The sequence below is a fragment of the Oryctolagus cuniculus genome, chromosome 13 (assembly GCF_964237555.1).
Source record: "Oryctolagus cuniculus chromosome 13, mOryCun1.1, whole genome shotgun sequence".
Lineage (NCBI taxonomy): Eukaryota > Metazoa > Chordata > Mammalia > Lagomorpha > Leporidae > Oryctolagus > Oryctolagus cuniculus.
The window spans coordinates 108,244,120-108,487,912 of NC_091444.1; the positions used below are offsets into that span (position 1 = coordinate 108,244,120).

The 243,793-nt window shown below is 54.0% G+C and overlaps 2 long non-coding RNA genes across 34 annotated transcripts; one reads left to right on the forward strand and one right to left on the reverse strand.

The window, feature by feature from the left end:
- The first annotated feature begins 56,941 nt into the window (after positions 1-56,941).
- LOC103352362 (uncharacterized) lies at positions 56,942-242,650 on the forward strand. Of its 32 annotated transcripts, XR_011381778.1 has the most exons (23): positions 56,942-57,032; positions 86,422-86,563; positions 90,073-90,216; positions 91,445-91,516; positions 119,272-119,778; positions 121,135-121,223; positions 132,784-132,835; positions 134,956-135,029; positions 185,682-185,789; positions 185,916-186,019; positions 186,126-186,223; positions 186,692-187,093; positions 192,616-192,844; positions 193,516-193,697; positions 199,106-199,233; positions 202,914-202,972; positions 205,248-205,427; positions 206,075-206,222; positions 207,013-207,036; positions 207,131-207,248; positions 207,980-208,051; positions 208,478-208,532; positions 214,116-220,122. It is a non-coding gene; the product is annotated as an uncharacterized lncRNA (long non-coding RNA). The 32 variants fall into 32 exon arrangements; XR_011381782.1 differs by lacking the exons at positions 207,013-207,036; positions 207,131-207,248; positions 207,980-208,051 and adding exons at positions 225,614-226,038; positions 237,998-242,650 and having other exon boundaries at positions 202,914-204,663; positions 214,116-214,265; XR_011381776.1 differs by having other exon boundaries at positions 205,248-206,222; positions 207,131-207,240.
- Positions 220,573-239,463, reverse strand: LOC103352363 (uncharacterized). Of its 2 annotated transcripts, none has more exons than XR_011381784.1 (6): positions 239,261-239,463; positions 233,095-233,181; positions 224,358-231,295; positions 222,070-222,162; positions 221,262-221,553; positions 220,573-220,686 (listed from the first exon to the last, which is right to left on the reverse strand). It is a non-coding gene; the product is annotated as an uncharacterized lncRNA (long non-coding RNA). The 2 variants fall into 2 exon arrangements; XR_011381783.1 differs by having other exon boundaries at positions 220,621-220,701.
- Positions 242,651-243,793: the final 1,143 nt, after the last annotated feature.

The window sequence follows — 243,793 nt, forward strand, 5'->3', positions numbered from 1 at the left end:
GGTTGCTGGCTGCTTCCTGCCCCTGCCAGCTGCACCCCCCAAGAACAGGGTCAGGTCCCTCTCTCTGGGATGACGACCTGCTCCTGCCCAGACCTACGGCAGCTCTCACCTCTGCCTGACCTCACCCTCGCCTTACCTGCGCCTGCCTCTCAGAGAAGTAAGATGGCAAATTGGAATTAAAAAGGAGTTTATTTGGTGCAAAGCTATTTTTGAAATCCATACATAGTTGTTTCATTATACACATTGATAAGCATTATTAGATAAATATTTCACAACACATTGTTTTGCATTAAAATAAACTCATACTTCTAATTCCCCTTTCCATGAACTTTTAGGAGCACCTTTATACAGAGTATCTGGCATTACATAGTTAATTTATCTTTATGGAGAGTTGGAAAACCCTAGGGTATGGGTTATTTTACTAACGAGCACACATAAATGGTTAGAGGAGTCTTTGCTTATAATAATAACTTGACTAAGTGGATCGAGCGCCGAGAGTCACGGATGCTGTGTCCCTGAAAGGGCCGCTGTGGACTGCTTGTGGATGATGGGGTTCTGTGAGCGCACGCCCTCCTCAGACAAACAGACTGCCGCGCCTTCTGCAGATGCGGGGACAGTGTCCGGGCACGTGCCGCTCGGAGCTGCGCGCTTCCTGGCCTCCTGCGGCCCACGTGCAGCTCGCTTTATTTAGAAGTTTCTTTCCACTTTCAAGTGTTCTCTCTAGAGGAGACTTCCTAAAAGAGGGAGACTTAGTGAGGAAAACATGCGCTTGGTCCACATTTTGGAGTGGAAGAAAGTCAAGTTCTCACTGAAACACTGGGGAGCTTGGAATTCCATCAGCTAGGTTTCTCCCCAGGTCATGGCTTCCTGAGGAACCTACCTGGGTTCAGGATATAGGCTAGAGGGCGCCCTCACTGACAGGACAGTGCAGGGCTGAGGCTGGGAGGGCGCCCTCACTGACAGGAGGGTGCAGGGCTGAGGCTGGGAGGGCGTCCTTGCTCACAGGGGAGTGCAGGGCTGAGGCTGGGAGGGCGTCCTCACTGAAGGAGAGTGCAGGGCTGAGGCTGGGAGGGTGTCCTTGCTGACAGGAGGGTGCAGGGCTGAGGCTGGGAGGGTGTCCTCACTGACAGGAGGGTGCAGGGCTGAGGTCGGAGAGCATCCTCACTGACAGGGGGTGCAGGGCTGAGGCTGAGCAGGCATCAACCTTGCATGTTGGTTACTCTCCAGTCGCCTCAGTGCCCACTGCCCGCCCTGCCCTGCAGAACAGAGAGGCAGGAAGGGTCTGCACCGTGAGCCCCAAGAACCACAGCCTGGGCTGAGTTTCCTGCCCAGAGTCTGTGGGGTGTGCCCCCTCCTGGCCTGTCACACTAGGAAGGCGTGATGTCCGCCATGGTGATGAAAGCCCAGCCGTGTTCATGCCTGTCTAGGCAGTCCTATGTCCTTGCCTGAGAACAAGAAGTGAATTTTACACCTATCTTTTTTTTAAAAGAATTTACTTATTTGAAAGGCATAGTTACAGAGAGAGGTGGTTAGGCAGAGGGAGAGCGAGATCTTCTATCTGCTGATTCACTCCCTAAATGCCTGCCAAGGCTGGTCTGGGCTAGGCCAAAGCCAGGAGCCTGGGACTCTGTCTGGGTCTCCCATGTGAGTGCAGGGACCCAAATGCTTGAGTTGTCTTTCTCTGCTTTCCCAGATGGATTAACGTAGAGCTGGATCAGAAGTTGATCAGCTAGGACTTGTACTGGCAATATATGAGACACCAGCATCACAGATGGTGGCCTAACTTACTGTGCCACAATATCAGCACCTGAAGACTTATTTATTTGAAAGGCAGAGTGACACAGAGAGAGACAGAGAAAGAGAAATAAAAATAGAGATAGAGATGGAAACCTTCCATCCTCCATTTCACTCCCCAAATGGCCACAACAGCTGGGGCTGAGCCAGGCTAAACTGGGAGCCAGGAGCTTCATCCGGTCTCCCACGTGGGTGCAAGGGCCCAAGCACTTGGCCATCCTCCACTGCTTTCCCAGGCGGATTACCAGGGAGCTGGATTGGAAGTGGAGCAGCGGGCACCCAGATGGGGTACCAGCGCCGCAGGTGGAGGCTTAACCTACTATACCATGGTGTAGGCCGCCATGCTGGTGTTTGTAATCAGGGTTAGTCAGTTATATACCGTATCTCCTCTGTAAACAGTCACCTTTTTGTTCTGTTGGTCATGGTTTTCTGCAATTTACTAAACTTCTCAAATTTTCACCCATAAACCGTGTTTTCTTACAGAAATGACAAATAGCCGTATTTACCAGGAAAAAAGGTAGCTGGGAGAATGCTTTGCAAGTCTCCTCCAGGGTGAAATGCTCTGCTTTTCATTAGTTTACTTACAACTGGGTGTGGGTGCTTGGTGGGAGTTACAGTGACTTCCTCATGGGTGGTTGGGCCAAAGAGGTTTTCCTTTTTTCTTTTCTTTCTTTCTTTTTTAGGGATTTACTTATTTATTTGAAAGGCAGAGTTAGAAAGAGAGAGAGAGAGACAGAGTGAGAGAGAGAGAGAGAGAGGGAGAGCGCTTCCATCCACTGTTTGTTCATTCCCTAAGTGGCTGCAATGGCTGGGACAGGGCCAGGCTGAAGTCAGGAGCCTGGAAGTCCATCCAGGTTTCCCATGTGGGTGGTGGGGCCCAAGGACATGGATCATCTTCCACTGCTTTCCCAGGAGCATTAGAAGAGAGCTGGATCAGACACAGGGCAGCCAGGACTCACACTGGTGCCCAGATGGGATGCTGGTGTTGGGGGCGGTGGCTTTACCTGCTATGCCACAACACTGGCCTTCAGAGAGGGTTTCTAAGAAGAAAAACAAGTATTGGAGTGGGTGTTTGGCGTAGCAGTGCAGATTCCGCTCGGATGCCTGGACTCCATGTTGCACTTCTGGCTCACGTGCTTGGGCTCCTGTCGTCCAAGATGGAGACCTGGGTGGAGTTCCAGGTTCCCAACTTCAGCCTGGCCCAGCCCGGCTGTTGCAGGCACTGGGGGAATAAACCAATGGATGAAGACTTCTGTGTGTGCCTCTACCTTACCAATATGTATATATTTTTTTCACACACACACACACACACACACACACATATATATATATATGATCTGTGAAAGAATCTACATGTCTTGAATGGTGTGGAGCGGAGGTAGGCTCCACTTCTTCCATTTTGCAGACCTCTGTTTTGGAGAAGGCCAGGGTGCAGAGAACTGCAGGTAATGGAGGGGCGTCTGGGTAGTATTTCTTCTCCCTTTGTGGAGTAGCTGATGCATCAAAATGCATTTTCCTTATTTTATTCCAAGGAAAGATCTTCTTATCTCTTCTGCAAATTCAGTATCCTCCAGCTCAGGAGAAGGTAAGGGACGTAGCAGCCAAGGTAAACTGTTCTTGGAAATCCAGACCTCTCTTGGCACCTGCCTGCCTCCTCCATTCACTGGGAGGTTTACCAAGGGGAGGTGGGGAGCGGCATCAGCTCAGCCAGGGGGGTTCCAGCTTGGGATTTTGCCAGTGTCTTCTTTGTCCAACAATTCTGGCTCAGGAGTTTCCAGCCAAGCCATAGCACTTGTACCCGCGCTATGCCATGGCCTAACCCCACTCACACAGTGCACGCCTCGCTGTGTGATTTCCCCAGCGTGGTCTTTGACCAGACAGGAAGTGGCCGCTCGCTGTCCCCTTGCACCTGCCACTGTGAGGTTTCTCACTGCAGTTGTCTGCAGCCGCGCCTTCGTCCCGTTTCCTCGGGTTTGTTCCCTGCTGCTTCTCTGTACGTCCAGGGGGTTCAGCTGCACGTCTGTGTTTCGGGGGCATGCGTCTCTGGGGAACACAGCTGAGTCAGCTGGAAGGTCTCGTTCAGAGGAGCAGGGGTCGTACCTGCAGCTAGAGCCCCAGGTCTTTCCACACGATGACCAGACAGCACCTAAGGGAGGTGAAGGATCTGGAGTGGAGGCCCAGGCCTCAGCTGTGTGCGTCCCTGCATCTAACCGTCTATCCTGGGAAAGCAGAGGTGGTTTCCGGTCCCGGCAGCGACGAGTAGAGGGCCATCCTTTCTCTGCCCCATGTGCACAGTCAGCCCGGATCCGAGGTCTCCACTCCAAACCCCGAGTTGCACAGCTCTGGATTCTCACCCCTCTGAGTCTGATGCGTGCTTTTTCCTCCACGATTCTTCTTGGGATGCTTGGAAACATGCCGAGAAACAGTTGTTTGTGCTGGCTTGCTTAAGATTCGCGCCCACACAGACCGTTCCTCTGAGGAGTTCAGCGCAGGCCCTGGATGGACTTTAGACTTTGTCTGGCACTCTGTTGTGCCTTGCGGCTTAGTGGTCTGCGAGCCACAGTCCCCAGGCTGCAGCTGACCTGGGGCGAGAAGGCTGACCAGTGCCACTGGAAACCACGAGAGGCAGGGGAGTGTTAGATGGACCCAGGGGTCCATTAAACGATTCCTGGAGGAAAGGGCCCCGGGCGGTGCTGGGGGAAGCCAGGGGAAGTGCACATGGATGGGGCTGCTGAGCTCAGCTCTGACTCCGCCGACACTGTTGTGAACAGGAGCAACGGCTGTTGTGATCCTGACACTGGCTGGTGTGATCCTGTGTGTGAATAGTGTGACGCTGGCTGGTGTGACTGTGTGTGGCTGGTGTGATCCTGTGTGTGAATAGTGTGACGCTGGCTGGTGTGACTGTGTGTGGCTGGTGCGATCATCGTGTGTGAATAGTGTGACGCTGGCTGGTGTGACTGTGTGTGGCTGGAGCGATCATCATGTGTGAATAGTGTGACGCTGGCTGGTGTGACTGTGTGTGGCTGGTGTGATCCTGTGTGTGAATAGTGTGACGCTGGCTGGTGTGACTGTGTGTGGCTGGTGTGATCCTGTGTGTGAATAGTGTGATGCTGACTGGTGTGACTGTGTGTGGCTGGTGTGATCCTGTGTGTGAATAGTGTGATGCTGGCTGGTGTGACTGTGGCTGGTGTGATCATCGTGTGTGAATAATGTGACACTGGTGCGACCGTGTGTGGCTGGTGTGATCCTATGTGTGAATAGTGTGATGCTGGCTGGTGCGGTTGTGTGTAGCTGGTGCGATCCTGTGTGTGAATAGTGTGACGCTGGCTGGTGTGACTGTGTGTGGCTGGTGTGATCATCGTGTGTGAATAGTGTGATGCTGGCTGGTGTGACTCTGGCTGGTGCGATCATCGTGTGTGAATAGTGTGATGCTGGCTGGTGCGGTTGTGTGTAGCTGGTGCGATCCTGTGTGTGAATAGTGTGACGCTGGCTGGTGTGACTGTGTGTGGCTGGTGTGATCATCGTGTGTGAATAGTGTGATGCTGGCTGGTGTGACTCTGGCTGGTGCGATCATCGTGTGTGAATAGTGTGATGCTGGCTGGTGCGGTTGTGTGTAGCTGGTGCGATCCTGTGTGTGAATAGTGTGACGCTGGCTGGTGTGACTGTGTAGCTGGTGCGATCCTGTGTGTTCCTAACACCACGCTGGCTGGTGTGCTCGTCATGTGTTCATAACTGTACTAGAACCTGTGATGTCATTGAACACACAAGTCCCCTCCTCACCACTAGTCGCTTCAGGACTGACTGAATAATTCTGAAAGGCTTCAGATCCAAGGACAAAGACACCCAGTACACATGGGCATCAGAGTCGTCTTGGAAGATGGAAGGTTTGGTGGGTCGGAAGCAGACCCACTTGAGGCCCAGCTGTTCCCGGAGAAGAGGCAGATAGAAATCCCTTATTTTAGTTCCCGAGGCTCTGTGCCTGGACCAGGCTCAAGAACTGGCAGAGAGCGCACCTCAGACAGTGGGAAAGTTGTTTGTGGAGCAGTTAGAAGCCCCCTGTCCTCCTCCACCCACCCAGCACAGTCTCACTGTTTAAATTATGCACAGATATTGATTTGGTAAAAACGGGCCATTTGGCACTGCTCCGTGCATTAGGCACTCTCTGTAATAACTTTACGTGCATCGCTGCTCTCCATCCTCCCATAATTATTGCATAAGATACACACCCTGTTCTCCCGACTGAAAGCCTTAAGGTGGGTACTTTGTAAAACCTCAGCTTGGAGAAGTTAAGAGCTCACTCAAAGTCTTGCCAGTTGTAGGCAGCATAGGTGGGACACCAGCCCAGGTGCTTGACTCCAGGGCCTCTGCCTCTCTGCTGCTGGTGGCTACACTTGCCTACCCTGCAGCCACATGGGTGCTGTGGGTGGGCAGTGTGAATGCTTCTGTGGCTACAGTGTCCTGCCCTGCAGCCATGTGGGTGCCGTGGGTGGGCAGTGTGAATGCTGTTGATGGTTACACTTGCCCACCCTGTAGCCACATAGGTGCCGTGGGTGGGCATTGTGAATGCTGCTAGTGGGCACAACGTCCCACCCTGTACCACATGGGTGCCGTGGGTGGGAGGTGTGAATACTGTTGGTGGCTACAGTGTTCCACCCTGCAGCCACGTGTATTCTGTGGGTGGGTGGCGTGAAATCATTGGCTGCAGTGGCCTAGTGTTTCATGCAAGCATGAGTAGAGTAGAATGCAACGAAAATGTTTCATGGCAAAAGTTAAAGAACTTAGGAACTGGACTCATGGGACTAGGGGTATCCGTGGCCACACCGCTCTGTCGCCCGATCACGTCTGATAGCAGAAGCTAAGCAGGGTCGGGCCTGGCTGGTACTTGGATGGGACTAGGGATTTTAGGGGAGTGGAAATCATGCAAGTTAGTCGCATGGATCGCGTCAGATGAACCTGTTTCCCTGGCCCAGGGGGTGCAGCTGGACCCCGCAGGTCCTTGGCTCAGGATGAAGAATGCCCTCCGTGTGCCTGAGCTGCCCCCAGGCCTGCGCTGCTGGCACAGCACGGTGCAGGCGGTGCCGAGGCCCAGGCGTCTGTCTTCGTCGGGATGCTGGGGCGTCTTGGGAAGTAATGGGGCTTCTTTGAGGCCGGCCGTGAAGGCCCCTGGAAGCCGTTCCGCGCCTTTCCAGCTGGTTTGGCAGTTCGGAGTGGAATGAGAATGCAGGTGAGCAGGTGCAGGAATAATGCCTCAGTGTTCTTTAGGTAAACGTTTGCTGTGTGTTAATTTGGGAGTGATCGTCAACGGAGCTGGGAAGTTTGGTCTCGGCCGCATTCACTTAAATTGCTCTTGCGGGGGAAGAAAGAGGAGGAAGGGGAAGGAGGTGGTCTTTTTAAAATGTATTGATTTGAAAGGCAAAGTGACAACACACACACGTGCACACACGGATGTCTTCTGTCCACTGGTTCATTCTCCCAAATGCCTGTAACGGCCAGGACTGGGCCAGGCCGAAAGCCTGTGTCTTCCACGTGGGTGGCAGGGGCCCAAGCACCTGAGCCATCTTCGTGTGCCTCCCAGGTGCGTCAGCTGGGAGCTGGATTGGAAACAGCAGCCCGGACTTGAACCAGTGCTCCAGTACGGGACGCTGGCGTCACAAGCAGTAGCTTAACCTGCTGCAGCGCAAGGCCGGCCCCGATGGTGACTGTCTTGGTGTCAGGGCCTGGGTTAGCTCTTTAAGACCAGCCTTGGTTCCGATACCGAATTCTTCCGGGTTGAGGACTGAGCGATGACTCGGGATAAACTTTCCAACCCTGGGGCTTGCACAGGTATAAATTAACCCCCGCGGTTCCCGTCTTTCACCCGGCAGCCTCAACACAATGGAACTTTCAGGAGCCGGGACCGTGTTGTAGAAATCAGATTATAAAATTTTATACACTGCTGGTGCCTTTCACTCTATAAAAATTGGCTTTCACGCCTGGCTTGGGTTTGCGGTCCCGCAAGCACGGACTGACTCCCGTCGGCCCAGCGTTTCTCCTGCCTCTCCACAGGACTCAGGTGAGCTGCAGTCTTAGGAGTGGCCAGGAGCAGGGTGGTTCCCACGGCTGCCAGCGTGTTCCTGCTGCAAGCCCTTCACCTTGTTCACCGTCGCTTCTGAAGCAGCACGGTCCCTGTAGGTCCCGAGACGAAACAGTGTCAGCTGCTGGCTTCCCGAGTTCCCTGACGGCTGGCGCTGGCCCTGTTGATGTTTCTGCGTCCCACCTCTTCCCCCTGGAGCTACCAGCTTGCTCTGCTACAGCTATTAGTTCCACCCGGGGCTGGAGTCCAAGGCGAGCCGCGGACGGATGATGCGGACGACGGTTTCTAAGCCCATGCTGTCAAACTTCGGGCTGGCTCCGACCCCCAGGGGCACAGTCACGGTTCCGTGTCGCTCACGTGTTCAGGAGCGGGGTGCAGCTGACATCTGAGAGGTGGACGAGCTACCTGCCCGTGACGACAGAACATTCTGCCCCCTATCTCCCCCAGCTCTCTCTGGGTCTGTTTATTGCTCCATTTTTCTTTCTGTCTCCAGAGGAAGAACGGCTCAGAACTCTGGTGTTTTGCTTGGGCTAAGCTTTCCTCTTTTTTTGGAGAGCTCGGATAGGAGCGCAGATTTTTAGGTTTTTATTTTAGATTGCTCTGCCTTTGATCAGGATCTGGGCTTCACTCAGCAAATCAAACTACAGCCTTCACGTAGTAGCTTAATTCCTAGCTAAGGATTTTCCCCGGAACAAGAACTTGTAAAGATAGTTCTCCACGCTCCTTGTATCATCTGTTGTATTAAAGCTTTCTTCCACTAAAATTAATTTCCAGGTCTCAGCGACGACTTTTATTAGATGTTTTCCCACTACAAGTGCTGCTGGCATTCTGACCTACCTGGCTTTAAGAGAAATACTCTTGGATCCCGAGTTGAGGGGCAGCAGGTAAAGCTGCCACTTGTGATGCAGGCATCCCACATGGTTGCCGGTTCGAATCCCAGCTGCTCCACTTCTGATCCAGCTCCCTGCTAATGCACCTGGGAAAGCAGCAGGTGATGGCTCAAGTATTTTGGCCCTTGCCACACATGTGGTATACCGGGCTGGAGTTCCTTGCTCCTGGCTTTCATGTGGCCCAGCCCACGCCATTGCAGCCTTTTGGGGAGTGAGCCAACAGATCAAAGATTTCTCTGTCTCTTCTCTCTCTGTAACAACTCTGCCTTTCAAATACATGAAAACTGTGTGTGTGTGTGTGAGAGAGAGAGAGAGAGAGAGAGAGAGAAAGGGAGGGAGAGTGTCAAGTGGGGGGACTAGAACTCCAGGCCTGTTTTTTTTTTTCTTAAGATTTTTATTTATTTGAAAGTCAGAAGTACACAGAGAGAGAAGGAGAGGCAGAGAGAGAGAGAGAGAGAGGTCTTCCATCCGCTGGTTCACTCCCCAATTGGTTGCAGTGACTGGAGCTGTGCCGATCTGAAGCTAGGAGCTTCTTCCAGGTCTCCCACATGGGTGCCGGGGCCCAAGGACTTGGGCCATCTTCCACTGCTTTCCCAGGCCACAGCAGAGAGCTGGATCAGAAGTGGAGCAGCCGGGACTTGAATGGGTGCCCATATGGGATGCTGGCACTGCAGGCGGCGGCTTTACCTGCTACGCCACAGCGCCTGTCCCGAGGCCTGTCTTTGGATTTGGGGTTCAGGGAGTTTGCTTGGATTCGACTGAAAGTAGAGAACAAAGCTCTGCTCTCACCCCCACTGCCTTGGAAGCGGAGCCCCGGCACTGTGCAGAGGAGGCGGTGAGCGCTGGCCGCAGACCTGGCCACACTCACCTCCATGCGGACTCCACGCTGGGTGCTGCTGGAGGCCTCCTAGGTGTCCCCGGGGAGGCTGATTGGAGATGTGGTTACTGGGGGAGATTGTAATCTCTGTTATCACAAGGTTGGTTTCTCTAGATGCTCTACTTCCTCCGCCTGGGGAGGCCTCGCTCGTTATTCAGCAAATGCACTCCCTTCAGCCCCAGGCTTGGGCGGAGTCTGTGGTTCCCACAGATCTGTCTCTGCCCTGTAACCACAGAGGCTTTTGCTCAGTCTTGGCTGGAGTCTGCTTGGATTTCCTCCTCTGCTGTTTGGGCTCACACAGAGGTACCTGGGGAGGGAGGGGGCGGCTGCTCAGAGGAGAGGGCCCAGGACTGCCCTTCCTCATCTCTGCTCCATGCCTGGTCCCCGTGACGCAGTCATCACACCATGAGGCCCCGTCACCCAAGGGACCTATAAGTAGGGCATGGCATGTCCTTGAGGTTCCTGTGCCAGAGGCTTTGGGCCCCAGGTGGAGGGGCTGAGGGGTGGGACGTTTAAGAGGCAGGACCTGGAGGAGGTGCCCAGATTGGGCTCCGCCCTCAGGAGGGGTCAAGGCCATCCTTGGGAGTGAGGGTCATGAGGGTCACGTCTGGTAGGAGAGGTTGTTACAGAAATTCTGAGCCTGGCTCCTCCCAGGGGCCCGACAGCCCAGGGCTGGGCCCTTCTTGCTTGCACCCTGCATCCTGAGGTAGCCAGGGGCCCTCACCAGCATCCTGCTGTGTGGAGGCCTCACACCGACACTGTGAGCCAGGCAGACCTCTCTGCTCTGTAAGTTACCAGCCCCAGTTCTCTGCCACAGCGACACGAGGTTGAGAGGGCAGGGGGCCCACAAGCAAGCTGTGGTGTCTGCGAGAGACTGTGGGGTCAGGGAAGGGGAGAGTGGAATCACACAGGGCAGCTGGGGCACAGGCTCAGAGCTGTGATGAGGCTGTGTGCATCACTTTCTTGTTAAATTTATTTTGGGAGGCAGAGAGAGAGACAGAGACAGGCAGAGGTCTTCCATCCTCTGGTTCACTCCCCAGAGGCACACAACAGCTGGGGCTGGCCCAGGCAGAAGCCAGGAGCTGAAAGTCCATGCAGGTCCCCCACATGGGCATAGGGACCCACATACCTGCGCTATCACCTGCTGCCCCCGGGTGTGCACTAGCAGAAGGCCAGAGGCAGAAGCAGAGCTGGGAGCTGACTGTGGACCGAGCGCCTGCCCGTGGTTGTGCACATTTCTGCTTGTGTGATATGAAGGAGGGCTTTGCCAGCTGACCCCTTGGCTTTTCCCTCATCCCTTTCCCTGTGAGAAAGGACATGAAGGAAGGGGGTGTGGCCCGGGGAGCCCGGGCGGACAGCAGAGGGGCTGGCTCTTGGCTGACGAGGGCCCTGGAGGAGGCCTGGCTCTGGCAGGGCTCCTGCATCCTCCCGTCCCCGGAGGTCCCTCTGCCCCACCTAGCAGTGCTGAGATGCAGCCAGGATCACCACGCTGCTGGCCTGCAGCCCCTGCTGGAGCCCTGTGCGAGGCCTGGCTGAGTTTCACCTGGGGACACCGCTTACAGATTCTGACTGCAAGCACCCAGAGCCACAGGGGCCCTGGACGTGCGGTCTCCAGGGCCTGCCTGCAGCCGTGCAGGGCAGCACGGTGGGCAGGAGCTCCCCGATCCTGTCCCCCCGCCTGGTTCTGAGCTGACCTTTCCCCCAGACTGGGCGGCAAATGTCTCCGTGACTTGGGTCCCTGGGCAGCTGGCTTCCAAGGGACTCACTAATGGTCATCGAATTACAGTGAATTGGGGTGGGGGAGGGGCAGGGACATTTCCTGTCCTGGTTTCCTCTCCCCGCTGCTGCTAAAACAAAAGCACATTGCCAGTCGGCTGGTTTTTGTTTCCTTTTAGAGAAACAGGATTTAAAACAAGTAAGATGGCAGAACAATCCTAACACTGCAAGAGAAGACTTCCTCCCCGCGGAGACCGGGTGTGTGTGTGTGTGTGTGTGTGTGTTGTGTCAGGGTGGCGCCCACCGTGGCGGGAGCTGGGCCTGGACTGGCCGCAGCCCTCGCACTGCCCTGCTGTCTGAAGATTCACTTGGTGACATTTGGTGTCCATTGTTTTCTGCACAGTTGGCTGGTTTCTGCATCTCCCCTGGCGTATCCCCCCTCCCTCCCTCTTTCTCTCTCACACATACACACACACACACACACACACACACTCACACTCTCACACTGTTCCCAGAGATTCTGCCCGCAGCAGGAAACAACAGCCAATCACTGTGGGGTCCTCGAGTCCCTCGATCCCCACTCGTGGCCCACCCTGGCTTCCAGAACTCTCTGGAGGTACATTCATTTCACGGGAGCGGGGGGACCCCACGCCCCGCGCCGACGCTCGCTGCTGCGTACATACGGAAGACCTGAGTAAATGCTACAGGCTGCTGGTGCTGTTGCTGCAGACGCCATGATCTGATTCAAACGTCAAATGTCGAAGGGATGATTTTATTTGGTTTGTGCCCTGGAGGCTCAAGAAAAAAAAAAGAAAAGCTGCAGCCAGCACCATTTTGAAAAGGAAAGCGTCCAGTAATTAAATCCGCTTTCCCAGAGATGAGGAGCAGATGTTCTGTCTCTCGTGGGCCGGGAGGGTGTGGATCCCGTCGGGGGGCTGGACCCGGAGTGCGTTTCATCATCTCGAAAAGTCCCTGCTCACGGGAGGTCTGGCCGGGGCGCACGCCTGCTTGTGCAACAGCACAAAACGCCGCCTCTTGCCTTTTTTTTTTTTTTTTTGGCCATTGGATAATACTGAATTTTTTTTCTGCAAACTCTCAAGATGTAAAAGATTGTTATCACCACAAATTACCAGAGTTTCTGAAGTCGTCCTTGACTGAGCAGAAGGCTGCCCGAGGAGGTTTAGTCAGCTCTCTGCTGTGGCCCGGGAGGGCAGTGGAGAATGGCCCAAGTGCTTGGGCCCTGCACCCCATGGGAGACCAGGAGAAGCACCTGGCTCCTGCCTTCGGATAAGCGCAGCTCTGGCCGTTGGCGACTGTTTGAGGAGTGAACCAGCAGATGGAAGACCTTTCTCTCCTTTCCTCTCTGTCTGTAACTCTACCTCAAATAAATGAATACAAATTGTATAAATGAATGAATGAATGAATAAACGGAAAAGCCAGGTCAGAGGAGACGCCATCTAGAGTTGTGGACGGGAAAGCTTGGGGATTCCTTTAGTCCCATTTCCCACCGCACAAAGAGCCTGATCGTCCCTCCCAGCCCCGCCTGGGGGACCCCTGGCTTCCTTCCTTGGGAAGGGGAGCCCCTGCTCCCACCCTGACTAGGAGGAGAGTGTGGGACACTCAGAGGAAGCCTCACTGAAAAACCCCGAGTGTTCAGTGTCTGTTGAGTGTGCGCTGAGCGCCCAGCACACGGCTGGCTGCCAGGAACGTGGTCCCTGCCTTACGGAGCCCCTGAGGAGCCGCCCTGGGTGTAAACCACAGGCAGGGGGTGCTGGGAGCCCCTGGGAGCCTCGCTGTTCGGCCTGGTGAGGTCTGCAGGTCCGCGGCACGTGTTTTCGTCACCTGACAGACGTGTTGGAGGAGGGACCACAAACGGGAGCAGAGAGGCAGGGGTTTTAGGCTGCAGGCTGAGACAGCAGTTGTCCAGGGCACATTCTGCTGCTGTTGGCGCCTTGGTTTTGGAAATGAGCAAGAGGTTTCTGCCTGTTTTTAAACTTCTGGGTTTAGCGGAAGTAGGATTTGCTTCTGAAATGCCCACAACCACGCCACTCTAACCACAGGGCACCAGTCTCTGTGCAGCAGGCCTGCGTTTGAGGATCTCAGTGTTTCGTCCCTGAGCTGTGGTTTCTTCCAGGCCTGTGGGAGAGTACTTTCTGCTATCCCCAACTGAACTGGACTTTTTTGCTAACTCTGAGTTAATAAGTGGAGGGCTTGCCGAGAGCAGTGCTTCGATATTCTGTTCCCAGGGAGTGATGCTGGTGGAAGGCCAGCCTCCCAAGCCAGCAGCCCAGGCTGTGAGTCCATGTCCCCAGCCGGGTGTGTCCCCGAGCGTCTGTGACAATGACAGGAGATGGGCAAGGGCTAACAGCTGTTCTTAACAGGAACAGCTTTTGGAAGGGGGTGGATAAAGAGGGAGGTGGACAGCCAAATGAATCGGTGGCCACACGCCTCCGTCACTGTGTAGAAGACATGGGACTGGGCCAGGCAGAAGCCAGGCACTCCATTCGGATCTCCCATGTGGGTGCAGGGGCCCAAGCACTTGGGCCAAGCTCCGCTGCTTTCCCAGGCCATAGCAGAGAGCTGGATCGGAAGTGGAGCAGCCGGGACTCGAACTGGAGGCCATCTGGGATGCCGGCATCACAGGGGATGGCTCATCCCACTGCATCAGAAAACCCACCCAGGCAGACTGTCCGGACTCAGGCCCCAGCCAACCCCAAGGCCTCCGTGGAGCAGGAGGAAACTGGCAGTGTGTGTGTCGTGGATTAACTCTGCGTCCATTAGAGCGCCGCTCTGCACCATCCTCTTCCTCTCACCCTTCCCATGGGCCTTTGTGAATCGTGCTGTCTACAGACTTGGTCTGTAGGGCACCCACGTGTGCACATTCATACCAGGCCCACTCCTGACTGCAGGGGGCAGGAGCAGGGCTGGCAGGTGGAGAGGGCCCTGTGTGGCGGGCAGGGGCTGCTACAGCTCAGTTTCCCACACCTGCAGCAGCCCCGCGGCTTCCCCTCTGCTAACCAGGGTCTGCAGTGCAGCAGCTGGGAGTTTACCGTGCGCACATCTGTTTGTACAAGTTGACGGTTTTACACCCAGACGGCAGCACGGGCGAGGCATCCTGAGCAAAGTCCTGCGGTCTGTTACTCGGCCTTGTAAGGGTGGGGAAGGGAGCGGGGGTGGGGTGCACATTTGGTCCAGCGATGAGCACAGGGCTTGGGACACCTGCATGCCGCACTACAATGCTGAGGTTCCAGTCCCGGATCTGCTCCTCATTCCAGTCCCCTGCTGCTGCACACCTGGGAGAAAGCAGAGGGGGCTCAGGTAGTTGGGTCGCTACCACCCACAGGAGAGACCTGGGTGGAGCTCTCTGCTCCTGGTTTCAGTCTGGCCCAGTCCCAGCTATTGGGAGCATTTGGGGAGTGAGCCAGCGGAAGAAGACTCTCTCTCCCTGCCTGCCTTTCAGATAACCAAGTAAATAAATGATTTTTTTTTAATGAGGAAAAATAAATAGGGAAAAGAGTGAAAAAACATGCCTAGCCAGGCTGCTGTAGGCAATGAGACATTCTCACGTCCAAGAACAAAGCCGTCCTGTCCACCGTGTTCCCTTTTACGCATGCAATTCCTTGGTTAAAAAGGCACATATTTGTGAAGTCGACTTACATCAAATTTTAATGATTGCTCATTAAATGTGTTTGAATGTGATTAACATCAGTTTCAAATATACATGAATCAACCCTAAATGATCGCCCCTAATTGGAAAAATGTCTCGGCTGTGATCTGAGTTGCTCAGACTGACGGAGCCCTCAGGGCAGTTGTGCGTGGTCACACTCACAGGTCTGTCAGCAAATCTGAGACCGTGGTTTGGTGGCACGTGACCTGCCTGGCGGCCCCAGGTGAAACTCCAGGTACGGGAGCGGTTACAGCCCTTTCCTGACTTCTTACCGTTCTGCCTGGTAGCCGGCAGCTGCCTCGCAGGCAGGCGGCACAGGATGGCATTGCCACAGTCGGGAAGAGGTGTTGGCCACTCTTGGGCCAGGCAGGAGAGCAGCTGCCTTGCAGAGCAGTCACCTAACAAGTGGGGGAAAAAGCAAATCAGAAAAAAATAAGGAGAATAAGGATAACAGAATAAGGATAACCCAGGATCTTGGAAGACAGCAGGGTGCCTGTTGCTAGGGCCGCCTGTGGTGCTGGCTGTTCCCTGCCCAGTGAAGCCTGGAGTTAGACTGAGCCTGGGCCCCACGCCTTGAGCCCAGGATGGGGACAGCAACATCTGCACACCCCGGTTCCGCGTCTCAGAACCAAGCCACCAGTGGTGCTGAGAATGTGGCTGTGGCCTCATCTGCAACACAGGCCCCCTCTGAGGGCGTAAGGAGCGTTCCTCGTGGCTGCTGTGGGGTCTCAGGTGCAAACCGGGTCTGCGGGGGGCCCTGGACTGTCAGTTCTCTGACAGCCAGTGAGCTCCCCACTTTGTCCCAACATCCGCACGGGGCCAAGGAGTGAGAGTGCCTGGCTTTGAAAGATCTGGGTGGCTGCAGTCCTAGTTTTACGCGCATTAACTGTCATCTTGCCAACCCACTCTGGAGGGGCTTCGTTCTTAATCCTGGGGTTTGAAACTCTCCCCTTTTCTGTCCTTTGCTCTCCCACTTAGTACCCAAGTTTTCCATATGCTTTTCTCCCCTCCCACCAGAGATTCATTCCTACAGGGCAATGGTGTTCAAAACATGCTCAAGCCCACTAGAAATCCTAGGGAGAGTGTGGTTCTGATAAACGCAGAAAGAGCTAGGGGAACCTCTAGTTACGCAGAGAGGAGAGAACTTAGTTACGCCGGCTTCTCGGAGGAGAGGGCCTTGTGAAACTCTTGTCTGACGAACCTTTGGAAGCCAGTTTCTGTTAGCGAATTTGCGTCTAAATTTCAGCTCCGTTGACAGTGCACTCCAGGGTCCTTTCTCTGTGCTAAAAGTCGCTGGCTATATCCTGCCATTGATCCGGGGGAAACACTCCCCGTTGAAATCCATGGGGACTTCTTGGGAGAAATCAATGGCAGGATGTGGCCTGGATGAGACTCGGTCACGCCGCGCTCACCGCTGGGAGGCTGCCGTGCGGCTGCTTCGGGCAAAGCCGTCAGCCGGAGCTCAGGAATGACAGAGAAATGGCTGTTGTGTGCAGGGGCGTAGAATGGCAGGAAGGAAGGGCTCCGTGTGTGCAGCGTGAGCGCCTGTTCCCACAGCGCGGCACCCACCTTTCATTGTCTCCCTGGGTCCTCCAGAAAAATCCCCGGAAAATAGACCAGAAAGTCTTTATTCCCGGGATGCCAGGTGGAGCAATGCGAGTCAGCTCTTGCTGAGTGGGACGAGCGGGGTCTCCTGGCCGCCCGTGAACACCACTGTCCATGTCACAGACCTGCCGGTCTCCAGGTGATAACAGCACCCGCGGCATAACTGCTCCAGGGAGAGGGGCTCGGTCTGCCTCGTGTGGACCGCGGCTTCTGTCTCATCTTCAAACACATGGGGATCACCTGTCGTGTCACTGACCTGTGCCTGTGACCGCCCACGTGGGACATCTCTGTTCCCACCCTCGGAGTACCTGGGAGGTGTAGGAGATGGGGTGATGTGGTCCCAGCTGCCTGTGGTCCCCACGCTCAGAGGGGGCACGGTCAGGACACCTCCCCCTGCAGAAGAGCAGGCCCTGAGGGCTCCCAGCCTGAGGGGCCGCTGGGTGCTAGCGCCTCCATCCTCCCAGGCCGGCGTTCCACTCTCTGGACCTCCCACTCGCTGGCCCTTGCCACCCCACTCCCTGTGAACAGCGTCATACTTCATGAGATTGCACTCTGCTTGGGAAAGGGGGAGGGACTCCCTGGGCTCACTGTGAGGGTACGCAGTCGTTCCTGTCCCGGAAGGCCCGAGAGGAAGGCCATGCAGCGTGTATCTGCACACCAGGAGGGCTCTCGGCGTGCAGGCTGGGCGCTCACTCGGCCAACCCCGTCTGCTTCCCCGGGGGGCCACGCACAGCTCCTGTTGGGGCCCGAGTCGTGGGAGTCCGTCTGCTAAGCCTCCCAGCTCCTCTCTCGGGGACCTGGCACTCATCTCTGGATCTCGCAGCAAGGCCTCCTGTGGCTGGCCCTGCTTGCCCACTGTGCTAGGTGCAAGCCGGCACCCCTGCTGCTGTGTCCCCTCTCTGGCTGCCGACTGTGTCCCATGGTGCCAGGTGTGCCAAGTTTGCCCATCCCAGAAGCTCTGCCTCCCCAGTGCAGTCAGGCAGGAGAGCTGAGACGTGGGCTCCTACACCCCGAGATGTAATTGTCTTAATGGAAGTGCAGATAGAACATGGACACGGGCCAAGCAACACCAGTATCCCCAGGGGCTGTTTTAGGGGAGATGTGGGAAGGAATATGGGTGACATCTGGGGCCTCCGGGGTGGGGGCTGAAAATGCTTGGTCCTAGGAGAACCCCGCGTGAGGGCAGAGCCAGTGCTCTGTGGTGGGAAACAGAGGCCCTGCCGGGATGCGATGTTAGCAGACCCCTGGAAGTCAGCAACCAAGTCAGCTCGGGCGCCACACCGCACACGCAGTGCTGCGAAGCTCGTCCCACTCAGTCACACACGAGGATCTTCAAAAAGTCCATGGAAATGTGTCTCACAGAAACAATATGCACAGATTTCAAGCAGGTTTTTCTTTTCTGGCACCAAAATTAACATAGCCATCAGTCCACTTTTCCATGACTTCCCGAGCACGCTCGGCTGTCCACGGGATCGCAGGAGCAGGAGCCTGAAGGGAGGTGTTGCGGGCCAATGGCACCTCCAGCAGGAAGGCACCGTTTTGTTTTGGGCAGGGTGTGTGTGTGTGTGTGTGTGTGTGTGACTGCTTTTTGGCTGTATCAAGATATAACTGACAAATACATCAGAACATATCTGTGGTGTACAACAGGTGTTGTACGAGTGCACACGTTACAAATGGCATAGATCAGTCCACTAGATGCAGTCACCTCGCGTACTTGCCACCTGTTCACAGTGAGACCTTTCAGCATCTCCTTTCTTCTGGTTTTTCAAGGATTCCCTCTTTATTGTTACTTTGTTTCACAATCTGTCTCCCACACCAACTCGGAAGCAAGTGCCTTCTGCCATGGCTTCCCGCTGCCTGTCCACTGGTAGCCACTGCCCAGCTCTCCGTGTCTCCAGTTTCTGGAGGCATCTGCTATTCCTCTGCCAAAGCTTGGTAGACGCCAGCCTGGCTGCATTCAGGGCCAGGCTCCCGTTTCCCTGGGGATTTCACTCCCGGTGGTGTCGCCGTATGGCCCCGCTCCTCCCATTCGGCTCCTCCCATGGGGCTGCAGCGTCAGGAGCTGACTCGCTTCAGTCTCGCAGTCCTGTCTAAGCTGGGTGTTGGTTACTGCCTCTTCTCTTTGCTTTATAATTTCACTTATTGGAGTCTTTTCCCACTTTTTTCTTGGTGTACCTAAGAGTTTGTCAATTTTGTTTCTTATTTTTTTTAAGGATTTTATTTATTTGGGAGGCAGAGAGAAAGATCCTCCACCTACTGGTTCACTTCCCAAATGGCCGAAACGGCCAGAGCTGGCCGATCCGAAGCCAGGAGCCAGGAGCTTCTTCCGGGTCTCCCATGTGGATGCAAGAGCCCAGGGACTTGGGCCATCCTCCACTGCTTTCCCAGGCCATAGCAGAGAGCTGGATCAGAAGTGGGGCAGCCAGGACATGAACCTGCACCCATAGGGGATGCCGGCGCTGCAGGTGGGGGGCTAGCCCCTATGCCACAGCACGGACACAGAATTTTGTTTATTTTTGAAAAAAAAAAAAAAAAAAGCACACAAAAGCTAGCTCGGTCCTGTTCGCCTTTTCCTCGTTTTTTCCTGTCTGTTTTGTTGCTCACTGCTCTGATCCTGAGTTTCCTTCCTGGCACTAACATGAGCTCAGCTCGCTCCGCTGCGTTGTGTCTGGAAGCGGAGCCTCAGGTTGTTTATGTGTGGCCTTTCTTCTTTTCAGCGCGGACATTTATTGCTCCACACTGCTTTTGCTTTTTCCTCCTAGGTCTCTGTGTTTCCGTTCTTGTTTGTCTCAAGATTTGAAAAAAAAAAAAAAAGATTTCCCTTTGGGTCCTTCCTTGACACGTTGGTTGTTGGGAGCACGCAGTTTTCTTTCAATGCCTTTGTGAGTGTTCCGGTTTTCTTCCCGTGGTTGACTTCTGGCTTGGTGTTGCTGAAGTGGGGAAGGACGTTATCTCAGTCTTCTCAGCCTTGTGGTTGGACTGGCCTCGCGACTGTCCCAGGCTGCTCTGTGCTGTGGCAGCAGAATCCCTGGACCCCGCAGTGCAAGCTCATTCGCTCCCGGTTCTGGCAGGAGACGAAGGCCCAGAGAGTGCATCTGGGGGTTCTGTTCCTATTAGGAAATGCCCGGGCCATCGACTTTGAGAAGGAGAGAGGTTTATTTTGGCTCACAGGTCCTAGATGTTCAAGGTCAAGGGGACACGCGGGGGAGGGGGGAGGGGTTGGTGGACGTCTGGCTGGCTGAGTCCTGGGCTGTCTTGCAGGACAGGGAGGGTGTATGTCCGTGTGTGTCTCTTCTGGTCGCCTTTGCTCGCCCTAGGATTTGGGGACCTCCTCCCCAGTGACCTCATCTCATCGTAACATCCCCTAGGGCCCCACCTCTACCATCACAGTCATATGCAGTGTTGGGGTCACCTCTCCACACGCGGAGACTTGGGGGCTCACTGAGACACCTCCAGCGTCACAGATGCAGTGTTGGAGTCACCTCTCCACACACAGAGACATGGGGGCTCATGAGACACCTCCATCATCACAGGCGGGAGCAGTGTTCACACAGAGCCTTGGGGCTCGCTCCAAGCACCTCCACACCAGAGCCAATGGCTAGAGAAAGCAGAAGGGTGCGGGGGCATTATGGGGGCAGGCCCTCACCCTCCTTCCCCCTGCATCTCATGCTCACCGCATGGTAACAAACGCACCCGAGGGGACAGCCTCAGCCCAGCCCCTCTGCTTGTGTGGCCGTGAGTCCCGGATGTGGGATTTTGGGGGAAACATTCCCACCTCCCACATGTGTCTCCTGGCTAGGTCCCGTGTCCACTTGTGTCCTGCTGCTGTCTGATGAGAAGTGCCACCTTCAAGAGCCACTTGAGGGAGGAGACTGGCGGGATTGGGTTGGGGGTGGGGGACTTGAGAGCGAGGGGAACGCAGAGGGAAACTGCAGATGTTCTCGGGGGTGGGAGGGAGTGAGTTCAGGGCCTCAGCTGCTGATGAGGTATGTGGTGAGGGAGGAGGCTGGCTGGGTGGGCGGAGGTCAAAGGATGAAGGTCTCCATGGGAATCTAGAGCCAGCAAGTCGCTGAAATGCGTTGACATGAGCGACAGGGCCTGACTTGGTGATTCTCGGCGGGGGGTCTGGAGCGGAAGGGACGTGTCCAGGAGGGGACTCACTCCGCAGAGCATCGCGATCCACTCAGCAGGAGGGTGTGACGCAGGGCCCTGAGGGATTGGTCTCTGGCTCAGGTGCCTGTGAATCCATGAGGTGGACATGGCGCTGCCCCAGAGCCTGGTGGAGGCGTCATCTGTAGGGGTGGGGACCCCACAGGGGTGAGGCGGCGAGAGCGAGCGTGGTGACAGACATACAAGAAATGTGGGGATTCGTGTCTGGTGGCCTCACTTCTCTGCCGTTAGGTGGACTGAGCCTACTACTGGGTCGGGGGGCTCTAAGCGTGGACAAGGCCAGCTTGTTCTGCTGACCGCACATGGTAGGAGGAGAGGCCGGCAGGGGCTGATGGCTGGGTGGACCCAGGATGTGGGATGGAGGGAAGGGGTCTCCTCTCCTGCCGTGGCGCCTGGTCGCTGTGACCCGTCCTTACCCTCCCAGCATTGGTGGACGTGTGAATCCTGGTGACCCCCAGCAGCGATGAGCAGGGATGTAGGGAGAGGAGGGGCTGGGAGGCGGTCAGCGCTGAGGCAGCTCTGTGTGGCCAGATGGGGCTGATGCTGACCAAGGACCTCGCCCGCGTCCTGGGGGCTGAATTCAGGTCGCCAAGACAAGGCCTCCGGCTTGTGTCCACCCAGCCTGACCAGACACTGCCCTGGGCTGGGAACAATGTGTCCCCGGCCTCCAGGGGCTCACCTTAGCGTGGGAGCAGCTCCCTCCAGTGATGTCTGCATGGCTGAGCACAGAGCGGGAGTGACGGGAAGGCAGCGTCCCCATGCTTAGTCCTCGCCTGGCATCTCTGGTGCACTGTGTGACCTGGTCCTCAGAAGCCAGCCGGGCAGCTCCCGGATCCCCTTTGCAGGTTGTTTATTGTTTGGGCGCTGTCTGCACAGCCTCCTTCCTGCATGGTCGTTCCTCCGGGCGGGGTGGGGGGAGCCACGGACATCAGGTGCAGGATCCTGGTGCTTCTGCTTTATTCATGAGACACACAGGGAAGAGGATAAAGTCTGACAGTGAGGTTTCTTTTTTTATTTTTTGAGATGTATTCATTGATTTGAAAGGCAGAGAGAGAGAGATCGAGAGAGAGAGATCTTCCGTCTCCTGGTTCTCTTCCCCAGATGGTGTTATCAGCTGGGGCTGGGCCAGGCAGAAGCCAGGAGCCTAGAGCTCCATCCAGGGCTCCCCTGGGGTGGCAGGGGCCCAAGCACTTGGGCCGTCTTCTGCTGCTGTCGCGGGTGCGTTATCAGGGAGCTGGATTGAAAGAGCAGCTGGGACTCAAACCAGTGCCAGTAAGGAATGCTGGCGTCGCAGGTGGCAGCTTAACCTGCCTCGCCCAGTGCTGGCCCGGACCATGAGTTTTACCTAACTACACACTGAGCATGGGGGACAAGGGGCCACAGGAAAGCAGACCAAGGTGAGAGTCTACAAGGTGAGAGTCAGGGACGCGTGGGAGACTGGTGGTGACCGGCGTGATCTGAGTGTCCAAAGCCTCAGCCTCCCCAGGGAAGGACAAACAAGAATGCTCCGTCACATCCTTGTGGTGACCAAGCTAGGCCAGGCCACACCCACGTGTGGTGACAGGTGCTCAGCAGAGGCAGCCCCCAGTGCGTGGGCCTGGCGCTGAGCCTGCCCAGAGGCACGGACGCGCACCCGGAAAGATATTCATGTAGGTCAGCCGGAGAGGACTGGAGTTCAGTGTCTGCAGGGTGTCTGCGCCCACCCTCGCCCTCGTTTCTGACTTACCAAAACCAAACAGAGTGATGACCATGGGATGGCCTGGTGGTGGAGACCCGGGCCAGCCTTGGAGGCAGGCCCCCGCGCAGGGCTGCTGTCCACGGCCAAGCTGCTCCTGCACAGTTACTGCTCATCACTGGCTGGTGCCTGCTGTCCGTGGCTGGAACCTCAGTGCCTGTGTGACGTCACACGCTCGTTCTCTTCTCGCTTCGAGGCCTGTTGAGTTCTGGCCCTGGGCACAGGCGCTCAGAGTGGCATGGTAACGTTCTGAAACTGTGTGCAAGATGTAGATAAATGCAAATGGGTTTGGGGGATTAATTTTGTTACGATAAAGAGTGTTCTCATTTAGTTAAAATGATTATGTTTTCATGCCAGTGCTTTAAGATACAATTGCAGATTTGATTTGGTGCCTAATATATTGTTTGTTATTTTAGCTTAGTACTTAAATTAATGGTGTTATGTTTACTGCAACCCGTTATTCCTCTTCAAACCCTCTGTTTTCATAAGGTATTTCTCTGGGGTTGTTTTTTTTTTTTTTTTTTTAAGAGCAAATTATAACCTCCGGCTGTCTTTATGATGTTAGCATCTCCAACCCCTTGGGAAAGTCAGTAGGGCACACATAAATAAATAAATACATGCTGTCACACAGCCAAATGAAAATGTAAAATATTCCATTTAAAAATGGGTGTCTTATCTATAAGGTGCCAAAACACGCAGATTTTTGGCTCCCTTTGAATGTGGGTGGGCGTTTGGAGTCAAGGACACAGCTCGGGCTGGCGCCGTCTCCCCCTCTTATCTGGACCGGAAGGGGATCCAGAGCTGTGTTCAGCTGGCAGCAGCCCCGGCCGTGGACACTGCTGTGCCCTGGCCAGGGGAGGCCTCTGCCTGGTGATGGCCTCGACAGGGCAGCGTCACGGACATGAGCGCCAGCACGGTCTCCCGTGCTGCCTGGGCCGGCCCCCTGATCGCCGTGGGCCTTGCTTCTCTGTGGCAGTGTGCTCCCTGAGGACTGACTTGCATTCCTACTGTTCACTGTTATCCTGGAGCAAACTCAGAGCAGCTGAGGTTGGGGGAGCTCCGGTCACACCCAGAGGGGCAGATGGACGGCGGGCTCCACGTCAGAGGGCCCGGCTGCTCTCAGGACCTGGGGGACGAGTGCAAATAGGGAGGGGCTCCCACGTCTTTCTCGCAGAACCTGGCCCTGGTCCTTTGTCCCTGTCTGCCCTCACAGAGCCCTGCAGTCCATTTCTCGGAAGGAATGTCAACGCGGCCAGCTGGCCCCAGAACCAGCAAGGAGAAAGTGGGCTTTGGAAGTATATGCAGCTGACGTGGTCAGTCTCCTTGTGGCGCTGAGACGGGCCTGGGAGGGCTTGCCAGTGCCCTGACGCCGTCCTTCCCAATGGGACCTGGAGGAAGGGCTGGGAGCTGACCCTCCCTGAGGCTCTGCTCACCTGGAGGGACACTGCACACCCTGGCCTGGAGACAGGGCTCGTCCTCACGCGGCCGCCGGGAGTTCACCGAGGACCACGAGTGCACAAAGGCGATGAGGCCGGCTCCGTCACGTGCCCAGGCCGGGAATCTGGCAGGAGGCATGGTGTCCATCAGGGAAGCTGAGGCTCCGCCCGGATTACTCGGTCACCTGCAGCAGCCGGACAGCCTGGGAGGTAGCACACGGCTCTCAGCCTGCCTGTGACCCAGGCGAGGGAGCTTTCAGTCTGTGTCGCAGGCATTGGGTTCAATGGCGTCGTGCAGCGACCTCACCAGCCGTCAGGATGTCGGAGCATTTCAAGACCAGAGCGGAGGGTAAGGAGGGTGGGGCTGCCACCGAGGGAATGAGATGACTGCGGAGCCTCGCGTGCAGGAAGGCTCCCACTAAAGGCAGGCGCTGGGGTGCCGGGTTCCCTGGTCTACAGGCATGGAGCTCACACAGCTGCCTGGAAGTCAGCAGTGGCGTACACCCCCATCTGAGCTCTGACTCCTAGGAAGAGACACAAGGAGTAAGCCCTGGGTAAGACGTCTCCTCCACAGGCATTGTCACAGACTGTCGCATCTTCCCCGAGGGTCATGTTTTCCCATAAGTGCCGTTTCTTCTCCTGTTACAACCACGTCTCAGCCCTGCTTCTCACCGCTGTCTGAGTCACGGCTTGCGGTGAGCCTGAGCGCACACACAGACGAAAAGCCCACCTTCTGTCTGGTGAATCCGTCTCCTGCCCACTGCATCTGCAGGACCCCGGCACAGCACCCAAGACCACGGAGAAGATTTCCTCCTCAACAAGCCAATTTCAGTTGTCTCCAAACTCACCCTTCCCACTCGGAGCTCTGCCAAGTCTGGGGGGTGGCGTGCCCTCCTCCCCGTGGGAACAGTGAGACTCTGGCTCATCAGCATGGCCCTGGTGACCTTGGGTGAATGGCACCTGTCACTGAGGTTCTAAAGGTGTGAGAATTCCCTCCCGAGGGGTAGTGGCTGCCCGTCATCAGATGCTTCTGGTCTCCTCACCGTCAGGAGGCGATTCCTGAGAGCACGTCCCCCGGAAATAAACCTGCTGGAGGTGGAGTCTTGGTGGAAAGGGTGGGATCCTCATTAGGGTCCAGGTGGAGAGCAGCTGGGCTTGATTTGCGAGCCACTAAATGTCCTGTACGATGTTAATTTTGCTACCAAAGCATTTGTGTGGGTTTTTTTAAAAGATTTTTTTTTTATTTGAAAGAGCCACAGAGAGAGAGAGAGAGAGAAACAGAGATATTCATCTGCTGGCTTACTCCCCACACGGTTGACATGGCCGGAAGTGGGCCAGGTCAAAGCCAGGAGCCAGGCACTTCCTCCAGGTCTCCCACATGGGGAGCAGAGACCCCAGCACTTGGCCATTTTCTGCTGCTTTACCCAGGCCATTAGCAGGGAGCTGGGTCAGAAGTGGAGCAGCCAGGACCTGAATTGGCGATGTGGGATGCCGGCATTGCAGCTGGTGGCTTAGCCTGCTGTGCCACAGTGCTGGCCCCTTAAAGGGTTAAAGACTGACGTAGCTCCTCCCTCACAGACCTGGTTCACGACTCGGGGATCGGCTGACTAGAACTCATGTCACCCGTGGCTGGGACAGAGTGCATCACAAAGTGTGCCGTCGCCCAGAGGGCTGCTCCGGTGGGCCTCTGAACACTCACAGCCTGGGAGGGTGCGGTGGCAGGTACATCCTGAGGAGCCGTGCCTTGGGAGCAGGTGTGCACCTCGCGTCCTGGAAACTGTGGCAAGGCCGCACCGTCTCCTCCCATGCTGTGACCATCCTTGGTAGGACACGCCCTGCCTTTCAGATGGAGAGAGAAGGGCAGCCCAGCTGCTTCCCTCACAGGGTGATGGAGCCCCGCACCACGAGAAAGGCGGCTTCCGGAGCTGTGCCTGCCGTCCCCGTCAGAGGAGCAGTGCCATCACAGTAGCTGTTGTTTTGCCGTCATCTCGGAAGAAAAGAGGCTGCTTTTCTTCAACTCTGGGGTCTACTGCGAGGGATTGTGCAGGAAACAAAAGGGCATGGCTACGGCTACGTCCCAGACTTGCAGGACTTCGCAGGACAACGAGCAAACGTGATCCTAAGAATTACACTGATTGAGGTAGTGTTGTGGCGCAGCAGCTGGCGGCCCATATGGGTGCTGGCTGGAGTCCCGGCTGCTCAACTTCTATCCAGCTCCCTGCCATGTGCCTGGGAAAGCAGCAGAAGATGGCCCAGGGTCGTGGGCCCCTGTACTCACATGGAAGACCTGCATGAAGTCCCAGGTTCCTGGCTTGGGCCTGGCTCAGCCCCAGCCATTGTGGCCGTTTGGGAAGTGAACCAGTGGATGGAAGATTGATCTCTCTTTTTCTCTAATTCTGTCTTTCAAATAAATAAATAAATCTTTTAAAAAGAGAATTAAACTAATAAGAAAAATAAAAATTAAAAGTGGGATCTGGATCAACATGATGACAACCATATTTGAAGAGGCGAGCCAACTCCACTGACATTATTTTCCAAAAATGATTCCAGGTATTTAAATGGTGAAAGTTTCATTAACTTCATCCACAGATACAATAAAGGCAATACAAACGATGTTAAGAGTAGTTATGTGGCAAGACCTGATACAATACAGATAGAGGAAACGAGATTACGGCCTTGTAAGATTCGATTCCTTGTAAGATTCAGGTTCCTCGGAGGACTGGCGCTGGGCATTGGAAACCAAAATGACGTGGAGCCTCCACGATTCGATTACAGACAGGCTCAGGCCCAGATAATGCGCGAGCAAGAGTCCCGGTGGTGCCAGAACTGCTGTCTTAGGACAATGGCAGGAACAAAGAACAGCCAGCTTCTTCGTGGTTGTCCAGCAAACACAAGTGACCGGGCACTGAGGTGGCCCTGCGGCGTCTCGGGCAAGTGAGCGACGGTTGACAAAGGACAATTTGTCTGGGGCAGGGGTGGGATGGGGAGGGGGAGGCTGTGTGGGGCCAGGATGACACGGAGGAGAGACAGAAAGACAGGGAGAGGCTGAGACATGAATAGTCAGGGACGGACAAGGACCAGAGAGTGCCAAGGTGCACAGGCACAGGGCCCTTCCCTTTTCCTGGGACGTTTGAGCGTCTAATGGAGGGACACGTCCACTCCACTCACAGCACAGCCCAGGCTGAGGCAGCTGTGAGGGAGAAGGAGCCGTGGCAGGAAACCCTCCAGAAACGAGTCCCTGTGATGACCGGCAGTCCGCTCCACTCCCAAGACCCCAGAACTGGGAACACGCGGCCTTCCCCACTGAGGCACCACGGCATTGACCTGCCTGCACTGCCCCCTCCTTCCCAAACTGCCGCCAGGGAGCGAGTCTGGGTGTGGAGCTTGCCAGCGCCACGTGGTCGGGAGACGCAGGCACTGTCTCCCGATTAAATACATCTGGACGGATCTGATTGCAGATTGAATTTGACTTAATTGTTTAAATGTCAGGCAGATACAGCCCCACCGTGTCCTAGGAAACGTGGCTGCTCCGAATCTGTGGCTCCACCCTGCTGTCTGACCCGTCCTGACCAACAGCTGCTCCTTGGAGCTTTGGCCTCAGGTTCGGGTCCGCGGCCCAGGGCACCGTGAAGGTGTGGTTTTCTCATGACACATTCACCGCAGTGTGCAAACATGTGCCTCCTCCACACGGTGGACAGAGAGCCACTCTTCATGGCGACTGGCCCTGCCCTGTGAGTCTCTGAATAAGCCCCTCCCAGACCACATGTTGGACAGGTGAGCAGTGCAAGTCTGTCTACAACATGCAGCAAAAGTGTTCAAACAAGAATGACAAGCACTCAGGACGACTTGGAGAGATAAGGAGATGTTTCTGGAACAAGTGCAGGAGCATGTTAGGAGGTGGAGGCGTGTGCTCTCACTGTTGGGGGAAGAGGCTCTGCAGCTGTTTTCTTAGGGCCTGTAAATGGATTTGCAATAAAACCCCAAGTGTTGTGGTTAGGTTTTAGGAATGTGGCATCTCAGAGAATGATCTTGGGCCTGTCAAATACTCGTTCTCTCTAGGTTGCCAACAAACCTGCTGAAGACAAAGCTGAGCTGTCTGCATGGGGCAGTGGAAGAACAGCATTCCAGGGGCCTCTGGCAGTGCCCTGGGGATGGGGAGGGGAGGCTGGGTTTAAGTGCATCTCCCCAGGACGGGCAAGGTTAAGGACTGGTTGTGGATCTGGACACAGCAATGCAGAACTGATGTGGAGTGCAGGGGAGAGTTGGGAGGGGCTGCTGCCACCGACTGTGGGAGATTGACAGGATTTTAGGAGCAGGCAAGTTGCTGCCTGGGATGGAGGCTCATGGCATGGTAAAGTCTTACTGATGGAGACCTTGGAGTGGCAACGTCACGGCTGCGTGGGCAGTAAGTGGGGAAGGGGAGATGGGCGCAGGGGCATCAGTGTGGGTGTGTGAGGACTTGGCTCCCTAGCCCCTCTGCCAGGTGCTCAGGTGAGCATACTGACAGGTGTGTGGGACGACTGGCCAGTAGGCCGTGCCATGCACCAGCTGCGTGTTGATGTCACCATGCCCGTGGTCACCATGAAGTGACAACACTGACTGCTTGTCAGGGCCTCTCCTGGTGCGAGAGCGTCTCCGGATCTTGCTTCACGTCTCTTCTAGGAGAACATTTCACAGGGGCAGCACAGGCCCAGTGTGCAGCCAAGAACTGGAAGCCACCCTCTCCCACTGTCCTCACCAGAGTGCTTGACATTTGTGGGAGTCTTTGGCCAGGCAGACCCTTGGGAAGTCCATTATGAGAGTTTACAAGTGATTCCTTGAGGGACAGGATCCACAGGCAGTCTTTGCCCTGAAGTTCTGGGAATGCTTGGTCTTTTATTATTTTTATTTAGGATTCATTTTATTTCTTTGAAAGAGTTACAGAGAGAGGTCTTCCATGCACTGGTTCACTCCCTAAATGAGCTGAGCTGACCTGAAGCCAGGATCTAGGAGCTCTGTGGGTCTCCCATGCGGGTGACAGGGGCCTAAGTACTTGGACCATCCTCTGCTTCCTTCCCAGGCACATTAGCAGGAAGCGGAATCAGAAGTGGAGCAGTGGGGACTTGAACTGGCACCCTTATAGGATACCGTTGCTGTGGCCCAGGGCTTTAACCCTCTGTACCACAGTGCCAGCCCCAACCCTTGATCTTAAACCCTTCAGATTTCTCTTTCCATAGTCCTGGACTCCTGTGATGATCCTTAGCCAGCTGAAACCAAACTCTGCCTGCCAGTTTGCAGTAGGGCCCTACCAGGTCTTTTTCTCTCCAAAGCGCAAACAGAGGGAAACCTCTGGCCTGGGGTCCATTTGAGACCTGGGAAATCATTTGGCTTGGCAGACCCAAGGCAGCTGTAGGCAGGACTCAAAATTCAATAAATCTACAGCGGGCTGATTTTTAAGTTGATAATTTTATATGGCCCACTAATGCTGATATAAAGATCCAGTGGCCCTTGGCAGAAAAAAGGTCCCCACAGGCCCTGGCCAGAACTCTGAGGTGGGCTCCCCTCACTGTGGTGAGCTGCAAAGTCACCTTTATCTCATCAGAAGTTCCTTTTCAGGGCTGGCATTGTGATGCATCAAGTTAGGCTGGCATCCTAAACGAGTGACGGTTCCAATCCCGGCCACTCCACTCCTGGTCTTGCCTGGGAGGCAGCATGTGATGGCCACCCACATGGGAAACTCTGGTGGAGTTCTGGGTTCCTGGCCTTGGCCTGGTCCCGTCCCTGGCTGTTATGGCCATTTGAAGAGTGAACCAGCTGATGGAAGCTCGCTCTCTTTCCCTCTCTTTGTAAAACTCTGCCTTTCAAATAAATAAATCTTTAAAAGAAATAGTTCATTTTCACCACATAGAGCACAGCCCAAGCCTCAGGAGGGCTTCAGAAGGTTCATGGGAAATGGGACTGATCATTTCCGTTTAAGACATTTTGAAGTCCATGCCCGGCTTTTTCATAACATGGGTCTCCGTGAACTTTTTGAAGACCCTCTTGTAGGTGGCAGGAAAGTATGGGAGCTGGGATTACAGCTTTATCTGACTCTTCTCCTATATTAACTTTAGAAAACATTTGAATTTATTTATTTTTTTATTTGGAAGGCAGTGGTGTTGGGGGAAGAGTGAGAGACCTCTAACCCACTGTCTCCTTCCCTAAGTGTCTACAGCAGCTGGGGCTGAGCAAAGTGGAAGCCAGCTGCTGAGAATCCCATCCAGTTTTCCAGCATGGTGGCAGGAATCCTCGAACTGTCACTGCTGCCCCCCAGGGTGTGCGTTAGCAGGAAGCTGGACGGGAGCCGGGCTGGCACATGAATACGCGCACTGCAACATGGGATGTGGGTGTCCCCAGTGACCACTTAACCACTGCACTGAGCTCCACCCCAAATGCCTTTGCGCTTAATAGTTCTGTGTAGTGTTTCTACTGGCTATGGCTGAGACTGAGACTTTTGGGAGAGGCTTGGGAAAAAGAAAATAAAACATTGTGGCCAAAAAGCAAACAGATTCCCCAGAGTCAAACCAACACCTGAAAGTTATTCTACCCGGGCAATTTTCTGTTGCATTAGACACAAGTCTATGTGATTATGTAACAAAAAATTGACTCTGTAAAATCACTATAATTGTACCATCTGACAAGTAAACTGCACAGAGAGTAGTGAGTTCCTCTTAAATGAGTAGGGGAGGGCCAGATACGGATCAGTCCGAATTCTATTTTTTGCTGACAAACATCCTTTGTCAATATTCTCCCACCGTATTTCCATTTTCAAAGACCTCGCTGTTCTTTTTGTTTGCATCCTGTTTGCTATCTGGTGCAATTACCGCGTAAATTAAGTGGCGCACCATAGTATGTATGCATTATGCATTCCTGCTCGTGTGACCTATACTTAGCTTCATGAGAGATTCTGTCCCAACCCCACGGCTCATTCAACTGGAACTTTCCAAAGTGTTATCCTTTGGGTTAAAGTTTTCCTTGCTTCTTTTGAGGCCATTTTTTTTTTTTTCTTTTTGAAACATAAGAAAAATTTGCCTGTAGCTGCTTCTGAGTTACTGGTGAATGAAATCAAAAAGGTGGCTTCCATTACAAAATACTTTAGCGTCTCCACAAAAGCCAGTGGATGAAGATGACCCCCACAGAAGGTCTCCTGACAGGGCTCTTCTCTACTGTCTTCTGGTGGTTTGGGTTTCTCGGTGAGAAAGCCAAGACAGCCCCACCCCATGAAGGTGAAGCAGATGGTGAGTCCCCTGGACCCACGGCTGGGCAGCTCCTGAGAGGCGACGCCCTTCCCTTGCAGGGCTTCACTCGAGGGCTACTCTGTGCCTGTGTGGTTCCCCCAAAGGCCGTGGGTCAAAGGCCTGGTCCCCAGAGCGACACCATGGGGGGCCCGGTGGGGAGTCCTCGGGTCACTGGGGCGAGCCCCTGGAAGGTGATTCTCGTGGGACGGTTGTCACGAAGGTTGCGTGTGGGGTGTGTCTCCATGTCCCAGCTCACCGTGGAGACGTCTACACACGCTCTGCCACTGTCATGCATGACCCTCAGCAGGGACTGCACCAGTGGGACCCCGTGATCTTGGACTTGAATGCCTGAGACTGTGAACTGGAGACACGTTTTCTCTTCACCGCCTGGATTGCTCAGGTGCCCCAGTGCTGTCAGGACAAACAACAGACACCATGCATCCGTCATGCGTCACACAAACCTCCCCCCGTGAGGCAAGAGCATAAAGTGATCTAAATTAGAAAAACAACTAGGAAAAAAGAACATTTTTAGTGAATCAGTGTAAATTAGCTGAGTTTATTCTTGAGCACTTACTACACGCCTGGAACTACACTGTGTATAAACTGAAGAATGCAGATTTCCCCACGTCTGTACTTGAGTCTGATAAAGATGCAGTCTCACTGGGGGAGCTTGGGCAGGACATCGTACGTGGTACAGGCCCAACCACACTGCGAAGGCCACAATAATCTTAATCATAATCTGCACAACAGCCCTTATATTTAAAGATTTATTTATTTGAATGGCAGAGTTAGAGAGAGAGAGAGAGGGAGAGAGAGAGAGAAATAGGTCTTCTATCCACTGGTTCATTCCCCAAATGGATGCAACAACCAGAACTGGGCCAGGCTGAGGCCTGGAGTCAAAAACTTCCTCCAGGTCTCCCATGTGGGTGCAGGGGCCCATCCTCTCTGCTTTCCAGGCCATTAGCAGGGAGCTGGATTGGAAGTGGAGCAACTGGGACTCAAACCAGCATGCATATGGAATACTAGCGCTGCAGGCCATGAGTTACCCCTCTGCACCAGCCTCCCCAAAGCCCATGTTCTAACTCTGTCTTGAAATGTCAACACTGGGTGGGTGTAATTGTGAGAAGACTGCCTGGCCGAGGAGTCGTGATGTGATTTTGGAGGGGGATAATCTCACTTTGTTATCATCAGACAGCTTCTGAGTCTACATGGGTCCTTGAAGGTGTACACGTGAGAGGGAGGAATACAGAGAGGGGAACGAAAGCAGGAGCCTTGCAGAAGACGGCTCTGGCCTCCATCTCAGTAAAAACAATTCTGTTGTCTCTTTTATATGTTAATTTCTAATATTCTTGGAAGAAAGCATTCTGTGACAAAAAAAGGATGGCATTTCAGAATCACTTATCTAGTCTAAATCTTTCTCATCCAAACTCTGATATCCACTATATCATTTTCCTCTGTACTGAGTGGAATAAAAACGTGGAAATAATTAGATTAGCAAATGAACAATTGTGAGATTTTCTGATGTGATCAGAATTAATGCAGATTGTCATCCTACAGCTCTCACTCAAGAATTGATTTTCATTGCTGAAGAAGCCAAGAGAATCATTCAGTTCGAGAGCCCTAGGTTTATTCTTCATTACCAAGGCTTTCCAGCAGGAGAGAGAGCTGACAGGGCCAGCTCCATGCAGAGGAAGCCCTGGGGGGAAGGAACCACTGGTTGCTGAGGGGCACTGCCCACACTTGAAGCCAGCCAGACCACCTGCCGTCTTCCAGGAACATTCTCCACATGGAAACGGCAGTCATTGTGGGGCTGACCAAGAGAGGCTGTCACATCCATGGGAAGGTTACCTGGGTCCAAGAGTTGTGCTCAGGGGACCCTTCACGTAAAGCGCCGTGGCCTGGAAGTGCATCACTAGGCAGAGTGGTGGAGGGGAATAAGCTGTGGACCTGACGTCAACACTCTGATTCCAGGTTTGCCAGCAATCTGTGTGATGTTGCCCGGATTCTTTCCTCTCTGAACCTCGGAACCATTCTTGGGAGACAGATGATGACGTTAACAGTGACAGTGCTTGGTCCTGACGCCCAATGGCTGCCCCACACCTGTTGTCACTGTTCTGATTCATTCATTGCTCGAGATGCAGCAGCAGGTCGGTCCACAAGGGCTTCCCGAGCCCTGGTTTGCTCTTCCGCAGAGCATCATCCTTAGGAGCAAGGAAGAGAAGGCGCCGTGGAACCCAGAGTGGGGATCGTAGCTTGAGAAGACGCGTTTTGGCCGATTCTGGATTCCCTCTGTCATTTTCTTCCCCTAGCGGGGCCCAGCTGCTCCTCCTGACGAGTTTGCTTCCTTCCACATAGCAGAGGATTGTGTGGAAGACTGGAGGAGCCCTGCACTTCCCCCCTGCTTAGCGTGTTCCTCTGACAACCCGGCTGCGAGCTCAGCACTGGTGGAGGCACTGGTGCTGCCATTAGCTCATGGGAGCTCTTCCTGTGTGAGCGGACCCCTCAGCGCCTCACCCTGCTTCCATTTCAGTGGTTACAGCCATAATGCAAACTCTTACCCATCTCACCCTTTTTGGGCCTGGGGCTGTGGTGTAGTAGGCTAAGCCTCTCTGCCTGCGGAGCTGCATCTCATATTGGTGCTGGTTCGTGTCCCAGCCACTCCTCTTCTGACCCAGCTCTCTGCTATGGCCTGGGATAGCAGTAGAAGATGGCCCATGTACTTGGGCCCCTGCACCCACCTGGGAGACCCAGAAGAAGCTCCTGGCTCCTGGCTTCTGGCTTTGGATCGGCCCAGCTCCAGCTGTTGCAGCCATTTGGGGAGTGAATCAGCGGATGGATGATCTTTCTCTCTGTCTCTCCCTCTCTCTGTAACTCTGCCTCTCAAGTAATTAAATATATCTTTTAAATAAAAAGCCATTTCTAAGGCATCAAAGTACACAACGTCTTTGTTAATTAAGTGAAATAAGTAAAGAAAGGTTGTCCTATGTTTCCATTGTTCCAGTCACAGGAAAAGCCTGCTTTGCTCTTTATTCCTCTAAAATAAAACCCTTATCAAAACTTCCTCTGCTGTGAGATTGGGACATGCAGTCTACAATCCATCTTGGGAGTCAAGCCAGGTTTGGAGGCAGTGGCCATGTTCCAAGAGCACATTTCCTAATCACAGGAGACTTCAAAAAGGTCATGGAAAATGGAATTAAAGATAAGTTTATTTTTCAGAAAACATGGAAATCCATGCATAATTTTTTTGTGATACACATCTCCACTAACTTTTTGAAGACCCCTTCATATGCATGGATTTCAAAATGTTTTGCATCAAAATGAATTAATCTTTGAATTCTGTTGTTCAGGAGCTTTTTGAAGTCTATTTGGATTACTCTGCTGAAAGGCTGTTGTTGATAGGGCTTCCGTGGGCTTCCATGTGAAGTAGGTGGATTTTCTGAGAGTCAGATGCCAACCCAAAGGTCTTCTACGAATAATTAAAAACAGAAGAGTCAAATGCCACAAAACATTACTTTTGCTTACATGTTTTACATCAGAAAAGAATTTCTGTAATAAAATAAGTATCAATTTTCATGCATGGACCCTGTCCAAAGAGTTTCGATGCTATTTTGAGAAATGGTTGAGAGTGTGATCTAATCATGTTTTAAATGTTGTGCAAAAAAAAAAAAAAATGTAAAATATGGTACTCTTATAAAGCTGAAACGTATTGGATAGCTATTAGAGAATGGTTTTGGAGGGACCCTATCTGATTAATACCATAGATGAGGTTTATCTATTCTGAATGTTTGAATTTACAAATGACATTTACAAAATCCCACAGGAACGATTCACAAAAAGCAGATAGACTGCCCTTCGACTGAACTTAGGGAAGGCTATAAATGAAGACTGTTTGAATGAGGGAAGCATCTGGAAATTTTTAATTTGGTGGTTTGACTTTTGCATGTGTACTGGTATTGTGTGTTGTGCGTCGTGTGAAAATAGGAATACATTTCTGCATTTTTATGAATATATAGGAATATCTTCATTTTATTGACTTTTGTGTCTGTTGACTGTTTTTCACCTGAAATTGCTTTAATAGGAATGATTACGACTCACTGAAATTGGATGTTTAAACTGACCGTGTGGTACTCCCTCTTCTCTTTCCTGTTTGTGTAGTGTAAATATTCATTATTTCATTACAGGCAGACCAAGAGGAACGGCTCACCATCGGATCATGCAGTTTGTAACTTCTGCTTGTTTGAGCTCATGTCTGCTCTTTCCCACAAGGCTATTCTTTGAGCAGGTGCGCAGTCACATGTACTCAGTGTGGGCTTTCAAAAATGTGTTTTACATGAAATTAAACTACCAGCACAATAGACTCTAAATGTGCTTGGCCTCAACATCCTAGCTATTTTAATTATGCCTTTGAAATAGGTTTAAATGCCCTTAACTCACAGGTGACCAAAACCAGCCCTTCAGAATAAACATAAGCCAAACTCCAGAAGTCACAACAGTCACTACCAGGGGCCACCTTGCTCTCACAGCGCAAACACGACTGAAGTGTGAGGATGAAGAAACAGCGCTTCCCGTCATCTCCTGGGAGGAACGACTTCTCTTTCAGCCATGGCTCACAAGGGTCTCCTTCCCTGCTGAGTGTGCTGATGTTGCTATTCCCTGAATTCCCTTAAAGGGACTGCTGAAGGAATGCCTCGTTCTGGACTCAGACTAAGCCACGGAGCCCACCTGCAGTGCGCCTTGAACGGCCTTGAGCCATGAGGTCAGCTCATTCAACAGTGATGGCTACACAGCACCCGGGGAGCCCAAGGGCCAGAATGCTCCATGGACTCCTGTGGGATTTCTTTTTTTCTTTTTCTTTCTTTTTTTTTTTTTACAGGCAGAGTGGACAGTGAGAGAGAGAGAGAGAGAGAGACAGAGAGAAAGGTCTTCCTTTGCCGTTGGTTCACCCTCCAATGGCCGCCACGGAGGCGTGCTGCGGCCGGCGCACCGCGCTGATCCGGTGGCAGGAGCCAGGAGCCAGGTGCTTTTCCTGGTCTCCCATGGGGTGCAGGGCCCAAGCACTTGGGCCATCCTCCACTGCACTCCCTGGCCACAGCAGAGAGCTGGCCTGGAAGAGGGGCAACCGGGACAGAATCCGGCGCCCCGACCGGGACTAGAACCCGGTGTGCCGGCGCCGCTAGGCGGAGGATTAGCCTAGTGAGCCGCCGCACCGGCCTCCTGTGGGATTTCTAATCCGGCCCTTTCCTGCACGTCCTTGAACAAGGACAAGGCCACTCTCCTGACTGCAGGGAAATGGGAGACTGGGGCTTCAGCGAGGCCTCACTGTCCTGGAACCGGATTGGGTCTCTGCCTCCTGACGTGAGATGGAACCTTGCCTTTTCCAGGGAGTGACCTGTAGCTCCCCCTTAGCCGGCTGGAGGCCTCTTTGGGCTCTGCTTGCTCTGTTTTTGAGGAGGAATGAGTTGGAGGTTGGATCTCGATCTCAGACTTCAGAGCATTTCAGTGCCGTTTATCACAGTGTGAGCATTGGCTGGAATCCACGAAGACCTTGAAGGGCGAGCAGGCAGCCGCGCGTCCCTGGGCGCCTGATGCCCGGCCCTGCAAAGCAGCACTAGAGGGGTGCTGTCCGGTCCCCGCAGCACTGGGAGAATTACAGCCAGGCCCTTCGGAATCGCGAGGTCACAACCACTGCAGAAGCAAGTACGGGGAAGGAAATTGCAAGTGGGCCCTTTATGTCCTTGCTCTGGGACTCTGCCCTTCGTGTGAAACAAGAGCGGAGAATAGGCCATTGTGTGCTTTAGGAAGGAAGTGTGCGAGTATCTGGGCCTCTGCTTGTTTTGATGCTCATTGTTTTCAGGCAGGTGCTCGGCCCTTCTTGCTGGCAGCCTGGCATGCCGTCTTACTTTTTATTGGGAAACACGTTTTCACATCTGCAAGTCATTTGTAACCGAGCCATCAGCATTGGATTTTCATGTATCTTGGGCCGCTCTCTAGCCCATGACAAACACGTTGATTTACCATGACAGACTTCCAAGAAAGTTTCTCCATTTGGCAGTGGCTTGCAACAAGTTCCTCTAAGAAAAATGCGTTTTTGGTGCTCTCAGCCTGGGCTGAATAAGGAAGCCTCTTCACATGGCTGTCCTCTGTAGCCCCATGAAGGCTGGGGTTCAGATGGAGCGCTGAGGGAGCAGTCACATGTGCCAACTTGACAAGGCCGTTCTTCTTAACCAGTCTTCTTGCCAAGTTTATGATGGTCACACTTGTACTTCTAAGTGTGAGTATCAAAAAAAACAAAGACAACCATAGTGTGTGTGGTTTGCTCCATTCTAGTAACTTCTGCAGTTCCCCCTCTGTTGTATTCTGGCCTACCTTATAGTTTGGATCGACAATCAATTAATTAATCAATTGGGGCAAATGGTAGAGATGAGATGACTCTCTCAAGCCAGCCCAGTGGGAGGTGCCAACAGTGGGAGCTGAAGATCTCACAGTACTGGGGCACATGAACTGCTTCTTGTGCTCCCCACATCCCAAATGAGGCGTGGTTTCTAAAGTACTTCCGTGGAATTCAAGGTAATGACAGAATTAAAGGTCAGAGCAGATGAGAACACGGGAAGTGGGAAGCAGGTGTCGGAGAAGGACAGCAATGTAGCTAATTACAGCCAAAGCAAGGCGAGCCGGGGCCAGAAAAGAAAGCGGCGGCGAGTGGGGGAGGAGGCGAGAGTTCAAATGTTAGGGGTGATCCTCGTATGTCTTTTTATATGGGGTCTCAAGGAGGTCAAGCATTAAGAGGTGAGAAAAACAAGAAGGGAGACAGAGAGAACACTTAAAGTAGAGGTGAAATATGGTCAGAATAAATCAGAGGATAATGGCTGAGGTAATGAGAAAGACCCGTCAGATTGCGTGTGCTGGGGCAGGGGCTCTGTGCCGGGCTGGGACGCGCAGCGCCCACAGTGAGACGGAAGCAGGCAGTTGTTGACCACATGGGTACCCCAGGGGAGGCTGGGACCGGCTCTCCTGCTCTGCCCAGAGAGCCTGCGTGATGCTTGGGGACTTCTTTCTCATCTTGCAGAGCCTTTGCCCTGGGTTGGGGTCTCACCTTCCCTATCTTTTCAATTTGACTTTACACATTGGGGGACTGGTAAAAGGGGGCTCACCAGCCCAATAGGGGTGCAGGTAACGAATGCCCTTTGATGCTGGCAGGAAGTAGAACATATTTCGGTCTACAAGGAGCCACCCTCATGTCTCAAACATTGTGCAGTCACTGAACCTGTCTTGCCTTGGACAGAACAAGGTGACTCACTTCCTGCAATTGCCCCAGGCCTCTTCCCTCTCAGCAAATACAGCCCCGCTTGCTATAGTCCCCTCTGAGCTAGGCCTTGGTGGTGACACGTGCCCCGAGCCAAGTGGGGACTCTGTACATACATGTGATGAGAAATCGTCATCTTAAATTACTAAGCGAACAATGGCAGAATGTATGATGATGTGCATGGAAGATCCAAAATGCATGAGTTATACTATAAAGCTCTCTCTCTTTACACACACCTATAGGTAAAATTAAACCAAAATGTTTTGTTTTTCCTTATGCACCACACCAGACCAACAGCGTCCTGAAGAATCCTTTCCAAAAAAGAGCCAGGATTCGTGTTGATGATTCCCTGTCACTCAAGGGACGGGAGGATGCTTCCCACACAGATGGTTCTGCAGGGTGAGACTGACACTGTCCCTGTGTCGATACAGTGCCCAGAGCAAGGAGGAACCCATTGCGTCCATCCTGGCAGATAAAGGTACTGCTTCACACTTCTGAGGTCACCTGTGTCCGTGGTCAGAGCTATCTCAACGGGAATGGAAGAGTCACACTGCTGGAAAGTTATGTGCACCAACGTTGGGTGCAGCCATTAAACCACCGCTGGGGACCACTGTGGGCCCGCAACCCTTAGCTGAGCACTGACTCGAGCCCCCTTCCTCTGCTCCAGTCAAGTCTGCTCATGCACACTCTGGGAGGCGACAGTGATGGCTCAAGTGCTTGGGTCCCTGCCACCCACACGGGAGACTGGGATGGAGTTCTTGGCTGTGGCTTTGGCCTGGCCCAGCCCTGGCTGTTGCAGCCATTTGGGGAATGAAAATGAGTTAGTGTGATTGGAGACTCATTCTCTCTCTCTCTTTCTCTCTCTCTCTCTCTCTCTCTCTCTGTGTGTGTGTGTGTGTGTGTCCTTTTTGTTGGCGATGCCTTTCAAGTAGATGAAGATAGATGAATAAAAAGTATGTGTGCCCTCAGGCCCTTGGAAGTCAGGCGTTAGCAGCTCCTCTGTCATTTCTGCAAGAGAGGAAGTCTCAGGATTGGGGAGGGGGACTGTAACCCTGAACATGCAACCCTAAAGGTGGCACAAGCAGTGCAGCATTTCTGTATTTCTCAACTTATGCATTGGGCATTACTCCGAGTGTGTCTTACACTGTAGGAAGTATTAGAAGCTTGCTTGTTATGGCCGGCGCCGCGGCTCACTAGGCTAATCCTCCGCCTTGCGGCGCCGGCACACCGGGTTCTAGTCCCGGTTGGGGCACCGGATTCTGTCCCGGTTGCCCCTCTTCCAGGCCAGCTCTCTGCTGTGGCCAGGGAGTGCAGTGGAGGATGGCCCAAGTGCTTGGGCCCTGCACCCCATGGGAGACCAGGAGAAGTACCTGGCTCCTGCCATCGGATCAGCGCGGTGCGCTGGCTGCAGCGCGCCAGCCGCAGCGGCCATTGGAGGGTGAACCAACGGCAAAAGGAAGACCTTTCTCTCTCTCTCTCTCTCTCACTGTCCACTCTGCCTGTCAAAAAAAAAAAAAAAAATAAGAATAAAAAGAAGAAGCTTGCTCGTTAGATGCTATTACACATTAGGCAGCACTGGAACTTACATATCAGGACTTACCATGACCATCTGCGTCTCCCGCCATCTGCAGGCATCTGTTTGGATTCACAGGAAGATGCCAGGTGGTGCTCGTGTTTTGTGTGTGCATGTTACTGCCACTGAATCCGTCAAGAACAGCCTCTCTGAGTCCCATCAGAAGGTCATTAACTGGATTCCACGCCCACCTGCACCGGGGTCTGTTCACCTACGCTTGTGAGTCTGGCCAAACTGGAACCTGGGTGGGGTTGGCCGGGCTTCAGAATGCGAAGCTCAATTCTGAGTCCTACCTGCTGGATGTGGACCGAATACCCAAGCGTGGGCTCACCCTGCTGAGACACGGAGGACAGAGAGAAATCACAGGAGAGCAGAGGGGAGCGTTTTTGAGACTGCCCAGCTCACAGTGGCAGCACGCAGCTCTGAAGGACAGACATGTCGAAGGGGTGACCGCACGGTCTCTGCGGGAAAGGGCAGTGAGGGTGTGTCGGGCCGGCGCCCCCTGCCTGCGGGGCCGGGAAGACGGGTGCTTTCCACCTTACAGCCTTCCACAGTACCTCTCCTCCGAAAACACAGCGGGACCTCAGGCGTCCAGTGTTGCTTCTCATCACACGGACACAGGTAAGCGGGGGGAGGAGCCTGCCTGCAGGCAAAGCTGCAAACTGTTCAGCGCTGCGCTTCCTACACTGCAAGCCCCCCCATTCACAACAGTGGGGGAAGCAGAGTTGAGCCGGGGTAAAATCTTAAGAAAGGAAAACAACACCCTTTGATGAGGCGTCCAAGGTCAGCCCAGGGGCAGAGGAGGAGGGCCACATGCCTGCGCTCTCAGGCCACATGTGTGGTTTCTCCGCCACTCGACACACTCCCTCTGTCTTCACTGGCAGAATGCTGTTTTGGCTTAATTTTAAACTAAGTAAAAAGTTGTGAATGTGGTTCCAAGACTTCTTGTAGGCCCTTTGCCAACAATGCCACTTATGGCTCAGCCAATCATCTTTATTCGCTAGCACCACACCCCTTCCATCTCCTGCAAGTGAGGGTACGTTGGAGACACCAGGGTGCCCCAAAATATGGAAGAGGGCATCTTCCAGAAACGGGAGTTCCTTGACATCTGTCCATCTCTGTACATGATGCGGTGGTCAAACCAGGAGAAATTTAGCATAATGCAATTAGATCCACAGCCCAGGTTCAGATTGTGCCAATCTGCCTGGTAGTGTCCTTTGTAGATTTGTCTCTGTCCCAGACACAGCCTCGGGTAGTGAGTCCCACCTGTTTTTCACATTTCTCACCTGGAATCATTCTTCAGGCTCTCTTTGTTTTTGTTACCTTGCGTTTTGAAGCAAACAGGCTAGCTGCTTTGTAAACCATTCCTCAGCTGGTTCCTCAGGAGTGGACTGATTCAAGTTGGGAGTCTTGGCAGAGACACTACAAAAGACACTACAAAAGCTGTATCCTTGCTAGAACATCATGTGAGGAGGCACACTGTGTCTGTAGTTCCACTTGTGGGTCACCTTGGATCCCTTGGTCATGGGGATGACCGCCAGGTCCCTCCTCACTTGGTCATGGTGATGACCGCCAGGTCCCTCCTCACTTGGTCATGAGGATGACAGCCAGGTCCCTCCTCACTTGGTCATGGTCATGAGGATGACAGCCAGGTCCCTCCTCACTTGGTCATGGTCATGGTGATGACAGCCGGGTGTCTGTTATCCCGTTCTTGGATCACCTTGGATCCCTTGGTCATGAGGATGACAGCCAGGTCCCTCCTCACTTGGTCATGGTCATGGTGATGACAGCTGGGTGTCTGTTATCCCGTTCTTGAATCACCTTGGATCCCTTGGTCGTGGTGATGACCACCAGGTCCCTCCTTGCATGCAACTTCTAAGAGGCCTTCATTAGATAATTCGGAGTTAACCTAAGTTGAGGGAATCAATGGTCATAAGAGACAGCTTGGATATTAATTATGTCATTTAATGTTTTAACTCTAACAGTGAGCCTTGGGTGAAGGCAAACCATAGGAGAAAGCAAGTAACTGGGCTGAGACAGGCTGGCTGTATGCAGAATTGTTTCACTGATTGTGTGGTTTATGCCATTGACCTCAGTTGCACGACAGGGAACTGGTCTTTTCCAGAGTTCCTGGCCTGGAGCTGCCAACAAACTTAGAATTTGCTGACTCCCTCAGGTTTGTGTTCCCAAGACATCTCAGGGCCTTCACTGACTGCCACAGGACAACCCTACAGTTAGAGGTCGGGGTTTTGTGGTAGCCCCACCTCCAGGGAGAGAGAAGAGGCAGAACATGGAGTTATCAATCATGTGTCTGTAAGGAAACCCTAGTAAAATTCCTGGCTGTTGAAACTCAGTAGAGCCTCTGGCTGGTCAGCGCATCAATGGGCAACGTGGTGACTCAGCCTAACCCCACAGTGAGAGGACTTGAACCAGCTGCACCCAGGACCCCTGTTCTCTGTGTGTCCTTCATTGGCTTGCCCTGAGCTGGGTCCCCTGTAATAATGATAATAACAAAAACCTGTAATTAAATGTGCAGCGCTGTGCTGAGAGCTGCGCCAGTGAATGAGCCCCTGGATTTGCAGAAGAGCAGAGGTGCCCGGCAAGGGCTGGGCGCTCTGCCCTGCGGCTCGTGGGACTGCTGCCCTCCAGGTAATTGGGGCCACAGTCCCAGTCAACCGGAGCTGGTATCAGCGTCGCCTTCTGCAGAGGGACCCCACGTAGAGTTTATCATGTGATTTTAACTGGTAACAATGTGTGTATAGATTGCCATGTATGTACGAATGATGAATTACATCATCACATATGTAAATATGAATTAGATATGCAATCCATATCTACCAAGGAAAATCCAACCCATCGAGGAAAAGAGACTGTTTGATAATAGTCTTACTCCTTTTTAGCTCTTTAGTGCAAGCACTGATCTCAGACCACACAGGAACATTTCCTTCTTACGTGTTGCCTTGTGACTTGACGAGCACTGACTTTGATAAACTTAATCTGGTCTCATTTTATTTGAGCAAAATGAGGAGTGATTGGTAGGAACTATTCTAAGGGTTTCCATGTAGAAATTTTACTCAGCCAGGGTTTCCTCTTGCCAGATGGTAACCGTGCATGCCAGATAACAATTTGTGTCCTGTCAACTGAGAAAGTGCCTCAGAGGAAGAATGAAGTAGAGCCTCCTACACACACACACACACAAATACACATAAACACACGCATATATACTTCACATATACACATATATGAGTATGCACACCCACACATATACACACGTACCCACATGCATCCACATACACACACATGCATGTATACCATACATGAACACACATATACATACTCATGCACACATACATATACACATATATACACATGCACACACACAGTCACATGCACCCACATGCACACACACACATGCACAGGCACCCATACATGCATGTACACACATGTATATACATGCATATACAGACACACGTACCCATGCATGTACATATGAACACACATATACATACATGCACATGCATATACACATGCACACATGTACACACCCAGACACACATTTCTCTTTTAGGTTAATATGCAAGTATTTAAAAATTTTTGAGAGTTTCTAACGATAGGAAGGGCTTGAAGGGTTTGAATCTGTCATGTCTTTGGGACATGACACCATGAGATACTCGAACCATCTCAAGAAGGTGTTGCCTTACACCTAAAACAAAAAGTATAGGATGGGGCAGGCGTCTGTCCAGTTGGTAAGACGCCTGTTAAGACGCTTGCACCCCACACTGGGAGGACGTGTGCTCCGTTCCTAGCTCTGGCTGCTGACTCCAGCCTCCTGTTAATGCAGATCCTGGGAGGCAGCAGGTGATGCTGGGTTCCTGCCACCCATGAGGGAGGCCCGGGTGGAATTCCTGACTCCTGGTTTCAGCCTGGCCTAGCCCTGGTCATTTTAGACATTTGGGAATGAACCAGTAGATGGAAGATTTCATCCCCTCTTTCTTTCTCTTTCTCTTAGCCTGTCAGATAAGTTTAAAAAGGATATCTATTTTAAAAGAATAGTGAGATCCAGTTCTATCTGGTGTCTCTGTTGGCTCAGCTTTCATTGCTGACCAAGTAACAAGAACCAGATCCTGCTCTGGACTTCTCTCTGGACCACAAGGCTGCCAGGAGCCCCCATGGTCATCTGGGCAAGTGTTGGCTTTGTCCACGCAGGTTGCAGAGCAGGGCCACCGAGGCCACCAGGAGCCCAAGGTCACAGTTTCCTCATGGGCACTTCGGGCCCTGCCTGCTGGCCTGGGTGTTGTCAGACTCAGGGTGGGTGCAGGGCTGATGAACAGGGCATCCCTGACCTGCTCTCTGATAAACAGATTGGTGGCCTGGGATAGAGAGGGTGTCTTTCCCATGTTTTACGATGGGAAAGGAAGAATCATGGCAGACCTACTGTGTGCCAGGAGCAGTCACACAGCTCCACCCCTCACCAGGCTGTGAGGCGGCTTCCTGAGCTTCTCTGCTCACCTCATCACTGACGAGTATTTATGTGGAGGCACATAGCAAAGCGCAGGGGCTCAGCGGCCTTGACATTCTGCATCTCTCAGCCTTCTGTATGTCATCATTCCTATTGTCTCAATCAAATGTCAATTAATTTGGAGCGTTAGAATGGTTCCTTTTTTTTTTTTTTTTGACAGGCAGAGTTAGAGACAGAGAGAAAGGTCTTCCTTCTGTTGGTTCACCCCCCAGATGGCTGCCACGGCCGGTGCACTACTCCAATCCGAAGCCAGGAGCCAGGTGCTTCCTCCTGGTCTCCCATGCGGGCGCAGGGCCCAAGGACCTGGGCCATCCTCCACTGCACTCCCGGGCCACAGCAGAGAGCTAGACTGGAAGAGGAGCAACCGGGACAGAATCTGGTGCCCCAACCGGGTCTAGAACCTGGGGTGCCGGTGCTGCAGGCTGAGGATTAGCCTAGTGAGCTGTGGCGCTGGCCAATGTTAGAATGTCTCCACAAAATTAATATACAAGAAGATAACAGGGGTGGTGTTTGATACAGTGGCCGTCACTGCTTGGGATGCCCGCATGCCATGTTGGAGTGCCTGGTTCGAGTTCCTGCTCCACTTCCACTCCAGCTTCCTGCAGATGCACCTGCAAAGCAGCAGCTGATGGCTCAGGTGCTTGGATCCATCCCTGACGTGCAGTTCCTGGCTCCTGGCTGGGCCTGGCCCAGTGCTGGTAGTTGTGGGCATGTGAGGAGTGAACCAGCAGATGGAAGATCCTTCTTTGCCTTAAAAGAGAAACAGGTAAGAACACTGCGTGGGGTGGGGCAGGGGGCAGACATGATCTGCTCTCTGCGTGTTTTCCCATGAAGCCAGGGTGAGCCAGAGCTGCCCTCCGGATGCTCCCAGGGCCCGTGGTGGGACCTTCTGTCACCTCTGCCACCTGATAGCTCCTGGCCCCTGGACGCTGCTCGTGGTCACTCCCCAGTGACTGGATTTCAAGACCAGCCTGTCCTCCTCGGGGCACTGATCTCCTTCCAGACTGCGGCTGGGAAACGTCAGCCCTCCTGTCAGCAACGCGAACATTTAAATTCCTGGAATGCCGGAGAGAGTCCGGGAGAAGAGGCGGAATCGGCCCAGTGCCCACCACTTCCCAGCGCCTCTGGGAGGAGGCAGGCAAGGAAGGGGTGGGGGTGGGGGAGGCTTGTCTGCTGTGATTGCAAAAGCAAAGCTGGCCACAACAGAGAGGGTGTCAATCAGGGGTGGTCGCCTTCTGCAGGGTTTGGTGGGCATGCTCAGAAGGAGAAACTGGAGTTACGATATGCATGGGAAAATGCCGCTGACTCCTCTTTGGTGGGACGCTTGAGAAGGAAGTTTTTATGGTTGCAGGTGTCAGGACCAACCAGGAATTCCTGGCTCTACAGGGGCTGTGGTCCGGCTTGTTTGTCAGAGTGATCTCACACTGACCGATACTGCAAAGGCCACTTTTGCCCAGACGGGGGTGCATTAGGGTACTCTGTAGGAGATTTTACTGACCCGCTGTGCTGCTGCGTGGATGTCCCTCCCAGATGCCAGGGGATTCCAAACACTTCTGGGGAAAAATGGAATTAGAAGTTTATTTGGGTGCCCAAAATCTGAAATGCAGGCGTGTTTTACAATCCGTATTTTCAGGGACTTCCTGAAGACCCTCCATGCGTGAACTTGAAAATTCTTCTTGTACCAAAGTAAACTTACTCTTTGTGTTCCATTTCCCTTGGACGTTTTGGTACATGGCTCTGCCTGAAAATGCATTTCTGGCAGTTCCCAGCCCTTGCCCTGGCCTGGTGTGACGGTCAGAGAAGAGGCTGCCCTTCCTGGGAAGTGACCCCACCTGACTTGTCACCTTTGAAAGCTGAGCCTGCCCTGTGATTTCACATTTCTGGACGCTCCTCAGTCGGCTCCCAAGGAATTTCCCAGGCTGTTTGCTGTGCTGCCTGGCCAGCATGCGGGGCTGGACGCTTGGATGTGGTTAGCAAGATGCCTTATCATTGATGGAGTGCTAAAATTACTCTTGGCCACTGCCTCGTCCGGGGGCAGAGAGGCACGTCCTCTGAGACAGAGAGAGGCAGGGACAGGTGAAGCAGAAGTCCAGGGTGTGGGAAGGCCGAGGGGACGGCCCTGCTACGCAGAGATGGGGGTGGAGGGCTGCTGGATCAGGTGGCTGAGACCGGAGGAGGATATGACATAGGGGTAGGAGGAAGCACTGGAGAAGAGAGGCTGTGGTTGTCACAGCCGGGATCACCAGCAGGCGAGCAGTGGACCCCAAGGACAGGGCTGGGAGGGACGTTCTGTGGAGCCACAGCAGGAGCTGGGCAGTGGTGGGAAGGAGGAGACACCCAGCGGAGGGAGACCCTCGCTGAGAAAGCGCAGTGGTGGCTGCGTCTACTGCGTGAACGGGCGCAGGGCGCTTCCCCGAAGGAAGCGGAGCTCAGTCACGTCGCGTTACGTATGCAGCCGCTCGGTCCTCTGGTGACAGTGGATGGGTCCCTGCCCTGAGACTCAGTGGCTTTTAGACTGCGGGGCTGTGGAATGCAGCACCGTCTGCCCTCTCGTCCGCTCACCCAGCTCAGTGTGCACAGCGTGCTGTCCACCCAGCTGAGCCTCGCTGTGCCGGTGAGTGAGAGGTTTGCACGTGGCACCGCATTTCAGCAGGGCTCCACGAGCTAAACGCTGGGTGGGATCTGTGGCTTGCTTGAGGCCAGCCTGCAGCAGGCTGTGACTCAGTGCAGCTGTGGCAAATTGGACAGGTTGTCGCTGGCCTGTCAGCCAGACATTGCCCATTTCACTCAGAGCCATCAGGAAGTGTCAAACCGTGGTGAGGCCGGTAGCTCTGAGATTTCCTGGGGAGCTCAGGGGTGCCTCCCGCAGTGGCGCACAGAAGGCTCTAACGAGGAGGGAGAGGCCGCGAGTGTGCTCCCATTACCCAGGGCGCTGACGCACACGGCGTGTTGCTCGGGGTCGAGGGAGAGTGGCCCGGAGCCACTTGTGCCTGCCCTCAGATGCTGGGTTTGCTCAGCCCTGATCTGATTTCCTGTTGCATAATGTGCATCACCGCAACCTGTGCTTGGAGAACACCTGCTCAGTCCAACCTCAGGGAGCTTCTTACAAGCACTTAATGGGGACAGAATCTCTTCCAGGGGCCAGAAAGATCACTTCTTAGAGGAAAATGCATCCTTAATAGGAAACACGCCCCGAGGCTGCTGGGGCCTGGGGAATCGGAGGTCTCTGGGTGACGCAGGAGTCAGGTTTCAGACACACACGCACACACACTCACACACGCACACATGCAGACCAAAGCTCAGGTGGAGCTGTAAGTGGGAAGTCATGTGTAGGACCCCCAGAGCTTGTGCTACCTGGAAGGTCAGTCGATGAAAAGATCGCGCACACAGCCGTGTGGGGCTGTGGGCAGGAGGCGGGAACCGTCCGCAGACAGACATGTGCTTGTGGTGTCCGCGGAGGGGGAGATGGCACCGCGCCAGCACGTGGGAGAACAAACGATGCCTTGGAGACCGCAGAAGCCCAGGCAGCGTGGTGGTTTTCAGAAAGGCCAGCAGGCTGGTAATGGCGATTGTCACACTGGATTCAACTCAGCAGGGAAGGCAGTCACTGAGCGCTGTGGTCACTCTGAGGATCAGTTTTAAAACACGTGCATCGCACAATAAGCTATGATACCAAGCAGTCTTACCGTACTGCATGATAGAAAGGAAGGTGCTGCTTTTGTTACTTTAAATGAGCTTTTAGTCCCTGGTTAGACTTCTCCCTTCAAATAGCTTCCTTCCTTTTTTTATGATTTATTTTATTTTCTTGAGAGGCAGAGTTAGAAACGGAGAGACAAAAGGAAAGAGAGAGAGATTGTGTATCTACTGGTTGACTCCCCACATGGCCTTCACAGCTGAGGCTGGCCCACGCTGAAGCCAGGAGCCTGGAGCTCGACATGTGTGCAGGGACCCAAGCACTTGGAACGTCTTCTGCTGCCTTCCCAGGTGCATTAGCAGGGGGCTGGATCGAAAGTGGAGCAGCCAGGAGTGCAACCGCTGCTCCCATGGGTTGTCAGTGAGCCAGGCAGCTTAGCCACTGCTCCACAACACCGACCCGAAATAGCTGCTGTTCATCTTCCCCAAGTCGTTCCCTGCACTTCAATGCGAGTCACAGGCATTGGGACCGTAGGAAGAGGCCGCCTGCTCGGCCCAAGTCAGAAAACAGACCACGCGCAGGAAGGGTTGGGGCCCGACTTCTTCATGGTGATGGTGAGTTCATTTCTACAGGAAGAGGGAGCCTTGGGGAGCCCTCTCCAGGATGTGTCCAGTCCTGGTTAGCTCTTCAGTGAGAAGACTTGTAGTGATGTTGCAAAGCAGTGTCGCAGGGCACGGAAATCCTGCATGCATTAAATTTAGTCCCCAGAGAATAGCCTCGGTACTAGTGCTTTGTTTATGCCTGCTTTTTTTGGGTCACTTTTTGTTATTTATTTAGGCTATTTAGGAAGTGCAGAGCTTCCGTCATCTGTAAATAATTTTTTAAGAGCCCTTTGCCGTCAAACGCCCAGCCAGTGGGAGGAAGGAGAGAAGGGGACATCACAGGAGTGATCAGCACTTTTTTCCTTGGCATGCCACAGCACAGAGCCGGGCGCCTTGCACTGTATCCTGCTTGCTGACCTGGGCCCCTGCTCCCATGGGTCACATACTCTGCTGTGCAGCACCGGGGCTGAACACAGACCCGCTGTCCTGGGTGAGAGGGGCAGTTGGCCACGTGCGGCTGTGACAGCTGAGATCGGCATCCACAGTATGGGCTAAGGCAAGCACACATCTGCTGTGGCTGTTTGGGAGGGAGCACACACACAGCCCAGAGCACTTGTGGTCAAGCCTGCTGTGTCACCCCAGTTAATACAGTGTCTGCCTCGGCCACTGCTTCATCCTCACGGTGTCTGTTGTGGCATTGCCGGCCTGCTGAGGACCCCTGTATACAGACTGTGTGGCCCCTCTGCTTTCCACAGATCATGGGCTGTGCCCAAACCGGAAGCCAGCCACCTCAAGGCTACAGAAGCCTGTCATTTGCTTCAGCTATGGCATCGACAAGCCAGTGCACTGCTGGTCACAGGCCCCTTGTCAGAAGCAAGTTTTGCTCATGGTTTCCCGGATGAGAGTTCTCCCATTGGGGTGTGGCTGAGCCAGAGCTTGGATACTCAGTTTTCAGCCCTGCTCGCCTCCACATGTGTGTGCCTGAGCACCTGGATCACAAGCCACTGGCACTGCTGTGCCTGTGTCCTCCTTAGGCAGGGGCCACGGGACCACATCCCTGCTTTGGGGGAAGGAACCGGCCTTGTAGAGAAAGGGTTCTCAACACCAAGTGCATCAGATGGGGTGTTGGAGGGCAGGGGCTGCTCTCCCCTCTCAGGACCTTGGCCCTGGCCCCTGGTCCTTCATTCTCACTGCCCAGCGCTCCCTCCTCCACAGACCCCAGGGAGTGCGCAGGGCTCAGCATCTGCTCTGATTCTCATTTTCCCATCAAAACCGACTGGCTTTCTAGACCAGCCCCCTAGGACTCTGCTCTCTGCCAGGGGTAATCTGATAAACAGAATCTAGCTGTCGTGGACCACAGGGTGTGTGTGTGTGTGTGTGTGTGTGTGTGTGAGAGAGAGAGAGAGAGAGACAGAGAGAGAGCGCGCGCACACAGGGCAGGGGGCTGCAGAAGGCTAATGGTTGAGCCTGTTAAGCTCCCAGATTTAATTTACGTTCTAGCAAATGTTCACGATGCCTTATAAAAGACAGACTATGTGGAGAGGCAGAGCCAGGATCGGCCAGGCAAGCTTGTGTTTGTACATCTCTTGGGTCCCGAGACTCCCCTGTGGTTGCTTCAAACACCATGCAAGTGTTGGAATCAACGTGAGATCAAATGTTAGGGGCACCAAGTCCAAAAGTCCTGATGGGCTTAATCTTCATGACCACTGATTTAAAATCTTTAAATGGGGCTGGCGTTTGGTCTAGACGTTGAGATGCCACTTGGGACTCTCACGGCCCACATTGGAGTAGCTCTGGTTGAGTCCTGACTCCAGCTTCCTGCTGACATGCACTCTGCGAGGCAGTGGTGATGGCTTAAGTACGGGGGTCCTTGTCATCCATGTGAAAGACCTGGGTTAAGCTCCCAGCTCCCAGTCCCGGTTTGGCACAGCCCCAGCCATTGTTGGCATTTGGGGAGAGAACCAGAGGATGGGAGCTCTCTCTGCCTCTCTGGCTGTCACAGAACTCTTTTTAAAAAACTAATATTTTCCTGTTGGAAGAGACCTTACAGATGGCTAGGAGATGCCAACTGAAATCAAATGGCAGGCGTCTGGTGGGAGTGCCCACGTTAACCACCCCCCAGGACCACCGTGCACTGCACACTCGTGCTGAAACACCACAGTACTATCCTGTGTGTGGACAATCACCGTATGTCAGATTAGAAAAGGAAGGTGGCTGAGAGACAGTGAGACACCATGAGAGCGTAGAAGCTGGGCCTGGGCTCTCAGTCTCGGGCTGGGTGCTAATGTCACTGAGAAGGTGATACGTGCCTGACAGGGCTGTGTGTCCCTCCCCAGTCCAGCTGTCCAGCCTGTGGGAGCCCTTGGAGAAGACGAGAGGCCCCCTTCTGCCCCCTCCAGCCCTTAGTGCCAAGAAGCACCTGCCTGGGGCCGGCGCTGTGGCTCAGTGGGTTAAAGCCCTGGCCTGAAGCGCTGGCATCCCATATGGGCATGGGTTTGAGTCTAGGCTGCTCCACTTCCTATCCAGCTCTCTACTATGGTCTGGGATAGCAGTGGAGGATGGCCCAAGTCTTTGGGCCCCTGTACCCATGTGGGAGACCATGAAGAAGCTCCCAGCTCCTGGCTTCGGATTGGCACAGCTCCAACTGTTGCAGCCATCCAGGGAGTGAACCAGTGGATGGAAGACCTCTCTCTCTCTGCCTCTCTGTAACTCTGCCTTTCAAGTAAATGATAAATAAATCTTAGAAAAAAAGAAACAAACAGCTGCCTAGAGCACCTGATGGTAGGTCCTGGGAGAGCCCTGTCCAGCTGAGGATTTTGATCCGTTGTCCAGCCTCTCTCAGTTGCTTGACATTTAACCAGTGGGCAAAATTCCTCTGAGTGGTTGGGTGTGTGTGAGACATTGTGGGATTGTGGGCGTGGCTCCATGTCCACATAAGTCAATTCCCTCACTGTCTGAAACGGGGCCTGGGACACCAAGTGATTGACTCCTTCTATGCACCTGTGCACAGCATGTTACACGTCAGGGCTGGTACACGCACATCTGTCTTTGCACCTGTGTACAGTAGTCACACGTCAGGGCTGGTACACACACATCCATCTATGCACCTGTGCACAGCATGTTACATGTCAGGGCTGGTACACACACACCCATCTATGTACCTGTGCACAGCATGTTACATGTCAGGGCTGGTACACACACATCCATCTATGTACCTGTGCACAGCATGTTACATGTCAGGGCTGGTACACACACATCCATCTATGTACCTGTGCACAGCATGTTACATGTCAGGGCTGGTACACACACATCCATCTATGTACCTGTGCATGGCATGTTACATGTCAGGGCTGGTACATGCACATCCATCTATGTACCTGTGCACGGCATGTTACATGTCAGGGCTGGTACACGCACATCCATCTATGCACCTGTGCACGGCATGTTACATGTCAGGGCTGGTACACACACATCCATCTATGCACCTGTGCACAGCATGTTACATGTCAGGGCTGGTACACACACATCCATCTATGTACCTGTGCACGGCATGTTACATGTCAGGGCTGGTACACACACACCCATCTATGTACCTGTGCACGGCATGTTACACGTCAGGGCTGGTACACACACATCCATCTATGTACCTGTGCACGGCAATCACACATCAGGACTGGTACACACACATCCATCTATGCACCTGTGCACAGCATGTTACATGTCAGGCTGGTACACGCACATCCATCTATGTACCTGTGCACGGCAATCACACATCAGGGCTGGTACACGCACATCCATCTATGTACCTGTGCATGGCATGTTACATGTCAGGGCTGGTACACACACATCCATCTATGTACCTGTGCACGGCATGTTACATGTCAGGGCTGGTACACACACATCCATCTATGTACCTGTGCACGGCATGTTACATGTCAGGGCTGGTACACGCACATCCATCTATGTACCTGTGCACGGCATGTTACACGTCAGGGCTGGTACACACACATCCATCTATGTACCTGTGCACGGCAATCACACATCAGGGCTGGTACACGCACATCCATCTATGTACCTGTGCATGGCATGTTACATGTCAGGGCTGGTACACACACATCCATCTATGTACCTGTGCACGGCATGTTACACGTCAGGGCTGGTACACACACATCCGTCTATGTACCTGTGCATGGCATGTTATACGTCAGGGCTGGTACACGCACATCCGTCTGTGCACCTGTGCATGGCATGTTACATGTCAGGGTTGGTACACACACATCCATCTATGCACCTGTGCATGGCATGTTACATGTCAGGGCTGGTACACACACATCCATCTATGTACCTGTGCATGGCATGTTACATGTCAGGGCTGGTACACACACATCCATCTATGCACCTGTGCATGGCTATCACATGTCAGGGCTGGTACACGCACATCCATCTATGCACCTGTGCACGGCAATCACACATCAGGGCTGGTACACGCACATCCATCTATGTACCTGTGCACGGCATGTTACACGTCAGGGCTGGTACACACACATCCATCTATGCACCTGTGCACGGCACGTTACACGTCAGGGCAAACTTAATCATCAACAAGGTGCATTTGCTGTCCACGGACCTCCCAGAAAGACAGAGGGCCTGACCCCTCCAGGACGAGCTCTCCCCGGGGCTCTAGGTAGACGGGAACTTTATGGTCATTTGCTTTTTTTTTTTTTTTTTTTTTTTTTAAAGATTATTTATTCGAATGACAAGAGTTACAGAGGGAGAGGAAGAGAGAGACAGATGTATCTGCTGGTTTACTCCCCGAGTGGCCACGGTGGCTGGGGTTGCTCCAGGCTGAAGCAAGGAGCCTGGAGCACCATCCTGGTCTCCCCTGTAAGTGGCAGGGGCTGAAGCACTTGAACCAGCCACACCGCTTCCCAAGGTGTGCATAAGCAGGGAGCTGGAGCCAGGATTCAAAACCCAGGCATTCCGGTGAGGCATCTGGAGTTCCTCCAAGTGTCTTCACCGCTGGACCAAATGTTTTTGGATGCTCTGGTGGTACGTGGGGAATCCTGTGCTGAATTCTGTGACTGGTGGACTCCAGGGCTGCAGACACAGTGTAGTTAGGGCAGCCGTGGCTTTGGCAGCAGCAAGGGCGGAGGGTGAGGGCTGAAGGTCGGGAAGGGAAATGTGTGGAGTGAGGCAGGGACAGGGGGAATGTGTTCCTTGTGCAGGCCTGTCCCAGCTTCCACTCTGGCCCTAGGACGCCTGTCAGGCTCTCACGTCACCTGAGAAGGGAACATCGGCGGCCCTGGCTAGAGAGGAGCTGATGGGGAGGGTGTGGGGTTGGATGGCAGGGACCATGGCTGGCCTCTTCTGTAGGGTTGGCAGGGACCAAATCTGGCGTCTCCAGTGTTGTCTCGACCTGATGCACACACGTGTGCTGAGAACCAGGTGGACGACTGACCAAGTGCTGCTGGGACATCTGGACGATGGGATGGCAAGGCTGAGTCACTAGGGGCGGCAGGCCCAGGATCTGGTCTCTAGGTTTACAGTGGTGATCCCAAGAGCTTAAGATCACCAATGCAAAAATACTGAGTAAAGTGAGCGTGTTTCGGGGCCCCTTTTCTCTGTGGCTTTCTTTTTCTTTGGCTTCCTGAGCCTGGCTGGTCGTTCTCTCTGGCGCTGCTGTTGGGCCAGCAGCAGGAGAGGACAGAGTTCAGTGTGGCCATGCCAGGAGGCAGGAAGGACCATGGCCGGGGCAGTGGTCACATGGCACTTATACAGCCTTATCAGAGCAGGACCTCCGTGTCCCCAGAATGCTTTGCTGCATCGGGACCACAGGACCCATGACCTGGGGACAACTGGAGACTGCTCCATCAACAGCTGCGTCTGTAGTTATATAACCCTGGCGTCCGCCCTGGGCTGGCGGCTGTGAAAATCTGCCTGGTACTGGAATCACTTTCTATCTTCGTTCCTGGCTAGATGCTTAAGCTCCTACTTGTGACTGAGGTAAGCAAGAGTCCCAGGAGCAAACTAGAAATAAGCAGGGTGGCCCCACCCATGTTGTGAGTGTCCCTTGAAGGGCATATGGCCACTGTTGTCTCTCTCTCTCTCCCTTCTGGCTCACTGCCATGTAACCTCGGTGCCACTCATATATCCAACAATCTGTATAAATTTAACATCAAATGATTAATGATTTCCCTGCCAAATTTAAGGAGACAATTGCACTAAAACTCCTCTGATATCAGTAGCGTATTTAAAAGTCTAATTTAGCAGGAACACGCTTGGTTTTTTGATTCCTTTTGATTTGCTTTATTTGCATCCATGTAGGGGAGCCTCCCAGGGAGGTCTTTGCTGCGTCTTCCCTGCTCCCCTCACAGGTGGGCGTCCTTGGCTCCTTTGTGAGGGGAGTGCGGTGCTGAGGGTCAGAACGTGCCACTTGCTGTGTGGTAGGACAGAGGTGTCAGCGTGACTGGCAGAGCGCCACGCTCCCGGGCTGGCCTGTTTATCGTCAGTGGACACATCTGAGGAATTTCTCTACCCCATGTGCCTGATAGGGAAAGTGAATTCCAAACCCAGGCCAACATTTGGGAGGTGATGGGAAAAATACTTTAGTGACCACAAGTGGCCCTTTCTTGCTACAAGAGAAACCTGTGAACAGAAATTGCTGTGCAGATATTCCTTTAAGAGGGGGAACGGGGTGGGCTTATGGGCCAGCAGCTGGGGTGGGGGGGTGCCTGGCTCCCATGTCACAGTGCTGCTGCACTCCAAGACACTACCTGGGGTGCCAATGCAGAGCTGGAAGGCAGCGGTGGTAGCTCAGGGAGTTCAGTTCCTGCCACCCCTGTGGAAGATCTAAATTATGTTCCTGGCTCCTGGCTCCAGCCTGGCCCAGCCCTTGCCGTTGCAGCATTTGAGGAGTGACCAGCAGATGGAAGATCTCTGTATGTCTCCCTGCTTCTCAAGTCAAATAAAAATAAAGACAAAAAATTTGAGTGAAAACAAAAGTCACTGTGCAATTATTTGAGATGGGATGCTGAGCAATGAATGTGAGCTGTCACCTATAAGACCAACATTAATGATGTACGTTTCTAACCATTGTGGAAATGGAAAATAACACATAAAGAAGAATGTAGTGACATCGTGTTACACGGTGACATCACCCCTCTGCAGCGGTATCGTGTTGTGCTGTGACGTCACCCCCTCTGTAGTGGCATCCTGTGATGAGGTGACGTCACCACCTCTGCAGTGGCACTGTGTTACACGGTGACTTTACCGCCTCAGCAGTGGCATCATTATGCGGTGACATCACCACCTCTGCAGTGACAGTTTTACCCAGTGACGTGTTACGCGGCGACGTCACAGCCTGTGACGTCAGTTTCCCTCTTGCTCACTCACCATATTACCTACACATAGAAGCAGGGCTTTCGAAGACCAAGTTGGTTACTATCTCCAGACATGCAGAGTTCGTCTTGGGAGGGCCCCCGTCTGCCTCACGCCTTCGACCCTCGACTTCCATTCAGTACAAGCAGCCCTGGAGGAATGACCTGTCCTGGCTGCTGCTGGCGAGTGTGGTGAGGCAGGCGGCGGTTCCCTGGAGGTGGTGAGGAGGTCAGGTGGTGAGGGCATGAGGTGGGGGTGAGGGGGTGAGGTGGTGAGCGGGTGAGGAGGTCAGGTGGTGAGGGCGTGAGGCGGGGGTGAGGGGGTGAGCCTGCGAAGGGGTGAGGGGTGAGCCTGTGAAGGGGTGAGCCTGTGAAAGGGTGAGGTGGTGAGGGGGTGAGCCTGCTCACTGCTAGGATGCCCGCGTCCCACAGGGCCGCCAGCCCCGGGGCATAGTGTCCCAGGGCTGAGCCCGCCTCAGGGCGAGCGCCCGGCTGGCACACCAGGCCCTCGGGGGCCGGGCCCGGTCCTGCGGCCGGAGCGGGCAGTGCGGGACGCGGCCGGCGCCCAGGGCCCTGCACGGAGCTGCCGCACACCCAGCCCCTCAACCGGGGCCGGCTGCCTCGCTCCTCACGGCCCACGTTTGGTTCTGGGCTCGGTTCTGGGCTTCCAGGAGGGTGGTGACCTGAGGTCGAAGGTCACGCCGGGCTCACATCGGTTTCCCTTCCGGGTCAGCCGGAAGCGCAACCGCCGCCGCGTGGGCCTGCCGGTGGGTTCTCCGAGAAATGGCGGCGGACGCGGGACCCAGGTGGGCGCGGCGGCACGGGGGTACCTGCCGGGGAGGGGGCGCGTGTGGGGGCTGAGAGCTGGCGCCTCGTGTCCGCGGTCGCCCGGGGACCTCTGGCGTGGGCGGGAAGGGGCGCGCTCGGGCCGCGGCGCGGAGGGCCGGTGCGCCTGTGTGGCCTGAGGTGCGAGCCGTGGCCGTGACCCGTGCGGCCACGCCGGACGCGTGCTGTCGCCGCGGAACACCCACCCGCCCGCCCGCTGCCAGGCGCCCGTGGGTCGAGACGTGCCCGCGCTTGTCTTGCCTCTCTGAGAGTGAATGACGGGTTCAGTGGGTCAGTAGGGCCGGCGAGCCGCCTCCCCTGTCCCCAGACATCCCCAAGATGATGCCAGCATAGTAGGCGTGGAGGGGACCTCAGCCAGAGCTAAGTGCTGTCCCTTTCCCACGGGGCTCAGCGGCTTTGGTTGACAGCAAAGTTAGGGGTCAAGTGTTCCGGAGGAAGCTGTGGTCAGAAGCTGACCCCTGTCCCACCGTCCAGTGGGCCCTCCACCTCCGGGCCATGGGGACAGCCGGGGCAGCTGCCCACTGTCGTGGTGCTGTGGGCTCTCGTGGAGTCCGTGGTCGGATGTGAAGCCTCGAGCCTGCTTTGGCGCTGCAGGCAGCCGGCGCTCGTTTCCCGCTGTGCGTTTCTGTTCTCTCTGCTGTTGGAGGCTGAACCTCCCCCTGGCTTCAGCGTGAGGGGCTGTTGTTTGCTAACTCTCTCCTGGTGTGTAGGGGTGGTGGCGCCAGAGAGCAGCGAGAGGGTGAGGCCTCAGGACTCCCAGGTGGCCTTGCGTCTGCGCCTCAGGGAGTGGAAGGTGGCACCCTCAGGCCCTGGAGGGACACGCACTCAGTGAGGATGGCGGGTGCGGTTTTGTTTGCTCTCTGGGGTGAACTCCTTTTGAGAATTCCCAAAAGGTGGGGCAGGCGCTGTGGGGCAGTAGGTTGGCCGTCGTCGCCTGGGCCCTCACGTCCTGCACTGGAGTTTCTGGTCCAGTCCCTGCCAGTCCACGTCTGATCGGGCTTCTGCTCACACACACCCTGGGAGGCAGCAGGTGGTGGCCCACGTACTTGGGTCACTGCCAGTCCTGCCCCGTGCGTTGGCCTGACCTAGCGCCAGTCGTTGGAGGCATTTGGGAAGTGAACCAGGGGATGGAAGATTTCTGTCTGTCTCCTGATGTTTGTTTGCCCTCACATACATGCATACATCTTTCGAAGGAAAGAAACCATGCAGCGTGTGGTGTTCCTAGGACAGTTTTTACGTTTGTGTGTTTCCATGTTTGAACTCCAGGCTGTGTCTGAGCATGGTGGACTCCAGGGGAAGCCACATTTCTGGCATTCAGAGCGTGCAGCCTGCTGCCGTCCGTGGCTGTTTCTGAAGGCTGTGGACCTCACAGACTGCAGCTTCGCTTCCAGATCAGAGCCGCCTGCGGAGAACACAGCCTCTGCACGGGCCGTCAGGACAGGCTCGCGTCTCTGCCCCCGCGTGTGCGCACTTCACGCTCAACACAGGCGCAGACAGGTGCAGCTGGAGGGCAGGTGCTGATACCTCGGGTGCGTTTCCTCACCTCTGCAGCACCAGTGGCTCGTCCTGAGCTGCCTGCACCATGGAGCCGCCGACACTGTTTGGTGTTGCATTCCTTGTTGGTTTTGAAAACAAACAAACGTGCATTGACGAACAGCCATCTGAAAATGCAGCTCAGGCATACTGACTTTTTCACACGTAGGCATCAGAGAGTAGCTGAGAAATCCAAGATTGCACCAATAATGGATGCGTGCCAGCCACGCCGTAACGCACGTTTGAAGGCTTCTCGTCTCGAGTGTCGATCGCAGACTTCAGCGTGAGGAGAGCGCGCGCTTGGTGCTGTGGATGCGTCGAGGGCGAGGCCGGACAGGAGTGCTTGGTCCTGCAGGCTGTCTCTCCGCCTGAGCCCCTCCCCCCACGCCCTCGCGTCTCGCCAGGCGCCCAGCAGAGCCTGTGCAGCTCTCAGTGCACGGCGGGCGGGAGTGATGGGAAAGTGGAGAGGCTGCGGCCCCGTGCAGGCCTCTTGCTTTCTGACGAGGGAGTTAGCCTAGGAGGTTTCCAGACGTGGGCTCTCACCACAGTGTCTAACCCGCTATTCTAAAAGCCGCTGTTACAGGCTCCTGGGCTAGGATGTCAAGAGAATTCTCTCTCGAGGTCGCTTCTAAAATGGGTGAGTTTGACAGTGCCGCTGATCTGTCCTCTCTCTACTGGGTGGGGAGACGCCGCTACTCCATGAAACTGGGTATTGGGTCCCACAGGTGCTTCTTTGTGCCCACACCACAGTGCGTTCCCCAAATAATAGTCACTCATTATTTAATGTGCTAAGTGAAGCAACAGTAATTACAGGTTCTGAGAAGATGGGCCTCTGTGGACTGAAGCCTTCTCAGTTTGGGCTTGCTTCCATGGAAGTGCTTTAATTATTAGTATTTTTTCTTTCCTTCTCTCTCTCTCTCTTTCTCCCTCCCTCTCTCCCTCTCTCTCTCTCCCTCTCTCTCTCCCTCTCTCCCTCCCTCTCTCCCTCTCTCTCCCTCTTCCTCCCTCCCTCCCTTCCTCTCTCCCTCCCTCCCTCTTTCCCTCTCTCCCTCTCTCTTTCTTTCTCTCCCCTCCCCTCCCCTCTCCTCCTTTCTCTTTCTTTTTCCCTTCCCTTCTCTTTCCTTTACCATCCCGTCCCGTCCCATCCTGTCCTATGCCATTACAGAGAGAGAAGGAAAGACAGAGATTTTCCATCCATTGGTTCACTCTCCAAATGGCTGTAATGGCCAGGGCTGTGCCAGGCCGGAGCCAGGAGCTCTATCTGGGTCTTCCACATAGGTGCAAGGGCCCAGGACTTGGGCCACCTTCCATTGCTTTCCTGGGCACATTAGCAAGGAGCTGGATCGGGAGTGGGGCAGCCAGGACACGAGTGGCGCCCCTGTGGGATGCTGATGTCCCAGGTGGCGGCTTTGCCCACTGCACCACAAAGCTGGCCCCTTAGTTGTGTCTTCAGTGGCCCAGAGTTCACAAGAAGCCAAGAAAGCAATGCATGGATATTTGTACGGGACTGTATCAGTCCATGGTGCGTTTGTAGAGCAGTGCAGGGAGTGTTGGGAGTCTGTAAATACTTTCAGAGCTGCTGATTTTCCAGAAGCTGGAGGGTTTCCGACTTCAAGACACACCCAGCTGTGCGAGGCTTCAGGGCATTTGGGGGTGGAGGGGTTCGGCAGCTTCTCCCGGTTCTCAGGGCTGCAAGGATGGATTTCTCATGTTGTGTTCACACAGATATTGATTGCCGTCGTCTTGGGTACCTTCAGGAACGCTAAGCTATAAAATAAAATGAGGTTTCTACTGTTAGCATGTTCATAAGGGGAAATGGCTTAAAAGCCTGTATTTTACCCAGATTTTCACTCATTACAGTTTTATAAGCTTCGAAGGATCTCGGTTGCATTGAAAAGTTATAAACACCCTTCCCATTCCCTGAGCCATGTGGGATATAAGATTAAATAACCCGGAAGGCATGTGGCTGTGTCTGCAAGACTGTCGATGCATCGCAGAAGAGGATGCCTTAGAACTGGACCAGTGATGAGTTCCTCCTGGAGCTGACCGTCGGCGTGTGTAGGTCCGATGCCAGTCAGTGGACTCAGTGGGGAGAGCAGGGCGCGCCCCTGGCCTGGCCCCAGAATGTGAGCAGCTTTGCCCTGGCCCACAGTTGTGATGCTGTCTTGTAGCTATGGTCCAGATTGGTGATGGGGACAGCACAGAGAAGCCCGGAAAGACTCTGATGAGCCTCTTGGTTTGTTGTGTCTTTGGTGTTGCGGTACTTGTTTTCCTTTCTGCTGAGGACAGTGCAACCTCCCCAGGCTCTCTCCCACAGTCTCGCCCACAATAGGGTGAGAGACAGAGGGAGAGAGAGGGGCATGTGGCGCAGTGGTTGGGGTGCCCTTTGGGATGCCCACGTCCCGTACTGCAGTGCCCAGTTTCAAGTTGTGGCTTCTCTCCTGACTCCAGCTTCCTGGTCATGCAGACACAGGGGGCAAGGGGACGGCTCAGGTACTTGGGTCCTTGCCACCCATGGAGGAAACCCAGACTGAGTTCCTGACTCCCGGCTTCTGCCCAGTCCAGCCTTGGTCGTTTCAGGCATTTGGGAGGTGAGCCAATGGGTAGAAGCATTTTCTATCCTCCCTGTCTTCTGCCTTTCAAATAAAATAGATGAATTTACTTGTTTCTAAAAAGTAGAAATTCATAGACCCATGAATTCTGTGTTGTTGCAGCAGTTGGGTCATCTAGATGCTGGCTAAAGTTTCTCACTGGATGTGTTAAAGTTTGGTTATTTTCACTTATTTGAATGGAAGAATAACAGAGACAGAAAGAGATAGAGATACAGAGAAATATTCCTTCTGCAGGTTGACTTTGCACATACCTGCAATAGCTAGTCCTGAGCCAGGCTGAGACCAGGACCCTAGAGCTCCATGTGGGTCTCCCGGGTGGGTGGCGGGGACCCAGATACTTGAGCCATCACCTGCTGCCTCCCAGGATGCACATCAGCAGGAAGCTGGGATTGGAAGTGGAGTGGGGAGTGGAACCCAGGCACTGAATGTAGGAGGGGAGTGTCCCAGGTGGCAGCTTACCCCACTCCGCCACACCTGGCCCTCACTGGATGTTTAGCGTTGGTTTGTATAAGACGCGCTTGCATGGGTGTAGAAACACCATTCTGTTCAGTTCTAACAGCTGGGATGTGGGATCCCAGGTGGGCCCCTGGTGCGATGTCCCAGGAGCCAGCCATGTCTCAGCCAAGGGCAGCACAGGACAATGTCAGGGCCACGTAGTGACTTAGGGGCTGAAACCTCCAGGAGGTGACCTCGGCTGCCCCCAGGAAGGAGCCCGAGGACTCGCGGGGTCTGATCCTCGTGGCCGGGGGAGAGCGGAGGCAGAGGAGTCCCTGCCGATGTCAGGCTGTGTGGGGCCCTGGGATAGGACCGCGCTTCCCGGCGTCCTGAAGGGCTGTGGGTGTCTCGTCTCCCAACCTGAAAGCAGGAACTACTTCTTGAGAATGTAGTACACACTTGCTGTCAACACCGTGCCGTCTTGTCAGCCAGGGTGTCGATTCCGCCAGGCTCAGAGAGGCATGATCCACAGTCCGCGCCACGTCTGGGCTGTTGGAATCCCAGGCAGCCATTGCGCGGCGCAGAGCGCAGGCGGCGTCTCTGTCACGATGTGAGAATGAGAATCATATGTTTGGCCTTCCTGAGGGAGAAAAAAGTCTTTTCCAGCGCTTTCCAGAAACGTCGCTGTTTCTCATTATCGTGCATTTACGTCTGCTCGGCGCTGGGTTTGCACCCTCGTGGTTTCAGGCTGTGGGGGGTACCAGCGAGTCCTCCGCTGTGAGTTTGGGGTAGCATGCACCCCTGACTCCTAGGGAAACAGGCCTGAAGTCCCTCCGCACCCCTGCTTCCTCGGAGGTCTCTCCGACAGGTGTGCGAGTCAGAAACCGAAGCGTAGTCACCTTTGCATGAGCGAAGGCATCGCAAGCGTTTTCCTTGCCATGATTGATCGTTTAGAAATCAACTTGTTTCTTGAAGGGATTTTTGCAAAACAGAATCTCGCAGTACATTGGAAGACAGAAGGCGGCCATATGGTCTCCCCAAACCCTTCCACCTGCCCGTCTGATGGTTGTGTCCTGGAACTTTCTCCCCAGGAGGCTGGCCCCTCTTTGGCTACACGCACACTTGCGTGTCTGCTGGTTGTTTCTGGTTGGCCGTTTCACTCAATGATTACTACTGCATAAAGAAGCTGCACCCCTGCCCCGTGTCTCCTCTCTGCCTCCCCTCCCCTCCCCCTGCACCCCTGTCCTGTGTCTGCTCTCCCTTCCCTCCCCTCCCCCTGCATCCCTGTCCTGTGTCTGCTCTCCCTCCCCTCACTTCACCCTGCACCCCTGCCCCATGTCTGTTCTCTCCCTCCCCTCACCTCACTCTGCACCCTGCCCCTGTGTCTGCTCTCTCCCTCCCCTCCCCATGCACCCCTGCCCCCATGTCTGCTCTCATGCTCCCTCACCTCACTCTGCACCCCTGTGACTCCTCTCTCCCTGCTCCCCCCTCACCCTGCACCCCTGCCCCTGTGTCTGCTCTCACGCTCCTTCACCTCATTGCACCCCTGTCCCTGTGTTTCCTCTCTCCCTCCCTCCCCTCACTCTGCACCCGTCCTGTGTCCCCTCTCTCCCTCCCCTCCCCTCTCCCTGCACTCTGCCTCTCTGTCTGCTCTCTCCCTCCCCTCACTCTGCACTCTGCCCCTCTGTCTGCTCTCTCCCTCCCCTCCCCTCACTCTGCACTCTGCCCTTGTGTCTGCTCTCTCCCTCCCCTCCCCTCACTCTGCCCCTCTGTCTGCTCTCTCCCCCCCTCCCCTCACCCTGCACCCCTGCCCCTCTGTCTCCTTTCTCCTTCCCCTCACCTCACCCTGCACCCCTGTCCTGTGTCTCCTCTGTCTCTACGCCCAGCTTTGGTGCTGGGCATTTGAGTCGTCTCCCGCCACGTCCTCTAAGTGAACATACGTAGCTAGCTGGTATTCCTGAGTGAAACCAGGAAGGAGGAGGAATCCCGAGCCCTGCAGCAGCCTCCTGTGCGAGAGTGCCCGAGTGAGCCTGGGTTCTCAGTTGCCAGCTGGGAACCCTCTGCTGGGAGTCGACCTGGATGCTGTTAGGACTGAGCACCCGCCTGGGGCCCGTCGTCAGAGGGCCCAGAGGCCTGTACTCTATCCATGGATGCGTCCCTGAGGGCAGAGTTCGGGTCGAGCCTGAGCCCTGCCATCAGGTGCCAGAGGCTGCTGACCTCACCACAGCCAGGTGGAGGGGACGGCCCCTAGGGGAGGCTTCCCCTGGGAGGTGGCCACCAAGGCCCAGACACACCTGGACTGGGAAGTGGACCTCAGTGGTGCACTTAGGCACAGGGGAAAGCTGCTGGAAGAGTCACGGTTTCCACCTTGGCTCCCCAGGTCCCTAAGGAAAAAATCCTGCCAAGGCCCCCGGAGCATGTGTGTGCAGGAGGGTGTGTGTCCCCAGCCTGGGCGGCTCTCGCTGCCTGCCTTTCCCACCCCGGAGGCTCCAGACCCTTCCGGAGGAAGCGTTCCTTCCCACTGCCTTTCACAGTCAGCACTCGGATTCGCAGGTGCCTCTTTCAGCTGAGCCAGGCCAAGTGTGGCTCTGCGAGCGTGGGGCGGGGCAGGTGGGCGGACGCGCCTGGCGACTCGGTGTTCACTAGCTGCCTTTGTAAACTGCATCTTCTCCTGCCCCCATTGTTCTGTGTCCCCGAAGCAAGCCAGCACAGCACTGTTGTCTGGACAGAATGGAGGGTGGTGATGCGTCTGCAGATCCCCTCCCCGCTCATTTAAATAGCATTTCCCTCATCTATGCAAAACTCCGATGAATATTTACAGCCTCCAGGAATAGGCGCCATGGGAAAAAAAAATACCCCCGCAAGTGTAATCATCCTCAGAATGCTCCCCAAACAAAGCGTCTGAGCTGCGGTTGCCCGGCAACAGTCCGCCGTGGTGTTCTGCCGGGCGTGCCTGGAGCAGAGCCGGAGCTGTCTTCCCGCCACGGGGCGTGCACAGTGGCAGTCAGCGCAGGTTAGGAGCGAGAGGTAGGGAGGTTAAAGTCCAGGGTCAGGGGTCAGGCTGCTGCGACCTTACTCTCAGCTTCAAGCGCTGTTTGTGACAATTTTCCGTGTCCCATTGCTTGCTGTTGTTGTGCGGATGCACCACTCAATCAGATTTCAAGGGCACGGGACCTTGGGTCTCTCCAGAGTCCGGTCAGTTTCTGCTCCTGTACAGCCTTGCCTCCCAGGGAGCCTGCTGGGGGAGGGCAGGAGCCATGGTCACAGGGGCTCCAAGTGCAGCGGAGCAGGTCCGGTATGGCCCATGTCCTGGTGTCCTGGCTGCAGTGGGCCCCTGTACAGCCAGTTCAGGCCACCGCAAGTGCCTTACAGAGGGCCTGCGTGCAATGGGCATCTCTTCCAAGGTGTTCTCCCGTAGGTGCAGGGACAGCTTCTTATCCATCTTCCTAACATGTATTTGTGAAGCAAGGAGGAGGGGCCGGTGTTGTGGTGCCCAGGTCAAGCTGCAGCTTGCGACACCAGCATCTCATATAGACATGGGGTCGAGTCTCAGCTATTCCGCTTCTGATCCAGGGCCCTGCTAATGGCCTGGGAAAACCAGTGAAAGCTATTCCCAGCCATCCATGTGGGAAACCAGGATGAAGAAGCTCTTGGCTCCTGACTTAAGCCTGGCCCAGCCTTGGGTATTGCAGCCATTTGGGGAGTGAACAGAAAAAGATTTCTCTCTCCCTCTCTCCCTCTCTCCCTCTCTCCCTCTCTCCCTCTCTCCCTCCCTCTATCTGTTCCTTTCTCTCTAACTCTGCCTTTCAAATAAATCAATAAGTAAGTCTTAAAAAAAAAAAAAGAAAGAAAAAGAGCAAGAGGAAGGAACGACGCAGACTAACACATCTCCCTAAATGGCGCTCGCCGGTGATCGCGCCGAGAGCCAGGTCTTGGTGCCGGTGGAGCTGACACCGGGGCAGAGCCACATGCCTCAGGACCTTCCGTGGTATTTGTAGGTGGTTGGCGGGGCCTAAGCAGTGGGAGGCTTGCTTTTTAATTGGGGTTTTTATTAAATTTATTGGTTATTAATTCTGTTACCAGAAAGGAATTTCACTGGACACAGTTCAGTTGTTGGGGGAGGGATTTCTCATGATTGCTGGTCAGTGACTGAGCCAGGCAGAAGGGCACACAGCAGAAAGCGCCCTCTCAGGTTCCCCAGGAAGCTCTGGTTGGGTGCCCACCACACGCGGGACCCCTTGGTGAGCCCCTTCCCCAGAGTGGTGCCCCGGCCCTGGTCAAGATCCCCTGGTAGAGCCCTGGCTGCCTTCCTAGGGACAGTTTCCCCTACTCCCTTCCACAACACCGCGCTGCAGTCAAGGAGCAGTGCACCTGCCCCCTGGCCCTGTGATCTATAGCAGGCACTTTGTCTCTCCTGCTTCTCGCGTGCTAACAAAGGCGCGGAAGGAAGGGGACCAGGCTGTTCTGTTCTGAGACCCCACACCCTCCGATCCTGGCTTCTCTCCAGCGCTTCACACGGTTGCCTGCCCCTTGCTGTGGAAGTCCCTTCTCCCAGCTCCTGTGCTTTCTGCCTCCTCCTCCACTGCCTCTCCTGTCTGTTCCTCCTGCACTGCTTCCCCTGCTGGGCCCTTGATCATGGCTAGCACCTGTCTTGGTGATCCCCTGCCTTGGCTCCCTGGATGACCAGGGTGACGATTTCTCTTCACGTCCCAGAGCCTGCTTCTGCCCTCCCTCACATGTCCCGGCCAAAGGCCCCCAAGTCTCCACTCCACTGGGGTGCCCCAGTCACGCCCATCATGTCTCAAGCCTGCACTCATTGTCCACCTGCTCAAGCCACTTGTCACCACGCCCCATACCTACATCTTGCGACCTCTGGGAGGCCATATGCGACTCGGCCCCTTCCTTTCCACAGTCTCTCCATGCTTCCTTGGAACCTGCGAGGAAGATCCACTGTCTGTGTGTGGACACAAGGCCTTTGTGACTGCTGCCTCCCAAGGTGTGGCTCGGCAGACTCGAGCCCAGGCGCTTTGACCTGGGGTGCGAGTGTCCCAGGTGGCATCCTCACCGCTGCACCAAGGCCCACCCAGCTGTGTTCTGTGTGTGTGTATGGCTCACTGCTGAGGGCAGAGCGCTCGCACGGTGATTGAGAGATCAGCCGAGTCCACTCGGTTTATTCCCTCCCACTGAGCGAGCCCTGTGCTTGTCTTGAATGGTCTCCTTGTCTCACCAACCCTCCACGTGAAGTTCACATGTGCAGTCCTCCCTGGCCCTTCCCCACCTTCCCCGCCTCAGGGAACACTGTCAGAAAGAACCTGCTGTGTGCCAGGTGTTCCAGAGCTCTGGCTCCCCGGTGACCGGTTACCACGAGTGCTCACCGTGTTCTGCCCACGACCATCTGGCAGCCGTGGCCTTCAGAACATCAGGCTTTGGTGTCGATGGTTGCTGATGACCCTGGGTTACTAATGCCTGTGATGGCTTCTCTGTCCCGGCTGTCCTTATCCAGCTGTCAGGAGAGTGTCTGCTGTGTCAGCCGTAGGCCATGGAGCTGGACTGTCTGCATGCCCACTTCCCTTGTGTGTTTAATATTTAGAGAAATACAGCGAGATGTCACAGTGACATTACGGAAGATGCTGCCGTGATAGGCATTTATCTATTAAAGGGATTCCGGTCTTGTCTGTGAGTCCATTGCGATTAATCCTGCAAGGAGAACTCAGACACATGGTTCTCAGAGCAGCCACGTTTAGATGGGCTCTGGCTGGGAGTGGTGTGTGAACGCTGGTGGGGCGGCCCTAGAGCTGCTGCCATGAGTGATCCTGGCTCAGCAGGGCTTGTGTTTTCCTGAGAGGCTCATACAAGGTTTCTGGGGTCATTGGAGAGGCCCCATGGGAAAGCTGAGACTAGCAAGTAGGATTGGGATAAGCCTCACACAGCACTGGGCATTTCCTGTTACTTACCTGAACCCTGGTAGGAGCAAGTTGGGGTTCCTGCTGACTGCACACAGCGAGGCAGGATCTGCAGGGGCTGTTTCTGGGCTGGCTCCTGGCTGACAAGAGAGAAAGGGGAGGATCGTGAGCTGAAAAGCTGTCAGCCAACCCTGTAGGCCAGCCAGGGCCTGGACCGGAGTGTGGGCCAGTCTGTTTCCCAGAGCACTGAGATTTACACACTAATGTGCTCGAATTTGTCAGACGAGATCGGCGTTTGGTGCCGCCATGGGTTAAGACGCTGCTTGGGTGCCCTCTTCTCACATCAGAATGCGTGGGGTCGGGTCCCAGCTCTGCTTCCCACCGGGTTTTGTTCTTTTTTTAAATATTTATTTATTTGAAAGGCAGAGTTAGAGAGGAAGAGACAGAGGGAGAGATCTTCCCTCTGCTGGTTCACTACCCAGATGGCCACAATGGCTGGAGCTGGACCGATCCAAAGCCAGGAGCTTCTTCCAAGTCTCCCACATGAGTGCAGAGGCCACGAACAGGGGCCATGACCTGCTGCTTTCCCAGGCACATTAGCAGGGAGTTAGATCAGAAGTGGAGCAGCTGAGAATCCAACTAGTGCTGATATGGGATTGCTGGCACTACAGGCGACGTCTTCACCATGACACCACAGCCCCGCCCAGCTTCTTCCTGACGCATCCTGGGAGGCACTGGGTGCTGGCTTAGATGCCTGGGTCCCTGCCACCCACGGGTGAGACTCAGATGGCGTTCCTGGCTCCTGACTTTGCTCCTGCCTATTGTGGACTGTTGGGGAGTAAACTATCAGATGGAAGATCTATTTCTATCTCTCAAATAAAAATAAGTGAATAGAAATGTTTAAGAATTGAAAATTAGGGGCTGGTGTTGTGGTATAGCAGGTTAAGCTATTTCTTGTGATGGGCAGCATCCCGTATCAGAGTGCCAGTGGGAATCCCAGATCCTCTGCTTCCCGTCCAGGCCCCTGCTCACCTGCACCCTGGCAGGCAGCAGGTCATGACCCCATACTTGGCCCCTGCACCCATGTGGGAGACCTGGTTGGAGTTCCTGGCTCCTGGCTTTGGACTGGCCCAGACCTGGCTGTTGTGGGCATTTAGGGAGTAAACAGCAGATGAAAGATAGATCTTTCTCTCTCTCTCTCTCTGCCTTTCAAATAAATAAATAATCCTTAAAAAAACAGAAAGCCTCTCCTTTAGAAAAAGAAAATTACAGCCCTAGAAACCCACAGAAGGGAGAATGGATGAGGCAGAGACACAGAAAGCCCCTGTCCCCTCGGTCACCTCCCAGATGCCCGCAACAGCCAGGGCCAGGCTAGGTGTCCAGGTCTCCCACGTGGGTGGCAGGGGCCCAGATACTGGACCCATCACTGATGCCTCCCAGGGTGCACATCAGTAGGAATCGACTTTTTAGTTACTTAAGATCCACAGGGCCAAATAAATGCAGCCTTCACGCTCAAAATAATGGTTCCCCCCTCCCTGCCCAGGCCCCAGGTCCCTGGGGGAGGGTTTAGTGGGACCAATTTGGGAATGCTTCGAAGAGTACACTAAACAGAGCCCAAGAACCGCTCTGTGCCCTTGTGTCGCCCAGTGACAGGCCCTGACTTCCTTCATGGAGCTCACGGTTGCCTTAGGTGGCGCCTGTCTACCTTTGCCTCCAATGGGGTTAGCAGTAAAATCCATCAAATCCTCACACTCCTCTCCCTGTTGGTGGCCCTGGAGAGCTGACCTGGCTGCTGCAGCCAAAGTCACAGCCCCTGCAGCTGTGTGTGCTGCTCCCCATCCTGACGGGAGCCCGACTGGACCCGTCTGCCATCCAGGGAGGGGGAGGGGGAGGGGAGGGAGAGCCCAGTGTGCTAGTTCTTGGCACTATCAGAGCTCACCCGCAGTTTCCTTGGTATCTGCTTCACGTTGTGTGCGTTTTCTGGACGTGTCCCTTCCTGGGCTGCAGGCTGGGCTCTTGCTTGCTGAGGGGGCTGCACATTCTCTCACCCTGCTTAGGGATGGGACTCCTGGTGAGGGAGGGCAGCCGCTGCAGCTAGTACCACGCCAACTCCAGTGTTCCTTCTCGCAACCACATACTCGGGACTGCACTGCACAGGGTCATGACTTTTCCAACAGTCCCTAACGGTGTTGGAGACGTCCTGCTCTCCAGCCTGTCCACACTTCGTGTTGTGCGCCCTCTGTGCTGTCTCAGCGTCACTGTGCCTCTCTCCCACCAAGCAGAGGAAGACTTTCCCATGACTTCGTAGAAAGACGCTAGGTAAACTAGACTTGCGTTAAAGCCTGGCTTGGTAACTTCGAGCAAGTTACCTTTAGAACCTCAGTTTGCTTATCTGCAGAATGGGGCAGTAGTACCTGTTTTGCATAGTTGTCCTGGTAAAGAAATGAGGTAACACATGTGAACAGCAGGGAGATAGGCAGAAAGACCCATCCAGTCACTTTTGCTTTGGGGTCTTCTTCCCAGGCCTGCCTCTCACCATCGCTGGAAAGGCAAGGACGAGCAGGTGGATCTGCTGCTGTGACAGCCAGGTTTGATGGGGTGCAGGAATTCTGGAGGGCGCATGGCCCCAGAATCAAACTCTGGGCATGCCGGGATGGCTGTGTGTGCTCTGCGCCACCTTCCTGGGCGTCTCGCTGCTGCATCAGACGAAGATGCTTAATGCAAGGAGCTGGCGCAGCGTAATCAATCAATGGCTCCTCCGGTGGTTTTCAGTTAATTTTTTTAAACAAGTGGATGAATGAACAAATTTGGCCTTGGGATGCCATTCAGCTCAGAGGTGGTGGCCATCGCAAAGAGCTTTAATAAAAGAGAGAGGTATTCTGGCACAGCGCACAGAGGCGAATGCAGACGCATGCCCTTGCCAGCACTGCGGACTGATCAGATGCCCTACTTTAATTGCTTCTTATGAATGGGGGGATGCAGGAAATGGAATTTTAATTTCTACATCCAAGCTATGCTCCGAAGGAGAAGGTCTCTGTGACCTTATGAGTCTGAGGATAGAAACTTGATGGCGCCGTGCTGAAGTTGGCGTGGAAGTCATATGGCTGCCACTGCTGCTTGTTTAACTCTTGCTCACGACTCCCCGGACTGTCGTCGCCCCTCCCGCCGTGGGAAGCACCTCGAGTGTCCCCCGCGCCACCGGAGCCTCTCTTTTCAGGCCTGAGTCCCTTCCTTCCTCACAGCACCTAAGTGGATGCTTGATCAACCTCTGATGGATCAGGGGCCTGAGACGCCTGTATGTGACCCAGAGCCAGTAACTCCTGTCTGCTCTAGGAAGCTCAGACACATAAGTAAGGGGTGATAGAAATGAGGTCACCTGTAAGAAGTATCTGAAACTATCAAGACACGTGAGAACGGGGACCGAACGCTCTGGAACCCTGGCTGACACTCAAGACGAGGGTGTGTGTAGATGTGGAAAAAGCCAGGCTTCACACAGGGACAGTGCTGAAGGGCACAGTTGTGAGGTGACGGAGTGCCCCTTGGATCAGTCCCACGTGGCAGAGACTGAGAACGAGGACAAGGCATCAGTGCTGACGACTCACTTATTGATAAAACCCAGTCTGGACTCTGCAGTTCAAGTGCTTTCTTGGAAGGCAGACTGGCTGATTCATGCGGCTCACCTGCGTGGGCCAGAGAGAAGCTTCTCCTCCGGAGCGTGATGGCGCCTGGGCTGGCTGACGCTGGACGAGTAGCTGAGGGGCCGTGAGAGGCTTGGCGTGCCCGCCGGCCCTTCTCACACCTGCTGGACTCTGTGGGGTCGAGGTGATGCACGTTGGCCCCAAATGAGCCGAGCAGTAGCCGACCCAGAGTCTGTGCTTCCCGTCCCCCCACCCTCCCTTGGCTGCATCCTTGCTCCCTGCACCTTGCGGGTCCAGGTCTGGAGCTGTACGACTTGCAGTGTGCAGCAGTGGCCCTGATGGCCCTCTCCTCCCTGGTACCCCGTCGAAGCCCCACCCTTCCTCCTCCTCGTTCCCCCTCCTCCAGGAAGCCTTACTGTCACAGCTCCCGCAGATCGGGGGTCTCCCGGGCCACCTCCTTGGAACTGACCCTAGTTGGCTCCATGTGTCTGCGTGGACGCAGGTTGACTGGAAGCCTCACGGCAGAGTTGGTACCCTTTCCTTCCCAGTCACTGTGATGGTCACTGGCACCCAACCAGAAGTCTAGATCCTCGTCTCTTCGTTGTCAGCTCCGAGATCACAGCAGGATTCCAGCCTCTCCTCTGCCCACCCTCTGCATGGCCCAGGCCTGTCTCCCTAGATCGGGTGCCGCCCTCTCTCACCTGCACAACCTCCCACGCCCCCAGCTCACTTCCTGCTTCCACTTTCTCCCTTCCGTCTTCACAGAGCATGCATAAAATGCTGCCACGCCTTCTCACTGTTTCAGTCAGCAAGACAGTCCCCAGATTGCTCAGCTCATGGGTGTCATTCCTCAGCTTCCTGGAATCTGAATCCCTTTCTTCCTTGTGCGATAGCTCAGCACTGCGGAGTCTTAGTAGGAGGCAGGACTGTGCCTTCTCCAGTGAGTCAGTTTGCACCCTAGAGGTGGTATCATTGCTTTCTCAGATGACTGAGCCCATGTCCCACCTTCAGTGTGTGAAATGAGGGTGAGTGCGTGTGCTTGGTGAGAGTACCAGTGAGGAGTCCCGATTGTTGAGGCTGAGCCCATGTCCCACCTTCAGTGTGTGAAATGAGGGTGAGTGCGTGTGCTTGGTGAGAGTACCAGTGAGGAGTCCCGATTGTTGAGGCGGAGCCCATGTCCCACCTTCAGTGTGTGAAATGAGGGTGAGTGCGTGTGCTTGGTGAGAGTACCAGTGAGGAGTTCCGATTGTTGAGGCGGAGCCCATGTCCCACCTTCAGTGTGTGAAATGAGGGTGAGTGCGTGTGCTTGGTGAGAGTACCAGTGAGGAGTTCCGATTGTTGAGGCTGAGCCCATGTCCCACCTTCAGTGTGTGAAATGAGGGTGAGTGCGTGTGCTTGGTGAGAGTACCAGTGAGGTGTTCCGATGGTTCAGGCTGAGCCCATGTCCCACCTTCAGTGTGTGAAATGAGGGTGAGTGCGTGTGCTTGGTGAGAGTACCAGTGAGGAATCCCGATTGTTGAGGGTTTGCATATCGAGAGTGGGTTCATTCACGTCATTTCCCGCACGTTTCCTCTGAGGGCATCTGGAAGTCCTTCATTCATCAGGATCTGGAGAGAGAAGCCTCTCCACTGTGGGCAGACAGACAGCTGTCTGTCCTGGGAACCCCACAGGTGAAATCTTTCTCTGCTTCAGGGAGGCCGGAAGGCAGCTGCCAGGGCAGAGGCTGAGAAGGAAAGGAGACCCTGAGAGAGTGCAGGTCCTGCCTGTAGGAGAAGAGTTCACCTCGGGGGTGTGGGGTGGTAGATACGTGATGGATCGTAAGACAGGGGGAGGTAGATGGCTGGGTACAGAGAGGTGGGTCGGTAGAGATGCATTCCTTCAAGGTCCCTGTTCATAGATTCCTTTAAGGCCCTACTTCCCATTAAAGATTCAATTTATACTAAGTGGAAAAGAAGCGGCCCAGCTGATGCACACAGACCTGAGCAGAGCCCAGGCGGAGCTGCTGCCCGCCCCCCCCCCCCCCCCCAGGGCAGAGCTAGTTCTCGAGGCCTGTAAGTGAAGGGAAGACCTCTGAGAACCCTGCACTGAGCTCACGAGTGGGCACGAGGCGCCCACTCTTCCCCTGAAGAAGGGTGGGTGTGAACTAGGGTGACAGTGTTCTGAGGCCAAGCCAGTACCAGGCCTTCTGAAAGGTCACTTGGGCCCTGGCCTGAGCTAGCTTTGATCTCTGGTGCCTGAAACAATGCTGCAGTTCATCAAGCAAAGTGCAGAATTGGAGAGGTCAGGAATTCAGTGGAATAAGTATTTATTGACCAACGACTTCCTGATAAGCACTGTTGTAAATGCAGGGATATAGAGACCTCCAGAAGCTTACGTTGCAGTGGAGAGAGATAATAAATAAATAGACACACACATAAGTTAATTTCAGGGTCTGTGAGGTGCTCTGAAAAGGATAAAGGGAGGCAGAGATGACAGTGACTGGGAGCAGCTGCCAAGCCCTGAACTCGGTCGCCTGAATATCGAGGAAGAGTCAGTCAGGGAGGCGCAGCAGACGGCCTAGGGGGCGGGGCAGGGGCCGCACAGTCCCCAGAGAGAACGAGGCCGGCACAGACTGCAGTGAGGACATGAGGTCGGCTCTCAGGAGTCCTGTCGCCGGCATCAGAAATGTGGATTTCATTCTAAGTCATTGAGAACTGCAGCTTGGGGTGGTGTGATTTGACTCACATTTAGAAATGCTGCCCTTGATTCTGAGTAGAATGAGACTGAGAAGGGTGGAGCATGAGAACCATCTAGAAGTCAGAGAAGGGTGGTGATGGTGTAGACAGATGGCTGAAAGAGCAGTGACTGTGGGATGTAATCAGACATACGTTTCATAGGCAGGGCCTATAGAGCTTATGGGTGTTAGCTATGGACCTGGGAGTGGGATGGAGGAACATATCAAGACTTCTAGTCTGAGAGACAGATAGGTCCCTGGCTGGTGGGAACCTTGCTTGGAAAGGGCAGGTTTGCTGAGGGAGGAAGCAGAAATGAACAATTCTGTTACATTTAGTTAAGGAGCTTGTTGACATTCAGATGGAGACAGTGGAAGTCAGGAAAATATGTGAGGTCAATGGGGACATCCAGGCAAATATGCCTGCTTGAATCCCTGTTCCTCTGTCTCCTTCTGTCTCTACATCCATCCATCTGTGACCAGTCATCCTTCTCTCCACCACATTTTTTAATTTATTTATTTGAAAGGCAGCGTTAGAAAGGGAGGGAGAAAGGGGGAGAGAGAGAGAGAGAACGAACAAATGAACGAACGAACCTCAATGGCCGGAACTGAGAGAGAGATTTTCCATCCGCTGGTTCACTCCCCAAATGGCCTCAATGGCAGGAAGTGGGCTGGTCTGGAGCCAGGATATTATTCTGGGTCTCACGTGGCCGTAGGGGCCCAAGTACTTGGGGCATCTTCCGCTGCTTTCCCAGATGCATTAACAGGGAGCTGGATTGGAAGTAGAGCAGCCAGGACTTGAACCAGCACCCATATGGGATGCTGGCGCTGCAGGTGATGGCTCTGCCTGCAATGCCACAGTGCTGGCCCCTGTCCATATTTATCTATCATCCATCCATCCATGTACACACATGTATGAGGTGACTTCAAAAAGTTCATGGAAATGGGAATTAAAATGAGTTTATTTTGATGCTAGAATTTCAATGCCAGTTTTTTTCAGGATATGTGGGGAATGTGTATTATGAAAAAAGTAAGTATGGATTTCAAATAAGCTTTTGCAGCAAATGAACGTATCCATTTGAATTCATTTCCTAAGGACTTTCTGAAGTACCCGCATGTGTGTGTGGGTGTGTTCTATGCACATAATGTTGAGAGTCCTGGCTAGGGTAGACAGCCCAAGGAGAATGTGAGCACGGGTGCCACACAGAATCCTGAACCCTCTGCACTCAGTGGTCAGAGATCTGAAGGAGAAGCCGCATCACTATAGGACCAGAGGTGGTAGGTCCAGTGACGCATGGAGTTTTGACTCAAGTCTGCCCTGTTACGCTCAATAGAACACTAACTCTATCCCATCACATTTCCCCGGGCTGCAGCTGACTGATCTGACACACATGACCTGGTCTGCAGAGTGCAGACCAAGTGACCGTCCTGCCTATCTCCCTGCTTCTCAACAGAATACCCAAAAGCAACCTCATTGCATTAGACTCGAAAGACACACAGGCATGGGATCTGTAGCCTCCCGACTCTGCTGTGGCTTGCTGATGTCTCTTGGCGAAGGATGGTCTTTTATTCGGTCATTCAAATGGAGACTTCAGCTTTTGTTGGTGTTTAAGATGTCCGTGACTTACTGAAGCAGATTAGTGCATCCCTGATGCCTAGTACACAGTACTAAGTTTTTAAAAAAGACTTTTCCTAGTCTCATTAAACAGAGAACACTGGAATTAACTCGTTTGCATCTGGAAGGGACTGTGATGCATGTTCTCAAATTTCCCACAGTATTAGGACTTTAACTCTGGGCCACAACGCTGTCCAGAAACGTTGACTTCTCCCTGTCCCTGGTAGAATCATGCTAGCAATTAAATTACAGTGTTTGCTGCTGTGGAAGGGGTGGATTTAGGTGCACGAGGGAGAAGCATACAAACCTGGAGCTCTTAAGACGAGGCACTGAAAATATGGGGCACATCCCAGTGGTGACACTGTGGGGCTCTGACAAAACCACGTCCCCTGTGCTTCTTGCCTCTGCAGGTTTGGGAGGCAGTCCACACAGTATGTGTGTGTGAGCCACCCCAGGAGTCAGGAACTCCATCCAGGTCTCCCACGTGGATGGCATGTGCCCAAGCACTTGAGCCATCACTGCTGCTTCCCCGGCACACCAGTGTTGAAGTTGATTTCTTTCTGAGAGGATTCGTTTCTGAGAGGAGGAGCGTGGTGGGGGCAAGAGGCGCAGAGTCACCACACAGACCCCGGGAGTCAGGTGAAAGCAGGCCAGAGGCCAGCAGCCCGCAGACGCATTTATTTCAGTTGCTACAGCAGCTTATATAGCCAAGGCAGCCAATCCAGTCAAGGGGCGGTCTATGCCCTAACCAATCACAGCCTGTTGCCAGGCAGTTTCCAAAGCCATCCGATCACAGCCTGTTGCCAGTCAGGCTCTGTCGTCATGTGGTTTCTGAAGCCATCCAATCATGGCCTGTTGTCAGGCAGTTTCTGTTGTCAGTGGCCATCTTGGCATGACCTTTTCACCTTCTCATTCCACCACACACCAGCAGGGAGCTGGATTGGAAGTGGAGCAGCCAAGACTGGAACTGGGTACTGGCACATGGGATGCAGGCATCATAGGCATTGAACTCCATGTGCCACACCCTCTTTCTCTGCATCTGGCTTCCATTATGACTGCTTTCTCTTTGTCATGACTGAAAAAGAAACTTCATATACCAACTTGAACTCAGACTTTTTACTGAAACTCATGATCACTCATGGCTGTCCATACACCTGTGTGTCCACTGTGTATAGAGTGTTTAGCCTCCCCACTCCGCCCCCGCTCTATGCTGCTGCCCGGGGCCCACTCTCACCCCCTGGGTGCAGCTCTCCTGTCTTTGTCCCATTGGTTCCACATGCCTCCCCAGTCCCCTTCCTACCCAACCACTGGGGGCCACACACACCCAGGGGCCCGGAGCTCCTGCTTCTCCCATTTCCAGCCCCCTGCATCACATTAGGGCCTCATCCTTGTGTCCCACAGCTGCCTCTGGCACTCTCCGTGGTCTCTGGGTCTTTGTCCCCTGTGCAGTTCATGCTGGCTTCCAGGGATGGGTGTGCTCTGAGGCGAGAGCGAGAAAGAGGGGCGAACAGAGGCACTGTGGCCCATCCTGGGTTGGGGGGTGGTGTTTGCCCTTTCTCAGCCACACTGGTCGAGTGCGACGGTGACAGGGATCACTGAGCTCCGTATGCAGGCAGGAAGTTCTCTGGGTTTGCTCTTTCCTTGGCCAGTTATCTGCAGGGGGAGAAAAATGAAGAAAGACAAAGAAAACAGAAACCCGCAAAATGGATTAGGTCTGAGACTGGAGGGGACTTCATTATTTTTAATGTCTCAGGGAAAGATCTTTTTTTCTCTCTACATTTACCAGACTAATCCCAATAATGTCTTTTAAACAATTAATTCTAGTTTCAAAAGCCTTCTACTCTGCAGTTTGTCCAGAATTAAGTGACCATTAGAAGGCATTCGCTTAGAAATGAGTGCCCTAATTACTCCTGAAAGTTAGCAATAAAAGGAGAAGGGAAAAAAAAGCCCCAGTTTCTGAGCCATCAGCAAGCCAGTGTCCCAGCTGCCCCTTGCCGCCGCTCTGTCTCCCTGCACCAGAAGCGTCCGTCCAAGGATGCATGTGGGCTCTGGCACCTGCCAGAAGTGAGCTTGCCCAGCTCTGGAAAATAAGTGCATGGGAAGATGGTCAGTGTGGGCACTTGACCCTGGCCCAGTTGCCAGGCAACCCCAAAGCGACAGACGACGGTGACACTGTTGCTCAGACAAGTGTTGCAGGCATGCTGCTCTCTGTGGCAAGTGTGCCTGTGTCAGCAGCAGCGTTGTCACTTCTCTGTCAGAGCTGAGGATGCACCAGCTAGGTGGGCTGGTGGGCGTTCTGCCCCTGACTCCAGGGGAGACTGAGGGACTGTGTTTCGAGCACATCCTCTTCCGGGTGAGGGTGGTCACTGCCATTCCTCTCAGGTATGGAGAGGACTGCGCAGGCTGCCTGATGGAGCCATGTCCTCTTGGGGGAGTCATTCTGTGTGCCCTCGGGTGGCCAGTGTGCACCTGTTGGGTGGGCTTGTTGGCAGGGCTCACAGCCTTCACGTCTGCTTCACAGGTGATCCCGGCAGCCCCAGGTCTGTTCTTGGAAACCCACGTGTTCCTGAAAGGGATTGGGATCTGCAGGGGAGTTGTGTGGAACCATGGATGCTTTGGGAACGTAGAACAGGGCTTGGGCTCATTTGGACCTCATCCTAAGGATTTGTGGTGCAGGAGCAGAGTGCAGCGAATTGCTTGTGTTTTGCTTCAGGTTTCACCCTGCAGGTGGCATTTCTCCTGTCAACATGGCCTGTGTGCGTCCTTGCTGATAAGGGGGACTTCTGAGGTTGTGGACTTGGATGGACTCGGGGGCCAGTCTGGTGTGAGGTTGCTTTCCTCCCTCACTGATGTGTGCAGAAGGAAGCGGGAGCAGGGGCTGCCTGTTGAGTGGTTTCCCTGTCCCCGTGTTCCTGCCTGGGAGCTCCCTGCTGTGGGACATCCACCACTCCCTTCTGCTTCAGAACCATCTCATGGCACAGCCATTCCGCGGGGTCAAGGGCAGGAAGGACGTGGTGCAGTGCTGGATGCACGGGGAGCCAAAGCTGTCCATGCCGGCACATGAAGCTGTGTTGGCGCATGACCAGAAGCTTGGCCAAGGAGAGAGGTGCCCCGAGAAGCAGCCTGGAGGACAGCACGCTGCTTCCATGCTGCCGTTTGGTTGGGACCCTGGACTTCAGTCCCGTGAGAGCGCGTTGACTTGAGCGCTGCACCTGCCGGCCTGAGGAAGTCTTTGATGTCGCGTGCCCGGTGTATGGGTCCGTGCTTGCATCACGGGGAGCCCACACCAGCCAGGAACTCGCCACGCTCTTTCATCTCAAAGTGTTCTTGGAGCAGCATTTGAGAAGTAAATGCCAGCCTATTATTTTGCCTTGTAGCAAATTAGAAGTAGGTGAAACCATGGTGTCGGGTGGCCTTTGCCTGCAGAAGCCGAGTTGCCCAGAGAAGAGAAATGAGTATCTTTCTTTTCTTTTCTTAATAAGTATCATTTCTCTGAACTGCAGTGTGGGTGTAAGGGCTCAGGGCTAGGGAACTCGAAAGTTTTGGGAGACTGGAGGTATTGTGCCCAGGAAACTCACTTCAGCTCCTTCAGGGGGGCAGTCAGATGCGAGCATGTTGTGAATTCAACACACATTAATCATTCAGCCCCACGAGGGAATTTTCTGTTCCTTGCTTTATCCGTCATTGAAAAAAATTCACAAGCCCTACATTATTCCATTTATTCTATGGTTATAAATAATGAAGTGCAATTTGTGACTCTGTGGTTTCTAATGCATTCAGATTGACTTAGAACATGATGGAAAGGAGCAAGCCTGGCATGGACTGCAGGTCTGCGAAGAACTGGAACTCCCCAGCCAGCGCCGGCCCCCCATGCAGGGCTCAGAGAGGATGCTCAGATCTCTTCAGGAGCCTGGGCCGGAATGGGGTGGGTCCCTTCGTTAGGTGTGTCCCCGTGGGTGCCCGCAAGGCCAGTTCTCCGCACCTCAGACCTGCAAGCTGGGACAAGAGCTCTGGAGACATCAAAAATGGAAATATCTTGAGTCATCTTTGGCTAGAGATTTGGGGGGAAAAAAAAACAGAAATCCTTCAGTGCAGAAGAGAACCCGAGGGTGAAATTTTGAAGCTGAGGACTGTTGCTGTGAGTTGGAGTGACAACAATATGGTCAAGGTTTGTTTTTCACAGTTGGGTTCACACTTATTTCAGGGCTCGGGGAAAAAATGTGTTCTTGAAATAAAGCTGAGCTCGTGCAGAGACTGCGAGCGTGCATCTTAGGAAGCGTCTTCCATTGGGCCTCGGGTTCTCCGTCAGGTGCAGCCCTCGGCACACCAGCTGTAGAAGCTGATTTTCCACATCTCCCATGCCAACTTCCAAACAGGCCTCAGCCTGCGCCTGCTGGCTGAAGTGCAGATGCCGATGAAGTCATTGCACCTGCAGGTGCCGGGGGGAGGCCACGTGTTCCTGAGACCGCATCCCTGCCCCCTGACTCTTTGCTGCTGGCCCTCAGCCCCATGTGGAACCTCTGGGCTTGGTTCAGGTGGTGCTCACGCCCACAGGTGAGGGATCCAAGGGATCCAAGGTGACTGGCCTCCTCCCTGAAGCATCAGTGGGACCCCAGGGCATCCCTGCACACCATTTCCGTGCTGCCCAGAGCAGTGTCTGAGATCAGAGACTTGGAGCCCAACGGCTGGCCTGGACTTGTCTCTGCCACTTGCTGGTCCTCGGAGCTCAGCTCCCGTTCCGAGCTTGGAGCTGACACCAGGAAGCTTTCATCCCACTGTCCAGGGGAGCACCGTTACTAGCACATCCTCCCCAGTCCCACATGTTCTCAGCTGCAAAAGAGGTAAAGCAGCGCCCCTTGGAGAAGGCGTTTGGTGGAGCAGTTAGGTCTCTTCTTGGGTTGCCTGCACCCGGGTTCAAGTCCCCGCTCCTCTGCTTCCCATCCAGTGTCCTGCAGATGCGCACCTGGGAGGCATCAGCTGATGGCCCAAGTACTTGGGCCTCTGCCATCCATGTGGGAGACCTGGGTGGAGTTCCCAACTCCTGGCTTCGGCCTGGCCCAGCCTTGGCTGTTGTGGGCATTTGGGGACATGAACCAGTGTATAGAAGATCTTTTCCTCTCTGCCTTTCAAGTGAAGAATGAAGATAAGTTTTGGAAAAAATTTATAAGGCAGTATCCCTCCCTAGGTGGTGTAAGGATTCCATTAGCTATGATGTAAGGGACCCACATGGAGCCTGGCATGGGATAAGTGCTGACCGGGCGGGAAGCACTGTTCTCAGAATTGCTTCCCATTGCTTCCCCAGAGTTGACTCTTGTTGTATTTCGAATACTTTTATGTAACTAGTTTTCCTGGAATTATCAGTTAACAAAATGCGCTGGGAATATCTCTCTTTCTTTCTTTGCTTTTATGATTGACAGGTAAAAATTAGAAATATTTTGGCTTACAACATGATGTTTTGATGTATATATATGAGAATACTTCAAAAAGTTCATGAAAATGGAATTAAAAGTTGCAAAAAGTTTTTGAAATCTATGCAAAGGTCTTCAAAAAGTTCATAGAAAATGCATTTTATGAAAGAACTATGGATGGATTTTAAATGTTTTTGCACCAAAACTTAATTTTTAATCCCACCTTCAAAACTTCGGCAGCACCCTCATTCCTTGTGGAGTGACTGAGTCAGCTTTTTACTAAGTATACATCACATAGCAGTGTACTTCAACAGTTTATAGAAAACCATATTGTGAAAAATGAGGCATGAATTTAAAAAACTTTTTGCACCTAAATGTATCTTTTAATTCTGTTTTCCATGAACTTTTGGAAATGCCCTCATAGGTGGGTGTATGTGTGTGTGTGTGTGTGCGCGTGTGTCCGTTTGTGCATGTGTGCGTGTGCGTGTATGTGTGTGTGCGTGTGTCCATGTGTATGTGCGTGTGTGTGTGTTCGTGTATGTGTGTATGTGTGTGTGTGTGTGTGTGTGTTTTCAGAACACTCAGAATCTGCTCTTAGTGTTGTCAAGACTGTGGTCTGCTGACATTAACTGCAGATGTCATGGCATATAAAGACTCTCTGGAACCTCCTCCTGCCCCATGGAAGCTCTGTACCCCTGGGGACCCCAGTTCTACTCTCCATTTCCATGAGCACCACTTACCTGTGTCCAGGAATGACATTGATGGAGACACTGCTGTCTCTCACCGACCATGATGGCCTCAAGTTTCCTCCAGGTTCTTAAAATGTCAGGATTTCATTCTCCTTTAAGGCTGAATTGTGTGGGCCAGCGCCGTGGCTCACTAGGCTAATCCTTTGCCTGCGGCGCCGGCACTCAGGGTTCTAATCCCTCTTGGGGCACCGGTTCTGTCCTGGTTGCTCCTCTTCCAGGCCAGCTCTCTGCTGTGGCCCGGGAGGGCAGTGGAGGATGGCCCAGGTCCTTGGGCCCTGCACCTGCATGGGAGACCAGGAGAAGCACCTGGCTCCTGGCTTCGGATTGGTGCAGCGCGCCGGCATAGCAGCCATTTCAGGGGTGAACCAACAGAATTAAGACCTTTCTCTCTGTCTCTCTCTCACTAACTCTGCCTGTCCCAAAAAAAAAAAAAAAAAAAAAAAGGCTGAATCATGGCATTCACACGAGGATACTTCAAAAGGTCAGGGGCAATGTAATTAAAAGTTAAGTTCATTTTGGTGCAAAGGGTTGAAGTCCATGTGTAGTTCTTTCCTCAATGTGCATTTTCCGTGGGGTTTTTGAAGGCCCTGCATGTGTGGTGCAAGGCTGATCCCTTCCTTTGGCAAGGTGACATCCGGTGTCCCCAGCACCGTTTATTAAAGATGCTATGCTTTCCCCACTGTTGTCCTTGGTGCCTTTGTCACTGATCAGTCTGCTGCAAAGGGATGATTCTCAATGTGGCTCTGATGCTCTCTGTCTCTCTCATTCATTTTTGTTGCCTTCTTAGCTACTCCTCAGCTTATATGATTCTATTTTTTTAAGATTTGTTTATTTTGAAGGAGTTAGAAGGAGAGACAGAGACAGAGATCTTCCATCTACTCTTTCCAATAGTTCCCTCCCCAGATGGCTGCAATGGCTAGCACTGGGCCAGCGCGAAGCCAGGAGCTTTATCCCGGTCTCCCACATGAGTGCAGGGGCCCAAGCTCTTGGGCCATCTTCCACTACCTTCCTAGGTACATTATCTGGGAGCTGCATCAGAAGTGGAATGTCTAGGACACAAAATGGCACCTATATGGGATGCCAGTGTCGCAGCTGGTAGCTTTACCTGATTTGCCACAATGCCAGCCCCAGTACTTTTTTCTTTTTAAATACCTCTACATACTTGCTTCCACAATTAAAATACGAAGTTGGCCAGTTTATCCCAGGCATGCCCAGTTACCTCTGCCCCTCTGAATTCCCAGTTCATGTCTGTAACGTGGACGTCCTCCTCCAGACCTGCATGATGCTTCCCATACAGTAAATATTCGGAGATGAGTGGGGTTTGTGTTGTTCCTGCCCTAGCTGGTCATCACACGCCTGTGTCTGCAATGCTCGTGACTCGTGGTTGCCAAGTCAGTTTGCTGGTACTTACTGCACTTCACAGGCATCCGAGAACGCTCACACCCACCCACATAGGGAGGTGCACACCACCTCGCTTTATTCTGGAAGCCTGACTGCACCGGACTGACTTTCTCTCTCCTCCACTTTCCATTCTCACCCCTCAACCAAAAGGCAAGGTTTGCGAGAGCCACGTTCCTGGGAGCTGTGAACTGGTACATCCTGGTACTGAAACTGTGTGGTGGAAGGCGTTGTTTCCTTGGTAGCCCGTACCTTTGCTGACACACACCGCCAGTATCTGGGCTCTGTAACTGTTGAGCTCAGACGACTGGGCCCCATTAAATAGCACAGAGTCTATGTTGGAATCCCTCTGAGTCAATTCTAGGGCTTCCCTGTTTTGTTGCCAGTGACTCATTTAGGAATGAGTGTAATCTAGGCTTGTACAACAGTTGTCTTTGCTCCCAGGAAGGGGTGGTGTGATGTTTGGATCTGTGCAGCAATCCTGGTGTCACAAGGGCCAGCTCAAGAGTACAAGTTAATACTCTGATAATGGCAGAGCAGGAGGGAGGGAAGCGCAGGGGTCTTCACATAGCCCAGCTGCTCCTGATTCACCACCTCCAGAGCCACCTGCTGTCCAGGTCTTGTCCGTGTTCTTGTGTGAGATCATCCACACAGGCCATTGTAGCCTGGGCATTCGTGCTCTACAGCTGAAAGCACGCTGGCCCAGGAGCCATGCCTGTTTGTTAGCTGCCTGGCTGCCTGTTGGTGAACTCACCTCCAGACGTTGGCTAGGAGAGGCGGGGGGACAGCATCGTTCAAACCGTCAGGAAAACGAAGTTTGCTGTTTTATGGCCGCCTTTGGGTTAGTGGGCAGGGGGAGTCTGAGTCACGGGAAAATCACAACAAGAGCAGCTTTCCAGTCATCCCTCAGTGCCACTTCTTAGCCGAATCATGCAGTTAAACTGCTCAGTGCTCACCACACTGAGCTTGCTGAGCTGGCCTGGAAGAGTGAGCCTGGGCTGCCGAGGCCCCGTCCCCTCCAGGGCCACCCGCAGTGGGGCTGTGTGGCAGGAGCTGTCGGGGCAGTTTGCCACCCTGAGATGGTCACCCTCTTTCCACCTTGCCCCTGCGGCAAGGCGGTCTGCCCACTCTGGTCCGTGCCTCGGGTGGCCTGTCTAAGGGAGCTTGGCCTTCTCACCTGGAGTATGGCAGTCACTCCTGCTCAGGGACTGCGCCTGTGCGAGGGCTGTGCTCTCTGTGAGGCACAGCAGACCGTGTGTCTCCCCTGCCTGTGATCTTTTCATGACTGCCTGCCCACTATTTATGGACCTGTGCAAGCCACCTGATGCTCTCCTGGACGGGCGGATCTCTCACCCTTGTCTGCCAGAGACCTAAACACCGACCTGCTTCACACCAGAAGCTTCTAGAACATGACCATGGCAACCACCTCCATGTCTTTCCTGTTGCTCCTCTCTGGAACGCTCTCTCCTGGTCCTCCCTGCACCGTCCACATCCTTCTCCAAGTTACGTCTTCAGTGGACTCTGAAGCCTCCCCGGATGCAGAATTAGGATCCACTTCCCCTTGTGCGCCTTGGTTGGAGCCCCTATCTCCCACCACATCCTGAGCAGCTCTGGACAGCCCTCACCTGCGTCCTACCCCGGGCCCTGCCCGCTCGTGGTGCACACCGTGAACGGAAGTGGAAGGGGCCAAGTGGCGAGAATGAAACGTCTGCTGCGATTTCTGATGCAGTGGACTTGTTGCAGGTTTGGGGATCCCGGGAGCAGGAATTGGATGCAGGTGTGGGGGCAGCAGGTGTGCGTGGCAGGGCCGAGGACGCTGGCCGGCTCGTGCCTTCCTGCGCTCACACATCAAGGTGCTCTCCACCACTAGTGGCTGCTCAGTGAAGCCTAGGGGGTAACTGTTCTCACTGCTTCCTCTCTTGTTGGGAGTCTGGAGACAGAAGCACCGAGTCATGGAGTTGCAAGCTCTCCCAAGAACTCCAGGTCCTCACTGGCGCTGAGACCGGGAGGTTTAGGAAATTCCTGTCTGGGGCCTCTTCTAGCTTCCGCTGCAAACAAAGGGCGAAGTTTTCAGTCACTCCTTGAGCCAGCGTCCACATCCCTGTTGACAAATAAATCTTTTCCTGTCTTCTTGTGGGGCTCCATGTTGCCTTCCAGCACCCATCATTCAATGCCTGCTTCCAGTTTTTCTCAGGAAGGCCACCTGGGTTTGTCTTGGACACAGCACTGCACCTGCAGGCAGGAAAGGTGGCCCCCAGGGAGCCTGTAGATCAGGTCTTTTCACAGTGCTTTGTGCTGTGGATAAACAGGCCCTCTTCACCCTGGCCGCCGTAGTTAGAGGAGAACGGGCCATCCCTGGGGGGGGATGGGCCTTCCAGTGATCGACGTTTGAGTGATGCTTACTGGTTCATTCCTGTCTCCATGATAACCAGCTTCATCAGGTGGAACAGCCAGAGTGACCTGGGACAGCTTTGCTCCCCCAACCAGCAGGTTTCAGGAAAGTGACCTTTGGCTTGCTCACCATGCCTGGGCTCAGCTCAGTTAGAGAGGCAGCTGGTGGCTGCACAGGTGGGATCTGCTGACAGTGCTGTGTGCCTGGGTGGTCGCGAGGCCGGTGTGGGCATGTGAAGGGGACCTGGGGGTGCTCAACAACCCCGTCTCAGCAGGGTGGCACCTTCAGGAAAGGGGCGCCACTCCCATGCCCCTCGGAAGCCAGCACACAAAGCGTCCTGCAGTTCCTTCAGTGTATCAACTCCAGGAAGCGGGACAAACAGGAATGATAAATGCCTTGTGTGCCTTGGCTTCCAAGCAGGAATCAGGGCGCAGGCGGGGCGAGTGAGTTTTCCTTGGGTCCGAGCCAACCAAGTGAAACCCCAGGAACCCGGTCTCCAGCTGTGTCATGACCGCACAAGATGCGATGCTGTGGACTTGAGATCTGGGCTGTCGTTCATGGGGGCAGAGACCCCTGGGCATGCAGGTCTGGGGCGGCCTGCAGAGTGTGGTCTAGTTCCCCTTGCTCTGATCACAAGCCCTGTGTGCTGAGTCAGTGTTTGTGCCGAGGTATCCTGGTCTGAGAACACGGGCATGGCACCTGACAAGCTCTCTGCGTGTGCTCCTCTGCCCCAGGAGGCGATGGAGCGCACAGCCGCACCTCGGACGTCGTCATCAACAGGCTCAGTGCTGAGAAGAGGCAGAGTCAAGAAAGACACGGCAGGAGTGTAGGACACAGAGGTAGCTGTGCTGACTGTAGCAAAAAGTAGGTCTGAAGAAATCACCTGCTCAAAAGTGTGGGGACAGTTTGCAAATGGAACTGGGGTTCTCTTTATAGCTTCTGTCTCCACTTTCCAGGTGCTGGTTCCTGGCTTCAGAATATCATCTGGGTCTCCCACGAGGGTAGCAGGGACCCGAATACTTGAGCTGCCACCTGCTGCCTCCTGGGTGCACATTAGCAGGAAGCTGGTTCAGAAGCAGAGCCAGGACCCAGAGCCAGGTACTCCGATATGGGATGCAGGCATCCCCACCTCTTCTTGGTTCTCACGTGCGGTTCAGAAATGCACAGTCTGTGGGGCTCGTGTTCGGGCTGCTGAATCCCCTGCTAGGCACTGTCTGGAGCTCTGCCAGGACAAATATAAACAGCAAAAGAACTCACTCGGTAAGGATCTGTCTTTTTGCCAGCTTGCACAAGGAAAATGTGTTTAAGGAGAAAAAATGGTAAGAGGCTGTGTTTTTGTTACATGTGATGCTCATCGGATCCCAGCTCTGTGAAACCCATTAAAGACAACACAGAGCGTTGAGCACCAGCAGCCGAAGTCTTTGCTGGTTACTGACTTAGGAGATTAAAAACAGCCCAAGTGAAGATGAAGGTGGGGTCATAAACACAAGTCCCTGAAACCGTCCTTGGTGCTGTCCCGCAGGTCTGCTGGCTGAGGGGCTCAACGCCTTAAGGGAATCTCGCATTGCATAGGAGAGGAGGGTGCTCATGGCTGGCAGTGTCCCTGGGGAGTGGAGAAGGCTGACAGCAGCCGCTGGGCACAGCCTGAGGCCAGCGCACTGTGCTCATCTCCGGTGTGCACTGGCCCCGCGGCAGGGTAGAGCAGGCTGATGAGTTAAATCAACCCCATGTGGGCCTTCCCTGTATCAGGGGATTCATTCCCTTTACTCCACACCCATCTGCTTTCCTAACTCACTCCTGGAATGCAGGAAAATGCCAGCTGCAGCGCGGATGGGCACCACGGAGCCAGCTTCGGAGAGCAGGCCCCTGTCACTGTGTTGACATATCCAGGACTCGCCCTCGCGGGAACTCAACCTGAAGACTCCAAAACGGAGGCTTTGCCTGTCTACTCTGTAAATAGAACATTCTGGCAACTGCATAATAAATATACATGACAATGTCTATAAGGGACCTGCAAAACATTCATGAAAAACTGAAATGAAAGATGGGCTTATTTTGCCGCAAAACATTCTGAAATCCATACAGATGAGCCGTCTTCCCTAAGTTCAAGGAATGTGAATATTACGAGACAACTACACAGAGTTCAAACTTCCCTTTCCCCCAGACGTGTGTGCTTCAGTTCCGTTGTCTGCAAACCTCACGTTCCCTCGACCATGTTGATGTGTGTGGAGCTCCCAGAGCCTCAGGGTCAGCAGTTGTCTGGATCCCCGGTGGGGATGTTGCTGGGACGGCAGACAGGTCTGTATTGGTCATGGCTCTGCACAGTCAGGGATCCGTGAGGCTGGGTACAACCCACAAGGCCGTGTGCACCTCCGTTTGTGTGCCCCAAAGCATCATGGCTGTGGTGCTCCTCTGCTGTCTGCCCTGGGTGAGGAGAGTCTCCTTGCTGAAACCCCATGCGTGTCTGCTCCCTCCCTCCAGCTTTAAGGTAGCCTCTTCATAGTATTTCGAGGCCACTGCACTGAGCCTGGCCTTCTGTCAACCCACGGTAGGAGAAGGTGGAGTTTTCAATGGGGACATGATTGACAGGATGAGATGTGGACCCTGGGAAGCTGTCCTGTGTCCAGCTTCCCAGTAGTCACAGGTTCCATATGCCTGACATTTGCAACCCAATTGCACAAGATGGCATCAGACTTTGCTTTGCGCTTTTGTGTTGTTTTGGGTCGGGTTTCTGAGTGGGTAGACAATCACATACAGCAGAGAGAAGCGGCTCGGTCCACCTCCCTGAGGCCGTGACCACCCTTCCCCTCCATGAGCACACCCAACAGATCAGGTGGCCTCCAGGTACCACGCCACCCCTTCCGATGCTGTTCGCTCCTACTTTGATTGACAGTCTATGCAAACTCTGTTGCTGGCTTTGGGCCAAAGTTGGAGTCAGAGGATCACAAATCATCTCTAGGTCTCCTTGCCCACAAGCGCTGGGTGGGAGACACTGAAACCAATGCCACTCTCGCAGGAAGTAAAGCGGATGCACACTTTGGCTGTGTTTCCAGCCACGCTGTCTGTGTGAGGACGTCCTCTGTGGCTGGCACCATGCATGGGCTCTGGTGCCCTTCCCCCCACAGTGCAGTGTGCTAGGCAGTGAGGACCTTGCCTCTCTGTCTCACCAAGGCCAAGCTGTGAGTTTGTGGCCTGGCCATTCATGTTTCCTGTCTGGGATCTGGAGAAAGCTGGTGTCGTAGAACAAGGGTGGAGAGAAGTGCCCATGGCAAGGAGAGGGCATCCAGTGACGGCAGCAGCTTCTGCCCACCTCGGGTGTCCTGAGCTGCCTGCTTCTGTCCAGAGTGGTGCCTTTAGATTCCCCTGCTCAGGGAGTGCCAGCCTAATTCCACTGAATTCCTCGTGTTTTTCTTTTGTTTTTTGAAATATTTATTTTACTTATTTGAAAGGCAGAACAATAGAGAGAAGGACACACACACACACACACACATACACAAAGCGAGATCTTCCATATACTGGTTCAGTCCTCAGATGGCCACAGTGGTAGAGGCTGGGCCAGGCTGACACCAGGTGTCAGGAACTCCATTCGAGTCTCTCGCATGAGTTGCATGGGTCCAAGGACTTGAGCCATCACACCTCAGCCTCCCAGGTTCATTAGCAGAAGTGGAGCAGCTGGGACTTGAACCAGTGCTCACATATGAGATGCAGGACTCTCAGGCAGTGGCTTAAGCCACAGCACCACACCAGCCCCACCTCTTTTTTCTGTAGAGCTGCATGAACCATGAACCAGGCCTCTACTCTGATCAGGGGCAGTGTGTGTCCCCCGTTACCGGGGAGGAAAGATGGTCAAGAGGGGCTCCCTGCTCTGATGGCTGGGTCTGGGTCTGGGTCTGGCTGATCTCCAGGGCTGTGAGTAGAGTGTAATTCTACAGAGAGATCTGGCCTTTTAAATTTGACCTTCTCCAACGAGAAAATTATATCAAAGGGGAAAATATTTACTTTTGACATTCACAATAACAAAACAAAAAATACATAAAAATCACTCCATACAAAATTTAAAAAGTCAAAGTCATGTGACAATCTTTGGTGGATGCACACTTGCCTGTGCTGCCTGAATTTCCATATTCCGGCATTGTCCTTAGTTCCTTTCACCCGCTCAGAGCACATTTAAGAAACAACTCTGCTTACTTTGTAAGTTAACTGACACCAGGATGATTATGGTTTGATGGGTAACTTTTCTGTTGTATATCCAGCTCTCTGCTCACCATCTGAAGGTGAGCCTTCAAATGTGGCCTGCCACGTTAGCTAAAATGTTAGGGCCGTGGAAGCTACCAAGAGAAATGTGTGTCCAGGACTGGGCAGAGCAGACTCAGCAGATGAGAACCAAGTGCACGTGTGAAGGCACACATATGTGGATGTGTCTGTACAATGCATCTACTTATCACATGTGCCTGTAGATACGTGGGAAGGGTCTTTGAAAAGTGCCTGGGAAATGAAATGTGTGTTATATTCTATTTCTCATTTCCATGCACCTTTTAAAGTGCCCTTGTATTTGTATGTATGTAAAGGAAAGGAATCTTATTTCTGACCTTTTTGATGTGTTTTAGTACACGCTGCCTGATCTGGTTAAACACCCTGCATGTTCACAGCCCTCGGCCCTTCGTGGACTTCTGCCCTCACTCACTTTCCTGGAAGTCACTGGGAGGACATGAAGAAGCTGAATGCTGTGATGGTGCTCTGCAGTGTCTCTGGTCAGTGGCTTTGCAGGGTGGGGAAACAAAGCACTTTCTCTCTTTAAAGATGAGGGCCCAGACCTCAGAAAAGCATGCCACTAGTGAGAGTGGGCCTGCTGGCTGCCCTGCGTGGGAGTTCTCCCACCTCTGCTGCTGCCCTGCGGATGCATCCCGGGGGTGAGCTGGGGAACCCAGAGCCTTGCCTGCTGTACCGCCGACTCGACATTGTCATGGCTGCATCGAGCCTCACTGATAACATCCCTGCCACTGCAGCTGAGCAGAAGGTAGAGGTCACCAGCGTTAGGAACCACAACAAGGGCATTTCCACAAAAGCTCCCGTGGAGCTGATGTGCACACCTCTGGGAATGGCTGCCTTCTCGTCATTCAGTGGCTATAAGCCAGAGTTTAGAGATGAGATGGAACTAGAGGGAGCTCACACAACTAGCAGCTTGTAGAGTTGAGTCTTGCAGTCAGTCCCTGGGACCGCAAACTTGAATGTTGTTAGTAGTGGGCTCACATGAATTAGGATATATGTGCTTATGGACTCATCTATTCCTTATGAATGGGGCTATTTGTTTTTAATACTATTTTAACACCCTTTTGATTTTTGTTTTCATGTTTTTTGAAAGGCAGATAGGGAGAGAGAATCTTTTGTCCACTGGTTTACTCCCCAAATGCCCTCAAAAGCCAAGACTGGGCCAGGTTTGACCCACAAGCCATGAATTCTATTTGGGTCTCCCACGTGGGTGGAAGGGATCCAAGTACTTAGCTCACCATCTATTGCCTCCCAGGGTATGTCTCAGAAGGAAGCTGGATCAGAAGTAGAGGAACTGGAACTCAAACCCAGGCCCTCTGCTATGGGCTGCTGGCATTACAAGTGGCGACTTAAGTGATGCACCAAACACCTGCCCCTCTATGGGGTTATTCAGATCCCAACAGCAGGAGAGGACAGGGTGGACTTCAAGGCCAGGTGGTTGCCCAGGGTTGCCATGACAGGGGGTGAGTTCCCAAGCCCAGGAAGTCTGAGTCTGCAGGCAATGCCCTTAACCACATCTGCACCCAGCCCTGGGGTCCCTGTTGAGAGGAGGGGGCAGAACTCCCAGAGTGATGGGGAGGACAGGGAGCAGGGGGAACTAGCACATGTAGTTGAGGTGACAGTGCCAGGCTCAAAGTGTTCAGAGGCGAGTTGCAGATCTAAACCAATCTCTTCTTAACTGTGTCAAATCCTGCTTCCCTTGTCTTTCAGGTTATCTGAGAATTTAAACTCCAGCCCCCTCCCCCACCAGCATTTGAATGAACACTGCCGGAAGTTCAAAAGGTGAAGTCACTAAAAACAAAACCTTAGTGTTTTGCTTTGCTTGTTTTGGGAGATGCCGAATGTCTATTCCTAGTATTTATGGAACCAGGAAGTGCTAATATAACAGGAATGCGATGGTCGGAGTAATCCGATACAACAGCCACCAGGAAGTCCTGGGAGCTGCTGGTAAGAGAAGTTGTTGCAACACTTCTGCTTGGCTGTCCTCCCCCCGGTCCCATAAAGTGCTGGTTTGTGAGCCATTCCTGCCAGTGTTAAGAACAGCGCTGCATCTTCACTGCTGTCTGGGCCCTGGCCACGGCTCCAGCTAATGCCGAGGCCGCCGCTGTGCTTCCCCCTCCCTCTGGCAGAACGCCACAAGGGAGCTATGTTTCTCTTCCGTGCTGTGAATGTATTTGCACACGAGAGCTCCGGGAAGACATGCCTCGCGTAGTATGCACGTGTCATGCTAACACACTGGTCACCAGCCTCATGTGCCTGTTTCCATTTAATTAGACATGCAATAAAACTCCAGTTCATCAGTTGTACAAGCCACATCTCAAGGACTCAATGACCATACATGGCTGGCATTGGCTAGGGACACTGCATTGCCTGGACAGCTGTAGGCCATTTCTGTCAACACAGACAGCTCTATTGGAGAACCATGTATAGAACCTGGCCTCAGTGGGGAAGAAGAGACAGCAATACCTGCAGATAGAGGTGCGACCTGGCCCCTCAGCTCTGGGAAGCAACTGGCAGCCTGTCCCTAGCAGGTTAGTCTCATGTAGCTCTTGCACACTGACAGTGCCCCATTGCTGTGACCATGTGTGTGTGGCCCTCAGACACAGGCAACTGAGCTATACCCAGTTGGAGTTGCTGCAGTGGCCCTGTCCCCATATGATCCATGGAAAATGACAAGTGCCCCCACACCTACAGCCAGGTTCACAGGGGCTCAGAGCTGCCAGCAAACATGCCATGCCTAAGAGAATGCGTCCCAGCTGACGATACAATCCTACAACCCTGCATCCTAGACCACAGGGACACCTGCAAACATCCCCAGTGTGGATCACAGCTGAAGCTACATGGGCCACCTGGAACCTAAGCCAACAAAGCCTATCCAGGCAACACCGAAGCCACCCTATGAAGTCAGTAATGACAAAAAATCAGATGCACAAATACCAGTGTTGAGACACAGGAAGGATGAAAAAAGCAACATGACACAGCAAAGGAACACAATTCTCTAGCAGTAAACTCCAAACAGAAGGAAACTGGCTAATTGCCTGAAAGAGAATTCAAAATAATTATTTTGAAGAGTCTTAGATATAAGAAAATATAGACAGACAATTCAACCAAACGAGGCGGATATTTCATGACATGAATGAGAAATTCAGTGTAGATACCATAGAAAATAATCAAACAGAAACGTGGAGCTGAAGAACTTAATAATAAAAAATACAACGGAGAGCCTCAACAGAAGTATAGATCAGGCAGAAGAATTTCTGAATTTGATAAGATTTTGAAATAACCAAGTTCAGAAGAATGAAGAAACGTTTTAGGGGACACCATTAAGGAAACAAATATTTCATTATGGGTTTTCCAGAAGAAGGGAGAAGATATAGAAAACTTATCCAAGAAATTAATTGTTGAAATGTTCCAGATTTGAGGAAAGATGCAGACATTCAGATCCAGGACGTTTCCAGTGCCTTTAACAGAATTGACTAAAAGGGATCCTCTCTGAGGATATTATAGTCAGATTGTCAAAAATACGAGATAGGGCAGGCGTTGTGGTATGGTGGGTTAAGTCACCACCTGTGTCCCATATTAAAGTGTCAATTCAAGTCCTGCTACTCTGCTTTTAATCTGCCTTTCCTGTTAATATATCTTCAGAGGCAGTAGATACTGACTCAAGATCCTGGGTCCTTGCTACCCATGTGGGAGATTCAGATGCAGTTCTGGGTTCCTGGCTTTGGCAGGCATTTAGGGAGTAAGTCGGTGGAAGAGATCTCTTTCTCTCTGTCTCAGTCTGTCTCTTTCTTTTTTGTTCTTTCAAGTAGATTAAAATAAATATTTAAAACGCACAAGACAGAACTCTAAAAAAAAAAAATAAGAGAAAAGTATCAGGTCACACAGGTCACATATAAAGGTATCTTCATTAGACTAACAGCAGACTTCTCAGTAGAAACCATCCAGGAAAGCAGAGAATGAGAAGATACATTCAAAATCCTAAAATATGACACTGCCAACCAAGAATTCTATACCCAGAAGGGTTATCCTTATTAAACGAAGGAGAAACTCTGTATATCAAAGGTGAGCAAAAACTGAAGGAATTCTTCACCACCACACTGACCCTATGAGAAATGAGTAACCAGAAGGTAAGTGCCATCATGAGAAAACACAAAAGCACAAAATTCAGTGGTATAGCAGTCACACAAAAAAGGAAGATCACCAAACCACAAAGGTGGGCCACAAGATGAAAGGAACATATGACATATGAAGCCAGAGAGAAATCTACAAAATGACAGAACTGTGTTATCATATTAATAATATTGAATATGACTAAACATAGGAATTAAAAGATACAGACTAGTTCCGGTTGTGGTGCCAGATTCTGTCCAGGTTGCTCCTCTTCCAGGCCAGCTCTCTGCTGTGGCCCTGGAAGGCAGTGGAGGATGGCCCAAGTGCTTGGGCCCTGCACCCTCATGGGAGACCAGGAGGAAGCACCTGGCTCCTGGCTTCGGATCGGTGCAGCGCACTGGCCGTGGCGTCCATTTTGGGGGTGAACCAAAGGAAGGAAGACTTTTCTCTCTGTCTCTCTCTCCTCTCTCTCACTGTCTAACTCTGCCTGTCCAAAAAAAAAAAAAAAAAAAAGATATAGGATGGCTGAATGGATAAAACAGGATGGCCTAGGAATGCACCATCTACTAGAAATATATTTCACCAAAGTGTGCATAGACAGAATGAAAGAATGGGAAAAATGCCATGCGAATGGAAACAAAAAAACAAAGAGGAGTACCTATATTTATACTAGATGAAGTAGATATTAAGTCAGAAACTGTAAAAAGAGGCAAAGAAAGTCACTGTATACTAATAAAGGGATGAATTCAACACAAATTACAATCATAAATATATTTGTACCCAACATTGAAGCACCCTAATAAAAACGTTATTTGATCTAAAAGAGAGAAGCTCTACTGCACTAATAGTAAGGAACTTAGACACTGCACTTTCATCTGTGGCAGATCATCTCACCACAGTGATCAGCAAAGAAACAATGGAGTTAAATTACACTGCAGACCAAATGGACCTAATAGACATTTGCAGAGCATTTTATCCAAGAGCTACAGAATACACATTCATACTATCAGCACATGGAGCATTCCCCAGGGTCAGCCATGTGGTGGTTCACGAGTCTTAATTTTTTTAAAAAAATCTTGAAAACATATCCTGTGTGTTCTCTAATCATAATGGAACAGAAATGAAAGTCAACAAGAGGAACTTCAAAAACCATAACACATGAAAGTTAAATAGTTTTTTTAAATGATCCATGGGCCAAGGAATAAAAGAAATTAAAAAAAAACTGAAACAAAAACACAACATATCAATCCTGTAGTATACAGCAAAAGCACTAAGGGGAAATTTATAGTGCTAAGTGCCTACATCAAAAAATGGAAACATTTAAAATAAACAACCTAATGATGCAATTCAAGGAAGTAGAAAAGCAGGAGGAATGAACTAAAACCAAAATTAGTAGAAGGGATGCAATGATGAATATCAGAGTGGAAGTAAATGAAGACAGACTTAGAAAACTGCAGAAGATAAGTGGAACAAAGCTGGATCATTGAAAAGATAAAATTGACAAACTCTAGCCGGACTAACCAAAAACAGAGAAAGGAGACCAAAATAAATGAAGGCAAAGATAAAAATGACAGTACAGCTGATACCATGGAAATATAAGAGATCCTTAGAGACTATTGTGATGAACTATCTGCCATTAAATTAGAAAACTCAAGACTGAATTTCTGAACACATAAAATGTACCAAAAATGAACCAGAAAGACATAGAAAACCTGGATATACCATAAGAATTAACAATACTGAATCAGAAATGAAAAGTCCCTTACAAAGGAAAGCCCAGGACTGGATGACGTTACTGCTTAGTTTTACCAAACATTTAAAGAACAAATAACAATTCTTCTCAAACTATTCCAAAATACCAAAAGGAAGAGAATGCTTCCATACTTACTGTACAAGGCCAGCATTACTCTGATACCAAAATCAGACAGATATACAACAGCAACAAAAGAAAACTATAAACTAATATCTTAGCTGATCATGGACGCAAAATTCTCAACAAAATCCTAGCAAATTGAATCCAACACCACAATAAAGAGATCATTCTCCTTGACCAGGCTGAATGTATCCCGAGAATGCAAGGATGATTCAACATATGCAAATAAATAAATGTAATACATCACATTAACAGAATGAAGGGTAAAGACCATATAATATTCTCAGTAGTTTCAGAAAAAGCAATTGGTAAAATTCAACATCCCTTCAGGGTAAACTCTTTCCACTCCCAAAAAAGTGAGGTACAGGAGGAACATACCTCAACACAATGAAGACTATCATCACAGAATCACAGACTACATCATGGTGAGTGGGGAAAAGCTGAATTCATTTCCTCTAAGTTCAGGAAGGAGACAAGGATGTCAACTTTCCCCACTTACTTGATGAGGCATTGGAAGTCTGAAAGCAGTAAGACAAGAGAAAGACATAAAGAGCATCCAGTAGGAGAGAAGGAGATCAGATTTGCAGAAAACATGGTTTCATATAGAAAAAAACCTAGACTCCACTGAAAACTGTTGGAACTGGTAAATGAGTTCAGTGAGGTTGCAGGATACAAAATCAACATCTAAAAGTCAGTTATTTTATACACCAAAAATGAAACTGCTGAGAAAGGAATCAAAAAGCAATCCCATTCATCATGGCCACAAAAAAACAAACCAAAAATCTAGAAATAAATTTAACCAAGGAAGTGAATAACCTCTACAACATTGTAAAACATTGATGAAAGAAATTGAGGAGTATATACACACAAAAAAGGAAAGGCATCCTATATTCATTAATTGGAAGAACTGAGATGGTTAGAATGTCCATCTACTTAGAGTAACCACAGATTCAGTGAAATTCCTATCAAGATATCAATGACATTCTTCACATAAATGGAAAAAATACTCTCAAAATGTGTGTGGAAGCACAAAAGACCCCAAAGATTCAAGCAATCCTGAGCAAAAAAGAACAAAGCTGGAGGCATCACAACACCTTACTTCAAAACATTCTACAAAGCTATAAGAACAGCATGGTCCTGGCACAGAAACGACATATAGACCAATAGAACAGAAGAGAGAGCCCACAGATCATATTTGCAGCCAACTGATTTTGAACAAAGCCTGCAAGAACATATGTTGGAGAAAGAATTCGCTTAAATAAATTGGTGCTGGGAAAATGAATATCTACATGCACATATGAAGTCAAATGAAAATGGAACAGATGCCAACAGGCGACCTGAAACTATGGAACTCCAGAAGAAAACGAGAAATGCTTCAGGACATTGGTCTGGGCGAAATTTTTTTTCATTGAAAAACTGAAAAATGGCATCACATGAAACTAACAAGCTTCTGTAAAGCAAAGGACGCAGTCAACTGAGCAAAGAGACAATGAAGAATGCAAACAACTCAACAGCAAAAAACCCCAATAATCCGTTAAATAATGGGCAAATGACCTGAATAGATGTTTCTCAAAAGAGTCATACAAGTGATTCAGCAGGTATATGAAAAAAGTTCAACATCACTAAGCATCTGGGAAATGCAAATTAAAGCTGCATTGAGATATCATCTCACCTGTTAGAAGATAAAAAAAAAAATCCTGAGGAGAACAAGGGAAAGGTTGACTCTGATACCCTATTGTGGGGATGCAAATTAGTGCAGCCATTGTGGAAAACTAGAGAAGTCCCCAGATCTAGAAATGCTTCTACCATCGAAGCCTGCAGTCCCACCACTGGGTATAGAGCCAAAAGAGGTAAAATCTGTGAAGAGACACCTGCATTCACTTGTTGATTGCAGCACCTGCTTACATCAGCCAAGATGTGAGATCAGCCTAGGTGTTCATCAGTTGATGAGTGGATAAAGAAAACATAGAAGGCATTTATCCTGGAATACTATTCAGCCATAAAAATGAAGGGAATTCTATCATTTATGCAACACGGAGCTAGAGGCTGTTAGGTTAAGTGAAATAAATCAGATACAGAAAGATAAATACTGCATGCTCTCATTCATGAGAGAGCTTCATGTGGAAGCTAAAGTTGACCTCAAAAAAGTAGAGAATACAAGAGTCGTTACCAGAGGCTGGAAAGGCTGTGTGTTTTGTGAGAAGGGGGAGTGATAAGAGAATGGTTACTGGGTACAGGTGTGCAACTGGATAAGTAGAACAGCAGGATAATTGTGGTTGACAGATTAATATCTCGAAATAGCTTGTAGACAGGTTTGTCAGTGTTCTCCAAGGAAATGATAAATGTCTAAGCAATATCTACCAATCACTCTGACCTAATCATTATATGTTGTATATGTGTACTGAAATGTCTCACTGTAGCTCATAAATATGTACAAGAATTATGCATTTATAGCAAAAATGTGCTTTATTTGAAAGGCAGAGAGAATCAATCTTCCATTTGCTGGTTCAGTCTCTAAATACCTGCAATGACCAGGGCTGGGCCCAGCCAAAGCCAGGAACTGGGAACTCCCACATGGGTGGTGGGACTCAATGACTTGAACCATCAACTGCTGCTTCCCAGGGTGCACATTAGTAGGAAGCTGGAATTAAAAGCAGATCCACTGCCGGTACCCAGGCACTCTGATATGCATTGTGAGCATCCCAGGTGGCATCGTAACTGCTGTGCCAAATGCCCACCTGTACAAGCACATTTTCAAAGGGTAAAAGCAGGGCAGACGGAGAGAAGGCTTCCCTGGAGGGGGCCAGTTTCCTGGGCTCACAGATGAAGTGACATGGTGCCTCTGCATCCCAGGGAGCAAGGTGGCTGTAGTGGGCGCTGGGTACTGTGCTCTGGGAGCTAGAGTCTGCCCACACCACGTCCTCTCTTACTCTGTACCATGCACAAAGCCTGTTAGGAAGTCAGACCTGTGCTGGGCCTCACAAACAAGAAGTGAAATATGTGCTTTGGACTACAGTTGGACATCAGAGTCTAGTAGTGGTAGTCACGGTGGTCATCAGAGAGACGTCCACAGAAGCCAAGTGACTCAGTGGGAGGGATAAAGGAGCTGCCCTAAGCCATGCTGGGAAGCTGTTGTCAAGAGCACAACCAAGAGGTTCTCAATTTCACACCATCATGGAAACCAGGGTTCTCTGGTTAGAAACCTTTTTGCAAATCTCTGAAATCACATGGGCTTGGGCTCACTCCTATGGAGCAGTGGTTCTTGACTTTGTATGTTGGAATCATCTGAAATCTTTTCAAGCACCCAGTGCTCAGACCATCCCTCCAAAATGATTGAAAACAAATGTCTGGGCAGGATTCCAGGCATCGGTGGTGTTTCAGGGTTCCTGGGAGGTTCTGGTGGGCAGCTCAGAGAACTTCTTCCCTTTGTGGCACACAGGAACCAAAACACAAGTTCCAGCTCTGTCCCTGTCCTCTGCGTGGCGGTGCCAAGAGGGCCTTTGATTCATGTTGGGAATCTTGAGAGCATAACAGTGGAATAGGAAGAGCTGGGATCCAGAGCCAGGTGTCAGGGTCTACTCCAAGGTCTTCACCAAAGAGCTGTCACTCTGTCCCTGCTGTGTGCCATCATTTCCTTACCTTCGGCCTGCACTAGGTCTTGAGGGCTCCAATTTCCTCTGCATTGCACATTGGAAGCTGATGGCTATGCTGAGCACCCTGTTCCCAAGTCTGGTGTCATCTTCTAAGCCATCACCTGACAAGCTACCTCTAGTAAGCCTCTTGGGATATGGGGGTCTTGGGTCTTTTCTCCTTCCTGCTCCACAGGGTCCATGCAGAGCAGGACTCTGTTGCTGGCTAAAGGAATTGCTGTTTGCATGATGTTTGCCAAGACACTGCAGAGTCCACCATGCAGATCATATGAGCAGCCTTTGTTGACAGCAGAGCAGCTAGACTCGGGCCTTCTTAGGGACAGCCAGCTGTCTGCCCCTCCACCCTGGACAACTGGAAGAATTGGCCCCAGATTCTTAAGTGGCTTGGTGGCATTGGGACAAGGCTTGGAAAGATGTTTCAGATGCTGCACCTGGGCTGATGTGGCTGTGAACTAGGTCAGGGGTCCCCTACACCACACCCTGGCCAGGTTGGCTCGAGTCCTGGGTGTGGCTGGGCTGATAGAGGAAGCATCAGAACCCGTCGTCTTCAGCATGGTGAGAGCAAGAAATTGGCATCCCTGCCCTTTATTGCGCCAGTCAGCTGCGACCTTGGGCAGCACCTCTTTGGGCATTAGCTTCCTATTGTCAGAATAAGCTGCTGAGCCATGTGATTGCGAGACCCTTTCCACATCTAAAGCTGTAGGCAAGGATTGTTTTTGAAAGCTGATGCTGCTGTTACTCAGTGCCCTGTTGCTTTCAAGGTGCTTGACCTTGGATTTCGTGGTGCCCTCTTTTGTCTTTGCCATGATTTCCTGTGTAGAGAAGTTAAACTTAGAAGCCCAGGGTTTTCAGGGTCACTCATTTTTCCACTTAGGAAAAGAGACCATGTTGTCGCATTCCTGCTGTGGTCATGGTGTTTACAGTCAAGAAATCTTTGAAATGATTGCTGATGACCCTAAATCGCCCTGGACTTGTTCTCAAGCGTGTGCAGTTCAAGGGGTTGGGGCCTCCTGGGGATTCTGTTTCCTTCCTGTGGCTCCTTTTCGTTTCTCCTGTAATGACACACAGGGCAGAGAGAGAATCTGCTGACCTCAGGGGTCATCTGCCAGCCATCCTCCCAGCCCCACAGAACAGGTTCTCCAAGTGTGGTCCCTGGACAGCAGCAGCTTCCCTGGAACTTGTTAGAAATGCAAATCTCCAGGCTGCGCCAGAGCAGAGCATGCTCAGTCTGTATTTTCAAAGCCTTGAGTTGTTCTGGTGCCTGCAGAATCAGAGAATTTGAGAACTGTTACTCCGATGAAAGACATTTTCTTACCCTTCTCATTCCTAGTACGTTTATTTCCTTATTAAAACATTAAAAGACTGTGACACTGTTGCTCTGTGAATCTTTGGAAAGTGAAATTCTATTTCCTTCATTGACTTATTATGGTTCTAAAAGACCTATTAATTTCTCTTTGTTGAATAGCTTGGTTCCTCTTTTTCTGCCTTTCTTGTAGAATGAATTTATCCCTTGATAAGAATTAAATGAAAGGCAATCAAATAGGTGGCTGCTGATTGTTTTTCTAAAACCCTACTGAAGTTGAGTCTACAACTGGAAAAGCAGAGTTACAGAGAGTGAGGAAGACAAAGACGGCAAAAGAGATACACAGATCTTCCGTCTGCTGGTTCACTCCTCAGATGGCCTCAGTAGCCAGGGTTGGGCTGGGCTGAAGCCAGGAGCCAGGAACTCTGTCATCCAGGTCTCCCACATGGGTGACAAAGCACTTGGGCCATCTCTGCTGCCTGCCAGGCACCTCAGCAAGAACTTGGATTGGGAGTGGAGCAGCTAGGACTAGAACCAGCTCTCAGATACAGGATGCCAGTGTGACAACTGGTGGCCTCAGGAAGGGAAGGTGTTGGTTTTTTTTTTGTTTTTTTTTTTTTTTTTTTTTTTTGTTTTTTGTTTTTTTTTTGAAAGGCAGAGAGAGGAGGAGAGGCAGAAAAGATCTTCCATCCATTGGTTCACTCTGCAAGTGGCTGAAACAGCCAGAGCGGGGCCTATGGAAGCCAGGAGCTTCTTCCAGGTCTCTCAGCTGGGTAAAGGGGCCCACGCGCTGGGGCCGTCCTCTGCTGCTTTTTCAGGCACATCAGCAATGAGCTGGATTGGAAGTGGAGCCCGCCAGGTCTCCAACAGTGTCCACGTGGGATGCCGCCATCACAAGGCAGCTGTACTCGCTGCGTCACAGTGCCGGCCTTGGAAGGGAGGTCTTGACTGGCAGGTCTGTCATGGCCCTGGGTGGGCATGGAATGAAGAGGTGCAACAGTGACAGGCCAGGTGTGGAAAGTGAAGCGGTTCCTTCGGCAGCCGGCGCCAGGGTGCGGACACCACGTGGAGCAGAACGTGAATAAATGAGAAGGTGCCCCGGGCAGGCAAGGGTGCGGCTGGGCAGTGTGGAGCCGGGCCACTCCACAGAGGACTCGGGGCTTGGAGCGGGTCTGCCCTGCTGGGGCTGGACACACGCGTCGCTTCCTGTGCACCAGAGGATGCTGGGAGAGCTCATGGCAGAGGGCGGGGCTGTGGGAGACGCATGCTGAGGTGGGTGACATCCCCATTCAGGCGCGCTCTGTACGCTGAGGGGGGCCGGCGTCTTACGTCCATGTTCAGATGCTGTATTCTGAGGAGGGGCCGGCGTCTTATGGCCACGTTCAGATGCTGTATTCTGAGGAGGGGCTGGCGTCTTAGGTCCACGGTCAGATGCTGTATGGTGAGGAGGGGCCGGCGTCTTACATCCACTACGCCGAGGAGGGGCCGGCGTCTTACGTCCACGGTCAGGCGCACTCTGTGCGGCTCTCTGCCATCTCAACAGCCAGGTCCCCAGCGTCTAGTGGGCTACCCCCCGCTGAGCATGAGGGGAACAAGTACCCGGCAGCCCCCGCGAGGCGGCCATGTCAGGCCCAGACTGCTCTCGGACGCTGGCCTCTTCTGAGGCCGAGGCACGGAGCACGCAGCTGGTGCCTCAGAGGGCCGGCCGGAGCAGCACGCATCTGCAGGCGTGCAGCCTCTCCCGGGACACAGGGCTGGCGGCTGGCCAGGGAAGGGCCTGGCGTCGCCATGACAGTGCCCGGGAGTCCTGAGACTGGCCGTTGGAAGACAGTGTGTTCGCAAGCAAGTCTTACGTACGTTCCCCGGGCTTGTAGGACACTGGGCGGTCTCTCGGGCAAGCCCCCGTAATTACCACTGAGGCGATAGCTACAATTATTGGCCCATGATTAGTGTCCTGGTAAAGATTGTAATCACGCAGTTTGCCTTGAACCCCCGGGGACTGGCCTACTTCTCTTCTCTCCTTAGCCACATGAATAAGCTTCCTGATTTATTACCATCTCCCATGGCTACGGTCTCTTAATTCTCGGTATCAGAATCAGGAAATACGGGAATGGGAGAATTGTGAGTGAGCGCTTCTCAAACAAAATGTCAACGTAGATTTCATACATTTCTCAAACAGAACCCAAACATTGAGCTTGAAGCAGATGCAAATAAGATAGTGAAGTGAGAAGAGTATTCATGGCGGGTGTCAGGCCTGGCATCCCATTAAGATGCCGCAGGGAGGGCTTCTTGTCGCTGCACTGCTCTCCACCTGCAGCCAGGAGCAGTTGCCTCTCCTTCCCGTGAAGGTGTCTCTGCTCTCCCCAAACTCCAGTGTCTTCCTGCAAGCCATTCACTCTGCACACGATTCCAGAAGGTAGGGGTGAGATGTCCACCATTCTAGGCCCTGCTCGGCCTAGGGCTGCACTACCATGGAGCACTCAGTAGTTACGTCGCATCAGATAGAAAAATGAGTTAAGAATGAAATTTGGTTGAAATTGCTGAACTAGAATGATCTCAAGAGCTCAATGGTTGGGGCTGGTGTGGCACAGCAGGTTAAGCTGCTACCTGTAACACCAGCGTCCCATATGAGCACTGGGTTGAGTCTTGGTGCTCCACTTCTGATCTAGCTCCCTGCTAATGTACCTGGGAAAGCAGAGAAAAAGGGCCCAAGAACTTGGGTCCCTGCACCCATGTGGGTGACCTAGATAGAGTTCCAGCTCCTGATTGGGCCTGGCCCAGCCCTGGCTGTTGTGGTCATCTGGGGAGTAAACCAGCAGATGGAAGAACTGACTCTTCCTCTCACCTTGCTGTCTGGAACTCTGCCTTTCAAATAAGTGAATCTTTTTTTTAAGAGCTCAGTGGTTAACTGACTGTTGGAGACTTTTAGCTCTGCAACCTCCTTTTTGCCACATCTGCCGAGTGCTTTTGACTCTGAGATGCTGCCTGTCGCCCTGGGCTTTGTTCTGGCTTTGAAGACTTGGAGTTGATGTAGCACGGCTGACCAGCTGTCCGCTCGGGCTTGCACAGTTGCTGTGACAGGACCCAGCCTCTGCTGCTTCAGTTGCTCCACAACATGGAAGACGGCTGTTAGGAAGCTCATGTGCCTTCTCTTTCCCAGGGCCCCCACAGCGGTGTGCTGGGATGGGTTGTCACCACACCCTCACTGTACCGTGGGTGCTGTGGGCTGGTCTCTGAGACCACAGAGGCAGAAGGGGACCACCCTGGGCCCTGGCTGCTGCCTACTGAAGCAGCAGCGTGGGTGTCATTTTCAAGGCCACATCCTTGCGCCATGGGTGGACTGGAAGCTTACTCTCAGCTCACAGAGTCAGCATGCATTTCTGGTTCTCAGTCTCATCTCCCCAGAACTGTGTTACTTGTTCTGCTTCAGCACCGGTGGGAGATTTCACCCTGATCCCGGCCGTAGATTGTCCTGTGAAACTCGCTTCTTCCAGCCATCCTGCCTGAAGTTGACTGAGCTCCTCCTAGTCCCCACTAGACTGCGCACTAGACTGTGCACTCAGGGTGGATCAGCCCTCTCTGGTATCTAAATCACTAGACTGCCGTTGAACAGGACGAGTCTGAGGTGGACAGAGGTTTGGGGTGTCTCCCCTTTCTGATGGCTCGGAGGGTGGGTATCGAGCCATCCTCCTCCTCCTTGTCACATGGGTACCTCTGTCCTTTTTATTGTTGATGTTGCAGTTACCTGTCAACTTGGTGACTTGAAGCGACAGCTGCCTCGCTGATGCTCACTGGTGATGAGTCAGGCATTTGGACAGGGCCCAGCAGGGTGGCTGCTCTCTGCTCCTCCATGTCTGGGGCCTCAGCTGGGAGGGCAGAAAGCCAAGGGTGACACAAAGGCCGGGGACAGACTCCTCTGGGGGCTTCCTGATGCCCACGTCTGCCGCTGCCCTGGGATCCCTCTAAGGCTAGGCTCAGCTGGGGCTGTCAACCCCAGGGCTGACACAGGGCATCTCCCGTGCCTCTGGTTTCTCCCAGCATGGGCTGGGTCTCTGAAGAATGGTCCCGAGAGAGAAAGTTCCAGAAGAGCCAGGGAAGCTGCATCGCTTTTCCTGGCCCAGCCAGAGGCGTCAGAGAGCGCTGCATTATTCAGTGGCTGATGCGGTCACCAGCCTGGCCAGACACAAGGCGGGGCTTCCTGCCCCATTTCTCAGTGGAGGTGGTATGAAAGAACTTAGGGTCGTCTTGTGTCCGTAAAGCCACACCTGACTGCCTTGTGCTGAGAACCTTGCAGATCTGTGTAGTCTCAGGACACAGGACTGGTTTTTGCTGGTTTCCTTCGGAGGGAAGCTGCCGTGAACACATGGAGGCGTTACTGGAGCGCTGCACCACAGAGAGAGCCTTTCCTTTAGTGTCAGTTTTGCAGAGGTATTTTAAAACTTTTTAAAATGTTATTTGAGAAAGAAAGCAATCTTATCCACTGGTTCACTCCCCCAAATGTCCATAGTGGGTGGGAATGGGCTGATCAAAATCAGGACCTGGGAATTCCTGGTCTCCCACATGGCAGGGCCCCAGTACTTGAACCATCACTGCTGCCTCCCGAGGTGAGCATTAGCAGGGAGCTGGAGTCCCCTGCTGAGTTGGGGATTGAATCCCATCTCCATGTCTTATCTGCCAGGCCAAGAACGTGGAGAGGAGTCGACTGAGGGAGCACTGAGTGCACTGTGGTGCCGTGTGAGCGTCCCCACCGTAAGCCAGGCCCAGCGTGTCTGTGCCTTGTCACCGCCGGCTTCCTGAGTGGCTCAGGCCTCGATGCTGAACACCCTCACTCACCCCCTCCTCACCGCGAGGCCGGGTTGAGGCCGAGGCAGCTGCAGGCCGGGTAGAAGAAATGCACTGCCCAGCTCAGGAGAGAGGTGAGGGCTCCCGTCCCCAGGCCCCTGGGGAACCCCTGCTTTCAGGACTAATTCTGTGGTGTGGCCTCCACACGGCATAGCAGCTCATGAACCTACAGCCAGGAACGTGGGGCACTGGGGAGAAACCTGAGGGCAGGTGTCCATTCAGTACCTGCAGGTGGCATGGCAAGGTGACGGGACCGCCCAGACACAGCCAGATTTCTACAACAGCTTGAGCTGGCAGCCATAGTACACATTCCATGTCTGGCCATAGCCTAGGTGGCAGCTCCAGGAGTCCGAGAGCCCTGGGAGCTGTCTGTTCATACAGAAAACAACACTTCCTCCTCACCCCCTTCCCCAAGATCAGAGGGAATGATCCTGGCCTCTATGCTGGCAGTCCTGGCTTGGTAGGCTCCAGAAATGCGCATGGGTAATTGCCTGATGGTAAGAGCAAGCAAACAGAGGAGCCCCTGTTATTTCCCTTGGTGACTTTGCCACATCCAGGTCTTGATGCGGATGGGCGGTCTGCTTGGAGTGTTTGCCGGGAAGGCGTCTGCTCCAGGGAGCTATGAGACCAGCACGCAGGCTGGTACTCCAGGCACTCCTCTTAACAGAGCCAAGCTTCAGCAGACCATTTGAATTAACATTCTCCAGACAGGAGGTGGGAAACATGACTGGCTGGGAAGACCGTACCTGCGTAAGACAGGGGAAGGAACCCACATGGGGGTTGCATTGCACGGCACATTTTCAGGAAGCAAATCAATATGTAGCCCACAAGTGAGGCTTGAGCCACCAGCAGATGAAGCTAAAATGATCACACTGATGGCAGATGCGCCCAGAGGCCCTGTGGCTCTCCACAGTGCACTTACGGGCAGTAGTTCCTGTGTACACGCAGGTGAATTTCCACGTCACGGCATCTAATTTATCTGCTGATTGCGGCACAGCAAATGCCAGTGACTCTGGTTTTGAGATCGATTCCAGGGGAAGAAGGTGGCTTCTGCAGGGCAAACAGTGAGGCGTGGAGACCCTCCAGGCACTTTCTACCCACCACATGTGGAGTGGGCTCAGACCACAGAGTCCAGGCAGGTGTCCATGTGGGCTTGCCGGGAGACCTGTGTCTGTCTCCCTGTGGCTATCTGGGACTCACTGTAATCTCTTACTATGACTGCACAGTCTGTTGAGAACCCTTAGTGTATTCACACAGACACACACAAACATACAAACACAGACATGGACACATTTAAGGCTCATGGAGTTACAAGCTGGGATTATTTCCTGTTTGTAGCTAGTTCAGATGATTTGGTGCTACTGAAGATTTTTAAGAAGTGTTTATTATTTTCATAGTATTTGAAAAGGCGAGAAAGATGGGGAGAGAGAGAGAGAGAGCGAGCAAGAGTGCTTCCATTTGCAGATTCACTCCTCAACTGCCTAAAACAACCAGGGCTGGGCCAAGCCAATGCTAGAAGCTGGGAGCTTCATCTAGGTCTCCCAGGTGGGTGGCAGGAACCCATGAACTTGAGCCATCACCTGCTGCCTCCCAGGGTACACATGAGCAGGAAGCTAGAATCAGATACAGAGCCAGGACTGGAACCCAGGGACTCTGATGTGGGACATGAACATCCCCAAAGACATCTTAACAGCTGCGCCACGTGTGTGTCCTAGGACTTCACGATTACTTTCTACACCAGGAATCTCTTTCTGACTTTTGGGAGCTGGTTCTCCACAGGAGGCTTCCCGCTCAGAGGGGAGTCTTTTTAAAGACTAGGCAGCAGGCACTCCCTGCAGAAGCAAAGCCGACTCAGCCTGGAGGCACAACGGTAGGGAGGCAAAGAGAGGTAGGGTTGTGAGGAGGGAAAGTGAGTGGAATAGGGAAGCAAAGAAATTAGAAAGTTCTGATAGCATCCTTTCAAAAAATGTCAAAATGATGATCTTTTCCTTTGAAATGAGCGAATGAACACACGTTTGAGCTTTCAATCAGGAAAATGCACAGAGCTTGAAGGGAAAGTGACACAAAGGCATTGAGAGGTAAAGTTGAGTGAAATGTCCCCAGTTAATTTAAATTCTCACACACCCTTGAAACCACTGGCAACCACAAGAAGCCTCACAGAGATGCACATTGGAGTATTTTTGCCTGGGTGTTGGGCCCATGGCTGATGTCTGTGACAGCTTTGAGCATGTTGATCTTAACACTGTTCTTGTGCTACCCATTAATAGCAACGTTTTCCCAATGCATTATGGGCCATGATGGTCCTAGTTCTACAGCCACTTGATTTCCTCAGATCTGGTGTTCCATGAACTACTTGGGGAGAGTCCTCTACTGCCCCCCAACCAGAGCTGGCATTGAAGGTGGCCCCTCCTTCCATGGTGGCCCCATCTGTGTCCTCCCAAGGCTGCCTTTGTTTGCAGTGCAAACAATGGGGAAATGGAAAGGAACAACCTGGAAACCACCATAAACTGAAAATATTTCAAAAATACTCTTAAACGTGGTTTAAACTTGGGTTCCTAGAATAAAATAAAAATTGGGATGTAGCTAAGTGAGATGGGGGTGGGTGGGTGGATCTTGTTTCAGCCCTGGGACTGGTTTCCGGGGAAGCTGGACATCCTCTCTGTCTCTCTCAGCCTTCGCCTTATTTGAGGAAGCAGAGCTGACGTCTGACGGAGAGCCTGGCTGCTCCTGTAGGATGCTTTAGGGTGCGAACCTCGGTCTTTGTGATTTGCAGTCAGCGTAGTTCTCTGAAACGTCTGGTTTCTTCCCTCACAGTGCACCAGAACCCTGAGTAAAATCAGTCCTAGCATTCTTGGGTGACCCCTGCCTGAACTGGAGCCGTCTGGAAGAGGGGTACTGAGTAGAATACTTGGTTCAAGAGTCCACTTGGCAACGGCTGTGGGTGGGAAGAGAGGTGCCTGCTGAATTGCTCGGCCTCTGTACTCAGGAACTGGAGACTCCATGATGAGGCATCCTCAGAAGGGCAGAAGCCGGCCCAGTCCTCACAGGCGTGCTGAGCACCGTGGGGGATGGCTGGCTGCTGTCTTCCCTGTCTTCCATCCCAGGAGTGCTCCTGCCACAGGCAAGAGGCTCTTCAGGCAGCCTGATGGGGTGTCATTTCGCAAAGGACACCCACGTTACAGAAGCCAAGCCTGGGCTGGGAATGGGTGCAGAGTTTGTAGTTTAGGGCTGGCACTGGGCACTGAGGAGTAAGTCACCACCTGAAACATTAGCATATGGGTGCATTTCGAATCCCAGCTGCTCCACTTCCTATCCAGCTCCCTGCAAACGCAACTGGGAAAGCAGTAGAAGATGGCTCAAATACCTTGTGCCTTGCCAGCCTGCCTCGCCCCGAACCAGTGGATGGAAGATATTATCTCTCCACCCCCGGCCCCGATGTGGCCTTTGAAATGAGTAAATCTTTCAAAAGAGGGTTCATAAGTCAAAGTTCACCTGGATCACGTGTAGACTCACAACCTAGCGTGGCCAGTGCCATGTCTCCTGGGAGATTCATGTTTTTGCTCTGAGCAAACATCTGTGATGGGGACTTGCACATTATTTTTCTTAGTTACTCTCTAGTCTCCTTAAAAGCTTAAAGAGCCTGGATCTAGAGTTTGCCTCATTTGCTATTTGACGAGTGGTTCAGCTGGTGTTTGCTGTGTTAGGGCAGGGTTGGATGGAGAAGAAAGTGCATTTTCCAAGAGATCACCATGCTATCAGGGTGGGGAAAGAAGGTTCAGACTTGAGCGCACAGCTGCTCTTAATGCAAACCAGTCTGGGGAATTATTGGTTCCTTGTGAAGCTTCAGGAGGAAGAAATGGCTTCTGATGCTGGGCACCTAGCACATTGGTTAAGACACCACTGGGATGCCTGCATCCTATATCAGGATGCCTGAGTTCAAGTCCTGGCTCTTCCTGGTTCCAGCTTCCTGCTAATGCACATCCTGGAGAGAGGCAAAAAGTGATGGATAATACCAGGATCCCTGCCCCCCACATAGGAGACCTGGACTGAGTTCTGTGCTCTTGGCTTTGGCCTGGCCAAGCCCTGGCTATTGTGTGTTGTGGTCATTAGGGGAGTGAACTCTCAGTTGGGAGAGTCAGTCTGTCCCTCTCTCTCTCTGTAAGTGTGTGTATGTGTCTGCCTTCCCAATATTAAATTAAAATTTTTTTAAAGTTTCTGGTAGTTCTAGGTGAGATAATAGGGATGAGTTTAATAACACTTTTTTTGCACAGATGAAAACTCCCAGAATCTTTGCATTCAGCATTTGAGGAAGTGAAGACAGTGATAGGCACCCAGGAGACAGAGAATTCAGACTATCACTGATGGTGTTGTGGAGGCTAGAAACAGTGGAAATCAGGCCTGTTCTTCACAAACACACACAGCCAAGTTCATGACTGTCTAGCATGGACTACCTATTCTAGTTACCTTCCGAGAGGCTGGAGTTATGCAACAGAAAGTAAAATAGGGATTAAAAATACATAGTTAAAATAATTAAGGAAAAGTATTGTGAGGGCTAATCTTGGAGATGGTATAAGGTGCGTGGCACAGTGTCTGATCACAGTAACTGCACACATGAACCATTGCTAGTATATGATAACCACTGTAAATGAGATACACACAGAATGAGACTGCTGTTCATTATTGCAACTCCTTTTAAGAGGAAAATACATCACAGACAGACTCATGAGGTGCTAAATTAAAATCTGCTTTTGGACTTGGAGAACTTAAAAGTCCCCATGTTCAAGTCTAAATTCAGCTCACAAAGTATTCAGTGACTTCCCTAACACAATCACACATTACCTTAAGTCCTTGATTCCTCTCTCTCTCCCCATGGAGGTGGCCAGGCAGGTGGGCTGGTCACCTGCAGAGCTGTCAGTGTCAGGGTCTCTAACTCCAACCCTATGATCCTGACTCCTGAACTCAGCACTTTTGTTTCAGACCAGGTTCTCTGCCTTGCACCTGTCTGTCCCAGACTGTTTCTACAACAGTGATTTAAATATGGTCCAAGAGGGAAGCTGCTCTGCTCAAGTGTGGCTTCCCCATCCTGGTCTGAGAAAGATGCTCTCACAGGCTGTCACCTGCAAGTCAAGTCTCTGGTGCTCTTTCACCCTTGGAAGAATGCATGAGGCTCAGAGTCTGAACCTCCAGCATTTGAAATATGGGGACCCTGTTTGAAGGGTGGGTCAGCCCAGGGCTGCAGTCCTAGATGTTATAATACTCCAGTATTTATCTAGAGCCCAGCAGTACAGATGTCAGCATTTGTTAAAGGTGTGGACTGGCTGGTGTGTGTGTGTGTGTGTGTGTGTGTGTGTAGCTGAACAATTGCGTTTGCCTTAGTCTGTGAAGATGGGTATTCTGGGATGGGTGTTATGTACAACAGCTGATACATCTGCTGGGGATGCCACAGCCTATATCAGAGTGCCTGGCTTGCACTCCTCCTCCCACTTCCCTTCCAGCTTACTGCAGGCAGTGAGTAACTTGAGTGACGACTCAAGTACTTGAATTTCTGCCACTCACATAAGAGACCAGATGGAGTTCCTGGTCCTCGCTGTGTCCTGGCCCAGCCCTGGCTATTGTAGGCATCTGGGGACTGAACCAGTGGATGGAAGATCTTTGCCTGTGTGCCAGTCTCTCTCCATTGTCTTTCAAATAAAAAATCTTTTTTTTTAAGGAGTATTTATTTATGCCTAAGTTTGTGTCTTAATAAACTTCTGCTAACAGTAAATATTCAGCAAAGCTGAGTGCCTAATACATAGTAGCCACTTTAACAATAATTATTCATATAAACATTGTTGCTGTTGGACAGTATCCTCTTGCTGTTTATATCTTAATTCCTTAAACTAACATCCTTATTCCTTTCATGTCAGCTTTAAATGTCAGCTTTCTTTTGCTCTGATCCAAAAACCCAGTGGAATTGCAAAAATCCCTTTCAGAGCAGAGAAGGAGACTCTGCCGTTGGCCTTGAGCTCACCTCTGGCATTTTCTTCTGCTGGAGCAAAAAGGGACAGCACAGAGCCAGGCTCCTGCAGGACGTGTCTGGACTTGCTCCCACATTACCTCTTTCTTCCCATTAACAATCACCCTGCTCCCCTCTGGAGAGACACTTCCTCTAAGTGCTGGAAAAATGCATTAGGAAAAAAAAAAAACCAGCTTGCTCTGCTCTCCCGCCTCTCTGGAGCACACAGCACAGGCGCAGATGAAAGCCTGGGTCAGTACAAAGGCAACAAAGGCCTCCTTCCCCACAGGGACACCTCTGCCAAGCCCTCCACATTCCAGGGGCTCCTCCCCCACCCCTCCCTGGGAGTTAGCAGCAGGTGCATGCCACAGGAGCAGCAGGGAGGGCTCTGGGCCTGAGCAGCAGGCTGGCTGTGGGAGAGGCCTTCTAGGGGGCAGTGAATGGGCAGCCTGGGCCAGTGGCTGAGGCATTGGTCCCTGTGGGAAGCACACGGCTGGGAGCTGCAGCTGCAGCCCTGGGGCCTCCTGCAGCCTCACCCTTTCTGGGCAGTGAGGACGTGTCCTTGTCTTGGCTTCTTTGCCTTGTGCTGATGTCAGCACCTCCTTGTCCTCTGTCCAAGCTGGGTTTTCGCCATCCTGCCCTCTGCTGAGTCCCTGATTCTGAGTCCCAGGCAATGTGAGGCTGGCCCTCTGCTCTCTGCTCCTCAGGGGCCCTTCCTTGTCCCCAACACTGCAGCCCTAGAGGTCAGAGCAAGCAGTTCACCTGGCAGAGAGGGCCCTGTGAAAAGCAGAGCAGGTACCGCAGCTGGAAGTGTGGGCTGCTGCCAGCCTCTCTGGCTCTGTCAGGGTGGGCTCCAGGCACTGGACCTTCCATTCACCCCTCAGGACCAGGACAGGAAGTGTGTGGAGCTGTCAGGTCCCAGCAGGCGCAGCTGCTCACTTGGTCGCTGCTGTGTAGAAAACAACAGCTTGCAACTCGGTGTTGCAGACCTCTTTAATGAATATCTTCTTAATTGTTGAGCAATTGAAAGCCTTTGGCCTGGAGAGAGGCCTGTGGATGGGCACTGGAGTGGGACCCTGTGCGGCCCCTGGGTCTCTGCAGGCCTGTTTATCTCTGCTTCCTGTCTTGTGGCTGAATCAGACACCCTGAGCTGAGCACGTGGGCTGCAAAGCTGGGCTGAGGGAGCAGCTGAGCGAGTATGCAGGGCGGAGACCTACAGAGGAAGGTGGGAGCTTGGGACTGGGAGCAGCATCCTGCACTGCAGTTTCTCCCAAGGGCAGCGGGGGCTGGGGAAGCCTCAGGGAGGACCGTTCTCACCCCAGAACATTTGCTCTCAAGGTTTAGAACTGCCTCCTTCATGTCTGCTCATTCCCTTTGAGAATTCTGACCTGGAAGCATCAGTCTGAGGTTCTGAGACAAGGGAAAACGAGGGTCCTGTATCAGAGAGCCTGGCTTTGAGTCCCAGCAGGGCTTCTGTCTCCAGCTTCCTATAATGCACACCCTGGGAGGGAGCAGGTGATGGCCCAAGTGCTTAGGTCCCTGCTGCATGGAGTTCCAGTCTCCTGGCTTTAGCCTGGCCCAGCCCTTGCTGCTGCAGGTATTTGGGTAGTGAACCAGTGAATGAAAGATCTCTCTCTCTCTCTCTCTTGCTCTCCTTTGCAAATAAAATGAAAATTAATACATTAAGTAAAGCACAAGTATATGTTCTCTGCAAGAAACCCACATTAAAATTGAATAGATATAAAATGGTAGAGAATGGTAGACCATGCAGACAGTAATCAATAGAAGGCTGGAGTGGAAATATTGATGCACATGAAATGCTTTAAAGAACAGGGACTTTTTTTTAAAAGATTTATTTGAAAGGCAGTTACAGAGAAAAAGACAGACACACACAGACAGAGAGACAGAAATAGAGATGAAGAGGTCTCCATGTTTTGGTTTGCTCCCCAAATGGTTGGGGCTGAGCCAGGCAGGAGCCTGGAACTCTGACCTGGTTTCCTAGGTAGGTTGCGGAGACCCCAGCACTTGATCCACCTTCTACTGCATTCCCAGGTACATTAGCAGGGCGCTGGATCAGAAGTGGAGTGACCAGGATGTGAGCTGGCACTCACATGGAATGTCAGCATGGCATTTGGCAGCTTAATATCCTGAGAAACAGTGCCAGGCCCAGAACATGGACAGAGAGCAGCAGTCCACATTGCTAAAACATCGTCACTCTGTGCATCAAATGGCGGGGTTGTGGGAAAGAGAAGCAAATCTCAACAGAACTGAAAAGAAAAGCAGACAAATTGATAAGTACATATGGGGATTATAGCATTCTTGTTTGGTAACAGGACAGAGAAAATCAGTTAAGGGATGGAAAACTTATCTCGCTTTGCCAACCAGCTTGGCCCAATTGAAATTTTTATCAAGTTCTTCCCACTGACAGCAGGATATACATTTTCTCAAGTGCACCTGGGACATTTACCATGATTGGCTAAATGCTGGGCCACAAAATTTCTCAATAAATTTGAAAGCATTGAAATGATTCTCAAATGATCTCACTGGAATTAAATTAGGAATCTATATCACAAAGATATGTAAAATGTTCAGAAATTAAGCAACAAGCTTCCAAAGAATGTGTGAGTCAAAGATGAGATGACAAAAGAAGATAGACAACATTTTAAATTACGCTGAAATAAAAGCACACCATAGGAAATTGCGGATGCAACCAAGGCAGTGTTTAGAGAAAGATTTAAAGCTTTAGATGCTGATCTAGAAAGGAAGAAGGACCACAGATCAATGATGGAAGCTTGCAGGGTAATATTCTTGAAAAAGAGCAAATTGGACCCAGGGCTGACAGAGGAAATAAAATTATAAAGAGAACAGACGATGCCAATGAAAAAACAAATGACACTCAGAGATAGTTCTTTATAAAAAAATCAATGAGTGATAAACCACTACCTTGTCTCGTCGAGATAAAAGGAAAATTAACAGTATTGTGTGTGAAAAAAAGGGATGTCACTCTAGATGTTACAGACATTTGAAGACTAACGAGGGGATTTTACACACAAATGTGGCCAAAAACTTGATCTGGGCAGGAAAACCACAACAGTGGGCCAAACCTGGTGCCACCTGTTTGGATAAATAAAGTTTTATTGGAGCACAGCTTCTGCCATTATTTCTGTATCTGCCTGCTTTTGTGCCATGGTATCAGGTTTGACTAGTTGCATGAGAAACCCTAAAATATTTAATATCTATCTGTCCCTTTATAGGGAAAAATTGCCAACTCTCAACAAAGATGAAATGGAAAAATTTTTTGAAAAATACAAATGATCAACATTGATGAAAAAGAAATGGGAAAGTCTGAATGCCCTAATATCTATTCAGTAAATTAAACTAAAATAATAGTTAAAAGTTCCACAAGATAAATTCCAGGCCAAGATGACATTGCTGGTGGAATCTATGAAAAATATTTAAGAGAGGGACTGGTGCCTACAATGCTGGCATCCCATGAGGGCCTTCAACTCCTGGCTGCTCTATTTCCCATCCAGCTTCCTGCTAGTGCACCTGTAACTCACAGGGAAAGCAGCAGAAGATGGCCTAAGTGCATGCGTCCCTCTCATCCACCTGGTAGACCTAGATGAAGCTCCCGGCTTCTGCCTTTGGCCTAGCTCAGCCCCAGTGCTGCGGCCTTTTGGGGAGTGAACCAATAGGTGGAAGATCTCTCTCTGTCGCTCCCTCTCTGTAACTCTGCCTTTCAAATAAATAAATCTTTTTTTTTTTTAAAAAGAAATATTTAAAAGAGAAATAGCAAATCTTACATAAAATTCAGAAAATAGAAGAGGAAGAGCCATTTCCAAACTCATTTAATGCATTCAGAATTGCCCTTCATAACAAAAATAGACAATTCGAAGAAAAGAGAACTAGAAGTTGGCATTGTAACAGTGGACAGAGCCTTTGCCTGCAACGTCAGCATCCCATATGGGTACCGGTTGGAGTCCCAGCTGTACTACTTCCAGTCCTGCTCCCTGCTAATGGCCTTGGGAAAGCAGCAGAGGATGGCACAAGTGCTTGGCCCCTGCACCCCTGGGGAGACCTGAAAGAAGCTTCTGTCTCCTGACTTTGGCCCAGCACTTGCCATTGTGGCCATCTGGAGAGTGAGCCAGCAGATGGAAGATCTGTCTCTCCCTCTCTCCCTGCAAACTCTGCCTTTCAAATAAATAAGTAAATATTTTTTAAAAGAGAGAACTGCAGGTCAGTTCTCTCATAACTGTACATGCCAAAATCCCTAAAAGCTGTTATGACGTAGAGATGGCCATGCGTCCTAGCAGTGAAGGTGCCAGCTGAGAGAGCTGTGCTGCACATCAGAGCGCGTGAGTTCAGTTCCCAGTGCCAGCTCCTGACACCGGCCGCCACCAGTGTGGGCGCTGGGAGGCAGTGGTGATGGTTCACGTACTTTGGTCCTTGCCACCCATGTGGAAGACTGGAATCTACCAAGTATATGCTAGAATTAGAAGATGTATTATGCATGTTTATAGAATATAAATTCTATATAAAAATTATTGTGATGCAGTAGCAATTGTTTAAAAAGTGGAAATTAAAGTAAAAGTACCATTATAGTAATAATCAAAACATGGGATACTGAGACAATGAAACAAACATACTTAAGACCTACAGACTAAATAACACAAACAGACCTGAAAGCAGTTACATAAAACAACTAAATAAATGAAGTTATACACCATACTCATGAATTGGAGGATTGAACTTTGTTAAGACAGTTCTCTTCTTACTAACCTTTAGACTCAGTGCAAACCTAACAAAAATCCCGGCTGGAAAGCTGGTTTAAGTAGTTATACTAGAAAAACAAAGAAAAAGGCTGATTTTTTTTTAAAGTAAAAAGAATAAAGTTGGAGAATTCCTGAGAATTCCTGTGAGGCCACCATGAATGAGCCAGTGAGAACGGACATGGTATTGTGAGCGGAACAGGAGGTGCCGAGCCACGTCCACCCTGCACACTTGGTCCTCCCAGTGCTCATGGCTGGAAGGTCTGGATGTACACGTGGGTATTAACGAAGGGAAGGGAATCGCAGTCCCTGACTCAGGTCGTACCTCAGATTCACTGGAGACGAAGTATTGTGACCACGTGACACGCAAGGCCAGAAGTGTCCACTGCCCTTAACAGACAGGCTGCTGACCACTGATCTAGAAGAAACCTAGAAGACTTAGGAGAAATAAGGAAATATTTCCTAGACAAGACACAAAAGGCCCTCACCATAAAGGAAAAAGGTAAATATGTTCATGGATTTCATTAAAATTTAAAAAATTTGTTGTTCAAAAGACACCTTTAAGAAGATGAAACGGCAAGGGTATAACTGGGGTAACCTGCACTGTGTGCACCTGACGGAGAGCTTGTGCTCGCGATGTGTGGTGCTGGTTCAACGCAGTAGCAACAAGACACGCAGTCAGATTTAGATGTGGCCAAAAACAAGGACAGGTGCTTCCCAAAGAGAAATGGCCAAGGACTCGTGGGAGAGGATCAGCATTGTTAGTGACAGTAACAATGCCATGTGACTACAAACCCAATAGAATGGCTATTCCAAATGTTGTCGGGGTGTGCAGCAGCAGGAGCACCCATGCACTGACAGTGGGGATTTAAACTGGTCAAGGGGTGGACTTACTGCACAGTGGGTTAGGCCGCCACTTGTAAGGCCAGCATCCCATTTCCGGGTGCTAGTTTGAGTCCTGGCTGCTCTACTTTCAATACAGCACCTTGCTAATGTTCCTGAAAAGGTAGCAGATGATGGCCCAAATGCTTGTTTCCCTGCCACCCACATGGGAGATCCAGATGGGTTCCTGGCTTCTGGTTTCTACCTGGTCCAGCTCTAGCCATTGTGGCCATTTATGGAAGATCTGTCCCTATTTCTGTGCCTTTCAAATAAATAAATCTTTAAAAATAAGATGGTTGAACAATTTTAGGTTTTGAGTCCAAGCTCTGCCCCGAATTCCAGAGCTTCTTGGCAATACACACCCTGGGGGGCAGCAGGTGATGGCTCAAGCTTGTGGATCCCTGCCACTCATGTGGGGGACCTGGATTAAGTTCCAGGCTCCTGGCTCTGGCCTGGTGCTGCCCTGGCTATTGGAGGCATTTGAATAGTGAAACTCAGGGCCAATGCTGTGGCATAGTGGGTAAAGCCGCCACCTGCAGTGCCGGCATCCTATATGGGCACCGGTTCTAGTCCCGGCTACTCCACTTCTGATCCAGCTCTCTGCTACAGCCTGGGAAAGCAGTGGAAGATGGCCCATGTCCTTGGGCCTCTGCACCCATGTGGAAGACCCAGAGGAAGCTCCTGGCTCCTGGCTTCCGATTGGTGCAGCTCTAGCTGTTGTGGCCAATTGGGGAGTGAACCAGTGGATGGAAGACCTCTCTCTCACTCTCTGCCTCTCCTTCTTTCTGTGTAACTCTGACTTTCAAATAAATAAATAAATCTTAAAAAAAAATAGTGAATCTGTAAGTGGAAGATCTGTCTTTCAAATGAAAAAAAAGAAAGTAGGCTTTCTTTAAAAAAAATGAAAATGCATGACAGTGTGGATGGATCCCAGAAACCTTGTGGTGAATGAGGAAAGCACGGTGCTTACACGCATGCCCTACACAATTCAGTTCCTGAGCTTCTTCCCAAAGCCAACTATTCTGTGGGACAGTATGGCAGTGGGCACCTGGAGCTGGGCTATAGGTTGGGTGGGAGTGCCTTCAGAGGACCAGCAGGACCAGTTCCTGCTGGAAGATTGGACGTGGCTTAGCTGGGGAGTTGGGTGCATGGACGTTGTCCAAATGTGTTGAACTGTGCTTATCTCGTAGAACATATTTTACAGTGCTGTGTGTCCTCCTTATGGTAGGCAACCTCCACAGTACTGCTTTGTAAGTGTCCTTGCGATGGATTCGTCTTGTGAGCGTCTCCTGGCCCCCTTTGTTCCTGCACCTGGTGACTTGGGGGAAGGAGGCCTATCTCCCTCCTGGTCAGGGATGCTTGGCTCCTATCCCTGGCTTCATGGCCACCGTGTGGGATGACACCTTCTTACTCATGCTGTCCCCAGATGCAGAACTCCACAGTACACATTCCGGGTCTTGCCGAGAGAATCTCTGCTTGAACCTCTGCCATGCCCCATTGGCACCGTGCTCCGAAGACACAGAAATGGTTCTTTTTCCCTGTTGTCTCCAAACAAAAGCCTGTGGGCATTAGGACAGTAGTTTGGGCTCTTCTGTCACGGTGGCTGAACCCGTATTTCTGAAGTCCCTGCCTGCTCTGCGTCCGGCATTCTGGATACTCCACAGCTCCCAGACCTGGGAGCCTACGTCCCAGATTGCACCCTGAGTGGGAGACAGGGTGTAAGCAGATAGCCGCTGCGAGACAGTGCATGGGGGCACGAACTGAGTGCCAGGGTGTGCTCTATGTTCTGAGGGTGAGAGGGGCTTGGAGAACTGGACAGACGTCCCCTGTCAGGAAATCGGGGACATCTGTGTGAAGGAGATGAGATTAAAGCAAGCTCCAGGCAGCCCCAGGCCCTGTCAGAGCTTTCCCTGGAACTGTCATTCTGTCTCTCCCAGGCTGTCTTCTCCAGAACCCCCAGGGAAAAGGGGGAGGAAGCTGGCTGCACTGTGCCCCCCGAGGTAGCCAGCTGAAGAGCAGTGGGCCCCTGTGGGTTGCAGAGCTAGGGTCTTGGTGGGAGCTGGGCGAGCGCTGTGTGTGTCACCTCCATTCCCACTTTCTTTCTTTGCAGCTGAGGATGCCAGGGGACAAGACCCCGAGTGCTGCAGGCCCAAGCGTGCATCTGGAGGGAAGCAGAGGAACCCTGGAGAGACAGCGTGGTCTGTGAGCGAGAGCAGCCGAGGGCACAACGTGTCACGTCCAGCCTTGTGCCTCCGGGACTGTCAGCTTTGTGTTGCTAACAAGTGAGATGAAACAGCTCTGAAAAGGCAAAATACAATTGCCCAAGGACATCTGCTTAACAGGAGTACCCCAGGGCCGACTTCTCCCATAAATCATCGTCGCACTGATGCTGGCCACCCTGCGAGGGGACAGTTAGGGCCAGGGGGACATTTTCCGTGAACAACACGCCTCATCTTCACTCAGTTGTGGGGCCTTGGGTGGCTGAACACAGTCGCCAGTGTTCTCACCAGGGCTCACCTTGGACAGCGAGATGATCCTGAAGAGCATGGCTGTTGTCTGTCCCTGCTTCCCCAGAGCCGCCTGCGGCAGACTGAGCTCGGCGTCCACCTAGAAGCAGGTGATGGAGCAGTCCTCTCTAGTTCATCAGCGCGTCTCATTTTGTCTGGAGTTGAGCTGTGTATTGGGTTCCACAGTAGCTGCGCAACCAGCTCTATAGGATGGTGGAGGGACTGTCACGTAGTGACCGATACAGATGTGCACGCTCAGATTCTCTCTTCCTCTCTTTCCCTTTCCCTCCCGTCCTCCCGTCCTCCCTCCCTCCCGTCCTCCCGTCCTCCCTCCCTCCCTCCCTTCCTTCCTTCCTTTCAAAATCAGAGTTACACAGATAGAGGAGAAGCAGAGGGGGGGAGAGGGGGAGGGGGAGGTCTTCCATCCACTGATTCACAACCCAGTTGGCTGCAATGGCCGGGGCTGCACTGATCTGGAGCCAGGAGCTTCCTCTAGATCTCCCACGTGGGTGCAGGGCCCAAGCACTTGGGCCATCTTCTCCTGCTTTCCCAGGCCACAGCACAGAGCTGGATTGGAAGAGGAGCAGCGGGGACTTGAATGGGCACCCATATGGGATGCCGGCACTGCAGGTGGTAGCTCTACCTGCTACGCCCAGCACCGGCCCCTGCTGATTTTCTGAGTAAAGGATAGACGAAGCTGACCTGGGTGTTCCTCTTCCTCCTGCTCTCCCCTTCTTACTGCCTGCAGTGTGGATTCCACAGCTACAGATCTGTGGGCCGTTCTGCGACAGTGGGAAGTAAGGTTTGCATCATTCGTTCATTCGTTACTGGAAAGACAGACACAGAATGGGGCCTAGCAGGCAGCTGCAGGCTGGAGATCCTGAGGCAGAGGAAAAGGAGGGGGAGGAGGACAGAGACTGTGGCACTGTGCTCCAACAGCAGGGGATATGTGTCGAGAACCCCAGGTTCTGTGTCGAGTCCACGCTGCTCTGCAGCTGAAGATCTGGGTGCTGCCCAGGCCATCCGAGGTGGCAGAGAATCCAGCACCCGGCCCTGGGGCTAGGAGGAGGGGCCCCTCCACAGCTGCAGGGGGGATTTCCGTTCAGGAGGCTGGCAGCGGCCGAGGTCCAGCCCCGAGTCCCGTAGGCCTCTCCTGTTTGGTTGTGTGGTGTGTGGGAACCCGTCTCCCCCAAACCTAGCCCCGGGCAGAGGCCATTCATTGTGCTTCCCAGACACAGTGGAAGGATCGTGGGTGGGAGTCGCTGCTCACGTCTGCCGAGGGAGAGGCTTCTCTCCAGACTTTTTCCTAGCGGAGGAGCTGCTGAAGTAACTCCTTGTGTCTTCCCTTCTTGTGTGAATCCCTGGTGAAGCATGGGCCCCTGGAGCCGGGAGGGAGAGGGAGGAGGCCTCTGTGGGCATCACTGCGGTCACTGTCAGGGGATCCTGACCTCTAGCTCCTCCTGCAGGTACCTGCATCAGAGACTGGGGACGCCTCCGTGACTGGGCGTCGGCTACCTATACAACCTGATGTCCCAGAAGAATCCCTGCCCGGCAGGTGAGCCCCACACAGGTGCTTGGGAGGAGGTGTGCATCAAAGCTGTGCGTTCACAGGGCGGCGGTGTTGCCTGCGGGGGCACCGTCCTGCACATGAAGAGCTGCCGCAGGAGAAGGTGCTGCTTTACATCACCTCAGCTCACGGCAGGCGGGGTGTGCAGACAGGCGAGCGGAGGACTGCCTGGGAGTCTCCTAGAAACGCACTCAGTCCAGAAGTGTGGCGAAATGATGGTTTTGTCTTCTGCCCGGAGCAGACCTAGGGGAGCCTGGGCCCCGATACAGCCCTGACATCCGCCCCCAGAACCCACTGCGCCTGGGGCTGCAGCACACGGCTGTGCTCTGGGTCTGGGGCACAGCAGATGCTTTGTTGGGGGGAAGAATGGCAGCCCTGTGAGGCTCGCTGGTGACAGCCGTGTCTGCCCGAGAGCCACTTCGGCCAGGACGGGCGTCCAGTTTGATGGATGGGGTCCCTGCATGAGCCGTGCACCCCAGGGCTGGACGGGGGCCCTCCGGGGTCACAGGCGATCGCTCTGCCCAGAGGCATCTCTGCCCCGCTGAGGCTCACTGCTGGCTGGGCTGTCTCAGCAGGGGTCTCTGCCAGCCTGTAACGGGTTAGACGCAGGGATGGTTTTCAGGGGTGGCCTTGTTTCCTGGACAGCGTCTCTGTAGCAGTGGTCATGGCAGCTGGGTGGGGACACAGTGGTGACTCTGCATCTAAGAGCTCCGTTTCAGATGCATTGCCTGCGGCACTGGGCTGGGGGACAGTTCTACAGGAGCTTCTGCCTACCCATGGACAAGTGTGACAAATCGTCCTGATGAGGCCGCCATCGCAATGGGCGCTTTGATCTGCTCTTTGCTGGCACTTCCAGGCCTTCAAAAGGGCCCCTCCTGCCCACTCCTGGCCCCCAGCCCAGCTCCCTGTGGTTGTCTGTGGAGGCCACAGGCCTGGAGGCCCGTAGAGCCTGCCACAGAGGGGCCACGCCCTGGGGGTGTGCATATCAGACTCTGAGCAGGAGGCTACCTGAGGCTGAGGTTTTACCTCTGTACCTGAAGAAATAAAGAAGCAAAGTGCTGGGAAGATGTGGTCACCCTCCAGGATTCCTTATTTTAAATTTATACAAACAATTTGTTTATGGTCCCTTTTTTTGAAAAGCACAGAGAAATACAGGCAGAATTTCCATTCACTGGTTCTCTCCCCCACATGCCTGCAAGAGCTGGGGCTGGCCCAGACCAAATCCAGGAGCCAGGGCGTGCATCTGGGTCTCTACATGGGCAGCAGGGCTCCATGTACTTGAGCCATCGTCTTCAGTCTTCCCAGAGAGCCGGATCGAGCAGAGGAGCAGAGACTCAAACTTAGGCACCCGAGATGGGAGGCAGGCATCCCAAGCAGCATCTTGAGCGCTGCGTCAAGGGCGTGCCCCACACGCTGCGATTCTAAGGAGAGACCTGGAAGGTGGGAGGGGAGGCTTGGTTCACATGACTTCCTCTGCAGAGAGATCTTGACACTGAAGCATCCATAGAACTGGCAGTCTAACCACGTGGCTGATGCCACTCTGATAAGGAAGCGGGTGAGGCCAGGACCTCATGTGGCCACACGTCCCACCTGTCTGACGGTAGCACCAGGAGATGGGCAGCACTCAAAAGCAGATGTGCCAGGGATCTCTGGAGGAGATGTGTGTGACACATGCATGTATGGATGGTACATGTATGTAAGTGTGTACCTGCCCGTGTGTGTGCCTGTGGTAGGACATGTTCCATGCAGCTGGCTCCCAGAATAAGGGGCCTAGCATGTTTGAGTCTGTGGGGCAAGCTGGCAGTTGGGGACAGTTCCAAGACAGGGATTCCTCCCCAGAGAACCTCAGCATTGCCTTCAGGGCCTTGACTAGCTGGGAGCAGCCCCGCCTGGCCCGACTGTCCCCTCACTGCGTGCGGCGCATCGCAGATGTCATCCACACCGCTGGCTCCAGCGCTGGGTTTTCTGCCCCTGTCGTGTCTTCCGAGGGGATCCAGTGCTGCACCATGGTCCCGGCTGTTGGGTGGTACAGGTCAGGGTGGTGCGCCTTCCAGGGAAGCCACAGGTGGCGCCCACAGAGCCCACGGGGGCTGCTGGGCTGGAGGGCGAGTCACCGTGGGTGGCAGTGTCAGCAGTAAATGACAGCAGCTTCTGTGAAGGGACGCGCCTTTGAACAGAAGAGCACAAACAGGCTTCCTGGTGACCACCCGCCCACAGCAGGCCAGACACACTGCGTCTCCCTCGGGAGCAGGGGCTCAGTGTTCGTGACCCCTGGAAGCAGCCACCAGGCCCTGAGGGTCCACGCGGTGAATTCCAGAGCAGCTCTGGCTCTCCTGCTGGAGAGGGAGGCCTCGAGGCACACAGCAGTGATGGGGCTGGGAGCTGAGCCCATGTGCGGGTTCCACTCTGTGCCCCAACTCCGCCCCACCCCTCTGCCTGGACAGCCCTTCTCACGTGCTGCTGCCATTCACCCACGTGTCTGTTCCCCTTCCCACCTGCGCTTGTCTCTGGATCATGCTCTTTTTTTTTTTTTAAAGAATTATTTTATTTATTTGAAGGACAGAGTTACATAGAGAGGTAGAGCCAGAGAGAGAGAGAGAGTCTTCCATTCCGCTGGTTCTCTTCCCAAATGACCACAATGGCCAGAGCTGAGCTGATCCGAAGCCAGAGCCAGGAGATTCTCCCAGGTCTCCCATGTGGGTGCAGGGGGCCAAAGACTTGGGCCATCTTCTGCTGCTTTCCCAGGCCATAGCAGAGAGCTGGATCAGAAGAGGAGCATCTGGGACTCAAACCAGTGCCCAAATGGGACGCCGGCACTGCAGGCTGGGGCTTTACCCTGCTACACCATAGCGCCGGCCCCACTGGATCCTGATCTTACTGTTGGTTGGGCCTTAGTTTATGCTTGCTTTGTGTCTTTCAAGGCATCTGGGAAGGAGTAGACAGTAGGAGGACGCTGAAGCAGTGGGACTGTGGAAGCTGTGCAGGCAGCTCGGGGCCTTTCTGAGGGTTCCGGGTTCCGTGCTGAGTCAGAGAGGGAGGCACAGGCACGTGGCTGAACTGGGGGGGTTGGTCAGAGCCCCAGGAGGCTGGTTATGGGTTTTAGTGTGAAGTTCCACAGTATGCTTATATTTGTACGTAACTTACTTTTCTTTGCGTGTAATTTGAGTTTTTAAAAACTACATAATTTATTTGTAAGGCAGACTTACAGAGAGGGAGGGAGAGTCAGAGAAAGAGAGAGACAAAGAAAGATCTTCCATCTGCTGGTTCACTCCCTAAATGGCCACAACGACCTGTGTTGGGCCAGGCTGAAGCCAGAAGCCTGGAACTCCATCCTGGTCTCTCACGTGGGTGGCAGGAGCCCTAGCATGTGGGCCACAGCCTGGCGCTTTCCCAGACACATCAGCAGGGAACTGGATTGAACGTGGAGTAGCCGGGACTCGAACCAGCACCCATATGGGATGCTTGTGTCACAGGCACCACAATGCCAGCCCCTACAACCTAAGTTTTAGCAGTCACTTTCCTTCTTTCCTTTTCTGTTCTTCTGAATTACACAAACCAGACTAAATACAGCAAGACGTGGCGCTTTGCAAGCATTTGCCTGCACTGTGAGTGCGGCCCCGTGCCGAGGGCCTGCCTCTGAGGGTGTCACTGTGTTGAGCGTGCCCATGGGAACACTGCTTTGTTGGAGCTGTGCTGATATTTCAGAGGCGGGGAATGGATGGCCTACTTCAGGAGAGGCCGACGACCAGGACTTAGTGATTGCAAAGGAAGTGTGAGGAGGCTGCGTACGATTCCAGAGGACAGCACTGTGGTTTCTTTGAGGTGGATGGAACTTTTCCCAGTTGTCCGGTGCACAGCCCGAGCATCTGACAGGTAGACCCCAGGTGGCGTCCGTACCTACACTCTGTTTTTTAGCACTGAAGGGGAAATCCTGAAGTGGGAGATGGCGTCAGATTGTCCCATCACGAAAAGGACAAAGGCTAACTGTTTTCCTTGCTCAGCAAAACTGTCAACCAGAGTGAAGGTATTTCTTTCTTTTTTTTTTTTTTTTAAGATTCACTTATTTATTTGAAAGTCAGTTACACACACACACACACACACACACACAGAGAGAGAGAGAGAGAGAGAGAGGTCTTTCATCCGCTGATTCACTCCCCAACTGGCCGCAACAGCTGGAGCTGCACCAATCTGAAGCCAGGAGCCAGGAGCTTCTTCCCAGTCTCCCTTGCAGGTGCAGGAGCCGAAGGACTTGGGCCATCTTCTACTGCTTTCCCAGGCCATAGCAGAGAGCTGGATCAGAAGAGGAGCAGCCAGTGCTAGAACCGGCGCCCATATGGGATGCAGCCACACAGGCCAGGGCGTTAACCCCACTGTGCCACAGCGCTGGCCCCGCGACTGTATTTCTAATCCCCACAACACACGCCTAAGGTATTGATGTTGGTGTTAAAGTGAAAAGGTCGCATGCTAGAGTCTCCAAAGTGCTAAGAGCACTGGTGTGAGGTCAGGAACCAGGCAGAGAAACAAGCTTGCCACGGCCGCAGCCCGTTCAGGGTGCCACGCCCAGCCCTTGGTGAACACGGGTGAGGACTTCAGAAACCTTGTCTCCTGGCAGAGGGGCAGAGTATCTGCTGATTCCACCGTCAGCGGCCCGGGACTCAGGGCTGAGGGTGGGACTCCCAGCTGTGGTGGGCACTTGTCCTTCCCACTGACTGCTGAAACCAGCGTGCACATGGCGCCAGGAGGGCCGCGTGCCCGGCCGTGCTTTCCTCCACGGGATTTCTTTTCTGTTCTCCGTGGCTTTGAGTGGCTCCCAGTGCTGCACGAGTGTGGAGCGCAGACCTCACCGGAGGCTCTGCTCCATGGCTGCAGCCTGGCTGGAGAGGAAATACCAGAAACCGCGAGGGAACCTCTCTGCCCACGCCGCCGTGGACCCCAGGAGCCGTTCTTGCAAGTTCCAACGCAGAAGAGGATGCCTCCCGTGCTTGCCAGCATGGTGAGGATGTGCTTCCAAAGGGAGCACAAGTCTGCGTCTTTGGGGTCCCCGTGTCTGGGGCTGAGCCGCTGCCCACTTCCCCACGGGCAGCCACTCGCTGCCATCAGGATCGGACGGCACAGCTGAGGGGCCCTTCCAGGCACGCACGGCCACAGCGGGAGCCCTGACAGCCGGTGCTTCCCCAGGCTCTGAGCAGAACACAGCGACCTCCATTTCTCTTGTGCTGGGGGACGCACTTCATTGATGTGAGGCTGTCGTTCCTGCACCCCGTGAAAGAACATCACTGCAGTTCAGGCCCCCTCTTTGCTCATAGGCTACAGTGGCACAAACACAGGGAGAGGAGCATTGAGGGTCACTCTGGGGGTGTGAAAAGAATGTGTCCACTGCCTGGTGGGCCACACTGTTTGGTAGGTGGTGGAATAAGTAGAATTTTTCCTGAAATGTGCACACATGCAGGGAGGAACGGAGTGTGTGGGATGGGCTGGCCAGGTGTTGGGCTGGTCCTTGGGCTGGGACCCAGCGGACGCCGGGGTCGGGTTTCTCCAGCTGTTTGGAAGATCTGCATGGGAAGTCGGCTTCTTCCCAAGACGGAAGGGGCCACCTGCAAGTTATTCCCTTCCTTGCCGGTGGGATTTCCACGACGTGCATTTCTGCAACCTCGGATCTCTATTTTTCAGTGCGAAGAAATGCTACAGAGAGGATTATGGGCTTACCAGGGAACAGATCTCTTGACGAGAGCTCTGTTCCTTTTGCTGTGGCATACGCGTTGCTGTCAGTAGGACCCTACTGAGTCCATGTTTAATGCTTGATTTCAGGATAATTTGAAATGTGGATGGCAAATACTGAAGCCAGAAAGCTAACAGAAAACACACACGTGTGTCTAAGTGTGTTTATGAAAGCGGATGCATGTTGTGAACAAGTCACTGCAAATGGGAACCATCTATAAAACTGTCCACTGCCACCATGGAAGGCTGGCTAATTAGAGACATTTCTGGAAGCTATTGTTTCCTGGTAATTCCAGGAAGCCCTGTAGATTTTATTTATTTATGCTTTTGTTTATGTAAATCTTTATCACTGCAGCCTTGGCTAAAATTAGCATCACGAGGCAAGAACAGCAAATGGCATATTTTAAATGTGTCTTAGAACTGAACATTCATCATTGTAAAACTGAAGCTATCCAGGACCCAGAACCAGCAACTCGGGGAAAAACACAGAAACTCAGATCTCATTAGTTTGTTGAAATTTACCTTTGTGTTATCTACAAAATCAGGGCTTGTGGAGTAAATTGTAAAAGCAAATTGATCTGTAGGCCACGGTTTAGGGGAGTAAACCAGTTTCAAACAAACCCTTATAGCATTTCACAATCAGCTATTTACATATAAGCAATTAATGCCTCACTCACAAATCATTCTTATCTGTTCATTAAAACACGCTCCCCGAGGGCTGGAATGAGAGCTGTAAGTTGTCTACGTTTGAAAACAGAAGCACACTCCGCTGCTCACCCTCGTGGGCCCGGCTCGTCCCCAGCTTGTCCCCTGTCTGGGGTATTCTGATGTCTTGGGAGCTCGGAGTATGCGAGCAGGTCACGGTGTGTGTCCACAGAGGAGAGTCATGTTTGTGATGTAATTTAAGTGGTTGCTGGGGTTTACACGCTGAATGTACTCCCACAGGCCCTGTGTCAGAGGCTGGCCCCCCCCGAGTGGTACTCCCAGTGGCTGGTGGGTCCTAGTGGGGGGAGGGGCCCTGAATCACTGGGTGCCTGCTCTCCAGCGCAGCTGCCCCAAGAGGGCTGGCCTCAGAGCTGAGTGTGGGCCTGGGCTCGCCGTGCGGTCCTCTCCCTACCCCCTGCGCTTTGCCGTCTACTGCAGGCCCTTGGCAGACCCCTGGACTCTGAACCTGCAAGACTGTAGCTGCAGGTCCTCTTCTCGTCCAGGTAGCTGCTCAGGTGCCCTGCTCTAGTGATGAAAGGCTGGTGCGTCCGGGTCTACCTGGCCCCCGGCCGTCTCCCCATAGGTGCTGCGTTTCCCTGTCGGCGATGGGTGGATCCGCAGGAATGCCTGTAGCTCTGTTGAGGATCTTCTGAGCTCTGGTGGGCCCATGCAGCTCTGTGCTGAGCGTGGAGGCCCTCGGCTCCTAGCAGGGCTGAGCAGTCTGTCTGCCCTTGGAGCCTAGGCTCCCTGTGCTCCACAGAGAGCAGGCATCATGGCGTCATGGCGTCGGCGTCATGGTGTCGGCTGCTGCGCTGCAGCCCTACAGGGAAAGAAAGGGGGGAGGCAGCTGCAAAGAGCTGCAACTGCGCCAAACCTGTGTCCCCACACCACTGTGGCTTCCTCGATCCGGGGATTGGCTCTGGGGAAGACCGTGCTCTTTTGAGGTCCAGCATCCTCCGAGGCAGGCGTGTGTGGATGACTGACAGGCGCCAGCACACGGCACACACTTTCCATCGTCCACCCCTCCTTGGACATCTTCATCGTCTGCCTCCGTGTTATCCCCGAGAGGTTTCTCTTGGCTTTGAGGTCTGTGGCTCTTTGGAGAGTTGGGTTGGACGCATGTGAGGACTTAATGAGAGCACTCCCACCTACCAGGGTGCAGGTGTCCTGTGACACCCCAGCCCCACCCACATCGCAAAGGATGGGGAAAGGAGTTTCAAGCTTGCTGATCAGGCCCTGGGATACCATTTAAGTCTTGAGACACCTGAGCTGAGAAGCACAGAAGGACCCAACACGGTGCCCAGAGGAACCAGCTTGCCAAGGGGTAGCAGAGGGTTGGAGAGCACCTGGCCCTCTCAGGACATCTGCGGAGGGTAGAAGAAATGCTTGCAGAAGTCCCTAGTGCCAGGACCTGTAAGAATTCCTGTCCCTGGAAGCAGCACTGAGGGTTCGGGCCAGCAGAACCACCCGCCTGGCCTGCAGCAGCTTGGGCATCACAAGGGAGAACAGAAACAGTCCTGGGCCCCGGCCCTCTCCACGGAAGAACTTGCAGTTCAGTGGGGAGTGGGGTGGGATCCTGCACCAGACTCTTCCGCGACAGTCCCCAGGCCCTTGCTGAGCCCCTGGGTGGTGCCTGTAAAACCAGGGCTTAGAGACAGCACCAGGTTGTCTGAGTCCACGCACACAACACAGCCAGACTCGGCTGCATCACCACGGATCTCGCCACCTGCTCTCTTCATCCCCTGTGTCAGACAAACCTGGAGGAGCAGAGAGAAATGCCCCCCGCTGTCCCTCAGCGGAACTCTGCTTCCTGTGTCCACTCAAGGCTGTGGGAAGGGCTGGGCAGCTCATGACTGACCCTCAACTGAGCTGGTGTCTGACCCCCGGTGCAGAGGTGCGAGGGTGGGAATGTCAGGTGGGACGCACCTGCTGTAGCTGTCAGCTCTGCCTGTGCCAGTGTGTGTGGATGGGAGCACACAGAACACTGAGACGTGAGCCTCGGGAGACAGAGCACAGAACCCCCACGAGGATTCTTGAAAGGTGCAAGCAGAATTCACCGAGGGAGTAGGTGCTTTGCCGAGTGATGTGTGGCCCTGCATCTGATGATGGAATGCCGATTTGAGTCCTGGCTCTGCTGACCCAGCTCCCTGCTAATGCTCACTCTAGGAAGCAGCAGCTGATGGTGCAAGCAGCCGCCTGCAAGACCCGGATGGAGCTCCTGGCTCCTAGCCCTGGCCTGGCCCAGCCCTGGCTGTTGTGGGCACTTGAGTGAGGAGTGAACCAGCAGACGGAAGATCTCTATCTCTGTCTCTGTTTCTCAAAAAAAAGTGTAGCAAAAATTTTTTAAATCCAAGAGTAGTTTTTTTTTTTTATAATAGGAATTCTTTATGAACTTTCTGAGGGCCATTCACATGGATTTCAGTTTTTAACAGCAGAATGAACTTACCTTTTAACTTGGTTTTCCATAAGCTTTGTGAAGTCCCCTCGTATAACCTGCTGTCTCTGGCCCTCCGGGGGGACAGCGTCTGCCTTTTGATTCCCGAGTGGATCTTACTGCTGGTGAGGTAAGTGACAGCTGGAGTCATCCCCAGAACAGCCGTCCCGTGGTCTCTAGGAAGGAAGCCCAGTATTCGCGTCAGTAACCTTGTTGGTTTTCCCAAAGTTGCTGGATTTTTCAACTCACTCACCCCACCACCACCAAAATGAGATTAAAAAGAGTGAGAGGAATGAAAAGCAAGTGCACTAAACTTAACCCATAGATTCATTGAAGAATTGTTGAAGTCAGTATAGATTTTGAGCTGAACATAAATTTTAGCCAAAGTGATCTTTTTAAATATGTTTATTTTGTTTTTTGATTTATTTGAAAGACAGAGTTACAGAGAGAGGTAGAGCCAGAGAAAGAGAGAGAGAGGTCTTCCATTATGCTGCTTCACACCCCAAATGACTGCAATGGTCAGAGCTGAGCTGATCTGAAGCCAGGAGCTTACTCTGGGTCTCCCATGTGGGTGCAGGGGCCCAAGGACTTGGGCCATCTTTTACTGCTTTCCCAGGCCGTAGCAGAGACCTGGCTTGGAAGTGGAGCAGCTGGGACTGGATCTGGTGCCCATATGAGATGCCGGCACTGCAGTCTGGGGCTTTAACCTTCTGCGCCACAGCGTTGGCCCCGTTTATTTCATCTACTTGATTATTTAATCTACTTGAAAGGCAGAGTGACACAGAGACAGACAAGAAGGAAGAGGGAGACAGATCTTCCATCTGCTGGTTCACTTCCCAAATGCCTGTGATGCCCCTTCACAGTGTTCCCCAGGGGGCAGCCATGCACTCAATCCATCCGTCCATGATCGGCCGGGCACCAGTGGTGGGTCAAGATGTGAGTGCAAACAGAAGACAAAACACAGCCAGCTCACGCTCAGATGCAGAGGCAGCTAATCATTCAGCCAGTCATTCCTGGCTAGAGCCGGGAGCACGGGCTGGGGGGTGGGGTAGCTGGACACTACACAGGCTGCTGGAGATGGAGATGAGCGCTGGGCATGTGAGGGAGGAAGAGCTGGCGCTGATGGCTCATAAAGAACATTCCAGAACTGGTGTTGCCCAGGAAGACTGTTCCAAGAACTGGCAGCTATCAGAACCTTATCCTGAAGAGGCCCTTATTTGCTTAATCAGAGAAGTCACTCAAAACAGGAACAAAGAAACAAGTGCTGATGTCTGTGGGCATTTGGCCCAGCAGCTGAGATGCCTCTGGGGTGCCTGCATCCCGCGGCACAGTGCCTGGGCGCAGCGTCCTGCTCATGCACACCCTGGGAGGCAGCAGTGCCGGTCCGGGTGCTTGGGTCCCTGCACCCACATGGGAGGCCTGAGTTGATTATCCACTCCAGGCTTCAGCTTAGCCCAGATAGGGCTGTTGAGGACATCTGGGGAGGGAATCTCCGGATGGGAAATCTCTCTTTCTCCATCTTTCTATGCCTCTCAAATAAATGAACAAAAATTAAAAGACCTCAGGTACTATAAGTGCTAATTGACCTCTCCCCTCTTTGGCGCTTGCTGGCAAAGGGGGAAGAAAACCAGAGCCTGAGTCCACCCCACCCCACCTGAGCCCTGAGCCGTCTCTGCCCAGCCACAGGAGGGGCAGCCCAAGAGCACTTTGCTGTCGCACTCAGCTGCTGCTTCGGGGAGTATCCCAGCCCTCGCTGGCCTTTAACTCTCACCCGGAAATAGCTCTGATGCGGGGTCTGGGTGCCAAACGCTGCTCTGTTGCTTCACAGCCGGCAACTGCAGGCTCTGAGCCCCGGCCTTGGCTCCGTTCACCGTTGGCTTTGTCCTTGTAAAATCTTCTGCTCTCACTTCCTCCAGTCCTGATCCAGCTGGCTCCTGCTGGGCTACCTCTGAGCCCATTTTCTGCCTCTGCTCTCTGTTCCCAGGGTGTGCTTGCACGACCTGAAAAGCTCACTGTGAAGACGTAGGACAGGAGCACAGGAAATCTAGGGAGACTGAGTTAAATACCAGGAAACCCCCAGGCAGCTCAGGGTGCTGCAGCCATCACCAGAAGCGCCTTCCTACCACTGCGGCTCCCCACGCAGACCTGCCCTAGGCGAGGAGAACAGGGTCTCGGCCCCGTAATTCCAGGAGAGCGGAGCTCACGGAGGCTGCGTGCAGGCACAGTCTGGATACGCACGGCTGCTGAGCGGGGGGCGTGGGAATGTGAGCGCCGAGGGGCCTGGCCTTCTCCCGGGCTCCCAGGGGTGGGAAGAGGGGCACTGGTCGGGGTCAGTGCCAATGCAGTGCGCATTGGCTCGATGAAGCCATCTCTGGTGTGACGCAGGCCCCTCCTTCCCAGATGCCTCTGGGTCCCACAACAGTGGGAGCTGTTTGTGTTCCAGGGACATTTCCGGTTTTCTGGTTGTGGTCGACTCTGAGCTCTCGGGGCCTGTGCCTGTGGGCAGGAGCGTGGCAGGCGGCTGTGCGTGACATGACATGGAGCCACTCCCCTGGTGTTCTTTGTGCCGTCCAGGGCCTGTCACTCTCTTGGGGGGCAGGCACTCCTTTGTAGTAAATTCCACTGGGAGCTTGTTTTCCGTGATGACGAGGTACCCAAATTACTCTAAAGATGATATTGATTTTCCTACAGATTACAGGGCTGGTCAAGGAGAACCAGGAAACTCCAGGTTCAAGTGGCTTCGGTGAGTGTTGCCATGTAATGTTGGCAGTTTTGGACTTTATTTAATTCTGTGATTAAAGTTTGTATTGATTTCCCTGCGAGGTAGAATCTATCAAGGGGCATTCGGAAGCAAGAAAAACAAAAAGTCAGCTACAGGAGAGCATGCTTTCTTTTAAAATTGGAGGACCCTGCCATTCGGAACCCCCAGGCGTGTCTGGGGCTGGTTGTGGATGGGGCCTCTCGGCCGCGTGTGCTGGGCCAAGGACGTCAGGCTGGAGAGATGCTTCGTGGCAGTCATGGAGCTTCTCCTTTGCCGTCAGATTGGCCACACTCCAGACTACGTAAGCCACATGCACCTCTTCCTCTCCCTGCGCCAGACGCCCTGCCTGCTGGCCTTCTCCTGTGCTCAGAGTTGGAGCTGGGTCAGAGTCTCCCGCCGGGGCCCCCACAATTCTGGATAGTATAGGAAACTCTGCAGGAAATAGACGGTTTCCTCTGAAGTTAGACAGGGGCGCCGGGCTCTCCAAGTGGCCCAGGCTTGCGGGTTCTCCTTCCTTTTCCCCTGCTCTCTTGTGGGACGGTCCTGGGGGACAGCATGAGGGTATCCCCTGAGGACAGAACTGGTGAACTCACACAGAGGACTAGCTCTGGGTCCTCCCCCCCAACACACACAGCTAAGGCCTGTGCTGCACAGGAGACATCAGACCTGGCCCTGCTGACAGCAGAAGGGAAGACCCCCTGGGCTGCTCCACCTACAAGGAAGCCGAGCCGGGGGTCCTTAAAGATGTGCTCCAAGGGCTGGCCACGTGGCACAGCAGGTGAAGCTGCCACCCTATATGAGCCCGCTTACAGTCCCAGTCACTTCTGATCCAGCTCCCTGCTACTGTGCCTGAGAAAGCAGCAGAAGATGGCCCAAGTGCTTGGGCCCCTGCCACCCATGTGGGAGACCAGGATGAATCTCCTGGCTCCTGGCTTCTGGTTGGCCCAGCCCTGGATATTGTAGTCATTTGGGGAGTAAAGCAGCAAGTGGAAGATCTCTCTCTCCCAATCTGTGTCTTTCCTCTCTCTGTGACTCTGACTTTGAAATAAATAAGTAAATGTTTAAAACAAAAGATCTGCTTCGTGACCTGCAGGCAACCAGAGGCAGAGATGGATTTGATCCCAGGCCTCCCAGCTGCTCCCTCCCCCACACGGAGGAGGCCACGTTCACCGCTTTTGGCTTGGGGGCCCTAGAAATTGCTCCATCAGCTTGTTTCCTGCCCAGTGAGCTGGCTGCTCCAGCATGGCCATCATGGGGCCTGGGCACCTGTCATCTGCCCTAGGAGCACCCACTATGCACAGCCTCCTGGACTTAGAGTAACCAATGGCATTCCTTGGAGAAGGGCCTGCTCCAGCACAGAGCAGAAATAAAGCCCAGCACGAGGCCTCAAAAGCTCACCCGACTGTCACTGTCTCCAATCAGGACAGAGCAGCGATTTCCACTCCTCTGTGTTTCCTCCTTTGAAACACATGGCCTTTTGTCTGTGATCCCAACCAGTTTCTAAAGAAGAAGGCAGGGTGATGTGTGCAGCACACGCGATCCTGAGAACACAGCCGAGCGCACGAGGCCAGGGAGAGTCGCCTGCCAGTAGCAACAGCACTGCAAGGAGGCCTCCTCCAGGGCCGGGCCCTGCCCCTCCATCCTGCTTTGTGAAACACAAAGAGAAAAGGAAAACCCAGGGAGGAAATTCATGTTTGAGTCTCACTACTTGAAATTAAATCCACATTGAGGTTCGCATTTGATCTTCCAGACAGTTCCTTTGAATACTGGTATTGCCAATGACAGATTGGGGCTGGACACAGCAGACCCAAGCCTGCTGTGGCCTTGGCTCCAAGGACACGCCCTGCCTGGAGAGCCAGGTCCTGGCCACCCCCACAGGAAGTCTGGTGTCCCGAGAGAGAGGTCGAGGGACAAACCCAGTGGGGAGGGACCAACCTACTGGGAAGCGGGGTGCCTTAGAGTACTTCCCTGTGTTAAAAATGCTGTTGGGCTCAGGCAGTGTTGGTGTTGCAGTGAGAGGTTAAGCAGTGGGGTGCTGCCTGTGGCTGCCATCCGCCAGGAGTGCTTGTGGAACTAACTCAGCATGATGTCCCCACCCCCAGCCCCTGGAAGTCTCCTGGGAGTCGGCCTTGGAGGCCAGCAATGGAGGAAGTGTCCACCACTTCTACTGCTTGCGGTGAGAGAGATGTGGGAGGGAGGGGGCCCCAGGGGGGATGGTCATGTCTAGCTTCAGGTGAGTCCTCCCTGGGGCGCAGTTGGGGTCTTCCCTAGCTGGACCCTGTTTCCTGTGGCTGTGGTGAGAGTCAGCACTGCCAGAGCCCAGGGCTCTTTTCAAAACACTGCACGAGTCGGCTGCAGGAAAGGGCATGTGGTGGTGTTGCTGGGACAGTTGCCAAGACAAAGACATGGTCAGGTTTCTGGGGACAGGAGGCCACGTGAAAGGAATTTTCCTCTCAGTGCGTGTGCTCGCACACACGCATGCACACACCTGTGCACACGCACATGCATGCTTGCACACATAATGTTCACACATGCACGTAGACATGTACTCACATGCAAATAGACGTACACATGTGTGCACGTACATGTGCGTGTGCACACGTGCACACACAGGAAAAAGTGTAGGTCGCGTGCATCTGGCTGGCAGAAGTTTGACAAACTGCTGATCAGCATCAGGTTTAAATTAGAGCAATCCGACGCGTAGAGGAAGAAAACACAGCCATGGCACTGCTGCAGACGAGCCCATGGAGAGTAAGGGGTAGAGGCAGAGGCTTTTGAAAGTGCGTCCAGAGCCTGAGCAGATGGAGGCCAGAGGAAGGGGAGGAGGCCAGCCCCGCCCAGGGCTGCCGTGGGGCCAGCTGGCCTCCTCCTGCCAGGGCCTCGGTTTTCCAGTTCTCCGACAGTGGCCCTCGGGCAAGCGGGGGCAGATCAACCCCGACCCTCCTCCCCCCAAGACAATGAGGAGCAACAGGCTGTGGGGCTGCTGGCTCTCACTCCCGCTGCTGGCCTGAGATGGGGCCACAGCTCCCTGGACAGGAAATGAGTGAGACTGCGCAGAGAATAGCTCGGGAATCCAGGAGGAAGCCGTGGAGCCTGGCAGTGCAGGGACAGAGGGAGGGCGTGGGTGCGGCGCAGGACCATGTCTGCTCCGCCGGCTGCACACATGGAAGTGCAGAGGCCGAGGGGACACTGGCCCAGCTGCAGCGTGGGCACCCTGCCACCCTCCCCAGGAAGCAGAATGCTGGCATTGCTCAGCCTCAGCACGTCAGCACCTCCGTCGGTGATACACACGAGTGGGTGCTGCCTTGGGCATTGACTCAGGGTCCTCGCCATCAGTCAGAAGCAGCGAGTTCACAGCACATGGAAGCTGTGTACCTCCCCGTCAGCACTTGGTAGCTGCTCTGTGTGGCTATTAGCACCGCCAACTGACCCTCATAGCCACGATTCCTCAGCCATGCCACACCCATGCGTTCCACCAGCCACAGATCAGAAATACCCAGAGAACAGAGTGCGCCTGCGCTGAAGACACATGGCTGTTCCTTTCCATTACTCCCTTTCCAGTTAGCAAGCGACATCCACGGCGGCTGCATGGTGGGAAGTGTCACGCGTGATCCGGGGGTGACCTAAAGCGGATGGGAGGATTGCGTGGGTCCTATGTGCTGTTTCATGGAAAGGCCTTGAACCTCCATGGACTTGGAAATCTACTGTGGTGGGGGTTGGAAACCTGACCCAGTTACCCTTGGACACCACAGGATGAGTGTTACTTTTTTTTTTTTTTTTTTTTTTAAGATTTACTTATTTATTTGAAAGGCAGAGTTAAACAGAGGGAGAGACAGAGAAATCTTTCATCTGCTAGTTCACTCCCCGGATGGCTGCAGTGGCCAGGGCTGGGCCAGGCCAAAGCCAGGAGCCAGGAGCTTCATGTGGGTCTCCCACATGGGTAGCAGGGGCCCAAGGACTTGGGACAGCACCGCTGCTTTCCCAGGCCATAGCAGGGAGCTGAAAGGGAAGTGGAGCAGCTGGGACTTGACCTGGTACCCATATGGATGCCGGCACTGCAGGTGATAGCTTTACCTGCTATGCCACATGCCTGACCCAACTGTGTTACTTTTTATCCTAACCATTTCATTTCTGACTGTTACAAGTAACACCTCAGTAAACACCGTGACATGAGTCTGTCCCGGGCTTTGAGGGCCATCCGTGGGGAGCTGAGTCCCGGATGTAAACCTCTCAGAGGCACTGCATGCTGGGGCCAGGCTGTCTGCCTTCATGCTGGTGCCCTCGTGTCTCCCTGCTGCCCTGGGTGCAGGCTGTGCCATTTGGATTCCGTCCACCATCCACCTGTACAGATCTGGGCACTAGCGATGTGGCTGCAAACAGCAGCGATGAGCACAGGCAGCGTGGTGTGCACTGTGACAACACTGGAGTGACCCAGGACAGGGCTGCTGGGTGACACTGTGCAGGATGGCCTAGACAGAAAAGGACACCTGGGCCAGCACAGAGGAGGTGCAGGCCTGCACACCTCCCAGGAAACAGCATCCAGGCAGCAGCCAGGGCTGGCCTGGTGTGAGCAGAGGGAGTACCAGGAGGGTGGTGAGGTGGTCCGATACTCAGGGCACCACGTGTGGACCGTGGCAGCAAGGGTGGAGGCAGCGCCAGCCCAGAGGCACAGCCTGCTGCTCGTCCAACGAGGAGAATCCCTTCCAGTCTCCTCCTTGCCCTTGCTGGGAGCCTGAGCTTTCCCATGGTTGTTGGGCCTTTGCGTGCAGCCGTGGCCTGGGCTTTGTCCGCCAAGTACCACCCCCAGCCCTGCTACCAACCTGGGGAGGCCCTTTTAGCTTCCACCCTCTAGAGGGGCATGGAGAGCTGTGCCCAGACCGCAGCCCACTGAGTTCTGGTCCACGAGGTCAGCATCATGGGGGCTTTCGGGAGGCCTGTGGTGTTTCTGGCGTCTCACCCTGCTGTTTTTCACAAGTCTGTGTTTAAAGCAAGTCCTTTACTAAGCACGTGTGGTGGGACTGCATCACGCCGAGGAGTCCGGCCGGATCAGTAGTACCTCAGGATTTGGTCTCTTCCTTTGCTTCTAATCATGCTGAGGGTGCTTTTTCAAAAATTGCGGCATCTTAGGGATGGGAAATCAGTGCCATGCTCCTCAGTGCAACAGAACCTCCAAATGTGCGGAATCTCACGCATTCCGTTGGCACAGCTCCTACTTCTGCCATTGCACCATGGCCATCCCGGTGGAGACTGCTGCAGACCCTCCAGGGGAGGATGGAGACAGGGCCCTTGTCTCCCACTTCAGGGTGGGACCTGCCGCCCACCCTGTCCATGTGTGCAGCTCGAGTGCCTGCAAAACGCCGGGTGTGTGCAACCTGCATGGTGTCCCACATTCTTACAGAGATTGTTGGTTAAGTGCACAGAACCAGGTAGACAGTTAATTTAAGGCACAGAACCGGGGCGTCTGCTGAATCTGGCCTGGGAAAGAGCTTAGCTTCAGGCCCTGTTTGTAGCCAGAGTGAATTTGTAGGCATGAGGGGGCTCTCTTGGCGGGGCTCTGTGTCCTGTTTGCACACTGTGGGGAGGCGCAAGGAAGGTGCTGAGGCTGGGGTCCAGGTGTCACTTCAGGAGGCTGCAGCCCTCTGCCATGCGTCCTTGTGTTTGCAGCTCGTTAGGGGCTGGTTCCAAGACCCTCGTGTGCCACAGGCCTTCGGTCTTGATCCACGCCTTTCTTTCCACCAGCATCTGAGCCTTTGAGAAGCAGGGTGGGTCAATTTTGCCGTCAGAATGTGCCATGTGACGCCCAGCCACGAGGAGCATGTGGATCCGAAGGCAGAGACCCCACTGCTTCTGCAAGAAACCCACGTGCGTGGGGTCGCCCCTCCTTGCAGACTCCTGGGGCTAACGGCTGGAGTGCAGAGATTCTCATGCGATGCTCATTGTGGATGCCACTTCCTGAGCAACACATTCTGTTAACGTCTTTCTCTTCTGGAGGGCAGCGGAACGTGGGGCTGGGAGACAGAAAGAGAAACAGATCCACAAATCCCAGCGTCCCCAACATCCAGGGTTGTGCCACATAGAAGCCAGGAGCCGGGAACTCCGTCTCGATCTCTCCCATAGGTGACAGGGACCCAAGAACATGAGCCATCTCTGCTGCCCCCCAGGGTGCACATTAGCAGGAAGCTGGGATCTGAAGCAGAGCTGGGACTTGAACCCAGGCTCTCTGAAATGGTGTGCAGGTGTCTTGCAGCTGGGTCACAGAGGACTGGGCTGCAGGCCTCCCAGGAGGAGTTGCCGTCCTGACCTGGGATAGCCATCCACCAGCTCCTGTCTTCCACAAACAATGTGGCAGCTCACTCTCTGCGAAGGACAGTACTCATCTGGCTTCATTAACTCAATTGGAAAATGTGATTTTGCAATTTGCATGGGCTTGCGAGGGTGATGGATGCAGTTCATAAAAGGCCAGCACCGCTGTGCAGGCCCCAGCCCACAGGGCACTGGGGAGTTCACACAGTTGCAGCTGCGGCAGCCTGCGCTGCCCAGCCTGCTTTCTGGGCATGCTCACTGTTTTTGTTTTTATTTTTCTTATTTGAGAGGCAGAAGAGGGACAGAAAGAGAAGAAAAAACAGAGAGATACCCAAGTGCCCCTAATATCCAGGGCTGGGCCAGGCTGAAGCCAGGAGCTAGAAACACCATTTGGGTCTCCCACATGGGTGCAGGGACCCAAGTACTTGAGCCATAACCACTGCTTCCCAGGGTGTGCATTAGCAGGAAGCTGGAATCTGAAGCTGAGCCAGGACTTGACTCAGGCTCTCTGATATGGCAGGGTGTCTTAAAGCTAGGCCACAGGTCCACTGCCATTCTCCTCTTTATTGCCATAAGCAAAGTCTGCTACCATTCTCCTCTTTTTAAAAAATATCTATCTAATTATTTGAAAGGAAGAGTTTCAGAGAGGCAGAGGCAGAGACAGAGAGAGGTCTTCCATCTGCTGGTTTACTCCCCAGATGGCCGCAACAGCTGGAGCTGCGCCAGGCTGAAGCCAGGAGCTTCTTCCAGGTCTCCCACGTGGGTGCAGGGACCCAAGCACTTGGGCCATCTTCTATTGCTTTCCCAGGCCATAGCAGAGAGCTGGATCAGAAGAGGAGCAACTGGGACTCGAACTGGCACCCATATGGGATGCCAGCACTGCAGGCAGCGGCTTTACCCTCTATGCCACAGCGCCAGCCCCACCATTCTCTTCTTTATTGTCATTATAAGAGACTGGCAGTGTCCTTGTGCTCTCCCTGGTCCTTTTTTTTTTTTTTTTTTTTGCATGAAAATCAAAGAAAGCTTTAAGAAAAAGGGTCTGGCACGGAGTCAGGAAGGACTGGGTAGCTCTGGACCCACTTTCCACCTGGCTTTCCTCTCATGTCTGTGGGGGCTGGACAGGTCTGGCCCTTCAGAAGCTAGGCCTGAGCAGGGACTCCTCTCATTTAAAGACGGTTGGAGGGTAGGTTGAGAATTTGGCTTTCACGATGAACAGAGAGGGACATGGTGTGGCTGTCAGGTGAGGAGAGGGATGTGGCCCCATGGAGTGACTGACAGGAAAGGGGAGGGACGTGGCCCTGTGGAGTGGCTGACAGGGGAAGGGCAGGATGTGTCCCCGTGGAGTGGCTGACAGGGGAGAGGAGGGACGTGGCCCATGAAGTGGCTGTCAGGTGAGGGGAGGGATGTGGCCCCATGGAGTGACTGACAGAAAAGGGGAGGGACATGGCCCTGTGGAGTGGCTGTCAGGTGAGGGGAGGGACGTGGCCCCGTGGAGTGGCTGAGAGGGGAGGGGAGGGACATGGCCCCGTGGAGTGGCTGACAGGGGAAGGGCAGGATGTGGCCCCGTGGAGTGGCTGTCAGGTGAGGGGAGGGACGTGGCCCTGTGGAGTGGCTGTCAGGTGAGGGCAGGATGTGTCCCTGTGGAGTGGCTGACAGGGGAAGGGGAGGGACGTGTCACCGTGGAGTGGCTGTCAGGTGAGGGGAGGGACGTGGCCCCATGGAGTGACTGACAGGGGAGGGGAGGGACTGGCCTCATGGAGTGGCTGACAGGTGAGGGTAGGACGTGGCCCTGTGGAGTGGCTGTCAGGTGAGGGGAGGGACGTGGCCCTGTGGAGTGGCTGATAGGGGAAGGGCAGGATGTGTCCCTGTGGAGTGACTGACAGGGGAGGGGAGGGACGTGGCCCCGTGGTGGTTGCTCACAGGTGGCGATGGGGGCGCTCTGAGTAGACGGACTCTGCTTGCTAAGAAGTCTCACCTGGTGAGAGGCAGACCTGAGTCTCTCCCTGGGAAAACACACGGGGGGGGGGGGGGGGGCAGGTGTTTGGGCCTGGCGGGTCGGACACCAGGTCAGGGCTGTGTCCACATCACAGTATCTGAGCTGTATTCCCCGCTCTGGCTCCTGACTGCAGCCTCGCGCCAACGCAAACCCTGGGAGGCAGTGGTGATGGCTCCCATCACTGGTCCCTGCCTCCCCCCCCACCCAGTTGTTAGGGGCCTGGAGTGAGTTCTCAGATCCCAGTTCAGCCTGGCCCAGCTCAGTATTTCAGGCACTGTGGGAGTGAACCACCATGTGGGAGCTCACTCTTCACTCACTCTCTCTGCCAGCCTCTCAATTAGTGAATCGACTAATTTATAAGCACAGTAAAAACATACATTGGCTCCTTCCCAGTTCCATCAAAGTCCCTCTCCTGTGCCTCAGAGCGGAGGCCGACCCTGTGTTTTCTAATTCTGCCCCCAGCTGCTCGGGGCCAGCCCTGGGAAGTGGGTGAGACCCGGAGGAGAAGCCACTTCTGCCCGCAGGTAGAGGGGGCTGCCTGTGTGGGTCAGAGTGGAAAGGTCGCCTTCAGGACTCACAGTGGGCGTCCAGACGGCTGAAGCCGGGCCCGGGGCCGCGTCCTGGTCTAAGATGGCTCAGAGGAACCCAGCTGCAGTGTGGTCAGGCGATCTCCCTGCACTGGGATGCCTTCACGTGTCGGGGCTGGGGCAGTTAACATGTTGTAGCCGCTGTGAGGACAGCCATAGCCTTCCTCAGATGGCCAAACGCAGAGCTGCCCCGGGACACAGAATCCCACTCTCCTGGGCATATGTCAAAATTATGGCAGTGGACACAGCAGCTGGAGCACCTGGGGACAGTGAGTCCAGAGCCCCTGGGGGCGTGCTGCCTGCCCAGGCCTTGGCTTTGGGGTCCCCGCTCCCAGACCCGTGAGACGCCAGGTTTCTGTTGCTTCAAGCCCCGCTGTTCCGGGGCTGCAGGGTGCACAGTGTGGCACCTGCCCAAGGGTGGCCCAGTGACACTCAGGGGAGAGGGGCATGGAACGGAATTGTTCCCCACAGAGGAACTAGTGAGAGCCTCGAGCCCAGGGAGAGCATGGACACGTCTCCACGGAGGGACGCGGGAGGCAGCAGGTGTGTGGTGTTGAGGCGTGGGGACGCCAGGGCAGTGGAAGGCGCTGTGGGAGCCTCGTCAGCCGCTGCTGTGATGTCTCAGAGCCAGGTAGGAGGGAGCCTGCCGCCAGGGTCACAGTCACACAGGAGGGGCTGCAGGGAGGGTGTGGGGAGGGAGCGGTCCTGGAGGCTGAGAGCCGGCGGGGCCTCAAGCTTGCTGGGATCACCCTCAGCAGCGAGACAGACCTTCCGCCCCTCCAGAGTCTCTCCGTGGCCCTGCCTTAGCTCCAGAAACTTCCATGTCATTGATTATTTGGGAGCACAAGAACAGTAAGTGCCTGTGAAAATGCAAGCACCACTTTGGAGGAAGGCCTGGCTCCCCACAGCCAGCGTTAGGGTTCATGCTGTTCCCTGGCAGGGTTCCCCCGACACGGTCAGGGGACGGCAGTGTGGCCTTACTCACGTGGTCTGTGCGCGGCTGCTTGGCTGAGAGGGGTTTCCTGTTTCTTTACCATGACACACACAGCCTTTGTTTGCTTCTTAAGTCTCCTCTTCTCTACCATAGCTTGACTTTGGCTACATGTCAGAATAATAGTAGAAATAACTAACACGGAGATTCTGCTCCTGGTTGCAGGACTTAGCTCAGATTGAAAACAGCACCCAGCCTGGAGGAAACATACTCTTCAGCCTGTTTTTTGGTTGTTGTTGTTGTTTTTGTTTTTTAAGATTTATTTATTTGAAAGGTGGTCAGAGAGGGGGAGAGAGAGCTTTCGTTCACTGGTTCTCTCCCCAAACAGCTGCAATGCCTGGAGCTAGGCTGACCCAAAGCTAGAACCAGGAGCTTCATCCGAGTCTCCCACATGCATGCAGGGGCCCAAGCAGTTGAGCCGTCTCCCACTGCCTTCCCAGATACTTTAGCAGGAAGCTGAATTGGAAGTGGAATAGCTGGGACTAGAACTGGCACCCATGTGGGATGCTGGCATTGCAGACAGTGGCTTAACCTGCTACACCAAAGCGCCAGTCCTCTGATTGTCTTTCCCTGAGTTTGTGTTAATCTGCCACACAACTATATCGTGGCTGCTGAGTCATCTTCCATTCCCTGAAGTTTTGCTAACAGCCTCTAGAACTTTCCTAGAACAAATCAGTGTGAGAGAGGGGACCTGAAACTTGTAGTACTGTGACGTATAACCCAGTAACCTCACATCTGACTGGGGTGGCTTTGGGTGGACAGGTCAGTAAGAGTACGTTAGAGCTGTCAGAAAACACAACAAATGGGATGGAGCTAATCTACACCTACATCTCTACAACTAGACCTACATCTGAATCTATTGTCTACATCTTCACCTACACCTACATGATAACTGAATATCATTTACATATACCTGTACCTCCTCTGTATCCATGTTATCTATACCTGCATCTACACCTACGGCTGTGCCTCCTCTGTATCCATGTTATCTATACCTGCTTTACACATACGGCTGTACCTCCTCTGTATCCATGTTATCTATACCTGCATCTACACCTACGGCTGTACCTCCTCTGTATCCATGTTATCTATACCTGCATCTACACCTACGGCTGTACCTCCTCTGTATCCATGTTATCTATACCTGCATCTACACCTACGACTGTACCTCCTCTGTATCCATGTTATCTCTACCTGCATCTACACCTTCGACTGTACCTCCTCTGTATCCATGTTATCTCTACCTGCATCTACACCTACGGCTGTACCTCCTCTGTATCCATGTTATCTCTACCTGCATCTGCACCTTCGACTGTACCTCCTCTGTATCCATGTTATCTCTACCTGCATCTGCACCTACGGCTGTACCTCCTCTTTATCCATGTTATCTCTACCTGCATCTACACCTACGGCTGTACCTCCTCTGTATCCATGTTATCTCTACCTGCATCTGCACCTTCGACTGTACCTCCTCTGTATCCATGTTATCTCTACCTGCATCTACACCTACGGCTGTACCTCCTCTGTATCCATGTTATCTCTACCTGCATCTACACCTACGGCTGTACCTCCTCTGTATCCATGTTATCTCTACCTGCATCTACACCTACGGCTGTACCTCCTCTGTATCCATGTTATCTCTACCTGCATCTACACCTACGGCTGTACCTCCTCTGTATCCATGTTATCTCTACCTGCATCTACACCTACGGCTGTACCTCCTCTGTATCCATGTTATCTCTACCTGCATCTACACCTACGGCTGTACCTCCTCTGTATCCATGTTATCTATACCTGCATCTACACCTACGGCTGTACCTCCTCTGTATCCATGTTATCTATACCTGCATCTACACCTACGGCTGTACCTCCTCTGTATCCATGTTATCTCTACCTGCATCTACACCTACGGCTGTACCTCCTCTGTATCCATGTTATCTCTACCTGCATCTACACCTACGGCTGTACCTCCTCTGTATCCATGTTATCTCTACCTGCATCTACACCTACGGCTGTACCTCCTCTGTATCCATGTTATCTCTACCTGCATCTACACCTACGGCTGTACCTCCTCTGTATCCATGTTATCTCTACCTGCATCTACACCTACGGCTGTACCTCCTCTGTATCCATGTTATCTCTACCTGCATCTACACCTACGGCTGTACCTCCTCTGTATCCATGTTATCTCTACCTGCATCTACACCTACGGCTGTACCTCCTCTGTATCCATGTTATCTCTACCTGCATCTACACCTACGGCTGTACCTCCTCTGTATCCATGTTATCTCTACCTGCATCTACACCTACGGCTGTACCTCCTCTGTATCCATGTTATCTATACCTGCATCTACACCTACGGCTGTACCTCCTCTGTATCCATGTTATCTATACCTGCATCTACACCTACGACTTACTCCTCTGCATCTGTATTATCTGTATCTTCACCTACACCTTCATGATAACTATGGCTATATCCATATCACCTACATCTTCACCTATTTCTACTACTGTACCTACCTCTGTAACTATAGTGTCTGTACCTACATCTATAACTATACCTACATGTGTATGTATATTATCTATACCTACTTGATAACTGTGGCTGCATTCATATCATCTACACTTCACCTACATCTGTATCTATACCTACCTCTGTATATTATCTGTGTCTGGATCTATATCTATAATTATGTCTGTATTTATATAATCTACATCTTGACCTACACTTTTTTTAGTTTATTTGTGTAAAAAAATTCTAAATACATGCATAGTTCTTTCATATTACACGTTTCCCACGAACGTCCTAGAGAGCCCTTGGATATCCTACTGAGGGAGAGAGACCAGGAGACACGCAGTATTAGCGCACATGGTTCTGGCGCCTGAGAATCCCCACAACCTCTGTCAGCTCGCTGGAGACCCAGGAGAGCTGGTGGAGCAGATTCCAGTCTGACAGAGGGCGGGGAGCCAGGAGCGCAAGAGCAGAGGCTCCGGTTCCGCTGCAGCCCCGGGGGGTGTAATCAAACCGCAGCCGTGAGCACCCCTTCTGTGAATCAGGGGAAGGTTCGCAGAGTTACCAGCAGGTGCGTAACCACTGCGCCCCACTGTATAAAGGGGAAGATGGGTATTCCACGTCCAGACAGCACTGTGAGTTTCTGATAGGGACACACACTCTTCAATCATTTGTTGTTTTCTGTGAAGGAGACAGGGACTCGTTTTAGCCCCTGAAGGAATAAGATAACCTCTGGTGAGTCCCAGCCACAGGAAAGCTATTCAGGAGCCGTGTGGTGCAGTGCACTCTCATCCTGTAAGTGTGTGTCAGTCCCAGGCCCGGTGAGTGCCAGGTGCAAATGCAAACTCCAGTGTCACAGGAACAAGCTTTCTCCCAGGAGCAGATCTCGTTGTCAGGGGTGTCCACTATGTGACCTTCCTGCTGAATGTGGGACTCTCTGAAACGTTTTCATGGACAAACCTGTATAAATTAATATATGCTGATTCAGATAATATGGCACTAAGATGAATTTTTCAAAGTGGAGCATGACCATCAGGAGGGTCACATCATTCCGACTGTTCTTGGCCTGGGTTACTGCATTGGTGGGCTAGTAATTGAAGGTCGGGAGAATTTTCTACACAAGTTTCATGTTCTTTAATACTCAAGACACAATCTATAGTAAACCTTAAAGGGTGAGTTACAACATGTGTGATTTTCTAAATTGGTAATTTTTCAATTTTTTTGACATATTTTAATTTATTTTTTAAACTTTTATTTAGTAAATATAAATTTCCTAATACAGAGCCGGCACCGTGGCTCAATAGGCTAATCCTCCACCTTGCGGCGCCAGCACACCGGGTTCTAGTCCCGGTCGGGGCGCCGGATTCTGTCCCGGTTGCCCCTCTTCCAGGCCAGCTCTCTGCTATGGCCAGGGAGTGCAGTGGAGGATGGCCCAGGTGCTTGGGCCCTGCACCCCATGGGAGACCAGGAAAAGCACCTGGATCCTGGCTCCTGCCATCGGATCAGCGCAGTGCGCCGGCTGCAGCGGCGGCCATTGGAGGGTGAACCAACGGCAAAGGAAGACCTTTCTCTCTCTGTCTCTCTCTCTCACTGTCCACTCTGCCTATAAAAAAATAAATAAATAAATAAATAAATAAAACTTAAAAAAAAATTTCCTAATACAGTTTATGGATTACAGTGGCTTTTTCTCACCCATAACTTCCCTCCCACCTGCAACCCTCCCATCTACCGCTCCCTCTCCCATACCATTCACATCAAGATTCATTTTCAATTATCTTTATATACAGACGATCAATTTTTTAAAGATTTATTTGCCTGTTTATTGGAAAGGTGGAGTTACAGAGAGAGAGAGAATTTTCCATCCATTGGTTCACTCCCCAGATGGCCACCACAGCCAGGGCTGGGCCAAGCTGAAGCCAGGGTCCTGGAACTCTGTCTGGGTCTCGCCCATGGTCGCAGGAGCCCAGACAGTTGGGTTATCTGCTGCTGCCTTCGCAGGCACATTAGCAGGGAGCTAAATCAGAAGTGGAGCAGCCAGGACTTGAACCAGCACTTCGATATTGGATGCCAGCATCTTAGGTGAGGTTTAACCTACTATACCACAACATTAGCCCCCTAAATTTTTTAAATTGAGAATGTACAAGTCTTACTTATCATTAGTATGTTCTAATGCACAAGAAGACTTCATAGAGTTCATGAAAAATGGAATTAAAACAATGCACATTTTCCTTGTGCTTCCAAATTCTCTGTTTGAGAGACAGAAAGAGCTCCCGGCTGCTGGTTCACTCCCCAAATGCCAGCAATGGCCAGGGCCGGGCCAGGCTGAAGTCAGGTCTCAGTCTCTCCCATGTGGGTGGCAGGGACTGAAGTATTTGAGCCACTATCTGCTGCCTCCCAGGGTTAGCGTTGGCAGGAAGCTGGAATCAGGAATTGAATTCCGGTACTCTGCCGCGGGATGCAGGGTCTGAACTGCTGGGTTCTATGCTCACCCCCATCACACACAGAAAGTTTCAGAAAACAGAAACTCAGTCACTCCTTAATCAGTTATTACAGAAGACGCCTCCCTCCCACCCCCCAGTCATAGCCAGATCAGAAGAGAAGCAGAGCAAGGCCCCTTGAGCCAGCCTCCTGGCCTCAGGACCTTGCTGCTGCCAGACAGCCTCTGTGGCAGTGACCTTGCCTTCCTATGTGGCTCCTAAACTCAACATTGCTCCTGTTTGTGAGATTTATCTGCTTCTTCTCTACACTGCCAAGTTGTTCATTTTAACTCTTGTGATGTTCCATTGTAGGCATTTGACACGTTTGTCCCCCCTCCTGTCCGTGCACTGGAGTTTTCCAGCGTTTGGTGGTTGTAAGGGATGCTCCCATGAACACTGCTGCCCAGGTAGCCTGGTGTGTCTGCAGTGTGTACTGGCGTGCAGAGCTGCTGGATGGGGGGCGGCAGGGGGCAAGGTTCTTCAGCCCTCGCCAGACTCCTCCAGTCCAGTGGTGCTCACCCATCAGCACACATGAGCCCTCCATGGCTTCACATCCTTGCCAACATTTGCTGCAACTTAACATGCTGCAGTTATGCGTATTTACGGGGTACAGTGTGGCAGGCAGTACCTGTGTACAGAGTGCAGCGATCCATTTGGGGTAATCGGCGTATTTATCACCTCAGACATTGATCATTTTTTGTCCTGGGAGCATTCAAAATCCTCTACTTTGATTTTTTTTAAGATTTATCTTTGAAAGGTAGAGTTACAGAGAGGCATAGGCAGAGAGCGGTCTTCCATCCACTGTTCACTCCCCAGGTGGCCACAACGGCTGGAGCTACGCCAATCTGAAGCCAGGAGCCAGGAGCTTCCTCCAGGTCTCCTACGTGGGTGCATGGTCCCAAGGACTTGGGCCATCTTTTTTTTTTTTTTTTTTTTTGGACAGGCAGAGTGGACAGTGAGAGAGAGAGACAGAGAGAAAGGTCTTTCTTTGCCGTTGGTTCACCCTCCAATGGCCGCCACGGCCAGTGCACTGCGGACAGAATCCGGCACCCCGACTGGGACTAGAACCCCGTGTGCCGGCGCCGCAAGGTGGAGGATTAGCCTAGTGAGCCGTGGCGCCGGCGGCCATCTTCTACTATTTTCCCAGACTGTAGCGGAGAGCTAGATCGGCTTGAACCAGCACCCATGTGGGATGCCGGCTTGCAGGTGGAGGCTTTACCTGCTTTGCCACAGCGTGGGCCCCTCTACCAGCTGTTTTGAAATATTCAGTTAATTGTTGTCAGTGTTTCTGCTGTGGATCATGAGCAGCCCCTCTGGTCTGACGTGTCCCTGAACCCAGTAACCATCCTCTCTCAATCGCTCCCTTGCCATAACCTTCCCACGCTCTAGGAACCCCATTCTGTTCTCCACTCCTTTGGGATCAACTTCAGCGTCCACGCATAAGCCAGAGCAGGCGGTATCTGTCTCCCTGCGCTGACTTACATCACTTAACATCGTTTCCTAGGGTTCTGTCTGGGTAGAATCTCACTGTCTGTGGCTAACAATACTCCATTGTGTACACAGCACGCTGTCTTTGTCAGTTCCCGTTGATGGACATCGAGATTGATTCCACGTCGTGTCTGTCCTGAGTGGTGCTTTAGCTCACCTGTGAATGCGGGTGCCGCTTTGACAAACAGATTTCCATTCCTCCCAATACAGACCCAGCACTGGGGCTGCTGGGTCACATGGGAGAGCTAGTTCTAGGTTCTGGGGGGACCCGCGTGCTGTTTTCCACAGTTGTCACGCTGGTTTGCATTGCCACCCACCATGCACGAGGTTTCCTGTCTCCTGCTCCCTAGTCTTCTGTTGTTTTTATCCCCATGATCATAGCACTCTAACTGGGGTGAGATGGCATCTCACTGTGGTGTCAGTGTGTGTCGCTCCCCGTCTTTGTGGAGGAACGACACAGGACCCTGCGCTGTTCTTTTGTCTGCTCGGCCCTCCCCGGGTTTGCTGCTGGTTCTTCCCGGGTTGGCTGCCGATCCTTCCACCTCTGTGGAAGGGTGGTTCCCCCTGCCACATTCCCCACTTCCGTGGGGGAGCAGCACACTGCCGGCCGGCTCTCTCTCGGGGGCTGCTCAGATGTTACCCAGATGTTCCCCTTAGATGTTCCTGGTGCATGTTGTCTCTCTCCTCCTTTATAGTCCTCTTGCACCAATCCCAACTCTGCTACCCACACGCCGAGTATGCTGCTCTCCTCCAATCAGGAGCAGGATCAGCTCCTGCAGGTCATCACTCAAGTTGGCAAGAGGCAGCTGCGTAGAAGTTGTTTACTCCCTTCTCAGCGCCATATTGTGGGAGAGCAGATGCATAGAATAAGTCTTAATTCCAGTAACTTAGTCTAGTCCGAGTTGCTCCCCATAAGTGTGTGTCCCTGATGGCTAGCAATATTGAGCATGCTTCATACGTCTGTTAGCCAAGCATATGTCTTCTGTTGAGAAATGTCTGTTTGGGTTCTTCACCCATTTGTTAATGAGGCCATTTGTTTGTTTTTCTGTTGAGTTGTTTTACATGTTCTTGAAATTAACCCCTTGTCAGATGTACAATGTGTCAGTATCCTCTCCCGTTCTCCAAGTGTCTTTACTCTGTTGCCCATTTCCTTTCATGCACACAGCTTTTTACTTTGATGTACCCTCATTTGCCAATTTTCACTTTTGTTGTCTGTGCATGAGGTCATATCCAAAAAATATATTTGCCCAGAGAAAAGTCCTGAACCATTTCCCCTATATTTTCTTCCACATGTTTCAGTGTTTAGGGTCTTGGATTTAAGTCTTCAATCCATTTTGAATTGATTTTTGTATATGCTAAGAGAGGGGTCTAGATCCTGCTTCTGCGTGTGATACCAGGTTTCCCAGCACCAATTAGTAAAGAGACGTTTCTTTGTTCAGTGTATGCATTTGCTTCCTTTGTCAAAAACAGTTGGCTGGGCGTGGACGTTCAGTGCCACAGTTGAGGCAGCACTTGCAGTGTGCGTATCTCATGTCAGTGTCTGGAATCCTGGTTGTGCTTCCAACCCAGCTTCCTGCTAGCAAGCGTCCTGGGAGGCATCACCTCGCGGCTCAAGTGTGGGAGACCTGGATGGAGTTCCTGGATCCTGGCTTCTGCCTGGCCCGACCCTAGCTATTGCAGGCGTTACAGCAGTGAACCAGCACATAGAAGATCTCTCCTTCTCCCTCTCGATCCCTCTCTCCCTCTCCTTTTCTCTTTCTCTTTCTTTGTCTGCGTCTCTGCCTTTCAATAAGTAAAGATAATACGGGGCAGGCATTGGTGTTCAGTGGGTAAAGCCACTGCTGGGGACGCCTGCATCCCGGATCAGAGAGCCGAGGTTCAAGTCCCAGCTCAGCTTCCCATCCAGCTTCCTGCTGTTGTGCACCCTGGGAGGTGACAGGTGACGACTCAAGTACTGGTCCCTGTCATCTATGAGGAGACCTGGTGGAGTTCTTGGCTTGGGCTTTGGCCTGGACTAGCCCTGGTTGTTGTGGGCATGGGGGAGGGGGGTTGAGCAGTAGATGGGAGCTCTCTGTCTCTCCCTCTCAACCTGCCTCATAAGTAAATAAATAAATACTAAAAATAAAAAATATGTAAAGATTGTTTTGGAAGACCAGTTGACTTCTGACTCATGGATTCATTTCTGGGTTCTCTGTTCTGTTCCACTGGCCTGTGTGTTGGTTTCTGTGCCTGTACTGTGCTGTTTTGGTGACTGTGCTCTGTGAGGCATGCTCCTTGTAGAAGTCCTGAGTTTCTGAAGGTTCATATCGCAGTGATGCTGAATTTTATTGAGTGCTTTTCCTGCCTGTTGGAGGTGATCGTGTTTTTGTCCTTCATTCTGTTGATGTGGTCGATCCCGTTTGTTCTGGCATCCTTGGCGTAGATGCCCTTGATCCTGGCGTCCAGTCTTTCTGAGGTGTTGATAGGCTTAAGTTGCTGGTGTTGTGCTGAAGACTTTGGTATATGCTCATCAGGGAGATTTATCTGTAGTGTGTGTGTGTGTGTGTGTGTGTGTGTGGGTGTGTGTTTGCACACATGCGTGCGTGCATAAGCCTTTGGTTTCAGTATCATGGTAATGCCAGCCTTATAAAATGAGTTTGGAAGGGTTCTCTCAATTTCTTTTAAAAGAGACAGACACAGAAAGAAGAGAGAGAGGCCAGCGCCGCGACTCAATAGGCTAATCCTCCGCCTTGCGGCACCGGCACACCAGGTTCTAGTCCCGGTCGGGGCGCTGGATTCTGTCCCGGTTGCCCCTCTTCCAGGCCAGCTCTCTGCTGTGGCCCGGGAGTGCAGTGGAGGATGGCCCAAGTGCTTGGACCCTGCACCCCATGGGAGACCAGGATAAGTACCTGGCTCCTGCCTTCGGATCAGCGTGGTGCGCCGGCCACGGCGGCCATTGGAGGGTGAACCAACGGCAAAGGAAGACCTTTCTGTCTCTCTCTCTCACTATCCACTCTGCCTGTCAAAAAAAAAAAAAAAAAAAAAAAAAAAGAGAGCAAGAGCAAGCAAGCAGGAGAGCGTGCTAGAGCTCCCTTCTGCTGGTTCACTCCCCAAATGCCTGCCGTGGCCGTGGGGCAGGCAAAGCGTGCAGCCAGGAACTCCAGCCGGGTCTCCCTCTTGGGTGCACGGGACCCACGTGTTGAGCCATCATCTGCTGCCTCGTAGGGTACACAGGAGCAGAAAGCTGGAGTGAGGCGCTGGAGCTGGGCATCAAACCCAGGCACTCATGTGTGGCGTGGACATCCAGCTGGCAGCTCTCACTTCCAGTGCATTGTAACAGGGGAGGGGAAAGTGGCACTGGTTCCTCTTGGGAAGTTTGGTGAACTTCAGCGGTGAAGTCCCCCATCCTGGACTTTTCTTTGAGGTTGGGAGACTTCTCATTACTGATTCAGCCTGAGTTCTTGTAATTCTGTTCAGGTTTTCCTTGTACTCATGGCTCCACTGTGGCGGAGCGTGCGTGTGTAGAAATTTACCCATTTCCTCCAGGCTGTCCAAGCTGCTGATGTGTAATTGTCTGTGATAATCCCTCCTGGCCCTTGTGTTTCAGTGCTGTTGGTGTGACATCTCCTTTTCCATCTCTGATTCCATTCATGTAGCTCTTTGCTCTTTTCCTTGATTGGTCTAGAGAAAGCTCTGTCAGTTTTGTTTATCTTTAAAAAAAAAACCAGCCTTTTCTCATCAACCATTTGTGTTTTGTTTTTTAGTTTTTGCTTCATTTACTTTGGCTCTGATCTTTTCATCTTTCTCCTCCTCATTTTGGGTTTGATTTGTTTTTTCCTTTCTGTTCCCTGAGTTGTACTGTTAGGTTGTTTATTTGAAGTCTAATTTTCCGTGTAGGCTCTTCTGCTACAGACCTTGCTTTTAGAACTGCCTTTGCTATGTTGCATAGGCTTTGGTAGACAGTGTTTGCATTCCCTCTCTCTCTCTCTTTTTAAATTTTCCTATTGATTTCTTCTCTGGCCCATCAGTTGTTCAAGAGATGGGTCTTTTCCCAGGTGTGTGTACAAGTTATAAAGCCTTCTTGTGCTGAGTTCTAGTTTTCTTCTGCACTTGATCTTAGCCAAAAGGCCGAGAAGCGATCTAGTTTTCTCCCATGGTAGTCAGAGAAGAAGCGTGCTGTGACCTCAGCTTCCTTTTTACTTGGGTGAGGCTTGTACAGTGGCCCAGCACGCTGCCTTCCCTGAAGAAGGGGTGTGCCCTGCGGCTGTTGGGTGCAGTGCCCTGTACACGGGCGTGAGCTTGGTTAACTCTGGTGTTGTGCTGTGGACTTTTCTGTCTGGATGACTGTCTGTTGAGGGGAATTGGGATGTTGGAGCCCCCCGCTGTTCTTGCAGTCCCTCTGTCCTCTGAGGTCAAACGGTGCTTCTTTATGTTGTTGGGTGCTGTCACACTGAGCACCGATGTGCTTGCAGTGTGCCTTCTGGTCGAGCGGACCCCTCGCTCACTGTGTCGTGGACTTTTTGTCTGTTTTCACAGCTTCTAACTTAAACTTGAGTTTATCTGGTAGAGTATCGCTATCCCTGCTTGCTTTCTTTCCATCACATGAGGTGTCTTCTTCCAGCCCTTCACTTCTGGTCTGTGTGCATCTCTGTGGTGAGTGGGTTTCTTGTAGGCAGCCTGTCCCTGGGTTTTGCTTCTGTTTATCTGTTCAGCCGGTGTGTATCTTTGACCTGGGGACTTTGATCTGTTTGCATTTTGGGTTATCACTGAGCGGAAGTGTGCTTCTGTCTTCCTGTTAATTTTACCACTGTGGTCATTTGGCACGTCCTTGGCTCCTCTTTTCATCTCTTGATTTCGATCTTTGTGGCTGGGAGGTATCTGGTGTGACAGAGTTTGGTCCTCTTTATCTCTTGACTTGGGCTTTGTGGCTGGGAGGTGTCTGGTGTGAGAGTTTGGATCTCTTCGTCTCTTGACTTGGGCTTTGTGGCTGGGAGGTGTCTGGTGTGAGAGTTTGGTCTCTTCATCTCTTGACTTGGGTTTGTGGCTCTGGTATGGCAGAGTTGGTGCTCCTCTCTCCTGTGTATTTACTTAACCGTTGATACTTTCACTTCTGTGTGATTCCATGCCACTTCCGCTCCTAGTGTAGATGCCTTTAGGCATTTCCGGTGGGGCTGATGGGGATGAATTTCTTCAGTTTTGGCTTGTCATGGAACGTCTTCCTCTCGTTTTGGAAAGATAGCTTTTCTGAGTATATTAACCTTGACTGGGAATTTTTTTCCTCTCAGAACTTTGAATATTTTATAGCATTTTCTGCTGGTCAGTATGATTTCTGCTGAGAGGTCTGTCACTCCCTCAGTGGGGATTCCCTTATGAGCAGGTTGGCGTGTTTCTCGTGGTAATCTTGGAGTTCTCTCAGTCCTGGGTTTCTGACAGTCTGACTCAGTACACCAAGGAGGGATTGGCTTTGGCTGAACGTAATCAGGGGTCCTTTCGGCTTCCTCACCTGGATGTCCACATCTCGCTTCTCCTTCTGGAAATGCCGTACCGTCAATGTTTTCTCCATGATGTCCTGCACGTTTTGAAGGGTGTTTTCATTCTTTGATGTTTTTTGTCTGACTGAGTTATTTCCAGAATTGCCTTTAATCTCAGAAGTTACTTCTGCTTGCTCATGTCTGCTGCTGAGGCTTTCAACTGTATTTTTAGTTTCAGTTTTTGAGTTCTTTAGCTCCAAGACTTCTGCTGGTTCTCTGTTAATTTTTCGCTCATATCATGAATTGTCTTCCAATTTTTTAAAAATATTTATTTATTTGAATGAGTTACACAGAGAGAGGAGAGGCAGAGAGAGAGAGAGAGAAAGAGAGAGAGAGAAAGGTCCTCCATCCACTGGTTCACTCCCCAATTGGCCACAACAGCTAGAGCTGTGTCGATCTGAAGCCAGGAGCCAGGAGCTTCTTCCAGGTCTCCCACGCGGGTGCAGGGGCCCAAGGACTTGGGTCATCTTCCACTGTTTTCCCAGGCCATAGCAGAGAGCTGGATCGGAAGTAGAGCAGCTGGGTCTCGAACCAGCACCTGTATGGGATGCTGGCACTTCAGGCCAGGGCATTAACCCGCTGCACCACAGTGCTGGCTCCTGTCTCCCAATTTTGTTGAGAAGTCTGTCTATAGTCTCTGATAACCCATTGGTCTTCCTTAAAATCACCAATTTTGCTTCCGTGTCCAGCAATCCATGGTTTCCATCCCTGTTGTTGGCCAGTTTCTGTGTTCCCTTGGAGGCACCATTTTCTCTGCTTTTTTGTGCTTCTCGTGTCTGGACATTGGTTTTTGTGCAGCTGGTGGGCAACTGCTGCTTCCAGTTTTGTTGGAAAAGGCTTTCCTGTGGTGATACGTCGTAGGGCGTGGCTTGCTGGGCTGAGGGGCTTTGGGTCCAGGTGGGCACTTCCGCATAGCGTCCGTGTAGCTTCTTCAGCTGCCTCCAGTGTTGGCGATGCATAGGAATTGTGTGGTCACAGCACCGCTGGGCTGCAGCCTCCTCAGGTGGGGGTATGCTGGCAGCTCTGGCCAGAGTCCCTGCTGGTTCAGGGTTCATCTGGAGAGTGGGGAGACTAACGCCGTGCTTACCTCCCTGCCTTCAGAGCCATCAGGGGTCACTCGGCGGCTGCAGTCCTGTGCTCAGGCTGCTGCCCGGATGCCCTCTGGGCGGGGTCTTCCTCCACACAGTGCGGCCGAGGTTGGGGGCGGGGTCTTCCTCCACACAGTGCGGCTGAGGTCAAGGTCCTCTGGATGTCTGATGACTGACGTTCCAGGGCACTGGCCTAGGGGGCTCTGCCTAGTGTGGCTTTCAGCGTGGCAAGCTGATACCGGGCTCGGGTGTCATTCCTGCCCCTCCCCGTGTAGTAGGCGGCTCCCTCCGGAAGCTGCTTAGAGCCCAGGAGGGTGACATGGACAGCTCTCCCTTCCTGCTTACACAGACCCAGGTGCTGCGGGCTCCTTCCTGGGCTCCTGGCTCCTGTGTATGAGTAGCTCGGTCAGCAAGGGTCCTTCTCGGGCAGCGTCTTGCTGCTGCTCCTCTCAGATCCCGCGGGCTTTTCCACGTTGGCACCTGCAGTGCTGTGCTGTCGGTTGGCGTTTCCGGGGACTAACGAGACGGGAATGCCTTCTGCAGTCTCCACTGCCATTTGTGTGTGCGGTGCTCTTCACGCAGCCTCGGTGAGCTCTGCTCTGTTTTATTCTTGGTGTTTGAAAGGGTTCTGCATATTCAGTGTGCATTTTGTCTGTTTTGCTTTTACAAAAGCACCACAAATTAAAGACAGGGATGCATCCAGCAAAACAAGAGCAGAACTTTGTGTAGAGAACCACAAAGCACAATTGAGAAGAGTCAGAGACAGGCCATGGAAATAGGTGCAAGGCTGCCCGGGTTACGTCCTCCCCAAACTGTTCTACGGAGGCAGCACCACCCTTGTTTAAATACCAGTGGCTGTACACCTGGGAGCATCCATGTGCGCACACTCGTGTGTGTGGGTGGGGGGGCAAACTCGTTATAAAATTTGCATAGAAAAGCAAAAGGCCAGTGATAGCCAAGACCCTCTTGGAGGAGGATGAACCAGGAGGAGGTGGAAGAGGAGGAGGAGGTGGGGGAGCGGAGGAGGCAGTAGAGGAAGAGGAAGAAGTGGATGGCAGGCGGAGCTTCTGCTCTGGTCCACCAGGCAGCAGGCCCCTGTGCAGCTGTGGCAGCAACGCAGTGTGCTGTCAGTGCAGAGGCAGAAGAGACGACCCAGCCCAGACAGAGTGGCCTGCAGAGCTGTCAGGATAGAGCCCTCTCCTTCCTCAACAGGAGCCCGGGCAGGCAGGGGAGAGGCACGAGGTCCCCACCAAGGAAACCGGCTCCAAGTGGACGCCTGACCTGGGTATAAAAGCCCATATGGCGGAGTTTGCAGACGCCAACATGGGAAGATGTTGAATTTCATGATCCTGAGGTTTGGAAATATTTGTCAAAAGAACTGACTGTGAAGAAAAGGAACAAACTGGACTCAACAGAAATGAAGACCTTCGTCCCATCCCCAGGGTGCCTCTGAAGAGCAAGTCATAAAGAGGGAGTAAATTTTCCCTGTGTTGACCGTGGATCTTCCTAAAATTCCCAACACACTATCCCGTCTTCTCGGGGTAAAAGCCCAGATGACAGCAGGACTCACTGAGAAGCCCTGTACTTTCTAGACACAAAGTGTTGGGGGTGGGGGAGAGCTAGCGCTGTGGCAGAGCAGGTAAAGCCACTGCCTGCAGTGCCGGCATCCCACATGGGCACCGGTTCAAATTCCAGAGGCTCTGCTTCCGATCCAGCTCTCTGCAGTGGCCTGGGAAAGCAGTAGAAGATGGCCCAACTGTGACACTGCCTTTCCAATAAATAAATAAGTCTTAAAACACACACACACACACAGTGCTCGGAGTCCAGACGAGCTTCCCTCCTAGAAGAATCTGGAAGCTGTGAGCTGCTGCTCGGCCTGTACTCCCTCCTGGGCTCAGGCTTCTGTCCATCCTTCCCTGCAGAGTGGAGCTCACAGGGACTTCCCTGAGCCCCGCCAGGGCTTCTCCTGGCTGCCCCCGCTCGGGGGAGGGGAGCCCCTGCCTGATCCTCCAACCCTGTGATTCCAGTGTGTGCTCCTGCCGGCTCATCCAACATTCAAGTCCCCTCGTTCACGGATGTTCACGCCTTCACCGTTTGTACTTCTCAGACCAGGCTGCGAGCCACCCCCTTCTCTCTCTGCACATCTGCTGGGGATAAATTATTTCTCTCCTCTTTAATCCATTTTTTATCATTCTTCAAAAACACCTCAGGCTTGCTGTCCCTGATGTCGCTGAGAATGAATCCGGCCAGAACTCAGCTCTGCAGCCAGGAGATTGGGCGTGGGGTTTGGAGACACGTGGTTGCCTCGGCTCAGACAGCCACGCACCCATGAGGCCCGCTGACGCCCTCTGTGTTCCCTGTGGCTGGGCCTGTGTGCTGGCCTGGGAGAGGCAGCCCTGAGGGCCGCAGCAGCACCACCCTGGAGTGGAGGGACCCGGACTCCATGCCCATGCAGGTGGGGGCACAAACGGGTGCTGTGGCCCCGTCTCCCAAAGCCCGAGAATGCAGCAAGTGTTGTCAGTTTTCTCCATCACTGAACATGAACACGTGAGCCAGCAACGCTGATGGGAACAGCTCCAGGCACTGCCCAGACCTCACACCATCCCATGAGCTGGGGCTTAAAAAGTGTCAAGGCCTTTGCTTCAAAAAAGAAAAAAAAATGACTTATTTTTCATTTGAAAGGCAGAGAGAGTGAGAGATCTTCCATCTGGTAGTTTACTCCCCAAATGTCCACAATGGTCAAGGCTGGGGGCCAGGCTGAAGCCAGAGCCCGGAACCCAGTCCAGGTCTCCCAGCTGGGTGGCAGGGGCTTGGTACTTGATCCTTCACTGTTGCCCCCAGGGTGCATGTTAGCACAGAGCTGGGACAGGCAGCAGAGCTGAGTCGTGGGCCCAGGCCGTGGGATGCGGGACCTGGGTGTCCCCAGAGACCACTGAGCACTGAGCCAGACGCCCGCCCCTCTAAGCTCTGGATACAGAAGTGGGTGTCTGGTGAGGGCCTGGTCCTGGCAGTGGCGGGAGGCTCACATCAGCTCCTGTGGGCGCCAGCCCCACCCATGAGGCTCCTCTCTTAATCCGAACTGGGAAAGCCCCGCCTCCTAACACCATGGGTGGGGAATCCAGAGGGTACAGGCGCAGACCACAGCCCTGGTCAGTGACCCCAGGTCCAGGGCAGCCGTCCTGGCGGCCAGGCATCTGAAGAGGGCAGCCGAGCTCCCTGGGCGGGACGCACTTAGCAACGCTGCTGAGTCTGCCTCCCGGTGCTTTGAGTGAAACACCTGCAGGGTTTCCTAGGCTGGGAGCCGCTTTCTTTGCACTCACAGCTGAGCAGGTTCCCAGTACACAGCCAGGCAGCCCCGCTGGTGGGGCGGCGGCACAGCCAGGAGCAGGGGCACAGCTAGGCTGACCAGGCAGAGCTGCCTGCGAGGGAAACCCACAGTGACCCAGGCTGCTCCCGCGGCCACCGCCTGGGCACCACAGTCAGACCTGTCTCCACCCTGTTCCATCACCCTTACCACTGGCCCACCAGTGTAGGGCTTTGGGGCCTGTGGGGACGCTCGGGCTGCTACCCCGACCACAACAGGCTGCCTGCTTTCAAAGCAGTCCGCGGAGTGAAGTCTTCAGCTTTTTGACGTGAGGAACTCAGTGGTGAATTCAGGAGAGCTGAATTCTCTGAGGAGCAGTGCAGATGGACCTGAGGCCTCTGCCTGGGCAGGGCGGCCGGCAGGAGCGTATGTGCTGGGACGTGGGGACTCTCCCGGCTCCCGGCCCCCGCTCCCCTTTGTCCACCACAGCATCCTCTGAAGGCCATGCTAGCATGCTTTTAAAACTTTGTGGGAAATGGAACAGTTAGTTTATGGAATAGGCACGTTACACAGCTTGGAATGCCACATCCCATACCCAAGTGCCTGGGTTCGAGTCCTGGCTACTCAGCTTCTGATCCAGCTCCCTGCTAATGCACCTGGGAGGCCCCCAACGTGGGAGACCCAGATGCAGCTCCTGGCTCCTGGCTCCAGCCTGGCCCACCCCTGGCCATTGTGGCCATCAGGGGAGTGAACCAGCAGATGGAAATTTATCTACATCTTTCTACCTCTGTCTGTTTTTCAAATAAATAAATAAAAATTTTAAAAGACAAACTTATGTTTGATGTAAACAATTCTGAAATCCCTGCATACTACAGTTCTTTGGAAAGTTCGTAGTGTGTACTATTAAAAAGAAACTATGCATAGATTTTAAATTTTTCTTAGACCAAATTAAATGTCTCTTGTAATTCTACTTTCTGAAGAAATGTTAAAGTACCTGTGTGCACCGATTACTCTTACATTACTGTGCAGGTAAAACCTCCTGGGAAATCTGCGAATGTAGATCCCTGGGCACCACCCCAGAGACTCTGCTCAAGTGGCTTAGGTTGGATCCAGGAATTTGCATTTTCTTTTCTTCCTCCTTTTTCTGTTTTCTAAGATCCAGATGACTGTAACCAGGTACCGCCAGAAATGTCACCGACACGGATGTGACCATAGCTGGGAAGTTCTGAGGGCAGCTCCTCTGGCGCACATGGAGGGCCTTCCCTGCGGGCATCTGACCCGGGCCTGCTCGCCTGAGCCAGCCCGCAGTCACCCTCTGCGTGGAGCTCCTCACCACGTGGAGGGAGCCTGCCGCAGCAGCAGCAGAGACGGCGCGGGGTTGTGCTTCGTCTGCAGGGCTTGTAGCGTGCAGCCTGGGGCGTCAGAGCTGACCGGCAGTGATGGTCGTGGACAGGCGTGGGTCTGAGATGGGTGACCAGGGCTGTGCTTGGAGCTCGCGGTCTGGGTGGTGGCATGGGATGCACACTGACAAAGACTTTAAAATGTGACCGTGATGAGTGTGCATCTCAGGTCATGTGCAACAGGTGCCAGTATGAGGCAGGTCTGGCCTCCCTTTATGCAAGGAAGCAAAGGGAGGGAGAAATCCTGCTCTCTGTTCCCAGCCCTGCTGTGACATGTGTGCTCCTGGGTCAAGCCTAGGTGACTGGAGGCTGACATATGGCTGTGTCGTTAAACACACGTGTGTGTGTGTGTGGGGGGAGACCTTGACTACTGCTCCCATGTGTTGTAGGCAAAGGCCTGTGTAACACAGGCTGGATCCAAAATTTTTTTTTAAAGATTTTGTTTATTTATTTGAGAGGTAGAGTTACAGACAGAGGTAGAGAGAGACAAAGAGGTCGTCCATCATGTGGTTCACTCCCCAAATGGCCATAAGGGCTGGAGCTGGGCCCATCTGAAGCCATGAGCCAGAAGCTTCCTCCGGGTCTCCCACGTGGGTGCAGAGGCCCAAGGTCTTGAGCCATCACCTGCTGCCTTTCCAGGGTGTGCATTAGCAGGAAGCTGGATAGGAGAGCAGAGCCAAGACTCATTCTCAGGCACTTGTGGGTCCCTGGCGTCCTAACTGCTGGGCCAAACGCCCACCCTTCGCGTTAGTTTTAAAAAGGAGCAGAGAACATAAAATGAGACTAGTGGATTTGTGCATGCACACAGTCAACACAGTTCTTGAAATTCTCCAACGCATCCAGCCAGTAAACCTTAGGACTGCTTTAAATAACAGCCTCATCACTACTGCTCAGGACCTCCCTGGCGCTCTAACCCACAATATTGTCTCAGAAGCCTGAATGCTACCTACCGTATGGAGCGGGCTCTCTCTGGGCAGCAGGGAGGGACTTCGGAGGACTGGGACTGCCACCTCCCACCACGTGCACCTTCCATGGCTGCCCCAGCACAACACCCGGAATCCTCAAGGTGATGAAGGGGTGCCTTTGTCCCAGCAGGACTTCTGTCTTCCTTGCCCAGCCTGGGTCTGGCCCTACTCACCTGCCAGACATGCCCCAGACACACAAGGATCTCTCCTCAGACCGCTGTGCCACGGTCCGCGAGAGTCCCTTACCTGTGAGGACTTCCCTTCCCACCGCACGTGCCTACTTCTCACGCAGGTTCCATGCTTCGGCAGTTCCTGGCACTGTCCTGTCCACCCCAGCCCATGCAGCAGTCCGTGCAGAGCAGGCTGAGCCCTTGGGCGCCTTGCAAGGAGAGACTCTGACGCTGTGCTGCCAGCACTAAGCATTTCCTGCACTTGGATGAGGAGTATGCCCTGCCCTTGGAGAGTGGATGGGGGAAGGCGGGGTTTGTGCAAGGAAGCCAGGGCCAGGCACGTGGTTTGGGCAGAGGAAGCAACCAGGAAATCCAGTCTTCTTGGGTCATTTGTGTGAAGAGCAGCCACGGATGTGGCTTCACACTGTGGATGTGAAGACAGGAGGCCGTCCGCTCCTACCACCTGTCACAGACCCCAGACCTGGAGTGACACAGCCTTTCCTTGGGTGTTCCTGGCGTTTGCACACAGTACCTGGCTAGTATGCATTTTTGACAGGACAGGTGCATGAATAAGGAGAAACTGATCCCACGGTGCAAACCCGGATGCTTGTATTCTGTTGCCAACATTTGAATTAAACCAAGATTCCTCGTTTAGTTGATGAGAATGTGCAACCTCCGGACCTCTTACAGGTTCCGGGCTCCCTGTGTTGGGTCACCCAGATGCGGCTGTGTGTTTGGCGTTTGCGTTCCCCTGGGAATATGCAGTGGTGGAAGTTGCTTTGTTTTCTTCTTTTATTTTTGTAGCAGCGAGCAGAGAAGTGAGGTTAGAAGCATGTCACGTCTGCCGCGCCCCTGGGGAGGAGGAGGATGGCGGTGTACATGTGCAGTGCAGTGTGGACTGCGGGGCCCGCAGCTTGCAGTCACCGCAGTCTCCGTGCAGGGAGCGACCTGCCTTGAAAACCCTGGCCCTGGCCCGGCCCGCCCCGGCCCAGCCCAGCCCAGCCCAGCCCAGCCCATGTGGGGTTTCGCTTTGCTTTCCTGCCGTAAACCTCTCCCAGGGCTCCTCCTTCCGAGCCCAGCTTGGTTGTCTGCCGAAACTTGGCAAACAAAACCACAGCCTGAGCACATTCCCTCTGTTTGTTAATCTCTTCTCAGAGCTGCCCAACTGTTTTGAATGGAGTGTATATTTTAGGCGTCTTCTAATTAGAGAAATGTTTCGATTACTTCCCCAGAAAACTCTCAGAGGGACTAGAAACTCCAACATCGATGGGGACGTCGTCCCTACTCTGGACTCGTTCTGCTGGCTCAGGGTGGAGTGGGAACCATCCCACCCCGGTGTCCTGCAGAAGTCACTGTTGCTTGTGTTGGAGAATGAGAGTCAGGCTGATGCCAGGGCAGCCTGACGGCTGGAGGTGGCACCGCCCACAGGGAGGCCCAGGACAGGTCCTTGCCTGCCGGGCCCCCGCAGCACCTGCTCCACATGCTGTCATCTCCCTAGGGCTGCTTTGCCTGTGCACTGCTGTGGAGATGCCCCCGGCTGAAGCCCCAGCCTTCTGCCGAGGTCTCTGTGGCAACAGTGCCCCGACTCAGTGCAGCCAGCCCCACGCCGCCTCTTCCTCTGTCTAGTCTGACTCTGCGTTCTGAGCAGTGGGCTCCCTCTTCCTGCTGGGCCCACCCGTCTCAGCTAGGGTGCCCCTGTCCAGGGTCCCAGGAGAGGGTCTCTAACAGACCATGGTGCTGTGGTGCCTGGTGGTGGGCTGTGTCCCCATCCTTCTCCCCATGCCACTCTTCAGCCACCTACTCACTCCTCACTGAGCCTTTATCCACAGCGTTAATAAACCATCATCCTCCCTGAAACCACGTGGCAGCATCCCTCTTCCAGTCACGCATCTCTACGCTCTGGCTCTCGGTCTCCCAGCCTCTAAGGTGCACTAAGTTTGCTATAAGGTGCACTCTACCTGCCAAGTTTTCCTGCCTACCTGGCCCATGTTACCTCCTCAGCTAGTCTCCTGCTGGGATGCTTCTCCCTACCCAGCCTGGGACCCCTGCCTATTGTCCCAGTTCTCACCATTACCTAGTGTTCCAGCTCTCCCCATTGTCTATCTATTGTCCCAGTTCTCACCATTACCTAGTGTTCCAACTCTCCCCATTGTCTATTGTCTCAGTTCTCACCATTATCTGTTGTTCCAACTCTCCCCATTGTCTATTGTCCCAGTTCTCACCATTACCTAGTGTTCCAGCTCTCCCCATTGTCTGCCTATTGTCCCAGTTCTCACCATTACCTAGTGTTCCAACGCTCCCCACTGTCTATCTATTGTCCCAGTTCTCACCATTACCTAGTGTTCCAACGCTCCCCATTGTCTGCCTATTGTCCCAGTTCTCACCATTACCTAGTGTTCCAACTCTCCCTGTTGTCTGCCTATTGTCCCAGTTCTCACCATTACCTAGTGTTCCAACTCTCCCTGTTGTCTGCCTATTGTCCCAGTTCTCACCATTACCTAGTGTTCCAGCTCTCCCCATTGTCTGCCTGTTGTCCCAGTTCTCACCATTATCTGTTGTTCCAGCTCTCCCCATTGTCTATCTATTGTCCCAGTTCTCACCATTATCTGTTGTTCCAACTCTCCCTGTTGTCTGCCTATTGTCCCAGTTCTCACCATTACCTAGTGTTCCAGCTCTCCCCATTGTCTGCCTATTGTCCCAGTTCTCACCATTATCTGTTGTTCCAGTTATCACCGTTACCTCTTGTACCAGCTCTCTCCATTGTCTATTATACCAGTTGTGGTCATTACCCATTGTCCCCGTTCTCATCATTATCTGTTGCACTCCCTTTCACCTGAGCACACCTGTGGATAGCTCGCTGTCACCTGAGCACACCTGTGGACAGCCCGCTGTCACCTGAGCACACCTGTGGACAGCCTGCTGTCACCTGAGCACACCTGTGGACAGCTCGCTGTCACCTGAGCACACCTGTGGACAGCTCGCTGTCACCTGAGCACACCTGTGGACAGCCCGCTGTCACCTGAGCACACCTGTGGACAGCCCGCTGTCACCTGAGCACACCTGTGGACAGCCCGCTGTCACCTTAGCACACCTGTGGACAGCTCGCTGTCACCTGAGCACACCTGTGGACAGCTCGCTGTCACCTGAGCACACCTGTGGACAGCCCGCTGTCACCTTAGCACACCTGTGGACAGCTCGCTGTCACCTGAGCACACCTGTGGACAGCCCGCTGTCACCTGAGCACACCTGTGGACAGCTCGCTGTCACCTGAGCACACCTGTGGACAGCCCGCTGTCACCTGAGCACACCTGTGGTTGCTGAACTGTCCCCACATCCCCCAGTTTCATGATTGCCTGGTCTTTGCTGCCAGGACCATGCCCTAGCACCACTCAACCCCTCCTTGGCCTCACGACAGCGTCTCTTGGCCTCTTTATTCTCTTGCTCTGCTTTTCTGACCCTTGGGGACAGCAGCAGAGTGTGGGGTGAAAGACACGGGCCCTAGAGCTGGCTGCCACCATGGACCTCCACCAACCAGCTGTGGAGCCGGGGGCGTATCCCACAACTCTCTGGGGGTGCTGCTGTGTGGAGACAGAGGGTTGGGAGAGGGGGAGCCAATCGCAGCCGCCTGCTGTGTGCCCTCACTGATCACCCGTGCCTCTCCTCTCTCTCCCGCCCACCCCTGGCTGCTGCTGACCCTCAGTTTCTGTCTGGAGCCACTTCTCACTATCTTGCGCTGTCTCGGGCATGAGGACAGAGCTAGCACTGCTGCCGCTTCCCTGGAGAACAGACACGGAGGCCTGGGACGTCAGAGGCCTGTGGAGGGCCTGGGCCCCTGGCTGAGAAAGGCCCTGTGTGTGGATTTGATGGCTCAGGGCACACAGGCCCTTGCCTGAGGCCTTCCAGCATGACCCTCACGTGGTAGGAAAAGTGACCCCAGAATGGGACAGGGCTGGCTTTCCCATGCCCCAGGCTTACCCACAGGAGCGGGTAACTTGGGTGGGGTCTGCACGGTCACGGCAGATGGGGGTCCCACACGGCCCGGATCCATCGTGGCCGCCGCGTGGCGGGTCTGTGCTCCCTTGAGGGAGGGCCGGGAGAGTGAGGCGAGCCTCTGCCCGCCTGGAACATCACAGCTGCCGTGTTCTCCACAGTCCTGGACAGCACCCGCCAGGAGCCCCGCTTGTCCCTGGCAGACCGGGTGCAGGGTGAGCGCAGGCATTTTGTGTGAAGAGGATTGATCTTTGTCCTGGACCCGGGAGTCTGATGACTAGAAACAATGTATTGATTTTTTAATTAAAGCCATCTCCCCACTCCTAATGGAAGGCCTTGCCCTGTCGTGGGGTGCATGCGGAGGTTCTGGCGACGGCTGCAGTTACAGCTCCCCACGGGGGACACCGCGCTGGGGAGGGGGTGATCACCGTCTCTGTCTTCTTGTAACGGCGTTGAGTGCGGGTCAAAGGTGGCGGATGCAAGCGGGGTGAACGCTTGGCGAGGGGTCGGCGGCCAGCACGGCCCCAGACGGGTGAACGCCCTGGCTCCTCCTCATTCACCTTCTCGGAAGTCCCTGCTGTCCTGGTGCGAATGGAAGGGGCCGCTGAAGACAGGCTCGCTGGGTAATGGTTTGAATTTGCTGTCTTTCGGTCAGAGTGCCTCCTCCCATCGCTGATGTCATGTGATGGCTCACTGGACCTAGGCCCCAGGTCCTCTGAAGAGACCAGTTCTGGCTGGCGTGGCTGCCCTGTGGGAGCCTTGAGCAGGTGCCGTGTGCAACTTGGAGGGGGCTGTGCCACATGCAGCCTTACCGACCTTTCTAGAAAGCTCTACCATTGAGCACTGTGGCACTACCGTGCTTAAAGTGGGCTTTGACTTCCAAGAAACAGAGAGAGGAGGCGCCAAGGTAGCAGGTTCCTGCTCCAGGGGCGAGTGGAGCTCCCTGGATGGCCGTGTTGCTGTGGCAGAGAGCAAAGCCCATTGGTCGTCCCTGCCCTCCAGGTCTGGGCCCAGCATCTGTGTCCTGCCTGCATTTAGTGGCTGCAGGAGGCTCCGTGCACAGTCTCAGCCGGGCTCACTGCCCCAGACGCACAAGCCAAGCCACCAGGGCACGAATGGGGCGTGCAAGGGCCCTCGTCACTTCAGAAATGTGTCTGGGAGTCCAGAGGTATGCTGGGTCTGTTCCTCAGGGTGGCTGGGTTGTTACTGTATCTCTTTGCTTGACGTCCTTGCGGGGCAGAGAGCATCGGGTCTTTTGTCCAAAGCCAAGGAGGAACCATGCTGCTGACACCCTCCATGGGGCAGGCTCCATGCCCTGAGCAGTGAGAGGGGAGGAAACACAGCAGCGGGACGGAAACCAGTTCAGGCCAAGGCCATGAGCTCCTGGACACAGGCCCTGCCCCCCAGGGCCATTGGTGGGCTCTGAGCCAGTGAGGGCTTTGATGTCGTGGTGAGCCGAGGTGGTGGCACTCCCGCCCCCTGGGGCCCAGACATTGTGCTCCCCGTGAGGACTTCACACCGGGACCCTCAGAAGGCCTCTCTCCCACCTCCCCTGGCGTGACTCCTGGGAATCGGAGTTCCTCCTCCCCTCCCCGCCTGTGTGTGTGGGAGTGGCCGTGTGCCTGCGCTCCTGGGTTGGCTCACAGACCCTGATCCTGGAGGATCCTCCCTGGACTGTAGAGGAATGCTACACAGATAGCCACAGAGATGCTTTTAAAGTTACTTATTTTCATTTTGTTTGAAAGGCAGAGAGAGAGAGAGAGACAAACTCAGAGAAAGATCTTCGTCTGCCGGTTCATTCCCCAAATGTCCGCAAAAGCAGGGCTGCACGGGGCCAAAGCCAGGATCCAGGAGCTTCATCTGGGTCTCCCACTTGGGTGGCAGGGGTCCAAGGACTTGCACCATCACCGCTGCCTCCCAAGGTGCACAGTAGCAGGAAGCTGGAATCGGGAGTGAAGTCACAGCGTGAACCCAGGGACTCTGATGAGGGATGCAGGTGTCTCCAGAGGCATCTGAAGCAAATGCCTGCCCCTTTAAGGAGGCGCCAGAGAGCCAGGCCTCAGTCTGTGACCACTGGACAGCGCCCTTCTGTCCAGGGCCTTATTCGTGGCTGTCCCTTCTCAGCACATGGAGGCATGGTGACGACAGCTTCTCTCGGTGCTATGGTCTGCAGTCCTGAAGGCTCTGGGTCACCCACAGCTCGGATCACGTGACCATTCTGGGCCTTCCTCTTGTCCCCCCACCCTCGGTTACTGCACGTGAGCCATGACCCTGGTCACCCCGTTGTAAGAGGAGAAGCCTCCCGCCATTCTAGCCTGTCTCCTGAGGCCCACTGGGCAGGAAATGGACAGAGGAGCCCCATCTATCCCTGCGTCCTGGGGGTTATGTCCCGTAACGTCTGTCACTGGGTGCCCGGAGCACTCACTCCCTAAGCCGAGTTTCAGTTCCTGTCCTGCGGCTGCAGAAGCGTCAGAAGCCTGTGGCCTGAGCGTCCTGCTGACTGACAGTGCTCCTTTGCTGACCACAGTGTTTGCCTCGTGCTCACCGGGTCAGTTCCGTTTCTCCTGGCACACCCGTGGGACCCACAGACGGGAGCAGGACGCGGAGGGCCCCTCAAGGCACGGTGTCCACTGTGGTGTTGAGCCCAGCAGCCTTTCCCCATGGGAGCTTTCTCAGGTCCTTGCCGGCAGCCTCACACCACTGGGCCGTGACTGCTCCCATCTCACTGGGACAGCGCTGGCTCCCGGGTGCTCACCGTCCCCTCCCTGTCTGCTCCCAGGCATCCACCACTTTTGTTGCACTGCTCCTCTGAGCCAGGGCTGCGCTGTCTGAGGCTTGTCTCACACCACCCAGCTGGTGTCGTAAAATGCCGAGAAACCATCTCCCGACGGCTGGACAGGCAATCACCCACGGCCAATGGGAGGTGAAGTGGCCTTGGGCACAGGTGGGTAAGGCGAGAGCTAGACAGCCGCTGACCTGGCAGAGCGGCAGTGGGGGAGCTGCTGTCTTCCCTGGACCTTTCCCACCACGGCCACAGCCTCACCCTTCAATGCAGTCTAACGTGCGAGTTGCTGTACTAAAACACCAGAGTGGGACTCATTTTCACGGACAGGCTTTGGATTGTTCTGGGTTCAAACGGACAGGCAGGTGCATCCACAGAGAGCTTGACCCACCCCCAGCTCCCACAGACAGGGTGGGGATGCAAACCACCCACCCCACCCCACCACCACTGGAAGTAGTTCCGGCTCTTGCGTACAGTGCCTGGCCTCGTGGGTCCCGGGTCCCGTGGGTCCACGTGTGACTTTCCATGGACCCAGTTCTTTTTTTTTTTTTTTCAGATTTACTTATTAATTTGAAAGGCAGGAATATAGAGAGAGTGAGTGCAAGTGAACTTCTCTTTGCTGATTCACTTCCCAAATAGTCAAAATGGCTGGGGCTGGGCCAGGCTAAAACCAGGAGCCACGAACTCCTTCTGCATGTTTCATGTGGGTGCAGGGGCCCAAGCACTTGTGCCATCATCTGCTACTTTCCCAGACCATTAGCAGATAGCTGGATCGGAAGTGGAGCATCTGGGACTGGAGCTGGTGCCCATATGGGATGCCAGCATCAGACAGTGGCTTTACCTGCTGCGCCACAGTGCCAGCCCCACAGACGAGTTTTGGTGCGGTTCATGACTGTAGGCAGATGTGGGAAACCACATACTCATTCCAGAATGGAGAGAACATTTTTACTCGGTCAACATTATGCAGACTGTGTACAATGAGAAATATGAATTCTGATCCTATGACACCCTGCCAAAAGGCAGCTTGTGTAGTTGGCCAGGTGCTGGGGCTGAGACAAAGCAGAGTGTGTCGGCATCCGGGGCCCAGGCGGGTGTGCACGGGCCAGGCAGCTTTTGTGTCTTCTCATCCCACTGACCTCTGTGGACAGGGAGTCACAGCTGCAGGCCACCCTCAGCCGACTCAGGTTCTGCAGGGGGAGTATGGCAGTGGCTCAGGGAGCCACTCGGCATGTTGTGACACAGTGGCTTGAGCTGACCCTTGGGATGCCCGTACTGAGTCCCTGCTCCTCCACTTCCAGTCCAGCTTCCTGCCAATGCACTCCCTGGGAGGCAGCCGGATGGCTCAAGTACCTGGGTCCCTGACACCCCCATGGGAGACCTGGATGGAGTTCGTGTCTCCTGGCTTTAGCCTGGCCCGGCCTGGGGTGTTGTCAGCATTTGGGGAGTTATACAACAAATGGAGGATCTCTCTCGCTCTTCCTTTCAAATGAGTACTCAATTTTGAAAACAAAGTAGGCAGGTGGATGCTGTCACCACAGGGGTGATGTGCGCCTGGCTAAGGGGGTGCAGTTTGGAGTTGGGTCTGAGAAGCAAAGTGTTTTAGATCGGGTTTTCAGGTGACTGCGATTGTGTTGTGCTTAAATCCAGGACTGTCTTCCCGGGGGAACGCCGCGGAGATCGGCGGGCAGAGCTGCCAGCGGTGCGGTGTCTGTAGCTTCTGTGAGGTACCTCGCCCTGTGAGAAGGGGCTTCCAGTGGCAGTGGAGGGAGGGAGGGAGGGGCTCGTGGACTCTGTGGAGACAGCATGTGACTTCCGCCAGGCCTCGTGCTGGGCAGAGCCTGTGCCAGGAGGTGACGTTGGGGACTCTCGGATGCCCTCCAGCTCTGAGGCTCCTGGACGGCATGGTTGCAGCTCACGTGGGCTGGGGATGGGCTCTGAAACATGCTAGATCTGTCCCAGCCCACGTGTCCATGGCACCACATTCGAAAGCACCCTCAGGAGCCATGAGTGCTGCCTCCGTGTGCCATGCGGGGTTACGGGAACACGGGTAAGGCCCCACCTGGCTCGGGAAAGCCACCCTGGGCTCACTGATGTGGCTGCAGGGGGAGGAAGCCGCAGGGCTCAGAGAGGCACAGAGAGAAGTCCCTGGCAGTCATGCTCCACTTCCACGGACACCTCTGCAGCCCACGGACTCCAAGAATCTTAGAAAGTGGCAGACTTGGAAGCTCTGTGCCGTGTGAACACCCAAATATGGACAGATGACGCAGGCATGGGGCCCAGGGCCGCCCTGGCTGGTGCTGCTCCTGGCATGGGGGCCAGGCTCTCTGCCAGCAGGACAGAGGACAGGGCTCGGGGAAGGAAGTGTCCTCCCGCCCTGTGACTCCAGGAGGCTTCCTAAAACCAGTTCGCAGAGTTCTCCTTTCTGGCCTTCAAGCTGGCATCCCACGGGGATCCTGGCTCTTTTCTGTGCTGAGTCTGAACTTCTGTTTTCCAAGTCTGTGTCCACTTAGAATAACGCCAAGCCACCCTCCCTGGCTGCATTCAAGAGGCCTGGAGGAAGTGCCGCTCGCTGCCCAGTGCCTTGGGACGACACCAGCAGGTGCAGGCCCAGGGCCTCACGTCAGCACTGCTGCCTTTCCCCATCGTCGGACTCCGGACCGCTGGTTCTGACACGTCAGTCGCCAGACCGGGGCCACTCAATGGAAGTCTTCCCTGATCGTCAGGGAAGAGGCCCGTGTGGGTAGCTTTTTGTAAAACCAGCATTGATTCATCGAAAGGGCTGGTGCGCTCCCTACAGCTGTGTCTTCTGCTTCGGTGCTGAAACGTCCCCTCTTTCATTGAGATGATGGTGGTCACAGATGGTAACTGCTTGTTGGCAAAATAAAGCCTGATCCCTCTCCCCCCACCCCATTCCCTCGTGATCATCCTTGACAGAGCTGGGCGGCGTGCGGAGCCCAGCCTTGGGAGGCGGAGACCCCTGCTACTGGTTTTTCTGTTTCAAACCAAGTCCCCTCTTAGCTGTGGTTTCCGTTACCTGTGGTCAACTCTGGTACAACAGTATTAGAGGAAAATTCCCGAAACAAAGCTTGATCCGTTTTAAGTGTGAGGCACCCGAGTGGTGCGTTGGACCCTCTCACTGTGTTGTCTCACCTGCTCTGTCTGCCTGGGCCCCGGTCGTCCCTTTGTCTGTCTCGGTTGCGAGCCTGACTGCTGGCCGTCACGGTGCTTCTGTCCAGGTCACCCTCGTGTGCTGGGAACCACAGTGGGGAGGCGGTGGGTGCGTTATCTCAGCTTCTTTCTGAGAGTTGTCTGGGCTTCCTGAGTTAACAGTGTAAGGAGCACGTGGCTTCAGAAGACTTGCCGAGCGGGACTGAAGGTGATTCCCAGCCTGGGCGTTGGGTTTGCGTGTCCAGCCAAAGGTGTGTCCTCACGGGTGCCGAGAAAGCGTCTGCAAAGTGCACGCGTGGTAATGCTGATGATTTGCACACGCCAGCCTTGTGCGTCCTTTTTGTGCGGATGCTGCCAACTTAACAGGAAAGAGAGAGCCGCGTGCTGAGATGGCTGCAGGGAGTTAGCGCTGCCCCTCTCCTCCTGGCCTGATGTGCGAGCTAAGCTTCACTGTGGGGGCGGGGGGTTTTGGGGGCACCCTGTTGGGTGTGGCTCTGTGGCTGTGCTTGATTTCCCAGGAGCTGACCCAGTGCTGTTCCTCCTGAGCGCTACCTGATCAGGTGCCCCAAGTCCACACCTTTGGGCGACCCCTGGCCACGAGCCCGGGCTGGGCCACACAGTGGAAGAGCAGCGGAGCTGAGACAAGTAGGCCCTGGAAACGCAGGCCCTCCCACCTGCCCTTGCCCGCCACGGAACCAGGCCAGCCCACGCGGCCCCGTCACCCCAGCAGACCCAGCAGGGCCCTCGTTGTCTGGGGTGGCTCGTCACATGGCCATTGGTGACAGTGACACAGGACCCAGCTGCCAGCTGTTAAAACGAACCGCTCTCAGACCCACAAAGAATGACAGTGAATGACAAAAATGGCGAAAGGTGGATGTGGCTTCTCATGGGCTGTAACAGTCATGTTACAGCCTCCTCCCCTCCCCCGTCCCCTCCCCCTCCCCCTCCTCTTCTCAGCCCCTGTGGACCAGAACCCCACGCCACACCTGCTCCTCACAGCCTCTCCGTCAGTGTCTTCTGGATAAATGCAGTGCCTGTGACTGGGCGCCCAGGGCGGGCATGTCTGGCCGGCCGCTGGGCCATGAAGGTTGCAGGAAACACTTCCTCCCTCCCCTCTCTCCTTGATGAATTCTTGAAATCTCCACGTCAGCAGTCTGCTCTCTGCTCCCCACGAGGCCCTTTTCAGCAATGCAAACATTCCTGGCCGGCTTAGCATCCTGTCACCCCTTCCTGCCAACAGCCGTGTCAGATGTCACGGTCACCACGGGGTCAGAGTTGAGGGAGGACAAACAGCAAAGGGGAGAAGACCGAGAGGGTGCAAGGGGCCCCGCGGCCAGCGGAGCGCTGACCACTCCCAGTGCTGCTGACTCGGCAAGCGTGGGGTGCAGGGCTGCATTGCCCTCTCCCAGAAGACAGGCAGTGGGATCTGCCTGGGCCCGGGGCAGGTTTGGGTGGACATGGGTTAAGGTCTAACTTCACCTTCCCCATGGAGGCCTCTTCTCCAAGCAGAGGGTTGGGAACACGCGTAAGGAAGGTGCCCCCAGCCCTCTGTTGGAGCCCCACGCCCTGGATCTTGTTCGCTCACTCGCCCTCTCCTTCGTTTCTGGGTCAGTTTTACCATCTGCAGGTGGCGGTGCTGGGAACCACAGTGGGGAGGCGGTGGGTGCGTTATCTCAGCTGCTTTCTGAGCGTTGTCTGGGCTTCCTGAGTTAACAGTGTAAGGAGCACGTGGCTTCGGAAGACTTGCCGAGCGGGACTGAAGGTGATTCCCAGCCTGGGCGTTGGGTTTGCGTGTCCAGCCAAAGGTGTGTCCTCATGGGTGCCGAGAGTCTGTGCACATGTATGGGGACGCCTTAGTGAGGCCGGCGGCCATCTTGTCGGGAGCCGGGCGCTCTTTGAGCGCCTCTCTGCTTGGATCTGGACGTGGGTTTGTGGAACTCCGTTCTTGGAAACGACCTCGGCCTGCGGGTGCTGACGCGGCTCCGGCCTGGCTGCTGGAGCTCCGAGTGGCTGCCAAGGGAGGTGGGCTTTACTGAGGGTCTCGGGTGTTTCCCAGCACCTTGGGGTCGGGGCCATCTGACAGCCCAGGGTGTCTGGATGCAGGAGAGATTGAAGGTGCTGGGGGAGATGGCCTGTTCCCAGGGTGGGGGCAGGGGCAGCCTCAGATGCAGGTGACTCTTCCCCCTCCCCCACCCTGCTCCTGAGGAGACCACAGCCCCGAACTCAAGCCCAGCCCCTCCTGCCCTGGTGTTCAGAGTGGAGGCTGAGCCCATGCTCAAACCCTCACATGGATTTTTATTTCTGAGGCACCATGGGAAAGTGATGTGACAGCAGGTCAGATGGGGGCTTGCTGGCAGTCACCAGCCTGGGGCCCGGTTAGTCCCTGCCGGCTTCCTGATACCCCGGCAGGACCTAAGGAGCTGGAGGGGGACACAGACGGCCGCTGCCCACGCTGGTCCTTTTCTGCGGTGTGACTCCCACACCTGCCTCCTGCTTTTGTCTTTCCGTCCCAAGCTGCGTGGACTCCAGCATGGTGCGCCAGGTGGGCATCCTCACCTTGACTCAGAAGTAGACGGCTCTGCCACGGTGTGGTGCCACTGGCCACTGGCCTTTCCCGTGTGCCCGGCCCTCTGGTTTGAGAGCTGCCTCTGTTCTCTCTGCAGTATCAGTCTGTGACGGCCATGTGTGCAGGGATACTGTCGGACACACTGTCCTGGAGATGGTGGCCCTGCCTGTGTCTGGGTGGGCGGGAGGACAAGATGGTCAGGTGACACACCGGCTCCCCCTGGGCAGGTGAGCTGTCCCACACGCCTGCAAAGAGCCTACTGCCCCAGGGGGGCAGTGTCTTCCTGGTGGCAGTGGAGGGCAGGCCACAGTGAAGGGCAGCTTCTGTCCACCTAGTCTCTGCCCCCCTGCTTGGAGCAGGGAAGGGGTCCCCACCGTTCCAAGGCCATGTGCACACTTTGCAGGTCCTCTCCTGCCCCGGGGGCAGAGGCTGGCACTGGCCCAGTGAGGCGCGTGGGCCCGCGGACACTCCTTGGACTGCCAGCCCTTGTGTCCCCACAGCCCTTCAGCAGCGGGGCCTTGCTGCTCCTGCGCTTCCTAGCTCAGCGCCCTCTGCTCGGGCGGCCGCTGCGTGGGCCCTGCTGTCCGGGGCCTTCCGCCTCCCGCAGCTCGGCTCGCCCCATCCTGCCCTCTGGCCAGACGTTCCCACCTTCGCTCTCAGTGCCTCTGGCCTTTGACCTCATCTGCACAGCTCTGGTGGCTGTAATTCATCCGTCCTCCCACTCTCGCTGAGCGTCGGGCCTTGCGGCCTTCTCGTCAGGGCCCGTGGCCCCGCGCTCTCGTTTGTCAGCGTCCTCTGTGTTCTCTGCACACAGAGGGAGATGCCAGGCCCAGGGGGCCTAGCTGCTGACGCGTGCATTCCTTGCTGACTTGTAGCCTCAGTGGCACCCAGAACTGCCTGGGCTCCACGGTGCTTGTTCCAACACGGCTCCTGTCGGATCTGCCACCCGACCTCTCAGACAGCAGAAGCCGCTGGCCACGGGGCTCCCCACAGCTGAGCTCCTGGGCGCCTGTCCTTGCGCCCGAGGTCAGTGGGAAAGAATCGACCCGTCTGCTCATTGACCCCACCGCTATAACCCCAGTCCAGGTCTGCTTCCTCTGCTGTGTTCTGGACCGACTCGCTGCCTCTCCTCCACCAGCTTTGTCACCCCCGTTTCTCCTTGTCTGCAGCTGGAGCTGCGTGGGGGCTTCTGGTGTTTGCACCCCCTCAGACGCATGCCGCGTTATCCCAGACTGACGCAGCCTCAGGTCCCTTGGTCCCGTCGCCCTGCCTGTGTCGTTGTCTTCACAGCTGGGCCCGCTGACAGCGCCGTCCGCTCTGGTTGTGTGCCCTGCTCAGCCCACTGCCTGCTGACCACCCTCGCCAGCCTGACACCTCCTGCCCTGTTGCTTCTTATCCCGCAGTGGCATGGCCACTGCGCCACTCTCCACGGCAGCCTCGGCGGCTCAGGCTCCTCTGGGCTTCCACCCCCTGCCCGCTCCTCTACCTGTTGTCTCTGGCCCTGACCTTCGTGTCTGTTTCCCTGCCCTCACAGAGGCACCTCCTGGTTTGGCACAGCCTCTGAGAGCACCTTGGATGGACCTGAGGTCAGACGTGGGTAGATCTGAATCCTGGGGTGGTGGTGCCCCAGCCTGAGTGCCGGCCGCTGAGGCTCTGAACCGAGGGAATTGAGACCAGCAGGCTTCTGACTTCTGGGAGCCACTGGCAGCACTAGGGGACGTCCGCGTGTGGAGTTCGGGGAACGGCACGTTTGTGCCAAATGAAAAGTGGGTGCACGTTCTGTGTCCCTTCTTACATTGGGGTCTGGATCACTTGCTGTGGGTCTGGGCAGGCCCAGTGGCTGCTCTGACACATAAAAGACCTAGAGAGTAGTGACGTCGCAGTCTCAGCCCAGGCTTTGGGTTGGCAGCTTCCGTTCCCTGCCTCTTAGAAGCAAGCTCAGGGCTGTGAGGAGATCCTGCAGGGACACGGAGAAGGCCGTGTGGTGAGCAGACTCCAGAGACAGCCCCGGCTGGGCTCCCAGCCAAGGCCGGCCCCGCCTTGCAGACACGATGGGGAGCAGCCACAGAGTGGCCCTCCCACACCCAGCCCAGCCTCGGCAGCTGGGCGCCCCATCCACCCTTCCCGAACCCCAGCTTGTCACAGAAAGCCCACGTGCTGTTGTTTTGGGGAGCTGACTCTTAGGGGTGTTGGGACGGTGAAGAGGACTACATCCACGCCGAGTGCCTCTCGAAGGCTGAGCTCCCTGGTCCTGGGAGTCTCAGGGGAACAAGTTGTGCTCAGAGGGATCAATCTGCGTAAAGCACTCCGCTTGTCTCCCCCTCAGGGAATCTGAAAATGTGAGGTGGCGTCTGGTCAGCAGTGAAGATGTCCCTCGGAAAAACCGCATCACGGGTCAGAGTGCCAGGGCCAAGTCCTGGCTCCAGCTCCGATTCCAGCTCCCTGCTACTGTGCCCCTGAGTTGCGGCAGTGATGGCCAAGCCCTCACCCTGGGTCCCTGCCACTCCTGGGTGGGACACTGGGCTCCTGGCTTTGGCCCGGCCCAGCCCTGGCTGTCGCAGCCATTGGAGGAGTGAACTGGTGGAGGGGAGATCTCTCTGCCTTTCAACTATAAATGAAAATACATTTAAGAATTAAAGAAGCAGCTGATGTACTGGATTTCACAGCTGCTGGGAGAAGTGGTTATGGCAGGGGAAGTCAGAGACAGAAGAGCAAGTCCCAGAACTTGCGCAGCACAGAGCTGACTGCCTGTGGCTTTCCGGAGCTGAAGAGACAGAGGTCTGTCAGGTTCTCATTAGAAAACGTGAGAGGAGTGCTCTGTATCCTACCCCCGAAAGGAAGCATGGGCGAAAAGCAGAAAGTCCGTTGTGTTGAAGATTCCTTAGCAAGCGTGTGTCAGCTTGATCTGTGAACGCACTGGGTGGCTACACTGTGACCTTATCTACCTAATGGGGAAGTAAGAGACGAGGAACTGCTGAAAGACAGCATCTGTAGCTCCTACAGCGTGATCTGGACACACCCATATGGGCACCAGCTGGAGTCCTGGCTGCTCCACTTCCACTTCGGTTCCCTACTTGTGGCCTAGAAAAAGTAGCTGAAGGTGGCTCAAGTGCTTGGGCCCCTGCCACCCACATGGGAGACCTGGATGAAGCTCCTAGCTCCTGGCTTTGGCTTGACCTAGCACCAACTGTTGGACTGACTAAGGAGTGAGCCAGAGGATGGAAGATCTCTCTCTCTCTCCCCATGTTCCTCCCATCCCTGTTCCCCTCTCTCTCTATGATTTTCAAATAAATGAGTAAATAAATATTTTAAAAATAAATTAGATTATTAGAAATGAAGAAAGTTTGAAAACGTAAAAATTTCCATTAGACAACATTCTAAAAAAAAGAGAGGGGTGTATCATATCCCCCAAATAACAAAAAATAATACAGATGAGGACAGACTTTTTAACATATGGTCCTTTGAAAAGATTATTGATGGGGCCGACAATGTGGCGCACTAGGTCAATCCTCCACCTTGGTGCCAGCATCCCATGTGGGCACAGGGTTCTAGTCCCAGTTGCTCCTCTTCCAGTCCAGCTCTCTGCTATGGCCTGGGAAAGCAGTGAAGGATGACCCAAGTGCTTGGGCCCCTGCACCCGCATAGGAGACCAGGAGGAAGCACCTGGCTGCTGGCTTCGGATCAGCATAGCTCTGGCCGTTGCAGCCATTTGGGGGGTGAACCATCGGATGGAAGACCTTTCTCTCTGTCTCTCTTTCTCACTGTCTGTAACTCTACCCGTCAAATAAATAAATAAACTTAAGGAAAAAAAAAGATTATTCAAATTGACAAATGACAAGCAAGACTGATGTAGAAGATAATGGGAAAAATACACATTAGTAAATACAGATAGACAAAAGTAAATTTTCTATAGACATGAAAGATAATGTAAAGCATTATAAACAGTTTCATGCCATAACTCGAAAAATTAGGTAAAATGCAGAAATTCATAAGAAAACACATCAAACATGATGCAAGAAGAAATTTCTGAAACTGAATAGTTTTATATTAGTTGAGTCTGGAATTTAAGACTTTCACACAAGGAGAACTCCAGGCTCAGGTTGTTTTACTTATAAATTTCCTAAATAGTAAAGGAAGAAACAATACAAGTTTACAGACTTTGCTCATTTTATTGATTTGAGAGGGGGAGAGGAGGAGGAAGAGAGAGATCTCCCATCTCACCTAAATGCTGTAATAGACAGGGTTGGGCCGGGGCTGCAGCTGGAAGTCAGGAGGTCCACCCAGCTCTCCCAGGTTGGACCCTGGAGTCGGGAGCCAAGGTAGGTATGGACCCAGCACAACTTGGGCCTGGTGTGCCAGCCTCTTGACCGGCAGCTTAACTGTGCTGCCAGATTCCCTCTTCCCCAATACCAAATTTAATCAAAGATGTCCAGATGATAGCAAAAGGTGGAATGTCCCGGCCCGGATTTTTGTGAGGCCTCTCAAGGAAGTTGCAGGAAAGAATGAGGGCAGGGGAGAGGAGGGAAGAAGGATGGAAGAAGAGGGAAGGGAAAGGGAGAGGATGCCTGACAGATGAGAGGCCAATATGCCTATGCACGTGGATGCAAAAATCCTAATGAAAATCATAGCAAATAAAACAAGTCAATACATGGTATTTATTCTAGAGTCTATCTGAGGAAGTAGAATTTTTGTTATGAGAAAATCAAACATTTGCTACATTAATAATATAGAGAAAGAAAATCATATCACAGTACAAAAAAACGGAGCTGCAAAACGCACACACAGTTCAGAATGGAAGGAAATGTCCTAGTTGGGAAAGATTACCCACGTACACACCACCGTGCAGCCGACACCCGCTCAGTGGTGGAGCCGCCGGGGGCACCAGCCGTAGGTGTTGTGTCATCCAAGTGCCCCATTGCACACCTGAAGACTGATGAACTTCACACACCTGAAGACTGGAAGGAAGGAGTGTCGCTCGGCCGCTTCAAAGGTGGCGCATTTGAAATGTGTAGAAAATCTAAAAATTATGTTCCATTTGATAGCTGGATTGAATACATCCCTGAACAGAATGTAAATGTATAAAATTCAATTTCCTGTCTATATGCTAGCAATGGAAAATTTGAAATTGAACGTAAACAACAGCATGTCACATAGCACTTAGATCAAATATCTGGGAATAAGTGTAGCGACACACGTGTAAGACTTCTGCACTCTTCAACACTCACCAGCAGACACTGCTGCGGGGAGCCAAGCACCAAGATGAATTGAGAGGTTCCGCACCTTTGGGATTCAAAGACAATATTTTTAAGAGGTCTTTTCCTCCACCTTTGTTTCAGATAATCAGCGGTGCCCAAGTGAAAAATGTCAGGATGCTCTTTAATTTCAGTGCCTGATGAGAATGCCCTGCACTTAATGTGGGCATGGAAAGGATGTGGAGTAGCCACAGCAGTCTTGATTTATGAGTTCCTGAAAGGCGAGGGAGCCACTAAGATATGGAAGAGAAAGGGGACCCCAGAAGCAGACCCACGCCGCTGTGGTCAGCAGTGTTGGCCACTCACAGCTACAGTCCCACGAGGCAGCTTCACAAGGAGAAAGGAATGAATGTCGACCCCTGTCCCACCTCGTCCACAAAACCAAAGTAGAAGTGGATTATAGACTCCCATAAAGAGCAAATGACGGATGCATGGAGGAAACCCTTTTTTCGAGGTGTGATTGACACGGAGACACTCTGAGGATTTCACGAGTACAACTCAGTGAGTTTGGGAAGGAGCACCCCGGTGACCCTCCCCACCGTCAAGGCTGGGATTCTGTCCCTCGTTGTGGTCATTAGCCTGTGTGTGGTGTGACCACTGAACGCCAGTCATGCCTGGTAAATTTTAAGTATAAATGGCGTCTTGTTAGCTGCAGGCTCTGCGTCTCTGTGCTGTGTGGTCATCTTGCGTGGTGAAACTTTATGTCCTCACCCATCACTCTCCTTTCTCCACCCTCCCCGGCATGTGGCAGCCAGCTCACGTGTCCACCGTGAGTTTGACGAATCGAGATTTTACACACAAATGACACTGCGGATTTAGTCCTCCAAGCCTGGTTTATTCTACTCAGCGTGATGTCTTCCACGTCCATCCATGCTGTTGCAGACGGCAGGGTCACCCTCTTTTTCAAGGCTGAATAATGTTCCACTGCATGTACAGACCACACTGTCCTTATTCATTCATGTGTCAGAACGTCTGGGTGCTTCCACATCTGGGCGACTGTGAGTGATGCTGCAGTGAGCATAAGGGTGCAGACGCCTCCGTACGAGGCGTGGGAGAAGGAGCCCCAGCACGGGTTGGTGCGAATGTAAATGGCTGCAGCTAGGGAACCCTGGTCATGGACAGGTCTAGTTCTGATTCTGAGGAGCGTCCGTATCTGTTTCCCTAGCTGTCCAACCCGTGCTGGGGCTCCTTCCCCCACAGCTCCACACCACCTGCTGTATGTTGCTGTTAACAATAGCAGTCCTAGCAGGGATAAGGTACTGGCTCACCTGTGGTTTTGATTTGCATTTCCCTAATGATTAGTGATACATCATTTCTGATTCAGTGGGCCAGTTTTATGTATTCTTTTGAGAAATGCCTGTTGAGGTACTTTGCCCAGTTTATTTTTTAAAGATACAACTACTTATTTGAAATCTAGAGTTACAGAGAAAGAGAGGCAGAGAGAAAGAGAGACAGAGACAGAGAGAGAGAAAGTGAGCTTCCATCTGCTGGTTCACTCCCCAAATGGCAGCAACAACCGGGGCTGGGCCAGGCCAAAGCCAGGAGCCTGGATTTCCCTCTGGTTCTCTCACTGAGCCATCTTCTGCTGCTTTCCTAGGAATATTAGCAGGAAAGATCAGAAGTGGGGCAGCTGGGACTCGAACCAGCACCCTTGTGGGATGCTGGCAACACCGGGGGTGGCTTTACCTGCTGTGCCACGCTGGCCCTGCTTGGCCCACTTTTTAAAATCAGGCTGTTTTTTGATATCCAGGGGACAGGATTACCTTATTTATATGTATTTTGGATACCAACTCCTATCAGATACCTGGTTTGAAAGCTTTCTCCCATTCTCTAGGTTGCCTGATCAGTTAATTTCTTGCTTTCTTTAGTGAGCAGACCACTTCTGCTTTGACATGATCCCACTCATTTATCTCGGTTTTACAGCCCATGCTGTGGCCTTGTATCTGAGAAATCACCATGAGACCTTTGTCCAGGAGCTTTTTCCTGTGTTTACTTGTAGGAGCTACGTGGGTCAGGTCTTCCGTGAAAGTTGTACTGCGTTTTGAGCTGATGCTTGTGCACCATGTAACCCACGGGTCTGATTTCACTCTTTTGCCTGTGGATATGCAGCTGACCCCATAGCAGTGACTGAGGAGCCCACCCTATCCCCATTCCCTATTCCTGGCACACCTGTCAAAGATTCCTTGGCAGCCAGTGTATGAGTTTACCTCTGGGCATTCTGATACAGGATGGAAGCATCTGAAGTGGGGTCTTCACCACTGTGCCAAATGCCTGCCATATTGAGCCATCCTTGCATTCCTGGTAAAACTCCCACTTCATCATGGTGAATGACCTTTCCAAAGTACCATTGAAATCAGTTTGGGAATATTTTGGTGAGAGTTTTTGCACTGATGTTCATCAGGGGTGTTGGCCTGTATTTTTCTTACACGTGGTATCCTTGTGTGGCTTTGGCATTAGGGCAACGCTGGCCTTGTGAGCTGAGTTTGGAGGTTTTCCTCATCTTCAGTGTTTGCAGGAGTTAGGGGGGTGGTATTAATTCCTCTGCAAATGTTGCATGGAACTCACCAGGGGAAGACAGCTGGCCCTGGGGTCTTTTCTGTTGGGAGATTTTTGACTACCAATTCAATCTTCCTCTTAAAAATTAATAAGTTAATTAACTCTTTATTTGGGGTGCAGAGAGAAAGACAAAGAGACACAAGATGAAATCTCCCATCTTCTGGCTCACTGCCCAAACGTCTGCACTGGCCAGGGCTGAGCCAGGCTGAAGGCAGTAGCTGGGAACTCAGGCTGGGTCTCCCCAGGGGCTCAGCTACCTGGGCCCTCACCTGCTGCCTCCCAGGGTGCATTGGCAGGGAACCAGATCAGGAGTGCAGCCAGAACTTGAATCCTGGTAGTCTGATAGGGGATGCTGCTATCCCAGCTGGCGTCCTAGCCACTGCACCAACTGCTGCCTGATTCCCTTGTTTTCCTCGTTACCGGTCTGTTCAGATTTGCTATTTCTTCATGATTCGGTTTTGGAAGTTTGTGTATTTCTAGAAATGTATCAGTTTCCTCCAGCTTTTCCAGTTTGTTGTCATATATCTGTTCATAATGGTTTCCTATGATGATTTGTATTTTGGTGGTTATCAATTATCTTCTATTTCATTGATGATTTTATTTATATCTTCTCTCTTGTCAATTTTGTTAATAACAAAATAACTCAATGTTGTTAATCTTCTGTGTTCTAACCTCTATTTCATTTATTTCTGCCCTGACCTTTATTATGCCTTCCTTAAGCTAACTTTGGGCTTAGATTTTTTTTTTTTGCTACTTTCATGTAAAGTTAGGTTGTTTATTTTAGGTATTTCTTTTCTCCTAACATACACTTATTGTTACAGTTTCCCCTCTTAAATCTGCCTTTCCTGCATCCCACAGTGTTGGAGTGTTTTATTTCTACTTTTGTTTGCCTCGAGATGTTTGTGATTTCCATTTGATTTCTGTTTCATGGGGTTGGGTGCTCAGGGGTGCGTTGGTTAATTTCCACGTATCTGTCAGTTTCCCAGTTTACCTCCTGTTTCTGATTCTGAGCTTCCACTGGGGTTGGAGACAACACTCAATGCCTTTCCTGGCGAGTTCGTGAAGACTGTGCCGGGGCTCGCGGACGGCCTGTCCTGGGAGGGCTCCATGAGTGCCGCCGTGGGGCAGAAAGTTCCGCGGTGTCCGTTAGGTCTGCTGGGCCCACCTGGCCGCTCTGGTGTGCTGTCTCCTTACTGACTTGCTCTCTGGACATGAGCAAGTGTGGGAGGTGGGTGCTACCGTCGCTTTCTCCCCTGCTCTGCAGACCTGGGTGCCGGGAAGCTGAGGGCACGTGCATCTGTGAGGGCCGTGGTCTCCCCCTTATCCTGACCTGACACCGTCTCCGTGACTTTCTGCTGCTCTGAGCACGGCTGCCCGTCCTCTCCTGGGTATGGTTTATTGGAACTTCTTCCTCAGTCCCTTGCCTCTCTCCCTGTCTGTGAACCTAGGGGGAATCTCGTATAGGAAGCATATTGTTGGATTTTTAAAAATCTGCTGCGCTGTCTGCCTTCTGTTGGATAATTTGATCTGCGTCCATCTAAAGCACTGTTGATGCGCACACCCCCCCACCCCCAGTCCTGTGTTTGAACCAGCATGGCACTGCTACCCGTGGATGGGAGGGGTCACTGGTCCCGTTTCTGCTCTCTGGTTGTGGCACTGCCTTGTTCCTTCCTTGCTCTTGTTTCGTGACTTAATAATCCTTCATGGCAGTGTACTTGGTTTCTTCCCTCTTCCTCTTTGGGGAATCTTCCAGGCCACTCTCCTGGTGACTACCGTGGGTTATAAGCAATGACTTAGAGCACTAAAAGCTATTTTAAGCCGATGACTGCCGAGTTTCATCATGTACAACAGTCTCACGCTTTCGTTTCCCTGCACATTTTGTATTTCTGATGTTACAGTTCCCATCTTCCCGTGCAGTGGAGCCGTGAGCAGTGATGTGGCTGTGTGTTCTCACAGAACTGCTTCTGTGTGTAGTGCCTGCAGGCTCAAGAGGCAGTTGCGTTTCATGGAATCGTAGCAAGCAGAGTGGTGCAGGCTGTGGCCTTCAGCTGAGCCATGGCTGTGGCCTTTAACCACCAGAGGCCAGAGTGCTGTGCTGGTGGCGAGCCCCTCGCAGGCTGCACCGCACGTGACCAGGGCATCCGGTTCTGTCCTATCCTCCAAAGCTGTGAAGCAGGGAGTCTGTCTTTCTCGGCTCGAGGGCCAACACCCGAGGACAGCAGAGACCTCCTGGCTCTGCCTTCAAACCCACACCTTCCCGGCTGCCCTGTGCTCTGCCTGGTGACCAAAGTCTGGAGCTCCGTCCCTGGCTCCTCCTGCAGAATGCTGATGCTGGCCCCGGGGGCGGGGGGGGACGCGGAGGGGGAAGAACCAGGGGAGGGAGAAGCAGAGGTGGCCAGGAGGGAGGTCTTGGCGGGTAAGAAGCAGAGATGACTGGAAGGAGGTCCGGGACGGGAGGGAAGCAGAGGTGGCCGGGAGGAGGTCTGGGGACAGAAGAGATGACTGGGAGGAGGTCTGCTGGGGGGAGAAACAGAGGTGGACAGGAGGGAGGTCTGGGGGGGGAGAAGCAGTGATGATCCAGAGGAGGTCTGGGTGAGAAGAAGCAGAGATGACTGGGAGGATGTCTGGGGGCACCGTCCGCCGCCTCTGCTTAGCCTTGGGAAGTACCTTAGAAGAGTTCATTGCAAACGCTCTTCTCTTTTTCACCTTGGTTCTTTTTGTTGTTGCTGTTTTGCTTTGGTTTGCAGCAAAAGAGCCCGAGTCCTTGTCCGGGAGGAAGTCGGTGGGTCCTGGCAGGAAGTCTGTGCGGCAGGGTGGTCTCCCATGGCGTCTGTCTCTGTCCTGAGCGTGGGGGAAGTCTCTGCTCCCAGAAGGCTATGTGCCTACCCCGCCACGCCACACGCTACATGCACTCAGAAGGTTCTAGGCTGCACCCTCCCCTGCCCTGTCACACACTGCGTGTTCTGAGAAGGTTCTAGGCTGTGCCCTCCCCCATCACACCACACGCTGTGTGCACTCAGAAGGTTCTAGGCTGCACCCTCCCCTGCCCTGTCACACTCTGCGTGTTCTGAGAAGGTTCTAGGCTTTGTAGGAAGTGTTCTACCACAAACAGTCACTTTCATTTTCCTTCCCTGAACCCAGCCTTTCTCAGCTGTCGGAGGGAAAGCCAGCAGAAGGGCTCCGTGCCTGTGCTGATCCTGGGTCACATACTGGGCAGAGATGGGGACACCCTGGGTCACAGGTCGTGGAGTGCACGCTCTGCCGCTCTCTGCTCTGCTGGTCCCAGGGCAGTCCCGCCTGGGCCTTTCCCTCATCCCAGCTCCAGGGAGGAACCCTGCTTCTTCCTTCCTGGGTCCTAGGGCCCGCCTGGCACACACTAGGTCACACTGTGCTGCTGCAGCCACTGCCACACACACCTGCTGCCCTTCCGCACGCTGAGCCCACTCGTCCTGGACCCTGGCCAGTGGGCGTGGCAGGGGACAAGCGGGGAGGGGTGGCCCCGGGGGCGTTTCCCGAAACCAGGGCTGGTGAGCCAGGGGCTGTGTGGGGAGCTGCCCATCAGCAAGAAATGCCCGGGGCGGGTCTGCAGAGTCTACTCCCTGTGACCCGGCTCAAAGCCCCGAGTAGGCAAGGTTGGGCTGCCAGTCATGCTGCTGACTTTATTTTATTTTTTCACGTTTATTATCATCGCCTCTGTCTTCTGTTTCTCGTGCTCTGGTGCAGGACGAGACGCCTCCCTGTGCTGGCTCAGTCCTCGGCCCCAGGGGTCCAGTGACTCACAGGGGCGCTGAGATAAACGCGTTCTCCCAAACGGCACCTGAGCTTTGACACGTGAGTTGTCTCCTTAAAGCAGAGTGAGTAAATGCTGCCGCGGGGCTCGCGCGTGACAGCCACCCGTGGCGGTGGACTTGCCGTGCGGCGGCTCCCACTCAGTCCTTTCTGTATTCTTCCTTCCAGGACTCCCAGTTGTCCAGGCGTCACTCCCGACTCCAGGGGCTCCCTGAAGCCAATGTTGGTCCCACCCATGGATGCCCTCGGGGCCAGGGGCAGGCAGAACAGAGGCAGGTGGGGAGGTGGGGGCGGGGTGGGGCGCCCCATGCGCGGGAGGCAGCCTGGCATGTGGGGAGAGCCTGCCTTACTCTCGGGAATCTGAAATTCTTCCTGAAGGCGCCAAGAAGCCACCACGGGATTTTAGCGGAGGAACAGCAGGACCAGATAGGATTTTGATGAATGAAGATTTGGGGAATTTTCCTTTAAAACGATAGGTATGTGTTTCTATTCGTTTGAGAGGAACAGTGTCAGAGAGACAAGGAGGTCTTCATCCCGGGGTCACTCCCTGAACGCCTGCAGTGGCCACACTGCTGCAGGCAGGCTGGGCAGGTGCAGCCCGCAGTCTGTAGGAAGGAGAGGGCCCCAGGTGGTCATTTGGTTGCTCCTCCCTCCTCCCACAAGACGAGGGACTCCCCACCCCCCACCCCCACAACTGAGCACTGCGGCACTTGTCCCACGGCAGGACCCCACCCTCTCCAGCCTCATTTCCCCCTGTCTGCTGCATTGCACCTGTTGCTGTAAGTCCACATCAGCCATGTTACAAACTCCATTTCCGTCACTTTTACCCTCCAGTGATTTTTCAAAAGGTGTATTTATGTATTCATTCATTTGTTTGAAAGATAGAGTGAGAGACACAGTGTGACAGAGAAGGTGGATCATCCATCTGCTGGTTCCCTTCCCAGATGCCTCCAGCAGTTTTCCTGCTCGCTCCCCGCTCTGAGAAGCAGACTTTACCTCCCCAGTGCCTGCCGCTGGTCCCCGGCCGCAGCAGAGCAGTGGCTGTAGAAGCCGTCAGGCGCAGACACGAGGCTGACACGGCCACGGAAGAGAAGCAGCAGGGGTGGCAGCCTCTCCCCGGGAACAGTGACGCCCGTTTCCATGACTGCAGCTGCCTTTGGTCAGTTTGCTTCTTCCTGCTGCCATCGGGCCTGTGCAGAGTGGACAGCAGAGCAGCAGAGCAGGTGCCTGTGCGTCCCGTGGGGAGCCGCGGAGCCTGGGGTCGAGAGTGAGTCGCAGATGTGTGGTGACAGCACTGGCACGCTCAGTGAGGGCCGGGACCCGGTGCCTCCAGCGCTCTGTGTAAAGTAAGTGGTTCCCGGGGTGCTCTGGGTGTGAGAGGACAGTGGGGTGGGGTCTCAGACGCAGACCTAGGCAGCAGTGGCCCTGAGCGTGGCTCAGAGGGAAGCCAGCCCAGGGAGTGCCCACAGGAAGTGGGGTCACTGTGCACCTGCCCTGGGCTTGAAGGGGCAGGCAGGGAGGGAGGGACAGCTCTCAGCCGCTAGGGAGAGAGCCTGGCCAGCGGAGCCTTGAAGCACAGGGTGCCCAGTGGGCAGGAAGGCCACGTGGCTGGCCCTGCTGGTCACTTCTGCTGGAGGCGAGTGCTCTGTGCTGTGGCTTTTGCAGTCAACAGGCCCAGTGAGGACAGGGTGAGCTGTCCTCCAAGGGGTGGACCCGATGGGCATCTTACCGCAGCCGGCCCAGGGATCCCAGGTCGTGGCAAACAGAAGGCGTGCTGGGTGGATTGAGCCTCACGGCAGAAGCGCAGCTCCAAGGCCTGGGCACGCAGGGCCCTGGCTGACCATCGTCGGAACGTTCTGTGGGGGTGGGGGCAGATCTCTCCTCTCCCTTTGCAGATATCCATAGCAGACTGATCCTGGTCCCCACGTGCTCCCCAGCCAAAATGAGCAAGAGACAAACACGTGGGTGCCCACGTGAGACAGCGGTGGGGAAGTCAGGGAGGAAGCACTGGGCCAGCTGTTACTGGCCACACCGACTCCTGGCCAGCGGAGCTTGTGCAGCCTTGCCCAGCCTGGGGAAGCTGGGTGTGGAAGGCAGGAACACTCTACCTGCAAAGATGGGTGCCGCGTCCATCGGCTCCATTTACCCCGAGCGGCCTCAGGATGGTGTAGTTCCACTCCTCAGGCATTGTCTGCACCGGGTGGCCTGTCAGGAGGTGCCAGCCGAGCTGATTGCCAGGAGCTTAGCAGGAGCTGCTGGCCCCCAGCTAAAGTCAGGATGCGCAGAGTTGTCCGTGTGCTGAGAGCAGTCGAAGGGTCCCTGATGTCAGGGTGGATACAGGTTAGCAGGCTCAGCCTACGAAATGCAGATCAAGGGGGTGGCTTTGGCCAGATCACAGCCCTGGGTCTACTGAGGGCCCACACGAGGCACTGGTTCCCAGTGCTGGCATCTGAAGGGCTCTGTGCACCCTGCAGGAAGGCAAGTGGGGAACCCGGAAGCGTCGGGCTATGGGAGACCTGGATGAAACTCCTGGCTCCTCGCTTCAGCCTGGCCCAACCCCAGCTATTGTGGCCATTTGGGCAGTGAACCAGAAGATGGAAGGTCTCTCTCTGTCTCTCCCCTTATAACTCTGCCTTCCAAATAAATAAATAAATCTTAAAAAAAAAAAAATGAGCTTACAAGCTGTCACAATCTTGGGCAGGTTCCTAACTGCGTCGTCCTAACTTCTTCACCTGAGTCCAGTGAGAGGACTGAAGTTTGTGAAAATGGAGTCAGTAGACAGACTTATATTTTATAGGCAAACAGATTTTGAAATCCATCCGCATGAGGGGCTTCAAAAAGTTGGTGGGAGATGTGCCTGATGAAATAGCATGCTTGGGTGTTTTATGTGAAAATGAACTTCCCGCTCCTTTTCCACGGTCGGTTCCTGGTGTTAACCCCGTCCTGACCGCATCGTGGGGGTGAGTGAGCTGGCGCCTGCGGTGCACAGAGAAGTCTCTGACGTCCAGTCATGCTTCCTTCCCTCCGCCTGCCACCTTGCTAGCCACAGCTCGGGCTGTAGCCTCGGAAACATGGCCCCTGCACGCGCTCAGGGCCTGCGGGGGACACATGTGCAGAAAGGACCCCAGTGTGGACTTCTGACGTCAGCACGGAGGGAAGCGTGCAGTCAGGGAACACGGCTGACATGAATGTGCCACCACGTACAGGCCTGGCTCTGGCGAACAAGAAGTTCGCCCTGAGCCTCGTCACCAGTGGTTTCCAGACACTTAGGAAAGGAAGGTCTGAAGGTGAAGTGTGCTCAGATCTGACCCTGGCCAGGGCGGCTGGAGAAAGGGCAGCTTCCGCACGTCCTGTTTCGTGGCTGCCCCGACTGGCTGTGCTGAATCAACTCTGAAAGGAATCCATGAATCCACGGGAGGAGGAGTCCAGCACAGGGTCTGCTGAGCCAGTGTCCTGTGGTTAATGCAGGTGCTAAGTGGCACCCACTTTGTGCGTGGAGGGAAGCTGCTACTTGGTCTCGGGACCGAGACCGGTGAGTTTTATTAATGACGATTGGGTTTCATGTTCGCCACGGCGGCCGGAAACCCGAGAACCACACACACAGTCCATTAAATCAGAGTCAAATTTTATTAATCTTATTTCCAGCTCCATTTTGTGTCCCCATTGCTTCACTTGCTTTCTAAGAATCAGCCTTTTGAAGAGTGATTTGTTTACAATGAAATCCACCAATTTCAAGTGCACACTTGGACGAGTTCTGACGAGTATGTAGAGATCTCTCCGGTCTCGTGACGGGTGGATTTCCTCCCCGCACGCTCCTGTGTCGTCAGCCCTTCTCCCGCCTCTAGCCCTGCAAACCACCCAGCTGCTGCCGTGGTTCTGACCTTTCCAGAATGTCATACACAGGAACCCGGCCGGGTTCATGTCTGGCCTCTTGCATGGGCTGACCCCTCTGAGACTTTTCTATGTGCGGGGCAGATCAGCAGTCATTTCACTGTGTGAATCTGCAGCTCTGTCGAGGTTTAGATGGGTTGTCTTTTGTGGCTCTTACACATTAAGCTGCTACAGACATTACAGGTCTGTGTGTAAGCATCTATTCTCCTTGACCTTGGGTAAATACCCAGGGGTGGGGCTGCTGGGTCACATGGTATATGCACATTTAACTTTATAAAAAACCACCACATTGTTTTCCAAAATGGTTGTGCCACTTGCAGTCTCCAGCAATATACCAGCATTCTGTGCTTAGCAATAGTTGTTTTTTATCGGTCTTTTTACTCTTAGATATTCTGGTGCGTAGAGCCTAGTATACTGTTGTGGTTCTAATTTCTGCTTCCCAACAGCTATTGGTGTTGAGCCTATATCCGGGTTATTCTACATTCCAGTAACTTCTTTGGTTGAAGTGTTTACCGATTAAGAAATTGGTTGGTTGTGTTGTTATTAGTGACTTGCAATGGCTCTTTGTATATTTGCACATATCCTTGACATACATCATGTAAATATTTTCTGCAAGAACATGTTGTCTTCTCATTGTCTCCAAATGTATTTTCTGGGGATGGCACTGTGGCATAGTAGGCTAAGCTGCCTGTGGTGCTGGCATCCCATATGGGCACAAGTTCATGTCCAAGCTGCTCTCTTGCGGTCCAGCTCTGTGCTACTGGCCTGGGAAAGCACTGGAAGATGGCCCAAGTCCTTGTGCCCCTGCACCAATCTGGGAGACCTGGAAGAAACTCCTAGCTCCTGGCTTTGGATCCACCCAGCTCTGGTCATTGTAACCATTTGGGAAGTGAACCAGTGGATGGAAGACCTTTCTCTCCTGCTCTCTGTCTGTAAATGCATTTCAAATAAATAATTTTAAAAAATATATTTTCCAAAGCAAAAGTATTCAATTTTGATAAAACCTAATTTATTAAATTTTTGTTTTATAGACCATAATTTGTAAGGAAAGAGAACACTGCCATTTGCTGGCTCATTCCCCGAATGCCTGATCAGGCCAGAGCTGGGCCAAGCCCAAAGTCTAGAGCTGGGAATGCTGTCCAGGTCTCGCCCCAGGGTTACAGGGACCCAACTACGTGAACTGTCCCAGAGGGTGCATTAGCCGGAAGCTAGGGCCAAGGGCTGGAGCTGGGACTCAAACTCACATATTTGATGTGCGATGTGGTCCTCCAGGTGCTAGGAAAAATGTCCTTTCCAGTTCATAATTCTTATGTCCTAGAGATCCTGCAGAAATCAAGATTACGATCTCAAATTCTCTCCCTGGAGTTTTATGGCTCCCAATTTTTCACTAAAGTCTGTGACCTACTGTAAACGGCCTCTGTGTGTGTATGTGTGTGTGTGTGTGGTCACTGAGAGCTGACCTGTGTGTGTGTGTGTGTGTGAGGTCACAGAGAGCTGAGCTCTGTGTGTGTGTGTGTGTGTGTGAGGTCACTGAGAGCTGACCTCTGTGTGTGTGTGTGTGTGTGTGGTCACAGAGAGCTGACCTCTGTGTGTGTGTGTGTGAGGTCACTGAGAGCTGACCTCTGTGTGTGTGTGTGTGTGTGTGTGAGGTAACTGTGAGCTGATCTGTGTGTGTGTGTGGTCACTGAGAGCTGACCTCTGTGTTTGTGTGTGTGTGTGAGGTCACTGAGAGCTGACCTCTGTGTGTGAGGTCACTGAGAGCCGACCTCTGTGTATGTGTGTGTGTGTGAGGTCACTGTGAGCTGATCTGTGTGTGTGTGGTCACTGAGAGCTGACCTCTGTGTTTGTGTGTGTGTGTGAGGTCACTGAGAGCTGACCTCTGTGTGTGTGTGTGTGTGAGGTCACAGAGAGCTAACCTCTGTGTTTGTGTGTGTGTGTGTGTGTAGTCACTGAGAGCTGATCTCTGTGTGTGTGTGTGTGTGGTCACTGAGCTGACCTCTGTGTGTGTGTGTGTGAGGTCACAGAGAGCTGACCTCTGTGTGTGTGTGTGTGTGTGTGTGTGTGAGGTCACTGAGAGCTGACCTCTGTGTGTGTGTGTGAGGTCATGAGCTGACCTCTGTGTACTCTGTCATGAGGATCTAGTTCATTTTCTGCACATCAGCGTCCAGTCTTGGTTATGTTGTTTGAGAGTAGCCGCTTCCCATCAAGTAATCCTTGAACTTTAAAAAAAGATAAATACACAATATCACTTGGTTCTATTTCTGGACTCAAGCTAGATTGATTTCATGTGTGTGTTTGTGCATGTGTGAACATGTGTGTGTACGTGTGTGTGTGATTGCTATAGCTTTACCATAAATCTCGAGTTTAGGTTATGTGAGTCTTCCAAATTTCTTCCTTTTTCAGGTATCTAAGTTCTTTATGTTTCCAGATACATTTTAATTTAATGTATTTATTTTTAAAAGTTATATTTAGGGCCGGCGTCGCAGCTCATTAGGCTAATCCCCCGCCTGCGGTGCCGGCACCCCAGGTTCTAGTCCTGGTTGGGGCACTGGATTCTGTCCCAGTTGCCCCTCTTCCAGTCCAGCTCTCTGCTGTGGTCCGGAAGTGCAGTGGAGGATGGCCCAGGTGCTTGGGCCCTGCACCCGCATGGGAGACCAGGAGGAAGCACCTGGCTCCTGGCTTCGGATTGGCACAGCACGCTGGCCGTAGCGGCCATTTGGAGGATGAGGGGGGTGAACCAACAGAAAAGGAAGCTCCCCCTCCCCCCGTCTAACTCTGCCTGTAAAAAAAAAGTTATATTTATTTATTGGAAAGGCAGAGTGACAAGAGAAAGAGAGAGATTCCACTGGTTCACTCCCCAAATGGCAGTGACAGCCAGGGCTGGACCAGGCTGAAGCCAGGAGCCAGGGGCTGCATCCAGGTCTCCCACATGGGTGCAGGGCCCAAGCACTTAGTCCATCTTCTGCTGCCCTCCCAGGTGCATCAGCAGGGAGCTGCATGGAAAGTGGAGCCACCTGGACTCAAACTAGCACTCTGGGAAGGCTCAGAGTCGCAAACCGTGGCTTAAGCTGGTGCGCTCCAATGCCGATCCACATTTCAGAATCCGCTGTGGACTTGGAAGAGTCATCAAGCCCTGCCGCGGCTCTGGTTGAACTGACGAGGAGACTGCATGGCAGGAGATGCACCCTGCAGACCCCCTGCCACAGGTGTGTGAGTGAGGCTGGACCCAGGACGCAAGGCCCTGAAACCTACCGCCTCATCTGGGCCAAGGCCACGCCTCCCACGGGCTCCCTGGTGGACAGCTGGGTGCTGTGGGTACGGACCCCTCTGGGCCGACCCTGAGCCCCAGCATGGCGCGGTCCTCTGCTGAGTTTGGGAATGGCCAGGCCTGCCGTCTGGGAAGAGCCACAGGCCTGTCCTTGTGGGAGTGATGCCTCCCCCAGGCATGGGGTTGCTTCTCCCGCCCGCACGGCCCCCACTGTTGCAGCAGGCCCAGGCCCACGCAGGCTCCCCGTGGCAGCTGCATGGTGTGGAGCAGGGTTGAGGACAGGAGAGCAGCAGGGGCTGTTGCTGTGGCTCAGACAAGAGCGGGTGAGAGGCGATGGTGGTGTGGCCGTGGAGGTGGAGGAACAGCAGGACGCGGGTCTAAATAAATAAATATGGCCACAGCTCAGTTGCCCCAAGGGCTCATGCACACCTGTTTGTCCTCAGTGCCCTGGGTTCTTCCTGATTGCTCTCTGATAAAACTGCAGGCCATGGTTCAGGGGCCACAGCCACAGAGAGAGCAGGGTGGGTTCTGGTGGCCGGGTGCCCAGAGAGGGTGTCCTCCTGGCAGAATGAGCCTGAGTGAGTTCCAAAGTACTGTGTACTCTTTCAGATGGTGTCCGTGGCAGACGTCTGGGAGAGCTGACTGCTGTCACCCGTGTGGGGACGACGTGGAGCTGTCACTCAGGGGATCCCTGGAATGAGGCTGTCTCAGAAGAGCCGACTCCTGCTTGCAGCCTGAACTCGCCCATTAGCACACCCACGAGCAACTCCAGGTTGCACTGAATTCGACAGGTGATTTTCTGATGAACTGTTGCTTTGCTAATTCCAGTGGGTGTTGTTTGGAATTTGCTTTTGCAATGGAAATAGTTTGATTTTGCTTTTGATAAGAATGGAAGTGATTAGAAAAGTGCCCCAGATGAGTGTCTCCTAGATGTGCCTGGGCGAGTCCAGCGCGGTCTGCAGCTCGCGAGGCCCACATTCAGTGCCACACTGGTGCTCGGATGCCTTGCACGCCCAGAGAGCAAGTCCTTGGCTTATGAAGAAGCCACACCTCTAAACATCCGTGTCTAGTGTGTAGGAAGCACACGTATGCTTCTCTGTACAGCACCCAGGGTGCACAGGGCAACACATGTGTGTCCATGCAGGAAGCAGATGCGTGTGCTGCTCTGTACAGTACCCAGGGTGCACAGGGCAACACACGTGTGTCCATGCAGGAAGCAGATGCGTGTGGCTCTGTACAGCACCCAGGGTGCACAGGGCAACACACGTGTGTCCATGCAGGAAGCATATGTGTGCTGCTCTGTACAGCACCCAGGGTGCACAGTGTAGCACCTGTGTCCATGCAGGAAGCAGATGCATGCTGCTCTGTACAGCACCCAGGGTGCACAGTGCAGCACACATGTGTCCATGCAGGAAGCATACGTGTGCTGCTCTGTACAGCACCCAGGGTGCACAGTGCAGCACACGTGTGTCCATGCAGGAAGCAGATGCATGCTGCTCTGTACAGCACCCAGGGTGCACAGTGCAGCACACCTGTGTCCATGCAGGAAGCACACAGGGCACATGATACGGCACTCATCTGTTTATTTCACTACCGTTTAGTATTTTCCCAAGACAGATTAATTTTCTTCCTTCCGCTTGATGTCAAACATTAATTCTAATTTAAAACTAATGATTTCACACCTTATGCAAACATAGAATCCTCAGTGAGAGGGATTCATACAGCAGGCCTTTAAATGATGCAGAAAAAAACCATAATTTACTTTTTAGAATCCCTGTAATAGATGTGTGGTAAGCTTCCACTGTGTAGCAGGGTTTTCAAAGTGTGTTCATCATGGTCATCATGTGTGTGTCACCAGGGTCATCACATGTGTCACCTTGGTAATCACGTGTGTTCACCAGGGTCATCACATGTGAGTGTCACCTTGGTAATCACGTGTGTTCACCAGAGTCATCACACTCGGGTCTCCAAGGTCATTAAATGTGTTACTGTGACCATTATGTGTGTTTCCATGGTCATCACATATACGTACACCCTGGTCATCATGTGTCACCATATTCATCACATGTGTGTCACCATGGTCATCACATGTGTCACTAGTGTCATCACACTTGGATCTCCATGGTCATCACATGTGTGTTTCCATAGTCATCATGTGTGTATTTCTAGGGTCATCATGGATGTATCACCAGAGTCACCACACATGTGTTTCTGTGATCATCATGTGTGTGTTCACCATGGTCATCATGTGTGTGTGTCACTAGGGTCATCACATGTGTTCACCATGATCATGACACATGTGTCACCGTTTTGTCACCACACATGTGTTTCCACGGTCATGCATGTATACACCATGGTCATCACGTGTGTGTCACCATGGTCACCACACGTTTCCATGGTCATGTGTGTGTCTCCATGGTTATCACATGTGTTTTTCCATAGTCATCACATGTGAGTCCCCAGGGTCATCACGTGCACACTGCCATGTCTGGAAGAGGTGGGGTGGGGGTGTTGGAGAGGGGCTCTCCCCCTCTGCTCCGTGAGGCAGGGTTGACCTCGCTGGCTTGGTCAGTGGGCTTTCTACTCCAGCCGCTATAACCTGAAGCCTTGAAAACCACGTGCTTACAGCTGCCGAGTGGGAACACAGCTGTGGGGTCTCTCCCACGTGGCCTACCACTGGGAAGGCAGTGTGGGCCCTCCAGCCCCCAGAAAAACAGGTCTGATGCGGTGTCCCAGGGCAGAGACAAAACACAAGATTGCCGGCCTGTGACATGTGTTGTTTCCCGCTGGTCTCCCTTTGCAAGTTCACGAAGAGGCAGCCACTCGGCTTTGGGGTGGGATGATCCACCTCATGCCCTGCTTCCATGAAGCACGGAGGGCTGCCCGGGTCCCTGCGAGGCCTCAGTTCTCGCCAGGCGGACATGGCCGGGGGAGGACCCTGGGGCTCCGTTCCCCAGGTAACACCTGTTCCAAACGGTATTTGACACGGAGTGGCGTGCAGCTCTGCAGCTGGAACCCCGTCCACCAAGCCGACAGGGTGAACAGGGCTGGGCTGGCAGATCCCACGGCTCACCTGGCTCTCCTCAGGCCCTTGTGTGGCCCTCCCTCCTCTGGGAACACCGCGGCTGTGCTCTCTTGAACTCCACTGAACACCCCCACCCGCCTGTTTACCCCCCCACCCCAGGGGGCCTTTGTCCCATGGCTCCCATCTTCCTCCCCCACCCCGCTCCCATCTCTGGTCTCGTTTGCCGACAGAGCATCAGCGTGGGTGGCCGTGGGCACACGGGAAGGAAGGGCAGCCCCACCTGGGTTCCCCGGATCAGAGCCCTTCTAGCGTTTCTCTGGGGAAGGAAGAAGCAGGAAGTAAAGGATGTGGTGAGCCTCCAGCTGCCAGGAATGGAAGCCAGTTCCCGGCAGTCGGGGCCTCAGGGACTGGGGCTCGGGACACCACCACCGTGGACACATGGTTCAGTTGGCAGCGGACTGGCTTACCCGTCTTTTTTCTGCTTATGAGAACTTATTTGTAGGTGCCATTTTGAATTGTGTAGCGGGAATAAATGTGATATGAGTTTTAAAATTTTTTATTCCTTTAAAAATGTATTTACTTAGTTGAGAGAAAATGAGAGAGAACGCTCCCGTCTCCTGGTTCACTCCCCAGGTGCCTGCAGTGGCCCTGTGCTTGGGACTAAAGCCAGGAGCCGGGAGCTCCGCCTGGGCCTCCCATGTGGGTGGCAGGGCCCTAGCTGCCTGAGCCCTCACCTGCCACCTCCCACAGTGCACAGTAGGAGGCTGGCATTGGAGTGGAGCTAGGACTTGAACCCAGGTGTTCCGACATGGGGTAGAGTGTCCCAGAAGTCCTTGCACACCCGAATGCACAGGTCACAGATGTGTATGTTGTTCTACTTATGCATTTATTTTTAAATATGTATTTATTTGAAAGAAAGAACGAGAGGGAAATAAAGGTCTTCCATGCAATGATTCATTCCTCAAATAGCCACTTGGAACTCTGTACAGGTCTCCCACAGCAGTGGCGGGGGCCCAAGCACTTGAGCCATCTTCTGCTGCCTTCCCAGGCTCATTAGCAGGGAACTGGATCAGAAGTGGAGCAGCCAGGACTCCACCTGGTGCTCCTATGGGTTGCCAGCATCTCATGCAACAGCTTGGCCCACTGCGCCACAGTGCTGGCCATGTGTAGTGCGTAGATCTTCACAGAGCAGATAATCCTCATCAAGAAGGCAGGGCGCACCTGGCCCTGGCCTTCCTGCCAAGTCTCACCAGGGGCCTGCTCTCTCCTCTCACCACGAGTGAGACTGGCCTGTTTCAGGGATTCATGTACATGTTTATCAGGTGAATTTGTCCATTCGGTTGTGGCTGCGTATGTGGTGGTCCCTGCCACCCATGTGGGAGGCCCAGAGGGAGTTGCTGGTTCCTGTCGTCGGCCTGGCCGAGCCTCACTTTTGCAGGCACAGCTGTTGCAGCATTTGAGGAATGAACCTAGAGACAGGAGATTTCTCTTTCTGTCTCCTTCTCTCTCTGATGTTCAAATAAACAACACAAATAAGCATTTTAAGGTGCCCTGTAGTGCCCCTCAGCTCCTGCGCTCACACGCTGAGCACCTGCCCAGGGGTGTCGACAGACGCTTGCGACTCTCCTGTGGAGTCTGACACGGCACGGGGGCCGAGGTTGTAAATGGCGCTGGCCCCGGTCTTGCTGGTCCCTTCTCTCTGTTTCAGGGGAAGCTGAGCTCCCAGATCGAAGAGGCCCACCAGGCAAGGATGGCCGCCTCCAGCCCACCACTGCAGTGTCGGCCGCTCCAACAGCCACGTTCACAGGCTGGCAGGGTTCCCCCCATGGGGCCTGAACCAAGGGCAGCCCCTGCTGAGATTCGGGGGCCAGAGGCCCTCAGCACAGCCTGGTGTGGAGCCCTGACCCCCGACCCTGGGAGGCCGAGGGCTTGTTGCCATGAGCGTCTGTTTGGCGGTCACTTGTCCAGCAGCAGCAGGTCCCTGGCCTGAGTCTGTTCTGGGTGGGAGTGTGTCCACGTCTGCCCCTCCTCCTGCCTTTCCTCCCCACGCTTGCGTCCCCGGGTAAACAGAAGGTCTCAGTTTTTCACGGACTTGTTTATTTCCTTTCATGGTGAGTGCTCTCTGTTTAAGAAACTGAATCCTTGCTTATCCAAGAGTCACAAGTCTTACCTTCAGCAGCTCCGTCTTCACAAGGAAAACTCATTCATCAGGATAGAGTATGTCTGGGCGGTGCTGTGGCCCAGTGGGTTAAGCTGCACCTGCCCGCAGCACCAGCATCCCATATGGGCATCAGTTCAAGTCCTGGCTGCCCCACTTCTGATCCAGCTCCCTGGGAAAGCAGCAGAGGATGGCACAAGTGCTTGGGCCCCTATATCCATGTGGGAGACCAGGATGGAGTTCCTGGCTTCTGGCTTTGACCTGGCCTAGCCTCAGTCTTTGTGGCCATTTGAAGAGTGAACCAGCAGATGGAAGATCTCTCTCTCTCTCTCTCTCTCTCTCTTTCTCTCTCTCTTTTTCTCTCCCTCTCTCTTCCCCTTCCCTCCCTCCCTCCCTCTCTCCCCCCCCATCACTCTGCCTTTCAATAAATAAATCTTGTTCAAAGATAACAGAACATGTCTCCTAAAGACTGTGTTATAAAACAGCATTGTGGAGTGGTCTCTAAGGGAAAATCACCATGTTGTCACTTCGGCTGCAAAACCCAGTGCCTCAGGCCCTGGGAGGCAGAGGAGGGATCTAGAACCAGACCTGGGGTGCCTTCCAAGGCTTCACACTTCTGTTTGCTTGCTCACGACCTCCTCGGCTCAGCCTGTCGGCCGTTTGGACCTTGCTTTGGATTTTCTGCCTTAGTTAGAGGGGCCGGGTTTAGTTAAACGGGTCGGCGTGGCTGCTGAAATCCATTACTTTGGTTGCTCTGGGGCAGGAATGGAAAAGGCAGGGCTCCTGGACCGAGGTGTGCTTCCCTGCAGGTGTGAACACAATGCAGATGCCGCTGGCTTGGAAAACCCATTTAACCCCTTGGTGGATGGTGCTCAGGCTTTCATGGGGGACTTACCAATCCCTGCAGGGAAGACCCCACCCACAGCCTCGCCAAGGTCCAGGCGCCCACCCTGAGCTGGGAGGCACTCAGGTGATGCAAAGGTGGACATGAATTGGCTTCGGCGCCTCCCTTCCAGGGAACCCTCCTGTGTGGGCCAGACGACAACGTGTAGCCACGGCAACCAGCACCGTGCCTCCCGGAGTAGCTGCTGGATAAACGTGACGCCTTCTGCGACGGTGGGAAGCAGCGCTTCCGCTGGGGCTGGTGAGTTCTCCTGTGAACACGTGGGGCACGTGTGGTGCAGCTCGGTCACTGCCTTGGTTATTCCCGTCGGGAATGCCAGGCCAGCTCCTCGGAGCAGCTGACTCTGCTGCTTCATGGTGACCGCAGGCCCAGTGTCTCTAAGTCCCCCCGTGGAATACAGGACACAGCCGGAGTCAGCGCTTGGCTGCTGGTTTGTCATCTCATGAACCACGGAGTTGGTGCCTGCGACTGACGCGTGCTTTGTAACTGAGCTCCTGGTTCTCGTGGTTCCCGGTGGGTCCTCGTGGGATATGGATCCTTGCAAAGCCCTTGAATGGACCTTTTAGGGCGTGACTGTCTCTGTATAAATGCTTTCCTCACACACCCTCCCCTTATTTCCTAAAAGGCCTCTCTGGAGCAGGGGTGGGGTGGGTGGGGGTGGGGTGAGGGGGCAAAGGTGGAGGGCTCTACAGAGCCTGTGTGGCAGGCACCTGAGGACCTAGAGACCTGTGGTCCCTGCTCTTGTCTGACCCAGTCCTTGCTGCCTGGAGGAGACCCCTGCGCCCTGCCCCTCTGAGTTTGTGATCCAGGGTTGGTGCTTCCCAGAGCACACAGGGCCCACGCCAGGCAGCCCCATGGGCAGCATCTGGGGTCCTGCCCTGACCTGGTGACACGGATGGGCATCCGAGCGAGGCCCAGGAGCTGTAGCGGGTCTGAGCTGCATCCTGCATGGCAGGACACCAAAGACATGTTCATACTGAAACCCAAGTGGGCGTGCCACAGTGTGGAAGGCACAAGCCAGAGCTCACCCTGTACAGAGCAGGCCCGTGCCGCCTGCCCCTCTCTGTTGATGGTGGCTTCGGGAGGGTAGGGAGACTGTGCTTCCATGCCCGCTTCTGCTTCCGCGGGCTGGGCCAGCTCAGGCCGAAAGCTGCTCCTGCAGACGGGCACGTGGCACTGTGCCCAGCTGTGCCCGCCCCCTGTTTCTGGACTGAATTTCCTGCCCTGGCAAGAGACCCCCCCTCTGCCCGTGTCTGCAGAGGCCAGGCTTTGTCAAAGGGTGAGGACGCAAAGCACCTGCATGCACACAGTGATGACGCAGGCAGCTGTCACTGCTTCCCCTCCAGGCCGGTCCATCTCCGGCCGCTAAGGGCCTGCTTTCTGGCAGAGCTGACCACTGGGCCTGGAAGGACCCACGGGGGAATCTGCGTGCACCTGGCGGCGTCTGTCCTGGGTGCCTGCGGAGCCCTGCTGCGGCTGAGCAACCTTGAGCCTGGTGCTCAGTGCGGGCAGCGTACGCAGCTCGCCTGGGGTCAAGGCCACGCCGGGATGACTCAGCTGAGCTGCCCACCGCACAGGCCTTCGCTGTCCTTGTCCTCGCACCCGCCCTCCCCCTGCCCACGTAAGTGATGCCCCTGAGGACACGGGGTGTGCATGCTTGGAACTGGAGCTGACGCTGGTTTGTAAAGTAACTTGCATTTTAGAAAATAAGCTCTTGGCTCTTAAAGAGACACACAGTTGTTGACGCCTAGCAGAGTGACAAGACACGTGCTGTCCTGAGGAGGTGGTGCAGGGAGAGACTGTCTGAGCCCCCGAGTTCCTTTCTTAAGAAAGATTTATTCATTTGTTTGGAAGGAGAATAACAGAGAGAGCGAGCTTCCATCCGCTGGTTCACTCCCCGGGTGGATGCAGTATCCAGGCCTGGGTCAGGCCCAAGCCAGGAGCCAGAAACACAGCCTGACCTCCCACACGGGTGGCAGAGGCCCAGGTACTTGAATCATCACCTGCTGCTTTCCCAAGCGTCAGCAGGGAGCTGGGTTGCCAGCGGAGCAGCCAGGACTGGGACCTGCGCTCCAGCGTGGGATGCCGGTCCTGGAAGTGGCGGCTCAGGCCGCTGCTCCACAACGCAGCCCCCAAGCGTCAGATTGTCAGCGTGAGAGTCTGCTGTCTGGCCAGAGGCTGAGCGCGGGAGCTTCCAGATGCTGACCTTGCAGGAGTTAGCAGGTATGAACGAGGCCTTCGCTGGGGCTCCCGGCTTTGCAGCTTTGGTACCACATCCCTGTGTCCCTCATCCAAGCTCGGGGTAATTCCATGGGGAGGCACCTGCGTGGACTTAGCAACAGCTGCATAGCAGCTCAGACAGCCGCTGGATTCCCGCACGATTGTCAGGCAACGTGCAGAAGACGATGTGAGCTGCAGTCTCTGTTGTGCGCCCATCCTCCGTAACCAAGCAGCAGGAAAAGAACTGTTCCATGTGCTGGCGGAGCGGCAACAGGGACCCCGTCTCGTGTGCGGGGCGAGAGGTCCCCCCAAGCTGGTCCTCCTCGAGGGTCAGAGCCACTGCCCGCGGCTGCCCTTGGGCTGGTGCTGTCTCCTCCATCACAGGCGCTGATGGCGCCAGGAGAGGCCCAGCCCCCAGCCCCTTCCAGGCTCATCTTTCTTTCTTGGAATCAAAGGACTGTGTTTCCTGTGTGCCTGTGAGTAAGCTTAGGCGAAGCTTCCTTTTCAAACACCCAGGAAATAATCCGCAGATCTTGGAGTAACATTTGTATCATAAAAAATACGATGAAATATGAAGCCAGGCTACACATATCCTGGAGTCCCTAGCATCTTTGCGAGAGAAAATAAAGGGAAACTGCAGGTTTCACATGGACCCCAGACCCCCGGGACCCCTGCATCTGAGTGTAGACCTCTCAGCCGCTGTGTCGGGTGAGCCTGCCTAGAGTCTCCAGAGACCCTCCTGCCAGGAAGCCGCGGTTCTGGGAAGCTGCCGCCGAGCCCCGCTGCCGGTTCCTGGAAGCAGCAGGGACATCCCCTGGGTGGCTTCCATCGGACACAGCTCAGACCCCACACAGGACGCAGGCCTGGGTCAGGAGCCACCGCCGGGCCCTGGGCTGCAGCTGTCACTCATCACACGACTGCTTGTTTCTGAAGTCAGTGGGTGCCATGCCGCTCCTTATCCTGAGGGAGATCTGGGATTTCATCTGCAAATGCCTTTTCACTAAACACAAGATGTGGTGAAGCCAGCGCTGTGGCACAGCAGGTGGAGCTGTGGCCTGAGACGCCAGCATCCTGAATGGGCACCAATTTCAGTCCCAGCTGTTCCTCTTCCAGGCCAGCTGTCTGCTGTGGCCTGGGAAAGCAGTGGAGGATGGCCCAAGTCATGGGCCCCTGCACCCACATGGGAGACCCAGATGGAGTTCCTGTCTCCTGACCTCAGCCTGGCCTGGCCTGGCCCCAGCAGTTGCAGCCATTTAACGAGAGAACCAGCAGATGGAAGACCTCTCACTCTCTCTGCCTTTGAAATAAATAAATAGCTACATCTTGAGAAAGAAGACAAGGCATAGTGACACTGGAATTGTGGATAACATGGACGTGTCGTGTGTCGTCTGAGCGCACCCCCGCCGGGCCTGCCCACACCCCCGCCGTGCTTGCCCACGGCACTCCTGGCGGCTCTCAGACTCGGCTCCAGGACGTTTTCCCCGTGGCCGTGTTTCTCCGTGACTGCGCACGCGCTCCCTGGGCAGTGTGCCTGCACCGTCCTGGCATGGCCCCTTCCCAGCCTGGCTTCTTTTTTGCTCTGCTGATGTCCTTCACAGAGCTTTGGCTTCCACTGCGTTGTGTTCTTAGGATCCAGTCCTGGGAGTGAGACGACTGGGCCAGAGTTTCTGACCACGTTTGTTCACTGCTGCTCTTTCCAGAAACATCTACAGCGAGGCCGACAGTAATACAGCAGTGACTGCGTAACATCCTCTTCCCAGTAAGTCTCCCACATAGCGTTCTTGCTAATTCACATGAGTGAAAGTAGATCCTGGGTTTGCCCTGGCACGGGCTCCTCGGCCAGTGAGGGTGTAAACTCTTCTCCACGTTTTGGTTCTTGTGCTTCCTCTTGTTCCAATTATTGGAGTGACAAATTCAGTCATTTCTCTATGCTCTGGGCTCATCTGCCTCACAGTGGGGTTCAGGAAGCCCACGCAGCTGACTAAGGCCCCAAGGCATGCTGTGTGGCCACGTCCTGGCCTCCCAGCGTCTTGGAACAAATGCGGGAGCCGCCTGTGGGCGCGGCTCCAAGCACCCTCCCTCCACCTCCCTCAGGTCCTCATTCCACCCTCCTGGCAGGAGAGCCTGGGCAGCGCGCGCCAGCGGCCAGGTGTTCTCATGCAGTAAAGCCTATCCTGTGGGGAGGTGGGGCCTTGCAGGCATTCGGCAGCCCTGGGTGTGTGCCTGTGTCGCCGTCTGCTTCCGACACAAAATGCAATGGCGTTGGAAGCCCTGCCTGTTAGGGTCTACGCGGCAGTTGCTCCTCCCCAGGGACCAAAACAGAGACCCTGTCGTCCCCCAAGTCTGACCCTGACCGCCTGCACAGCTCACAGTGTGTGGCCAGTGTCTGCTGCTGAGTAGAGGAGGGAAGAGGTGCACGTCGCTGTGGTCACAAAGCCCTCCCACGACAGTGGCCCGGTGCAGAGGATGCTGACCCTTTATTGGCTCTATCCCCGACCTGGTAGTTCTTAAGAGCAGGAGACCCCCGTTAAGTAGCGAAAAGGGAAACTTCAGTGTGGGCCCGGTCAGAGTTGGAGGCGGTCATCGGTACTATCTTTGGGCCGAGCTCAGCCCCTGTGGGGCGGCGGCCCCGCCTCCTGGCTGCTCTGAGATGCTGTGCGGGCACAGGACAGAAGCCAGCCTGGTGGGCAGCACTCTTGGTCAGGGCTCTGGGGAGCTGGCTCTTCCTCAGAAGGAACAGTGCTGTGGACACACGTCCCACCTGTCCCCTGGCACCTTGGTGGGCACCAGCTCTTAGCAGGAACCCAGAGCCTTGTAGCACCAGCCAGGTGGGCCCCAAGCTGCCTCGTGTTGAGGGCAGGTGAGGGTGAGGGCTGCCGTCAGCCCAGCACAACCCTTCCGTTCCCGGGACAGGGTGGTGGAGGGCATGGGGTAGAGTGGGTCCTCAGAGCCGGTGCTGTGCCCGACAGCCAGGCGCCCATGGGCCCTCAGCAGCTGCGTTGGTGTGAGCCCTGGCTGCCGACAGACACAGGGCTCCAGCTAGCAGGACGGCGCCTGCTCCACACTCAGGCCAGAGCACTCGGGGTGACCCCGGAAAACCTTAGCCCGAGTTTGGTGATCTTCTCCTTAAGGAAGACCCTCCCAAAACTCCGCAGGCACCCTTGCCACACCCATCCAAGCCTGTGGGTCAAAGGGTTGAAGGAGCAAAGCCGGGGAGGAAGGCACTGTGGTCGGACAGAGGAGGGCTGAGGAGGGCCGTCCTGGGCAAGAGGAACCGGACACTGTCACAGACTCTCTCCCAGGCCAACGCAACTGCAAGCTTAGAGAGCAGGCTTAGACTTCGCCTTGCTTCTTGGGGTTTCTCGGGGACCCCGCGCTGAAGGAGGCATCTTGCTTCGTCCCTCACCCTGCAGAAAGCACAGAGGACAGGGAACTCAGCCTGCGGAGCAAGTGAAGCAATGGGATGGGCTTGGGGGGTGGGTGTGGGCGTGGGCGTGGGTGCGGGTGCGGGTGCAGGTGTGGGCGCGGGCATGCAGAGCCCCGGGACGAGTCTGCTGTCCCTGGAAGGCGAGCAGTTCGTGAGCCGCCAGTGCTCCTGGGCCCCTCCCCAGGCCCAGCCCTCTGCACCCTGCCTCCCTCCATTTCAGCTGCAAGTGCCCGGCGTGAGACTCAGGCTGACCGAGAGGGGCTCGGGTGCTTAGGGCAGGAGCACGTGCAGGGCTGAGAGCTCCTAGCAGCAGAGGTGGGGTGGGGACCTGTCATGAACGTGGGAGTCGTGACCATGCCTGCTGTGCCCTCTGCACCAACCCCAGGACTCCACTGCCTTTCTGTCCGTCAGCCAGTGCCGTTCCTGTCTTAGTGGAGCCCCCTGACCTGGGGACCAGAGCAGTCTCTGTGGGAGGGGACACAGCTGACAGGGACAGCAAGGCCTGTGTTGGGGAAGGGGGACCCCATACCCGGGCCTGTCGCAGGCCACGCCTTTGTGTGGCGTCATCAGGGACAGAACCCGCTCAAGAGTGTTGCTGTCCTTGTAGGATTGGCCCCTGGCCACCTGCCTCCTGTGGAATCTGCAACGTGGGACCTCAGACCACCCCCTCTGCTGCTCGAAGCTGCTCCCAGGGTGTCCCCAGGGAGGGCCTCTCCAAGACCTGCCCCACAGCTCCTGGTTCCTTAGAGAAGACCCCACGGCCTCAGGAGCACTGGTGGGAGCTGGGGTGCGTGTGAGGTCCTGCGCCTCCCTGTGTGGGGTGGGTGGGGCGGAGCGCAGGAGCGGAGGCCAGGACTCATCACCACAGCGGGGCTGCTCTCGCGCCCACTGGCCTCAGGAAGTGCATCCCAGAGTTCTGTGTCAGAGGACAGCTCTGGACAAGCTCAGGTGCACCGCTGCCGTCTGCAGAGCCCGCTGGACAAGGGCCGCCTCCTCTCGCTGCCGGGGTCCCTGCCGCTGCTGAGTCTGCTCGGACTCCACGGGGTCCGCATCTGGGACTTGGGCTGTGGCGCCCGTCCCCGCCTCCTGCGCGGGCAGTGCCTGCTTGGATGCACCCGCACCGCGTGCCCCACGGGGACTTGGGAAGCGTTCTGTGTGCTGCAGAGGTCGGGACTGTTTCTCCGGTTCCCGAGTCTCTGAAATCAGCAGGGCCCCTGAGGCCCTGGTGGCATCGTCGGCATTGATGACGCGAGCCGGGGCGTCCAGCTTCCTTGGCTGTGGGGCTCCTGGGTTAAGGGAGCAAGGAGAGACGGCAGGGCACGTCGGCGCTGTTCCTGGCCCAGGCTCTGCTTTATTTCAGGATGACAGGTTTGGAAGGGCGGCCTCAGACCAAGCCTCTTCCTGCGTTAGCGATGAACATTAACCCCATTACAGCGATTCCGTCTCCCGCCTGCTGTTCTAGCGAAGTCGGAATTAAGAAGCCGTGCTGCTCACGGGCAATTAGCAGCCCCGAGAGGACGAAGGGCCGAGAGCAGCTGACAGAGCAGCCCTGGGAGAGGAGCGGCGCTGGCTCGGAGTCCAGGTAGCAGGCAGGTGCCCGTGCGGCGGTGCCTAGTGCAGGGGGTGGAAGGACGTCTGTCCCCAGGGACCCCGCCCCACACCGTGCCTGCCAGGTCCCGTCTCTGACCGCCCAGGCTGCCACCACCCCTGTCCTGAGCACCGCCCCGAGCAGAAGGAGGCAGCTTCCAGTTCACGGTGCTCCGGGCCCCTGGTCCGCTGCACAGCAGGGAACCTGTGCTCTTAGAGATGAGTGAGATCCTGGCTGTGGGTGCTGGAACAGAGGAGAGATGGTCTGGGCACCTGCTGTGGCTGGCTGGCAGGAGCGTGGAGCACAGCGCCTGGCTCCCTCGCCCACCAGTGCAGCGGGAGGGGCGCGTCTGGCCCAGCTCTGGGCCCCCGCTTGCTGGGAGCTGCCTGCTCCTTCCGTCAGGTGTGCAGCAGTGGTGTCTGTGTGTCCTGCCCTGGCTCCCGCCAGTGCCTCCTGCCCCCGAGAGCACCCGCCCGTGAGCTCTGACCAGCAGGTGTTGGAGGCTTCACCGAAGGCTGCTCCCGTCCCCAGGAGCTGCTGTCACTGCACTCTGCCCAGCCACATGTTCTCCATGGACTGTGTGATGGGAGAGACCGGGAGACGCCCAGAAGCTGGGGGATGCGCTCCGTGTGCAGCATGGGAGGGTGTGGCTCCCGCGATGACTGGCGGCAGAATCCAGGACAGCTGCTGCATGCGCTGCTCTGTGCTAGGCCTTCCCTCGCACGCGCCTTCCGTGTCCCTGAGGCCCTGAGATGGTTGCTCCTCTTCCCGCTCCGTTTCACAGACGAGAACGCTGGGGCTTACAGAGGTGCGGAACAGTGGCTTCCCAAGCCGAGGGTGCAGCGGGCACGCGGAGAGCCCCGGGCCGCTGATGACATCTCCTCTCCCTGCACACCAAGCAGGATGAACGAGGCAGCTTGTGCAGCGTGATGGGAACGAGCGTGGCACTCTGCCCGCACTGCTGCCGCGCCCTCCCGCTGACCCGCCGTGGAACGACAGCGTCAGGCCTCTGGTGTGACAGTGAGCCTCACAGGAGGGTTCTGGAAGGAGACAGTCACAGCCTGAGACCCGGAGAGGGCAGGCGCAGTGGCCAGGGCAGCGAGGGGAGCAGGGAGTGGGGAGTTCGCCGATGTGCAGCCGGAGGGCGGGTGTGAAAGGGGCCACTGTGGACACGGGCACCTCCCTCTGGAACACATCTCTCCCGGCCACCTCTCCTGGCGCCTGCGCCGCTGTCTGCAGACGTCGCTCTGAGGTGGCAGGCGCGTGCCGAGGGAGGTGCCACGCCCTGCAGTTGCTTTGAGCCCACGCTGACCCGAGTGTCCAGGAGCATGCACTCCCCGTGTCACCCGGCGGGCAGGCTCCCCGGGCATAGGGCCCAGAGCTGCTCATGGTGACGCCCACCCCTGAGTCACCTGCTGTGGACTCAGGGCCCAGTGGTTCTCGAGTTCTTCCCACACCAGGGGTACAAGCAGGAAGAGGACCGGCAGCTCCGCGGGGAGGAAAAGAGGAAGGGTGGAAACCAGTGAGGGTCCCGGCAGCCATGCCTTCAGGCCCTGGTCTGCTGACCCATTCACCTGTTCAGTAAACAGTAACTGAAGCCCGGATGCCCCAGACCTGGTGGGCGGGGCACGGGTGCCTAAGCTTCTGTGCTCCATTGTGACAGCTGTGAGGAGAAGCTAGGTCTGCGTGGGTGTCCACCAGGGCCTGGGACGGGACTCTCCTCCCCATGGTCACACAAGCGTTTCCCACAGGAGGAGAGCCTTGCAGAAGGCAGAGGTCGTTGATGGTGGGAGCTCCAGGCATCCCAGCTGTGTGGCCTCCAGGTGGGAAGCCCTGGGCACAAAACAGGGAGTGGAACTGGACGGGACCAGGGAGGCCGAGGAGCAGAGCCCCCCAGCACAGGCAGGGACCTGGGGTTTCTCGGCCTGGGCTCCACCCCCTAGCATCTGACCCTGGCTTCTATTGGGGGTGGGCACATGACCTTGGTGGGGCCACAGCAGCAATGACCTGATGAGGGGCTGAGGATGGGAGACCCCACCCACTGTACAGCATCCCGGGCACAGCCGTGGGAACCGTGCTTGGCCAACAGCTCGCCTCCCCCGGCCTGTGAGCAGGAGCACGAGACGCGGCCGAGGGAGTTCGGAATGCCAGCGAGGCGGTGGTGTGCCGGTCGCAGCCCTGTGCGGTGCCCTGCTGCCTCTCTTCCTCCCACCTGGAAGCCGGGCCCACTCTGTTCTCTTTCCCCACAGGAATACCAGTACGAGTTCCAGCTGCTTGCAGACCGGAGCTGGCCAGAGGAGCGGGGTAAGAACGCTGGAGGCTGTGTTTGTTTACTGTTTTATTAGAGCGCTTTTATTTGCTGGTTCACTCCCCAAACGCTTGCACTGGCCGAGACTGAGCCAGGAAGGAGCCAGGAGCTGCAGCCAGGCCTCCCCCGTGGGTGGCAGGGGCCCATCGACCTGACCCATGACCTGCCGCCCCTGATGTGCTGGAAGTGGGAAGGGAGCCAGGACTTGAACCCAGGCGCTCCCCCATGGGGTGAGGGACTCCAAGCTGTGCCTTCACTGCGGCACCCCTCGCCTCTCCGGGAAGTTGGCCTCAACTGCAGAGCACCGGAGGCTGTGGCAGCCCTGCCTCAAGTTCACAAGTCCGTCCTGGTCTCCAGGTCACCTCCACACAGCCAGAGGTTGGGGATTATTTCATCTTTTGCACCCACAAGAGAAAGGAGTTGGAAGAAGCCAGGTGGATTTTCCCATGGGAAAGACAGCTCATGGCAGAACAGGATCAGGTCATCGGGTTTCTGGTGCCTGTTCCTCCTGTCACCCCACGCAGTGAGTGGAGCCCCAGGGCTATGGAGACCAACACAGGATCGAAGGCGGGGCCGTAGCAAGCTTCAAGCCTACCCAGGGAGGGGCTGGGCTCCTCACACTGTCCCCAGTGGTGCCCCAGGGCAGTGGGGATTTGTCCCCTGGACGGCTGGGCGGGGCACAGAGGGCCAAGGTTCAGATCCCGACGGGTTGGGCAGAGGCTGTGCCGAGGACCAGCATACCTGCTGGGACAGGAGCCGCAGTGTCTTCCCTCGCCCCTGGCGGTCACATGGCTGTGACTTTGTTTTCATTATCTATTTATTTTGAAACTTGGAGTTACAAGGAGAGGGAGGGACAGAGAGGGACATCTTCCATTTGCTGGTTCACTCCCCAGGTGGCCAAAATGACTGGGGCTGGGCCAGGCTGAAGCCAGGAGCCAGGAGCTGCTTCCAGGTCTCCCACGTGCATGGCAGGGGCCCAAGCACTTGGCCATCTTCTGCTGCCTTCCTAGGCTCATTAGCAGGGAGCTGGATTGGGAGTGGAGCAGCCAAGGCACAAGTGGACACCCATATGGGTTGTCAGCGTCACAGGTGGTGGCCTTACCAGCTATGCCACAGTGACGGCCCCAGCAGCTGTGACTTTCTTCCCAGTAATTCATCTGGCACTTGGATGACCTCCTTGACCTTCAGGGTCATTAGGAGCAAGAAATGATTGGGATGAAACACGGAAATGATCCCAATCCATTTTACTGCTTTTTCCCTAAAAAAAAAAAAATCAATGGATAAGAAAAGTTGACTTCTTTTTTTTGGGAAAAGAAATAAAGTAAGTTTTTGATAAATACATACTGTTTTCTTCTCTGTGGAAACCACATATTTTTTTAAAAGCAAAATGCATTTTCCCAAATATTTGACAAGAGCAGGCTGTAAGACTGTGACAGGGTTCTGTCAGCTGTGTAGACTGACTTTTGAAGTGTAAAATACACCTCTTCACAGGTGTCAGGACTGGGCATTGATAGTGACAGTGACAGTTTTTATAGTGGCTTGGTAGAAGAGCTTCCAAGGAGAATGAATAAAGTTTTGGTCCTAAGTATGAGAAAAAATGACAACAGGATTATTAACAGCTGACTGAATTGAGGAAAGCAAAAGTGAGTGATTAGATGGCATACATTGTTTGTAAATATCAGGAAGAGGCCGTGGGTGGGAGGCAGAGTTGTACAGGTGGGAGTCCGGGTGCACCGAGGCCACGCCCCCTGCACATCTGAAATAAACAGGGCTCCGAAGGAGAGCTCCGGTAGCCACGTGGACTGCTACCCCTGATGGGCACACTGGGGTCAGGGTGCCCTCTGAGTCGAATTGGGGTTCTTCTTGAGTTTTAGGCAAAGCCAAGCGCCCAGCCATGTGCTGGTCCCTGACAGCTGCCTGCTCTCCAGCCTGCCTGCGGCCAGGTCACTGTAAAGCTGCAGAGCCCCGCTGCTTGGTCTCCCTGGGCGCCGAGGGCTCCCACACACGGTCCCCGAGAACCTGCTGGAGCCGGATTCCCAGCCTCAAATTCCACGTCCGGCTGCAGGGCCTCAGAGGACGTGGTGCCCAGGGATGCCGGCCTTGGATAGCGCTGAGGGCCCCGTGGTGATTTACCTGGACACTGGGCCGTGTCCTGTCCAGCCCTCGTCCTCGCCTCCTCTTCCTCAGGGTCCACGTCAACTCTGCCTCAGCCTCCTGACCACTCAGGCCGCTGGAGCGGGGGCAGGACACCCCGGAGGGAGGGACTTGGGCGGCTTGGCTGTTACTGCCCAGTACATCCCGGTGGACAGTTGGTGCCCGCATCCCGCCTCGGAGGGCCTGCTTCGAGTCCCAGCCCCTCTGCTCCTGACCCAGATTCCTGCTAATCAACAGTGATGGTTCAAGTGCTTGGGTCCCTACCACCCGTGTGGGAGGCCCAGGTAGAGTGCCAGACTCCTAGCTAGGGTCTAGCCCAGCCGTGCATTGTTGCAGTCATTTGGGGAGTGAACCAGAGGATGGGAGATTGCTCTTCATCTGTCTCTCTGTCTGCCTTTCAAATAAAATGAAGGCACACAAATAAAACCGTTAAAAAAACAGTTCATCCAGGACCCAGCAGGTGAGAGCTCTCCAGTGGAGCTGAGCAAGCAGGAGGAAGGCGCAGGGAATGTGGTTTGGAATGAAACACACGAACTCTTCCAACCTATTTCACTTTGGTTTCTTTCCTTAAACACCAGTGGATAACAGGGAAAAGAAATCTGACAGATTTTATTCTTCTTCTTTGTTCTCCTTGCTGGGGAGGGGTTGGGGGTTCCAGCAGCCGCTGCTCTACCCTTCCTTGGGTATATCTTCCCCGTGTGTGCCTGGTGATGCCCCCCATATCTTCCCCGTGTGTGCCAGATGGTGCCCCCCATATCTTCCCCGTGTGCCTGATGGTGCCCCCCATATCTTCCCCGTGTGTGCCTGATGGTACCCCCCATATCTTCCCCGTGTGTGCCTGATGGTGTCCCCCCCATATCTTCCCCGTGTGTGCCTGATGGTGCCCCCCACATCTTCCCCGTGTGTGCCTGATGGTGCCCCCCATATCTTCCCCGTGTGCCTGATGGTGCCCCCCATGTCTTCCCCGTGTGTGCCTGATGGTGTCCCCCCCATCTTCCCCGTGTGTGCCTGGTGATGCCCCCCATATCTTCCCCGTGTGTGCCTGATGGTGCCTATCTTCCCCGTGTGTGCCTGATGGTGCCCCCGTATCTTCCCCGTGTGTGCCTGATGGTGTCCCCCGTATCTTCCCCGTGTGTGCCTGATGGTGCTCCCAATATCTTCCTCGTGTGTGCCTGGTGATGCTCCCAACACTGTATCTTCCCCGTGTGTGCCTGTCTGTGCCCCCCATATCTTCCCCGTGTGTGCCTGGTGGTGCCCCCCATATCTTCCTCGTGTGTGCCTGGTGGTGCCCCCCATATTCCCTGTGTGTGCCTGTCTGTGCCCCCCATATCTTCCCTGTGTGTGCCTGGCTGTGCCCTCCATATCTTCCCCGTGTGTGCCTGGTGATGCCCCTCCCCCACTGTATCTTCCCCGTGTGTGCCTGATGGTGCCCCCCATATTCCCCATGTGTGCCTGGTGATGCCCCCCATATCTTCCCCGTGTGTGCCTGGCTGTGCCCCCCATATCTTCCCCGTGTGTGCCTGGTGATGCCCCCCATATTTCTAGTGTGTGCCTGGTGGTGCCCCCCATATCTTCCCCGTGTGTGCCCGATGGTGCCCCCATATCTTCCCCCTGTGTGCCTGGTGATGCCCCCCATATCTTCCCCGTGTGTGCCTGATGGTGCCCCCCATATCTTCCCCGTGTGCCTGATGGTGCCCCCCATGTCTTCCCCGTGTGTGCCTGATGGTGTCCCCCCCATCTTCCCCGTGTGTGCCTGGTGATGCCCCCCATATCTTCCCCGTGTGTGCCTGATGGTGCCCCCGTATCTTCCCCGTGTGTGCCTGATGGTGTCCCCCGTATCTTCCCCGTGTGTGCCTGATGGTGCTCCCAATATCTTCCCCGTGTGTGCCTGGTGATGCCCCCCATATCTTCCCCGTGTGTGCCTGATGGTGCCCCCCATGTCTTCCCCGTGTGTGCCTGATGGTGCCCCCCATATCTTCCCCGTGTGTGCCTGATGGTGCCCCCCATGTCTTCCCCGTGTGTGCCTGATGGTGCCCCCCGTATCTTCCCCGTGTGTGCCTGGTGATGCCCCCCCACACTATATCTTCCCCGTGTGTGCCTGATGGTGCCCCCCCCAATATCTTCCCCGTGTGTGCCTAGTGGTGTACGTGGGGAGGATACCCATAGGCTCCTCCCTGGGCAGCCTGAGCAGTGCGTTAGACTTCCCAAGCTCCGTGTAGGTGCACCTGCTGCACCCCAGCAAGCACTGCCCCCCTTCTCTTGCACACCCTGGTCTCGCCCAGACGTGGGCTGTGTCTTTGCCTGCCACGCCAGATCTCATGGACTCACTGACTGCATGGAGCTGGGTGTTTTCCTGAGTATAAGGCTGAGAACAACGCTCGCTGCATCTGTCGGTGTAAACCAGGTCGGGCATTGTTTTCTTCTTAAATTATGTTTACCTTTCTTCATTTATTTGGAAGGCAGAGAAACAGAAGGGGAAAGAGATCTTCCTTCCCTTGATTCCCTCCCCATATGCCCACAGCAGCTGGGGCTGGCCCGGAACTCCATCCAGGTCTCCCACGTGGCTGGCAGGAAACCCGGCAGTGGGGTCGTCTGCCTCCCAGGGTACATCAATAGGAATCTGGAGTCTGAAGTGGGGGACTCGGGACTTGAACCCTGGCACTCCCCTCTGGGATGTGGGTGTCCACCACAGCAGCACTGCCGGCCCTCCGCATTGATTCTTTAATGCTGAACCAAACTCGCACTGCTGGGATTAACACAGAGAATTCTTTTTATGCGCTTTTGAATTCACTTTGTTAAGATTCTATAAAGGAGTTCTTTACGTCTCTGGTCCTGAGGGATCTCATTTGATGAATTTCTTTTAATTTATTTGTCAAGCTTTTGCGTCTGGAGTGTTACAGCCTCTCACGACAAGCTGGCAAGCGCACCTGCCTCTCCTTCAGCAAAAGTTTGTGTGAGTTTTTCGCTGTTGCTCACTCCAGCGTCTGACAGGACCCAGCAGTGAAGCCCTCGCCTCTGATTCCCGCTAGGGCAATATCTGCTCGTTATCTCTATGTCTTGATTAGTTCTGCTAGGACTTTATCAACTTTGTGGGCTTTTCCAAAGAACCAGCTCCTGCCTGTGTTAGATATCTTCTGTTGCTGTCTCGATTCCATGGAGTCCTGCTTTGAATTCTTTTATTCTCCTTGCTTTCCATTTAACTTGCTCTTTTGTTCCTGAGCTGCAAACTTGGCTGCTAGTTTCACACTTTGGCCTTCCCAGGAAGGCGTTCACAAGGCACAGTCCCCTCTACGCGCGTCTTCAGTTCTGCACATTCGGAAGTGCTGCGTGTCATCAAGCCTGGACATTTTCACTGTAATTTATTAAACAATCAGCCCGTGAGTTGTTTAGAAATAATTTTCCAAATGCTTCTTTGGCCTTGGTAGGTGTCCTGCGGATGCTGACTTCAGCCTGTGGTCAGGGATCACTTGCTGTGTGGTTCCGTCATGGAGGGATCGATGCAGTCTTCTTTGTGTCTCAGCCTGAGCCAGGCGCGATAGGAAAGGACGCGCCTCCCGAGGCTCCCCAAGCATCGAGTGAGTGAGACTGATCAGCGGTGTTCACGTCTTCTGTGCTACCCAAGGGGCTGACGGGACCTCCGGCCGGGGTCGCAGATGTGTCCCTTAATTCTGCCACAGCTGCTTTACGTAGTTTGCAGTTTTATTGTGTTCTTTAAAAAGTTTATATATGTGTTTATTGATGTATATTTCCGAAAGGCAGAGAGAGAGAGCGAGCGCGCTCCCATCTGCTGGTTCACTCTCCAATGGCTGCAACAGTCAGATCTGGGGCAGGCCCAAGCCACGAGCTCCATCCTGGTCTCCCGTGTGGGTGCAGGGGTCCAAGCACTTGGGCCAGCATCTGTTGCCTCCAGGGTGTATTAGCAGAAAGGTGGAGCAGCCAGGACCTGGGATGGTGGCATCTCAGATTGCAGTTTAACCCACTGTGCGACAATGCCGGCCCCTGGGTGACTTGACTTTTAAAATCTGCGTAAGGTGTCCCTCTTCCTCCTGGCTGATACCCATCTTCCTGAAGTCAGTTCTGTCTCGCACTCATAGGCCGCACTGCCTCATCGTGCACGTAGCTTTCATGATACATCTCCTGTCCTTTCCTTTGGACCTTGTCTCTGTTCACCTCTAAGATACCTCATGCGGTAGCATGTGGCTGGGACTCGCACTCTGAAAATGCATTCTGGGAATCTCAGCCTTGTTTCAGCATTTAGATGGTTTTCACTGATGTAGCCATGATCATAGCTAATGCCTAATGATTACCATAAGGACCAATATCACCCAAGCTAATCAGGATGTATTTTGAATTAGCATTACCCCACTTCACACTTGGTGCCTCACATGTCCACGCGTGGCTTTCCCGGCCACGTTTCACATCGGATTGTTCACGGGTCACAGATGTAACACACGTGTCACACGTGTCACAGTCCCTGCTACGCCCTGCTTTGTGCTGCTGTGGCACTTTGATTCTGCACCTTGAATGAGTCCCAGCTTACGTGGTTATTTTCCTGTAAGCCGCCAGGTGCCAGGAGGGAAGATGCGCGTGGCCCTTCTGTCTGTCCTGTGCTGCAGACCCAGACTCCCATGCGCACTGCGTGCCCTCAGCCTCACCAGCAGCCTTGGCGTTTCTACGACTCAGGTCTGGGGCACAGCATCTTTCAGCTTCACTTCAGAACGTTTACGAAGGGTCTTTTTTCTTTCTCTTGCATTCAGACCTGTGTTCTGTTTTCAGTCTCAAACTATTTTTTTAATTTATTTTATTTATTGGAAAGGCAGTCAGAGAAGGAGAGACAGAGAGATCTTCCATCTTCTGGTTCATTCCCTACATGGCTGCAATGGCCAGGGCAGGGCAAGCTGAAGCCAGAAGCCTGGAACTCCATCTGGGTCTCCCACATGAGTGCAGGGGCCCAAGCACTTGGGCCATCTTCTGCTGCCTTCTCAGGTGCATTGGCAGGGAGTTGGATCAAAAGTGGAGCAGCTGGGACTTGAACCAGTGCCCACATGGGATTCTGGCATTGCAGGCAGTGGCTTGACCAGTTGTATCACAGTATTGACCCTCAAAAATTTTGTCCTGTTGTCCTCCACCTTCTGTTGTTTGCTGTCACTTGTGGTGTTTTACATTTGTATACAGTTTTCCAAGATTATTTCTCTATGTCTGGTTGCCAGAAGTTTGCCTAGGATGGGCCTTATGTGGGTGGCTGTGTGTTTATCTTCCTTTTGGCTCACTTGGATCTTGGAGATTTAAGTCAATGTTTTCCATCACATGTAAGAAAAGGTGTGCTATTATTTCTTAAAATATTTTCACTTTCAGCCAGCTTTACTGTGATGCCAAGGCACAACGAAAGGGAAACCTCAGTCCAGTATCCCTGATGCACATAGGTGCAAAAATCTCACCAAAATACCAGCCAACCTAAGTCAACGGCACATTAAAGAGATCATTCACTATGGTGAAATGGGATTCTGCCCAGGGGTGCAGGATGGCTCAACACATGCACATCAGTACACCGCACGCACATCAATACAGCACACGCAGCCCACTCGCCGGCAAGGGGCAGCCACCTGTGATCATGAACTGATGCAGAGGGAGTGTCCCAGCCACAGCCCGGTGCAGTAGAGGCTGCATGTGATGCACCTGCAGCTAATCTCACACTAAACAGAAAAACAGGACAACTTGTCCTCAAAGTTCTGGGAAGACGCAGGATGCCCTCCTCTTCCACTTCAGTTCAACCTCATCCTGGAAGTCCTCTCTGAACCACTACGTAAGAGAAAGAAATAAGCGGTACCTAAACTGGAAAGGAGGAAGTTCTGCTGTCCCTGTGTAGACAACAGGATGCTAAATCTCAGAGTCAAGACTCCACCAAGTGCTGTTGGATCAAACAGCCGAACTCAGTGAAGTTGTAGTAGGTAAAATCAGCATGCCTATACTTCAATAGCAAAATATCTGGAAAAGGAACCAAGAAAACTCTCATTCACAATAGATTCAATAGTAAAATAATCAACAATGCATTTAAGCAAGGAAGTGAAAGATCTCTATGCAGAAACTATAAAACACCTATGAAAGACATCAAAGAAGATGCAAATAAATGAAAGATATTTCATGTCCGTGGATTGGCAGAACAAATATTGTGAAAATTTCCATACTGACCAAACTCATCTACAGAGCCAATGAAATTCCTTTCAGAATATCAATGACATTCTTCACAGCAATGGAAAAAACATTCTTGAACTTTATGGAACCACAAAAGACCACAAAGAGTCAAAGATATCTTGAGCAAGCTGGAAGAGCTAGAGCCATCACCCTACCCGACTTCAATGTATACTACAAAGCTATAGTAACTGAAGCAGTGTGGTACTGGTGTAAACATCTGCATGTGGGCCAGTGGGACAGAATAGAGAACTCAGAAATAAACCCACCCACTTACAGCCAACTCTTGCTCGACAAAGATGCCGAGAGCCCACAGTGGGGAAAGAACAATCTTCCATGAATGGTGTTGGGGAAATGGGACATCCACAGGCAAAAGAAGTGACTAGAGCTTGCTCCCTCTGTATACAAGAGTGAACCCCAAATGGATAGAACACTTACATGTAAGACCCCAAACTATGAACCTGCTAGAAGAAACGCTTCAGGATATTGGTCTGGGCAAAGACTTGCTGGATATGGCCTCAAAAGCAGAGGCCATTGAACAATTTTACCACAAAGCTTCCACACAGAAAAGGAGGCAGTCAACAGCATGAAGAGCTAAGGACGGGAGAAGACATTTGCCAGCTATGCATCTGACAAGGAGTTGCATCCAAACTACAAGGAACCCAAACACCTCAAGTAGGACGACAAATATCCCTACTCAAAAATGTACAAAACACCTAAAAGACATTTCTCAAAAGAAGATGAGTCCATGACCAGTATATATCTGAAAATGTTTTGACTTCACTAGTCATTAGGGAAATGCAAATCAAAACCATAGTGAGATGTCACCTCCTGTCTGTTATGATGGCTGTTATCAAAAAGACAAAAGGTTGTGTTGGTGAGGGTGTGGGGAAAAGAGAACACTTATGCAGAATTGGTGGGGGTCTGAGTTAGTGTGGCCATCATGGAAAACAGTCATTGGGCAGGTTTTCCAATGGTAAACTTGGCCGTGAGCATTTGACACAGTCATTGCTGCTGCTTGAGATGTGCGTCCACACTGAGGGGCCTGGGAGCAAGTCCCATCTCTTCCTCCAGGCCAGTTCCCAGCTAACACACACCTGGGAAGCAGCCGGTGATGGCTCAAGTACTTCAGTCCCTCCGCCCACGTCGGAGACCTGGATTGCGTGCCAGGCTTCTGGCCGCAGCCTGGCGTGGCCCTGGCTGTTGTGGGAATCTGGAGTGAACCAGCAGAGGGAAGTTCTCTGTCTCTGCACCTCTGTCTCCCCGTCTCTGTGTATGTCTCTGCTTTCAGATAAGGTACAAAATTCAAACAAATGTTAACAATGGAACTATTGTAGCATCAACAACTGCACTAGTGATTACAGGATTAAAGGAAACGAAATCTGTATGTCGAAAAGATATTTTCATTTCCAAGCTGAACACAGCTCTTTTCACAGTAGTCACAACATGGAATCAGCCCAATACCTATCAATTGGAGAATGCATCAAGACAGTGTAGAATATTCATAGTGGACTACTCTACAGCCAGAAGATAATGTGTGCCTGCCACCCGAGACCACAGGGGTGAACCCAGAGACCATGATGCTGAGTGAAACAAGCCCAAAGGACAACTGCTGCACTATCCTTTCTGTTTGTGGACTTGAGAGAAACTGACCCCATAAAAAGATATTTATATTCTTTATTTGTACTTTTGAGAGACACAGAGTTCACTCTCCAAATACCCAGCACTCAGTCTTCTACACTGAAGGGATTCAAGTGCCTGATCTGTCATTTGCTGCTCGCTCCCAAGGTCTGCACTGGCAGGAAGCAGAACCAGGAGCTGGAGCCAGGAATCAGACTCACACCCTCCCATGCGGGATGTGGGCGTCCTACCTACTAGGCCAATGCTTGCCCCCTGTTTTAAAAATCCAAGTTATTTTAGTCTTTTTCTCAAGAATTTTCATTTCTTTTTTCCATTTCTCTGTTGAATTGCCCTAACCACTCATTATTAAGATACTATTTTTCTCTAAGTCCTTGGAACATGTCTGTTCTATCGGCCTTAATGATCTGTGTAGTATCTTCCGGCCTACTTTGACGTGAATTATTTGCTTTTCCCCTGACTGTTGGTCACATTTTCCCACATTTTGCTTTTCTCCTGGTACTTTTTTATTGTTTTCTCAACAGCACGGATGAAGGGTCTTGGAGTCTCAGGAGCCCCTCATCTTCCTGGGGAAGTTCAGGCTTCGCTTTAGGAGACAGCTCAGTTCCAAGCTAGTGGAGCTGAACCTGTGCAGAGGTGGTCTCATTCTAGACTTTACCAGGTCATGTCTGCAACAGGCTTACGCTGGGGCACGTTCCTGCTCCTCCAAGGGTGGCTTTCCTAGCGTGTCTGCTTCTGCCTGGCTGGGTTGGAACCTCGGCAGCTCCCAGCCGTCAGCCAGTGCTACCCGCTGTTCCTAAGGCTGCTCTCTGCTGAGCCACAGTGAACCTTGCCGCACCCAGCCAAGTCATCAGCCATGTGCTTGTGAGGGAGGCACATGGAGACCCCTGGGGCCCACCCCAGTGTGCATCTTTGTGCCCTGCAGGGCCCTGGTGGAGAGACATTAAGGATCCCCTGGGCCCCTGCCACCCACATGGGAGACCCAGATGGAGTTCCTGGCCCAGCCCCAGCTGTTGTGGCCATGTGGGGAATGAACCAGTGGATCAGAGAGCTCTTTCTGTCTCTCCCTCTGTAAGTCTGCCTGTCAAAATAAATAAATAAATCTTTAACAGTGAGAGGGAGAGAGAAAGAATGAAAATGAATGAGTGTTTTGGGGAGCCTTGACCAAGTGAGAGGACAAGTTCAGAACTTCTGTGTTCAACAGGAACATCCTCATTGCTTAGACAAGCTCTGAGTTTTTGTTCTGTTTCTGTCTTACAGACGTTTCCAGTTCTTGTATTATTGAAAACATCTAATGATGAATTAATTTTCCAAGGAATGATGTAAAATTGTTAAGACAATGTTAATTTTTAGGATTGAGGAAACACATGCGATTCTGTTTTTCCTTCTATTGTTTCTGTATTTATTGATACTGAGTATTAATTCAAAGTAATATACGGTGCTCGAGGTGAAAGTCTATAATTATCGTAGTGTTTTCTCACGTGAGGGATTACTCTCTTCTTTTCAGTAGTGTTTTTATTAAACTAATTCCACTTGAAAATAAGCTCTCTGTAAAAAGACACATTTCACAATCAGAGAAAAACATAAAAATTCCCATTAACCTTCTTTCCTAGTCTAATGGATGCCTTTTATAATTTATAAATACCATATATTTCATCTGGATCCAGTTTAAATTTTTAAGGTGTGTTTATCAGCAGCTCTGGGTCTGTGAGAAATATCTAAAAATAAGTAAAAATGGGGTTCGAAATGAAGAGTTTGCAGAGCCCTGTCCCATACTGTCAAAATGTCACCATCCCTGCTGAGTACTCGTTATGAAGGGCTGCCTCGATACTCCGAAATGGCCTGCAGAAGACGTGGGAGCCGCCACAGGACCGCCGCCTCCCTGTTCATAGGACGCTGCACCTGCGCAGGGCTCCCACCCGCGGAATAGCACACCTCACCTGCTCTTGGGTCCGTGGGAGTCGTGTGAGCTACTGTGGAACTTCCTGTTCACGGGACTCTGCACCTGCTCAGGTCTCCCTGGGGCACACGGGTCACTCGGGCCACCTGAGACGTCCCTTGTGCACAGCGCACGTCACCCCTGGAGCGCCGGAATTCAACTCCACATCGGAGCGACTCGTCTTCACTCCAGCCCCTTTGCAGTCTTCAGGACTCTCTTCAGCTTTCGACCTGTAGGATTAGCGACTGATGAAACACAGAAGTGTGATTATTTTGAAGACAAACATTTTATTATTTTCCTGCCCTATTGTCCTGCTTTGGTTTCCATTGATGATGTGGTAACCGGCACCAGTCTCCAGACAATTTTAGGTAAGGAGGGATGAGCGATTCCCTGGAGGAAGCCGTGGTGCTGGGCAGTGAGTGTGGCTCCCGCCGCTCCCCAGTACTGCACGAAGAGGCAGACGTACCCACACCCACGCGGCCACCCTGACCGCCGCCAAAGCTGATGCACTCTGTGGGCAGGAGAGGAAGGTGACTGTGTGAGAGCACCCCTGGAGAGCTTGTGCTCACCAGCCAGACGGCCACGGCGGGCTTCCCCAGCATGTCCCTCCTCCTGGCCAGCTCGCTGTGACAAGGACAAGCACAGGGGTGGTGTGGCTGACCTGGGCCCCCACTGTCCCTCCTCCTGGCCAGCTCGCTGGGACAAGGACAAGCACAGGGGTGGTGTGGCTGACCTGGGCCCCACTGTCCCTCCTCCTGGCCAGCTCGCTGTGACAAGGACAAGTACAGGGGTGGTGCGTGCTGACCTGGGCCCCCACTGGCCACGATGAGGAAGCCTATGAGACCCCCAGGACGACGGAGGCATCAGGACGATGGTGGCCGTTTTCTCCCGGGTCTCTCCAAGTACAGGTTTGTACCCGTGGCCTCCACTGCAGAGTCCAGGCTCTGGGTGGTCATACTGGGCTTGTCGCTGCTAAGATGTTGTCCTGACATGCAGGATGTAAGTGAAGGTGAGGCACATCGAGTTCATTACTGATTTCACTCTGTGCTGACAGTGTTGTTCATAACTAATGACCCAATTGGCATCACTTTATGGGCCTAAGAGAATCACAAAGAGGGAAATAGACACTTAATTCCTCTTCAGGTGCTCTATTTCATAAAAATAATAATAAAAAAAATACTAAAGTTCTTGTTAGAGAGGTAGGCAGCCTGCATAGACACTGGTCCTGCATCCACACAGCCAGGGCAACAACTGTGGATATTTTAATCCAATCATCCCAGTTCCTCGACGCCACGTGAACAGTGAAAGATGAGCTGGTTTAAATCACAGAAAATGAAAGGAAAAAACATCAGCTGACTTAAACTGCCTTTCTTAACCGGTTTGTGTAATTGGAAACAGACGCATTCTCTCCCTAACTGCTGAAATATCGGCATGCTGCATCTCCTGTAGAATTGACACACACTCCCATTTCCCATTTTCCTTTTTGATTCTGAGAGGTAAAAAACCAACGCAGTTTTAACTTCTCAGTGGTCAAACAAAGGCCAGAAATCCGACATCTGCCCTCTGGCTATCACCTCATTTGAACACACACTTCCATTCCCTTCCGAGCTTACGTGGTTTTGTAAATCCTTGGGCTGCGGAGCTGTATCCTGAGACCCTACAAGGGTGAGTGTCCGACAGCTTCCTGGCATGGTTCCTCTCTGCACCTGCAGAAAGGCGAACACTCGGATGGGTGCTATGGGGAGGGCGGGAACCGAGGGACACACAGGAGCAGGGTGGAGAGGGTGCTGGCTTCCTGCACCCACCAACGCCGTGGCTCAGCTGCACGGCCTGCCAGTCAGCGGCGATGGCACACAGCTGACACCGCTAACACCTGGCCGGGACCACGGGCTCTGCGTGTTCCTAGCGTCTTCACGCCGCCCTCCAGCCCCCAGCGCGTCTGCCATCCCAGCCGCCGGCTGAGCACAGAGAAGGCAGAAGTGCCATCCCCTGTGTGCACTCGCTGCTCCACCAGCGTCAGTCGTGCGGCTGGTTCTCCGCCCCGTCCACATCTCAGTCACCTGTTCCTGGAAGGAGTACAGTGTAGCTTTCCTGCCTAAATCCGCGCCCACGGCTCAAGAAAGTGCTTGCCATCCTCTAGAACTAAACAGAGCACGTAAGGGAAAATGCGGACGGAGGGGAGAGTGCACCTTGGCCCTGGAGTGGGACGCGTCTGGCTTGCCCAGGCAACCGCAGGTGGGACTCGACGTCCCCCAGATCCATAGCAGGCTGGTTTTCGGTTGATGATCTTGGAAGGGCAACATCGTGGACAGAAGTGAGTCCTAAGGTACAGCTGAACAGGGGACCAGTCTCTCTAGGCTGGGATGTTGTGTCAAGGGGCCACGTCGCATGTGTGGGTTTTACATGTTGATATTCCCGTGTTTCTTCCAGCGCTGAGTGTCTCAGCGTGGGCGTGAGAGGGTATTCTGGTGGCCACCTCGTAACACAGGACTGAGCGGAGACGTGGGGGCCGGGACAAGGGGGCGTCTCCATTTCTCAGACCCAATGGCCAAGGCAGGAAGGAGAGCTTGCACGGACCCTGGGTGGGGCTGGGATGAGGGCACTCCTGGGCCAGAGGGAGGTGGAAGCAGTCCTGCACCTGCCCCCAGGCAGAGCCCACGAGAAGGCCAGTCTTTGAGAGAGGAACCTTCGATCCTGGGAAGTCCCTAGGAAGCTTCGGGCGCGTGCGTCCTCCCTCGTTTCTCGTGCCTGTTCCAGGCCCACGATCAGTGCCCACACTCAGCTGCGTGCCCAGGAGCCGAAAGGGAGAAGGACTTGCACTTCCAGAGGAGTCCCGGGGCATGGGAGGCTCTGCTCCTCTCAGTCACACGGCAGGCAGGGAGCCCGCCTGAAGCCGAGTCCCTCACAGGTGTGCTCTGGTCAGCGGCCCCACACCTCCCCCTGAAGGGGAGGAACTCTGCGGGGAGCGGAAGCCTGAGGTGTGTCTAAGAGGCGTATGCTCAGATTCCAGTTACAGGCAACCATTCCTCTCCCCTCTCTCTTGCGCCACACCGGAGTGTGCAGGAGCTGCCGGCGCCGGCGGCGAAGCTGCTCGCTGAGCTGCCCGGCAGTCAGATGAGGCGAGGGGCCCACCTTGGTCACATGGCAGCTGCCACCAGGGGAGGGTCCACCGAGACCAGCAGCAGGCGCCCCTCAGCTGACCGCTGATTGTGTGGGGGCCAAACTGCTGCGGCATGAAATACCGCTCCATCAAAGCCGAGCGTGACCGACGGCCTCCAGCAGTGCCGTGGTCTGAATGTCGTAACCAGAGAGCAACTGTTAATGACGCGAGCAGGGCTGTTTTCTCTCCGACTCACTTCAAACCTCTGCGCTGCCCAGCAGAAGGATCCCAGACCACAGGAGCCTCCGTCCTCTCGGGGGCGCGGTCCAGATCCAGGTGCTGTAGACACTTGGGGCTGGCAGGGTTTGGAGCATCAACCTACATGCAGAGACCTAAAGACCACTGCAGGGTGGGAGAAAATCCCTTCAGGGAGGAAAATGCACAGCTGTTTCCCATGCCTGCCTCTGCCTGCTGAACTGACCCTCCTACCTGCATTCTTGGCCTTGGGATTTAACGTGATCTTTGCTTATAAATGCCAAGTGGTCCTGAGGCAGTACATTGGCCAAATCAGCTCATTCAACAGAGTACACAAGCCCGTAGGATTCACCACGAAATGGCCTGCCAGGCAAGTCGTGGGGGGTGGTGGCTTTTCAAGTCTAAATGTCTTTTCCTATTTGATTTACTTAATTGAGCTAATAGGTCCTAACATCGGCTGAACAGCCCAGTAGCTGAAGTCATCATTAGCTATTTTCTTGGCTAACACAATAATGACCCTTAAATTGTCTCTGTACTCCCAATTACCTTTGAAAACACGTGGTTTGTCAGGGGCCCTGATAGGAAACGCAGATGACGGGGTGTTTATGGGACGTCTTCTGCTGGGCTGCAGTTTTCCCGGAGTCCTTCCAGTGTCAAGAGAAAGCGGTGGGAAAAACTGCCAAGATGACACAGAGAACCTCAGGGAGAGAGGCTTTTGTCCTGAGGACTACTGGCCGCAAGGATCCTGGAATCAATGGGTACTAAAATCAGTGAGTTCTAGCATAGTTGGGAGTTCCCAGCCTGGAGATGATAATGACCGCATAAAGATAACATGGTTAAGGAGCAACAGGCTGAAGAAGAGCCTCGTTTTATCCATTGCGAAGTGTTCTTTTGTGCTTATTAAAAACCTGCATTCCTTAAGAGGGCCATGAAGAAACTCAAATCGCAAACAGGGTAAGCACTCCCCTTTCTCTGTCCCCTCCAGCACAGCCTCTCCTGAACGCAAACCACAGTAATTACCCGCCTGATTTGCAAGGCAAACCACCTGCCCAGGGATGGGTGGGGCTGATAAAAGCGTGGCTGGCACTCAGTCCCAGCCTCAGGTGGGTGCAGCCTGGTGAGAGCAGAATGAGTTATTTTACAGTTAACACAGGATCCTGTCCATGGAGCCGTGAGTTGGGTGTAAAAGTGATCAGAGGCAGGTGCTGTGGTGCAATGGGTTAGGCCACCACTTAGGATCAAGTCCCGCCCGACTTCTGCTCCAGCTTCCTGCTGAAGTCCATGGGAGGCAGTGCGGGATGGCTCATCCCACATGTTGATTTGTGTCCTGGCTGCTCCACTTCTGACCCAGCTCCTGGCTAATGGCCTGAGAAAAGCAGCAAATGATGGGCCAAATACTTGGGCCCCTGCCACCCCCATGGGAGACCTGGATGGAGTTCACAGCTCCTGGCTTTGGCCTGGCCCAGCCTTGGCTATTTTGGTCATTCTAGGGGGAGTTAACCAGCAGATGGGAGATCAATCTCTCTCATTTCTTGCTATCTCTATCTCTTGCTCTGCCTTTCAAATAAATAAAAATGAATTAATAAACACACTTTTGGTTCAACAGTGCGTGGTTAGCTCTGGGCTGGGTGCAGGACTCTCGGGGGCGGATACTCCTTACTGGGCTGATCAGTTTGGGGTCCCATCCTAGGGTTGTATGATTTTTTTTTCTCTGTGTAATCCAAGTCGGGGTAGAGATGTTTGCTAAGCCATTCACAACAGTCGTGGATCGCTCCTAAGCTCATTTTGTTGAATTGCGGCAGGGAAAGCTGTGGCCACGGGGCTGGCACACCTGTCGCGGCCGTCACGTCCTCTCTGCCAGCACCAGCTCCGAGGAGGTCATGTTGCTGGAAGCAGCCCACATGCATCATGAATCTTCACGCACCCGGCACACGTGTGACACCCGGCACAGGAAGGTGTTCCTGGCAGGCCGAGAGAAGGAAGGGACGAGGGAGGCGCTGCCGCGGGATCTCGCTGAGCACGCTCCTTGGCGAAGGGCGTGAATGAACCTGGACAGGTCAGGTCGAAAGTTCGAGTGTGGAAGCTGCGCCTGCTCCTCCAGTCACCTGGGAGATGACTGTGAGGTGGCCTCTGACCCCTGAGGAAGACCAGCCTGGGCCGTGGGGACGTCACCAGGTCGCGTCCACCTTGAGAGCACACTCGTGGATCCGGCTGCCAGCTCCCACAGGTAACATGCACCCCTCACGACCACTTCCCTTGAGACGACTGGTCTCCGGCAGGAACAGACCGGAGCTGTCAGGGACCCCGCGCCGAGCTGGGACTGGGGAGCCACGCCGTGTAGAACCCACACTACCCACGGCACAGGCGTGGCGCCCAGGTCACAGCGCTGCCCCTGTCACTGTTCCTGGGAACCTGCTGTCTTTTAGGCGGTGACCTTTCTCTGAAGCACATTTTAGTTGGCTTTTTTTCCTTCTTATGGCAGACTGAAGGGGGTGAGGTGGACAGGGGAAAGGAGAGAAAGATCTCTTCCACCCGCTGGCCCAGTCCCCACATGGCCACGATGGCCAGGCCGAGGTCACGCTGAAGCCGGCTCCGGCACTCCATCCAGGCTTTCCACTCGATGGTAGGGACCCCAGCATCCGGGTGCGTAACAGAGCGCTGGATCAGAGGCTGAGCAGCGGGACTTGAACCGGCACTGAAACGTGGGATGCTGGAGTGTCGCACGGGGCAGCTTAACGACCTCATCACAGCAGCACCCCTCTCGTGCACAGGTCTGTGAGGAGTGCATGTATCCAATCCCGCCCCTCCCACAAGCAGTCAGTCACGGCCTCCGCACCCCCAGCCAGCAACACTTGCTCTGCCACTACTTCTGTCTTTCATGGACTGCTCTGTGGTAGATTACACCTCCTGCAGGCTGGGAGCATGCCGTGGAGAGAAAGGGGAGGCGCTCCCTCTACGCTCCCTGTACCGCTCTGGGCCATGAGGCCGGCTGCAGGTCTCGGGCGGCAGTGAGCTCAGCCCAGGAATAGGGTGGTGACCTTGCTGTCAGTCCCATGGCGCTGGGAATCCAGACACAGACCCGCTCTGTCCCCCAGGGATCACAGGGCAGGAGGGGCCCCCTCTCCCCCCACAGCGGCTGGCAGATTGCGAAGTTTTCCTTTTGAGGATCAAGCCGGTAACTGTGTCCTGGTCCCGTTGGATTTACGGCTGGGATGCCTGTGTGGCATTTCCAAACTTCCAGAAAAGTCACAAGCCTGCTTGAGGGGATAGCCTCACACCCCTGAGGGAGATCGCCGACGTTTCACATTTGGCCAATCCACGGTAGACAGAGATGGAGCCTACCTTCCCTGCAGGGTTGACGGCGCCAAGTCCATTGAGCAGGGACTTGGCAACATCACTGTGCTTCCTAGGAAAGAGAACACTCCTACACAGCCGCGGCGTGGAGATCAGACTTGCCCGAGTGTCAGTATCCAATCCGCAGTCTGTACCCGGGTGTCGTCATTCATACGACGCCTTCTAGAGCTACGGGATCAACTTCAAGATCATGTATTTCGAGGCCTGGTACTGTGGCATGGTGGGTTAAGCTGCTGCCTGCAGCCCACACCAGGTGTGGGTGCCATTTCCGATCCAGCTCCCTACTAATGCACCTGGGAAAGCAGTGGAGGATGGCCCAGGTGCTGGGTCCCCTGAACCCACATGGGAGACCCAGAGGAAGCTCCTGGCTTTGGGCTGGGTTGTGGCCATTCAGGGCATGAACCAACAAATGGAAGACCTCTCTGTAACTGCCTTTCAAATAGAAAATTCGTGTACTTCACTTAGTTGAGACATCTCTTTAGTCTCCCGTTTTGTCTTTCTTGACCTTGACCTTTGGGAAAACACAGGGCTGTTATTTTGTAGAGGGCCCTGCCGTGCGGGTTTCTGCTATTTCCCTGTGCTTGGGTTCGGGACATGCTTTCTGGCAGGAACACCTGGAAGTCATCCGTGTCCCTGCCCAGTGAAGCACTCAAGGAGTCTCTTGATGTCAGCTTGTCCAAATATTGGTGTTGCCAACATTTACAACCTGGTGAAGGTAGCATTCCAAGGCTTGTCCATCAGAAACTAAGAGGGGGTGAACACTCACCACAGTGGTTAGGTCACTGCTTGGACCCCCACGTCCCACCTGAGAGCCTGGTTCGAGTCTGCCTCGTCTGCTTCTGATCCAGCTTCCTGCTAGTGTGCACTCTGGGAGGCACTTGGGACCCTGCCTCCCACGTGGGAAAATGGATGGAGCTCGTGGCTCCCAGCTTCAGCCTGGAGCAGCCCTGGCTGTTTGTGGGCATGCGGGGAATGAACCAGCAGATGGAAGCCTCTCTCTCTCTCTCTCTCTCTCTCTCTCTCTCTCTCTCTCTTTCTGATACACTGAACCACACTGATGATAATACTCCTACCAGGATCTCTGCCCAAGAACAAGTTTGAAGGAACTTGAGACGCCTCTGCTCTTCCTCCGCTTGGTTGGGCTCTGGCTGTTTTGACCTCACATCTAGGGAATGCGCGATCTGCATTGCGCCTGGAATCAAAGCCGGCCGTGGTCACCCTCTCCGCTGGCCTGGCCATTCCCAGCTGAGAGCCGGGTCGGCACTGGGTGGCCGTGGGGCCCCCACCAGTGGCTGTGCATGCTTGTGGTGCCCAAGCGTGGGAAGACTGACCGACTCTGTGGGTGGGAAGGGAGAGGCTGGCAGGAGGACAGGGCATCGGTTTTCATGGGAAAAACTTACCCCAGAGCTCCCCCCATGTACCCGGATCTTAAAACAGAGAGAAAAGGCATTTCAGCTAAGACGGGGCTGTGGTCGGGGAGGCAGCTGGCGCGGCCCGAGTGGCGATGAGTCATTGGTACAGCATGGCCCTGTCCACAACCCAACCGGAGTGCAGGTCTGCTCCCTCAGGAAAAGAGGCTGAGGGAAAAAGCCCCACTGGGTGTTTTCACGGGGCTCCCTGCGGGGTTCTCCCCATGCACGTGGAGCCACGCCCTCACCTCAGCCTCTGGGCTGCAGCCTCCAAAGCTGCTGACGGAGACGCAGGCGCAAGCCCGGGACGGCGCCCTCACCCCGTGTGGCTGGGCTGCCCGGCGTCTCGCTTCCCCAGCGCCTGCAACATTCAGCAGATAAAGTACGGGTCGGTCCTTCGTTCTGATTCATTGGCCTTCGTATTTCACAACAGACCCTGGCCAGGAGCTGAGGGCTCCGTCCCTGCCCTGGGGAAGCTGGAGCCTCAAGGGGCCCGCAGCCCTGGGCTCTCTACAGAACACAGACGTTTCAAAAAGAAAAAAAAATGGCCATGGCCAGGGCAGTAGAAATGACTAGAGGCATCAGCATTCCTCCGGTGCTGGGTGCTGGTCTCAGGTCCCTGCAAACGCGCCTGCTCCCTCCAGCCCCACCTACGACTGGGGTGCGTCTGGAGCGAGACCCTGAGGGTCTTCCCGATTCAGAGCGGAACTTTGTCACTCGCCCTGCAGTCACCCGCCCACCTCCGCCGCCACACGCCGGCTGAGAGCCGAGGCTGAGTCGCTCAGGTTTGTCGTCGGCTGGTGTTATGCTCTGTCTGGTTTTCCCGAGACACTCAGTGCCACACCCCCTTCCGTGTCTGAGAGCACCCTTGGCTCCCCACCTCAGCCCCTCTCGCTGGGCGTGTGTTGTGACTGCCTCTCCTTCAGTCGGCTGCTGGGGATGAGACGGGACAGGGACAGGGAGGCAGGCCCCTGCTGTCTCGCACCTGAACTGCCCCAAGTGCGAGTGCTGCCCGGGCACCGCCCCCTCAGAGCACGTGCCCCCTCCTGGTGGGGAGGAGGGGGCAGAGCCTCTTCCGGTGGCGCTGCCTTCCTTTTGCTCGGGCCTAGGCCCCGGCAAACCTCAGCTGGGCTGCACGCTGGCTTCTGGTCAGCTTCGGTCGCAGTGGAGTCACAGAACCCATGAAGGTGGAACACAGCCGTCCCCACCCCCACCTCCCAATTCACGTCCTGCAGCTCCAGTTAGCCAGGGTCAACTGCAGCCTGAAATATTTAATGGAAACATCCCAGAAACAAAGGAGTTATCCATTTTACGTTGTGCACTGTCCCACTCCCACCCCTGCGCCTACCTGGGCCGTGGGTGGTCTGTTCTCCAGGGCACGTGCCCCATCTGCACTGCTGCCCACCCCCCAGTCCCTGAGCCACCACCGGGTCTCCCATTGCAGTGCCGTGGCAACAGCCACAATGCTGACAGTCTGGGTGCAGCTGGAGCCGGAAGTGCTTCCTCTGGGTGCAAAGCTGAACGTTCCTGGGTTGATCCGACCCGCGGTGAGAAGGAAGAGAAGACAGGTTCAGTGCTGGCCTTGATTTCAGGCACCCCTGGGGCCCCAGGGCACACTCCCTGCAGACAAGGGGGCATGAAGGCCCAGGGCCACTGGCCATCCCTGGAGGACCAACTTCCGTGGGGTGCAGCAGGCCAGCTGCCCTGGCTCGTCCCTATGCTGATCTGCCCGACGATAAGGCAGTTCCTCCAGGGGCCTCCCAGAGAAGGAGCAGCAGGTGCCAGGAAGAGGCGGAGTCGCCGTCCCCATCGCCTCTGCTCTCTGGAGCCCGCTGCTCCCTGAAGGCCCTCTTGTCACTCGGCTCATGGGTGGTGGTGGACCTCACAGCCCGTCTGGCCCTGCCCCCTCGTCTCACAGAGGAGCACAGTGCGGGTGAGGGAGCCCTGAGTGAGGAGGCCTGTTTTCTGCCCTCCCTCCACCCCCAAGGCCCCATGTAGCTTGCCCACTCACTGTGCTTACTGAGTCTCTCCCACTGCCCCACTGCCCATGACTGGATTAGCGCTCAGCAGCTCCCTCAGGAGCAGGTGCGGGTCACCTGCTGGGCTATCTGCAGCTGAGGTCGCAGGGTGTGTCCAAGCAGAGGCCAGCTCAGTGCAGCCGTGGCCTCTTAGCAGCCTGGAGAGAGCAGGCAGACACGGCCGTCTCTGAGCTGTGTGAGGTCCCCCTCGGTGGGAGGCTCTTTCCCAGCCAGCGATCCACGCCGTGACCACCCCCCAGCCACTCGGGACACACCAGGCTTGGTCAGGATGGACTCAAGGAGACACAGCCACTTCCATGCAGCAACAAAGCCGCCCACTCCTGGGAGCTGGCCTCCGTGCCAGCGTGGTGAACCCCAGCGCTGCCCAGCTCTCCAGCTCTGCCCTGCAAGCTCCCTGCAGAGTGGTCGGGGCCGCCTGTGGCAACTGTTTCTCCTTGTCGTCTCACTTGCCGACACGAGAAGGCCTGCGCGGGTTCCTACAGTAGTCTCAGTCTCAGTCCACTTGCTGTGCTTGATCTTGACTTCTGGTGAATAGATACTTGAGCAGCCTCGAGCAGCCGTCTCGGACGTGACTGGTGTAGAGTGAGCGATCCGAACCCTACCCAGTGCGTTCCTGTCGTCAGCCGACGTTGGTTTCAACTGTGTAAGTCCTGCTGGGAGCAGGTGAGGGGACTTCGTAAGTCTGTGGTCAAGGAAATTAAAAGATAGGTTTATTTTGGTGCAAAAAATATTGCAATCCATGCAAATGTGAGGTCTTCAGAATGTTCATGGAAAAGTTGTATTATGGAAAATAAGATGCATGGATTTCAAAAATTGTTGTGCCAAAAACGAGCCTCTTGGAATTCCATTTTCCCACGAAATAAAGCGCCCTGGTATATATAGATACGGCGACGGCAGGCTCCAGGGCGGAGCTCGGCGCCAGCTCCCCAGCAGCGTTCGCAGGGCGGGAGGTTCCTCCTGGGAGACAGAGGGGAGCAGCCCACAGACGGCGGTGTCCCCCTCCCTTTCCTGGTCTCTCAGCCCATCCCTGCCCTGAGCGAGTGACCGTGATCTTGCGCAAGGAAGAGAAGGTTGAAAAGCTTGGCGAGTGAATTCAGGCGTTGTTGGAGCTCATGTTTGGTCCTGTGCCCGCATTTCTAAAGGGAGTGAAACAAACAGTGGGGGTTTTTGGAGCAGGAAGAGACCAGGTGGTCTGGGGAGCATCTGAGGATGCTGGCTTGGCCATGACCTGGCAGGCGGCGCCAGGTGAGTTCAGAGATGTGGGGGAGGCCGGGCTCTGCCCTACGAGGACGCTTCAAAAAGGCCCCAGCAAGTGGAATTAATAGATTTGTTCGTTTTGGTGCAGGACGACATTGAGGGCCGTGCGTGGTTCTTCCTGCTATGCATTTTCCATGAACTTTTTGAAGGCTGCTCATGCTTGGCTCCTGGGGTGTGGAAGCAAAGTGTGAGCTTATTGTAAGGAGACTTTGTCAAAGGGCCAGAAGTGGGAGGATCTGGCGTGGTGGGAGCACCGCCTGCCGGGGAGTGTCCGTGGCTGATGCAGGCAGGTGGTTGGCCAGGTGGCCCTGGAGGGCGTTCCCAGCTCAGAGAGGCTGTGACTCTAACAGTGATATTGGCTGTAACCTCCGGGGTCTCCATTCTCTCTTCTATGGGGTGATAGTCTACACCAACACGGGCTCTGCAGGACCTGTGTGTCCCTAGCACTCGGCACTGGCTGCTGGGCCTCTCCTCTGCCGTCCCAGACACCCTCGCTGCTGCTGGCTGCAGCGGCCACGTATCCCCCACGTCCTAAGTCCCTGCTGTTGTCCTTGTCCGCAAGGACAAGATGTATTAAAAAGCACTGTAGGTTGAACCAGCAAGTAGGGAAAAACTAGTCCAAGCATTGATTTGTTGTGTTGTCCATCACTGCACAGATGTCGGCTGTGACATGCACTTCTATAACAGCGTCCGAGTTGCCAGGCACAGAGCCTAGAGGGTCTGAGCTGGAGGAGAGAGATATCAGGGAGCATCACGGGAAAGGGGCGTCGTGTGTGTCTCTGTGAGAGTGAGAGGCGCCAGGGCACCAGCGGCCACCATGTAAAGGAAGCAGAGGTGTTGGAATTCCAAGTCCATGCCTAAGAGAGCAGAAGAGGGGAAGAGGCGGGGCGGGGAGGGGAAAGAGAGGCCAGAGCGGGAGGAGGGGTCGGTCTCCCTATGGGAAGCTGAGATTTCTGGGGCTCCTGGCCTGGTGGGGAGGCAGAGGCAGACCCCTGAGCAGTCGGGGCGCACACACCCCAGGGGAAACATCTCCAGAGCATTGGCCCCAACCCTGTCTGGCAGCCGCGGTGCAGAGGCTGTGCTTGGGGGCGACCCTGCCTTAGAGCAGCCATTGCCTGCGCAGGGGCCGGGCCTCGTGGGCGCCGCCATGGTGGGCGGGTGGCAGGTCCTGGCTGGGGAGCGGCCCAGCAGGAAAGGGCTCGAGGGGCCGCGGTGCTGACTTACGGAGAAGAGCCACCAGTGCGTAGAGGAGACTTAGACCCGCGGTGAGGATGGCGCACATCCTTCTCGCACAGGGCACGCCCTCAACATCTAGAGAAACGGAATTAAAACACGCGGTTATTTTAGTGTGAGGATGTGGAGACCCGTGCACGGCCTTTTCATCACGCGTGTTTCCGTGAGGACCTTGGTATGCATGGACTATCCTATGGCCTCACTTCTTGAGCTCTTTGACCTGTGTGTGTGTCGCACATACAGAGAGCACATGCCCTCTCGACTGACAGCCTGGGTTCACATTTCACACCACCAAGTGGCAGGGCATTTCTTAGCAAGTTTCTTCCTTTTAAAAAAAGTGTGATTCATTGATCTATCGGAGAACTGTCGGCCAGCTCATTCCCCAGTGCCCACCCAGTGGGGCTGGACCAGGTCTCCCATGTGGGGAGCAGGGTCCCAAGTACTTGAGCCACCCCTGCTCCAGGGTGTGCATCAGCAGGAGCTGGAGTGAGGACTTGAACCAGGCTCTCTGATGGGAGAGGGCGGGCCTCAAGCAGCAAATGTACTGCTATGCTGAATGTCGCCCCGCTCTTCTCTTTTTTTTTTTTTTAAGATTTATTTGTTTATTTGAAAGAGTTACACAGAGAAGGAGAGGCAGAGAGTGAGAGAGAGAGAAAGGTGTCTTCTATCTGATGGTTCCTCCCCGCCCCCGTTGGCCACAATGCTCAGAGCTGTGCTGATCCGAAGCCAGGAGCCAGGAGCCTCCTCCAGGTCTCCCACGCGGGTGTAGGGCCCAAGCACTTGGGCCATCCTCCACTGCACTCCCAGGCCACAGCAGAGAGCTGGCCTGGAAGAGGGGCAGTTCAGGTGGACTTGAACCAGTGCCCATATGGGATGCTGGCACTGCAGGCAGCGGCTTTACCCACTACACCACAGTGCTGGCCCCTCCTTCTCTTCTTATGAAGCCCCTTAGTGCCACCAGGAAGGACCCATTCTCGTGACCCCACCTAACCCCAGTCACCTCCAAACACCACTGACAAATGACCTCCGGGATCAGGTTTCCAACGTGTGAGGTTTCAGAACACACGAAAGCAACAGACCTGTTACTCATTGATTTTCTTCCCCCATAGCCTTAAGAAATAAACAAATAGATAAAATCTCTCTGTGTCCTGGGTCTCTGGGTGACCGCTAAATTGCTTGTGAAACAAAACACCTTCGGGGGAAGTGTTCCCGGGAGGAAGGGATTTTTCCAGCCTCATAAAGAGATCACTGCTTGGCTCTCTGTAGGTCAGCGACCCCCGCCCCGCCAAGGAGGATGGGAGATGCAGCCTCCTGCTGGGCCCGGAGCTGAGACTGTTACAGGCTCTGCAGCTCTTGGAGCTTCGAAAGGCAGACATGGAGTGGGAAGGCAGAGAAATACTTGTCATAGGTAACAGACGCTGGGTGCCCCAGCCCAGCCAGCGTTCATTCTGTGGGAGTCAGGTCTCCCAGGTTTGCAGCAGAGGCTGTGCTGGGTTGGCCTAGTGGCACTGACGTGGGTTAGCACGGGCGCATCCCATGTCAGAGTGCCTGGCTTCAGATCCTGGCTCCAGCTTCCCTGCTACAGCGGCACCTGGGAGGCAGCGGGGATGGCTCGAGGGCCTGGGTCCCTGCCACCCACATGGGAGACCTGGAGGAAGCTCCAGGACCAACTAATGGAGCCACCATCTGAGGCTGTTGCGGGCGTCTGGGGAGTGAACTGGTGAGTGGGAGTGCACTCGCTCTCATACACTCTCTCGCTCGCTCTCTCTAACAACTTACCTGTGGGCTGTCTGAGGTTGGAGATAAGGCCCACGGGAGTCTTTGAGGGAGGACCTGGAAGCGCAGTAGGGTGGGGTCTGTGGCCAGGGCTGATGGGGTAAAGAAACAACCTGAGGTCTGAGGCCGGAAGCCAGCACACTGGGAGACAGTGAGGTGGTGGCCAGGCCCAGCTCCCTGCTGAGGCTCTGGGGAGAGCCAGGTCCTTGCCAATTCCGGGCCCCAGAGGTGCCAGCGTTGCCTGACTCGGGGCCACCCCTGCACCCTTGCTCTGTGGCCGCCTCCCCTGTGCGTCTGGTGTTCCGTGGGCGCTGACTCCCACTGGTAAGGAGGCGTGGGATGTATTCAAGGCCCACGTGGATGACGGGACCGCCCACACCCTGATGCTCAGCTTGATCACGTCAGCAAAGACCCCTCTGTGAACATTTTTGCCATGGTTGTAGATTCGTGGACGTCTTCGGGGACAGTTGCGGGCGTGTCTGCATCCGGCCTGTCCTGAACCCCTCACCTTCCCTCAGCCTCGCCCGGCTCCCACACAGGCCTCTGGCCCACGTGTCAGGTCAGGGCAGACCCCTGGCCTCCGGCCTTGGCCAAAGTCTCTTCTCAGACAAAAGCAGGCGCGCGGGAGCTTTGTCAAGGGACGCTGTTCAGGAATGGCTATAGAACCCCCCCCACAGGCTCACGATCGCCTGGCCTCGCCTCCGCCCCCCTCTCCAGTTCCACTCAGGTCTGTGTCCCCCACTGTCTCCACTTTAACGTACTCCGTCTCCCAGCTGCGACAGGGCGCCCTTGCTGGGCACTTCACGGCCACCGCCACACTCCTCAGGACGCCACAGCCCCTTCCTTCAGCCTTGGCCCTTGGAGCCCCACCCAGCCGAGCCCTGACACCCATGTGCACGGCGGTGCGGGACGGGAGGGGAGCAGGCCGCCTGCTGTTTGCATCAGCACTTGTGCCCGCGAAGGGCTGGGTCTGGGCACGGAGAGGAGGCGTAAACATGATGAATTTGTCACCCAATATGGACTGCTGCTCTCGCTCGAGTGCGGCAACGTACATTAGCGGAGATTAGGGCATCGCTTTTTAATTTGGAGCCTCATTACACAGTATAAATAAAAGCAAAGCCCGGCTACATCATCTTTAATTGCCTGCAGACAGAACGCTGATTATGCACCCGGCCTCGGCCCTGTGTTTCCGGGGAGCCAGCAGAGCCCTGCGCTTTTGCTTCGAAAGCAGAGTTGGAGAAGATGTGTGGGTGTCATTAGCGGGGCCCAGGGAGCTTCGCGTCGCAGCGCTGCCCGCTGCCTCCGAACCCAGTGGCGGCGGGGAGGGGGCGGGGACACAGCTGTGGCGGCCTTGGAGGGGCGGGCGCGTGCCTGTGAGCCCGGAGAGCGTCTACACCCTCCGTCTCAATGGCAGGAGCCGTCCGTCCGCATCTACCCAGAGCTTGTTACCAAGGGGGTTGAACGTGGCCACAGGTCTCCCTCCTGGAGACTGCAGAGTGTTCCCGCCTCCCCGGCCACGACCCAGGAAAGCGATTGATCAATGCCGAAGCCGGAGGAAGAGCGGTGCGGGTCTGCTACAGACAACATCCCATGAATAAATAACTGGGATAATGGCATTTGTCTTACGATCGAGCTCATCCATAATTTAGCAAGGAGCGTGCCCATTAGAAGAACACCTAGCATGGTCACTGCCAGGACAAAGAGTTAATTGTTTCTGTCTTCAGGGAAGTCTCTCCCAGAGGGCAGGGCGGGGAACTGGCTCCGCCGCAGCCCCCAGCCACACCCTGTCTCCCCGAGACTCCCCTTCGTGGGCGACTTTGGGCTCCAACTCGGACAGCTCAGCAGCGGCTTTTTAAAAAGGCGTTGCTCTTGTCCATGTCAGGATCAGATCTGTGTCGCAGAAAACATTTCACAGCTTTAAGTCGCTTACTCAACGGGGCCCTGAGAACCGACAGCCGCTCGTCCCACCCCGGGTCAGACGTGTTTGCCTGTTTCCGAGGGCCCATAGGTATAGTGAGGTTCAGGCTAACCCCCCAAAGACAGTGTGTTCCTGCTTTGCAGCCGGAGGGGTGTGAAGCCCAGGACATGCAGGAGGCCGGAGCGCAGCGGTCCCAGCCAGCAAGCCAAAGACACGGTGGCTCCGTGGCTGCTAAAGTGGAAGGCCCAGTGCTGGCCGAAGACGCGGTGGCTCCGTGGCTGCTAAAGTGGAAGGCCCAGTGCTGGCCGAAGACGCGGTGGCTCCATGGCTGCTAAAGTGGAAGGCCCAGTGCTGGCCAAAGACGCGGTGGCTCCGTGGCTGCTAAAGTGGAAGGCCCAGTGCTGGCCGCAGGTCGTGCACTCAAGGCCGAGAAGCTTCTGACGGGATAAAAAGAGGGTCCCGGGAGAGCGTTGCAGCGTCGCCTCCGCTCCCTGGTGGCTCTGTCCTCGGGTTTCTCTGAGCACGTGCGAGTCGTGGGAAGGGCTGGTGTGCAGGACGTTGCAGGGCATCAAGGTCCACAAAGACGTATTCAGCGGAACTGATGTCTTCTAAACATGCCCACGCTTCCACTGAGTGGGTAACGGCTGCGCGCGATAAACCAGCACGTGTCCCCGACGTCTCCGAGACGCCACAAGCGCCGTTTGCCAGTATTTATAGTTTGCAATCAAACAGGAGTCAGGGCTGTAAATTGCTACCCTGAATATAATATTTTTGTTTCATGAAAGTCTGAGCTTTCAACCCCAAAGCAACAAATCAGTCCTCTCCTTATTGCGCCTGTCACAGCCCCATCCCTGGGAATGGCCACGTTTATTGCCACCGTCAGCCGCCCCGTGTGGACGGCCAGGGAGGGCGAGACACAAGCATCAACCCAGGAGCCATGCTGGGGAGAGGCCCACCACGTGGAGGCCACGTATTTGGTGTGGCTCAAGTTTCCATGCCCTGTGATGTCACCGCTGTGGCCGGGACTCGGCACGAGGGCCAAGGGCTCTGAGGGGCTGGGCTGAGCCCACAGCTCTTGTTAACCTGAGCGTGCGCTGGGCCTCTCTGAGGGCTGTGTCTCAGGGGCCCTGTTGCCTTAGCTCCCGAGGGACAGTTGGGTGCCATGGGAAGGGTCTCACCTGCAGGTTCTGTCTTTGACAGGTGGAGCGAGGCCTGCTCCCCCACGTGGGACACATCCCCAGCCTGATGCCCTCTGAGGGCGCAGGAGCCGGCCTTCCCGAGGCAGAGCTCGGCCTGGGCAGGGACCATGGCCAGATGATGGAAACCAGCATGGCTGAGACCCGTTGCCGGAGGCTCGGCAGCAGCTAGTCAGCGGGGAGGTGTTCTGGAAGTTTCAAGAAATCACTTTGGCTGTCTGCGGGACCAGCATGAGGCCACAGCTCCTGCTGATGTCCGGGACACAGGTAAGATGGGTTCCTTTCCCCGTCATCTTCCTCCGCCAAACGTGGATTCCAGGGACAGGCGTTTGGTGCCACAGTTCAGTCACCACTAGGGGTGTCCACATCCCATAGCAGGGCGCCTGGTTCCTCCACTTACGGTTCCAGCTTCCTGCTGAAGTGCACCCTGGGAAGCAGAGGGTGGCCCAGGTACTTGGATTCCTGGTCCGGGTGGACTTCCAGACTCCTGGCTTCAGCTTGGCCCAGTCCTAGCTATTGCAGGCATTGGGGCAGGGAGGCAATAGATGGGAGCGCACGCGCGCACTCTCTCTCTTTCTCTCTCAAGTAAAATGAAAATAAATAAAAATGTGCAAAATGAACTCTGCCATAAACACAGAACTTGCCAGGCACACTTTCACCAGTACAGGCAGCACACCTGAAGTCGGGGACCCTGGCACACAGAGCCTGGGTCCCTGCAGGGACCCTATCAGGCAGAGCCCTGGTGTGGTGGTCCCTGTGGGGATTCTCACAGGGATGCCTCCAGGACCCCTACTCAATCCACGTTGCATCCTTCTTGGTTTGACCAGAGTGACCCTGTATATAAAATGGCCCAGAGATTAATTTCCTTGTAATCTAAGTCATTTTGATAACATTGGCTTGAATCTCCCAAATCAACCAGAAAACAGCCCTCAGCAGAAACGTGAACTGAGATGCCTTGCTTGCAAATTCCCTCGCTGTTTGTCCTGGCCCTTTGCATCCGTGTGCTTCTGACCACTGCATGTAGGGCCCTCAGCCGCTGCCCACTGCAGAGTCCTGGCTGTGTAGGAAGCTCCACACTACCTATGCACTTAGAAAGCAAAGCACAGCGTCTGACTCGCTCCGTTCCTCCTAACGGAGGAACAGCATGTTGCTGTCATTTGCTTGGGACGATGAGTACCAACCGAGGAGGGGGTTGGATGAAAACTGCACTGGAAACAGGGAAGCTGAACTGCTGGCGGGTGGGTGCACGCTGTGGTGAGGAGCTTACCTGCTCTGTGCCTCCGTTTCTCCACTCAGATCTCAGCATGGACTCTTCCACAGGGCATGCGGGGATCAGAGGGCGGGTGGGTGTTCCACGCACAAGAGCAAGCTGGTCCCTCTCCTAACTCGGTTGCAGACTGGCCCTGGTCAAGGGGCTGTGTCTTGCTTCGAGATGAACTGAGATGAATTATGGAGGACTTGGGCACGATTCAGAGAGAGCAGTGAGGATGATCCAACGCCTGGGAAATGAGCCCCACAAGAAAAGACCAGAGAGAGAAATCCAGGGTGTTGGGCAATAGAAGGGTGATCGAGAATGTGAGGTAAGCCCTGGTGATAAGCATATTGACACACGCCGTTACGTCATGCAGGGGTTCTACACGGTGTGACGTCACGTGTAGACCCTGCGTGCACTGTGATGTCACACACAGATGTTCCGTGTGCGTGGCTGCTCATTTGTAACACTGCCTGCAGAAACCGTGAGGTCATGGTCAGAACCTGGCTGGAGTTGAACAGAGAATCCAGGCTCAAGAAACACTTCCACGTTCACGCATCTGGCTAAATGCCAAAGCTCAGAGCTCGGCGCAGGCCCAGTCTGAGCCCTGCAGCCACGCCGCCTGGCGAGGCTTCCCCAGGGGATCTGCAGGCCGCACTCAGGCAGGCACAGCGGCCGCCACCGTCCTTCAGGGCTCACCGTGCATCAGCGCCACGCGTTTGAGGCTTTACTTATTCTCTCTACATTCCTGTCCACTGGATCATCCTTCCTTCCTGAGCTGAATGAAGCCAGCAGTTACAAAACAAAACAAAAAAATTGGAAACAGAAGCTGCGACTTTGCAAAGATGGCTGGAAGCTGGTGGTGCAGTGGGTGTAGACGACGGGCGCAGCAGCAGCGGAGCTCCAGGGAGTGCTGTGCGGGACACACGCCGCTGAAGGACCAGGAACGCGGCGCTGCCCTGGAAGACGCCGTGCTCTGTCGGGTCGTTCTGAGAGGCTGTTGTGGGTGCTGGCACACACACACACGTGAGGGTGGTGAAAAAGTGCGGGACGTGGAATGAAAAGACAGGCTTTATTGTGGTGGGAAAAAAATTCAAATCCACCACAGATTTTCAGTAACACAAAGTTTCCGTGAGCCTCGGAAGCTGCCTCTTACCTGCATCCACGTGTGCGTGTGTGTGCACCCCTCACGTGTATGGGGTGTTGCCTGGACTATTTCTCAGGAGGCAGGGAGACCCCAGAACGCTGGTTACCAGTTATGGAGACCCTGTGAGGCGCGCAGGACCGTCTCTGCTCTCTGTCATGCGACCGCATTTTGAGCACTGGGTGTGATTCCTGCGATGCAGCCGATGAAATCTGACAGCAAGAGCGACTGGTGTCAGCTGAAGACGGCTTAGGAAGTGCGGAGAACTGGCCACAGAGACGCTTTCAGATCCAACTGCAGTGACCACTGAGCCTGGAGCCAGGGAGAAATGTGGAGAGCCCGGGAGATGCCAGCGTGGGGGGAGCTGGACACGGCAGAGGCGCCGTCAGTGGCAGCGTGAGCGTGAGCCTCTGAAATCCAACTTCTACCACTTCAGCTTCACTTTCTAAAGTTAAATGTTTTGGCCGGCGCCGCGGCTCACTAGGCTAATCCTCCGCCTAGCGGCGCCGGCACACCGGGTTCTAGTCCCGGTCGGGGCGCCGGATTCTGTCCCGGTTGCCCCTCTTCCAGGCCAGCTCTCTGCTGTGGCCAGGGAGTGCAGTGGAGGATGGCCCAGGTGCTTGGGCCCTGCACCCCATGGGAGACCAGGAAAAGCACCTGGCTCCTGGCTCCTGCCATCGGATCAGCGCGGTGCGCCGGCCGCAGCGCGCCGGCCGCGGCGGCCATTGGAGGGTGAACCAACGGCAAAGGAAGACCTTTCTCTCTGTCTCTCTCTCTCACTGTCCACTCTGCCTGTCAAAAAAAAAAAAAAAAAAAAAAAAGTTAAATGTTTTAACTTACACGTGTATTTGAAGGTGGGGGGAGAGAGATTGATTGACTGACTGACTGATTCCATCCTTGGTTCATTCCCCCTATTTTTGCAACAGCCGGAGCTGGGCCAGGCCAAGGCAGGAGCTGGAAATCAGCTACTTGCTCCATCACCCCTGCCCCTCAGGACCTAATAGCAGGAAGCTGGATGCCCCAGTGGTGTCTTCAGGGCCAGGTGAAAGGCCCACCCTTACGGCTTCACTTCAAGTCCCCAGCAGTGGCTCTGTTCCCTCTGGGGACCCAGGAGCACACCAGCAGCCAATGCAGAGGCTGCAGAGAGAGTGGCAGGGCCCTCGGCCACTCTGTCCCCGCACTGCACCTCCTGTCTGTGCCTCTGCGCTCTCTCCACTGCCGTCTCTGTGCAGTGGCCGTGACTACACGCTGACAGCACAGCTGGGCCTCGTCCATCGGCTTGGAGTTCTGGGGAACCGCCATGTTGACTTCACCCGGGAATTAGCCTCACCGTGCAGACGGCTGTGTGCCATCTGTGGAGGCCCTGGGCTCTGATAGGCTGACGTCAAGCCTGGATTCCAATTTTAAGTTGCTTCTAAGTGGAGCCTGGTGCCTTTTGAACATTAAGTGATAGTGATTGAGATTGCCATGACTGATTGTCACAGTGTAAAGTTACGGGAGGATCGTCTTAGTTGCCAACTAGTGTTTCAGTCTGCGTGTTTACCCCCATGAGACAGAAACACAGAGTTCTGAAGGTACCTGCTCTCTGTTGGGACGCACGCGGAAGACGAGGCACGGGGTCCCCTAAGACGTTCTTGGCACACGCAGCGTGCAAACCCAGGGAGAGAAGGGTCCATATGGCACACAGCATCTCTAGTTGAAAAATAAGCCTTCTCGAGGAAGGAGGCTTGGGGATTCTGAAGTCAAACTGCAAGGAACAAATGTGCTATTTTAATTTTGGCCTTGACACTTCCTCCCCTGGAAGGGCCTCAGCATTGCATTCTGCTCAGCACACGCCATGCCAGAGGCGCCCGCTCTCTGCTTTGCAGGGCTGGGCCGAGGCCGTGCAGCCTCAGGGGGCCGGGGGAGGGGCTCTAGCTGAGTCCCCAGCAGGCCCCAGAGCTGGGGTGCTTCTTCCCCGCCCCCACCACTCCCTTTGAATTTCAGAGGTGGGTGCCTGGGCGTACTCACACATTAGACCCGCTCTCCCGACCCTGAAACACCTGCTTCTGCCCCGGAGTGGGCCCTGGGTCCTTCCTTCCCTCACCTGGGAACAGGCGCCTCCTGGCTCGTGCCCCGTGAGGTGGGGGCCGCGGGCCAGAGTGACAGACGTCTGTGTCCCACCAGGACAATTTGTCGGCCTCGTTATCGCGAGCTGTGTGGTAGCACGGCCGGAGGTCTGGGTCAGAGTGGCTTCCAATTAAAACTCTCTGGAGGACGGATTTATGTTTGGTCCATTTCAAACCCACTGGGCTGCGACTTATCACGGAGCTTGTCAAAAGGGTTTAAAAGCCATTAATTCCTTTTGTTTAAGATGTAAAGACATAAACGAATGAGCCAGGGGTTAAGAAAAAAAGAGAGAGCCCCCCCACCCCACCCCACCCCCCCTTTTTTTTTTTACCTTAAAGGAGAAAAGAACGAAAGGGAAAAACGGTCTTGGTCCACGTGTTTTGTGGATGCAGTGAAACATTCAGCTGGAGGCTCAGTTTTGCAAGGTCGTGTCCGGTGGATTGGGCGCCTCTGCTTGGAGCGCAGTCACCATGGACGACAGGGAGTGGCCCTTACCTCGTAGGCCAGGAGCGCCTCTCAGGGCCCCCGTCCTTCGGGACCGTGCTGCTTTGCTTAAAGAAAAGCATGCAAAGTCAGGTTAAGATGCTTGTGTGGCGTCAGCATAAAGAGATGGGTTATTTCAGGAAAAAGTCCTCCATCTGAGACCTGGGTCACAGCACGAAGGAGGCAGGAAGAGGTGGTGGGCAGAATGTTCTGGAGCAGGGTCCTGGACAGAGACTCAGGCCCGGGATGGTCTTGGTTCGTGAGACGGGCAGGAGACGGCAGCCCGGCCAGCGCCGCTCGTGGTCCCGCCCACCCTCACTGGGCTCCATCCTGTAACCGCCTCAGTTGTTCTCCGAAGGTCTCCTAACATCTCGGTTGCTGAACAGTGAGAATCCTCTTGGCTGCTGCTCCTCACACGAGGACCTGACGGTCATGCCCCGCCCCCGGCCGCTGCTGCCCCTCATCCTGCCCAGAACTTGGACAGGATCTGTGGCCCTCACTGGCTCCGTTCAGCTCTGAGTAGCCACTGTGCGATGCAGACTGACCGGTTCACAGTCCCCACTGGCTGCCCTGAGATGGAGATGGGGAGACATGCACCCCACTCTGTGACCGGGGGACCCTAAGCAAGTGCAGTGGGGCATCAATACCTCATGGGTGGCGGGTGGGAGTGCCTGCGCCGCCCCCGTCCCAACTCAGAACCCACGACAGTGCTGGGGTGTGATTATGAACCCTGCTTCTGTCCTGGGACAACTCTGGCATTGAAGGGTATAGACATGGTCTCCTGGGGCAGGCATGTGGCCTAGCAGTTAAGA